The sequence below is a fragment of the Loxodonta africana genome, chromosome 6 (genome assembly GCF_030014295.1).
Source record: "Loxodonta africana isolate mLoxAfr1 chromosome 6, mLoxAfr1.hap2, whole genome shotgun sequence".
In the NCBI taxonomy this organism is placed as follows: Eukaryota; Metazoa; Chordata; class Mammalia; order Proboscidea; family Elephantidae; genus Loxodonta; species Loxodonta africana.
The window spans coordinates 12430088-12662136 of record NC_087347.1 but is presented as its reverse complement, the minus strand read 5'-3'; the positions used below and the strand labels follow the sequence as shown (position 1 = coordinate 12662136).

The window sequence follows — 232049 nt, the reverse complement described above, 5'->3', positions numbered from 1 at the left end:
GATTTAACTAGCTCTTCTCTCCTTCTGATCAAAGCAGTAACTGTCTAAACGACACCACCACAAACTCAGTGTAGCCGTGTCTATGATGCGATCTGACTCCATCTCAGCAAAAACAGAGGCCAACAAAGTCTCAGTCACTACCTAGCTGTCTAAGATTTTTAAGCACATGTAGAAATTAGTGCTTGTGGACAGGATTACTAAGCAAATAAACTTAAGGCATAACTGGAGTGAGAGCAAGTGAAGTGTATGCTTTTTTCTCTATGATGCATTAGTAAGGCCTCTGCCACGAGAGATTGCTTTAAAACAGCAAGAATGTGTGTGTCTTCCTGCCCCAAATTAAACAAAGGTCCCACTTTCTAAGGAAGGGGTAAGCCAATTACTAAAGACAAAGCTTTTAAACAGGTAACTACTGACTATGAAACACTCAAGTTGCAGAGTTTGATTCCGAACCATCCTACGTACCCGTCTGATGTTGAAACTGATGAGCCCAAACTGGCCAGGGCCACAACACAGATAAAATATCAAGTACAGATATTTTAATACGAAACCTTACTTTGTTTACAGACCTGTGAAAATTTTAAAAATAGAACCCTTTAAAAAAATAAGGAACAAAATGCTACGTTCACACAAAAATCTTTGTGCTTAAGTTTGTGAAAAGGTATCAGAACAGCCTAAAACAAATCGGTTCATGTTTTAACACTAATTTTGCTGGATTACACTGCTCAGATCCTATGCTGCCGACGTGAAAACTGCACAGATGCAACGCCCTTTTCTTCGGTTTCGGGGTAAAGCTGCGCAATGGTCAGCACCTCTCCACGGGTGAGGAGCCCACTCCTCACGCGTTGCCGTCTCCACTCCATCACACTTAGTGGGGTTGACTGCCCAAGTTAACTGTAAAGAGGGGGTGTTTCCATGTAAGGCCACTGAAGTGTAAAACAACAAAGAAAGGAAAATAAAACAAGCCACCAAGTTTCTTTTGGGTGGTGGGATAGGGAACACACGGCCTTTCACGTCAATTAAGTAAGACTCTGAACAGTCAGTAAAAAGAAAATTGATTTCTCAAAGTTCAATAAAGGAAACAATTAGCTCATCTCTGATTTTCAAAGCGATGAATTAGGGAACATTCTCTCAAATTGATGCAACTGACTTAATTTTGAACCGAAGGAAGGAAGGAAGGAAGGAATCTCCTCCCGTTCTCTCTCCACATTTCCTTTTCTTCAGGTTATTGTTACGAATTCTTGTTTGAACAGCGCAATCTGCCATGACCAGGGTCATGGAGATTCTGACCATTTCCTTGCATTGGTACAGCTACACAATTGCAAAGTATGCATACGGCAGAGAACTATCAACAAAAATGTGAAGCAAACTTTATTTATTGTCAGGTAAAAACATGAACCTGAAGGATTATTGCAGATTTGAGAAATCAGCACAGAAAATGTGTGGACAGAATGCTGCTTACAGATGCTATTACCTGTGTTGAGACAGAGGCTGAGCGGTTTGTCCCAGGCGAGCAGTGGGAGGAGGGGACAGGAGAGTAGGGTAAAGAAAGGAAACCAGGAACAGGAAACTTAACAAGAACAAAGGAGAAAAAATTTCTTTTTACTCCAACAGAGAATGAAAATGGCTAATTTTGCTTAAAACTTTACATCAATTCAAAACGCTCTGGCTGCAGAATAATAAATAGCGGCCAGTCCGAGCTGTAGATTTTTTTAACCTACACCAAAGAAACGAACTTTCCTTTCTCCCTTCCAGAGGCTGTTGCTGCCGGAATCGCGTGTAAATAGACCTAGAGGGACACCCGGTAAAAGGCCAGGGACGCCCTACAGCTACATTAAAACCAAGCTAGAAGAAAAATCTACCTAGTTACAAAGGCTGAACTATACTGACAATATATTTCAATTCCAACGGATTTTAAATTATATCTTAACTTGAAAGAGTACAGGGCAACAAAAGCCCTGGCTAGTGTAAGATGTAACAACTGGGAGTGTTGTACATAAAAAGAACCGTGTGAACAGACAATACACCCATCAGGGAGAGAATCAGAGGGACGTGAGAAGTACACAGAGCTAGTCTAGTCAACTCTACCGGTCAAATACACGGGAGCTTTAATTTCTGTCCTTATGTACAAGGGTTGTCTTTGGAGGCAACAAAACTGCGGACTTAGCTAGATGGATACACACAGCCCAGGGTTAAACTGCACAGCGACATTTATTGTTCCAGCCTGAAAAACATCCCTTTTTTAAATTTCACACAGCAAAGCAAGTTAAAAACTTCACTCATCAAATAAATGATAATTTAAACAAGAACTTGCTAAAGAAACCTCATTACAACAACTTTTTAGGGCCTGATCACTTTAAGTCCATGGGGCCATTAATGAACAGCAACCAAGTGTCTCTTTTATCATCTGCAAGCCGTTTTTTCCTACGACAAGAAGGCGTAACATGTTTCCTTGACTCAGGTGATACATTTAGAAAAGAAATCATGATTCTTTCTTTTGCTGTAACAGGCAGACACTGAGTTGGTGTTGTGATCAGGAAAGATGGAACGACTGCTGCCCTTCTCTCGCTGCTATCAACAGTTTCTCTCGCATTATCTCAATGCTTGAATAGTCCGGCAACTTAAGATAGTTCACGCAAGTCATTACAGAGGGCAGGAAGTCATCTGGGTTTTCTGTTGACTCAAATGTCTTCCGGACAATTGTCAAAGGTGGATTCAAACTCCGGAAGCCTGAGTAAGAGGGAAGGAAGAAAGACCAAGGAGCTTAGTTTACGGGACGTACGCCGGCTAGTTCATAGAAAAACGTGCCTTTTATCCATGAGAACGATCAGTCTGGCACCCCAAGTACACCCCTTATTATGTTACTACTATGGGAAAACATCAAACTGCTCTGCTGTTCACGCGCACACACAAACACACACAAACTCACACATAGTATTCCTTCTTGCGTGGCAATTAAGTCTATACATTCTATATACCTTTAGTGTACACAGCCTGGTATCTGTTTTATCACAAAAAGCCTTTGTATAACATGAAGGTAAAACGTTCTTTGTGCCTTACCAACTCAATTCACATTAGGAATCATTTCTGAAAAATCAGATGTTAGCATCCACTCTAGCTAAGGCGACTAAGAGTTTATAATGTTCCAATGCCTTAGAATTTTACAGAAAAGCAGCATTACGTGTGGACTAGTAATCGTATTTCAACGTATTTAAGACGACCCCCGTGAATTTTCCTGCCAGTGGAGTCTCTCACTATACTCTTAATACCCTACAAAACAAACTGAAAACTTAGGAGCATTATCAAACTGAAATAACTAAGAGCACTGTGAGTCAACCGCAGAGCGGAGTTTCACACACAGACACCCAAAGAGGCAACACACAGAGAGCATTCACACCGTACCCACCTCCAACAGGCAGTCTGGGGCTACCAGTCACAAACTGGAGAAATAACTAAGAGCACTGTGAGTCAACCGCAGAGCGGAGTTTCACACACAGACACCCAAAGAGGCAACACACAGAGAGCATTCACACCGTACCCACCTCCAACAGGCAGTCTGGGGCTACCAGTCACAAACTGGAGAAATAACTAAGAGCACTGTGAGTCAACCGCAGAGCGGAGTTTCACACAGAGGCAACACAAACCGAGCGTTCACATCGTACCCACCTCCAACAGGCAGTCTGGGGCTACCTGTCACAAACTGGAGAAATAACCTCTGCTGCTCGTTATCAAAGCTGCTGAGAATCTCAAACAAGAACTTCACAGCCCGACTACAACAGAAGTAAATGCAGCAGAATTAGTTCATCAGATTAAAATGCAGGTTTTTGTCATGCCACATCACTGACTTGATTAGATATAGAGCTTACCAATTCTTAAATGTGACTATAATATGCAAATTCTCATTACAGTGCGGTCTGAAAATCAAATTTGTTTTTGTTGTAGCTGGAATTCAAACTGAATGAGTAGTGAGGTGATAAATGAGACTTGATCTGAGACTGCGCAGATATTTCTGTTTCCCTATATCTAACGATGGGATTAAACCTGCACTTAGAAATACTTGGAAGAAACCCCTTGGGTCCTAAATTGCAGTCTTGACAGAAATAAGGCCAAGGTATCAGTAAGCCTCCTTTAGGAAGTGGGCAGATTTTAAAATGACCCCCCCATCCCACTTTTGTTGCTGCTGTTGTTTCAACACATCCATGCACAGACCTCCCGTTTCCGGACTATAAACTGAAAGCCTGGCAGAGGCCGGTACTTACCTGTCATGAGTGTAACCGTGATCCGGCCGGCAGCATTCCATCAATGTCTTTGCATCCCAAGTGTCTGCTTTACTGCCACACAGGAGCTGATCCAGCTGTGAGGTTAAATAATGGTGAAGAATTAGTAACAAAGTACCTGCGTAGGTGGTGAAAACACATGCTGGTTTCTATTAAGCCAATACCATGGTCTACATGTACCAAGTAACAGCATCATCTTCAGGACCAAAAACTTCTGCTGAAGGCCTCTTCCTTCAGTGTGCTTTTCTGACATAGTTCTACATTCAACTTCCTTTGCCGATGCACAGTTAGGTTCCCTGCCTGTTTGCAGGGACTAAGTTCCACAGAAGCCTTTAGATCTCAAACGACACACAACTGAGACAGAGCCTTGCTCTAACTCTTCCTGGCTCTTCTCATTACTTTGGGGTTTTAATTTGATAATCTGCTGCTAACCAGGAAAGACTTCTGAACCCTGGGCCTTCGGAAACACAGTAACAAAAGCCAGCAGGAGAGAGTGGAACGTCTATGCTATGCTACACGGGTGGGTGTACGGGCACACCCTACAACCATATCATTCTAGAAAGAATATTAGAAAGCAAGAAATGCTTTTGTGTCCTTGGAAAATCTAACATCAGCTTGAAACTCAACCACTTTCTTTCTGGTTACTGCCCCCTTTGTGGAATGACTGCATACTTTGAGAAAACCCAGTTCAGGGCAAACGAAAGGTAGTATCACTGTCTGTCAGGTACTTATATATGCTGCTTAATTCTCATAGCCCTGTGAAATAGGATTATCCCAATTTTATAGATGAGGACTTGAGATCGGAGTGGTACAGTAAGACCACATAGCTAAAAGGTGGGGAGATTCAATTCCAGGTGCAACACCTGGCAGCAGGTCTCAATTCAATTCAATAAACAATCAGCAAATGCCCTAATGTGCCAGGTACACCTCAGGCTTGAGTAAGCAGCAAAGCAAAGTGGACACGAAAACAATAATTGAGACCGAAACGCTAAGTCACTCAAAATTTCCAGATTCACTCAGTAGTAAGTGAATACTCTAAAGCTCGTATTCAAAAAATAAAGAGGGTTCCAAACTGGAGAAACCTAACAACTTCTAGCCCCCTCTCTCTATGATACCTCACTACCAGGGATTACTTTTCTGAGGTTCCTGTTGCACTTCAAATAAAGATGGCGGGAGGAAAATGTGCACATAAACCCCCCTTCTTTGTCCTCACAAGTGTCTTTCCTCTGTGTATTCAGCAATCAGATAATCAGCAATTCTTTAAAATTTGAAGGACTAACTTTGATCTAAAACATCTCATCTAATCCAGCAGGAGCCCTGGTGGTGGGCTGCTAACCGAAAGGTCAGTGGTTCAAACCCAACGGCCGCTGCACAGGAGAAAGATGTGACAGTCTGCTTCCGTAAAGATGACAGCTCAGGAAACCGTATGAGACAGCTCTATTCTGTCCTGTAGGGTCGCTATGAGTCGGAATCAGCTTGATGGCAACGGGTTTCATTTTTTTTCCCCCCATCTAATCTAGGAAAAATCTAGGAAGCATAGCTTAAAAAATAAAAATAATAATAATAAAAAAAAAGAACCACTTCCTCAGTTCCCCTTATTACTACACTGGGCAAAAGGGGCCAACAAAGGACCTGAGGTTCCCCTGCCAGGCACAGAAGTAGAGACATGCAGCTGACAAAGCGGCTATGCTTGCTGTTACACACGGACCCCGCTTCCCTAGGAGGGAATGCCGAATGCATACTGTTTGTAGATCAGCACATGACCCCGACCTCCCCCGAATCTGTTCTACTCCCAAACCCTCCCCTCTTTTTGCAGTATGACGATCACTGACATGATAGCACAGAGATACTCCACAAAGATTACCATAGTCACAGAACCAGACACAGCCATTTCTTTTAGACATAAGCTACTCACTTCCTCTGGGTAGAAGTACTGAAGATGACTGAGTGGGAAGACAGATTCAAATCCATCTCTGAATGAATCAAATTGCCTGGAGACGCCTTCATTTAGGGCCCAAAATATAACCAGCTGCAAAAAGACAAGTCTTTTAAAAACCGTGACAAGATTTCAAATCTCTTTACTAAAAAAAAAAAAAAAAAAAAATACTAAATAGTATGTGGTAAAGTATAGTAAAACACCCTTATGGATGACCCTTTTTATTTTTTTAAACAAGCTACTAAATTTTTGAAATACCTTTTAGAAATTGCATGTAAGTCAAATTCTAATTTGGATCTAGGCTAATAAAAAAAACGTGAAAAATGCCATGTGCATTTATACGCAGTGTTTTTTAAACATTTATTTACGTAAAACCACTGTGGTACAGATTTACATTACTTTAGCCAGATGAGAAGCAACGGAGAATTCCCCTAGAGAACAAAATGTTGAGAAATAAAGATAATGTTTCAAGATCAACAATTACCAACTGTTAAGGGTTTTTGACTTTTAATATGGAATATTTAACTCTAAATCATGTTAAGTTCTTAGAACCACCCACTTCTGCAGTGTTTCCATCTACTTAAGAAAGTCTAAAAATGCAGTCATACGAAACTGAAGGATAAACGCAAGTAACTCTCATCGGTCCAGTATCATCTAGTCGTCAAAGGCTTTGGCTAACCCATTGGGTACAAGGAAACAAAAGAACTGGATAAAAATGAAAAGATTAATGTTTTGTTGATAGGAAAATGTTTTATTATAGATGGCTTTTGGAGAACCTTAACCTGGTGATTAACACATTATTCACTAGTAAGCTGGAAGAGTAAGTATCGCAAAGTTACTGAACAAAGCTGGGAATGTGAGAAGACAGAACTGTTAGGTAATAGGGAATCTCAGATATTATTCAGTCTATTCTCTCTCTCTCTTAAACCAAAGCCTGGGTATTCCACAGGCTCTAATGTTCCATGGGAGGTAAATGGAGAAATCAAGTCCAGGAGGACATTCTGACTTGAATCCAATACTCTTCTCCATCAATGCCAGGAATAAACCAAAACAAACTTTTCAAACACTGGTCTTTTATATTTATTGTAATTTAAATTGTGACTTACAGTTAATATAAAACTTTTTTCTTCAATTTAATAAATATAGCCAAAGACCATGAATTTAATCTGCTGAAAGACCTCACTCAATGCGTGTGTGTGTGTGGCTTAAAAAAGGCAGAAATGTAGTTTAGAGAGCACGTAAGTGATGGCTCCCTTTTCTGCATCTTTTTTTTTTTTTTTTTAAAGAAAACATAGTCTTATTAGATAGCATTCAAGCTTGAGGGAAGGTAACTGAAGATTATACAAGGTATCATGGAAGTATGTGGTATATTTTCTCAAGCCCCAGCCCAGAATCTACGACTTTAGTGGCCTTCCTGCGGTGGTCCCGGAGATGTCAAAGGTCTAACATCACAGTTTCTGTGCACAGAAGCTGACGGACACAGACTCTGCTTCACCGGACTTGGGCCCTTCCTCTCCCTGGACAGAGTGCCAACAGACAAAGCCTTACACGGCCACACTGGCCCTCTCCCCAAAGGACACCACAGTTACATACTCTTAGATACTCCTCTAAATTGTGGATAGTCACTGGTATGTCCTTTCCTCCTTTCTTCAGCTCAATGTTGGGAAACCCTGGCAGCGTGAAATCCAATCCTAGGTCTTCAACTGAGCAGCCATTCATAGTCAGGGTTTCTAATGCATATTGTAGACTCTCTTTGGTCTGGGGGAAAAAAAGAGGCGTGAGGTCAAGCGCATTAATTCATTCAGTTTTGTTTTTATTGTGTTCATAAACATAAGATTTCCTAATAAGTTTTACGGGTTCCTCTAGTTCTTCGCCCATTTCTTTTTATCATCATACTCCACATACACGTAAGTCGCTGCAATCACAAAAGAAGTTATCTGGTACACCTCAGAACCCAGACATTTTTATATCGCCAAGTGACGAGAGTGCTTGCGTGTTTCTCCATAATTAGATGCTGCTGCCCCACTGATCACGTTCAAATCAGATTTCACAAGAGCGCATAATAGCCTGCATCTTAATTCTAAGAATGTGGGCTCTAAAGTCAGACAAATTTTTCATAAATTCCAGGCTCAGCTTGAGGAACCTGATACATATACACACACAAATACATACAGTTAGGGAACTGTACATACAAATACCACTGCCATTATTATCTCGGAATGGTAACTAACTCCTTTTCCCCTGTAACACTCAAGTCTAAACAACACCCTGGAGGTGCCTCATTCAATCACTTCGGGCCTCTGAACGTAACAAATCTCCACTCACACAGTAACAGTGTGATGAAAAAAAGTTTCCAACAAAGTCCTAAGAAAAGTCAAGTCGTACTTTAATGATGAATGTTAAAAGCAGTCTCTATTATTCACCTTTTAAAATGCAAGCCTGTGTATAATATTATATTTTAGATTAAGGATCAAAGACCCACACGCAAAAATACAAATTCGTTCTGAAAATGAAGGCATCCAGTACAGGAGAAAGAAGGCAAATGACTTTTTAAACTGGAGATGGCTCTGTGTTTAAAATTTAAAAACTAAGTTCCTACAGGCGGAGCATTCAAGGTGCAGAACAAACTACGAAAGCTTAGGAAGTTCTGATAGTTCTTTTTTTTTTCAAAGAAAACTGAAAAGCTGTTTAGAATTCCAGATAATTCTGAATATAAAGGAGGTAGAAGCATTATCTGAGGTTGAGATCATCACAGCTGTTGAAAATTACGTCCACATTCACTTCTAAGTAACGTCTAAGTCTCTCTGTTTCCGGTGCGTCATTTGATGATACCCTAAGGGAGGCTCTTCATTTCACATTAGAAATATTCTTCAGCAGAAAGATTAATAAAGGGTTCTCCCATTGTGATGATGTCCCAATGGAAAACTCTCCAAATGACCCCCTACCTCCTGTCACAGATCAAGGCGATCACTACTATTTAATGGAAAGTCTCCTCTCCCGGGGGTACGGGGGTACGCAAGAAAGGTCTCATTTGTGAAGGTTTGCATTACAAAATGCTATTAGTAGACAGGGATCCTTTAGATGGTTAGAGAGATCTGCTGTTAATTCTCTAGACTTACACACCAAATCAGAAGCTTTAGCACATTTCCTGCGTCTCCTTCAAGAATGTAAACTACCAAGCAGACTCTGATCCAGGACAGCTGTATAAAACAACGGGGCGGTGGGTTTCAGAATGCCATCATTCCTCATGTTCTGGCTGAAGGTTGCAGCTTTAGCAATTTGGTTAAACAGTAAATCAATTTCTGGAGTGCAGACTCTGCGTTATGCAATGAATACTGTTAAGCGGACAACACCAAGAATAACGAAGGACGGAACAAATCTCAAAGGAAACCACTGAGGAAGAGAGCAGTGGCGCGTAGCTCGTATGAGACGGCGGTGTATCACGAAGCTCACATAATGTAAGAGTGTGGGCTCAAGTCCAGCCCCCCTACGTTCTAGACGTGTGACCTTGGGCAGATTACTCAACTTGCCTGCCTCAATTTCTTCATTTGTAAAATAGGGGTTTAAAAAACTGAAAAATAACCATTGCCATCGAGTCAATTCTGGGTCATAGTAACCCTACGGGACAGAGTAGAACTGCCCCCACAGGGTTGTTGTGAGGATTAAATGAATTAGTATATGTAAGGCACTGAGAACAGTGCTGTGACTCTTTTTTTTCCTTCTTCTTGCCCCCCACCCCCACCCCGCCGCCTTTTTTTGTTCATTATTTACCTAAGAGATGACCCTAAACAAGATTGTAGTAGTTTAAAATTTACAAAGTTGGTAAGCCTAAACCTGACTGGTTCCAAAAATCCTAAGGAAAACAGATCTTGTTTGGGAAAAAATAGTTAATTTACTTGGCTTTATTAAACACTCATTTCTCTTTTTCATTTTTTTAAAAAAGTACCAATTAATATGAGAGATAAAATTGATTCCCTTACAAATCCTCTTACTCCCTGCTGAGAACACATTCTAAACCAGTCCCCCTCTGTTAGCTCATCAAGAGATGTGACACTTGCCCAAGACAGGATCTCGCTTCACCACTCTGCTTTATATAATTTATGAAAAGGGAATGAACTTTAGCATTGCTCTATTTGATCTGTGCCATTTTTTTTTCCCTTTAAAAATTCATTATTTTCTCCTAACATCAGATATGGAACCACTACTAATCTCATACTGAGTCAAATGATTCTTTTTAATCTACTGTTAGTATGTACATAAAGGATATTAATAATATAAAGCTCACAAATTACCCATGAGATCTAAGTGAGGCACCTCAACGCGTTTACCGAGAACAGTGGACACCCACCATGGCCTTTAAAAGCATCTCTCTAGAAATGAATGGACCTCTCCTGAAAATAAATCTCTTCCGGGGGTAGTTTTATTGGTTCAAGTGCCAACCACAGTAATCCACTACGATACGCTATCCGCACAGATACATAACGCTCATCTCCAATGTAAAAGCAGAGCTCTGTGGTTCCCTTCAGATCAGAAGTGCGCGTTAGTTACTAGTCAGGTTGTTTATCCATCACCTGCTGACCAGAGCTCTTCTGACCCACTGTGGAATCATATGCTTCAGTTGTTAAATAAAAAAAATCCTACTCTTCTAAAAAGGAAACGCTCATATAAGCTAACTGGGTCAAATACAAACTATGTACCAAAGACTGAATCTTTCCAAAATAAAGGACTGATCTACTTGATGGTTTCCTGGTCTTCTGAGCCTACCTGGGATTTATCTTGTTCAAGTCTTTTCTTCTGTCTGACAATGTCTTCGAGGTGGTATACTGATCTGGCTACAACTGGGTCTACATCAAACAAATCATGCGATGTGAGTGAAGTTTCCTGCCGTAGCATCCACTTATAAAAGGGTAAGCCAAGGGGAAGGTCCACCTGAAAGGGAAACAAGCAAAACACGTTAACAGTTATTACACCACGCTTCAACAACTGCCTCAGTTCTATGTAAGACCCTTCAAGAGTCCATTTAGAAAGACCAAGAAATTCCTGGGGAAAGAAGATAAACCACATATTAGGAACCGTTTTTCTCATTACATGAAATCCATTATCCCCACTGAACTCAATTTTAGGCTCTGATATTGTAAAAAAAAAAAAAAAAAAAAAAAACCTATAATGCCAAAGAATCCTATTCAAGCACTGCCACTAAAAAGGAATTTTTCCGTGACGGACACTTACTCTCCACAATCCATTTTACAGGGGAACCTCTGAAACACCAAGAAGGGTTTGTAACAGTTTTACTCTACTATTCTGGGTTAAAATAGACTCATTTTCTCTCAGTCTGTATTACTGCATCTTCTGAAGCAAAAGAGCTTGAAAGGAAAAACCAACTATCTTTAAAACAGTCAATAAACAGAACTCCTAAAATCACTGATAAACAGCCCATTCCTCAGTTAAGGTGAAACTGTAACCTTGTGAAGCTGACATCAGATGAAAATGTCTTACACATACCCACAAAGTACACCTGAGAAGATGAGAACAGGAAACGAAGAACAATCCAGAAGTATTCAAGCCTCTGTATACTGATTCCTCGGGTGATTTTATGGCTCTGGCACTCTAATGGAAATCTACAGTGGTTGAGCTATGCGCTCGTGCTCTCCTACTACTGAATTAAAAAATTTAATGGCAAACGCTTTTTAAATACTATAAATAAAACCGCCCTCAGGGTTGCATGATTCTCTGAAATTTTGCTACTTCAAGGTGTGGCCCACAGGAGAGCAGATGGCCATCACCTGGGAGCTGGCGTGAAAATGTGGAACTCGGGGACCGCACCGTAGGCCTACTTGATCAGAATCAGAATTTTTAACAAAATCCCCAAGTAATTCATATGCACGTTAAAGTTTGAGAAGCACTGTTCTAAAACACAGCACTGAATGGACGGTGTTCAGGTGCTTTCACAAAACATTTTTTAAAAGGTGTAGAAAAGCAAATGATTAATTCCAAACTTACCAATCTGAAATCCATGATAGCCTTGGCCATTAATTTTCCTAAGAAGCGAAATTTCATCTTAACCTTTGCGATATGAGCTGGCTTAGCTGTCCTACCAAAGGGAAGTGCAAACAGGCCCTGGAGGTTTTGAATATACTTGGTCCCTTCTTGGCTTCCTGGAAAAAGGAACAATTCACCAAACTTTAGATACTTCCAAAAATAAAACAAAACCAGGTAACTAAGAACATTTCAGAAACTCAGCCTTCTCAAAATGAGAAAGGAGGTCTGAACGAAATTCTGTAGAGCTGGAAGGACATCCTTGTTTGACAAATGTTAACAGAGGCTAAAAGAAATCAAGTGCATGACTGCAGACCACACAGCATGGTTTTCCCCCAGGAAACTGCTGTTGTTAGCTGCAGTCATGTCAGCCCCCAACTCACGGTGACCTCACACACAGTGAAATAAGATGCTGCCTGATTCCTCACCATCCCTGTGATTGGCTACAGATCAGACTGCTGGGATCCACAGGGTTTTTCACTGACTGATTCTCAGAAGTAGATTGCTACACAATCTTCCTAAGGCTTCTTAGTCTGGAAGCTCTGCTGACACCTATTCAGCATCATGGCAACATGAGAGCCACCACTGACAGACTGGGTGGTGGCTGCATATGAGGTGTACTGGCCAGGAATTAAACCCATGTCTCCCACATAGAAGGTGAGAGAGTCCTACCACTGAACCACCAACGTCCCCGTACTAGGTAGTTAGGTATAGTTAACGAATTTGAAGGGTGCAAGTGCATTACTTGATCTGAGTAACACAAATCAACTGACTACCTCACAAATTAGTGTTACCTTTTGGATTGCTAAGAGTTACTTCTTCACCTCTCCAGAGACCCAGGTCAGCTCTCTGTAGTTCCTGAGATACAAGTGCATAAAATTCCAGTGTAGGCCCAAGGCCTGTGCCAACCTAGAAAAGAACAGAAGTAAAATGATTTCAAATTCAGAATTTGTGGGTTTGTTTTTTTTTTTTTAATATTCCAACGTTTGGAGGTACGGATACTAACAGCAACTGTCTACCAAGATGCATTACAAATTCAGTCCCAAACTTTCCCCTGACTGAATTTATCCCTTCAGTCTTGTCACCTGGAAAAAGAACCAGCAGTCCTCTATTCTTGCTCCCAATGGCCCCAACATTTTAATTGAGCTTGTCCACTGCAGATGCAAGCACCGCTGTCACTGTATTCCCTTGCCTCAGAGAACAATACGGCATTGTCTTGTGTAGCTCTCTTTCCACCTTTTCTCTTTGGGGAACTGTTACCTTAAAACCAGCTCGAATGTCACAGTCTTGAAGAAACCTATCTGCCCCAAACAGTCTTTTTTAAGGCCTCACATTTCTTTTACTTAGGTACTTATCACATTACTTTGCCACAATTCCTAGTATCTGCTTGAATATCTCACTTGAGGAGGAGAACTGCTTTATTCACCTGTGTATCCCCTGCAGTGACTGGCACATTTAATAAAGGTTTGTGCATAAAATATGAATAAGGGAAGTCTGAACCCAGCCGGCACTCCCAGGCGTGTCAGTGGTTCTCAACCCTGGATGGTGCACCCAAATCCCCAGGGAGCTTTATAACCATGCCCACGCAGGGTACAATGTTCTAGGATTCTGATTTAGTAGGATTCTGGTTTAGAGTCTGGACACCAGTAGTAAACAGCTCCAAAGGTAAAAATCACTAGACACGTGGGCCTGGAGATGTTCACAGCAGACGTATTCTTCCTTCATGCTCTAGAGCAAGGGATATGACAAGCTCACATCACAGATGATAGGCTGACTCTCACCACAGTCCTTTCAAGAAGGTTACATTTCACTTTAGATTATCTGTAAACAAAGGGTAATATCTCACCATTATCCTAGTTATATCATGCTTGGTAAAGTAGAGGGTCAGCAAGGAAGACCCTCAGTGAGACTGACACAGTGGCTCCAACAATGGGCTCAAACACAGCAACAGCTGTGAGGCTGGCACAGGATTGAACAGTGTTTCGTTCTGTCATATACAGGATCGCTGTGAGTCGCAACCGACTCAACGGCACCTACAACAAGTAGTCACTTTTATAAATTATCCATATTAACTTAAAAGATTAGATGCAGTCACCAAGTGTTTAACCCTGACTTTCAAAATCCTGATCACACTGGACCTGGGGACATTTTCTTGACGACCCCCAACCCTTTTTCAGTATTGTGTGTCCCAAGAAACGGCACCCTCATCCACCACAGGGTGAATGCTCCAACCACAACCCTGGAGCCATCCTCGACTGCTCTTACCATCTCCACCGCCCAGACCATCAGGAAACCCTGGAGGCTCTACCTTCAATATAGATTCTAAACTGACTATCACCTCACCTGTACCGCCATCGTCCCTCAGCTGGTCTATTCTTAGAGCCACCTAAGTGGTCTCTCCACTAGCACCTGACAGCCTGAGTTCTATTCTCACAGAGGCAAGACTGAGATTTACAAAACCTAAGTTGGTATCACTGCTCCACACCCTCCAACCGTTTCCCATCTCACTCAAAACAAAATTTCCAAGTTCTTGCCATTGCTGACATGTCCTATGTAGTACCTTCCTGTACCCTCTGACCTTGTCTCTTACTACTCAATCCTTGCTCACTGTGCTCTAGCCACACTCACCCTCCACCAGGCCAGGAATGCTGCCCCAGGGCCTCTGGCTCACTATTCTTTTGTTAGAGATACTCTTGCCCAGATAGCAATGGCCTGCCTCTGCTCAGATGTCACCTTACATCACCCTGCCTTGTCTGTCATGTTCTATCCTCTAATTTTTCTTCACTGTTTCCCACATGACCTAACACACAAATGTGCACAAGTGTGTGTGTGTATCAGTCTCCCAACCTAAAAAATAAGCTCCATAATGGCAGAGATTTTGTGTACTTTGTTCTCTACTGAATTCCAGATACTAGAGTATGGGGAGGGAAGAGAAGCAGAGAAAAGAGAAGCCTGCAGTAACACCTGATATCCACCAGATGGTGCTATAAAAAGCCAGTTAATTTTTTCTCCTTTAACACAATTTTTATCTCAGGTTAAGTTGAAATCACTAAGATTAGATCAGTCTGTTTTCTTCATCCAAAGGCTGTTATTTCTAAAAGCCAAAATACAGAGACAGAAAACACATCAATGACTGCCAGGGCGTGGGGTTGGCGGAAGGAGGCTGCAAAGGGGTTTGAGGGAGTTTTTTGTGGTGATGGGCCTGTTCTTTACCTTGACTGTGGCTGTGATTACAGCCTAGACCCATCTGTCGAGTTGACAGGTGCAATCCAGTTGGCTCTGACTCATGGCAGCCCAATGCACAACAGAAGGAAACACTGCCTGGTCCTGCACCACCCTCACAATGGTTGTTACCCTTGAGCCCAATGCTGCAGCCACTGTGTCAATCCAGCTCATTGAGGGTCTTCCTCTTTTTCGCTGACCTTCTATTTTAGCAAGCATGATGTCCTTCTCCAGGGACTGGTCCCTCCTGATCACATGTCCAAAGTACGTAAGACAAAGTCTCGCCATCCTTGCTTCCAAGAGCATTCTGGCTATATATATTGTCCAAGTATATACAGCCAGATTTGCTCGTTCTTCTGAGAGTCCATGGTATATTCAATATTCTTCTCCAACACCATCATTCAAAGGGATCAATTCTTCTTCGGTCTTCCTTAGTCGTCGTTCAGCTTGCACGTGCATATGAGGCGACTGAAAATACCATGGCTTGGGTCAGGCGCACCTTAGTTCTCAAAGCAACATCTTTGCTTTTTAACAGGTATTTGGCAGCATATTTGCCCAGTGCACTGCAATGTCTGATTTCGTGACTGCTGCTTGCATGGGTGCTGACTGTGGATCCAAGTAAAATGAAATCTTTTGACGACTTCAATCTTTTTTCCATTTATCATGATGCTGTTTATTGGTCCAGTTGTGAGGGTTTTTGTTTTCTTTATGTTGAGGTGTAATCCATACTGATGGCTATAGCCAACTCTTGCAATTGTACAATTAAAAAGTTTACATTTTGTTATATGTAAGCAATAACCTCAAGAACCCTGATTTTAAAAAAAGTCAGTTCAAACATTTTTATAAGTCATTAGATGTTTAAAACAACCTTCCTGTTACCTCACCAACTTAAAGATTATATAAACATTTACTCTTTGAGGAAAAAACTGTCTTTTATTACACACTTGAACTTTTGGAAAATGGAAACCTTAGAAAAAATCATTCAAGAAAAAGTACAAATGTCAGTTTCAATTAAATTTTCCAGTTGTCTTTTAGAATTTCATAAGAGCCAGAAAGTTAAAGGACATTTCATCAAGAGCACAGTCAGGCTAAAAGCCACCCCCAGACCCATAAGCTCACCTCATTTTCATACTGGATCTCTAGCATGGCCCGTGAGCTGCCGAGATCCTGCATCACAGACTCGGCTTGCTTCAGTAGCTCCTCTCTGTTCACAGTACGCTACGGAGAAAGTGAAAACGTGAGGCACTCTGCTCTCCTGGTGTTAGGTGTTAACAAATGGGTGGCATCTCTTGAAGCGCAACAAATCAGTTGTTAAAAATGTATTAAGTATGTACTTCAGAAAAGGCTAAGAGGCAGCTACACTGTGACAAACACCTGCAGCAGCCCGGCAAAACATGAAGGAAAGCTAGAGGTAAGTGTAATTAATTGTTAACTTATCTCAAACCCATGGCAAGTTCGGAAAATTCAAGTTGGAGAAGAACCTCTGTGACACTGCCAAATGTCAATGCAATTCAGGGCTGCGGCCTCATGGAATCTCTCCAGGTCCAATCACAGTGAATGATAGGAAATAGACATGGAGGGGGCAGGTGAGACAGGTGAGCTAGCAACCTATTAGCTCTTCCTTACTTGCCAAGATCCTACAAATACCACTACAGGCACCTACTGACAAGACTGATGAGGACTATAAAGGTTCCGCCAGGTGTCCAAAATATGCCGGAGGCATTGTTTATGGAACCCTAACGACACAAACGAGAACAAGGCTTTATTTTTTCAAAGTACAATGCTTTTTATTTACCAAACTTATCACTTCTGGCAATAAAGGTTTTGGGAGGAGAGACTTGATTAAGAATCCTCAGCCAAGAAGTGAGCAGATGACCAGAAAAGACAGAAGTAAACGGCACTCCTGTGTCAGAAGGGGAGGCCTAAGTCTTGGATGGAAGTGGCTTAGAGCCACAGATGTGGAGCTACAACTGAAAGTACACAATGTCAATAATCCCAGGGCTGACTGGTGCAGAGACCTGAAATACACCCAGAGGTTACTTCAGTCTCTTCTAAGTGGAGTGATTTGCTCAGGGAATTAAGGAGATCTGAGTAATTCTACCTGTTGGGTAAGGGATCGATTACAAAAGGGAGGCAATGGTTTAAGTTCCTAACTAAGAAAAGGAATGAGTAAGAGAAGACTTTTTCTTCAAACAAGAGTACCGACAACTAAAAGAGAAACTAGAGAACTGCAGAAATCGTTGCAGAAACTAGGGCGGGGCGGGGGGGAGGCAGGATTCACAGATAGTCCAGTTATAAGAGAGTGAGAGGAAAATGTGGCTACAACAAACAACAGAAACGATTAGCAAAGAGATGCCTGTGACTAAGATAGGTCTCTGAAACCAACAGGCAGACAGACCAACAGGTACATCCCATTTCTACTTTTCTTGGTATTTTGAAAAGCTAACATTAAGATTTATCTTTAAATATTTTGAGGGAGAAACTTACTTTTTTTCTATCCAATCTAGGTGCAACTCTGCTATCTTGAGAATCGGACTGGTTGATTTCTGGGTTAGTATCAAGTAATCTTTGCATTGCTCGGTCCCGATCAAATGCAGTGACATAAAAAAGCATTTGCCGGGTGTCGAAAGGAAAGAAAAACGGGCTGCAAAAAGATGCAATATCCATTTATTACCTGGATTAGGATCAGAAACCATTTAAAAACACACACACACCAAAACCTGTATTAGAAGCAACTTCTAATATGACACACAATGCTAGTTAACTATATAACCAAGAGAAACGGTCTAGGCAAATTTAAGGAGTTTTTATCACTCTTACATGAAGTTTCTAAGTGATCAAGTAACTGCATTAGGTAGACTTTCACTGTAAAATCTGAAATTCAACCACTAAAACCCTATACTTAAATCAAGTCTACCCAAGACAATCTTTAATTTGCCTCAGGCCCTTTAGGAAGTAGCCTGTTATTCTCATTAGCAGCAGTCACGCTGGCTCCTAACTCATGGAGACCTTAATACACAACAGAATGAAACACTGCCTGGTCCTCTGCCATCCTCACGAGCAACTGGAGATCAGTCTGTTGTGATCTACAGGGTCTTCAGAATAGGTCACCAGGCTTTTCTTCCACGTCTGTCTTAGTCTGGAAACTCCGCTGACACCTGCTCAACATCATAGCAACACGCCAAGTCTCCACTAACAAGAGAGGTGTTGGCTGTGCATGGGGTGCACTGGCTGGGAACAGAACCCAGGTCTCCGCGTGGAAGGCTGAGAAGTCTACCACTGAACCACCAATGCCTCATATAACATGACTACTGTTGTGTGGTGTCAAGTCGATTTCCAACTCACAGTCACCCTACAGGTCAGAGTAGGCTGGCCCCACAGGGCTTCCTAGACTATAATCTCCTTGGGAGAAGACTGCCAGGTCTTTTCTCCTGTGAAGCAGCTGGTAGGTTTGAATCGCTCACCTTTAGGTTAGCAGCCAAGTACTTAACCCCTGTGCCACTAGGGCTCCTTACGACATGACTAGTAGGGCTAAGTTAAAAAAAAAATAAGACCGCCGCTTCACTAAGATGCCAATGCCCCGTGTCGTACACACGAGTAATGGCTTTATTAGTCACAATTTCCCTTCCATCTGTGTCATCTCCAAGTCAATCAAAACAGCCAAAAGGCTGCTACTAATTTCCAAAGAACTGCTGTACCAATATAGTCCTACGCCTCTTGACGCATGACTCTGACAGTTCTTGGCAGTGCCCTGTCAAGGGATGACCTGAATGTTCTGTGTCTACTCTATCCCATGCGTAGTCATGTGAGGATGTGGCTAATGTGAGAGTAAAATGGGATTTTTAAGTTTATTTAACTTTAATTAATTTACATAGCCTCACATGGTTAATAGCCACTGTATTAATTAGCACAACTCTAAAGTTCCTGAGAATGTAGGCCTGGACCCAGACAGGCGCAGGGAACGGGCCATCTACGCCTTTAGAATCCAATTTTAGAGTGGCAGAAAGCTAGACCCTTCCCAGTCCAATACTCTTGTGTATTTATATATTTCACAGGTGTACACGCACATCATCAGGTAGACCTAGCTCAGCCCCACGGGCCTAGGCTGTTAGGATGCTGAAGTTAAGCAAGAGCTGATCAAACAGAATGATGTTGCTGAACACTGGAACAGGTTAACTAAAGACTATGCTTTTATAACAAAATATGTAAAGACCAACACAATGACAGTACTCTTAAAGTCAACCACTACAAAAGGGAGTATCTTACCAGGTTTTCCCTAGCTCAGTAAGCCATGTAGGGATGTTTCCGGTCATGATTACTAAAGGATCTTGAAGCTGCCTGTTTGCCTTTGCTGTCAATTTACTGTTAATAAATTCACTAGTTGGAATAATCTCCTTGCACACTGCATTCTGTAAAATGTTTAAAAAAATAAACGTTACCCACATGCAACACAACAGTAGGAGTCTACTCACTCTCTGCCTTTATCACCAGCTTTGTAAGCAGGCTACCTGGATTTCATCCACTGGTTTCTAGCCAATACATAACCTTCTTATTGGTGCAATCCAACCCAAATTTATAGAATTTCTACAACTCGTATCTAAATGCTACCCATTCCTCCACCACAAGCCACTGGCACCGACTCATTCGCTGATGTGGCAGCTGACATCTTACGCGAGGCCAACTCCTGCACTGGTTCTTACGTTACAAATATATCAAAGGCAGTGTTCGACTTTCAACCTGATACACACCTTAACTTAGACAAATCAACTTTTTTTAAATGTACCCAAAGAATTTGAACTGTAATAAATCCACATTCAATTTTCACGTCGTAGCTTAATTTAATAAATGTATCGCTAGAGTTTATTTTTACAAGTCTGCCAAGAGAACTGATCCAAGAATGTAGGCCAAGAAAAGAAGTGGGAGAGATGTCCCCACTGATGAGCCCACTGTATTTCACTGGGCTCAGATCCCTGCATTCAGCTGAATCACTGTTTCTGTCTCTAGTGCCACAGGAAATCCATCAATCACTGAACAGAGAAACTACAAGATAACATGTCTTGAACAACAGACCACAGAACACTTCATAAATAGGCACTGTTACTCACGTCATACAAGTAATACCAGTATCGACTGACAGCGTGTAAAACTCGTAAAAGGAGGATCACATCTAAAGATGGGTCTTCAAAGGTTATATTTTCAGGTGCTGTGGGTATGAGGTACACTTCTAAAGGATTTGATACTGATGGGCACACGCCATCTAGAGGGCAAAGGTGAGAGTAAGTTTTGATCAAAGTTAGAAAGGCCAAGCCAGTGGAACCACCGCCCTTTATCATCTCTAAAGTAGCGACCAGAAGTTGTTAGATTTCATGCCTGATATTTTATTAGTAGGATACAGATAGCGTGGACACAGTTTTTTCCTTTGTATCTTATCTGCTTATAAAACATCCAGGCTTATAAAACTTTCACTTTCCCCTCCCACTGAATAACTTCCGTTTCTCCTTTAGATCAGAAACAGCAGATAACAACAAAATGGCCTGAGGCAAGAGTAAGATAAAATGTTGAAATTTAATTCATTGTTAAGATCCAGCTTAAAATGCCATGCCAAGACGGACAAATACTCTCAGAGCTAGAAATCTGATCTAAGAGATTTTTTTTTTAACCCAAGGCTTAGGACTGGATAGGCTGTGATCGTTTTCAAGTAGGATCTGTGATTCCTTTGTTCTTAGATTTCACTAAGTAATAGCTTTTTTAAAAGTGTCTGAGGGACTGCAACAATTGCCATTTACTTTCACCAAACAAAGGAATTAAAAATCACAGCAGCATCACTTCATAAAAGAAAGGGCGTTTTTTAACACCACCATGTAACAATGACAAATCACAAAATAGAGCCATTTAAATAGAATGAACTTAGCTTTATGGGGGGAAAAATGCTCTAATGCCCTTATTCTGTGGATGAGGAGAAAATTTCATCATCTGACACCAATCTCTGTGATGGGCAGTGGACTCCACAGAATGACAATGTGGCCTAACTCTAAGGCAGTAGTAGGGGCAGAAGGGACAGGAAAGGAGCACAATTATTGCAAAGGGAAGTAAGTCCACTGGGAGGTGACAACTATATTCTGACACCACTTTTTATTCCTTCTGTAATTGTTATATTATGGAAACCCTGGTGGTGTAGTGGTCAAGCGCTACTAACCAAAAGGTCAGCAGTTCGAATTCACCAGGTGCTCCTTGGAAACTCTACGGGGCAGTTCTACACTGTTCTATAGGATTGCTCTGAGTTGTAACCGACTTGGCGGCAATAGGTTTCATTTTTTGGAATTGTTGTATTACACGATTATAATGAATGATACTAAAATTAAGCCCAACCTTCCACCTACTGTTGGCCACTATCTGAAGTCTCTTCTACAGTGAACGCCTTCTACTAATGAAATTTGTTTCACTCTTCAAGAAAACATGAAAGAACTAGAAATAAGAAAATGGTTTTCCCCAATTTTCTTTGCAAACTTAGTTTTGTAGATACTTTTTGTTTTCTAGACAGTAAAGTCAAAGGTTCAGTTTGTAGTAATTTCATTTTTATACACTACATTCCAAGGCTTTACTGCTAGATATGAATCATTCCTTTAAAAACATAAAGTCAGGAAGCCTGCTGCCCAGGACGGTAATCTGTTTTCCCGTTCACATAGCAACTTACCGTGCCATAACTCATCATGCTTTTTTGCATTTCTAGGGGAAGTTTTTGTTGGAGCTGTTTGGGCCCTTCCTCTTTTACCACCAACACAATCTTTATTACTTTCTTCATCCTCTCTTACGGGTTTATACCTGAAATGAGAGGCAAGTATATAAACCATAAGTAGATTTGAAAACTGCAGATTATTCTATAAAGCCAGAGCACAAGCCACAGACACCAGAGTTATTAAAAGAGCTCTGGGGTCTACCCTCTCTCGTCTTTGTCGCCGATCTGGAGAATTACCAGTGGCACTGCTTCCTAGAACGGACCACCAAAAGACCACTTTCCTAAAGGGGCCACCTGAGCGACTCACTCCAGGGGTGGTTCTGGGAAGAAAGGTTCTCTTCAAATATAAAGCAGTGGATATTCACAAACAATGCTGGGAACTGTATCTAAATACCCTGAACGGCTCAGAAACACGAAGCTTATCACCTGTGGATCATCTTGTAGATGCTGTTTTTGTCTTACTTAAAGATCTGAAAACAGGTCTGTAAAAGTAGATGTAAACTACAACTATGGCCATGAATATAAGTTTTCTAGTAGACTGAAGGAGAAGCTACAGGTACATGTGCCTATCCATACTAGTAAACATTTGAAGTGGCTTTTGGTATTAAAAAATAGTAGTATTTAGGGGCCCCTCTCCTTATGCAAATCAGCCCTTAATATAAATTCCAGAACATATGAACAGTATCCAAGTTCATCAAAAACCAAAAGAAATCATTTTCAGACTTGCCATATTGTATGAGTCTTTGTCCAAATACCAGCTCTTCCCAGGGGATTGCTTTCATCATCCGTGGACTCTCTTTCATCTTCAGCCTGTATGCTGAACTGCCGGACTGCCTGATACACAGTCATGTTATATGGTAGCAAATGTTCTCCGATGTAGAACTGAAGCCTGTGTCTTACGTTTCCTGAATTCAAGAACTGAGCAGCCTGAATAAAGAGAAAAGTCATTTAAGCTACAGGTCCTGAACTTTATAGATGACGACATGGTGGGAATAGCACCTTACCAGAGACTCGTCTATTTCCTCATCTGATCCATCATCATCACTGTCTTCATCATCTTCTCTTACTCTTCCATACCCTAAAGATCCAAGAAGGCTGTTAAACTCCTAGCAATTTTACGTAAAAGAAAAGACTGAGGGCAAACTGGTTAAACTAGCATATTCTTACAAAAATATGTACACATTACAATCTGATCCATGAAGCAGAAAGGCTTAAGAATACCGTCAAACACAAAATGTCATTTCTACTATATTCCAACAAGATAAATGAGTTCATCACTAAAGCAAGCAGTCAAATTCTAGTAAGTCTCATACACGTCTCTGTGCTAGACAGGAAATAAGTGAAAGACACGCCAAGTGCTTGCATCTGGGTTTAGCAGGAACAACATTAATTAAACAGGGAAATACTGGAGTTGTGTGCGCGCGCGTGTGTGTGTATGTATGTGTGTGTATACGTATCTTAATTTCAACCCAGCTAGTCAAATAAGAACACAAAGAATAATACATGGGAAATACCTCTAACTACAAGATATCTCTCGATAGCCTGTACCAAAGCCAGAGGGTCAATCTTGACAGGGCCACCCTTCCACTGCTTCACATTCGCACAGTCTGGGTGTCTCTGCAGTTGGCATTTTAACTGATGTGTGTTGAAAAATTTTAAAGCTTGTGATCCTCTGTTGAGAGAAAAGCTCAAGATAATTTGTGAAAAAAAAAGTTATTCTATTATTGTCACAATCAATATACATTAACTCAAATAAAAGCAAGCTAATACAGACAAAACAAACTTAGCATTTTCTGAAGACACAAAAGTAAGCACTTACCAGTTATGTAAATGGAAAGCCAACAAGTCAAGTTTTTTAGTAGAAGTTAACAATAAATAAGTAATAACCAAAGGACAGGTGTGTACACATGCGCATGAAAGCACGAAGTCAAAATCCGAGCCCTGTCCCCCCACGATGTCATGGGGCAGAAACACCTCGCCACGGAGCCTGATCTGTTTCTCTGGGATAAAGGTTCCTCAGCCACCTGAGCAAACTCGCTTCTCCAGTACTTTGCCCTTTCCTACTAAATGCTACCTACTTAAAAACAGACACAAATCTCTTTTTTGCTTTCAATGATTTCAGCTACAAAATTACTTTGAAAACTAAAATTTACTTTAAGCAGTTTAATACCTACAGCAGTCTACACCTGGTAATGATATTTAACTGCTCATTTCTGAGAAGGTCTGTTAAGGGTCATATATAACCCACTGCCATCTAGTTGATTCTGATTCAGCGATTCTACAGGACAGAGTAGAACTGCCCACCAGGGTTTCCAAGAAGCAGCTGGTAGATTCGAACTGCTGACCTTTTTGCTTAGTAGCTGTAGCTCTTAACCACTGCACTACTACTAGGGCTCCACAACAGTCATATATAAGTTAAGCTTAAAACATGGTTATCTAGAAGGATCCTTAAATAACACAAATGGGGGTATGGGAAAGAATATTCCACTATGTTGATATACACATATATAAACATACATATTTTACATAAATTTAGACGAAAATGAAACCTATCATGGTTTTCTCGAGCATAGTGTAGGAGAAATGAAAATTTCCCCCTAATTCATAAGATTTTCCAGAAAATAGGAATTCCAATAGGATAGTATAACAAACAAAACTGAATACCACACTATACATTCAATTTCAAAGCTGGGGGTAGAAAAAAAAAAAACCTAGTCAACACTGATTCCTTTATCCATTCAATAATGCATATAATTTAACTCAATCAAAAACTTTAAATCTTTTTAAAATACTTGAGATTTTGGTTCTTATTTTCTTGGCGTCCAGCCAAAATACTCCATGAAGCTTGTAACATTCCATAAAACACACCAATAAACTTTTGCAAGTAACTCTTTCAGTAGCACTTCGCGTGAGCCCTGTAACAGTACTATATTACTGAAAAGAGTAGAAGTTTTTATTAAAACAATATAACTTCAAAATAAACACTTATTTGTTAAAAACCATCAAAGTACGAAGTTATCATCACTTACATCAAATGTGTAATCCCATTATTGCACGCGACTTTAAATAATCATTTTATTGTCCATATCCACAAAATTCTTAAAGAAGCTTTATATAACAAAGAATAAAAACTAAGCCTGTTACAAGTTGCTAATGCAGTCGCTAGGTTATTTTTAAAGTAGCATGTTTAAGGCTGTGTTCGTTCACTCTTTACTCAATTTCTTCAGTCCCAACACCTGACTGTTCTTCAGGCTGAGGAAGACTTTACTAGATGTCTTGCTACTTTATTGAAAAAAAATCAAGCACCAGATTCCAGTGGCAAGGGAATACCCGGGCCACGGTCCTTACCTGCCTCCTGTCCCATTTCCACTGGGGAAATCATGAACTTTGACTGGGAACTGTTCCATCTGGCTGAGGCAGTTGTTCATCTTGTGAACTAACGCCAACAAAGGCGCGTTCCCCACCGGCTCTACTCTTCCAATGGGCTCTTCTCCAGGAAGCTGAAGTTATAAATAAACCAAGAAGCTAAACAAGGCCTTTCAAAAACGAAACACTTCTAAACAAGAAAATTTAATAGGTGTGGTTTTACAAAAGGGAATCATTCATCTATTTCCTTTATTCTCATATAACGGTTCTGGTTGCAAGTAAATTACTTTAATAAAGACACTCTTTTTGTACAGGTCTACAACCCCTATTCACAATTCCAAAGTTCTGAAAACACAGTTTATTTGATGGCAAAGCTTGACTCAGACAGACAGGAAGCCTTTACAGTCTTCCTTTACCAGAATTTGGTAGAATGTTCACGTTTTGCTGTAAAAGCATTTAATATGTATGATGTGGAGTGCTGCTCAGAATATACTGAGGTTACTGGGTAATATAGAGTATATATAGTATATTTCAGAAGGCTTGAAACACATCCAGCCCCGAAGGTTTCAGATAAGAGATTACAGACCTGCACATAACCTTAAATGTGGTCTAAAACGATACCCAAGGCTGCCACTAATCCAACGAATCTCCAATACGTAGCTCTCCTTTGTGTAGCTCCAGAAGTTGAAACAGTACAAGCAGTTCTCAGGTGCCTACAACACTGAAGGTCTTAGAGAAGTAGTTCTGCCACTACACGGGAGAGCTGTCCTCAGCCCTAGTACCGGTAAGCCACAGGGAAACCTTCGGGATGTCTTAAGCACTTGTAAACAAGCAGAAACCTGCTAAGTCACTGGTGTCCAAGAGTAGCTACCCTCTCGTTCTCACCCACTGTGGGTGAAGGACAGGGAGCCATTCTGTGGTTTCTGGCCTTGTGTTTTATGAACAAAACAGAAATACGTATGTCTACTCTGCCTTATATCTATAGCTACACTATGTCTACTTTACTTCCCCTAAAAATAGACTGCAAAATGTTTAAAAACAAACACTGAGAATAAAATACTTTCAAGAGGTGAGGGACTACTACTAATGGCATGTCTTATGGGAGAAACAAAAAGAGACTCAGATAATTCAACCACAGAAACCATGGGATGGGCTTCAGTAAATCACCATTTTGCAGTGTTACTAATTACTTGATGATTATGCGAGGAATTCAACTGTGTATAAGTAAGCTGGAAACACTCCCTCAAGATCCTGACCAACAGCTACTGGAAATTATCAATGGGATGAGAATATACACAACAGTGAATAGTGATTCCTACAGTTAAGATAATACAAGCATGATTAGACAACTTACTGGAGAAGCAAAAAATACATGAAGGAATCTCTTTAATCTGATCTCTCTGCTCACAGCATCCTTTTCACTTTTAGACGTCAAATAAAGCAGCAGCTGCTTCACAAACCCACTGTGTTGGATTTCAAACGATGAGACATCTGACTCTGAGACTATGCTACGGATTTCTACAAGGCACTCAGCTCCACCATCCACCTGCAAGAGTTGGGAACAGTATTTGTATGCTAACTGAAACAGTACTTACAAAATGCACAGTTCACACTTCCCCACAAGGAATTGAAAGCCCTCTTGAGGCTTTTTTAAAGGGTGGGGGGAGTGGTGTATTTCTAGTAGATCCTTAGAAAATATGGTCTTACATAAAAATAGCATTAGATACTTCAAGAGGGAAAACAGGACCCATACTAACATAGTTAAGAAAAATATTCACATTCAACCAACCAAGTTTTCTTAAATGAAAAAAAAAAAAAAAAAAAAAAAGACACAGGGTGAGAACATAAAGTGAAGGTAAAACATGAATACAAGGTATGGCTTTAAATTAATAAACTGGAAATCTAGATGAAATAGATAATTTTGACAACATATACTCCAAAAATTATTTAAAACATATCGAAAGTGCAAACAAACTATCAGATGAAATTTAAAAGGTTATCACTAAGCCTCTAACCTTGCTGACTACCATCAGTCCCCAAGCAGAGAAGGGTTAAAGAGAGTGCTGTCAACTGTAACAACTATAGCTGAAAAGGACTTAGAAAGAGTAGATAGGCTAGAGGGCCATTTCTGCAATCTCTTCATTTGTCAGAAACTGGGGTGTGAAGGAAAAAGTCGAAGATGAGATTTCTAGCATATTTACTGACAACATTATGAACCATGAAAATCAAGGGATGAATTAAAAAAATGCCCATGCTAACAGTATATGTTTGGTAACAACAGTCGGTCTATGAGAGCTAAATCTATGGACAGCTTTAGCATCCTCAGGGAAAGGAGTCTGGAGACTGAAGAAATGACAGGAGAGGAAATTGTGACACCTCTCTTGTAAAGGGAAGAGGGAAACTGAAAAGGAAAAGCAGGCTGCACCAGACACAGTACCTGGAGGTTGAGTTGTTCAGTTGCAGCACAAAGTCTCTGCAGGACGTTCAATGCAGGATTGCTCCCATCCATATTCTCGGAACTGAAGTAACGCTCTACAAACTTATGTGCCTGCTCCTTAATCCAACCTTTAATTTTTTCTCTGCAAGAAGGAAAAAGGAGATAATTAAGCCTCAGTGTACAGAGAAAGGATCTCCACGATAACTTCTGATCCAAGGCAAATAGGTGCTGTATCTACCACGCTTTGGGGCCTACACTTACAGACGTTTACAGGCTATACAGATTACATACATTCAGAATCCATATTAACAAAATTAAGTTTCATTTTGAAAATGAGCTAACATGTGGCCTGAGAAATACTCAGGTATTTAAGATACATGGCGGTTCATTACATGAATAGAAAACTAAAACAGTCTAACTTCTTGGGACCCCATGGAGTAAGTTTCCTAAGCATTCACCTGGAAGTCGTTTCACATGGTTGTTTTCTAAAGTACAGACATACCTGCATAACCCCTTACTGTTCTCAAGAGAGCAGAAATAAAGCTCTACTGACCAGAAACAGGCACTTAACATTAACAAGCTATGATAAATGAGGCCCAGCTGTTTAATTTACAAATTCCAGTGGCTGCAGAAATACATTTGCCTAATTGTTTTTATTAAGTGTAATTCAGAAAACCTCCAACCAACCCCAAAATTCTGTTTTCCCAAAGACATTTGTTGACTGTTTTCAATCACTTATTTGCACAGAGAATAATTCTTGTTGGTACACTACATCTACAGCAAAAAGCAAAAACTAAACAATTCGCAAGGATTTTAAAGGAAATACTTTTTAAAAATTATATATGGCTGTGAAACAGTTAAGTCACAGAGTTCCAGGTTTTAAAAGACGATCTACTCTAAAACCCTAAGTTCCACTGTAATGGGTAGAGGAAGCTTATCATAAACATCTGGGTGAACAGAAAATATGGCAGCTTTCCCTCGTCCAGAACAGAACTCAGAACAGGTACCATGGAAATCATGATTTGTTTGGTTCTGAACAGTACAGCCCATAGGTAGAGATGGTCCAAGGAATTTTAATATCTAAGACAGGAATTTAAAAGGAAAAAAACCGGAAGCAAAGGAGGCCTGGTGGCACAATGGTTAAGCGCTTAGATGCTAATGAAATGGCTGGCGGTTTGAACCCACCCAGTGGCTCCATGGGACAAGGACCTGGCAATCTGCTTCCTTGAAGATTACAGCCTTGAAAACCTTATGGGGCAGTTCTACTCTGCCAGAGTCACCGTGAGTCGGAATCAACTCAATGGCACCCAACAACAGAAGGGTTCAAGAACTGAGAATCCACCTTATTTTTGAGCTCTTCCACTTTTGAGCATAAATTACAGTTCTATATCCATGTTTCATCTCCATACAATAAAGGTACTGACTGAAATACTGTTACATTTTCTGATCTGGCAATAACAGAAGACTGAATTCCCCCACTTCACCTATTATTGGAAATGGTGTCCTTTGAGGCGGCCCTGGCAAGACCACTGACGCCTGCGGTGCGTGCTGGTTCAATGTTGTTGCTGTTGGACTGTGCGCTTAACCTTCCCCACGTTTTTGGATTCAAGCTTGCCAGGAAAGAAGATTTAGGGGACTGAGTAGTGGTGGGGCTTTTAGCTACGAAAAGAAAAGAAAATGGCAGTGAAATTGTTCTAGCATACACGATGAAAACCAACTGAATTTTTTAGATTCACATTCTTAATAGATTAATTACTTGAAAAAAGCTAAGAATACTGGCTATTCCGGAAACACACACATATTTCAATAGCTATTAGCAGTTTTACCGAAGTCCGTATCTGTGCCTGCTCTTATCTTCCCCTCTCCCAACTTCATGGCTTCATCAAAGGCATTACCTTGATTGTCTACTTTGTCATCATCTCTGGGAGGTGAGTACTTTGGCCTTCTTGGCCCTCGTTTTGGCAGTCGTTTTCTCTTTAGGACATCACTTAATCGACTATCACATAGAAAAAAATGTAACAAGTTTATCAATTATCACTGCACAATTATCATTACTCACTGAAAATCAAGTTAAAACAGCAGGAATAATGACTTATAAAATATTGCTGTAACAGGGTAGTTTTTTATTAGTGACTATTTGGTGCCAATTCTGTGCCAGTCATGTTCGAGAGGTATAGAGACCCAGAAAATGATAGTTCAGAAAATAACAAGCTATTTTACCATACTGACCTATGGAGAATAAAACCAAAAACAGAATATCTCTGATTAATCCTGATTAATATAATAAAATACAGAAAAGTACATATACAAATCTATGCCATAAAAAATTAATATGAAAAAAACTGAGTAATCAACAGCCCCCCCCAAAAATAATACACTAAGTCTAAGTACCGTATTTCTTCCCTAAAGGGCAACAAGTAAAATACACATGCATTAGTGCTAATATTGTTAAAATGTGTTTCTAACTGCTTATATTACACCCAGGACTGTGAACAAGTTCGTTCCAGTTCGAACCCCTGTTCAGAATTTGCATTTCCACCCCAGGTATACGGAATCAAAATCTACAGTTTACCAAGATCCGCAGGTGATCCCTCCGTACAGTGAGTTCTGAGACCCCCTGCTCTTCCAGTGGGTCTTAGAACTGGTCCCCACCCAGCAGCACTGGTATCACCTGGGAACTTGTCAGAAATGCGAATTCTCAGCAGGAGTCTGAACCAGAACAAGCTGGCTGGAAGTAATTATTACCAAAGTAGTTTCACGATGTGGTGATGACAATCTCACCCTGAATGAATGTATTTATGAGCATTATAGTGGCTTTGTTTTTAAACCAAAAATTACCTATAAATAAATCTTAGTGAGTGATAGAGGAAATAACATATTTTGAATAATAACCATATACGAAATAACATACTTCGCCTTTGTGTGACATTTTCACTATTCTTAAAAAACATCAGAAATAGTTTGAAATATCAATAGATTCTTAGAAACAAAGCTACATAAGATACAAAAGAAGAAAAGTTTTTTTGGTTCAGTTGGTCTACAGCCCAAATAAAATTTGAAAAATTTTGAAAAACATCATCCCATCTCCAACACCTGACATTTGTATGGGAAGCCATGTATACAGATATGCTTGACAATCACGGCAAATGCAATTTCCAAGGATGAACTTAAATATGAGTAAACAATTTCCCCTTTACAAATAACATTAACGTGAAGTTCTCGTTTGCAACTGTTATAAGGTATATAAAAATCAAACCAGTTGCCGTCGAGTCGATTCCAACTCATAGAGATCCTATTGAACAGAGGAGAACTGCCTTAGTTTTCAAGGGGCGCGCCTGGTGGATCTGAACTGTTGACCTTTTGGTTAACATAGTTGTAGCTCTTAACCACTATGGCACCAGGGTTTCCATAAAGTATGTGGAACTACTTAAAACCAGAAATATTATAAAGAGAAAATGTTCTTTCCTCTTCCTTTGGAGTTACCAAGTATTAGAATCTACCATCAACTCTTAATTCGTTAATTTCAAGTGGCTCAACAATACTGCATTCGTCCGAGGTGCCCCACACGTGAGAATTCTGGGAGCACTATGACGTCTCAGACTTTCACTGTGTGCCAGGCACAGAGAGAGATTAACCATCAAATCCAGTCCCTGCTCTCATGAGGGGTTAGTATAACTCTGCATTATACAGCAAAACCCTGCAGTAACTTAAGGGTATTGCAGTGGCTGGGGATGGGGGTGGGGCTGGAGAGAAAGCTGAAGGGCATGCAACACTGTGAGGAAAAGGGCAGACAAGTCCAACTTCAGCACTGGGAAAGGGGAGAGTGGGTCCCAGGGTCCCTGCTATTCTCCAGGCCCAATCTCCTTGCTCTGGGCTAATGACAGACACAAACTCAGCAGCTTCCTGAAACAACAGCCACTGTGCCAGAAGTCTCAGCCAGTCAGTCATAAGTGGTACAACTGCCAGAACTCCTATTCAAGCCAGAGTCAACAACTGCCACCAGGTGGCACCAAAAGCAGCTGGGCCCTGGGAAGGTTTGGCTGATGCATCAGGATCCCCACAGGGCTGCTGTACAGGACAATGCTACCCTGCAGTTTGTGAGATGAAAATGTTGGAGTCCATTTATTGAATATTATGTTTTGCCAAGATCTACTTTTCAGCTTAGAAGGAGGAAAAAAGGAGTATCCCATTGAGTACATTCTGAGTTTCAGACATGAGCTTGGTTCGCCATGTGTCGTACATATAGCAATATCAAGTTTCTAACGCCAAAGAAATAAAAACACTGAGTGAGGTCCACTTGTAACACAATACACTGAAAATCAATACGAAGGTCTAGTAACATTCAAGTAGCACGGTGCCAAGAGATTAAAAGCTGAGGGTGAGGTGAAAGGAGAGAACAGACATCTCCCATTTTCCTTTATTAAGAGCAATGCATTTGTGTTCCATTTGCCAATTATGGGGAAATAGGAAATTGTTATATTTTTATTTTTCTTCACATTCTAAAAGTTCTAGTTTTATTGTTTTTCACAATGTCAAAATCTGGGTATCGTGAAGCTGATCTGTTTGCACCAATACAGGTAAAGAACTGCAGGATTCTGAAATCAGAAACCAAGGCTCAAACCCTACACTTGAAAGGTTAAGTGTGTGACACTGTACAAGTCATTTATTGTCTCGGAGCCTTAGTTCCCTTGTTTGTCAGATGGGAATACCATGCATGTCTTGTGGTTGCTGCAAGTGGATTAATACAGTAGGTTTCCAATGAAAGCTAGGTTTTCTTCCCATTCTCATTAAACACCTAATAAAATATAGGTTGAAAAAATATGAAACGTACCCTTCAAAATTTTATCACCATCTCAAGTATCAAGGCAGAGATAAAGGCAAAAAGGACAACATGAAAGCAAAACTCTGACTTACCCTTGAGGGCTCAGATCTAAAGAATCGTCTCGGCTGTGCTGCAAGCTGGGGGACCCCAAGTCAGCCGCCGCATTAGTGGCAGCCGTGGCTGTTCCGCTGCCGACTGATGTTGTGGACCCCAAGGTCCCGGAGCCATTTGTACAAGCCTTTGGGGGGCTCGTCAACAGAGACTCGGACTCAGCTAGGTGTTTCACTTGATGCATCACACCTTCATAGTAACAGATGAAAAGAGCCAGTTTTCACCAAGCCGGCCCACCACACAGCAGATCCCTAAATGCTAACACTGACACATAAGGAATGACTGAAAAACAGCAGGCAAATGGAGAAGAACACTTAGAAGCCAGAGTTCTCGACTTGACTCCAATCAGAAAACCAATGCGAAAATTCAAAATTAAGGTACTTATATAGAATGTCTTCTAATCTTCAAAACCAGAAATGTTTAATAAGATTACAAGTCAAGTCCTACCTGAAGTTCAAAACACCCATAATAAGAAAATAATCCATTACAGAAATATAGCGAAGCTCTAGCCTGATAACATTTGGCTGGGGCGGCGAGGGCGGGGGGCGAAGAACTAGGATTACTGGTTAACTTCGGGTGCCACAAAGAGGTAAGATCACAATAAAGCTGCCACCAAAAAAAAGGGAATGCAAGCTTTCGCTGAGAGGTGGCAATTTCCCCGTTGTTGGAGGTGTATAAGGAGAGTGAAATATAAACCTGTAAGGCAGGGGTTCTTCTCTAGACTGGGATCCAGGGATGGGTGGGGGGAGGGTTTGTAAAGGAGGGAGTATGTCTAAGAACTATCAAACTGCCTGCAAAGAGGTCTGTCTGTCTATGTCAACTACATGCAAATCTGAGTGGATGAATGTATGTGAGTATATGTTCAAGCACGTACATTTTTTTCCTGGGAAAGGGTCCAGGGCTTTTTATCAGATTCTTTAAAAAAAAGAACAAACTGCTGAAAAGAGATGTCAGAATGAATTCAAACTTTTATACAATTACATGCCAGCCTGTGTGCTTGGGACTAAGGACACAGCCACAAACAAGGCAAATGTACTCAGGACCCTTACTGACTAGTAAAAAAGATACATTTTACAAGAAATTACAAATGTGATTTGCTTATGAGACAGAAAATGCAGTGCAGATACAACATATGGTGGGAGGACCTAACCTGCTCCAGAAGGAAGAAATATCTGCAGGAAGAGGCATTTAAGTTGAACCTCAAAGAAGAGCAGGACCTAGACAGATGCAAAGCAGCAGAACCAAGCAAGACTGCTCCGTAAGCTTCACAATTTACGTGCTATAGAAATAGGTGGTCACAGGAAATCCAATTTGATGGCACAGTTAATTATATGAAAGTGAAAAAAAGTGTACCTTGAGAAAAAAGATGGATTCTGATATACTTCCAAACCAGAAAGGCCATTTAAAAGCAAACAAAACAATAGTACACCAAAAACAAGAGTGCAAAATATGAGAATACCTGAGAATAAAGAGAAGAACATATACCAAATGTTTCTACAAGCATGGAAAACGTTTATTTGTATGTGCACTTGATTTGTTCTCTCTGGAAAATGGAAAAATTTTGCTTTTTATCTCATATAAAAATGTACTGTTGGGTTTTTTAAAAACTCCATTGTTACTTAAAAAAAAACTAATTTTAAATGGTGAAAAACCTATTTTGTTCAATACAATTGCACTAGTATGTCCACTGTATTTTTAAGATGTGAAGATAGGAATCCATCACAAGAAAAGGTTATCAAAAGAATGGAAAGTACCCCTGAGGCCACGCGCCACCCCTCGAAATCCTGCTAACTCAGAATTGAAGCCACTTTTCGGCCAAAGATTAGACAGGTCTGAAAAACAAACAATAACGCAGGTGAGGAACATGCTTTTTAGTGCAATCAAGTATATGACTGCCCCAAAGCAACGATGAGAAAGCAGGAAGGGACAGGAAAACTGGACAAATAGACACAGGGCCCAGGGTGGAAAGGGGGAGAGTGCCAACACGTTGCAGGGACTACAACCAGTGTTACAAAACAATTTGCGTATAAATTTTGAATGAGAAACTAATATGCAATGTAAACTTTCACCTACAGGTCAATAAAATTTAAAAATCAAAAACTGAATGGAAAGCAGATCATATGCAGAAGTGTACCAGGGTTGTTTCTAAGATGGAAGATAAAGCTAAAGATTAGTTGAGGGGGGAAACATTATTTCCTTTGTCCTCAGAAAGCCAGAGCAGCCCCAAAGACCAAAGAGCTGTGAGACTTCTGTTGATAAGAACGTCTTCATCAGTCAGGTATTATCTTTACAGGCTTAAAGAGACACAGCCCCTGAAAGAGCTGTACAGTTTCATCTCTGAGTTCTTCGGGAAGGGAATGGAAATGTACCAGCTCTCTTAGCTTGATTTCCAATTCAAATGCCTCAAATTAGATATTCCATTATCCATACAATGATGTACACAACAATCACTTTATCATTAGAAATGGTCTCTCTACTGATACGATTCATTTGGAGAGAAAGCTACATCTAACTTTTTCAGGGCATCTTCATGGCACCACATACTACCTTTATAAAAAGTTAATGACTGCTCTCTGGCCCATAAAAACTCCAATCACTGAAACTTACTAAGTATCAGCTGACAGTGAATTTTACAACCTGTATTAACAGATTTATTAAAGGACACTCTATAAGCATGAGAACTATAAGCATGTAAATGTCTTCTCTTACATAAAAGTAACAGTTTACTTTTTGTTCTATAGATAAAACTACTCAGACATCTACTGAAGGACTGTTTAGACTAAAACAATGACCATTAATGTATGATCTGAATGACATTACCTTCTCTTCTGAAGTAAACACTAAAGATATCAGGTAACTTCTGCATTAAGATTTCTGCCATCTGAAGCGCTCCAACTACTATCTTCAGGTCTTGGCTTGATAGCATGGAAGCAATGTGACTAAAAAAAGAAAGCATTTGTATATAAAACTTTGTCTGAATTTATTAATTGTTTTTGGCCATACTACTTTAACTTTGAGAGCAAAAGATTTTGTGAAACCACTCCAACAAAACAAATATTTTTCCTAAATACTCTTTTATATTCACTTGATTGTTTATCAAAGCTGTGTAACTGAATATAAATAGATAAGCCTTAAGATATTCCAATTTTCTATATTCAGAGGTTTCTGAAAGCACTTGCAGGGGCTTCAATTTCTAAAACGTTACGATGATTTTCATGAACACACCTTGAAACAGCATGATTTTTCAGGACATCCTTCAGAAGTTCAGCATCCGCAAAATAAATTATCCTAAGAATTGCTCTAAGGCACTTATGTCTGACCGCAGGTCCTGCTGAGGAACTATACACTTCATAAAGAACACCAAATAAGGTCTTAATAAAAGACTTAGCCAGTTCCGGGTCCTCTTTCATAAGCTGTGCTCGAGCATCATCCTTCTTTAGCTCTGAATACCCACCTGTAATAGAAAACAGAGAACGATGGAGTAGCGACAGACCGCAGAGACGCAAGAAAATAAACAGCACAGAGCGTTCAAGCCAATGCACCTTTCTCAAATGCTCTAATTTTTCATTGGTTATAATACAAATGAACTTATTGAATGTAATCGACTAGGGTTTACAAAAATGCTAAAGGCAGTAAAACAAAAATCTGGCCAGCCATAAAACCACTGGCCGCTCTGTCCTGCTGAGGACAACAAAGCATCACGACACTGCACCTACTTTACATATATAGATTCAACAGAGTACGGGGGAAATGGGTTTCGGTACTGATCAACTGAACCACTGGTGAGGAATAGGTGAGTTCAAGAAATGCACAGTGATTATTTCGCTAGAAGCTATGTGAAGTACAAGCTAATCTGCCACTTTGCTTATAAGGAATAAGGTACAGAGAAAAGGTAACTGATAAAAGTAAGCTCTAAACCAAAACCAAACCAAACCCACGGTGACCCTAAAGGACAGAGTAGAACTGCCCCATAGGGTTTCCAGGGAGCTGCTTGCTGGCCTTCTGGTTAGCAGCCAAGCTCTTTAACCACTTTGCCACTAGAGCACTAAACCAAGTGACAGTAAATTAAGGTTTGAGGGCCACATCCAGCTCATCAGCTGTTTTAGAAATGAGATTTTAGTGGACACCACCACGTACACTTGTTTACCTATTGTCTGTGGTTGTTTTCAGGCTGCAATAGCAATGTTGAATACAGTGACTGCACAGCCCACAAAGTCTAAAATATTTACTATTTTGATGATGCCTGTTCTAGAATGGAGTTGCAAAAGCAATGGCCTAAATCCCCGAGGGAAGGGATAGATGTCAGGAATCTGAAGGAAAAAAATAAAATCAATGTACTCTATTTTTCACTAGTTAAGAGAATTTGGGCAGGAAAGTATAAAATAAAAGGTTGGGAAGAATCAATCTAATAGGTAGGTTAGAAATAACAGTATCAGATTTAAAAAAAAAACTACAAGGAGCAATTCTGATTGGAGTCACAGGACAGAACATGTAGGTAAAAAAAAAAAAAAATCATGGGGAGGATACCAGCTAAGTAATATTGGCTTATTCATTAATTAAAACACATGGTCCAAAAACTACTAACCAACATGCCACTAGCTTAAGTATAAGGATACTCAGTGAACCAATTACTCTTCACTACTGCAAATAACATTCATGTGACAATACAGAGCTCTTTCGGACTCAAAAGGTACTTACTAGTGTTAGTATTGGCTAAGGGGTTAGGTTTTCTCTGAATGGCACGTGCTGTTCCCGTGTCCTCATTGATTTGCTGCATAGAATTAAAATCAATAGTATAAACTCGTCCCAGAGTGGACAAGCTTATCTCATCCTCACCGACCTGATGGGCTGCCTGAGAGCAAAGAGAGAGAAACCTTGAATATAAACATGGAGAAACTAATTAACTTAAGATACAGTGGGGATCCTCCATAAATGCTAACCTACACATTTATTTTATAAGGTTTCGGATGGTGACATAACAGAATATGGAATATTTAGTAGTGCGGATATGACAAAACCCATCTATTCAACAAATCGTTTTTAATTAGATATACAGTTATATATACATAAGCCCTATTAGGGCCTGTGAGACAAAAATACAGGTAAAATCCTGATGGAAGATCCAGTCAAGTAGCATCACTGACACCAAGAAGACGCCATTTGTACCCAAAGTTTTTAAGACATTGCTGATAGAAAGAAAAAACTGTTATCAATAAATCTTAGTATTCTTATTCTTAGACTGAAAAAGTTATTATAGGTTTTTAGCAACCCACCAAAGCCCTCCTTTAAGTGAGTGACCCTATAAAAGTTTTTTGTCCTTAGGTAAACAAAGGATTTTGCACTGAAATGATGCTCTGAGATTGAAAAGGGTATAAGTGGGAACTCAAGGAGTAATCCAGAGGGTGCATGCCCTACATAGTACGTATCTAACAGAAGGCAATCTGATGCACCCTGCTTGATTTTAGGGAACCTATAAAGGTGACAGAATATTCATTTCTATTCCAAGTCCAAACTATGGAATTCCTAGGCTATATAGAAGACAGGACTCTCAGGAAATCGAAAATAAACTAATGGGGAAAATGCACGTATTGAGAAAACACTAAAAAGAATGCTTAGAATTAGAGACCATGGCCCTTAGTACAGGTCTGCTTACATACTGCTACTTCTACATGAACAATTAAACAAAATCCAAACCACTGCCACTGAGCCCATCCCAGCTCACAGTGACCCTGAGTGGCACTGTCCCATAAGATTTCAAGGGCAGATGGGAGGGTTCAAACCACTGACCTTTTAGTCAGAAGCTCAGTCCTTAACCACTTCTATATTGCTGTTGTCGCTCTTAGGTGCCATCGAGTCAGTTACGACTCATAGTGACCTATAGGACAGAGCAGAACTGCCCCATAGGGTTTACAAGTTATGCCTGGTGGATTTGAATTGCCAACCTTTTGGTTAGCAGCAAAACTCTTAACCACTTCACCACCAGAGACTCTATATTAGGTCTGCTTATACGCCAGCTAACAATGCACAAAAGACCAAAGTTAATTTCCTCATAAAAGGTAACTCTGAATTTAGATTTTTTTCACAGGAATTTTGGTTTTGTAATATGAATCAATGGTTTAAGAGTTTCTCAAAAACTCATTTTTAGAAACTGGTGAAAAACATCTTTGAAGAAGAATGTCTACACAAGAAATGTGATCTTCTAATTATACTCAAATACCAAATGTTGAGATGAGAGAGTACGATAAGATTCACAGGTATGTGATGTACTGCAAATATACGTAAATGATGCGTGGTGTCTCAAATAATACAAGGACCAACATTTCCTAAACTAGGGCAAATATTCTACTAATGAGAGAATTTTTAAAAAACACTTCAGTGCAAACTTAAAAGTATGGGAGTAAGAATAAAAATCACACCTCTAAGACTGTCATGGAAAAATCACTATTAATATTTTGGTATATTTTTCTCCTTTGTATTATCGTCCCTTTCTCTTAAGCTGGCTGAGTTCCCAAAAGGTTCACATAGTTTTGTATTTCTCACATCCCTCATTAAAATTCATTCCATTATTGTCTGCGTTACATACAAGCCTATGTATACACCATAATTTACTTAGTTATTTATATTTAAGTTATTTCCATGTTTTGTTTTTACCCTTAAATATTGAGATGAAGCTATTTGTATGTGAATTTTTGCACATGGCAGATTTCTTTTGGATGGGGAGATAGAGTAATTTTTAGCAACACAGTGTCTAACTCCGCCCATGTTTCCTTTCAGAAATGAGGAAACTGTGGAACAGAGAACTTAAATTACTTGCTCCAAGTCAACCTGGTAGTTAGCAGCAGAAGCAGGACTACAACATCGTGTTTTCTGACCTGAACAGAAATGAGGACCTTGTTCTCAGGAGACAAAACGAGAAAATCTTGAGTTAATTCAAACGGAGCCCATTTTGGTACACACATGCACCTCCCCACTCCACCCCTGCACCCCCTCTCCACCATAATACACTCATTTTAAACGGTACGATGAAACTACTACCTCAATTATCCGGCTATCAATCCTGTTATAGGGATGCCACAGGCCCCGATCATCACGCCACTGCCATATGGCACCATCTGTGTTCTGTGCATTTCCCTTCTTCAGCATGGTGTCAACTGCAAAAATGCCTTCCTTTGGCAAACATGGCATAAGTTCACTGGAAAAAAATGTGCCATTATTTTAGTAAGTAATAAGTCTCTGAAATATATCTCACATGAACCACAAACTTACTATTATTGTTATTATAAGCCCAATCTTTACCAAATCAGAGATGTCAGTTCATACAGTTCTTGAGGACTCCGGGGAACAAGATCAATCTGCTCCTGACAACTTCCATTGGCGGCGCCACACAGGAGGAAGTGAAGTGTCTCTGCAATGTCTGTAAAACCAACAACCACCACCACAGAAATCCATTAAACGAGGTACAGTTCATAATTTAAAAGGCAACCATTCCCTAGGTGGAAAACAATCAGGATTATTTTCTATTATTCAACGCAATAGTGAAGTTAAAATAAAAATCCAAATGAGTTTTAATAAAAACCATAAAACAAATTTTATGAAGATTTTAACAATTTCTCTCTAAGGACTTTAGTCTTAAGTTCAAACCTTCTAACTGGGCTCCTGATCAGAAATCCTTCAGTCTCCCCCTAGAGACTTCAGGTGTCTTTTATTACTTTCCTTGAGGAGCACAGCGCTTTGTACAAAATCACATTCAACATATACTTTAATCAATTCAAATACATCATATATTTATCCTAAATTTCAAATATACTGAGAACGTGTGACCAACAGGATAAAATGTAGCCATTAAAAGCATCTGAATCTTAACAATACTGTGATTAGGAAGCTCATTACCTTACATGACATTAAAGCACACGAACTAAACACAAAGATCGTTAAAATAGTCTCTAGTATAAGTTTTCATTCTCAGAGGGCACTGGTTTATGAAGGAATTTGCATGAAAACCACTCTGACACGCTGTCGCTGGGAGTGGAGGGTGCTCTGGGTCTCCGCAGGTTTGTTCCACATGGGAAACCTAGAGACAGAGCTGGGCCTCTGGTGGTGGTAGTGGCGGCACTCCTGCAGTATTACACGTGTGCACATAGACATGTATTTACACATCTCCTTGGAATGCCTCAGCAATAATAAGTTCCGCTATCAATACAATTATTCACCATGGATTTGGGCAGAGTTGTGGACACCGAGATCTCTGCTTCACAGAAATTTCACGAATAGCGATTTGAAAAAAATTTAACGTCTTCAAAATGTACAATGTTGACAAGTTCCCTATGAAGTGTGAATACATGGCAATAGTGCATTGCAAGGATTCTTTAACTTTGTTTTAGAGATCAGAGGACGGCAATGAAATGGAAAAAAAACAAAAGTTTCATGTTTCTTTTGAGATACTGCTGCAGAAAGAAAGTATCTAGCTGCTTTCACAAGATCAATCTGTGGCACACTTAGTATTCAAAAGATGTGAAAACACTCACCATGTTAAAAGGAAAATACCCAAAGATGTTGAAACAAAAGTAAGGCAGCAATTTCCCAAACTTGTATTTAAGGACATACTGTGACACAGGCTAAGGAGATATTCCGTATTTAAACTTCAGGAAATGTTGGCCTAAGAAAGTTCAAAGGGCTCCTCACACACATACCCCTTTGCTGTCAAGATTCCTACTCACAGCGACCCTACAGGACAGAGTAGAGCTGCCCTGCCCCATAGGGTTTCCAAGCCTATAAATCTTTACAGAAGTAGAATGTCTCATCTTCCTCCCAGAGAGGTTGATGGGTTCAAACCACCAAACTTTTGGTTAGCAGCCAAAGGGTTAACCACTATGCCACCAGGGCTCCTGGGGATTTTAGTAAACAAAGCCCATTGTGATGTGGCTAGGCAAGAAGGAGTTCAACCCCTCCCAAACTTATTTGGGCAAGGAATACATCACCCATGGCTCATATAGAACAGTGTTCTCTGGAATATCAAAGTCTGGCAAAGAATCAATGCTTTAAGGGGAATCTTTTCCAACAAGCCACCTCAGCAATGCAGTTCTTCTACAACATTCCATGCCAATATGCTAATTCACAAGAAATGCAAGAAAATAACATCTATTTGCCCCCAAACCAAAACATTATTATACTGCTTAATATTGTCTCTGAGGCTGTGGGAACAAAGGCTGTTTTCTAAGTGGTATCATCATTGACTCACAAGGTAATACCCTCAAAGATTCAGAATTGTGGGTATGAAATTACCCATAATTACAGGTGCTCAGTAAAAAAAAAAAAATATTTTTTTTTTTTTTTAGTATACAAGTAACCAGTACTCCACTAGAAATAATCGTAACATATAGACATTTTCTGAAGCTCCATTCTGTGACACTAACTTGTGAAGCCTAAGGTTTAAAGAAAAGGGAATGGTAAACTGGACTAGCAATGCAGTAAAGTTTTATTTCCTGCATGCTGGGTCAAGTTGGGAAAAGTTTAGAAATACGAAAGTAGCAAAGGTCAGCGACATCCATCTGTGGGAGTAAGTTCTCAATTTTTTTGAGGGATGAAAGGATTCTAAAATTAGATAAATGGCTAGAAGCACAACATGGGCAGAAAAAACTACCTATGAAGTGGTTACTGGTGACAGAGGAACTCAGAATTCTTCTAATGAAGCATTGTTATGTAATTAAAATTGCATAGAAAGTAATAATCTTGAATCTTTACTCTTAGAACCAGGAAGGGTAACATTTTAACGTATTTTATATGCTTTTAAAATTGTATGTTAGAAGCATTAATTTATTATCCCAACACAAATTTATTACAAATTAACACTCTTCTTCATTATCCAGCACCCCTGGTAGCGCAACAGTTAAATGCTTGGCTGCTACCCAAAAGGTTGGCCGTGTGAACCCAGTAGCAGCTCTGCGGGACAAAGACCTGTGATCTGCTTCCATAAGGATTACAGCCTAGGAAACCCTAAAGGGCACTTCTAATCTGTCACGTGGGGTCACTACGAGTAGGAATCAACTCAACAACACCCAACAGCAATGTTAGTAACTGCTTCTACTTGCATCACTTATGTTGACTTTATGAATTAATGGGAGATAAAGCAAGCTGCTTTTCCTGCTTGAGGTAAGATAATAAAATAGCACTTACTTTGCTTCATAAGTTGAACGGCTAGAGTTGGACAGTTGGAACACATCAGAGAAAACATGCGAACCACCATTATAAACATCCCAGAACTTAAAATTGGAGGAGTCACTACCAATAGTTGTTGGACATTTGTAAGCAGATCTTTGGAAGCAACCTGCTGGAGTAAATTCTTCAAGAAAACAAGAAAAACAGAAACTGTTACCCTGTATTCAGCAATTTAACAACTTCATGAAATATCAACAAAGATGAAATGCTTACCTCCTCATGTTGGAAGTTGTCCACTAGACGTGCAAAACAAAGGCAAGTGCTTTCAACTGACTTTTTGTCCTGTTTTTCAGAAAGGAAAAAGTTTATTAATACAAAACATGTTCGCTGTCCTACGTCACTACGAATCTTCCTAATCCCCAACTGTTCAAGGCTGGCTCGATTAGTAGATGTGAGCCTTAAAAATGCAAAGGTGCCTAAGCAATGTACAGTCAGTAATATCAAGATTTCAAAGTAAAGAGAATCACACTGAAAGACCTCTCTCCTCCACGAAGGCCTCAGTAGGTAAAAGCAAACAACAGAAAAGGAGAAACAGCTTTTGTGCTTATATAATCTTAGTACCTAGACAAAAATTATAAGAAAAAACAAACAAACATCCTACATGTGGCGTTGTTTTGAGTTGAAAATCAACTCGAAGGCACCTAACAACAACAACATCTCTTCAGTGCTAGGTACGGACTTGTGATACTCATTACGAAAACAATTTAGAGATACCATTAAGTAGCCTCATTGAGAAAATATTTCAAATAATCCTCATAAACAACAAAAAGAATATTTTAATGACTTGGTTAGTATTTTGATAAACCTTTATAAATGGACTTCAGGTATAAAAACTACATTTGTTTTTGTAAAAATGAGAAGAATTTGGGCATTATAAAAGTCCTATACCTTCGCCGCCACCAAAGTCTATTAAGAGTGCTAAAATAATAGTGGCCAGCCACTCCTCTGATTTTCAGTTATGGGTATCATGTAGTACTGATATCAGAGTAGACTAGAGAACATACTTCTAGGAAAGGTTATCTCAGCCAACTAGTTAAAAAATAGATAAGTAAAGAAAAAATTAACGGCACTACTGCACCTCGATCGTCTTAGAAGCAAAATACTTCAGGGTGATTCAATGATAATTCATTATTTATGGTATTAACCCCCTTATTTGCTAAAAATACTTTATGTACTTCATTTTCCCATGAAGGTTTAAACACAGCTTTATAAAGGCCATAGGGGTAATTTTAAAGCCAAATTTCTGAAAATCTCTTTAGTAATATTACTTCATTACATTCATTTCTGTTTTTAAAAAAGGTCAATTTCTCTACAACCTTGAAATTTAGTTCGCATTCTGTCCTCCACCCTAGACCCCCCCGACTCTGCTTCTAATGCTACAGCGCGCCAGGCCCGATGATTCTGCCTCCTGGATTCTTCACAACCCCAGGAAGCCACATCTACATTTTCTGCTTTTTTTTTTTTTTTTTTTTGTGGAACACAGTCTGGTCTCACTCCTGGTCCTAATTCATACCTTCCTATTCCTGTCTGCCTATCCCAATGTCTTTCAAAGGAGGATCTTTCCAAAATGAAATTCTGATCATATCACATAATAAACAATTTTTTAATGAAATAACAAATTCATCCCTTAAAGTCAAAATAGTTGAAAATATCAAACATATGAATTACTATTCATTTGGGTAAATCCACCAAAATCGTGTAAAATAACATAATATGGTACATGACAGATAACAAGGAAAGCCACAGGGATAAGAACAATTTATGTATAAAACTGGAAGATTTAGAACACTAATTGAAATTGTCATTTTGAGAAAACAGTAAAAATGTCTGATGACTGACACATCAAACAGGTTTGTGTTTTACCTGATGGGTTAGCCTTTGGGTAAGCAATGGGAGGGAATCTGCCACAAAGTGAAACTCGTCTGGCGTGATACTCTGGCAGCAATTGGCTGCAATCGCTAGTGCATTTCTTTGGGCATTTATGCTAAAGAACTCTAGATACAACAAGCAGTCTGCCAAACCACCCTAAAATAAAGAAAACAGTTAAAAAGTGAGGCAATACCCCTTATCAGCAATAAAAAACATTACCTATGAAAAAGTATGGCACTTGACTTTGGAAGCACCGTGCATACCTTACAAACATTGCAATCTAGGAGTTAGTCCAAAAGTGGACCTAAAAACCAACCTTCACAAAATAGGGCCCTTGGACAATAATACTTACCGCCTGCAGAATGGCTTTACTGTGTCTACGTGATAACATCTCCAAGGCAGTCAAGGCCTGCTCTGCCACATCAATACATTGAATAACTTGCAGCTGGGAACATAAGTAGTTACTATTATCATTCACGTTCTTTTCTGGTAGCTTATCTTATACATGAATGAATGGAGGTTTCTTTCTTTTCTTCTAATTTCCATCAATCTATACTGCCTCTAACATGAAACCCACCACAGGAAACCAGTGATTTATGAACTTAAGACATAATGTACAGCCAATATAGTTTCCTCTCAACTACTATGCTCTGTCTTAAGATACTGAAAAATATGCTTATATGGAGAATAAGCTAAATCCAATTACATAACTTAAAACCTTCATACTTAAAAGACAGGTTGTTTTATATAAAGAAATTTTTTTTAATCAGGTTTTAAAGTTTATACTGAATTCCAAGCTCATCAGATAATGCAAATCTTACTGGGCATTAAAAGAGAAAAAGACCCTTAAGTATGACAGACCAAAAATATACCACATCACAGACAATATGAAAAAATTTCCTTTCTTCACTGACTCAATTCATGACCTTGAGCAAGGCACCCTGTCTGTCTCAGCCTTCTCAGCTATAAATGAGGACATGAACACCTATCAACCACATTACGATGTCATCTAGAAATACGGAGATTAAATCAAGTGTTTTAAGTTCTTCTCTGAAAGATGTTATATTAATGTGGTAACTGCCATTATAAAGAATTATAAAATAGGTTGATTTTATAAATAATTTATTATTTGTATTTATAAAGATAATTATCTTTAATGTGAAGCTACTGGTCTGCTGAAGACGAAGTGTTTTTCTGGAATCATGGCTAAAAATACAGTTAGAGAATAGATGCTAAAAAATGCCTTTTAAGATGGCCTTGCAATTTGATGTTTGACTCTAGAACTTAGAATTCGAGAGTTCTAAACTTGATTTCTCTATGCCTGCTTCTGAACAACTGAGGCAAGAGTAGGAGTACCTTTTCTAGAAACACAGGAATCGCATCCACGACGACTGCAGACGACCTAGGAAGTGCTTCCATCATGTATGTTAAGGCTCGGCAAGCATGGTTCATCTAGAAAACAACAACATGTATTTCCGCTGAATAAAAAACTCAACTGAAATTTGGAGTGCTTTAAAAAGTACAGTATGTACTTACAATATCAAAATTATGCTCCATCTGCAGTAATGTTATCTGTTCAAAAAGAGTGTAACAGAGTATTAGAAGCTGTATTACTGGAGAAAACCCTAGAAGTATTATTTCCTCTTCCACTTCAATTGAAAAGGAAAGAATAATTCAAGTCTTTTACAATACAAAAATCAGATAAAAGTAGCACGGGTACACGAAACCAAAAAAACCAAACCCATTGCTGTCGAGTCAATTCCGACTCATAGAGACTCTATAGGACAGAGGAGAACTGCACTACAGAATTCCCAAGAAGCACCTGGTGGATTTGAACTGCCAACCTTTTGGTTAGTAGCCATAGCACTTAACCACTATGCCATCAGGGTTTCCATGGGTACACAAGAATTGATTATACTTAGGATACCATTACTCGCACACTGTAGCTCTGACTCAGGACCTTTACCAGATAACCATCACTTCATGATCCAGGTCAAAAAAAAAAAAAAAGTCTTCCTGTTACTTACGGCCAACTCATCTGGTAGCTTTAACCCAGGAGCCCTGGTGCAGTGGCTAAGTGCTCGGCTGCTATCTAATAGGTCAGAGGTTTGAGCCCACCAGCTAGTCCATGGGAAAAAAATGTGGCTGTCTGCTTCCGTAAAGATTACAGCCTTGGAAACCCTATGGGACAGTTCTGCCTTGTCTTGTAAAGTCACCATGAGTCAGAATCAACTCCACGGCAACAGGTTTTTAATCCCCACTCAGAAACCCATACATAACACATCACACCAAGGATTTACTAGGTATCAGTAAGCACTTGCTACATAAATTAAGAGGACCAGCAATGTCCGAATATTTGTTGCATTACCAACCATCAGCACAGATTCAGGACCAAAGCGGAAATGCTTGTGAAAAGCCTCTCTAAAATTTGAGAAAACCACCATTTAACCCAGCTGTAAAATACACTGTGTGCCAGCACGCAGTGGACGATTTAAACACAACAGTCGTCACATTATAGATTATGAGCTAATTAAAAGCCACAGTAATGTAATTATTCCACATATGCACTGGTCAATCTAAATATATTATTTTGTTTTGTTTTATTGTGTATATGGAAAAAAAGATTTCAGTCATGTTTTTTAAACAAAGGAATGCAAAACCCCTTAAGTTTTCTATTCTCCTGAAGCAGCCAAAGAAATTTCCTATTCAGAGAGTCATTCACTGTCTTCTAGTTCAATGGAAGAATTTAAATACGCTGAATTTAACTGTACAGTATCCTTCAATTAAATGCATAACTACAACAACAGACATCGGGTATTCTAATACAATATGCAGCTTCTCAGCTAAGTAACGCTACTCTACACTGGGTGAAGTCCTGAGAATATTGTTTTGTTTAAATACAACATACACACACAAACACATCCACACAACCTTTTTCAGGGTCCAACAACACTCTATGTCTCAAATAACCTACATTCAGCCACTTAAAACACCTATTCTAAATTGAAAAGTGTTGTTATTAATAGAAAAAGTATTAACACTGCCAATTTTTAGTGGAACGACCCTTCTAAGGTCATGTTGGGGAAGGGCTGCTGTAAACAGATCCCCTTTACCAAAAATAAATACTAATGGTCATTGAAGTTTGTGGCGATAGATATATACTGACAGTACTTAATCGTGATAAAGGGTAAATCTGGACAGCTCATTAACAAGAGCCATTATTAATAGCATGAGTTGACTTCTATAGGTCTATTAAGTACTTAAATCTAATCAACAACCAGCAAATTAAGTAAACTGAATTATATGTGAACATTTTTTGCCTAGATTTAATGACTTGCTTACTTAACTAATAAAAACTGCCTTTTAAAGAACAGACTATATAAGGTAGGTCTAGTTCTTTATTGCTATTTATCTTCAATGAACTAAATTTAATAACAAAGTTTAATTCCAATCAGCCAATTAATTCCAAGCCAGCTACTGATTAAATCAGCAGTTTCAGAATGAGAATTAATATTGGCACAATGCAAAAGCACAAAGACATTTAAACCACTTTCATGAAACATTCAGGAAGCAACACACATAACTTTACTACAGTGGAACTGATAAAATCTGAGACCTGGCTTTCATCATCTGCAGACCTGAGTGGCAGAAGGTGAAGAAACCGGTCTATCCTTTGCCACCACCTCCCAGAGCCAAGTCATCCAATAAATAAGAACAGCAAAACAAAGACTACAGACTATCTCACTTTGCACCTGACAGGTCTCTCTCACCCTAATTTGATAATGTGCTCAAATGAGACAATGTGATGTGCCACCATAAATTCTTTTTTGTCAACTGTATTGGGTATGTACAAAAGGACACGTTGTTATTAGGTGCCGTCAAGTCAGTTCCGACTACTACTGACCCTATGTACCAAACAACAAAACACTGCCCAGTCCTGCACCATGCTCACAATTGTTGCTATACTTGAGCCCACCGTTGCAGCCACTTTGTCAATCCATGTCACTGAGCTTCTCCCTCTTTTCCACTGACCCTCTACTTTACCAAGCATGATGTCCTTCTCCAGGGACAGATCCCTCCTGACAACACGTCCAAAGTACGTAAGATGCAGTCTCGCCATCCTTGCTTTTAAGGAGCATTCTGGTTGTGCTTCTTCCAAGACAAATTTGTTTGTTCTTCTGGCAGTCCATAGTACATTCAATACTCTTCACCAACAGGACAATTCAAAGGTGTCAATTCATCTTTAGTTTTCCTCATTCACTGTCCAGCTTTCACATGCATATTGGGCAACTGGAAACACCATGGTTTGAGTCAGGTGCACCTCAGTCCTCAGGATGACATCTTTGCTTTTCAACACTTTAAAGAGGTCCTTTGCGGCAGATCTGCCCAACGTAATAATGTGTCCTGATTTCTTGACTGCTGCTTCCATGGCTGTTGATTGTTGACAACTTCAATCTTTTCTCCGTTTATCACGATGTTGCTCACTGGTCCAGCTGTGAGGATTTTTGTTTTATGTTGAGGTGTACTCCGTACTGAATGCTGTGGTCTTTGATCTTCATCAGTAAGTGCTTCAAGTCCTCTTCACTTTCAGCAAGCAAGGCTGTGTCATCCGCATAACCCAGATTGTTGATGAGTCTTCCTCCAACCCCGATGCCCTGTTCTTCTTTATACAGTCCAGCTTCTCAGACTATTTGCTCAGCATACAGATTGAATAGGTATGGTAAAAGAATACAACCCCTGATGCACACCTTTCCTGACTTTAAACCATGCGGTACCCCTTGTTCTGTTCAAACAACTGCCTCTTGATCTATGTAGAGGTTCCTCATGAGCACAATTAAGTATTCTGCAATTCCCATTCTTCACAATGTTATCCATAATTTGTTAGGATCCACATAGTCAAATGCCTCTGCATAGTCACTAAAACACAAGTAAACATTGTTCTGGTTTTCTCTCCTTTCAGCCAGGATCCATCTGACATCAGCAATGATAACCCTGGTTCCATGTCCTCTTCTGAATCTGGCCTGAATTTCTGGCAGTTCCCTGTCGGTACGCTGCTGTAGCCGCTTTTGAATCATCTTCAGCAAAATTTTGCTTGTGTGTGCTGTTAATGATATTGGTTTGATAATCTCCTCATTCGGCTGGATCACCTCTCTGTAGAAAAGGCACAAATATGGATGTCTCTCAGTCAGGTGGCCAGGTAGCTAGCTGTCTTCCAAATTTCTTGGCATAGACGAGTGAGCACTTCCAGGGCTGCGTCCATTTGTTGAAACATCTCAATTGATATTCCGTCGTTTCCTGGAGCCTTGTTTTTCACCAATGCCTTCAGTGTAGCTTGGACTTCTTCCTTCAGTATCATCGGTTCCTGATCGTATGCTACCTCTTGAAACATAAGGATGGCATTTATTTTTAATTTCCAAAGATAAAATGTGCTATGAATGTAATCATGTTTGTTTTAGACTTTGGTTAATATTTGACTCAAAGTTAAAATTTAAATTATTGCTAATTTCTTTAATTTTGGACTAAGAAAATTACTAATCCACTAGTTAAATGTCAATATTAAGCTAAAGTATCTATATTTGGTAATGGCAATTTCTCTTCCCATTTTCTAAAATATATATTAAGCAATGGAGATTAATAATTAGGTCCAAATTATCAACTCACAACGTGTTGACAAGCCATTAAAAGGTTGTTTTTATTGTTTTGTTTTTAGGCGGTGGGCATAACATAAAACCTTTTAAGCTAGAAGGATCCATATGGTGTCTGGCTTGATTGCGCTGTGTTGTACACAAGTTCCAAACATGAAGACGTTCCAGCCCACAAAGACAAAAGCAAGTGTGCTTCTTACTATTGCCCCAGGTATCACCAGGTTAAGAAAGAAAGCATGTGAATTCTGGCATAGTAAGAGTCAAGGTATTGCTTACAGGGCTAAGAATTTAAAGAGCCAGTCATTTAAGCATCGAAGGTGGGGTGGCTATTCATCAAGAAACAGTTGAGAAAATTTACAAATTCATCACCAGCAATCACTCATAATATAAACGTGAAATAAAAACATCAAGCCATTCTCTCCTAACTCTTTAGTGTTTTAAAATTCACAATGACAGGAGTTGTACATTCATTGACAATGGCAGCCTGGGAGGACAATGGAGGTAAAGCGAGGGGGGAACTCCATGCTTACCAAAGCTGGAACAACACTCTTGACAGGAAACCCTCCCAGTGTCTCCTCATTACCCATGACCAATAACTGACACATTTCAATAACTGCCTGAAGTTGCTGACTTTCATCAGTGGCTTGTAGTCCTTGCAGAAGCTGCTGGGCCTTAGAACCTTCAGAGAAAAACAAATGATTATTTTTAAACATTTACGAAAATTATTACTCAGCAGAAGGTGTCACCCTAGGTGGGAAATGGCTACTTACCTTCATTGATCTTAATTAAAGACTAGGTCGATACTAAGGTCAAGACATACTGCTAACACTCAAGGCAGAATAAATTGGATATATGCTGTCTTAAGTGAATTCAGAGTTATTTATATATATTTTTGCCTTTTTAAGTGAGAGAAGTTGACCGGGTTTTAACAGCAGAAACAAAAACTAACAATCACAAAACCAACATGAACTGCTTTTACCTGCCATTAAGAAATACAGTGAGCAGAAGTTTTCTGCAATAAAAACCTATTAAACAGTAATCCAGACCTCTAAGGAAATTTCAGGTACTCTTTAAACAGTAATCCAGACCTCAAAGGAAATTTCAGGTACTTCTCTACATACCTGTATCAGAACAACGGCAGTGAAATGGCAAGGAAATAAAAACAAATAGAACAATGCATCTAACTTTTAAAAGAGTGGAAAAAATGAAGCGTTTTATAAAAGCAGCCAATGATCCAGCTTCACACCTCTCACTTCCTGTGCAGACGCTGCCTGCTGGAGCGCTCCTTCTACTTTGAAGGCTCAATTCCATCGCCCAAACCATTGAAAAGCATTTACGTCAACCACCACAGGAAAAAAGTCGTTATTCAGCTACAGATTACGGTCAAAAGCAAAGCCTACAAGTATGTCTCCGTTTCTCAGGCACACCTTTCTTGAAACTACACCTAATTCAATTACTGCTTTATACATCTATAGCTGATGTTACCTTGAAGCCCTTTCTCTTCGTACACACAAGTATTTTATAATAACTATGATTAATACACTAAAATACAGACAAAATAAGAATGTAAAGAATTTCAAAAGAGAACTGAAATCAATTAAAAAAGAAACTGTCTACAACTGAATAACACAATATCTGATTTTTCAGAACTCACCAATGGAATTAACAAAAGATAGAACACAGCAGAAAGAAGTAGGGGATCTGAAAAAAGGCCAAGAGAAAGTTTCCAAATGGAGCAAAGAGAAAAAATTCTGAAAACAAAACCAAAAATAGAACAGGGCCAGAGAGACACCCTGAACGTAGTCCAAAGTCTGAACACGCAGTCCAAAGTCTGAAAACTAAATGAAATTCATGCATGATCTTGATACAACCATAAGGAAAGGAAACAAAGAGAGGAACAGAAATAATATCTGAAGAGATAATGGCCAAGACTTTTCTAAAACTGATCAAAAAAATCAACTCACAGATTAAAAGGCTCAGTGGCCCCCATGAGAATTAAAAGTTAAAAAAAAAAAAAACCTCACTGAGGCCATTATAGTCCAACTATTAAGAAAAAGAAAAAAAAAGCAAATACTAAAAGAAGCCAGGGGAAAGAAAGAAGCCAGTGCCTTGAATGGGCAACAGTAAGACTTCAGAACATAAATCATAGAATCCAGATGACACTGTAAAGTACTAACTGAGGATACTACACGTAGGGAAAACATCCCTAACAATTTAAGAGAAAACAAGAATCTCTGAAACAAAAGCAGACAGAAATCATCACCAGCAGTACTGAAACATAAAAAAAAAAAAAACCTCTTCAGGCTGAAGGGAAACAATCCCTGAGAAGAAAGGGTCTGCAGAAGGGACTAAAGAGCGCTGACTAGGGCAAATGTGCACAAATATAAAAAAAAAAAAATCAATGTTCTGAATGCCTTTTGGGGGTGTATAACAGATGTGTAAGTAAAATAAAACAAGCACAAAGGATGGCAGGGGTTAAAAAGAGTTCAGCTGTCATAAAGTTCTCACGCTGGTGGGGATAGGATAAAGTACTAATCTATGGTAGACTATAATAAAACAGTGATATGTATTAATCTCTATGATAACCATGAAAAAAAAAAGTATAAGGATATAAAACTAAAATGCTAATAGAAGATAAAAAATGATTTATAAACAGTACCTAATTAATCTAAAACTGCAAGTTACCATTTATCATCTATCAGGTTGGTAAAAATTCAGAAGCTCAACACCGTATTCTGTTGTCACTCTTGACTAATGGGAATGTAAAATGGTACAACCTCCAAAAAGAGGGATATACAACATCTACCATAAACTGCTATGCATTTGCCCATTCACACAGCAATTCCACTTCCAGAAATCTATCTTGCAGATAACACCATGAAAAAAAATAAAAGCTGTATTTCACTGTAACAACACCAGCAGCAAAAAGACTGGAAATAACCCAAATGCCCAACGACAGGGGACTGACTGACTAAACTACGTACATCTACACAATGGAGTGCTATGGCAGCTTCACAAGGAAATGAGGAATCAGACTCTCTCTCAACCTCTCCCAGTACCTAGTAAATGACACTCAAAAAAATGACCATATTCAAGGGTTCACGAGACTTTTGTAGCAGGTATGTTATCTGAGAGCTGAGCAACAGGGCAACAAAAGCAAAGCAAAACAACAAAACACCAGCTGCTTCTTAAACTTCCTTGTCAGATGCTGAGGCAGGAAGCTGAAAAAGCCTCAAGAGCCCGTACACATGTATACACATTGCATTGCCTTAAAAAAAAAATTGAAATATTTGATGAAAAATTATATAAACACACATTAGTAAGGTCAAAGCTAACAAGCTTCCACAATACTTCAGAAAAAGTGAAAATCAAGGCTGAAGTGTACAAATAGCCTATTGATTATATGGAAACATTATCAATGGAATTAAATATAACAATGTTAAGATGTCAAATTTAAGGAAACTAAAGATAGGCTTCTACATTAGAATTTAACCGGATTTGTAATTACACAAAAGTTATTTTTAGTTACACTGAGACTTCAAGAGTCACTGTTATATCTACTGCAGATGAGGTCACTAGGTTTTAATACATTAATTTGATAAAATGAGTCTAGTGACTGATAATTCAGCAGAGAAATCCTTCCTCTCAGGCTCATACTAAGACTGACTGTCTTTCGGGTGAAACTTTATCATACCACTGAAAATTCAAGATTTAAATCTATGCCAAATAGGTAAGCAGGTACCATGATCCTCAACATAATCACCTGAGATGCTTTATTCCTATACAGTTCAAAACAGAACAGAGTCAGTCTTGATACAAATTCGGGACAGTTCTCTAATAAGATTTCACATTCAGTAAAAGAAAAAAAAAAAGAACAAAAGAAAGTCTCATAGTTATTATATTTAAGGTGAGAATGTACATGCATCCTACTTTTTAAAAATAGGTTACAAGTTCACGAAAACTTCCTAATGCCTATTTACAGCAATAGGTAGCCAGTAAAAAATCGCACTTAACTAATTATTGAGGGTTTTCAGGGGAGGACAGATTCAAAGTATTAACTTACTAGCTCCGCTTCCAATTGTTCTGTGGAAAAGTTGTGACATCCGAGGACCAAGAGGACCAAACAGGTGAGGGGGAAGACCCCTGGCCTCTAACAGAGCTAAGGAAATAAAAGGGGAGTGGCAAACTGAGTTGGTTTAATGCAGTGATCTTATTCACCTGACATAACTGATTTCGGTCAACGCTTTCCATTCTGAGCTTTAAGAAATGCTGTATTCAGCTTCCAAGACCACTCTAATACGTTACTGTCATTAATACATATTAAAACACCTATGCTGAAGCATAACAATAATTGTGCAGATGGTGCAGGACGGGGCAGTGTTTTGTTCTGTTGTACACAGTCCCTGGAAGTTGGAACCAACTCGACAGCACCTAACAACAACAAAACACCTATGTTCCAGCCCAAAGTATCTCAAAGTTGTATGAAGATACTAAATATCCATATTGGCAGGAACTCATGTTAATAAAAACCAAAAACAGTAAATTATACGTTAAGTGCCCTTGTCCTATTTTGCTCTATGGTAGTATTTCCCAATGAGATATGAGGGCCTTCTACACATGAGGACAGGAGGCCTCGTAAAAACACATGAAAAACAGTACATTATTTTCATCATTTCCAAATTTGAAAGTGAGAAAAACTATGTGTTCATGAGAGTTCTTTCTAGTCAAAAGGAGACAGCTGTAATTTCCTTCAGGAATTTAACAGCAATCTGAAACTGATGTGCAGATGTTTACTGTTAAGTCTTACACTGGAGACTTATAAACCAACCATCTCAGATTAAAAAACATATCTATCCATCTGTGAAGAGTATATGCATAATATAAGCCTGATCTTTGTAAAAGCAAATAAAACACTAAAAGAAAACTTGGGAGTTTAGGTATACACTTCACATTCATTTTGAAATAGGTAATCAAAAAGCAAACAAACATGGCCAAAAAGCACCCTATGAGATGCATTCATAATGTTATCGGGTACCTGAGAACAGTATATTAAGCTATCCCTTTTTCCAAGATGTTTCATACTTTGTTACTATAAAGTCAGCTACAAATGTACCAGAATAAAAAAATTTTTGAAGGCCGGAGTATATATAAGGCTTTGTCTTCAAGCTACACAGTAGAAATGAAGGCGCAGAGTGCCCTTCTTTCAATTCGAAATCATCCAACTCCGACCAAATGAGAAATTTCGGAGGTGCAGATGCGGCTAGAAAATGTTCAGGTAAACTCATCTGAGTTAATTTCAACAAAGACCTGTGGTAACAGGCAGCGCATGGTAACAGTGTCTGGCAAGCTTGCTAACTGTCTTTTTTACCTTGTAATCGTCCCATCTCAGAATCATCTGATTCACTCTCCCCAGAGGTGGTCATGCTGACGGCCCCTGCGACAGAACTAGAGGCTGAATTCAAGGGGGAGATAAAAAAAAAAAAAAAAGGTGAGGGTTAGGAAGAGGACTCAGACACATGACGTCTGGCTGATCTTACAAAAGGCAAGTTTTACAGGCTACAGCGAATAAAGGAATTGAACCTGTCTTCCTACCGCACACACGGCTGTTCTCCCAGACTTGACGCTGTAACTTCTGTGAATGTTTAAGTATGGCTCAACTATCTCCGTGTTAAATAAGCATAAAATACCACCTTTGAATTTCATCTCTACATGGCTTTTGACAGACCCCTGGGGTCTTTGAAACTGTTGCAAATTAAATCTTGTCCTGAACTCCTCTACCGAAAGGCAACGAAGATGCTAAAACCATTGTGATATTTAACAGATGACCAATTAAATAATCAAAACCATAACAGAAAGCAAAACTGACATTTGGGGAAAAGCTCTAGGTAGGTGGTGTGTGTGTCATCTTATGTCTGCTTTATTCCTGGACTGCAGACTTGACAGTAATTGTTCCGCCTTCTCTACTTTCAAGAGCATGCAAAAATCACACCCTTTTATTTCCAGGACTGCAAAACACTGCTATGAAGTATGAAGGAGAGGGCAACTAAGATGTCACATCTAATGAGAAGTGAAGAGTTCAGTCTCAGAAGGATTCCACTACCCAAAATACTAACCCATCCAATAATTCATTCTAAGCTAATAAAGGCTGATCCTATTATGAACCTGGCAAGGAGATGAAACGATTATTCCCACCCAACTAGCAGTTTACAGTCCCCTCAATGTATGTTGAGCCCAGAACATTTTTTTTCCACACAGGCAACTGATCTATGTAGGACACCATCATCCACAATACCTTGCCATGCATACACAACAGAAAATAACAGAATGGAAGCCAGAAAGAATATTTTTGCCATTACTGTTAAAGAGCGACATGAGTAACATATGAGTTTAAAGAGCTTTTCTGAAGAAAAGAGATGACTATACAACAACCAGCAACTCTGTATTTTCATAACACTTTTCTTCACACCATTATGTAGTTTCTATAATTTCACTGGGATTTTAAAAATATTCTTGGCAAAATTTATGGCTCAGAATAGAGGTCAGCAAACCATGACCCAGAGGTCAAATCCAGGCCTCCACATTTATGTGTAAATAACGTTTAATTAGAACATAGCCATATTTACTTGTGTACTACGTGAGGCTGCTTATGTACTACAACCAGAGAGTTGAGTAGCTGCAACACAGACAATAGAGCCCGAAATATTATCTGGTCCTTTACAGATAATGCTAGCAATCCCATGGTTAAGGGCTACAGGTTAACTAGAAATACTAATGTTAAAGGGTATCAGAGATGAGCAAAAATCCAGTTTTGGTGAAGAAAAAGGAGATATAGCCAGTAACTGCACTCTATAATGCTACTTATAGATGGCATTTACTAAATGATTGCTCTGTGTAGGCACTGTCTGTATGCTTCCTCATAGTCTTATGAAGAGGTATTATAAGCTTTGTCATGTAATGAGGCAGCTGAGGCTTTGTGACTGAGTGTACAGCTAATAAATAATGGGTCGGGAACTTGAATCCAGGCCGTCTAGCTTCATAGATTGTACCCTTACAAACTGTGCTCTATCAGCACCTTAGATATACTCTTCAGTAGCAATTTTAAATTCAAATACAGTTGCTGCTTCATATTATACAGAAAACCTGTTAACGAATACTATTAGTAGGCCGCAATTATGGCCGAATTTGTTAAACCGATTTGTACTCTTGTTTTAAAATTCTTCCAATTATGTGAACAGCAAATGCAAAGTTTTTTTAAAAAATGAAGTAGCTGGGTTCTTTTTTAAGCACACTCTGGGACCCACGTATTACAAAACAAACAAAACATGCCCTTGTTAAAGTAATGCTGGTTTTTTTTTTTTTTTAATCTCTCAAAGGGACTACAGGCTTCACTTTTAAAAGCTCTGCAGACCTACAATCTGATTTGAAAGGTTTCTACTTATTTCCTGAACATACAGTTCTATTCACCATAAAGAACAAGTATCACAAACCGTACTGTCACAGAAGATCTTAACCAAGACATTAAAACTGGTGAAGGCACGTAATTAAAAAAGCTGTTGTGGTTTTGTTATGGTGGTGTCCCAACCATGAGGGAGATGCAGAAACATTACAAGAAGGGGAAGAGACAGTCTCATTTTTAATGATGGTGGAGTCCCATCTGGACAGGGATCAGTTACTCGACCTAAACAAAAAGTGCAACATCCTTTTGCCATCCCTTTGAGGGCAACGTGTTAACTGTTCATTGTAATTTCCTGTATTTAAGTTTTCCAAAATTAGACAGAGACCACACTAGCCTAGCCTCTGAGCTAATTTAATTAAGAGCAGCTGTTTGTACAGTCACACAGGTGACAAAATATAATCAATCGATACCAGCCGGGCAACAAAGTTCTTTAGTGGCAGCTTCACACCTAGAGTTAAGTATACATGCAGCACAAGACTTGTCCCAGAGAGAAATATAAAGTTATCAGCAGTGAAAAGCCAATGCCAGGTTTTAAACACTAATTTTTTTTTTCCTGTCTTAGCAACTCTTCAAAGCACCATGTGAAATAGTTTACAATACTCACTTGAATAAAAACAATGAAGAAAATATTTCCTTAAATCAACACACAAGAATTTTATTTTGGAGCTCCAAGTTTTCATACTTTAACTGATGCAACCTCTTATGCGGGAAACAGAGAAAACGTTAGAAACCTTGTGGAATTCAATTTTACCTGACAGAGACTGCCTAGCATTTACCAGATGCACAAATAAGAGAGACAACAGAAGACTCTTCTGGAGTGTCATGAAAACTGTGGAGTAAAGCCAGAAGAATGGTTGTTGGGAATATAATTATACCTCAGTAAGGGTCCCAGCATCAAGTAATGTGGTAGCAATATAAGTTGTAGTACTATGCAAAAGTAATTAGGAAGAGAAACGTTTTCAAAACGGGGTTCCTTTCATTTGTTTATCCGGTCCTGTTCATTTCTTGTGAAATTAAGAAGATTCTCAGTGCAAACTCTAAGGGGCAGAACAGAGAATATTTTTCCTTGCCATTTTATTATTTTGCAGGTATAGAATATTCTCCACCTAAGTATCTCTGCTATCTGCCAAGACTGTGTCAACACTAAAGGTGGCTGCACAGTTCTGATTAGATCCAAAACCAAAGATGAATAGGTAGGAGTCTGGCTCTGACTCTTGGGACAATGAGAACTACAAAAGCTAGCCTTTCTTCTAAGAAGACCGCAGGCGGTCGGGCCTGAGGAGCACACAGGCTCCACATGGCGGTCGGGCCTGAGGAGCACACAGGCTCCACATGGCGGTCGGGCCTGAGGAGCACACAGGCTCCACATGGCGGTCGGGCCTGAGGAGCACACAGGCTCCACGTGGCATTACCCTTCAGGGTGAAGCAGCAGGAACATGTACAGAATAGTTTGTAAGCAGAGTCATCATCAACAAACTATTCTAAGTATCATATCAACAAGATGTCGTCAGGGTGATATGAGTAAGTCTGCCAAAGACCAAGTAAGGCTTTAATATCTGCCTGTGAAAAAAGGAATTTTAATATCAATGATTCCATGGAAATAGGTCTGAAAGATAAAAGTTTTAAAAATAAATGATTCTAAAGCAATCAAATCAATCTTTTTAAAAGAGTAAAAACATTTCAAAACAAATGTCTCAAATGAAGGGAGTGGAATGCATACTTGTCAAAAATTATTTTTGTAAGTGCTCTAGTTACCACCATCAACCTAAACTCCACACTAATTTAGGTTTTTATTTGTCTTTAAATTCCCACACAACACACTGAGAAAGGAAATCACATTATATTGAAGAACTTAACGGAAAGCTGAGAATTCACTTCTTTCTCCCATCAATACTTTAGTGAGCCATAAGGGATAAAAAAAAGAAAATCTTTTTTTTTTTTTACATCCTCCAAAATGTAGTGAAGCCAGTGCTGCCTCTAAAGCCAGTGAACATGGCCCAATGTCTCTTTTGTGTCACCAGCTATAGCACAGACATTTGGAGAACACCTGTATCACACCGCGACTGCAAACACCAAGCACAGGAAAACTCACGAGGGAGTCCCTGGGTGGTCAAACAGTTACGTGCTCAGCTGCTAACCTAAAGGTTGGAGGTTTGAATCCACCCAAAGATGCCACCAAAGAAGGCTCTGTTTATCTGGTCCTGTTCTGCTTCTGAAGGATCAGCCACTGAAAGCCCCCCGGAGCGGAGTTTACTCTGACACACACGGGGTCGGTGGAAGCTGGAACTGACGCCACGACGGCAACTGGTCAAACTCAGGGAAGCGTCTGGCAAGGTAGGCGTTGAGCTTTTATCCTCACAGGTAAATGTATCAGGAGACAAAATTTTACACCCAACCCCTTTGTCTTGGTCTCCGATTATATCCACGTGAATAAAACAAACTCCCTGCACACCGTTAGAAATGTGCACCTGGTTTCTAAGACCTGGACTTGAGAGTCACACATCCTAGCTGGTAACCCGGTTTTCCTCATTTCTGTGACAATCCCGCAGGTTGTTCTGAATGTTAAAGGAGAAGATCCGTGAAGGGCTTAATGTGGTGCCTGTGATGGTCTGAGTACACTGTGAATGTCAGCCACTATCATTACTGTAACGAGTCCACTTAACATAGCAGCTCCGTTTTTGTCATTCATTTGGGAGTTGCCCCCTTTCCACATTCATACTTGAAATAAACATTAAAAGACTGGAAAGAATGTATAACATTAGGAAGGACAGGCTGTGTCTTCTGTGACTTGCATGTATAATGGATGCATTTTACCAAAATCCTACTATTTAACCCTTCAGAAAAACTATTCTAGGAAACAATTTACCCAAAAATGGGCCCTCCTGCCAAAAGAAATTTTACAGGATCACCATGTATTTATCATATAAAACTGGAAAAGTAGGGTGGTAAAAATGTTAATAAGACACAACACTGAGAATATACGCAGAAAATCGAGGCAGCAGCGGGCAAAACTAGAAACTTCCTAACAACTTAGGACATCAATGGAATTAAAGAAAACTAGCACATATTCTGATATTAAGAAACAGTACATGAAATAGCTTTGTTCAAAAATAAGACTACACTGAGTATATGCCTACATCTAAACCTATGGGTATGATCCTGATTAAAGGGACGCATACCTATTTGTTCATAAGGATGAGCTGTTTGTATCTAGCTCATTTTAGCGAGATATGTCCCTGACAAGCTACATTTTACCACCTGTTAGCCACAATTAACTGCTGAAGGGTCAGCCTTGTCTTGGTATTGCTAACAGGCACATATATAAAGGAGGGTGGGGGCAGCCTTATTTGTTGATGTGCTAAAAGTATCAAGCGTAAAAATATAAGTACTATTCCTCAAGTTGCCCAGATTCAAACTAAATACTTACTACTTTTTAGGAACAACAAAATTCTAAATTAAAACATACAAATGAAGCAATTTAAACCATATCCTTACATTTTTATTATCAATTTAAATTCTTTCAAAGTATCAGTGAGCAACTATTATACGAAAGTACTAGTCAGTGTATGAGAAGCTTGAACAGGAAGACGCTTATTACTCCCTCCTAAAAGCCCTTTGAATGTAATCAGTACAAATTTGGATTTGGGCAAGAATTAAAAACAAATCCAATTAATCAAAATGCCAAACCTACAGAGTGAAACCAAAAACAAGCAAAACAGAACAAAAAGTGTATTTGATATTCCCATCCCCTCCCTTCCATTAAACTCAGTATATATAAAATTTCATTTATTGCTAATAAATCTATTAAGTGCAGAAACGCATTTTCAGGCTAACAAGCGCCTATCTACCTGCAGCTCCTTGGGGCGTTTCATCCGTCCGAGCAGCTGAAGAATTGACCGTTTCCTGGTTGCTTTCAGGGTCTGCCATTTTCTCCTGTCGACGAGCTTCAGCTGCTCCTCTTTTGCCCAGGCCAGAGCCTCGCCGACTACGGCAGAAACATGTCATCAGATGCAGTGTTACCAGTGAGCCAGGAGCAATGTATAGGCAGCACAAAGCTCAAATTCATGGAACACAAAGCCAGTTTCTTCTTCTTCTTCTTTTTTTAATAGTAAAAATTGTTGCAGAAAATCACTATGTGTAACAGCCAACACTTTGTGTATTTAAAATTCTTCCAAGTTATAGCACATTCACAATTCAAGCTTTTGTGCTACCAAGAGCTGCTGTCACTCTTATAGACCAAAATGATTTTAAACACTTCCAGCTAAATGGAAAAGTCACCCCTCCTGCAAATGGAATTCCATTCACTTAACAGAGCACCACTTCCAGGACAAACAGTGTCTCTATCGGTATACAGAGGTAACAGGTTGACACCTGACCAGCAGGGGAGGGGGGGCCGGGTAATAAACTTCCCTCACCTTAATTCCAGGGACTACCAAACCCATCGAAAAATAAACACCATCGCAATAACAGACAACAGCTTCATTGTTTAATGTTTATAAATAACTACAGATGGCATTTGGGAAGATACTTGTTTTGGATAAAGGCACAAATATGGAAAAAAATTCCTCATAAAACAAATTACATTTTACTGATGATGAAGTTTTTCTATCTTAATAGAAATTAGTAAACAAGTCAGAGGCAGAAACAAAAGACTCCCCAAATTATTCCAACTTGACAGCTTTTAAATAGTAGCTCCCCAAATTCACTTAGGAAATGCAGAAACCACAACCAAACTAATTTCAGTGAAGAAAGGTCCCATTTCAAGGGTTAAAAAGAGTAATGTTTTAGACTAAGGTCAAACTACAATTGAGTCAGATACTGCCGTGGTAAAGATTTTAAAGGACAGCAAAGCAGCAGACGTAACTGACATGTAATGAAGCCCTGAGTTACCTGACAGGAATAGAAGAATGTGTTAATTAGTGAAAAATCCTCCCTAAACAGAGATTTGCTAAGTCAATCTTTCCTTCATAGGAAAACAGCTCTTTCTAAACCCAATTTACCAAGCTACAAGCCAGTGAGATTCTTACCAATTCATTTGACACTGAATTTGCCATGCAACTAACACTGGGCTGAACACTTTGGATACATGGGGTTGCTGCTCTCAAGTGCTAGTCTGAAGACAGATAAAACCACATTCCCAGCCTACGAGAGGAATCTCAGGGCAGGTTTGACATGAAGAGCATTTCAGGCAGGTGGTTCAATGGCATGTGGACAGCACGACCATGCACACTGTGAGCAATTTCATACACTCTAGTAACGGGGGCGTGAGGAGAAGGCAAGAAGGCTGCAGAGAAAGGCAGGGCAAGACAATGACAACACCAGATTCCCTGACATCACATAAACTTTAAAATTAATTTTTAGCCATGCTGAATTCAGTTTATAACACAGGCTATAAACCTTGGGTAGATCAGATTTCAAATGCAGACAATAACTCTGAAGAACTAATTTTCTGTGAAGTCCTCAAAAAAGTATTGCTAAGAAGACTCAAACACCAACAGGTATACTAATTTCAAACATCTGACTAAAGAACTAGAAAAAAAGAGGCCAAGTAGAGATTAAAGTGGCAAGGGCACTTGTGATTTAGAGGAACAAGTCATACTGTTTTCTGACGCCAAAAGCAGTCGAAACAGAGAAGAACCAAAAGAAGTACTAAAAATCTTTCTACTCACTAAATACAGTAGGGAAAGGGCAAACTGAAATCATTCTCCCACCAATGGTTTTAGACATATAGGCAGTCCCCAGCTGGGCTCTTTCTGTTCTGATCATTCCGTCATAACTCGGCTCTGATGTAGGTCAAATACCTCATTTCTTTTTTTTTAATTTTTCATTATTATTCCTTTTATTATCAGTATCTATAAATCTGGTATTTTTCTTAAGAGATGGGAAACATCACATAGAAACTTACAATGATAACATCAGCAAATTACACTCCGCAACGGCGTGTACAGTACACATTGCTAACAATAAGATGTACCCAAAACAATTAAAAAATGGAAGGTCCTAAGTGCAGTTTGTCATAACTCAAGTATGTCACAAGTAGGGGACTACCTGTATTTAGTAAAGGGAACAAACTACGTAGACAAAGAGGGGAGAAGTAATATTTGGCTGTTGAATAATCAGCAATACAAGGGCACCTGACCAACAGCCTAGCATGAAAACAGGAGAAAATTGTGAGAAAAAGATATTTAAGCTAAGATTCTCAACCCAATGACAAAAAGTATGTGAAATAATACACCGTTATCAAATCAAAGGTATCGGACTTTCTGAAAATGAATTTCAAAACAGCAACTGGGAGAAACAGGAACCGGAGATGTGCAAGAACACACAATACCTGGGCTCTGCCTTGGGGAGAAGGTGTTGTAACAGAAAACGACAACTAAGTACTATTTTCCCCCTCACCTGTTAAACTCAATAGCTGCTACCAACACTTTTAGAAACCGAATAGGCAATACTATAGCCATTAAGGTAGGCACTCTTTTTAATCCATTAATCTCACTAATGGGAATTCAAAAAAATAACCTAAACTTGCATAAAAGATGCTCATTATAGATTTACTCGGCAGACTGAAACTCTGAAAACCTCAACGTCCAACTATTGGCAATATCTTTAAGGGACAATGTAGCAACCAAAGAAAAAGTAGAGGGTATTTTTTGTTTATATATATATATATATATATAGAAAGCGTGACTAAAACTTTGTAAAAACATGTAAATAAGTACTGGAGAAGAATTCATGAAATAATACTTGTTATGTTACAATAAATTTCTTTACTAATTAGTCAAGTAAAAACTTATTTTAATGTAAAAAACTGTTCTAAACTTGTAGGGCTAAGGATTTTGCAGGAAGTTCAAAACACCAGGGCAACAGAAGATAACGAACTCACCATAAACCAAAAAACCCTCAAATTTTTACCTGGTACTAGCACAGGAGCCCGTGGTCTTTTGGCGTGTGCTCCGCCTCAAACTGGGGAGCTCAGCAGGTGGGGACTCACTGCGCTTCTTAGAAGATTTTCTTAAACCTATATGTGAAAATACAAATGAAAATTAAAAAAAAAGAAGAAGTTATCGTGAATTAAAAAATTAGAAAGTCTTTAGGTCAACACCCTGTTCAAAAAGCCATCTTTCACAGCCTCTCCAGCAGAGTATCTGGTGTTCTGCCCATAGCTTGACTTGACCTAGCCCATTCATACCGGACATGCTAAAATGTGTACTTGGCACTCCAGTTAAGGATCCGTCTTTTTTCACTTTGGCCCAATATACACCTTGACTCAAGCTATCCATCCCACTCCCCTGCTCTCCCAAACCATCCCCTTTAAAAGTTCCTACCACATCTCATCTCCACTGCTACTCTCTTCCAGTTACTACAGCCAAGAGGGTCTTTGTGGTGTTTTTTGGTATAGCTCAAGACTTTATTAAATTTCACTCAGCACCTGATTACACAGTCCTTACACTGTCCCACTTCACCTAGTTTATGTACAGTTCACCTAGTTCAATAACGCTGCGAGGAAAAAAAAAGTTTTCTTTATCCACCCCACAAGCAAGGAACATACACCTGAGCTGAATGTAACTGAAATGTCCAATTTACAGAACAGTGCATAATTAAGGGGGGAAAGGCAATCAAGGACACTTTACATGTTATTCTGGAAGCTAACAAATATCTTTATGGGGTTAATAGATTCTAAAAAGATATAACAAGTCAAGTCTATGAGTGTTTTATGAACTATGGGCAAGCCTGGAATGCGGCCACCCCACTTCCCCAAGAGCAATGTTATCATATGTGAGGGTGTAATGGGTGTCGACCTAACCAAAGACCTCCAGTAGTGAAAGGTCTCCAAAAGTAAAACTGTTATTTCCTTGAGAACTAAAGTGTCATCTCAAATAGATGCTAACTTATTTGAAGACCAATTACACAATAACAATCCCCCAAGTGACTTTCTTTTTTCCCCAGCAATTTTAATTTGGGGACATTTCATTGCTTAAAAGTAGAAAGAAAGGGACATTCTTCATTCTTTGTAATTGGTTAAAAGCACCAGCACAGTGTCTGGGAAAGAGGTGGTAAAAAGAAAAAAGTAATATTCTAGACATCTTCTTGACCTTTTAAGGCTCAATTAAAAATTTCAGTTCATTCAACCTGGGATGGCCATTATACCATATATAATGGAAGTTGCCCAGCAAAAAGCAAGTTACTCAGGAGTTTTAAAACACAAAATAAAAGCTACAGAAGATAAAATCCATATTCGGGCAAACATTATTATTCAGAAATCTAAATCATACTTTTTCAGGACTTTTTCTTCAAATTAATTTTTATGAAAATACCTAGACACCTCAAAATCTGCCATAAAGGGTCAAAGAATGAAACTTCAAGTGGGCCAAAAAAACTGGTTTAAGGCTTTCTTCAACTTCAACTTATTTCTAGGTTGATTTTTCTACCTTGCAAAGAGCCAGAATTCCTTATTATGCCTGACATCCTAGACTATTCTATCTTGGTCTTGGCACTCACTCTGGTCACTTGAGGGACTGACAGGCCAAGTGGAAGGATCAATGGAGCTAGCCCAACATGTTTAGGTAATAAGCATTTTTTTTTAATATTAAAAAAAACTTTTCAGAAGATATTAAAAATACACTTATTTGAGTTGTGTGACTAAAAAAAAAGTACAGTTGGCAGAAAGAAAAAAAACACCACCATGATTCCACATTACATTAAAACACTCTAAAAATCATAAAATGCTTTTACTTAAAATAAAGCACTATAAAGACCCTTGTATTACTTCACTAATACTGTGAGTCCTGTCAGAGCCAGAATTCAAGGAGACTGCCTTGTTTTTCTGGGTCTCACGAGTTTCCCGCCTTTGACGAGGTACAGTCTTACCACTTTTTCTGTCGTTCTCTATTAGGGGAAAATATTTCAGTTTTCCTTCTCTGACAGGTTTCCACCTTAAACAGATTCCACCTCTCGCAGGTTTTACTATATTCGTTAGTTCATATAACACTGAAGTGTCCTTATACACGACCATGACACAGTAATGGAAAGAAGCTTAAAATGTTACATCTATTTACTCACATTCAAAATAAAATATTCAACTTAATGTACTGTGAGTTACTGCTGCAGTACTGAGATGCTGGTATACTTTTTAATAAAACTTTTTTATACTTTCACTGTTCACGCTATAAAAAAGACTTTGGTGTTCAACTTTTTCTCAAGACAACTTTATCCAACGATAAAATGTACACATCAAGTCTACAGTTCAACAAGCTTTGACAAATGTATACACCCACGTAACTAATGCCACGATTACAACATGAACATCTCCACTCTAAAAAGTCCTTCCTGCCTTTTCATCATTATTTTGCCTATTCTAGAATTTTATAGGAAGGGAATCATATAACACGTGGTCTTCGTGTAAGGCTTCTTTCGTTAAGTCTAACATCTTGGAGATGGAATTCATGCCGTTGCACGTATTGGCAGTCATTCCCTTTTATCGTTGAGTGGTATTCCTCTGTACCGATGTGCCACATCTGTTTACCCATTCTTGGTATCAAACTCTAAGAGGGCCACGCTAAGGTTCAGAAAACTAGGGCAGGGAAGAATCAAAACAGAGTGGAGAGAAAACTAGGATCATAAAATCACACCAAAATGACTGATTTAACATAACTCCACCTAGCCTGATAAGAGAGAACCTCAAGCATTTTGTTGTCTGCAGGATAATTCCATGGTAAAGGAGAGCTATGTATTATGCTCTTTAGTGGAAAAGAGATTTATCACTGTGTTTGTAACATTAGCCCAGATGCCACACAACTAGCTTTTATGTACCTCCCTGCTCCAAAACCTACAACAGAAAAGTTTGCATGCAGTGAGGACTGACAGTTGGCAACTTTTCAGCATTTCTAAACAAATCAAATCAAACCTTAGAAGAACTATATAAATTCCTCTGATGGATAGTTCTTCCAAAAGTCTGACATATTTTCACAAGATCAGAAATGTTACCCGTTCTTGAGAAAAAGCATGGTATGAGCTGAAGCAACTTAGTAGAACACTACCTAGAAGATGGGAATAATGTAACTTTCTTTTGGTCATTCAGCAAACTATGCTAGAACATACTATCTTCGTAATTTTAGGCTGGCTATTTGAATTTTTAAAAAGCACATTCAGAAACATCCTGCAACTTGGAGCTACAAAGTTATGCATTCCTATTTTTCAGACTTGAAATATTAACTGACTGGCTTTACCAGTACATAACCCGCTAACTAGACAATTCCTAAGTTTATTTTCAAGCAGAACAGAGACCGTCAATATACTTCTGGCAAGGTGTTAAAATCTCGCTTTACTGGTTCATTTAGAAACCTTTCAAACCCTCCCTCCAAAAATACAGCATTAGTGGAGAATTAAAATGTGTTTCTTTGCATTCTATGGGACGTGTAAGCCTACAATCTACCGAAACCTAATTAAGATAGACGTTTCCCACCCCCCGCTCTCTCACACACATCCCTTCCCCAGGATCTGCAATGCAGCAAAGCTGCATTCATCATCTCTTCTTATGGCACTCTGAGAAGTGAACCAGGCTATCACTGGTCAGACTAGTATCTCCAAAGCCTTTGTGTAATGAAGTCAGGTCAGGTGTACACTCGGATACGTTACTCTCATCACAGCTTTTGACATTATATTGGTATACTAATACATGAACTCGTTCCTACAAGTACATTCCCAGAAGATTTATTCCTCTGGGTAAACGTGAAACTAGCAGTGAGTGCCATCTCTTAAAATTCTGACTGATTCGTTCTTCTAGCGTATAAACATGTCTTACTATCTTCTTTTTTTTTTTTTTTTTTAAAAAAAAAAAAAAAAAACAACAAATATTCCTGACCCAAAACTGATTTGCTCAAAGGCCAGGGCTTCATCTTCTAAATGATCAGTCCTTTTGTAAAGTGTAACCTTTGAAATGTGAAATAATAACTTCTTATGTATCTAATTTTAAGTCTGGATTGTTTTATATAACAGTATTTTAAAATAATCAAGAGACTGAGGGCTGATAATGGCCTTATGTATTTTATGGACCTTTACTTAAGTATAAAACAGTTAAGATGCTTGCTCTTGGGTGCCTTCTAGCATTATGACAGACTTTCCTATTTGACATTTTAAAACATATTTCTCATTAGACTACTGTGAAATCACAATTTCTGTCATTTTGCAGGAGAAATGAGAACTAGGAACATGATCTGCCTACTAAAGGAGTTCCAAAAATGGAACTTTTTATTATTAATGGAACATGATTAATACTGGAAAGGTATGGTTTTTACTGTTATGTTAAATTACTTAAATTAGCAACAGACAACTCGACTACATTCACTTTAATGTTTTTAATTCTACTTTCAATTCTTAGATTATCTATTACAGGTACGCTAATCTTTTATATGGTATAGAAATGCATCAGACCTGGTACATATTCCTAAATGCAAATATACCGTTGTTGCCATGTGCCGTCCAGTTGATTCCAACTCACAGCGCCCCCAATGATAAATTACTCTACCAATGCAGTAATTAATTAAACCTTCTAATTCCTTAAAAATTTCTTCTGTCAGGAGGATAGCAGGATGCAGATCTCAAATTCTCGTAAAAAGACCAGACTTAACGGTCTGAATGAGACCGGAGGGACCCAGGAGGTCACGGACCCCGGACCCTCTGTTAGCCCAAGGCTGGGACCATTCCCGAAGCCAACATTTCAGACAGGGATTGGACTGGACAATAAGACAGAAAATGATACGGTGAGGAGTGAGCTTCTTGGCTCAAGTAGACACATCAGACTATGTGGGCAGCTCCTGTCTGGAGGCGAGATGAGCAGCCGGAGGGGGACAGAAGCTGGTTGAATGGACGCAGGGAATACAGGGTAGAGAGGAGGAGTGTACTGTCTTAATAGGGGGAGAACCGATAGGAGAACACAGCAGGTTTGTATAAGTTTTTGCATGAGAGGCTGACTTGATCTGTAAACTTTCACTTAAAGAACAATAAAAAAAAAACTTCTGCCTTGTGTTAAGGAGTGAAAGTAAACATGAATGTGAAAATATCTGGTAAGGCTGTTTGAAATACAATCAGGGATGCAGGGGGATGGATGGGACTCTGACCTAACGTCTTTATTCAGCAAATAATTACTCCATTCAATACATGAACAGTTTTTTTCTCCAATGTATATGTTCATTTTGTTGTTGTTCGGTGCCACAGAGTGGATTCTGGCTCGCAGCAAAAAGATGATTGAGCAAACACCAATTGTTTAACGCCCAGCAACCCTTTTTCTGAGCACCCTGCTCTGGTGGTATTGATGAAGCTGCCATATACAGTACACCTCTGAAATGCGAGTGGGACCCAGACTGGCCCAACCACGTCCATCGTCTCCCATCAGTACTCCACCACCGCCCTTCCCCCTCCCCTCGCCGCAGTAATTCGTTCAAGGACAGGTCTATGACCCAAGGAAACCAGGCACCTTCACACAGGTTGCTATATAAGTGATACGACAATATCCTTCTTTTTTGCCTCATAAATCACAAGACTTGGGACTGCTGGGAACCATCTTTATTTGAGCTCCTGGATCTAGCTCAACCTGAAGCCAGCCATGCTCTTGGCCTTACCAGTCATGTGAGCAGATTTCCTTTTCCATTTAATATAGGTTGGATACCCATCACATACAACCCAAATCATCCTGACTATAAGTAATTACTATATTAAATTTTTAGTCCATAGCAGGTGTCAGCAAACTGCAGTCTGTGGGACAAATCCAGCTGGTGGCCCATTTTTATACAGCACACAAGCTAAGAATAATGGTTTAAGAGTTGTAAAAAAAAAAAAAAAATACATGACAGAGACTGTGTGGCCAGCAAAGTCTAAAGTATTTTCGATACGGTCCTTTACAGAAACTGTTTACTGACCCGTGGTCTAAAGCTGACTGAATTTTGAGGAGAAAAGGGAAGAACCATGTAGGGCTCCCTTATACTTCAGAAAACAGTTAACAACAAAAATTAAAGAACTCTCCTGGAACAAAAATTGAAAAAAAAAAAAATCCCTTAACATTTTACAAAGAAAAACGAGACCTGAGCTAAACATTATCTTAACTATAAGAGCGGCAACACTAATTTTTCTAGGATATTAGGTACCTTGGTTTATTTTACTTTTATAACTTTTATCATATTCCTGTAAGAAAAGAAGAAAGAGTAGACAAACCAATACGAACAGGTACAAAAGTCAAGACCTTAAAGAAGGGTGAACACCCAGAAAATCGCTACAATTCACTTACATCTAGACGTATCTGCACATGGCTATAATGGATCTTTAAACAGTGAATATTCAATTTGTTTATAAATTTAAAAGAGCTGTGAAGTAATTAAGTATCTATTTACAAGTCAAATTTGTTTTAAGATATTTTCAGATCCATTACTACATTGTTCTTCATACTTTGCCACATAAAAAGGGCCAACCTGTTACCGCACATCAGGGGTTTTCTCATTTAGAATCATGTAATCGGGCCATTTTGCTATTGGAAAAATTGGGCCCAATAAAAAGAAGTAATGAAGGACGGGAATATTTTCAGTAACTAGCTCTTGATTTCCAGCCAGCACACACACACCTGACACCAGCACAAAGAATAAAGAGAACCTGGTGTAACGTGAATATTGTTGTGTGTTCACTTTCAAGTTTATGCATCTTTATTAATAAATGCATAAAATGAAAAGTAATCTATTGTATAAAAAGGGATCATAGATTTTTATTTTAAAACCACTCAGTAAAAATAAACAACAGAACGTGCTGATGACAGCGACCTAAATTCCGACTGGAATTTTCTAAACCAAATTTATCCTACCTATCCAGCTCACGGAAACCCCGGTGGTGCAGTGCTTAAGTGCTACCACTGCTAACCAAAAGGCCTACAGTTCAAATCCACCAGGTGCTCCTTGGAAACTATGGGGCAGTTCTATTCCATCATACAGGGTGGCTATGAGTTAGACCGGACTCGACGGCAATGGGTTTAGGGGTTTTTTTTTTTTTGGATCTGATGCACAGCTGTTTCATATATTGATTTGGCATAAGAATTAAGAACATTCGAAGTGCACAAAGACGTTCACCTTAGCATTATTTATAATAATGACAAATTAAAAACAAGCTAAACGTCCACTAATAAGGAATGGTTAAATGAACGGTATGGTAATAAAAAGTTCAGGAACACAGCAGTAGTTAATAAGGATGTGAAAAATTGGCACTGATGGGAATGTAAACGCCTACATTTTGAGGAGCAACGTATATAATACAGTCAGTAGACATATCATCGGCTGCTGTCAAGCTGACTTATTCATGGCGACTCCATGTGTGTCAGAGTAGAATTTGCTCCACAAGGTTTTAGATGACTGTGTTTTCTGAAGCAGATCACCAGGCCTTTCTTCTGAGGTGCCTCTGGGTGGACTCTAACCTTTGGGTTAGCAGCTGAGTGCATTAACTCTTTGTACCACCCAAGGACCCCCCCCCCGCCGTGTATATATTCAGTATTTAAAAGGGACATAACCAGTGACCTTATATATGAGGTAAAATTACAAGCACATACTTAATAAAAATATGTAGAAAAATAATGTAAATTCCCATTAATAGGGAATGAGCTAAATTAGGGGATCTTCCATATGTAGCCATTGAAAGTGGTATGATTTATAAATTTCTGAAGAAAAAAAATTGTTAATAAGTGTTGGGACAGATAAAGCACTGGTTTCTTCACATCTAAAATATGGATACTAAAATATCACTGTAAGGATGAAGTTTAATGTGGGGCAAGTGTCTCGTACAGAGCCTGACACACACAGCCAGCACTCAAAACTCAACACCCACTGTCACGAACGGAGAGATTCTACTTTTGAAAAGTACATGCGTATTCATAGCAAAGGGCCTGCTTTTGAATAAAGACAGAAGATGGAACACACGTGCAATTGCTTCACCTCCTGAAACTCCACTGAAGCGGCATTAAAAGAATTTGAGACATAAATTCACAAGGCAGAGACTATAACCACAACATAAGATTGGAAATTGAAAAGCAGAAATACCGGTGCTAAATGCATGGCAAACCTCAGAAAACTGAAAGTATAAAACTGAGATAAGTACCAATTAGATTTACAATAAAAAATTCCCACAAAGGCTTAGAAATTCACGGTACTGGTTACCTCTGGACAACTTCGGGGTTAAAACTGGGCTTGGCTGATAATCTGTTTATGAAGCAGTCAGATCCTCAGACCCTGTCCCCTATTTGCACAGCTGGGCAACTGTCCTCCCAACCAGAAAAACACTGGACCCTTTTATTCTTTTGGCAATATAAAATATAGAGATTTTGATTGAAGTATGCAGTTGCAAATAGGTGCACTGTACCAAAATCGGGGGTAGGGGCGCGAGTGTAAATAGACATACTGGATAAAACATCTACCCTCTTCTTCACAGGCCTCTTCTCCTAACTCTGCCCCAGAACTCTGGCAGTTAGGCCTTCACCTCCAGGCAGAAGTTTGAAAGAATCTTCCCTGTGGAATTTTGCTAGCCAAAGAAAAAAGATCTAAAAATAACAACAGAGGTTTCCAAAATAAATGGCCCAACCAGAGCACCGGACGGTGAATCCGACAAATCTCAACCAGTGCTCAGAGCTTACACATTAAAATTTTGGTCTCTCCTCCACCCCCCACCCCACCCCCACACTCATTACGAAACAACCAGGAATTACCAGAATCTGAGGAAAGCTCCTAATGTGAAATATAAAGACTAAAACCAAACCAACCAATAAAAAAAACAAAACAAACCCATATGGTAGAAAGAGACTGTACAAGGAAAAATCTAGCAATATCCTCAAAAAAGAAATGCATCCACAAACCAAATACAGAATTGTATAAAAAAGGAAATGACAACAAAATAACCTCTTGAAAATTAAAAGCAAGATAACAAACACGAAAAAAATCCAAACCAACAGAAAGGTGGGAAGAGGAAGTTAAAGAAATCTACCAGAAAGTTATTACAAAAAAGGGAAACAAAAGCAAGATGATCACCCAGAATAACATTATATCGATACAAGGAACAGGGGAACTGACCGTCCTGATTTTCCCAGGAGGGTCTGAGTCCACCCGGAGGTGCCTCAGGAGAAAGGCCTGGTGATCTGCTTCCAGAAAGTCAGCCACTGAAACCCTGTGGCACACAGGTCTGTTCCGACACACAGAAAATCAGGAGTCAGAACTGACTCGACAGCAACTAGTTTTTTATGATGATTTTCGTCTTGAGCCTCAGGACGCCTCTCAGGCCAAGGGAAACCAACAATGTTGGTCACCCTAACGAGGAATGAAAACAAACCCACAGCAACAGGCAATACTGTGACAGCTCTGAACAATGGCGGTAAAGAGAAGATCTCTAAGCTGTAGAAAACCGATCACGTGTAAAGCAGGTCAGAAATCAGAGTGGTCCCAGGATTAGAAGCCACAAGATTTGGAACAATGCCTTCACAATTCTGAAGGGAAACAAGTATCAGGAATTAAACAGCCGAAAAAAGGACTGAAATGTTTTGTTACATATATTTCACAATAAAAATTTTTTAAATAATAAAAAAATCGCTTTTTCAGACATCCAAAATCTCAGAATAAAGGAAAAAAACATTTTTAATCTCTTAAGACGTGGTCCACCGAAACAAGATAGTAAAAGACGGCATGGGCTCTGGAAACGGGAGACCGAACAGAAGATTCCCAAGCCTAAAAGCACGGTAATTTGGTATAAAGTACAATCAACATTTCTGGAACCATCATTCTGGAAGATGACACTGATGGACTACCTAATGCATGTGGTCATCTTGAGAAAAGATTTGGGCAATTAGTACAGGGTGTGGAGTTGAATAAGTCATGGGTCCATAGCAAGTGAGAGGGGAAAAAAAAAACCTCTTAAATTCAGGAAAAACAAAGACATGTAAGAAAGGACACAGCCCTATACGGCTCCGTGTAAATGCACTGATGTTAACAGTCATGACCTGGAACACGGAGTACCCATCACGACTGGGAAGCATTTGTATACACCTGGGGGGTCAAGGGGTTCAGGCAGGGTTAGAATGTGCAATCTTCATCTTTCATAGGAGGAATGTAAGAGGGCTTAAAGCATAATTTAAAGACACTGAAATATACAGCAGAATAATCAGCTATGGGGAAGGGCAATGGCAGGAATAGTGCTGTTTTTTTCATAAACCTTATATAACTCTTTGCCTTTAAACTATGTGCAGGTATATAAACGTTGATAAATATCAAAACAAGAAAAAGTGGGAAAAACGTGACAGGATATACCCCCCCCAAAAAAAGGAGGCAGTCTTTGGTGTGCAATTTAGATGATTTGTATTTTCTTCCTTGTACATCTTATTATTTTCTTGATTTTATAACAAATAAAATCTTTAGAATCGTAAGTGTCAAAACTATTACAGAGTAGAAACCACTAATATAAAAGAACAATATTCACTAATTTATATGTGCATTTAATGAAATGTAGGTTGGCTAATCTTTATTCTGAGCTGGCATACAAAAATACATAATACAATCATTTAAAATTCACAATGTAAAACACAGCTTCTTCATGAAGTGGCCAACCATATTTGTTACCAGTTACTTATTTTTTAATTTGGCGGTTTTATTTTTTACGAAATCCTCAGAAATATCAGGATTCTTTATTGGTAATGCTTCAAAGTGGCTATATATCAAAACTATTAAAGGTTTAAGTTGTTAAATTATCTGCCTTAAAATATTACAACAACAACAAAAAAAACCCTTTTAACACTGAAGCCTTTTTCTTTTAAGCTCCCCGCCCAATATTTACAAGGCTAATACACACCTTTTTTTATTATTATTATTTTATTGTTTTAGCTGAAAGTTTATAAGCAAATTAGGTTCTCCTTTAACAATTTTTATACAACTTGTTCTATGACATTGGTTACATTTTTCACAATATGTCAACATTCTCATTATTGTTCCCTCCTTAGCCTTTCATCTTTGTTTTTGGGTAAATGCTAACCATTTGGTCTCATACACCTGATTAGATTACTTAAGGGAGCACAGTATTCACAGGTGACGGTGTTCATTTTATAAGCCAATCTATTATTTGGATGAAAGGTGACTATCAGGAGTGGCTTCAGTTTCAAGTTCAAACCAGTACCTCAGGGTAATAGTCTCGGGAGTTCCTCTAATCTCTCTGGGTCTGGTAAATCTGGCCTTTTTTAGGAATTTGAGCTCTGTTCCATGTTTTTCTCCCTTTCTCTCCGGGACCTTCTATTGTGTCCCTGGTCAGAACGGTTGGTAGTGATAGCCAGGCACCACCTAGTTCTTCTGGTCTCAAGTAAGAAGAGACTATGGTTCACGTGAGCTATTAATCCTGTGGACTAGTTTCCTTAGCCTTTGGGTTCCCTCTTTCTCTTTTGTTCCAGACAAGCAGAGACCAACAGCTGTACCTTAGATGGCTGCTCCCAAGCCTTAAGACCCCAGGCACTATTAATCAAACCAGGAACATTATCTTTATGAGCTATGCTATACCAGCGGACTGAGTTGTCCTATGAGACTATGGTCCCAAGCCTTCAAACCCAGTAAACCAATCCTGTGGGGTGTTTCATTATATCTAGGAAGTCTCCATAACTGTGGCCCATGTGGTTTATTATATATATGAATATATATGTAGCAACATTAACACGCATATACATGGGCCTACAGATATACCTGCACATGCATACCTGTATACTCACATGTGCCTTCCTACACATACACACGCACACCTGTCTACCTATGTAACCACACACATTTTTTTGGTTGTTATTACTGCTGTTGCAGAGCTAGAGCATTTACCAAACTTGTCCCTTATTTCTGCGTACTTCTTAGTATCTTCATTTATCTTGGGACAAGTTGTACAGACTTTAATACTCAACTTTCCCAGCTCAACAGGGATGATCCTACAAGATCTAACTAGGGGAAAAATTCTCCTACAAGACTCATCCATAATTCCTCCCTCCATGTTAGAGATGCAAAGCACCGTGTCTCAGACTGATGGAAAGGGCCCTAATCGAAATAGAGTTACCTTCCCAGACTTCGGCAGCTGCTCCGGTTCTTGTCAAGTTCTAATCATGGCCACAGGCTGCATGCAAGTATCTAGAAGAGTATGCAACCCAGATGAAGTGAGCTGGGGGCCACTGCTGACTATGTTAATAATGTGCACAGGATGTCCACTTCAGATAATAGAGAGTAAACTCCATCTACAAACAGACACGTCAAACTGGAAATATACTACCTTTAAAATTTTCCTATAAATAAGCTCCACAATTAAAACAGTTGCACACTAACCTACTAATCACTGAGCTACACACCTGAAAAAGGTTCCATCAGTAAATGTTGTGACAGATATGTCTACCAAAAAAAAAAAAAAAAGCAGCTGCCAATACTGCCTCATGGGATCCGTTTTCTTGGTTTAGGGTCATGGTTTTGTGGGACATTCCAATCAATTGGCCTAGTATTGATTTTAGTGCTTCTGTTCTACCTCCCGGAAACCCTGGTGGCATAGTGGTTAAGTGCTACGGCTGCTAACCAAAGGGCTGACAGTTTGAATCCACCAGGTGCTCCTTGGAAACTCTATGGGGCAGTTCTACTCTGTCCTATAGGGTCGCTATGAGTCGGAATCGACTCGACGGCACTGGGTTTGGTTTTTTGTTTGTTTTGGTTCCACCTCCTAGTTCACTGTATATAGTACCTGGGGTCTTAAAAAATTGCTAGTGGCCATCCAAAGTACAATCATTGGTCTCTACTCTCCTGAAGCAGCAGAGGAAGAAGGGTTAGGAACTGGGGATGGAACTGGAATGCATGTCTAATTGCCTCCTTCAACAACTGCCTCATCTGCCATGACACCAGAAGAACTGGGTGCTACCTGGTTACCATTACTGTATGTTTAGATCAAAGATACTATAAAGAATTCTGATCAAAGGAGAAAAATACATGGAACAGAACTTAAAGTTCTCATGGAATCCAGACTTTCTGGAGCCACTAAAGATGAATGAATCCCCTCTTAAACTGCTGCCCCGAGGAAATCTTTAAACCTGAAGCCAAAACTGTATACCCTGAAGTCATCTTAAAACCAAATAATAGTCTAGCTTAATTAGAAAAGAATGTCTGCCTTGAGCACTGTGTTCTTTTAAAGAATTATCTATATGTAGTCAAACTGACAACAGCAACTTGAAAGGATAGATGAGAAGCTTATGGAAAAGTGAGTCTGTGTTAACAATAGTGAAATAATTTGGAAAAGGATATCCAGGAACATGGCACAACTTGAAGAATGTAACCAATGTCACTGAATTGAACATGTAGAAATTGCTGAATTGGTGTATGTTTTGTTGTTCATATCTCTAACGAAAAGTAAAATTCCATAATTACCCAGATTTTGGTCACAAACTGTTTCTCACATTTCTATGGCATCTCTTTCCACTATCCAGACAGTGCATACTTTTCAACAAATTATTTTAAAATTAGCTTACATTAAAAAGAACACAGACTAGCAAAATATATTTTGAAGCCAAACTAATTATAAAAATAAAAATATTTTGAAAATCACCTGTGTCATCATACTAATCTACTGGTATTATAGTTAATGCTACATAAATTTGCAAGAACATCTAAAACCAAACCCAGTGCTGTCGAGTCGATTCCGACTCATAGCGACCCTACAGGACAGAGTAGAACCGCCCCACAGAGTTTCCAAGGAGCACCTGGTGGATTCAAACTGCCGACCCTTTGTTTAGCAGCTGTAACACTTAACCACTATGCCACCAGGGTTTCTGCAAGAACATCTAGCTGTAATAATTTCCTAATGTACATTATAAATTAACACTATCCTTTCTGGGGTACTCTCAAGACCTCTACCAACTGATAGATGATGATCTCTATTCCAGAGCTATTTTGATCAGTTGCAGCTGGCAAGCAGCAATGTTTCATGAAGCCCATTGCTAAAGAAACTGTTTCACTAACTCTAATGCCAGCCCTAATTCCTAACCAGGAACTTGTTCATCAGCCTAGTAACAGCTGCCGAAGCAGCACACTGCGAAAGGTCTTTCTGCTTAAGTGCCCTGATTAAATGGGTTTTATCATTTTTCAATGTGTATTCTATGAACCGCTGCAGTCTCACGAAGTAACGATACCCGATCAATGCTGGGCTATGTAAAGGTTACTGCAAGACTTTCCACAGCTTTCAACATGTTAATGTACATCCTGAATCTCCCTGAGGAGTGTCTGGTCACGGGAAACAGTCTATCACAAAGCATCTTAGTAGACTGCTATTCATATAATTTCAAAAAAACTTCCTTTATCATGAAGTTCTATTGTCCAAACATATCCTAAAATGACCCTTTACCTGAGAAAATGTATCTCATTCTAATTAGCAGGGTCACTGATTCTTAAAAGTTGGAAGAAAATGGGACATGGGGAGGAGGGGAGAACTACCCTATTTGGACTGTTCCCTAACTCACCATAAAAAAATGGAGTAAGTTTTGAGACGATTTATAGATTTTCCCCCCTGGGATTTATGCTAACCAGAAATCTACTTCTCAATTTCTATTCACTAAAGCAAATTCTGTCCTCCGGATCAATGTAAAATAAACAAAAAAAAATCAAACAAATCCCTGACGAATATGAAAGTCATTCAAATACAAGACTACAACTCTCAAAATGCCATTATATACTTACATGACGCTTTAATTTTACAGTTATTTTCACATACTTTCTCTCGTTTATGCTTTTTACGTAAATATAATCATTTTCCAAATAAGAGAACTGGTATTAGGCAACTGATCGATAGCTAGGATCCATTCTGAAAAGGCTGCTCCGAATATCCTTCAGATTATTTTCTGCCTCAAAATGTTTAACTTCAGTTGTGCACCCTTAAGTCTTGTTACACATCCTGTGTATTAATCACTCCCCTAAGTCTCCTCACACAGTCATTTCTTCTGCAAATAGTTATTACACCCATTTCACAAGGAAAAGGTTAGACTCATCAGCTGATAAATGGCAGAACCAGGATTCAAATCCAAGATTTTTTGCTCTATTTTAAGAGATCTCTCCCCAAAATATTGTTACTTGAAACCCAGAGATTACCACAGGATTCCACACTTGCCTCTAACCTCTTAATTACCAAGTACTGCCATTGCTACTGCAGTCTTGTTCCTCACAGAAGCTCTTCCCTGAAGTGTCACACTGAATCATGACTACCACTCACCGTGCCCCTCTGAGCTCAAGGAGCCTCTGCAGATTTAGCTCACCCAGTCTGCTCGCTTACGCATCCTATTCTCGAGACTGATCTGGGCAATCAGATCCCCTGGGCTGGACTCTTGGCTCTACTCCTTCTTAGCTCCATGACCTTGGACAGGTAACTGGACTGCTAACCCTAACTCCTTACACATGATATGGAAATAATAATATCTGGATGTTGAGGAGTAAATGAGATGGTTCATGAATTTAGAACAGTTGCCAGGCACTTATAGGAATGTTAAATATTTGCTATTATTTTGTTCTGAAATGTTTTTCACTCACTTGAGAGGAAGTAAATGTATAACGAATGATATGATATGGATTCCTGGATTCAGGGTATTTATTCATCCCTAAAAATGAATCTATACCAGTAAAGGTAGATCAAATAAAATTTAATCTAGGGGCTTTGCACCTCTAAACGCTCGAGTATATTACAAGAGTAAAACAGAGAACTTATCACAAGGGTAAAAAATTAAGTGGCAAGAGTGGAAGAAAGGACAAGGCTCAATGTCACACATACCCATCTCCAAATCCTAACTCTGCCACTTACGACATATGTTACTCAGGCAACTTATTTCACCCCCTTGAAATAAATCTCCTTAGTAACTATCGTAATGCATCATTATTTTCAAAATTAAATGCAACTGCTCGTGTGAGACACCTGACACATGCTAGATGTTAGACAAACCTGGTTCCCGTTCCTTGTTTCAACAGCCCAGGCTATAATTAGAGCTTAGAACTAGAAGAGTGGCAGTGGAAACGGAAAAGTAACATTAGTGACAAAAGAACACACACAGATTTTGTGAAATTGAGGGAAATCAACAGGAAACTACTTGTGACACACGCGGTCAGTTTGTGACCGGGCGCAGAGCTCATTTACTAGCACATCTGGACTGGAGTCACTACGGCACAGCGGCTGCATCAGAACTCTCGGGGCTTCCTTGTTGACAGCTCCCCTTACAACCAAGGAAGCCCCACTCATGAGCCACTGGTGCAGCTGAGCTTTCTTTTAAAACCCACGTTAAGAGGCCCTAAAAGAAAAGAAAGCTGGTCTCTGAGAAGAGTCAAACACAGGACACTCAAGTATAATCTGTCACCTGGCCTGGGGCTCTCCCAGAAACAAGGGTTAAAAGCGAAGCGCTCTTCAAGTGTGGTAGACTGGAAGGCAGAAAGAGGAGGGTGAGCCCAATGGAACTCCCTGTAAAGCTGACCTGGTCCACAGGATATGGAGACCCCACGGCTATTACAATGGAGGCACATGCACTGGCAGGAAATCTCAAATCTACTTCATGAAACAGCAGGGAGAAGACGAGTTATAAAAGCTCACATTGACAACAGATTTAGGATAGATGTACTACAAATTTAAAATACCAATTAAAACCAATTTCTATATCCTAAGAGTAAAAAAGCGGAAATCCTGGTGGTGTACTGGTTAAGTGCTATGGCTGCTAACCAAAAGGTCGGCAGTTCGAATCCACCAGGCACTCCTTGGAAAACTCTACGGCGCAGTTCTACTATGTCCTATAGGGTCGCATGAGTCAGAAACGACTCGACGGCAGTGGGTTTGGTTTTTTGTTTTTGTTTTTTTTTTTTAAGAGTAAAAGGTGTCACCCTCACAATAACCCTATGGTACAGGTCAAACTTAAGATTTTTATTTAGGGTCTATTAATAGTCTCGAAGTTTAGCTAATATTGAATCAACATAAAATAACTACAGACTGTAAGTTGGGGTTTTTTTGTTTTTTTTTTTTTTGTTTTGTTTTGTAAGGGGTTATACCACACAGCGCTAACAAAACCAGAAGCTAGTATTATCCTAGGACGTTGGAAACCTCCTTTCTGTAAGACTTACCAAAATGTGGATGTGAAAGCTGAATCCTTGATGAGGATTCAAAAGGAGAAAAGACGGTCAAAAACAAGCTTTCCAATTAAATGCTACAAAAACTCAGTGCTTTTAAAAATTGTGGATAAGTGCTGTATTTTTGTCTGTGTCCATTTGAGATGAAAGGAAGGGAAGGAAGGAAGAAGGGAGGGAGATGCTTTAGCATTACAGAGATCAATTCTGATGAGATGGGCCTCTGGCTTCCTGAAGAAGTCTTTTAGAAAACGGGGAGGGAGAAAAATGCCTCAAGATCACCAAGGCTGGCTCATAAGGGAAGGCACTTAACACTCTGTTTCTCCCACTGAGCTCTTGTTTCTTCATTAACTGTTTAAATCATCTGTTCTTCCTACTTCACTGTAAGCTTCCACAGAGCAACGTTCTTTCCCATTCACCCAGGACCCAGAGCACAGTATGCGGAACGTAGGAGATATTCATCTTTAGACTAAGTTCTTTAAAGGCTATAAAATACTACACATGAAAAGGATTAATTTATATCTGGGTACAGGTATTCCACTAACTTTGCTCAGTGCTTACATAAATCCAGAACTTAAATATCTATCAGTATATTATACCAAAAAAAACTCATCTCTCACGGTGGTCAAGAGCAACTCTGTTTCATAGCTAGAATAATTGTGTATCTGATACTGACTATCCAAGTTTACTGTCCCATCCTGGTATCAGCAAAAAATTGAAAGTAGATGCTGCAAGGAAACCCTGGTGGCATAGTAGGTAAGTGCTATGGCTGCTAACCAAAGGTCAGCAGTTCGAATCCATCAAGTGCCCCTTGGAAATTCTATGGGACAGTTCTACTCTGTCCTATAGGGTTGCTGTGAGTCGGAATCAACTTGATGGCAATGGGTTTTTTTTTTTTTTTTTAAGATGCTACAAGAATAAAGAATGGTACGGATACTGAAATATAATGGTTTAGTAATAACAGTCAGCATCCCATATCTATCTCCCTAAAACTAGAGGTGATAACAATTATTATGTACTTTTACATACGGATACAAGTAAACTTAAGAGCCTTAGACAGAAAAAAAATCTACTTTCAAAGCATAATCACTATTTTTTTTTTTACAAACCAAGAATAATATACTAAAGAAAAAAAAAGATCTGTTTGCAAACTTACTTGCTAATTTGGCCTGTAATCCAGAAGGCCCAGGTTTTGATGTCTCTGACTTAGAAGACCCTGGAAGAGACAGTTTTGTTTTAGGAAGGCTAACTTTAGGGCTGAAACGAGCAGCCCAATCAAATTTTGAAGAGCCACCAGTTTTACTCTGTTCCTTTTCCCTGCTACTTCTTCTGGGACTGGGACTGGATGCTGAACGGGAACGCCTGGCTTTGTTCTGGTCTTTTCCTTGTTTCACCCTGGCACCTGGTGGTACAGTCGAGGAGGCTGAGGCTACAGCAGAAGACGATGAGGAAGTAGAGGCAGCAGAAGAAGAATCAGTGATGGTGCTGCACCCAGCTTTGGCTGAGGCGGCTGATTTTGAAGCCAGCTTGGTAGGTTTTGCAGATCTCTCTTCGGCACCAGTTGATTCAGACACAGAACCACTCTTTATACAAGAACTCTCTGTCCTCTTTCTTTTTTGACTCCGTGAACTACCAGTGGCCCCACTCTTCCGGGGATGAGCCTTGCTTGTGGATGGCGACTGTGCAGATTTCAGTTGTTGCTCCTGGTCTAAATGTCTCTTCTTTGACTTACTATGTGGCTTATTCGTTTCTGAGGGAGATTCAGTATGCTGAAGTGCTTTGGGTTTTTTGGCAGAACTAGGAGAATTGGTCCTGTTGTAGTCTGGACTAGCACTGCGTTTCACTCCTCGAGAACTGTCCTTCTTAGGCACCTGCCCCGTTTTCTGCCTTTCTGAAGTACTGGCTCTGTCTGGGTCCTCTGGCTGTGGAACTATGACAGCAGGTGATGAGCTGCAGCTTCTAAGAGGTTAGATAAAAGAAGAGTTAATATCAGCCTGTCATCATGAAACTCATCATGTAATATGATTTATTAACTTCTTAAGTCTCAGGAAATAAATGCTTTTTAAAGGAGAAAAAAAAGGGCAAGATTTTTTCTGAAAAGCCCAGTACTAAACAGACACAGGTTTTCAAATGGTTCAAAATTGCAGAAAAAATAGCAGGTGTGACTTTGGGTGGTAAAATATTTGACTAGAAAATAAAGGTATACTTTAGCCCAAAGACAGCTGACACGAACACTTCCACAATCACAAAGCAAGAGGTAAGACTGGAAGAAAAAGAACACTTAGTGGTTCAGAACCAGCTGAAACTGCAAAATTGATGCCTTAAAGCATATTAACATACACACTTTCAAAATGGAACTTTTACATTGTAGCACCACCAAATCTTCAGTTACATTTCCTTCCCCAAAGACCCCTGCCAATTAGATCTTCATATATGGTTGACCTGGACTATGTCTCTGACAATAAAAACTAAGGAAAACGGTAAAATGGCATTTTAGACGCCTCTAATGGTTTGCTAAGCAAAATGGGAACCTCGCAGCTCTGTAGGCAAAGAAAAAATTCACATCTAAGGCCTACTGCACCGCCATCACTGCAGAGGTGATGAACTATTAATTCTAAAAGTTACTCTCAGAGGATAATAAAAACACGTATCCTAACATTTTGGGATAATCCGATCAGTTTTAATATTATGCAATGATTCAAATGCAAGTAATTCTGCCTTGAAAATGTATAAGCAATGTGAAGATTTACCTTTTAGAAAGGTGTCCCCTTGACAGTTCAGAAGTAGTATTAGACTGCACTCTGGGTGCCTTAGAATTAGATTTTCTACTCTCAGGAGGGCTATATCCCTTATGCTTTGCCTGCCCTAAATGTGACCTGTCAGCAGAAAATCAAAACAGAAATCTATCAGGAAAATGAGATGCAAATACAACACTGAATGTGAAATAGTTTTACATCACAAAGAAGAAAGAAATGAAGCCTCGTGATTCTTCATCAATGACCCTACCTTTTCCCAAATATTTCTAAGTAAAATATTTTATCAAGTAATCTGGCAAAAAAAAAAGAAAAAAGCCTCTTACCACCAATCCCCCTCAATACCCAAGAGTTAAGCTTATTATTACCAGTTGCCACAATTGCATAGCAGTACTACGGTTGCTAAAACAATAACGAATTTTTCAGCAATTTTACTTCAGGCATTCAAACATGCTAAATTGTTACAAAAAGCAAACCCAGACTTTAGAATTAAATACCAACTTTAATAAACAATATAACTATCATAGCTTTAAAAATTTATTTAAAAGGCAATTTATGATCCCCCAGTGATCTGATTTCCACCTTGTACATCTTCAGGTTAGCACAGTAAATGGAGAGGCAGATAAACCAATCCTCAAAGTGATTTTGCACAGAAAATCATTACAAGTACTAAACAGTAAACAGACCTACATGAAATCAATAGTGACAGTTGCTAAGAATTTAAAGTACCAATCAATAACAAGTACAGCAAAAACCAAGTTCTAGAAAAAGAAATACTTAAAAAAAGAATTCACCACAAAATATTCTGAACACATCCAGAAAATTCCATTATTGAGATGGCAGAGTCATATTTATAATAAGTCAAATCCTTACGCCAGCATTGTTCTAACAGCAAGCTTGAGAAACACAAGGAAGCTGTGTATCCAGTTGTTAGCTTTTCTGAAACCCTGTAACGGTTACGTGAGATTTATAAATGCGATAAAAAGGAAGCATGCATAGTTATACATTCAGAAAAACTGCTGTTATAGAGGTGATATTAATTTAATAAGTGCAACTTTTGTAATTCATAACCAACATACATCCTCCAAGTAGATAACCTAAAAAAGAGTATTCTAATGAGAACTCAGAATAACCATGATGCCAATTTCATTAATGCCAAAGCTGTTAACTGCACTTAACAACCTTTTGTAAGGCTTTGATTACAAACACCATCTCAAAAGAACTGGAAATACATCATGGAAAACCTCACAAAAATAACGCTAACTGAATCTGATGGATGTCATCAAGTTCTTAAGATATGATACAGGTTCAACTATCTCAACAGAAAGATGACCTAGGTTTCTCTCTTCAGGATTTTTTACTTCTTCCATTTCTCCTGAATTCAATAATGGATTCTTGGAAAAAAAGATATAAAAATAAGCTTTTTCAAAAAAAATACTTCCTGGATCCCTAATATCATTTTTAAGGTTCTAATTTCTGACAGAAATATTAAAAATTAGTACGTTCTAAAGGCTTATGTTCTAAAGAGATTTATCAGACTAGATCAGCTGCTACTAAAAAACTTTAGGTTACTCTTTCATGTATCTTAGTCTTCACTTTAGTAATAAAAACGTTTAAGGATATACGTTTTCTCTGAGTGCAGCCGAGCTGAGCCTTGTACGACTTTTATACACTGTGGCTTGATTTTGTTTTTCCTAAATATCCTTCCATTGCATACTGGGATTTTGCTTTAACCCAGGAATTCCTTACTAATTAAATGTCTAGGCGATTGCTTTTGTTGTTGTTATATTTTCTAGTGACAGAACAGGTCGGAGAGTTCTACGCACTTTTCAGAAATACAGATGGGTTAAATTTTTCAAATCTTTCTGTAATAACGAAAGGAAAAAAAGTTTTTTTTAGTGTACAGAATTTTCAGTGTATAGAATTTAATATCTCTGGATCAATATCTGGAAACCCTGGTGGCATAGTAGTTAAGTGTTACGGCTGCTAAGCAAAAGGTCGGCAGTCCGAATCTGCCACGTGCTCTTTGGAAACTCCATGGGGCAGTTCTACACCATCGCTATGAGTCGGAATGGACTCGACGGCACTGGGTTTGGTTTGGATCAATATTTAAAAATTATGTCATTCAGATCTACATTCTTGTTTTCTTAAAGTTTGCTATAGGTTTTTTAATCGAATCATATTTTCTATTTCATTCGAAAATTAAAAATTATTCATTGCTGGAAAACGCATGTCATTTTTAAAATTCGTATTAGAAGAAACTTTATCCATTCAAAGCTTAAAAACTTTATGAAAACCAGTCTTTAAAACACTTTAATATTCAACTATTAATCCTAAAAAAACATACGCTTTACTATAACCCGAGTAAGTGTCCAAAAAAAAATTTCATTCTGTTTGTGATACGAAATTGACCAATATTGACCTAACACTGGACTCATTATAGAGGTAGCAGTCCTCTTCTTTAGTCCAAACAAAACTGTTTACTGGTCTTAAGACACATCCAACGGTATACACAGCTAAATCTGCTCCTGCATTTCTCATGTCCTTACCATCATGCTCAATGAACTAAAGAATTTAAGAAGTAAACTGTAAGAGAGTTAACAGCACACAATCATCTTAGAAAACTGAGGGTCGCAAAACTGGCTTAAATCCAATAATGTCCAAACCGATCTGATTCCTCCTTTCCTAAAATTATTTTAAGCGTCATATCCTCACTGAGGGCAAGTTAAAAAAGAATACTTAAAAATACTGTAGAATACTGATGATTACAGTCTGAGTGTCTACTTGTTTAGAGCAAGGGTTTGTCAAACATCTTCTGTAAAAGCCAAACAATAAACATTTTCAGCTTTCTGGCAATACTGTGTCACAACTACTCACCTCTGCAGCTGTAGTACAACAGCAGCCAGAGACATCACGTGAGCAAATGGACATGGGTGTGCTCCAATCAAATCACACTAAGAAAACAGGCGGGGCTGGATTTGGACCATCAGCCATAGTCCGTCCTCCAATCCCTGGTTTAGCATGAGAGGAACAAGGCAACCAGATGGTACCGTGAAGTGACAGTAAGGGGCCTCCCAAAGCAGAGCTCTAGTTCATTATGTCCATTTATAAATCTGCAATGTTCAGAACACTGCAAAGTAAATCACCATAAAACAATGATGCCCAGTCTAGAACAGCCGAATAGAACATCACAGTATTCACAGCTGAACGAGCCTGGGATGCCTCTTTTTAGCTCATTTGACTAGTGCCCTCACTTAACAGACCTTGATGCTCAATACTAACTTTTATTATAAAGCATAATCTCTTCGAGACTTAGTAAAATTTATGTCAGTATAAATCAATGTTTCAGAATAACAAAGTAAAATTCCTAACAAAGTATTTTAAGTAGTACTAGAGCATGAGCCCATTTAGTAAATTAAAGGCCAACGATTTGTGCGTGCATGTTTGAGGGCGAGTGTTAGGAGCTTCTACATCGTATGGGTGTTCCTGCAAAACCTCGCAATTCTGCGAAATCACCCACTAAGAACAGGGCTAATGGTGAAGTATGACCGGGCACAGAGCACTCAAACCCGTTACTTTGTAATGAACATCCTAACAGAAACATCACCAATTTTAATAAAACACTAAATTGGTACTGACGTTTGCACTATTAGTAAGTTAGTCCACCCTTTAGAGTCTTATTTTTGTACTTCTTTCGTTGAAGTTTAAATTTTTAAAGACATTTTCTTCTGAGGTTAGCTCAAACGAAATTAAAAATACAATTCCAGAGTAGGCTTTTCTATCATTTTCTTTCTTCAGAAACACAGGAGTAAATGTTTTTGCAGCTTCCTGAAAGCATTTAGCAAAGTGTAAAGTTGGTGGTTCTGGAAGCCACAAACTAGCTATTTCTTGCACTAAATGATTTCTATAAACTTCAGGTTTTCCTAAGGTCTTCATTCATTACCAAATTTTCCTCTTTAAAGGAAAGGTTCGCCCCCATTTCACTTCATATATTAACATTGTGGAGAAAAATGTCTATGAACAAACGCTATTATTTCCCTATTTACCAAATGCATATGGGTTAATTCACATTAAAGAAACCCACACTGTGGCACAACAGACTATAATCAACTCTGGGTTATCTGTTGTCAAGATTGTTAACTTGAACACAAGCCTCAAACTCCTCTTTGTTGACTTTTAGGCACACTATATGAACTGTACCCTTCTAGATATTTTAATTTACCTTAATAGAAACCCTGGTGGCGTAGTGGTTAAGAGCTACAGCTGCTAACCAAGAGCTGGGCAGTTCGAATCCACCAGGCAGGTGCTCCTTGGAAACCCTGTAGGGCAATTCTGCTCTGTCCTATACAGTCGCTGTGAGCCAGAATCGAATCAAGGCAACACATTTGGTTTTGGGTTTGGCTATTTAGTAAAACCCTTGGTAGCCTAAAGGATTAAAAATCATCTCCAGTCCAAATAATAAAAAACTGCATGGGAAGCAGCTAGTTACAAGTAGCTAATTAATTTCTATGCCAGACACAGAAATCCATCACCCAAATGTGTGAACATATTACCAAATGTAAATGGAATTAGGGTTCAAATACATCTCCAAATTTATTCACGTGTATATATACACAGACACATATATTTTATATAGGAGCCCTGGCGACACAGAGGTTAAGGTTTCGACTGTTAGCCAAAAGGTCAGCAGTTCGAATCCACCAGCCCCTCCTTGGAAACCCTATGGGGCAGTTCTACCCCGCCCTCTAGGGTGGCTATGAGTCGGAACTGACTCAATGGCAGTGGGTTTTTATATTTTATATATAAGTATTATAACTTTGGCTTCCAAAAATTAAATGTTTTGTTTTTAACACTGTAAGGTGCATGCTTTAAATAAGAGTGATTTTCAAAAAGATGGAAAGTCAATTTCAAACCATTTTAAACAAACAAAACTCACCAATGCTCCATATAAAATATACTGTTTTTCTATTTCAATCTCAGAACTGAAGCTAGTCCGGTCAATAGTCCTATGTTTAGTTACAGCTAAATATTAGCCTAAATCGTTCTCTAACTCAGAATAAAGAATTAAGTATCTTATAAAGCAGTGCTTCTTAACAGCAATGGTGCTGCCCCTAGGGAGCACCCTGTATGTTGCGTGAACACGGGTGCTACTGGCATTTATCAGGTGTGGACTACAGACGGAAGATGTCATACAATATAAAGGACAGTGAGACACAATAAACAACTGTCCCATATCCATACTTTTCAAATAGCCTTAGTAATACATGAAAACCTTTTGAAAAAACTTAAAACCTGGCAATGACACAGGCGCAAAAAAAAAAACAACAAAGTTTGGTTTTAACGTAGCTGGTTTTTCAGGAATGCAACTACCATGTTAGTCAACAAAAGATTACATTTGCTTTTTGCAGCTTTATGAACAATTGTGTATCATTCTGAAAAGTAAGTCTGTTGTTGTAGCAGTCACACTGTCACATTCACCGAATCCATACATAGATGCAAGCATCTGAACACTTCCTTACGTCATCCTGTGTCACTATATCCAAGCATTTACCTACTGAAATTATTTTATTTGTATATTTGTATCTTTATAAAATGGTAGCACATTATATCAATGTTTCTAAACTGTGTGTAGGCAGGCATTTTATATATTTCTTAATTCACTTGGAGATACTGAAGGGCATAATAACAAAGATTTTTACATTATAAGATATACATGATAGAGAGGAAGAACAGGAACTCGAAGAATTGGAGATATGTTGGGTGTGCCAATTATTAAATATATGCAAGTCACTACAGACCTTATAAATATGGCTAACAGAGTTCAGTCCCTGTCCTCAAAGAGGTCAGAATCTCATAAAACAAAGTGATCTACCAAGTGCTCTAATGACCACAGAAAGGAGCCCTGATGCTGCAGTGCTGAAGAGCTCATCTGCCAACCAAAAGGCTGGCAAGTTCCAATCTACCAGCCGCTCCTTGGAAACCCTATAGAGGCAGCTCTACTCTGTCCTGTAGGGCCGCTGTGAGTCAGAAACGACTCGAAGGCCAACGGGTTTGGTTTTTTTTTAATAGTGGTGGTGCTACTTACTGGGAAGCTAGTAACGACAGTGTTACTTAGTCATGTTTTCTTGATACTCTGCTGAAAGCAGGGAAGTGAGACAGTGACAGGGTTAGAAGCAGTTAGACAAAATCAACAAACTGATAAGCTCAATGATCTGGGCACAGGGAGCATGGGCAAGCAAATTACAAGGCTTATGTTATGACAGAAAGAAAGCAAAAAGTTCTATTCATCTTGAACAAAAGAGAACGAAGGAAACCAAAGACTCAAAGGAGAATCTAGTCAAGACTAACAGCACACATGAACCACAGCCTCTTCTAGCCTGAGACCAGAAGAGCTAGGTGGATATTACCACTATCAATCGTTCTGACCAGAGACACAACAGAAGATCCCAGACAGAAAGGGAGAAAAATGTAGAACAAAACTCAAATTCCTCAAAAAGGCCAGATTTACCGGATCGATAGAGATGAGAAAAACCCACAAGACTATCACCCTAAGATATATGATACACGTTGAACTTGGAACTCAAGCCACTCCTGATGGTTACCTTTCATTCAGACAATAGATTGGCTTATAAAATAAACATTATCGCCCATGAATACCGTGCTCCCTTCAATAATCAACTGCGACCAAACAGTCAACATTTACCCTAAAATAAAGATGGGAAGTAAGGACGGGCAGGGAAGCTAGATTAACGGAAACAGAAAAAGAATGAAAAAATGAGAATGTTGACATATTGTGAAAAACGGAGCCAACGTCATGGAACAAGCTGTAAAAAAAAAAAAAAATGTTAAATGGGAACCTAATTTGCTATGTAAACTGTCACCTAAAACATAATATTAAAATAAAATAAAAAAAAGGTAGAGGAATGAACAAAATCAAAAATCATGGGAAAAGTGGGCCCCAAAAGGGAAGCCTTACATCCCAATTTATATTCACACCCACACTTCACAAATAAAGTAGGGGTGGGGTGAGGAGCAAAGATACCAAGATAATAAAAAATAGAGGCGCAGTACGGAGTATCTTGTGAATTGCAGCAGCTTTTGTATTAAGTTCTTAAAAACTTATTAAGATGACCACCAGATAAATATTTTTTAAAGTGCCAGTTTATGTTATAAGGCTTATATTATGCTCCTTTAAATATATCATCCAGCTGAACCCAGCTTTAAATTCACATTTTCAAGATGTAGGGAGTGAGTCTTGCCCAAAGCACACAGCCCCCAGACAGGAGAGAGGCAAGACTGAGAGACCGAGCCCAGGCATTCTGACTCGCAAGTCAACAACTCCACAGCTACATTTAAGGGCTTGCTGGGCAAAGGAAAAGGCCTGAGTCTTCCATTGTTAAGGTTTTCCTTTCCATGCTGGTATTTCTGTCCCTAATTATGTACAGGTCAAAATCAATTCCTTAGGAGATGGTATATGAGAAACACGGAAAAAACCACCACTTCTTCTTTTAAACTTCTAACTTTTATTTTCTGTATCACAAAGAAAACGGCCTTCCAAATGTGAGTAAGGCTAAAGCTGACTGTTCATGCCTAACAGTTTTGTAAGCAGAGTCTATACATATTTATTTTTTACTCACACTAACACCCACCCAGGGAGGCAGTCTGAGACTGAGAGAGCACTCTGAGTGACAGAGCATGAGATTCCCTCAGTACTAAGGGACAGAGAGATCGGGGCAAATCCTCAGTGAAGAATAACGTTTCCTAGGCTTTCAATAGGTTTATGATGTGACTTTCGGACACAGTTTCATACTTGATTAAAGCAAGAAACATACACTGCAAATAAAAGCACGAAGCACGCAAATGGCACATTACTTTGTAGATACACAAAGTCAACTTAAGGTGGGTACTGTTAAGAATCAAATATTTCTAACTTCCAGCTAGAGAGAAGTTGCCTCTCTCTTCCCCATTCGGCCAAGGCAGCCATGCCACTGATTAACCCAACATTGTAGATCTCACCTCCCAGCCCCCACGCTTGATGCAACAGGCCAGTCTTGTCAGCATTACCAAAGCCCTGTAATGGAATATGTAATGGAGGTGTGTACACATGGGCTCTGTAGCTAAAACTCAAGGCTGGGTATTATAGCATGGAGATTTACCATTACCGAAAGGAGCAGGTTACAAACTACCCAGTCAATTCTAGTATAAATTGTTTTTAAAGTGGTTTGAATTTTAGTCGTAAGAGTCTATGAAGTCATTTTCACATCACACCCTTAACATTCTCCTCTCCAACAAGGTGAAACTTAAATCTGACTGAGCAAAGGACAGGATAAAAAAGAGAGAATAGGAAAATATAAAAGGCAGGCACTCATTCTGGTTAATTAAGCAGGAAAATGAAGAGAACACAACACACATGTGGCTATGTCACACTAGTAGGACTTTGGAGAAACAAATCATCTGTTTTACATATACTAAGAAGAATATTTAATCAGCTGGTAATAGGGAACCCAGGGTGAGATGGGAGAGTGTTGACACGTGGAGTTGGTAACCAACGTCAAAGAACAATGTGTGTACGAACTGTTTGATGACAAGCTACTTTATTCTGTAAACCCTCATCTAAAGTACAATAAAAAAAGAATATTTAACCAGCCTGCGATGGCTAAAGAGTGCTGTCCACAAATACTCTACTCCTCCTCTTACCAGGCACATGGTAGGATGGTACTTTTCCAAGGCTTTGGAAGTTAGGTGCAGCCATGTGACTTGCTTTGGTCAAGGTAATGTGAGGAGGAATAAATCGATTCTAGGGGGAGGCCTCGGGGGCCAGAGGGCAATTCCCTGTATTCTCTTGCCCCACAAGGCAACTGGCCACATGCCAGGGTACCAGAATGTACAGACTTGAAGCACAGCCCACAGCTGCCCCAGGAGGGACAAATGTTTCAGAAGACAGATTGCTATAAGCTACTAACATTTAGGAGCTGCCTGTTACTGCAGCATCACCTAAAAAAAAAAACTCATTGCCGTGGAGTCGATGTCAACCGATAGCAAACCTACAGGACAGAGCAGACCTGCTCCATAGGATTTCCAAGGCTGTAGATCTTCACAGGAGCAGATTGCTATATCTTCCTCCTGCAAAGTGGCTGCGAGGTTCGAACCACTGACCTTTAGGTTAATAACCGAGTGTTTTAACCACTGTGCCACCAGGGTTCCTGCAGTATAACTTAGCCCTCTTTATCTAAACCATGCCCTATTTCAACCCTTCCTTCCATCAATCATCTTTTCATCATTACTTCAGTAAAAAAAAGTCACATATCTGTGCCTAGAAACATTAAGCAAGCAAATCTCTTTATTCCTAACCCAAACTAGTATTTGTTGAACACCTATTACTTGCTGAGCAATGTAACACATGATACATATTCAAAATAAATCCAAACTCTTAAGGTGACTAATGAGTCCACATGGCATGTAAACACATAGCTAACAAGTACCATCTGCTTTGCAACTGCTGCTTCATGGCCACAATCAACGAGGCCATTGCCAGAAAGCTTTCTCACCTGACTCTAATAACAGCCTACATGCCCATTTTCCCTACTGGATTGGAAACGCTTTTTTAACAAAGGCCTAAAAAAAGGCACAGGGAAGACATGAGTACAGTGTATGAAGACTAGGCAGAGCTGCCTGAACAGTCACGTTAGGGAGCAGCAGGGACACAATGAGGCTAGGTGTACAGAGCAGATGCAGCCTGACAGATACTGAGCCTGTCTGCAGTTCCTGGGGCCTCCGACAAAGTACCACAATAAATGTCCTAAAAACGTTTCAAGGCATTATAGGATTTCAGAGACTGGAAAAGAGTGCAGGCTACAAAGTGAAAAGTTTTAACTGGATCTCGAAAAACTTAAAAGATTTCAAGAAGAAAAGGTCTGAAGATACAGGCCTTTTAAAACGTAAGCATTTTAAAAGGAAAACAGCATAATCAAGGATACTAAAGGAAACTGCAAGATATTTTAAGTAAGTGATGATTACTTCAATTTGATCAGAGTGGGGTAAAAAACGATCAAGTTTTAGTTTGGTTTCTGACCCCAAAAGATCTGAACTAAATCTAGTACTTCACATGTTTCTGCGGTGTCGCGCCTTCTTTGGAAATCGAGTTAAGGGAAGGGAAATTAAAATGATGGGTACATTCACAGCTTGTTCGGAGTCAGTCCTGGATGTGGCTTCATTATTTCACTGGAAAACATCTTAATTCAAATATAAGTACAGCTTTTTTCCGATTTTATAATATTAGGAAAATAATAGAAAAGTGGGAGTATCGGAAAAAAATCAACAATCCTAGCATAACGAACTTCCAATTACAAGTAAGTGTTAATGACTTGTCCTGTAAGGGTCAACTTCCTAGAAGAGAAAATAATATTTAAAAATATACTCCTTGACCCAAAAACTCCACTTCTGGTAACCTAGCTTAGAGAACTCATATTTGCAATCATATAACATCACTCACTATAGGAAAAACTTGAAACCAAATGTCATCAAAAGGGGACAGTTTATACCCATACCCCCATAAAATGGAAAATTAAGCAGACGTTAAGGGGAATGAGGTAGTTTTATGTATGTACTGACATGTAAAAATGCCTATGAGAGTGAAACCAGCAAGCCACAGTAAAGCATATGAAATACCTTATTCTTAAAAAGAAAGCAACCAAAAAGAAATAAAAAAAGCCATCACAAATGTTTTCTTATTCAATCTTCTTGTCTTATACAAGTGAGTTAAATTCTGCATGTTCTTGAATTATCCCCTTCATCTTACAAGGCTTCCAGAGTTCAAGTCTGCATTTCTCACTGGGTAATATGTCAGCTGGAGTCCTGGTGGCACGGTGGTTTTGAACTCGACTGCTACCCAAAAGGCTGGCAGTCTGAATCCACCAGCTGCTCCCTGGAAAGCCTACTGGGCAGTTCTACTCTGTCCTGTGGAAACCCTGGTGGCGTAGAGGTTGAGTGCTTCGGCTGCTAACCAAAGGGTCGGCAGTTCAAATCCGCCAGGTGCTCCTTGTGAAATTCTATGGGGCAGTTCTACCCTGTCCTATAGGGTTGCTATGAGTCAGAATCGACTCGACGGCACTGGGTTTGGTTTGTGGTTTTTACTCTGTCCTAGGGTCGCTATGAGTCAGAATCTACTCAACAGCATCAGGCTTGGTGTTTTGTTTTGAATATGTCAATTATCTTCAAATGCATAATTCCTATCTTGCCACTATTTAAAAGCTTCTTTAATACTATCTGTTACTGATTATACTGTGTCTCCAAAAAATGTGTGTTCTAATTCCTAACTTCTGTGCCTGTGGTTATAATCACATTTGGGAATGGCTTGTTTTTGTTATGTTAAGGAGGCAGGATTAGTGTAGGGTTTGTCTTGAGTCAATCTCTTTTGAGATTTTTATATTTTTATTAAGCAAGCAAGCAAGCTAGCAGAGACTGAGGAAGAGAGATGCCAAGCCACAAGATCACCACCCAGGAGCAGAGGCTCAAGGAGACAAGGACCTTCTCTCTCTCCAGAGCTGACAGAAAGAGAAACCTTTCGCCTAGAGCCAGCACCCTGAGTTCAAACTTCTAGCCTCCTAAACTGTGCGAAAATACATTTCTGTTTGTTAAAGCCACCCGTTTATGATGTTTATGTTATAGGAGCACTAGATAGCTAAGACACTACCTTACCCTTCAGGAAACAGGACTATAGTTTGTACACAATAAACGATTAACTATGAGCTGAGCACATCAGTAAAAGGTCAGTTCCGTGCAAATGAAGTGAACATATGCAAACTTATTAGTACATTTACAAGAAGCATTCTCAGCCAAATCTTACCCCTTAAAACTACTTTATCAACTTCAACCTCATTACTAAAAATACACCAATAAAACAGGAAAGCATTTTTTTCTTATCAAATTAGTAGAAAAAATGTCAAACAGATACCCCAAAGAGAGCAATGAGAAAAAGAACTCTTTTTTCTGATGTTGAGAATGTGAAGTCGGAGAAAAATAATTTACATGAAACAAGTGGGTAACGCTAAAGACAACCCTTGACCATGGAATTTCACTTCTAGAAATCTACCCTGAACAGGTACCTGAAATGTAAACATTTAAGTACAAGCAAAAAGTTTTTCCAATGCAGCTCTCCAAAAACTAAAAAATAACCATGGAAAATATTGCATATTCATTCAGTGAATTCTGTGGCCATTAGTATATAATTACCCCCCAAAATCATAATGAGCTGGGAAGATACTGTTGGGTAAAAAAAAAAGGATTTTACAGTATAATCAGTTACATTCTAAATTGCATTTCAAAGACGGTAAACAACGAAATGTTATACAAGATCTACCTCTGAAAGATATTTTATTTTCTTCATATATTTTTCTGACTTTTCTGTACCACATCCCTTTGAACTAATTTTTCAGGGAATATTCAAGTCTACTTCTTTCTACATACTTAATGTTGGTTAAATTTCAGCTCTGAAAATGTTAAAAGCTGTAACCTGCAGTGCTCACAATTGAGTTTTTATTCAATAACCAATAATTATTAAAAGTTTGTACACAAATTTTTTTAACACGGGCAGGAGTGGGTGGATTGGACTCATGCATTTCCTCGCACCAGTAAAAAATTTGATAGACTACAGTCAAATGTACAGCAAAACTGAGGCAAAAAAAAAAAAAAAAAGAATTACTTGGGAGATGGAGAAAGCAAAGGAAGAAAATAAACAAAGACTTGATAACCTGGTTTTAAAAATTCCTATAAATTAAAACAAATCACAACAAATGATAAAGCTAGGAATAAAGTATCTGTCCATGCTGATGCACTGATACCTCTGACCTAAAGGGTCTAACTAAAGAACACACAGCCCCAACATTAACACTAAGGACATCAACAGACAACTCATAAAACAACTAAAAATGTTATATATACTTTATCATAATAAACACCTATTAAATAATCAAAGTGGCTAACATGTGGGAAGGTCTTCAACTCTACAGAAGCCAAAGAAATGCTTACTTTAACCAAAGGAATCCTTTTTTCTGAAAACTTTTACTTAAAAGATGGTACGCTGTATTGAGCAGGATTTGCAGAAATGGGTGCTCTCACAGAGCACTGGTAGGAGTACACATCGACCCAATCTTTGAGATGGACAATTTGACGATCTGTTAAAAACCTTTAAAATACTCCATACCCTTAGATCCTACATACCCACTTCCAGGACAAAAGCAGAATCATACTTAAATGTGATAGGCACGGCAATAATTTTTACAGCGAAAAAAAATTGAGAAAAAACCTAGAGGCCTACATGTTTAAATCATGGCCTTTGATATCAAAGAAAATCATGCAATCATTTAAAATTTTCTCATGGAAGAATGTTTCAGAAGTGCAGAAAACGCTCACACTCTGTGGTAACTGCTGGCTACTATATTATCTGTTATTTTTATGTTGCAAGTATACAGAAAAGACTAGATGATACAAAGTAGAAATATCAACCATGGTTATCTCTGGGTGACAGGCTTAAAATTATCTTATTTTCCTTTAATTTTCCTGAAGCTTTCCAATTTTCTGTTCTGAACATGCACTGTTCTTGTAACAAAAGCAATGTTAAAGCAATCTTAAGCAAAATTACTAATCACGTCTGAGTACAATCCCACCACTGCCATTGGTGAAAAACAGGAAAAAGCCAACGGTGTAATGAAAATGCCACCGCATGGTCGAGAGGTAGCCTACAAATACCTGTGCTAGAAGTAGAAATGGCTAGGAAGTATCCCTGAGAGCAAGCCAACAGAGAAGCAGTGGAAGGGAGTGATTTCCTAAAGAAGAGAACAGAAAGAGGAAGAGATCAGCTATAGTCCAAAAAATTACAGAAGGAAGGGAAAGAGAAAAATAACAGAAGAGGAGCAAGATGCCTAGTTTATTTATGGACAGAGCGGAAGGACAGGTGGAAAAGAGGAGAGGGGGTAATCAGTGGAGACTGCTACATATATCCAAAAGGTTACATTTTCTTTTATCTTAAGGATGAACACTAACAACTCTTCTAGACAAGGTAAGTGACCTTGATTTGGGAGAAGGGTAGGGATAGTCACCTAAAGGAGGATATTTAAAGACAGTTTAAATCAAGTTTGGAAGAAAACCAAGTAGATCCAAAAGAAATGAATCCAGGAAACTCTAGGAAGAAAAACCTGCTACTTAAATTCTAAATTCAATTCTAAGCTTCAATTTTAAGTATTATAAGTATTTCATGCCCTCCTCAAAGTCCTCCATCATAGGCATCATATGGATCAAGTGGTTTGTGCATTAAAGGCAGTTTGGTGTAATGAAAAGAACCACTGGCTTTAGTCAGGAGGTCTAGAATCAAGTCCTGACTCAGTGGCATAAAGTTGATATACGTCTCAACATTTATGAAGTAGGGATCACATACCTACCATGACAGTTCATGTGAGTTGCAATTGTAAAGAGTATTTATAATTTTGCAAACTTAAAACGTTCCACTAATGCTGTTACCCACTGTTATTTATCATTATTGGCATCACTGTATCACTGTGAATGCCTTATCAGGTCACGCTGACTGTATTTAGAAAACAAAAGCCATAATAACAGCATTTCACTCGGGAAAGCTGAGCAACAGGAGTCAGATGAAGAGAATTTAAAAAAAAGTTGTAATCACTCTCTCCCAATTAACACCAATCCTCTTCCAGAAAAATCACTGGAAAAGTTTTGTAGAGACTGGATAATTGCTGGTATGGCACGCTCTACAGTGGTTTGAAAAGACAGTCTGGGGTTTGATAAGAAGGCCTTCAAAGTCCCTTCCAGTCCTGAGAGTCTATCTTGAGCAAAAGAATCAAGCTATCTTTCTAAGAAAAAAACCACAGAAACCCAGTGCCACTGAGTCGACTCCAACTCATAGCGACCCTATAGGACAGAGTAGAACTGCCCCACAGAGTTTCCAAGGAGCGCCTGGCGGATTCGAACTGCCGACCCTTTGGTTAGCAGCTGTAGCACTTAATCACTACGCCACCAGGGTTAGAATAAAAAACAGTATGAAACTCAAGACCAGCAAAAATCCTTTCATTTGCATTCTGAGACAAACTAAGAATTTTTGGCTTAAGTTCTAAATTTCTATGTGCTGATCATAACTGTACTTACCCACATAAATATAAATAGGAAAAAATCTATATATTTAAAGTTATCACTAAACTCTGTGATAGCTATATAACAGATGATGAAGACTTTAACATCATGTTTTTAAGTGATTTTTAATGACATGGAAAATGACACATATGATGCCAGGTTTTTTTAAAAAGTGAACAGACTGAAATGGGTTGTATTATCAAAACATGAGGGAAAGTTAGGTAAAAGCTATGAGTATACTTTGCCTTTATGTTCTCTGGTGTGTTTTCTGCCACTCCAAACACATTTAAAATTTTTAATCTTTTTTTTCACAACTGAGCAGAGTTGACTGGCTTACAGTGCATGAACTTTCCATCCACCAATCTTACCAACTTCCAGCTTTACCACCCATTAAGTTATTCCAACCAATGCATTTTAAACACTAGTATTCATCATTTCCATTTGTTTCCATTCATTTTTAAACAATGTATCATGTGATAAAATATTTAAATAATTGTACATAACACTGATACAGAGAAAAGATACTGGTGCTGATGAGACATCATAATTATTTAGAAGCAACGTGCCTTGCAAGAGCCAAAAGTGTTGGTCGGTTCACGTGCAAGGGTCCAAATTTAATTTGAAGATTAACATAAAATTGCAGTTGTTCAAAAGGTACGGGCCACTTATATGCACATATACAAATACATATGCAGTTGGAAAAAGACTAGGAAGAAATATGCTGACATTAATAGGGATGTGGAATTGGGACTTTTTCTTTATATTTTCCTGTATTTTTAAAATTCTTTCATAAAATGAGTATGTACCACTTTTATAACGGAGGGATTTTTTTTTTTTTTTAATCAGCAGCATGAACAAAGTTAAGTGTGGCTGTTCCAGAGAACAATCTGAATGTAAAAAGGCAAATAATAATCCCAGAACAGGGCTGTACGGAGCACACCACTAAGAGCTCAGCTTAAAATACTATAACATCGGAAGTGACACTGCGTGGACTCGGAAACCGAGGTTTTCTGGAAGACTTAACAAAGGATACAGAGCTATGCAATGGCAGATGCAGAACCTGCCTATAAAGCTGTCCCAGTCCAAAGTTTTTGTGCTTAACCACAAAAACAGCCTGGCCTCAACATAACCTAACTCTTTCAATGTATTTTTTATATTTGATATTTTCAAAATGTTTATAATTTACAAGGCAATACATTCACGTAGAGTACATAGTTATGCCTCATATCACTGCACCAGGTAATCATATTTGAATTACCACAAATCAAGCATGATCAACGTTAGTCCCTGGACTGGAGAACCATACCTTGCAAGTAGAAGTTAGAGAATGTTACACATAGATTGACAGTCCCTGGCTACCTCCCATCAGACCCTGGACTTTTTACATTTAAGAGGAGAAGGCATCTGATTCTTTACACTAGATCACGGACAACTATCCAAATTAAAACACTAGCTGAACACCAGCTCACTGAAAAAGTGATGGGATAACTTATGTGCTAAGGAAGTCAGACTGCTTCACCATACTGTCAGCATCTGTATGTTGCCACAAAATATGATGAGAAAAAACTCAAAAGGTGGGTGTCAAAAATCAAGTTCTTAAGACAAAGGAAGGTTCCATTCGCTGAAATAAAATTAAGACAAAACACGCCTAAGGAAAGGCACAAATGTACTGCAGCAATGTTTAGGGAGGCGAAGAAGAGGAAGGTCAAACAAAACAGGACACACCATAGGCAAACAACCTTGAAATTACGTTTTGATAGTGTCAATGGTTGAGGACTGGCTGATTATTTTTTGAGCCTGGCATTTTTGGGGAATGATTTTAGGGAGTCCTCTGAGTTCCAGTTCTGCATTGGCTCAAAAATTGGGGGGGGGGGGGGGGGGCGGAATTAACCCTCTCCAGTGAACCATTCAAGTTTTGGTCCTCCTAACGAGGTTTTAAAAAATATTTTCTTTTAGTCCCAATTCCTTTCCAAATCACTGTTAAATGCATACCTTCCTCCTATCGAGTCGTCTTGTGGTTGGGCCCCGGCAGTGTTCCTCTGTGAACGTCGCAGTGACCCCCCTGGATTGTTATTAGGCCGGTTGGACATTGGCACCTCTCTCTTGAAGGGACATACCCTTTCTAGACACTACCATTCACTGAAAGAAAAACAAACAATAAAACTTATTAGATGTACACAGTATGGCACAGAAAAGAAAACGGACATCAAAGACGATGGGGAAGTTGTATGCAAACAATTTGATTGACCTTAGCCAATGCGGTGCTTTCTTAATACACTGTGAAGACTACTTGATTAATGTGTTAAAATATTAGGAATATGCCAAATTCAAGGCATATGATCCACAACTCAGAACATAAAATTAACTTACATTTTCCACAGAGTAACCAGGAAATTCTCAACTCAAAAAAAAATACAGCACAGGGAAAAATATGTCTTTGTTTCCACACGTCTAGTATTATACAGAAAAGGCCACTGCACCTGAAGTCAAAAAACCTTGGCTTAAGTCCTGTGATAGGAACAGTATTAAAGAAGTTTGCCTTTGTACAAATCACCGCCCCAAAGCCATAGAATATAAAATTCATGTCATGCCTATTTCACAGTACTGCTGTGAATAACAAATGAAACAATACAAAGAAAACTGTAGTATCTTAATGGACAGATGAGGAAAAAGCAGCAAGTACGCAACTAAGCAAGGATCCCAGATATACTCGATTTCAACACCTGCTCTGCTGGCCACGTGACCCTGGATAAGAAACAATCTGTAGATTTCATTTACCTCTTTTGTAAAACCAATAAAACCTACCTGAGTTGTAAGCAACAAGAAAATGTGATAGTACCTTGATCAATGTGAACTCTATATTTCTATATGTTTCATTATTGTACAGATAACATGCTGATACTCAAAACAAAGTACAGTAGTTTAACTGATAAAATAAGCCAATATTACAATCAGAGTAATACGTACAGCTAGTACAAATCAAATCTTTCACAAGTTTTTTTACACCTCCGAACTCCATGGAGAGTTCTTTACTTCTATTTACTACGGAGGAAAAAGAAGGAATGATCATATGATATTACGGAAACTGGTGCCCAAGAGAATGGAATTTGACATTACTGAATTTTGTTTTAAGGGATTCCTGAATTACATGTTGATCCAATTCTGCAGACAAGGATTATTTCTTTCTGTCACAATTGCTCATATCGTCAATAAACTAAATACACAATGGTCAGAAAATTCAAATTACTCATGTAATTACCGTCAATTTTAGAAAAATGGGGGGATACTACGTAACCATTAAAAGACAAATCCACAGGTATTTGATATGGAAAGATCACCCCAAGATACGTTAGGGGAAAACAGTACAAAACTGATTCATGTATGCATATAAAAAAGACTTCTAGTTATGTATATTGTTAACACATTGAAACCCAATGGAAGAATTACTAAAACAGACTACGCTAACACTGACAGTCTTTGAGAAAGAAGACTTGAATTTGGAAATAAAGGAGTGATTTTTGTTGTCGCTGAAATTATTTTTGATTATTTACTTTTTAGTCAACAATTAGCAGGCTACTCTAGCACAGCAACTCTTAAGTATAGATCTCTGGCTCTGCCACGTTGGAAATCACAGACTCCAACATCAGCATGTTGTACTTCTCCGTGCTTCAGTCTATTCAAATGGGGTTAACAGAACTTGCCTCAGAGTTGTTTCGAAGATTAAATAAGAAAATCCACTTAAAGCACTTACAACGGTGCCAATCATATAACAAGGGCTCGGTGCATATTAACTGTTATTATTCTTCAATAAACATTGAGAAGAAGAAAAAGAATAATTGTGGTAAAAGAACATGTAACATGTTGGGGGAAAGTTCACCATAAAAACCACTGTCCATATACTGGTCTTAATTTCTAGCAATACAGTTTCAAAAGTGAATTTCTGGTTTAAAGAAAACACATACAATCGTGTTTTTAGTTAAAGGAGTATCACATCACTTAGGAAGCTATGTCAAATATAAATGCCTGGTCCCTTCCTGCACAGGCTGTAATTCTGAGGCGCAGAAATGGGAGTCACGTTTGAAAAGCACTCCCTGGGTTGTACTGCTCAACAGAACAATTACACTACATTAAAGAATTAAATAGTAGGCCAGTCTATTTTAGAATTCATCCACAAAGCTTTACTACTTCAAACACCACCTCAAAGCCATTTCTCTCAGAGCTTGAACAGTGTGGATACAAGAGAAAGGTATGCTACTGCTGCTCTCACTTTGAAAACCAAAGGATACTATTATTATACAGGGCTGGCACTTCTCACCTGCCCATTTCCTGTTATTAAATGCCTGCCCTACGTCATGGAGTGCTAAGTTATTCAAATGAATGTAAAGCACACTGGTTATTTTGACCTATATTCCCCCTAAAACAAAACAAACAAACCTGCTGCCCTCAAATCCATTCCGACTGATAGTGACCCTACAGACAGAGCAGAACTGCCCCACAGGGTTTCCAAGGAGCGGCTGGTAGAGCTGACCTTTTAGTTAGCAGCTGTAGCTCTTCACCACTGTGCCACCAGGGCTCTAAAGTAACCTTAATAATGCTCCCAACCAGCACCATTATCAGCCAGCAGCCCATTTGTGGGTAATTCTCGTGATTCAAGAGAGGAAGAGGAGCAAGTAAAAAGACCCTTGTATATAAAAGTAGCTGCCTGCTTTTAAAGCACAAACTGATCTTTAAGGAAGGAGATCCGAATCTGCTGACCTTTGGAATTTCAATTTGCAGAAAGTAAATAACAGGTTAACTTGTGATGAATACAGGACCTCCCCCTGGGCCAGATATCAACAAACCCAAAGAGCAGGAAGGGGCAATCGAAGGAAGGGGCAATCAAGATGATGGAGTTCATTTCTTACATTATACTACTCTTCGAACCACGGTCAAACTTTCATTTCTGTGAAAGCGATCACCAAGATTTTTCATCGAAAACCTCTGACAATAAATCCTAAAGCACATAAATAAAAGAGATGACATGTATGTCTTCAAATTCAACAGAACGAAGATTAAAAGGCTGAGGGATTATCCTCAAGGCTGAAAACAAACCATGTTGACTGTTCACAGCTCAAAGTGTCTAATAAACTATTCATTACTAGGATTTAACTGCATTTGAATTTTATGTGAAAAAAATTAGCTCTACAGGCAAATTCTAAACAGGAAAAAGAGAACTATATATTAAGCTATACTTACTTCTTTCTTAAAACTTTATAACAAGGACATTCCTTTAAGTAACTATAGGATGAGGCAGTTTTTCCCAGCCAAATGGCCAAAAGTATGGGAGATACCACAAAGGTTAGTATTTACACAGAATTCTCATCAATGCACGTCATTTGATGGACTGGAGAACAAGCTTCCAATTTAGTAACCAGGACCACAGTCCTGAGCAGCCCCAGAGCCAACTAATACGTTCACTCGTGTAATCGCTACTATTACCTATTTGACAGACAACTCTAAGAAGTGAATCAAAGCCGCACTATTTTCACAGTAGGTGACAGTTATCAGATTGGAAAAAAGCTAATAATAGTTATACCCCACACAGCACCGACAGAAAGTTTTCAGCTGTCAGAATTGGCATCTAAAGTGAATCCTCTTTGCCCAGTGTGGCCCCTCTAATTTTTTATGCACTCTGTTCACGTGTGGTCCTCCTGAGATTGGCTTAGCTTCAAATTATGAAGTTGGAGTTGGATAACAACAGTAATAAATACAATTTGCACAGCACTTTACCCATTTGTTTATCGTAGCAGCAAAACTTAAAATGTGCCAGTAGCCTTATACACCACTGTATTATTCCTATTTACAAATAAGGAAACTGAAGTGTTAATTACAAAACTAAGTAGCCTGCACGCAGCTTGTCAATAATGACAGCCGGATCTACAGACTGCAAGTAATGACATCCAGAGCTGCAAATCTGAACTACCACACACACTAGACCCAAGAAGGATACAAGTAGGTGTTAAAAGAAAACTGTGGCAAATTATAAACATACCAAGGACAGTATGAATTAAACAAATGCACAATAAGATGGAACAGAGGTCAGTTACCCCGGCTTATAAAAGCAGTCATTCTTGCTTAAGGACGGCAAGGGCTTCAAGTAAGTGTATCTTTAGAACAGGAATAAATAAACCTTGAAGCTTCTGATAAGTGCAAGGGATTGAGAGCTCCTGAGATACAAAAGCAAATAAAACAATCCCTGCTCACAAGGAGTTCATTAATCTGTACGTACCACCCTACTAGACTACAAAAGAAAAATACATAAGACTCAAATCCCACCTTTGCTACTTAATGACAGTAAGACGTCCAAGTCCCTTACCTTCACCTCAGTTCCCTTCTCCATAAAACTAAATACTATTACTTTAGGGTTTAAGTATTAGAGGCAATAAAAAGGCTCTCAGAACTGACACATGATAGCTGCCACTTAACAAGTGTCTATAAAGTACAATTAAATGGTGAATCTGAAAGAAAAGGTGGGGAGTTAATCCGTCCACCACCCTGAATAAGAAATGAGTTAGAGCGGAAAAACAAGGCAAGGTTTCTACATAACCACTGGGGACAGTTTATTATGACTAAAGAAGGTATGGTATATTCACGAGTCCACTTTTTCTAAACACTTAGTAGCTGAGTCTATTTTAGAATAGTACAGCATTAAAGCGAACAGAAATGTACTGCCTCTTTTCCAGTTAATCAGAAAAGTTTCTGTAGAGAAATTAGGAGAGTAAGAGTCACTGGAACGAAAAGGGCTAAGTTATCTGAGAGTAAGGGGATCTGTCAGGTATTTAATTCAATTTGTTGCTGTGCGCTGTCGAATTGATTGTGGCTTATAGTGACCCTATATGACAGAGTATAACTGCTCCACAGGGTTTCCAAGGCTGTAATCTCTACAGGAGCCAACTGCCAGGTAGTCTTTTCTCCCACAGAGCAGCAGGTAGGTTTGAACCGCCAGCTTTTGGGTTAGCAGGTGAGTGCTTAGCCATTGCACCATGAGGGTTCCTTTTAATTCAATTTAGGGACATCAAAACCATTCAAGTATGATAATGGATTATTGTACAAAACATAAAAATGGTATTTTCAAATTAGATTTTTGTTAACACTCGAAAAAAATCCTTATGTGGGGAAAAAACAAGATTTAAAGTGAACAGAAAAATAAGAACCATTATGCGTAATGTTTATTCTGTTTACTATGTGCCCCCTGCCCCCCACAGGCAATGCATCTTTCCATTTACTCTGCATCTCAACCTTTTTACAGACACAGAACTGTGGCAGAGGAAGGCAAAGCAACCCAACAGGTGGCAGGATCAGCACTCAGACACAGGTCTGACCTAAAGTTTGTGCTCTTTATGACTATGCTCCTCAGCTGAACCTACAAAAAGTTACATTTACCTTTTTCAAAAGTCAAAACATTAGAGATCCATGACATTCCAAGCTGGGGAGGAGGGTAATGCAGAAGATTATGCTCTTTCTTCATTCCCTTAATTTTTTTTTTTTTTTTAAGGGATTTAGCAGGTTAGAGGGCCAGTCACTGCTACTGTGGTTGTTAAAGACTGAAGTCACAAGATGGGCGTCAAAGAGTGCCAACAAGTTACACAGCTGGGACACTGTTCAGCAGGGCTGAAACATGGGCTCTGGGGAGGACTGGGACTGCAAACAAGTCTGACCTGCATCATGAAGGGTCTAAAACTAAAACATTTGGATGAAGATGTACAGATAAGGAGACAGACCAATTAGAAAGCTAACAACTAGACCTAAGGAAAGGTGAAGTCTGGTAACCATGGAAGGTAAAATGAAGAGATGCAGGTCAAAAACACTGAGAGTATAGGGTCGATACAATGAGAAAGAAAAGTCTAGGACTACGGCTCTCAAACCTCAAAATGCATACGAATAGAAATACCAGTCTAAAATGCCTCTGACTTCATTTGGTCTGGTGACTACAGTTTCCTAAAACACATAAAGATGACGACTGTATGTTCTTTCAATGCCATATAAAACATTAACACGCTCACCTAAGAATTTAATTTTCTAGGAGAGAACATTATTGTTTAACTTTGCTTTTTACTATTAATTGGAGGTTACGACACTCAGGTTACATGCTAACTTACAGATTAGTATCTGGTAGAAATGCAAATACTTTTTATACAGTAGAATGCCCTGTAGGACATTAGCCATCACGCAATCTTACTCCAAAATTCCTTTTTAAATTGTGAATAAATATCCAGTTCTCCAAAAGCTCTATGAACCGGCTTTACCCTAACAGGTTTCCCCTCATTAATTAGTGAGCTGAATTAAATCTTCACCATGTATTTATTCTATACAGCCATCCCTCACTTACTGACATGGTGAAGTTCCAAAGACCAGATCATTATGCAAAAATGGAGGATGGTGACATTAGATCACAAAATGGAAAATGACTACATCATCACATAACTGCCAAATTACACCATTACATAACTGGCAAACTACTGAGAATCATAACCCAGCCAAACTGACACATAACCTTAAAAACCACAGCCAGCATTACTCTCACCTTGTACTTCAGTGTTCCTTACTGTCAAACACACACCATTAATGCAAAAAATAGATAGATTTTTTCACTATTGTCATAAATGTGAAATGTCAGATAATGAGACAGTTGGTAAGTGAAAAGTAGGTGTAGTTGTATGAGTTGTATTTTTAACTTTAGGAAAACATAAAAATAGATGGTGGTAGCATTACTGAATGTAGATATGGGCTAGAAAAAGAAAGTATAGTATTAATCATGTCAAAGTCTGAGTTTTACATAGGCTATTGAGGTAGAGCTACGGATGGAAATAAATATCTGGAATTAGGCAGGTAACGGGGTGTGTGGATAGGGGAAATTAAGGCGTGCAGGAGGTGGGCGAAGCCAAAAAAGGAATTACAGCACAAGCCTTGGATGAGAAGAAAGGCAGATCAGTCCCTGAGGCAAAAGATGACAACTGGTAGCAAGGAAGTGCATGCCTCAAATAACAGGTGTGAGAAGAAAAAGGGAGAATGGAGATTTTCAAGAGTTAGTTAATGGAGAACAAGAAAAGCCACCACCAGTCTGTCAGTGGAGGCTCGTGTGTCACTACGATGTTGAACAGGTTTCAGCAGAGATTCCACACTAACAGAGTCTAGAAAGAAAAGTCTGGACATCTACTTCTGAAAATCAGCCAATGAAAGTCTTCTGGATCACAATGGTATAATCCACAACCAATTACGGGAATGGGCAACATTTTGTTCCGTTGTACACGGGGTCACCACGAGTTGGGATCTGCTAACCCTCAACGAGATGGACTGACACAGTGGCTGCAACTATGAGCTCAAACATAGCAACGATTGTGAAGATGGCGTAGTCACTGTGAGTTAGAACCAATTTGATGGTACCTAACAACAGCAAAAAACAACAAGGAGGAAGCCCAGCAGCACCGGGAACCTAGATGAGAGAAGAAACCAAAATTTAATCATGCCAAACCACACCAGATGTGACCATTTCATTTCACATAAGATGAAATTCTCATGCTTAAGAGCATACACCTATTTAGGAACATAGCTTACGACTGAATCCAGGTCTCCTGAATGCCAGTGGCAAGTATATTTTCCACTATGCCTTTCTATTCTGCACTGCAATGAACTGCTTAATATGGCCCTTCTAGCCAGTCTTTGTGACTCACACACAATGACTGAGTGGGACTATACAAATACGGTATACGGAACCCTAAAGAAGGGACTGGTCAATTTTGCCATCCTGCTAGGCTTAAAATGAGCCATCCCGGAGGAGGAAGGAAGAGAACCTCACCATTACCAAGGAAGAAGAGCCAGGAGCAGAGCGTGTCCTTTGGACCCGAGACCCCTGTACTGAGAAGCTCCTGGAACCAGACCAAAACAGGCAGAGCTGTAACACATGAGACCCACATGTGAGAAAGCTGAGCACCTTCAGGTGGGAGGCTTGCTGGTGGAACAGGGTGCCTCTGGGCACTCATCGGCAGAGCTAAAAGAGCTCTGTGATACTTGCAGAAGTCGAGGGGCCAGAAAGAGGCATGCCTGTCGCAGGGCTGTGAAGAGGCTGTCCTGATCATAGAACTGAATCCTGAGCATTCCTGAACCTGAATTGTAACCTTTCACTTCCCTAATAAACCCCATAATCATGAGTATTGTCTGTGAGTTCTGTGTGGCCACTGCAGTATATTATCGAACTCAGCAAAGTGGTAGAGAATGCCATGAAAGGGGCAGTTGGTACGAGAATTGGTTAAAAGGTTGGAGGGTGGAGGAATGTCTGACCTCTGCCTCACAGAAATCAGCCCTGGGCTGTTGATCTTTATTCTCCTTCCCTCCTTGAAGTTACAGCAGGTCAGATGGCCCGCCATGCCATATTTACAATTTCAAAACGTTAATCCAACCACTTTCTGGTTACTCATCTGGTGATATCTAGTCCATTTACAGAGTTGGAAATAGAATATAATCAACACACAATAGTCTGAACTCTGAATAATCTCTACGGGACACCTTCATTTACGTACCAAAAAACCAAACCCATTGGTGTCAAGTTGATTCCAACTCACAGAGACTGAAAAAAAAAAAAAATCGTTCAAGCATTGCCAACCAAGGCTGAACAACTAAATTCAGCACTGGGCACATTACTGACGCCAGCATCCATAATTTTACTACCGTAATATGCTTTGAAAGGTCACCTTATATGCCTCTGGCAACAGTCAATGAGACTAATTTTGGCATTATTTTCACGAAGTATATTATTCTTTTGAGTATTAAGTGGGCATTTACATCTATACAATTCATGCTGCCACCTTCTTGGAAATTTCCTTTTTCTTGCTCAAGAGACCTTGAAATCAGTTGTCTCTGTTAACACATCAGCACAAAACAGAGACTCCAACGTTTCCCTGCATGAATCCAGCAAAATGAACAAAGGCTTAAATATTCAGAAGAAAACTCCACTTATAAAGAAAGCAGAGAAAAGCCAGCTACACCTTAAATCCTACATTCTGCAGAGTATTCACCAGGAACCACAGAATTTGTACCAAACGGAAGGAAAGAGTAAAGACCTCAGAGTTTTTAAAATAAATAAGTAAAAACGGTCTTGAAGATTCCTATCCAACGACCTTTTCCTTGAAAAATAGAACTGTGGAGTAAGGGAACTTGAGACGAAAGGACATCCTCCTAGGTGCCTTCTAGCAAGGCAGATGCAGCTACTGGAGAAGGAGGCACCATGCCATCTGTATTGAATCAAGTCAAAATAAATACCCTAGTAGAAAAGGGGAGTAATTCCAAAAATGACATCAGTTGGGCAAATACCATCACTAAACCACCACACAAAAAGGTGCGTCTACCAACATGATCTTCTGTTCAGTTCAAGGGAGGGACCTGCCAAAAATAAAATTGAGAATTAACTACTAGGCAGAGGAAGTCAGAAGAATTGGTGAAAAGATGTTCTGACACAAGTGAAGGAGACTAAACAAAGGGTTATGGTTATGAAAAGACACAAAAGAAAAATAAAAGTATTGCAGAATTTAAAAAACAGGTTATAAAAATGGAAGAAATAGGACAATCTTAAGAGTTTTAACTCTGAAATGAGAAGAAAAATGCTCTGTGTGCTAAAAAGGGAGCTACCGTAAAGATTTTGTTAAGCAAAAAAAGGAGACACAGAATGCTGGACACTGTGATGTATCTGCATACATGTGCAATGAAATGTAAACCACCCTTAGATAATCAACAGGAGAGAAACAAAAAAGAAATGAAACAAACTATTTACATTAGTTACCATGGAAGAACAGGGCACCTCTGAGATCTTTCACATTTTCAACCATGTACCTACTTCCCTATTCAAAAAAAACTTTATACTATCATGCATGTAGTGATTTTAACTATACATGATGACTCTTAACCTACTGCCATCGAGTCAGGTCGATTCCAATTCATAGTGACCCTGTAGGACAGAGCAGAACTGCCCAGTGGGGTTTCCAAAGCAGATTGCCGCATTTTTCTCTAGCAGAGTGGCTGGTGGGTTCGAACCACCAACCTTTTGGTTAGCAGCTGAGTGCTTAAGCACTGTGCCACCAGGGCTCCTTATGATGACACTTAGTGGGTAAAAGTAATCAGAAAAATACACCAAAATATTAGCCATTTCTACAGGTTTTTTTTTTATTTCCATATTCTTCATCATGCGGTCTCATTACTAAAAAATGGAGAAAAACTCAAAAATTGTTTTAAGTATCTTAATGTTCATTTTTTAAAAGTTACTTTGTAATGCAATCTGTTTCCCAAAAAACTGAGTTCTTCACGCTTAAATACAAACATAGAGAATGACATCCTCAATCAGCCGAGGACCTTGTATTCATCATTTGCACAAAAAGTCTATTCTGTTAAAACACTGTCAGTTGACTAGCAATCAGTTAAGCAAAAACCAATACAGCCCAGCTATTTCTAAAATATGAAGCAACTCACTCCCTAATATAAATCCAGTTTTAGCTCACAGAGTTTGTGTAACCCTTGAGAATTCTAGCTGCATTTAATTAATAAAGTATGCTTTTCTTCTTCGGGTCTCAAGGACTACAGACTAAGGCCAGCGCCTTTCAGCCAGTGTGCCAAAGATGGCTCACAGACCCAGTTTTAACAGGTCTGCAGTCCTGCTGGCTACATGACTGGCTAGCCAGTGGGGTAGTAGGTCAGCTTATCCCTAGCATTTTTAGTACATCCTCTTAAACATGTACTTTTATACCCATCCTGGAATGAAGAGACCCAAGAGAAAAGGGAATTGGACTACAGTCCCTAAAATCTGATTCAGCTCCAACTTTTATAACCCAACATCCATTATAGCTTTTCTTAAATGGAGATTTTTTTTTTTTTTTTAATTCGCTCTTATAAAGGCCTAGTGCTACCTTAGTAATTCTTAAAAGGAAGATCTGTGGAGGGAAGTGGGGAAAGTGATTTGTAAATGTCTCTCTCTCCCTGAGCCCCCAAGGACAGACAGATGCCTCCTGAGTAAACCATTGTTACTGAAAGTAAAGTACAAAGTAGCCTGTAGATTACAGCAATGTGCCCTCCATGGACAAATACAATTTTATGTTTGGTAAATGGTCTTTAGAGCGTGTGAACATATATAGTAAGACAATACTGTCAGAACATTTTCAATTCACATCCTTCCGACTGCTATGAACTCCACCGTAATAATGAGATCACAGAGGCTGATTAACTCAGCTTGTCTTAGAAAGCGCAGGGCTGTCTTTCAACAATAAAAATATTTCAACATTGTGATGATCATGAATTGGTAACAATCTTTTCCAAAACATGGATCTGTAGCCCATCATCAAGGGTTAGAACCTGGGGAATTTTCAGGAAAGTCAGTCTGTGGTTAAACTCAGGGAGAACAAAGCTAAAGAATGTTTAAGTCAAAGTTGGGGAGAAAAGATACAGACTGTTACTTTAGCACAAAGTAAATAAATAAATGTGCAGCGCCAGATTTCTGTTAAGATCACGTATGTCAGAGAAATTAAGTCTAAATTCAGAAACAGTCTCAGAATTCTTTTCAAAGATTGAAAAGAAGAAAAACTCACCTTGACAATGCCATACTCTATGGAATCAATGCTCCACCATTTCTGTAAAAAATAGCATTTCTACCAAAAACAAGCTCCGTAGGTGCTAACGACTGTCTCTACGCTGAGTCAGAACATTTATAAATTAAGAAAAATATTAAAGCTGTTGTTCCCAAATCTGAAAGTTTTTCCTGCCACAAATACAGATACATGGTCTCTCCCAGAACTCAACAGTCTATCTTTCAAAAGCCCCTACATCCTTCTAATATCAGCTAGGCTTGGGAACTGACACAAGTCTGTACCAATTTTTTGCTATCACGGCAAATCACCTTCTATTCCTTTGCAATCTTTACATGGTTCTCCCACATCCCATTATTCAAAGCTGCCATCATGCATAGTCTTAGAATCTAGAAATTCCACTTCTAAAAACTTCTAGGAATCTAGCCTTAAGAAATACTCTCCCAAGTCTGCCAGGATATATGTACTTGAAATGCTCACTGAAAGTGATACTGCCTCTGACACAGAGAAAGACCACTGGCTTGTTATATCCTTCAGGAAAAAAAAAAAGCTCACTTCAGTACGTCATGGTGGAAAAACTGGTGGTAACTCAAACGTTCTCAGTAGGAGAATGGTTAAATAAGTAGTTTATCAATTCTACGACATAATTAAAAAAAGAAAAGTTGCCATCAACATGATGGCCCCACGTGTTAGAGAACTGTGCTCTATAGGGTTTTCAATGGCTGATTTTTCAGAAGTAGGTAGCCAGGCCTTTCTTCCAAGGTACCTCCAGTGGGAACTGGAACCATCAACCTCTCAGTTAGTAGAAGAGCGTTAATCATTAGTAGAAGAGTGTTAATCATTTGCACCACCCAGGGACTCCATGACATACATGTTAGCTGCCATCGACACGTTAGCTGCCATCGAGTCAGCTGACTCATGGTGACCTGAAAACCAAAAAACCCAAACCCGTTGCTGTTGAGTCAATTCCAACCCATGCAACTCTACAGAGGAGCAGAGAACTGTCCCACACGGTTTTCAAGGAGCACCTGGTAGATTCGAACTGCTAACTGAAAGGTTAGCAAGTGTAGCTCTTAACCACTATGCTACCAGGGTTTCCCATGGCAACCTTATGACATACTTAAACCAAAACCCAAGCCTGTTGCTGTCAAGTTGATTCTGACTCGTGGCAATCCCATGTGTGACAGAGCAGGATTTTCCTGGCAGTAATCTTTATGGCGGCAAATCATAAGAGATCATTAAAAACGAAGAGGTAGATCTGTACATGGGCTAATATCAGAGAGTAAGAAACACAAGTTGTAGAACATCAATGATTTGTTCAACAAATATTTGAGTTTCCTTGTGACAGGCATTGAGAGGCATAATCTTTGCCACCATGGAGTGCGCTCAATTGGAAAGACAGAAACTAAACAAGGAACCAAACTATTTGCACACTGTGGTTAAATGCCATAAAGGATGCCGTAGGGAACCACAGCAAAGAAAAATAGAAAGAGAGAGAAAAATAGCAAGTGGAAGGGAAAAGGCTGTTTTAGATTAAATCATTAGGTAATAACTCTCTGAGGGAACATTTTAAGCTGAGATCCAAAGAATGAGAGAAGCAGAAAAAAAAAATTTGTGTTTATTTGTAGAAAAATGTCTGGCAATATACGCCAAGTGTCAATACTAGAGAAGAAAGTTAAGTGGTAAAGAACACTTATTTCTCGAGCCAGTTCCAATCCTAGCTGCACCATTTTAAACCATGTTAACTTCGAGAAATGTCTTGGCTAAGCGTTAGCTTCCTCATCTGTAAAATGGAGCAATAACAGCTATATCTCATTAAGTGATAGTTCCATTACCGAAGTATAAAACATTTAGAAAATCATAAGCTAAGTGCAAGGGGAAAAAAGAAGAGGAAAAGAGGAATTCTCTTTGAAGACACATAGTATCAACAAAATGCAAATTTGGACAACTGAGGGAATTCGAACAGTGACTAGTTATTTACAGATTTTAAAGAACTGATGAACCAGAAGTAAGCCTGGAGACTGCTACCCGCAAAGAGATCATCACCCACCAGAAAAGTTCAGGCTGATTTTCCCCACATTCCTTACCTTACACTTGACTCCACTAAAGTTCACCTGAAATCCTGTTTGTCTATTCAAGTTTTACAAAATCTTCTTGCCTTATATTCTGAATGTTTCGCATATTACGATTCTGAAAAGCTTTGTGGCATTTTGCGAACTTAGACATTTTACTACATGCTACAAGTGGGTACTTGTAACAGAAAACCACATTTCAACTGCCTTCCTCTACCCACTCCATTCCCATGGGTTCCTATGGAAGGTACCACATTCTACACCACAAACCACTCCCCATCGCCACATTGCTCACAAGTTAACTAAGGTTCAAAACTCTGCAAAAGGCCTATGATGGGCCAATCAGAGTCCTTCTCCCAAAGACTCCTTGGGTACCTAGACTGCAAAGTGTAAAGTCTGGCATCATAATAGCTGTGTTTACCAGAGCCACACCAGGAAGCAGGTTTTAGAGCAACAAAGAAGACAAACACGGAGTACCGGTAACAGGTAAGAGTATGTGAATTGGTAGTCTCCACTGTTCCTGAGGCCCGGCTGTCTCCATTCCATCTCTAAGGATACCATGAAATATACATCGGTTGGGAATCACAATTGCTCTAGCTAACCCAGTGTCCCATTCATGTTTGAAATTTTTTAAAAGTCCCAATTTATATTTTGTGCCTCCAAATTGAGATGGATGTCGTTTTAGACCTGACTCATTCGTGGAGGTTCAGTATTTTCCCAGTAACAAAGACAAACAAAAACTATTAAGCCATACTCTAATACTTCTACATAACACCAACATACAAGAACTTCTGGCATGTACCTCTCTCTTTAATCCTAACAACCTCAGGATTATAGCAAGAACAAGTATTACTCATATCAGAAGGAGAGACTCAAAGGAAACCCATCTATGTTCAAGTATCTAAGCTAAAAATCAGATTACAATTGACTCTCAGGCTGCTTTTCTCATACACTGACCTTTAAAAAAAAAAGATAAATTCATACCAATCAAACCTGGTTTACACTGTCCCATTTGTACTATGTCACAGCACATACAGAGACCCTGGGGGTGAAGTGGGTAAGTGCTACGGCTGCTAACCAATGGGTCGCCAGTTCTAATCCACCAGGCACTCCCCGGAAACTCTATGCGGCAGCTCTACTCTATCCTATAGGGTCGCTAAGAGTCGGTATCCACTCAACGGCAATGGGTTTGGGTTTTTTTTTTTTTTAAATAGTACCTATGACACAACGAGTAAGATTTTAACTCACAGTAAGGGAGCACATCACAAATGAACTGTCAATTCTAAAACTTAACCTAAAATCAAATAGGATCCCATGGGTATAAGGTTTCTTTTTGGAGTGATAAAAATTTTCTGAAATTAAATATTCGGAGTTACCCAACTCTGTAAATATATTGAAAACCACCGTACAAATGACTGTACTTTGTGGCATGTGAATCATATGAAAGAGCTGTTAAAAAAAATTCTCTTTCTCTAATGATGTTTCCTACCTTCAAAAAGTATTACATAAGAAGGAAAGCCTTAAATCCGCTGCTTGTAAGTCTTCAAATACGCCACAGATAAAGGGTGGTCTGTTGTTAGCTGCTGCTCAGCTGGCTCCAGTTAGTGGAACCCCACACGCACAGAGTAAACCTGTTCCGTGGGCTTTTCAAGGCTGTGATATTTAGGGAGAGGACCGCCAGACCTGCCTCCTGAAAAGCCACTGGGTGGGTTCAAACCACCAACTTTTTGGGTAGTAATGGTGTGCTTAACCACTGTGAAGTGTGATATACCAGACCCATAATCCAAAAGTTACTGGGAGGTACTAGAAATCAACTGTCATTTTAAAAACAATCAATCGTTTTTTAAGAATGAAAAGACTCCTCATTATAGTGGAGTGCCTTTATAATGCAGTCGCTAAACCTGCCTGTAACGTGCTTTCCTTACTTTCACACCCCATCTTCCTATCCTCTATTTCAATAAGGTAACGACTTCTTCTTCTACCCCTGGTTAAAACCCATTACTGTCAAGTTGATTCCAACTCATAGTGACCCTACAGGGTACAGCAGAACTGCCCCATAGGGTTTCCAAGGAGCAGCTGCTGAATTTCAACTGCAGGCCTTTTGGATACCAGCCTGAACTCTTAATCACTGCGCCACCAGGGCTCCATAGAGTTGGCAGCTGTTAGGAAGTCGGCAACTTTTTTTTTTGTCCCCAACACTGACATTAAATACAAAAAATATAAAATAAGAAATCAAATCAAAAGCAAAAGCTGATGGTCAGTATTTATACAGAAACTAACAGAAAATGATTCGCTTATACACCACAATTAACATTGGCTGTATTTAAGCATTATAACTTGTGACCCAAAAGGAAGCACTAGTTTACCTTGTAACACAAGCTTTTAACAGAAGTGAAGCTAGGTTAAAGAATCGAGTACCTGAGGCTCGATATTTAAGATAAACATGTGGCCCTGAAAAAACCCATTCATTAAGGGATGCTTGAGTTCTAACTTTGCAAAAAGACATTGATAGGCCTTTTAAGCCAGAAATACTGCCGTGAGGAAACTTTAAAATCAAACTTGGTTAACTACCAAGTTAAAAACAAAAATCCAATTAATGACAGCAGCCAAACCAACTCTTTCAGCATTTTCATTAATCAGATCTACTAGAATTTTAAGTCAATGTATTTTACAAAAGAATGCTTTTTGAAGGGAAAAAGGATTGCCTTGAACTAAAATGAAGGGGAGGGGGTGTTGACTCCTGGGAGATTTAGATTAATATCATTAGATTACAGTTCTTCACAGGGAATTTTTTTTTTTTTTTCTATGCAGATAAAGAAAAAAATATCTCTGCTCCTGGCTTAAGGAGCTCTGGTGGTGCAGTGGTTACGAGCACGGCTGCTAACTGAGAGGTCAGCAGCTCAAACCCAGTCTGTAGGAGAAAGATGTGGCAGTATGCTTCCTTAACGATTTCCGCCCTTGAAAACCCTGTGGGACAGTTGTATTCTGCCTTACAGGGTAACTATGAGTCAGAATGGCCTCACTGACAATGGGTTTGGTTTGGGGTTTTGGCTCCTGGTTTACAAACTATCTGACAGATGCAGATGCCCACACTACAAGCACATGAAGGCTTACTCCTTTAACACAAACCATTTTACACCCACCCACTGAGGGGAAAAACCACCTCACTTGTGCAGCACTTCAGTGCAGAGATTTAAAAAGTTACCGACTGCCTAATCAGGGTAAGGCCGAAGAGGAAGTAGCTACTTTACTAGAGACTAGAAAGATGTGGTATGCATAGTAAGGAAAGCACTTATATCAGTTACACCTAGTGTTTTTCGGGGGGGGTGGTGAGGGGAAACCAAGGTCCAGTCTTATTAGTTGGTACAGGGCATGCCAGATCTTATTCAACTACTCATTACCAATCAGCCTACTTCACAGGTTTGTCACTGGCAGATAGGGATAAACAAAAAATTCCTGTATTCTAGGGAAAAGGCAGACAAGGAACAAACAGTATTAGATACTGTTAAGTGCTCTGATGAAAATTAAGCAGTCAGGGGAGAAAGAATAAAAGAGGGGGGACAGCATTAGGGGAAGGTGAAACGTTCTCTATTCCACCTTTCTTCCCCACTCAAAGAATCCTGTGTCAGAAGGGGTACAACTCAGAGGAAAAGGGCTACTCCCCTAGCCCTAGGGGATGAGTCATGATTGGGCGAAAGCCAGTATTTTTTCAAACTGCAGGATTAGAGCCTTGAAATCAATTTAGAGCAGGGGTTCACAAGCAGGAGTTCATGAACTTGAATGGAAAATAATAATTTCACTAGCCTCTAACTGATATGTAACAATGCCTTCTACTGGAATACTCAACAAACCACAGCAACATTGGCAGTACCTCTGTCTTTGCACCAACAGAAATCACAGATATTATATCACATTACAACTGCTGCAGACATCTCAAAATATCATTTACACACATCACTACTTTGAACTGCCGCTAGATCATGTTACTGAAAGTGCTAATAAAAAAACGTATTACAAGAAGTCGGCTGCTACTTGACTTGTAAACTTTCACTTAAAGCACAACTAAAAAAAAAAAAAAAAGAAAGAAAAGGACTAGGCTGCTAATCAAAAGGCCGGCATTTCGAATCCACCAGCTGCTCCTTGGTAACCCCATGCGGCAGTTCTACTCTGCCCTATAGGGTTGCTATGAGTCAGAATTGACTAGACAGCAACAGGCTTAGTTTATCTGACTCGACAGCAATGGGTTTAAAGTTCATGAGCCAGATTTCAATATTTTGCTATATCTGGTTTTTTGAATCCTATGTATTTATTTTATGCATTTAAAAATACTGTGCGCAGTAGTCCACAACTTAAACAGTACCAACTAGGACTTTTAAATGAAATGGAAAATGGCAGCACACATGATTATTAACTATGGTTAGTGAAATCTGTCGTGGACTGAGGCAGATTTCTTACCATGAAATGCAAGTCAAAAGCCAGTATGAAAGCCAATGATCTAATCCTGACTTTGAACAAAATGCCATTACCAAACTCACTGCTGTTGAGTAGAACTGCCCCACAGGGTTTCCAAGGAGGGGCTGGTGGATTCAGACTGCCGATTTTTTGGTTAACAGGGATCCCCCTTCTTTTTTTTTCAGGGAGGGGTGGAGAGGCAGAGGAATGACACAGTCCTCACCAGGATGATGTATGGGGAGATATGCTAGGCTTCCTGTAGGAATACTTTTACCTTCTGGATTAAAAAAAAAAAAAAGACCCCATCTTTTCCTCCTTCCTGCCTTGAATGTGAACAGGATGACTTCTAAGCCGTGACAGCCATCTTGTGACCATGTGAATCAGAGGCTAAGAATGGCAGAATAAAGACAGAGAGCCTGGGTCCCTGCTGGAACCACATTTTAGCTGAACCCCGTTACGGGAGGAAAAATAAACCAAGTGAAAACGTTCCTATCAGATACAAGAATTTTTATGGACAGGGTAACCAACTGTTACACATTGAATTATGTCCCCCCCAAAAAATGTGTAGTAAATCCTAACTTTTATGCCTGTGGTTATAATCCCATTTGGGAATGGTTTGCCTTCGTTACATTAATGAGCTGGGATTAGTGTAGAGTATATCTTCAATCTGTTTTGAGATACAAAAGGGATTAAACAAGCAAGCAGAGGAGAGATACAGTAAGAGATGCCAAGACATACAGAGGTCTCCAAAGAACCAGGAAGCAGACGCTGAAGAGACAAGGGCCTTTCCTCCAAAGACAACAGAGACTTCCCCTAGAGCCAAACCAAAACCAAACCAAACCCAGTGCTGTGGAGTTGATTCCGGCTCACAGCAACCCTACAGGACAGAGTAGAACTGCCCCACAGGGTTTCCAAGGAGTGCCTGGCTGATTCGACCTGCCAACCCTTTGGTTAGCAGCTGTAGCACTTAACCACTACACTACCAGGGTTTCCCCTCTAAAGCCAGCTCTCTGAATTTGGATTTCCAGCCTCCTAAGTGTTTTTAAACTGTGAGAAGACAAATTTGTTTGTTAAAGCCATCTGCATGTGGTTATTTCTGTTATAGCAGCACTAGATAACTAAGATATCAAGTAAGACCTCTTTGAGGCTTAACGTCTATGACCTTGAACATGGGCAGATAACCACGTAAGATCTACATAAGCATTCCAGGCATCAGGGTCAGCAAGGAGAAACCAAGTAGGAGATGCTGTCAGAGGTGGGCAAGGTCCACACCATGTGAGACACGGTGTAAGCCACCAGGAGCCTTCCAACACCTCCCAGTGGACTGCCACAAGCACATGTACAAACCCTCACATGCGTAAGAACATTTCCCACGTCAATACAAAGGGTAACAGAGGAAGAGCCCTCCTTTAAAAAGTGAGCTTCCAAGATTTAGGTACAAATTGTTGCTTGAAACATTACTAATCGTTGTTAATTTAAAAAAATGATAAACACCTGGAAGTAACCTAAATCCAACAAGAGAAAGAGGATGGGATAATGACTAAATCAATTAGATAAAAAGCCAACATTAATTTAAAAAACAAAGAGGAAAACACTCATGGCATACTATTATGAGAAACAACATAATATGAAACCATTTTTATTAAAAATGACTAGAAGAAAATTTTTACCAAAATGTTCATTAGGTTGTGACATCACGGATGATTCTTAATTTTTTTTTGTATTTTTCTGTATTCAAATTTTAGCTATTATTTTCAAAAACAACAAGTTTACAGCATCTAAAAAAAAAGTGGCCTTACTGACACCATCAACTAATACGAAAGGCGCTGAGAACTAATGTAGCTTTAATAATATATTTTGAGCTACCAGTTACAAGGAATACAAAGGGTCACTATATCAAAAAGGATCAGCTGACGTTCAACCATTTCAGGAGGCAGCATATGATCAGGAACCAATGGTACTAAAGGAAGAAGTTCAAGTTGCACTGGAGGTGCTGATGAAAAACAAAGCTCCATGAACTGACAAAGTGCCAATTGAGAAGTTTCAACAAATGGATGCAGTGCCGGAAATGTTCAGTCATCTATGCCAAGAAATTTGGAAGACAGCAACCTGGCAAACCTACTGGAAGGGATCCATATTTGTGCCTATTCCGAAGAAAGGTGACTACCAAATGCAGGAATTATCAAATAATATTATTAATATCACACACAAGTAAAATTTTGCTAAAGATAATCCAAAAGCAGCTGCAGCAGTGTATCAACAGAAAACTGCCAGAAGTTCAATCTGGATTCAGAAGAGGACATGGAACCAGGGATATCACTGCTGATGTCCTACGGATCCCGGCTAAAAGCAGAGAATATCAGAAAGATGTTTACCTGTGTTTTATTGACTATGCAAAGGCATACAACTGCGTGGATCATAACAAATTATGGGTAACATTGCGAAGAATGGGATTTCCAGGATACTTCATTGTGCTCATGAGGATCCTATACATGGATCAACAGTCAGCAGAGAATATCAGAAAGATGTTTACCTGTGTTTTATTGACTATGCAAAGGCATACAACTGCGTGGATCATAACAAATTATGGGTAACATTGCGAAGAATGGGATTTCCAGGATACTTCATTGTGCTCATGAGGATCCTATACATGGATCAACAGTCAGTCGTTCCAACAGAACAAGGGGATGCTGCGTGGTTTAAAGTCAGGAAAGGTGAGTGTCAGGGTTGTATCCGTTCACCAAACCCAAAAACCCACTGCCATTGAGCCAATTCCGACTCATAGCGACCCTACAGGACAGCGTGGAACTGCCCCACAGAGTTTCCAAGGAGCGCCTGGTGGACTCGAACTGCCGGCCTTTCGGTTAGCAGCAGTAGCACTTAACCAGTACACCACCAGGGTTTCCATCCTTTCACCATACCTGCCTACTCAATCTGTATGCCGAGAAAATAGCCCCAGAAGCTGGACTATATAAATAATGGGGCATCAGGATTGGAGGAAGGCTCATTAACAACCTGTGTTACACAGATGACACAATCTTACTTGCTGAAAGTTAAGAGGACTTGAAGCACTTACTAAAGATCAAAGACCACAGCCTTCAGTATGGATTACACCTCAACATAAAGAAAACAAAAATCCTAACAACTGGACCCATAAGCAAAATAATAAACACAGAAAAGATTAAGCTGTCAAACATTTCATTTCACTGTGATCCACAATCAACACCAATGGAAGCAGCAGTCAAGAAGTCAAAAGATGCGAAAGACCTCTTTAAAGTGTTACAAATCAAAGATGTCACCCTGAGGACTACAGTGCACCTGACCAAAGCCATGGTGTTTTCGATCGCTTCATATGAATGGGAAAGCTGGATAATGAATAAGAATGACTGAAGAAGAACAGACACCTTTGAATTCTGGTGCTGTCGAAGAATACTGAATGTATCATGGACTGCCAAAAGAATGAACTAATCTGTTTTGGAAGAAGTACAACCAGAATGCTCCTTAAAAGCAAGGATGTCAAGACTTGGTCTCACAGACTTTGGACATGTTATCAGGAGGGATCAGTCCCTGGAGAAGGACGTCATGCCTGGTAAAGTAGAGGGTCAGTGAAAAAGAGGAAGCCCCTTAATGAGATAGATGGACACACTGGCTGGAACAATGCGCCGAAGCACAGGGTTCCTATGAGGAGGAACTGACTCCACAGCACTTAACAAGAGTTATAAGCCAAACGACTCAAGCCTTTATCTATGAACTTATCTATTTATTTAATTCGCAATTCTAACCAAGTTCACTTTTGCATCTTAACTAATATTCAAGCCCATCAACTCAACAGGAGAGGGGGAACACACCCACTGTACAAAGTAAATCACGTAAGAACCAAACCATTAAGGAGTGTCCAACTGCCAGTGAGTACATTATGGCTCAGTATAATAAACAAAAGGAGCCCTGGTGGTACAGTGGTTAAAGCGGTTGGTTGCTAATGTAAGCACTCAAAACCAACAGTGGATCCACGGGAGAAAGGCGTGGCCGTCTGCTTCTATTAAGAGTACAGCCTTGGAAACCCTACAGGGCAATTCTACTTGGTCCTATAGGGTTGCTATGAGTTGGAAATCTACTCAATGGCAGTGGATTTTTGGTTCTGGTGTAATAAACTATTGCTCATTAACGGTGACCAAGAAGCAGGAATAAAACATTTAAGCACACCACCACGAAAAAGTGTGTCCATTGTACTGATATTTCAACAGGTTTCACTACATCTACTTCTTTAAAAAAAAAAAAAAAAATCCATTGATTAATTTATCCTCTTTCAATGAAAAAACCTGACCCTGAATCTGGGTAAAGGGAATATGAGGTGTTCCTTATACTATTTGAAACTGTTAAACTAAAAGCAGCCAAAGAGATTGTAATTAGCAGTAATAAAACATTTTAACCTAGATCAAATTTAGACAACACACCCCCCAAAAAACTTTTCAAAGCCATGAGTGTTAGTCCAGGTTAGGAGTATTTTTCCTTTGTGCCTTTAAGTTTTGTATTAATTGTCCAGTAAATTTACTGAACACAAATTATAACATCTTAAGAATAATAAATTCATTCTGCTAAAAGAACCTTTAGAATAAAAGCCACTATTAAAACTCCTTCTAGGATCCAAAATCCAAATGAGAGGAAATTATAATACAGTAACCACTACTCTTTGATCACTGGATTTTACTCTTTGATCACTTAACTATGTCCCAGGCAGGGTGCTAATCCCATCACTTCCTCATTGAACTCAAGAGAGTCCTGTGAAGTATGTATTTTCTACAATTAACACATTAAGTTAATTGTACATAAACTTGCTCAAAGTCAAAACAACTAGAAAACCAGAACTCAAGTATGTCTTCACACTGAATCCATGAACACTCCAGGAAGGTACTAGATTACATGAGCAGTAAGTCTCCTTTCAACCCTAAAACTGTACCATTCAAAGGCATTCTAAGATGATACAAGGGAAATCCATCTTCTTATGCCTGATTTTGTAGACAGTCAATAAAGAAAAGGTAAATGAAAACGCTCCCTCTCAGAAATAATGGTTAACATTTGCTAACACATTTAACCCCCACGTGTCTGTCAGTTTGTTGTATTGTGGGGGCTTGTGTGTTGCTGTGATGCTGGAAGCTATGCCACCGGTATTCAGATACCGGGAGGGTCACCCATGGAGGACAGGTTTCAGCTGAGCTTCGAGGCTAAGACAGACTAGGAAGAAGGACCCAGCAGTCTACTTCTGAAAAGCATTAGCCAGTGAAAACCTTATGAATAGCAGTGGAACACTGTCTGATATAGACCTGGAAGATGAGCCCCCCCAGGTTGGAAGGCACTCAAAAGATGACTGGGGAAGAGCTGCCTCCTCAAAGTAGAGTCAACCTTAATGACGTGGATGGAGTAGAGCTTTCAGGACCTTCATTTGCTGATGTGGCACAACTCAAAATGAGAACAAACAGCTGCAAAAATCCATTAATAATCGGAACCTGGAATGTACAAAATATTGACACAGTAGCTGCAACAACGAGCTCAAGCATAACGACTGTGAGGGTGGCGCAGGACCAGGCCATGTTTCATTCTGTTGTGCATAGGGTCACTATGAGTCGGAATCGACTCGACGGCACCTAACAACAACAAAAAAAAAAACACATTTAGTACTTACCTGGTACCAGGCATTGTTCTAAGAGTTTCACATACATTAACTAATTTAATCTTTACAACAATCCTAGAATATAATACTATTATTATTATTCCCATTTTACAGATAAGGAAATTGAAGCAAAAAAAGGAGAGGGGAGGGACTTACCCAAAGTCATACAGCTAGTAGTATTACAGCCAGGACTTGAATCTCAGTCTTTGCTCTTAACCACATTAAACACCTTTACCACTTAAAGAAATTATCTTTAGATCACAGAGATGGCATTTCAAATTCCTCTGCTTAATATGTCATATTCTAGAGCACAGGTTGGCCAACTTTGTCCCACAGGCCAAATCTGATCCACCATCTTGCTTTATAAATAGTTACTGGAACACAGTCAATGGCTGCTTTTGCCCTGTAATAGCAGATTTGAGTAGTTGTGGCCTATACTGCAAAAACATTTACTATTTGACCCTTTACAAAAAGTCTGCCAACCTCTGTTCTGGAGGATGATACTGTATATAACCTCCTCTAAACTACCTAAAATTACTATACTTTTTTCTTTTTTACTCGCTATGAGTCGGAATTGACTCAACAGCAGTGGGTTGGTTTTTTTTTTTTTTAAATAAAAAAACAGCAGCAGCTGCCACTTATCAAGTAACTATTATTCACGCAAGGTCCTAAAAGCAACCCATCTTATCCACAAGTAAATTAAGGCTGGGTAAGCTTAAGTCAAGAGGTCAAAAGATGCATTGCATTGGGCAAATCTGCTGCAAAAGACCTCTTGAGAGTGTTAAAAAACAAAGATATTACCTTGAAGACTAAGGTGCACCTGACCCAAGCCAAGGTGTTTTTAATCACTTCATACGCATGTGAAAGCTGAACGATGAATAAGGATGATGAAGAAGAACAGACACCTTTGAATTGTGGTACGGGCAAAGAATATTGAATATACCACGGTGCCAAAAGAATGAACAAATCTTTCTTGGAAGGCATACAACCAAAATGCTCCTTAGAAGCAAGGATGGCAAGACTGTATCTCTTATACTTTGGCCATGTTATCAGGAGGAAACAGTGCCTGGAGAAGGACATCATGCTTGGTAGAGGGACAATGAAAAAGAGGAAGACGCTCAGTGAGATGGACTGACACAGTGACTGCAACAGCAGGCTCAAGCATAACAATCTCGAGGATGGAGCAGGACTGGGCAGCGATTCCTTCGGTTGTACACAGGGTCACTATGAGTTGAATCTGACTCGACGACACCTAACAAGAAGTTTAAGTGACTTGCCTAAGATCACATCGCTAGAAAACAGAGCATCTTGTTTAAATACAGATAGATACGTCTGACTTCAAAGCCCATATTCTTTCTATACGACACTGACTTAAACATGTATATAACCATGAAAAAGCAAGATTATGAAAACCCACTAAAGTTACATAGTAAAAATGTCAAATAAAACGCTCATGGAAATACACACACATATTAATCAGGTCTTACTCTCCTCTTATTTGCCACTAACTCATACCCCAGCGATACTCAAAGTATAGGAAAAAATATGGTACATCCTCCTTAGGCAAAGATATGGGACAGAAAACTCACTAAAATAAACACAGAACATATTTACCCAGTGTACAATTAACTCTCCTCTGCCACTAAGAAATTATATCCTCACCCCTTCCCAAACAGGCCCTCATCCACCCCCCTCATTACACTTCTCGTTTAGAATGTTCAACGCTATCCCTCGTTTACCTAACCAACTACCACTCCTCCCCCCACTAACCCATGTAAAATACCACCAGCGAAGTACTGAACCAGCGGGAAGATTCAATAGAGGTTAGCTGTCGCTATTATTATTCATGAGGTCTTTCCTTATTATTCTTATCCCATTATTTTCCCACACCGCTGTTTTGACGTAGATCACTGTTAGACCATATTACACACATTTATAGTGAAAGCCACATCACAACAGATAAATATGGAATTCAATGTGGGCAAGTATACACGGATGCAGATAATACAACCATTCTAAGAAACGGCTTAATATTTTTATCAAGTGTTGTATTTTCAACAGCTGGTCACCTGATGAACCATCTGAGTAATATCTCAGAATTCAGTTAAGTGTTTTTACTCCAAGTTTACCAACCTCCCCATGAGACTACAGGTTCAAGGCCAAGGGCTTTTGCATCTTATATATTTTTATAACCCCAAATCTTAGCCCAGGGCTTGAAATAATAAGTGAACAAAAAATATTTGTAATAATACCTGCCAATTGCTTATTATTCATAAGCATTAATTCTGTCTATGTTGCTAAACTAACCTCTCTGCAAGCACAGATGCCATTGCTAAATTTGAAAGTATTGTTAAATGCAATTCAAGTAACACCTTTAAAAGATACGAGGATAAATCAACAAGTATTGCTACAAAATCATAGAAGCCTTTACTAAACAAAAATGTCAAAATGTGAAGCTATGTGAACCCAAGATATTGTTTCTCGCCATATCCTCCATCTAGGTCTATACATTTCTGAAGGCGGTGTTTCCATCTCTAACCCCTCCCAGAAGAATTGTGCACTCTTCGATTTACACCGCATCAAAACGGCAGTTTTGGCATCCTCGAGGGACAGAAATCGTGTTCCTTTTAAATGTTCTTTGAGCTTAGGGAACAAAAAGGAGTCTGAAGGGGCAAGATCAGGGCTGTAGGGTAGATGGGGTAAGGTTTCCCCAAAAAATTCTCATAGGACAGCCCTTGCTACCCTTGGAGAATGAGCAGGTACCCTGTCATGATGGAAAAAAAAATTCCTCGGCACAAATTTTCCTGGCCTTTTCCTCACTGACGCAGCTTTCAATTTTCTTAAAACTTTTTCATATAAGCCCCTGTGACCGTTCTGTGTCCTTTTAAGAGAATCTATCAAGATTATCCCTTTGGAATCCCAAAAAAAAGAGCCACCATAACCTTCTAAGTGGTCTTTCCTCTCTGGACTTATATTTGATGTCTTCCCAATCTCCCTTTAAAGGCTTGATCCACCTGAAAACTGTTATTTTATGTGGTGCAGCATTCATGTAAACTTGTTGCAAAGCTTCAATGATTTCAGAAGATGTCCACTTGAGTTTTTTTTTTAATTCTGGTATTAGCCCTGACCTCAAAGTTGTTTTTTCCATGGCACAAAGCTTTCTCTTTTTTTTTGAAGGCACCCTAATGAGACTAAGACAAGTGTATTACTGAGAGAACTTGTCCGCAGCCATCTGCTGATCGCAGAGACACATTTGAACACGTTTTGTTTGTAATAAACCCATGCATGTATGAACTGGAACCTAGTAGCAATACTTTTTGACTTACCCTCATATGTAGCAATGGCCAAACCCAAGATAATACCTTCCTTTATTCCATGATTCTAATACCAGTTACCAGCTTGTCAATTCCGACTCATGGCAACTCCATGTATGGCAGAGAAGAACTGTGTTCCACAGGGATTTCAATGACTGATTTTTCAGAAGGAGACTACTGGGCCTTTCTTCCAAGGCACCTCTGGGTGGACTCAACCTGGAGCATTAAGCATTTCTGCCACCCCCAGTGACTTCATGATTCTCATTGTTGTTAGCTGCTGCTGAGTCAATTTTCAACTTATAGTAACCCAATGTGACAGAGCAGAACTGCCCATAGGGTTTTCTCAACTGTAGATTGTCAGGTCTTTTCTCCTGCAGAGTCACTGGGTGCACTTGAGCCTCCAACCTTTGGGGTGCAGCCAGACACATTAATCATTAACACCACGCAGACAGAGTCCATGATTCTAATACCACCCCGAAAACAAAGTTTAAGAATTCTAAAATTTTGTTAGAAGTGTTATTACATTCCTTAAAAATATTATAGGTGAAGCCATTCCTAACTTTAAAACTCTCCTAGGAAAGCTGGCAACTTCCCAAATCCTTTACTATCCCATTAAAAATTTAATCTCAGCAGGCATCCTAAGCTTCTCTAAATATAGTCAACTCTCAGAAGTTAACTGTGCCCCATAAAACACATTGCTATGAAGTTATAAATCAGCTTAGCTTTCTTAATAATAAGAAACAAGGCATTTTCACATATGATTGAATATGTAAGTAAACAAAAGCTACACAGTAGACCCATCCCACAGAAAAGAAATTCTATTCTACTAAACCTAAGTTTACCAATTTCTTAGCTTATTTCAAGACACAAATTGAGTATCAATTAAAGCAGGTACTGCAACAAAGACATCAACTGATGTTCCGTCATCTTTTCAGTAATTCCTTTCAGTAGTACTTAGTCTGCATGAGAAGATATCTGGGGAAAAAATGGCATGGCCTAATACACAGGCAGGTGGAAAGTAATACTAGATGGTTAGAAGAGGCAGGAGCGGATTACCTTACAGAGCCACACCAAGTCTTGCCTCACTGCAGCAACTGGAGGGGCAAAACTTCACAAAAGGCAAGGTGAAGAGCAGAAAAGGAGAGAGAATTTCGGCAGTTGACCATCTAGTTTCCTGAGAAAAGCATTTTGGGGCCAAAACACCAAAACCAATACTAAGGTTCCCAGTAACAGTTGAGAAATAGTTAGCAAACAAGCCTGATGACAAAGTTGAGAACAACTCAAACTTCTCGAAAATCAGCCTAATTATTGCCATCTTCTGGGGGAAGGACACAAATGCATTTGGACCTGGGATGGAGGGGTAGGGATTAGCTCCAATTTTCTCTTCAGACTGAGATGCTTTCCTTGGAGGGCAGAAGAAATGGAAACATGTGCTTCATAATGGAAAAGAGTATAAAGCTGCGTGGCTGTATAGGCCCCCTCCTCCCCCCCCGCCTGTTACAGCAGTAAAATACATGGACTTCACAAATGTTTCCATTCCTAAGTCCACAAAATCCCACCAATTTTGACTATACATCCTTTTCGTACTCCACAAACAGATAATATAGATACCGCAAGGTATAACTTTGTACTAACAGCTAGCATCTCTATCTCCACATAAGGAAGAGTCAAATTATCTACAACCAGAAAAGTCTAAATATGCTGAAAATAAAAACTGCTACAGAAAGCTAAATAGCATGGCTATCAGACCCCTGACTAAAATATTTTCCCTTTTATCTACTTTCCCTACCCAAGCTCATTGTCCTCGAGTTGATTTCGACTCATACAGCCACCATCTGACCTCATTTCCCATTTTTTAACCCTGCTGTGCAATTTTTATAAAAGAAAAAAAGGAATAATTGTCTATTTAAATGATGGTATCAACAAGAGTGCTAGGCAAATATTTTATTATAATATTTAATTTGATGAAATGGGGTTAATATTTACATTTTTTAAAAAATACATAAATGGTTATACCAGAATCCGCTTCTGTTCAAAACATTGCTTCACAGCAGCAGATGCTAAGCAAGTTTCTCCTATAAATAATTCTAACAAATTACCGAGTAACTCCTAATAACCATGTATTAAAATCTCAAAAAGTATTTTGAACTAAAAGAAAATTTATGAATAAACAATAACTGAATATGCTGAGACAAAACGAATGCCAGTTTCTACTAAAGGAAGAATTCTGTGACTGAACAGAAGACCAGTGGGAGTCATTTAGACAATTAACCAGCTCCTGCTTATTTAACAAAAACATCTTAAGCTAATAAGTAGAAAAACCGAACAAGGGGTAACTTTTAACTCTACTGCTTTACCCTCCCCAAAACTTACCACAAAAACCTTTATGTGCAGTCCAGAAACGGGAAGCAATTTCATAAAAAGATCTAAAAACACTTTTATTTTCCTTTTCGGTTAATTTACAAGTCAAATACTTTCATATATTTCTTTCATGTTGTCACTGCCTATTTAGGGATCAACACTAACTCAACATAGCCCGCTAAATCTATTCTCGATATACCATTTAAGAACCTCAACAATCTCATCCCAAATATCCTATCCAACCTTACTGCTGTTATTTTTTAAATATGGACCCTCTACTTTACCATTAGATTCACGCCACTATCACACCATTAAGCTCCCCAGTCCTTCTGTACCTACCCCAAACAACAGAGGCCAGTTCAGTTCCCTTCTCTCCATGAAGTCTTCCTCAGTAACTTCAATCCAGGACTGACTCTCTCTGAACTTGAGTATTCACTGCATAAAACTCATTTTGTACTTAATAAATAACAAATACGCAAATGTTAAACTCCTTGTTCTATTGTCATAAATCTGAACTTAGATGTAATAAAATACATTTCCAGATAAGGGATCTCATTTTAGAAATCTTTTATTTCTCCTCAACAGTCTCCAAGAGGATAGAGCTTGTATGGAACCAAAAATGCACACACATTAACTGCAGGTGAAATATTTGTATAATAAAGGTATTTCCAACAACTTATTTAGTAAAGCCAAAAATCATACCCTACTTCATTTGTTTCTTAATTTATATTCTCATATCAGGTTTTCAAACTGTAGAAAACACGTATTTATTTACAAAATACTTCCCTATACTAAATACTATTAAATACAGCTATTGAGTTAGACATGAGTTATCCATCACTTATGCAAATGGAAACGTAACTGAAGACGAGGTCTACCTCTCAAATCCCTTTTGTATTCCTCCCAGCACAGTGATGTGGCGCACAGTAAGCAGTTGATAAATACGTATGGATGAATAAATCTTCACCTCCTAATGAACAATACGCTAAGCTTGGGGTAACCAAGTGACTAAAATATTCCTATAATGCCTTAATAATTCCTTAAATAGCTGATTTTAATAAGCCCAATTCTGAAAAACTTTCTATGATCCTACACTCGGCTAACGAATCCTGAAAAATTAAAAAAGGCAAGTCAAGAGTAAATTATGGCAAATGATGCTAATACTACTTCATAAATAGTTTCTCAGAAAATGGCATGAGGCTCTTTTAAGGTGCACATATCACCAAAACATCCTCTACCACTGACACCTACCATGTACAACATATTTTGCTAGGAGGCATGTGCCAGGCATGGGCAGATAGAAGAGTAAGACCTCTGCTCTCAAGAAGCCAAAGATCTAGTTAAGACATAAACTAATTATATAACAGAATGTAAATCCTATAACTGAAACAAAATGTTACAGAAAGAGAACAGTAAAGAGAGAGGAGAGTAAAAACCTTAGAGGAGCTACTGGAAGACAGTTAAGGGTGCACACGTAGAGACATAAGACAGGGGAGGGATATCAATCCAGGTAGACAAAACAGTAAAAGCCAGGGCAAGAATGCTGAAAAGATGTGTTCAGAGAGGAACAAACAGTTCAACCGGACTGCAACCAAGGGTGCAAAACGGACAAGAGGACAGCATTACCACATACTGGGGTCACTGCAGGAGTTAAAGCATTTTCACATATTTTCTATTTACAAGGCAACTATAGGGACTGGATTTCTGAGAATTTAAAAAGGGGGAGGCCCTCCATATGATCTCCATGAACCCACTCTCTAAGGACACAGAGCAGCTTAAATTACAATTCGACAGTGAATTTCACATGGGCTACGTGTAAAAACTCACTCCGAGTTTTCAGCGCATCGCACATGTTTACCACTATAAGGTCTTCGAATTGAGTTAATGAGACCTTAAGAAGATAGCACAAGGTACAGCTACTTATTCAGAATGCTGCCTATGGGTGGAATGAATGGAGTTTTGAAGTTCATGTCGAACTTACAGGTTATGACTGCCAACAAGCTGATTAAAATATCCACTGAAATGCTGTAATTTCAGTCTTGAAGGCTTCTTGATAGAACTTCAGATTATAAGTAGCCTTCAAAATCCATATATGGGTAATAATTCCATATTTGTAGAGATGAGAATATCCTTTCTAAAAAGAAACGATAAACTAAAATGATGCACACTATTACAAACTGGTTGGAAATGCTAATCCTTTAGCATTTTATCAAAACATATTTAGAACCTCAGTGTGGCATTTAAATGATCAACTATTACATGCAAGTAAGAGTTTAAGAATAATATAAAATAGCTTGCCCTAGCTTTTTTTTTTTTTTAAGTTTGATTTAAAGTAATTCGCAGTCTCTAAATATTATCAACTGATTAGGAAGAAAACTTCCCAAACCATTTTAGCATTCTTGTTGTTGTTACATGCTGTCAAGTCAATTTTGATTCATAGCAACCCCATGTGACAGAGCGGAACTGCCCTATAAGCTTTTCTAAGCTGTAATCTTTAGAGCAGCACACGGCCAGGCCTTTCTCCTGCGGAGCTGCTGGGTAGGTTCAAACCAACAACTCTTCCATTAGCAGCCAAGTGCTTAACCATTGTGCCACCAGGGCATTGACAATGATCAAAAAACATCGACTAAAAGAAGTAAAATACAACACTAAACCATTACAAAATACTTTCATTTACAGTATATTTAGTTTATTCTCACAAGACTTATACCTTCAACACACAATTAAAGAATTCCTATTATGGGCCAGGCATTGTGCTAGATGCTAGGGATAAAAAAAAAAAGAAGAACCCTGAATTCAAGGAATTCGTAAATCTACTAGGTAATACTAATCTACATGTGAATATTTTCAAGTAGGATACCCGCGTATACAACAGAGGTACGTCCTAGGTAGAACGGTGTTAACAAATGAGGCAATGGTCAACACTTCCATGAACCAGTGGAGGAAGGCCCCTGTGCTCCAAGTTCTCTCTGCAGCCTAATCTCCTAAATGCAATACCCAGCATATAAACAAAAACTCACTCTACAGTCTGAAGGTTAGGTGGTAATATCCACATCTTTCAGATTAGGCATTTGAAACTCACTAAGGTTAAATTATCTGCCCAAGGTCACAAAGAAAGAAAGGATACAACCAGGACTGGGACCCAAGTCTTTTACCTTCTAATCAGACACTCAAACAGTGTCATGCTGCTTTATAACTCACTACAGAAAGAAGAGCAGGCACTAGTCACTCTAGGCCACTAGAATGACTTTTTAAAATCAAGCATAACCACAATAACTATTATCAACAGCTTCTGTACACTCAAGACAAAGCAGGTAAGCCTAAATAAAACCCAAAACCAAACCCTTTGCCGTCGAGTCGATTCCAACTCATAGCTACCCTACAGGACAGAGTAGAACTGCCCCATAGGGTTTCCAAGGAGCACCTGGTGGATTCAAACTGCCATCCTTTTGGTTAGCAGCCACAGCTCTTAACCACTGCACCACCAGGGCTCCAAATAGTAGACCAGTTCCTTTTTAATTCTGGCCCCCCAGTTTAAAGAAACTACAAGAATCACCAAAACAAAAAAAAAATACTAGAAAGTCTCAGAGAGAACAGTCTTATTTCACTCTAGAAAACCACCTCTTTTTGGCAATTACCTGAACCTATCAATAAGTTATATTAGATTTAATTAAAGAACTGCATTGAAAAAAATCCAGAACATTAGCCAAATTAAATTTTACTTTAATAAAAATCAGAAGACTGGCCAGGTATCAGCTTACTGGTCCATATACAGCAAATGAAACAAGCCCCCACTATATATAGAGTAAAATAGCTGACTATGTGGAAAAAAAAAGACAATTGCTAGGGGTTTATGCCTTCAAGAAGTCCGTTACATAGCTGTTGAAACGAGGCAGAGGCACTAAAATAAAATACAGAAATGTAAAGCTAACATTACAGGTTAAGAACTACAAGTACCATGATTACACAAAAATCTACAAATTATATTTGGGTAACACCCACCACATTCTCATGTACTCACTCTGCCACCCTATCTGGCTCGAGCTCTCTTCAGGCTTGGCCCTATTAACTGCAGCTTGGCCTATGGAAAAAGAGGCATAGAATAATCCACTGGCTTAATACTAAAACTTGCAGTTGACAATTTATATCCATCCAGGCATTGTGCTGGCACATTAGTCAGGGGAGATGTGAGGAGGCCACAGTCACTGAACCAAACCACAGGAACCATCCTGGACAATCTGATGAGACCTTCAAAGCAGGAAGACTGGTTGCATATTCAGCAAGGCCAGGCTAACATTTAAAGGTCTGCAGTGGGAAGGAAAACAGGGATTACTTCTCAATCAGGTCTGAGAGCTCCTTCATACATATCACAGTGATATGAGATCATCTTTGCCCTCAGGAAGCCTAAAATCTAGTAACATGTCAACAAACTCAGCAGAAATAATTCAAAAACACAGGACAGATGACCAAGAAATAAAAGGAAAAGATCCTGGAGTAGAAGTTTTACTTTTGGAGGTAATTGAGGAGAGGAATTCAAGTGAACCTAAGGTAACTTAAAAGAGGGAAAACTGCATGTCAGACTGGCAGAAGCAAGGAACAACTTGAGTGAAGATGGAAAGCAAATGAGAAGGTTGCTGTTTCATTTTGGCTCCAACAAATTACCTCAGCGACCAGGGAAAAATAAATGGGGCAATTTGCATCACATTTACTTAAAAAAATCCCTTCCTACAACTCGCTTACCGGAAATGGTTTGTGGGAAAGGGTTTGTGCGCAAGTGTGGCTCTTTAAGAAAAGCTCCCTAGATCCTGTAAAGAAAGAGATAGTCAAAGAACGGTTGTTCCTTAATTGTAATCTCTACAGACATTAGTAAATCAATTTCATAAGACCCACAAACCAGAATAGGTACAGTTTTTTTTTTTTTTTCAAAAAAAAAAAATTAAAGAAACCTTTAGTTTCTCTAGACGAGATTAACATGTTTATTCAGTAGGATGTGTGGTAAAGAAATATCTAGCTTGCTCATGCAAAAAAACTGTTATTTATCAGATAAAAATTGGGTCCAATTTCCTCTACCAATGCAGCAGCCGTTTCAAATTATAAAATGTTATAACCCTAAGCTCAACCTACCTTACGTACGTCGATAATGTCCTCCTAAACACACACCACTTCCAAGAAGCTTTTTTTTTTTTAATGTCCTTTCAAAATAACTAATTTTCTAAAACTAATGAAGTTTTTCACTGCCATTGTCTTTGCTGGATCTCATCATCACTCAGTGAGTGAGACAGGGATTAATGTATTCCCAATCTACAGGTAAAATAAATGGAGACCAAACAGTTAAGTGACTAGTTCAAGGTCACACAGCCACTGGCAGTGTTTGAATGTTCCAGCCAGGGATGTCTTCTTTGCTAGGATGATGTCCTAAAATAGGATCATAAGACCTTATTTAGATAAGATAAATACAATAAGCTTAAGGGTTAGAATGGAAAAATAAACATTACTCCAAATTTACCTTGCTAGATGAAAGCACTGATTTTTACTCTAGCTAGCAACCTAGTTCTTTTTTTAAACGTAAGTAGTTTAGTACCTTCTAGAACTCTAAATACCAACAAGTGTCCTAAGACTTTTAAAAAGTAAATGAAAAACTAAAACAAAATTAGAAAAAAAAAAAAACTTGTTCACCGACTCACACTAAATAGTAAATGTCAGCTGAACAAACTTAAAAACCAAACTCCAGAAATACTGGGGAGAGAATGGAAACAATGACATTTTTAATTACAGCTCTTCAATTCTTATGGATATTGACACATTCAGAAAAAGCCCACCAATATCAGCCAAGTTAATGTGCCCTCTTAAGCTTAAAAGAAATGAAATTTTGAAAAACCAAACAATCCCACAAAAATGATATATAAGTCACATTAGTTCAATATTTCTGGGGCTAAACATAGAATAGGGAGTGTCAAAAGAATTAGGAAATGTGTTTACTCTAAAACTCACACTTAATACTGACCTCTTTGCATGCTGTAAATATAAAAACAAGTCTCAATAAATCCCTCCACAATTTATTGTGCCCAACCACTGATAATAATTCCACTAGTCAACTCTGCTTCCCTCCCCCCTGGGTGTAAATGCGAAACACACACAGGCCTCACATATAGGCCTCTTGCCTTTTTCCCCAACACAACTAGGACCTTTGTTCCTAGCGTCGGTTTTTCACTCTGCTCAATAGCTCTTTCAACTTTCTAGCCTGTATTTTTGTCTTATTCTGTTTTCAGAGAGGAGATTCTGAGCCTCAACTTTCGAGGTCTTTAAAAAAATGAAATGCCAAAAATATCTAAAAAGACTCTCGGGAGGAATAGAAAGTTAAACACATCACTACAGGGCCTACAAAGCAGAGTTAAGCCCGGGGATCGGGTGATTTGGCAGCCCAGGCAAGACCGGGGAAGGCTGACTAAGAAGGGAGACGGCAGGGGAGCAGCTGATGTCCACGGAAGGCAGGTTCACGGCGCTATTAACTGTACGTGTACACACACACACACACTGTCCCTCCCCTGCAATTAACTAACGAAGCAATCAAACCATACCCACCTCCGGACACGATGCTGAACGTAAACCAACCCCAGGCACAGTCAAGGGGCATTATCCAAAACAAAAACAAAAAACCTGTCCTTAAGGTTTAGCTGTCCTCTCTGTTCTTTTCTCACCACACAAGAGTAACCAATTCCTCCCCGTTCCCCATCAGTAGTTCAAATATATGGGTTCTTTACCCCGATTTGCACCTGTGTTTTTAAACTTTTTAATTTCTTCCCTAGCAAATTAAGATTTTCTCTTAGTCCAAAAAACGAAGAGACATGGAGGACAGGATTTGGAATTTTACAACATTTCGTTATTTCAACTCCCCTCGAACTTGTTTCTGCACTAGAACGAAAGGGGGTGAGCTGGATAGACAAACGTTACAAGAGATTTTACGTAACCCACGTAGAAAGAAATGAAGCGCCTGACTCGCTTTGATTTGAATGCAAACACGATTGGGGTGACAATTGGTCCACCTACCTCCCCCAAGTTCTGGAGCCCCCCCCCCCATTTCCCTTCTGATTCATTGAGGAAGATGCTCTGTTCCACTCAGCCAAGTTTCTCGACCTCTCTCGTGCCCCTTCACGGCCTTCTTGTCATCTTCCCTCAGCCTCAACTTCCCACAGCTGAACAAACTGCCCCGCGCAGCCCCCGGCTCCGGGCTCACCCGCCCTCAACCGTCCCCCTCGGCGGGCGACCCCTTACTGCGGACTCAAGTCACTCCGGCCTCTCCCTCCTCTGACCCTCGCTTCCCACAACTGTTGTCACTCGAGCTGCTCCCTAGTTTCCATTTCCGGGCCGTCCCTGGCCCCGGAGCCTCCCCTTTCCCCGTTTCCGGGCCCCCCGTCCCATTTCCGGGGAACCCAGGCCGTCTTCACACCCCCCACCTGCACTTCCGGCCCCCCACTTTCTCTCTTCCTAGACGCCCTCCAAGCTCCCCAGCCCACTTCCGGCCCCCCCGACCCCCGCCGAGCTCCCCAAGAATCCGCACGCCTTACCCCGGTTCCGTGAAGAGCCCTCCTCATTGCGGGGGGCCGGTGGGGGCACCCAGCGACCCCCCGCTCCCGCCGGCCCGGGTCCCTCCGGCGGCGCTCTCCCTCGAGCGCCTCGCCGGTCAACCCCCGGCCCGGTCCTTCCGCGGCTCCGCCGCCGCCGGGAGCAGGCCGAATCGCAGCGATGACACAACCGGGCTTCCTGGGACTTTCTGTTCCAGCTCCCCCCCCCCGCCCGCCCCCCCAACCCCTCAGCCAGGCCCCCTCCCCCCAGCTTGGCCCCTGCCGCTCGGAACTGCGCCCCAATTACCTAGTTAGGCCCCAAAGTCTCCGCTGCGGACTCCGTGGCTCGACAGTAACTTCCACTCGCTCCCCCCACCCCCCCGGCGGCGGCGGCGGCGGCAGCTCCTCGGTCCCTTCAATTATCAGCTGAGCCGCAGCACCGGCCGGCGTGCGCCTCCGCCCGCGCCGCCTCCCTCCCCGCCAGCTCCGACACTCCCGGGAACTACTTTGCCCTTCGCCGACAGGCGCGTCTGCGGGACAGGCCCTGCTGCCTACTCGAGGCCCATCATATCGCCCCTCCCTCCCCCACCGCCCGGCGCGACTCCCCCAGCGGCCTCTGATCTCCTCCCGATCCCTTCAAGGGACCAGGAAGGGGGTTGTGAAGCTTCCTTTGGTATCCCTCCGCCGGGGTCACCCCCTCCCCTCCGTGGTAGCAGGAACTAATTCCCCTTCGGGTCACCCGGGGCCTCGAGATGGAAATTTCCTGGATCAAGGTTCCCTGAGACCCTTAGAAGAGGGGACCATTACCCCAAGTTAGGAACCTCGGCTCTCCCGAGAGCTCAAAAGCGGGGTTGGATATCAACTAGGGCTTTGGCCCCATGACCCCAAGCAAGTCCCGCCCCTTCCTGGTTGTCTTAGCGACGGCGGTAGCGTCCCAAGATGGCGTCGTGGCTGCCGGAGACTCTGTTCGAAACTGTAGGACAAGGCCCGGCTCCAAGCAAAGACTATTACCAGTTATTGGTTACCCGGTGCCAGGCAAGTGCGAACAGCGGTTCACCCTCTCTCCTTACCCCCTGCCCCCTTGGGTTGGGATCGGGAACGCAAGCCCCACAAGACCGAGAGCGAGCTTGGCCCGCCGGAAGCGCCCTGTCCCAGCTCCGAGCTAGGAGATTTTCCTCGTCACCTCGGCCTCCTTGGCTCGGCGGCCCGCGTGCTCCTTCCTTCCTCTAACCCGACCCGTCCTCAACGAGGCTTCTTGCCTCCCCTCCTCGCCGCCCGCTCCCTTTCCGCGATCCCAGGTTCCTACCCGCAGAGTTCCCTCCGCGCGAAGAGAAAAACCGGCGTCCCCGCTTGCGTGCAGCCTCCCTTCAGCGTGGGAAGAAGGGAAAGAAAGACTCAACCAAGTGTCCCGAGGAGGAGCCGCCAGGGGTGGGGAGAAAGCGACGACCTCTTTTCCAGGGTAGGACTGAAACGTGGGGAATTTTTAAGATCTTGTAGTATTTACGACTACCACGCCCACATCAAAACTTCCTTATTTCTAGTAGAAATGAACGGTTGCCAGCTTTCTTCTTACCTTTTCGGAGCCCCTTCTATCCCATTGAAAATGTGCGGGGGGAGGGGGGGTGGTACAAAAATGTTTCAGCTGCTCTGCGCGTCAGCCCCACCCATAATGACATCTGCTCCACCACAATAAAACCGAGGATTATGTTATCGATGGAGTAAAGTAACCATCGGCCTGTTTTTATGACTAGCTATTGAAATTTTTTTTTTTATTGAAGGTAGGCTTTTAGAATGATTTATTGTGGACATGAAATGATCGAGTTCTCGATCTATCTGGGCCTCCACTCAGAACACGTTTCTGATTCCTGACGGAGCTTACACCTGTCTCTGACATATTCATGCATTTTGCTATTTAATAGGCTGGTATTTTTTTTTAATTCTTATAGAATGAAATTACGAACTTCGTACATATTTGTTTTCGTGTGGATATTGAATATTACATCAATATTTCGTTGGGCCCTTAAAGTAGGCAGAAAATGCATTTTTTATAGCTTTAAAATCATCCTTTTAAATAGAAATGATACATATTTTATTTTGTAAATCTAAGAAATCACAATATTACCCGTGTTATATCCGCTTGTCAAAGCTAAATTTTTAATTTTTACACATTTCATTAAGAGATTTTGTGAATACTGAAATTCATATTGTTAGTACATTTTGTAGAAAATTTAGACTGTTTTCCATTTAAGACATACGATGTTAATTTTTCACTTTCTAACATGAGTGATGGAAAACGTAAATCTTCTAATCCTATTTCATTTTATATTTATTTGCATTCACCTCAAGGTAGAAAATTCTAATTTTTAATTTACCACCTTTTCCATAACTTGTCTTTAAATTTTTTCTTTGGAGCACTTTATTTTTCCTGAGAGTCTGAAATTGCAAGTGTGCTAACTCTAATGTTGTAAGCCTCAACAAGTTGAATACCTGTTTACGTTTTCATTTTAGTAAATTAAGTGATAGGATCACACTCGGCTTTTTGGTTTCTTCAAGAATGCTTCTGTTCTTGGTGTTTTCAGACTTTGCCCACAAGTCTAACTTGGGAACGTGCCTTCCTCTAACTATTCCATTTTATAGAACCTTTTTCCTCTCCAATATCCTTCCTCTCTCCCTCCCTCTCTACTTCCCTTCCCCCCTCCCACTCTCTCCCTCCCTCCCTTCCTTCCTTCTTCCTTCCTTTCTTTCCAGATCAAAAGCTCTCCTTTATTTCAGGCTCTGTTCTGTCAATTGCTTAGATATAAAATCATTTTTAAGATCTGGTCCAGTTTCTTTTTTTAAGTCACTGAACATACGCACTACAATTCTACAAGGAAGAGTTCATCTCAAATCCGATTAATGCACTCTCTTTTTAAAGTAAAATTTGGTGTAAAAGATAGCAAGGCAAAAATACTCTTTTCAGTCAACCGTCTTGAGAATACGCTATTTTCTATCCACCAGGTAATTTTTCTAAGTCTTAGAACAGGAAACCAAACATCCAGTAAGAGGTAGCCTGACACAAACAAGTACTAAAAGATTAGAGTTAAAATGTGTTTCACAAGATGGACTTTTTTATGGAGTGATGTTCTAAAATTGTTTCTTGCAGCTTTTTTTTTTTTTTCCCTGTCACTTTCCTTCTGCTTTTATTCCAAACAAGTTGTATATTATCCAAAACATGCCACAGATTTACACGGGTTCTTCTTTCCTCAAATCCCCCCCTTTTTTTCTTCTTTTTTCCCCTTTTCACTATATTTTTATTGGCTTTAAAACCAGATAACTGCACATTTGACATGAATTTGAGGGCAGACATCTTTCACATTAGTGTCCTGCCTCATTGGCATTGTCCAGAATATAAATGTTATATATAAATGTTTTCTTTGCTCTCTCGCTTATACATTAACTTTTAGAAAAAAATGTGTGTATATATGTAAAACCCAGTGCCATCAAGTCGATTCCCCATAGAGTTTCCAAGGAGCGATATATACATGTATACACATATGCTTCTAGAGGCACTCCAAGGCGCTCTGGTGGCACAGTTGTTGAGCGCTTGGCTGCTAACCAAAATGTCTGCAGGTCAGCAATTGGAACCCACCAGCCTCTCTGGAGGGGAAGGATGAAGGGGTTTGCTTTCTTAAAGATTACAGCTGAGAAGCCCTGTGGGGCAGTTGTACTCTGTCCTATAGGGTCGCTGTGAGTCAGAATTCACTCAAGGGCAGTGGTTAGAGGCATTCCAAATTAACTCCATGCCATGGATTTTTTTTTTTTTCTTTCCAAAAAAAGGATCTTTCAGAATATAGCTTGGGGTCATTACAGGTTAATTCTTGAATCTCATCAGTATAAGGATGATCCCTAGGCTTAGAAAAATCAGTGCAATGCTTTCTAGATGAAAGAGTCAGTTATTCTCACTCTATTTTTAGTTAGTATCTACTTTTCCTTACATTGAATTCTAGTTCTCTGAAAACTAGTAGATTCATATACAGTGTTAGGGCTGGAAAGAATCTTGAATATTATGTGTGAATATATTTCACTCAAAGTTATAAGGTCTCAAATCATGTTTCTGAATGAAAAGCTTTTCCTTAATTTTAATTAATAACTTGGCATTTACTATGGGATGCAAAATATAAGATGATTCCTCCAAATAATTTATAAAATCATTTCACAAATATTTATTAAACACCTTTATATGCCAGAGGAGCCCTGGTGGGTCAGTGGTTAAAGCGCTCAGCTGCCAACCAAAAGGTCAGCAGTTTGAACCCACCAGCCCTTCCTTGGTAGAAAGATGTGGCAGTCTGCTTCCGTAAAGATTACAGCCTTGGAAACCTATGGGGCTGTTCTTCTGTATCTTATAGGATCTCTATGAGTTGGAATCAACTGGACATAAGTGGGTTTGGGTTTTTTGGTTTTTATGTTTTTTAGGTGCTGTTGTAAATTCTAGGGAAAATTCAGTGAACCAAAGTCTCTTCTTTCATGGTGCATTATACGCTAGTGGCAGAATATAGTTAGTGATTTGATTTGTGTGAACACTTATATGGTCTAATTTTTATATGAACTTTATTTTTTAAGTCTAAAGGACATGAGCGAATACTTGTCAAGTTAACGAATGGTACAGACACCTTAAAATCTGTGAGTCCAGAGAAAGCAAACATCACTTTAGAATAGATGGTCCAGGAGGGTACACTATTTTACCCCTGAAATTCTGTCTTCTGTCCTCTCAGAATAGAAGCGTTGTGAAAGGTGGCCAGAACTGGTGATGTGCTTAAAATGAGACAAATACTGGAACAGTGCTAGAAACATCAAAGCCTTCAAAGCTACCATATGCTAAGTGGACTGGAGTCGACAGGTACAAAAGTGAAGAATTATGTTAGCATCATCTGTCTTAAATGGAAAACAGTCAATAATCCTTCTAAAATGTACTAAAAATATACATTTTCAGTGTTCACGAAATCTCAGAATTAAATATGCAAGAAATTCTTGAAAAAAAGATGTTTAATTAAAAATTTAAGTTTGACACTTAATGGAGCTCTGGTGGCTCAGTGGTTAAGAGCTACGGCTGCAAATCAAAAAAGGGTCATCAGTTCAAATCCACCAGCCACTCCTTGAAAACACTATGGGGCAGTTCAGTTCTGTCCTGTAGGGTCGCTCTGAGTTGGAATCGACTTGACGGCAATGGGTTTTGTTTTTTTTTTTAAGTTGATATGTTGCGTGAAGCTAATACCACAGGGGCATGTCCCAAGAGCACCCACATGTTATAGCCATTCCACAAGATGAAAGAAGAGCTGGATAATAGGTCAGTCGTACTTTATCTGTCTTACTAACTTCTACTCAAAACTCCAGAACGAAGATACCTGAAGCTAATGTCACCTGGAAAAACAAAATCAAAAGCTCACTTTCTCCCCCCGCCAAAATATGGTGGCAGATATTTTTGAAGTGCTTTGGAGTAACATTGCCCAAGGTCCTATACCAGCCTGTGACACGAAGCTGTCATCTCAGTGGCTTCTAAAGAACTAAAGAAAATGAGACTTTATCTGGTGGGCAGTTGTTTGAGAGACTTAACAACAAAGAAATGTACCGGTACTGATTCAAATTATAGGCCAAGTTTAAAGATTTAAAATTTATTACAGTCTAATAAAAATGTAAATACATGCACCCTTTGACCCTAAAGCAAGTCCATTTCCAGGATTTTATACTCCAAAAATACTTTCACCTGTGCATAAGGATGTATAAGCAAGAATATGCACCAAAGTAAAATATGTATAAAAACATCTTTCTGTGAGTGGAAATGTGGCTAAACTGTGATACACTCATAAAATAGTATGCAACCTTTTAAAAACAGTGTGGTGGATCTCTGTTTACTCAGTAGACCAAATAGAAATTCTAAATGAAGAAAAGCAAGTTGCAAGCTTATATATAGTATGACTCCATTTAAAAAAAAAAAAAAAAAAAAAACTTCTGTTTTAAATAAAAGTTAAGTTTAAAATAAATCTAAGAGGAAAAGCTGGAATGATTAGTTCTTAGGGATTGCTTTCACTTTCTGCGTTACATATTCCTAAAAGATCTGATTGTTTCTACAATTGAGTGGTTCCTTTTTATAATCAGAAAAAAGCAATGAAGATTTGAAATGAAGATGTAAGTGGATAACTCTTAGGAGACATTGCCCTGCTCCACGCATGGGCTTCCACCTATCTCATCAGGGCCTCCTTTGAGCCATCTCCTGCATTCAGTGATGGTGCGGTATTAACGGTTGTGTCACCAGAGAATTTGCTGTTTATATGGGAGGAAAAATACTACAAATTTGAGGGAATCCATATGGGTTAATAGTTGTGGAATTCTAAGAAGCCTTTAGTATCTAGAAAGGAGTCCCTGGGTGGTGCACACAGTTAACTTGCTCAGTTGCTAATCGAAAGGTCCGAAGTTTGAGTTCACCCAGAGGTGCCTTGGAAGAAAGGCCTGGCACTCCATTTCTGAAAAATCAGCCATGGAAAACCTTATGGAGCACAGTTCTACTCTGACACACATGGGGTCGCCACGCATCAGAGTTGACTCAGCAGCAATTGGTTGTTGTTTTTCTAGTGTCTAGAAACTCCTAACCTCACTTTAAAAAAAAAAAAAAATACAGGTGATAATTAACTTTTCAGAAACTAAAAGATTGCTCCGTGTTGCCCTGTTGGGAGTGAGGTGAAGCTAATGAATTAGAAGAAAGATGTGGAGAGTAAAATCAGGCAAAGACAGTCCACTGGGTAGATTTATTTGGCCCATAATAAAGAATAAAGGATATAATTTCACAAGTAAATTGAAATCACTTTACGGAAACACCAGATTGCACATTTTGAGAATTGAGTGGGGTGCTGTCAACTTGGTATTTTTTAGGAAATATCGCCATCACCACTGGTTGCCATCAAATTTATTCCAACTCATGGTGACCCCAAGTGGGTCAGAGTAGAACTATGCTCCGTAAGGTTTTCAATGGCTTATCTTTCGGAAATAGATGGTCAGGCTTTTCTTCCAAGGCGCCTGTGGAGGGATTCGAACCTCCAACGTTTCAGTTAGTAGCCGAGTATGTTAACCATTTGCACGGCCCAAGGATTTGGCCAGAAGACCCAGGAACCCCTAAATCATGCCCTTTTCCAGCCCTGCCTTCCACAGGAGCTCCCCAAAAGACATATGCGGAGAAGATAAAGCTGAGCAAGCATATTCGTCCTTTCCTTCTTTTAAATTTCCCTCGTCTCTAATAGAACATTGCCCAGCTCTGGACTTGAGTGCCTCTCTAGACTTCCCACAGTTCTGCCTGTTGGCAACCGGCCAGGGCCCAGATGTTTCTACACAGAAAGGAAGACTGTCCGCTTCTTTTTAAAGTCCCAAACTTAATATACTTACATTCAGTTATTTTCTTCTTCCTCATTGTTTATATCTTGATTCACCCTCTTTTCAGCTATCCTTTTGTCTGTCTCAAAGTCCCTCATTCTTCCCTCTGCCCTTCAAGGAAAGGCTTTGCCCTGCATCCTAGAGCCTTGAGCCCAGCTCTGCTGGAGGCACATGTATGTTTTGGTTTTCCCTCTTGCAGGCATTTACGTCTTCACCTGCTCTTCCTGACAGTAGTAACTGTGGTAAACATAGCCTTCCGTGCCCTACAGGTTAAGCCAGGTGTATATGCCTCTGCATTATTCCTCTCGTCTGACACTTCAGAAAAACGATTCCCAACTCTGTGACACTCCAGGATGTGCCCAGTTAAAGAGTCTGAAATTGTTTTTAGTCAGAAAGTTTAAATTCCCTTTGGTTTTTGGCACTTTGGGAGAATGTATCAATCAGGTTCTCCCGAGAAAGGGAACCAATAGGATATCTATATGTTTATACATGGATATGTATGTACAGGTGGTCCTGGACTTACAACATATTCAAGTTACGATGAAATGCACTTATGACCGTCCTTTTTTTTCACATCTAATTGTTGGTAAAATGTACTACATATAGTGTTCAGCGAGGCATTTGGGGATTTCTCATTCTCAGACGTTCACTCCCAGATGTTTATATGTAACGTTTCCAACCCCCAAAGCCAAAGATTGGATTTATGAAGATACAGGTGGTGCCGATTGACGACAAGTTTCTGTTCCAATGATTCCGTTGTAAGTTGGATTCTGATGTAAGTTGAATACCTCCTTTTTTTTTTTTTACTTTTCATTATTATTGTCTTTTGTTATCAGTATCTATAAATCATAACATTGATCATCTGCATCTGAGAATGATAACATCAGCAAATTACACACTGCAAAATCGTATGTAGTACCTGTTACTAACAATAAAAAAAAAAATTAGATGTACCAAAAAAAAACAGGGCCATAAGCGCAGTTTGTCGTAACTAGAATATGTCATAAGTCAGGGACTATCTGTAGTAATAATAAAAGGCAATAATAATGAAAACTAAAAAAAAAGATGTTCAATTTATATCACAGCCGACTTACGGTGGAGTTGTTGGAACGGAACCCCATAGTAAGTTAGGGACTACTTGTATACATAGAGAGAGACGGAGAGATTGATTTATTTTAAGGAATTGGCTCGCGGAATTGTGGGCCCTGGCATGTCTGAAATCCGTAGAGCAAGCCAGCAGTCTGGAAATTCAGGCAGGATTTCTATGTTACAGTCTTGAGGCAGAATTCCTTCTTTTAGAAACCTCACTTCTTTCAGAAAACCTTTCAGACCTTCAACTGACTGAATGAGACCCGCCCACATTATCAAAGGTAAACCAGAAAAAACCAAAGCCATCGCAGACGAGTCCATTCAGACCCATGGCAGCCCTATAGGATGTAGTAGAACTACCCCATAGTGTTTCCAAGGCTGTAAATCTTGACGGAGGCAGACTGCCACGTCCTTCACCCACAGAGCGACTGGTGGGTTCAAACCACCCAACTTTTGATTAGCAGCCGCTGTGCCACCAGGGCTCCTTTTATCAAGGGTAACCTAAAGTCAAATGAGTAAATGTGAATCACTTCTACAGAATGCTTCCACAATGACACCTGACTAGTGTTTGGCCATACAACTGGGTAGCATAGCCCAGCCAAGTTCACACATAAAATAAATTATTGCAGGGAGAGAAAGATAATACAAATGAGGTGGTCACACTCTTAAATATGACGATAGCCAATGCTTTACCACGTTAGAACCCAGTCATCAAGTGGCAACTAAATCCCCATTTCAGAATTATGCAACGACGCGGTAGCGCTGACCAGGTAGATTATCCATTCACTGACTATGAGCACTTCCTCCCCCTAGGGAGTTAATTTGGTCTCACCCTGCACTGACATAGATTTGCCTCGTACAGGGCAGTAGAGCACTTAACTGAGAGTCCCTGAGTCATGGATCCTTTTATCGCTCCTGCTAGTTTGCAAGCTTTAACCCGGGCCAGGCACTGAGTTTGCCTGGGTCCAGTTGCCTCATCATCATAGTAAAGGTACTAGTCTAAGAGATCACTAAGGTTTACTCCATCTCTAAAACACTATTTTACATGAAAGTAATTTTTTATACTGGAAAAAGCACTGGGTTTTTTGTTTGGTTTGGTGTTTTTAGAAAAACTGGGTTTGCATCAAAGATTGTATTATTATCTAAATGACTTGGGGCAAGTCTTTGCCTCCCTGAGGGTCCATCTGTAAAATGAATAATTCAATCCTTGACCGCTTTGCAGATGTGATGAGAACCAAGTGTATGTAAAATGCCCTCCACACGTGTGGATTATTTCGCTTGTAGTTTTTAGATTTACCAGGCCAGTGTTTCCCAAAGAGAGGTTTCGGGATCAAATGAGATTGGAAAATCCTGGGTTCAACAAAATCGCATGTGTTTCTTTTTCTCGGAAATTTCTCAGAGCCTTTAGAATCCTCCTGTGTACCAGGAACCTCCAAGGGGAGGCTGCAGCAAGGGGCTTTTCCGAAGGGCGTGTAACCACGGAACCGCTTTCTCTCCGGACCTCTTCAGGAACCAGGATTCTGTGGAACACTGGGAAACACACAGCTGTGGGCCTGATACTTAGCGGCTACACTGAAAAAATGTTCATGAGATACTTGCATTGCGTCATCATCTTCAAATACCAAATCCATCAAACATCTTTTCCATGAAAACGGTTGTAGTAACTCTTTAGTCGTCTCATGAGTATTTATTTTTTTTAATCAAAAAAAAAAAAAAAACAGGAATATACGAAAATTTAAGTTTGCTGTTTCTCTCCAAATCCTTCTGCAGATCATTGTAAACCAGGAATTCCCTGGCTTTGGAACTTCTAGCAGTGGACCAGGGGCTTCACTGCCATACTCGGCACTACTTAAACAACCAAAACTAAACCAGTTGCTGGCAAGTGGATTCCAACTCATGACAGCCCCATATGTGTCAGAATAAAACTGTGCTCCGTAGGGTTTTCAATAGCTGATTTTTTTGTAAGCAGGTTGCCAGGCGTTTCTTCTAAGGACTCTAGTGTCCAGCCTTTCGGTCAGCATGCTAACCATTTGCATCACCCAGGGTCTCCCTTCCTTAAATGATACCCATCACTTTCCCATTGTTGTCACTGTGTACTTGGCCCCAATCACCTGTATCACTTCCTGTCAGTCTTCCCACATCCAAACCCTCCCCTATCCTTTGAGCCCCATCTAAAAATGCCCACCTGCTCTTTCGAATCAGCAGGGAAATGAAGGAGCATTCAGTAGTCATTGTGATGATTGGTAATCTATTATGAACAAAAATAACTAAATCCCTCTTGTACCATCTCAGAATTTTTTGTGGATTGTAAAGCTATGTGTTGCATACATAAACTCACAGAGTAAAAGTATCTGAAGAAAATAATGTATTTTTAATCTGGAGATAGGGAAGGCTCACCTGAGCAAGACTCCAAATCTGAAAGCTATTAAGGAAAAGAATGGTAGGAGAAATACCTTTAAAAGAAACTTCGTTTAGTGAGTGATACCTAAAACAAAATAAAATGGCTGGAAAAAAATGTTGGGCCCATTTTTAGCTTACAAAGGGTCAATATACTCAGCATGCCAAGATTATTAACCCTACAGATTAATAAAATAGCCTCATAGAAAAATAGGCAAAGGATAAGAACAATTAACTGAAGAAATACACATGACTGATACGCATTTGAAAAGATGTTCAACCTTCCCAGCGACCAAGAAAATGCAGTTTAAAATGATGAGATACAAATTTTTCTGCTGCCAAAGTAAAGAACATCCAGAGTTGGCAGGGCTGGGAAGGCAAGGTCTAGCTTGCCACATACCAAGCCCCAACCCATGCTACGGAAAGAAAGACGAAGCTCCTTCCCTCACGGAGTTTGCAGGCTAGCGAGGAGACAAATAGACAAAATGCAGACTACAGCAACAGGATTCATCCCGTAGAGATATGAGCCAAGCATGATGAGAGCACTGCAGTGATCTGGAAAGATTTCACAAGAGTAGATGTGAGCTGAGATGGAAGACTGAGAAGCAGTGAGGGGGTGTTACTCCAGGCAGAGGAAAAAGCGAAGTGAGATGCCTGAGCAGAGCATGTCCTGGGAGGATAAAAAGGAATGCGCCTTGCAGGATATAAGCCTGAGAGCCAGGGGACCTCCAAGAAGAGCCAGGGAGCGGATGACGAAGCTCCTCTTAAACCAGGAATTAAGACTTGATTGGGCCAGTCAGTGGTTTTCAGCTTACTATTGGTTTTGCAGATAAATGTGCTTTTGAGATTCCACAAACATTCAACCCTCACATTAGAAATATTTTTAACCAATTAAAAAATTATAATACAAAAGAAATACCTACATCCTCAAAAGTGTCATATACCATGTTTTAATGCCTTAACTTGTGCTTCCAAAATCTAGATACCGTATTTAGGTGCAGGCCACAGAGAGAAGCATCCGTCATTGCTGTGGGTATAGAAGAACTTAAAAATATGTCATTGATTGGGAAAGCTAAGCTCTGACCAAATTCAAAAAGTAACTCTTTTTGAATTCACGCCTATACAACCGGAAACCCATTGCCGTCAAGTAGATTCTGACTCATAGCAAACCTATCTGACAGAGTAGAACTGCCCCATAGAGTTTCCAAGGCTGTAATCTTTACAGATGCCGACTGCTACGTCTTTCTCCCATGGAAGAGCTGGTGGGTTCCAACTGCCGACCTTTCAGTTAGCAGCCAAGCACTTAACTGCTGCGCCAACAGAGCTCCTCATGCCTATACAAGGCAAGCATAACTGGAGCAGAGAGTAAGACTAAAAATTAGGCGAGGCTTACACACACCAGCTCAGCATAAAATCTTGGCATGCTGACAGGTCAAAAAAAACGTTGACTAACTTGAGATGATTATATTAAGGTAGAAGGAGTTTTAGCACATGGTAGCTTTCAGTGCCTTTTGTCTGAATTTGGTATTTGTGCTAAGGAGGCAACAGTTGATGATATCCTATAAATGAGTCAACCCTGAAATGTCTTACTACTCTCACATGTGTGGATTTTCTTGCTCTTTTTTTTAATTGTGCTTTAGGTGAAAGTTTACAGCTCTAGTTAATTTCTTGTACAAAACTTTATACACATTGTTATGTGACCCTAGTTGCAATCCCTATAATGTGACCCCCATTCCACCTCAAGTTTCCCGTGTCCATTCAGCCAGTTCCTGTCCCCTCTGCCTTCTCATCTCGCCTCCGGACAGGTGCTGCCCATCTAGTCTCATGTGTCTACTTGAGCTAAGAAGCACACTCCTCACTGGTATTATTTTATGTCTTACAGTCCAGTCTAATCTTTGTCTGAAGAGTTGGCTTCGGGAATGGCTTTAGTTCTTGGCTAACAGTGAGTCCGGGGCCCATGTCTTTGGGGGTTCCTCCAGTCTCAAACCATTAAGTCTGGTCTTTTTATGTGAATTTGAGGTCAGTATCCCACTTTTCTTCTGCTCTGTCAGGGACTCTCTGTTGTGTTCCCTGTCAGGGTGGTCATTGGTGGTAGCCAGGTACCATCTAGTTCTTCTGGACTCAGGCTGATGTAGTCCCTGGTTTATGTGACCCTTTTGTCTCTTGGGCTAATATTTTCCTTGTGTCTATGGTGTTTTGTTTTTTTTTTTTTAATTTTTACTGTGCTTTAAGTGAAAGTTTACAAGTCAGTCTCTCACACAAAAACTTATATACACCTTGCTACATACTCCCAATTGCTCTCACCCTAATGGGACAGGCTGCTTCCTTCCTCCACCCTCCCTTTTCATGTCCATTTCGCCAGCTTCTAACCCCCTCTACCCTCTCATCTCCCCTCCAGGGAGGAGATGCCAACATACTCTCAAGTGTCCACCTGATCCAACTAGCTCACTCCTCACCAGCATCCCTCTCCAACCCATTTTCCAGTCCAATCCATGTCTGAAGAGTTGGATTCGGGAGTGGTTCCTGTCCTGGGCCAACAGAAAGTCTGGGGCCATGACCACCAGGGTCCTTCTACTCTCAGTTAGACCGTTAAGTCTGGTCTTTTACGGGAATTTGGGGTCTGCATCCCACTGCTCTCCTGTTCCCTCAGGGGTTCTCTGTTGTGTTCCCTGTCAGGGCAGTTACCGGTTGTAGCCGGGCACCATCCAGCTCTTCTGGTCTCAGGCTGATGTATGTAGTCTCTGGTTTATGTGGCCCTTTCTGTCTCTTGGGTTCATAATCGCCTTGTGTCCTTGGTGTTCTTCATTCTCTTTTGATCCAGGTGGGTTGAGACCAATTGATGCATCTTAGATGGCTGCTTGCTAGCGTTTAAGACCCCAGATGCTGCTCTCTAAAGCAAAAGTACATGGTTCCTGCCCTCATCGAGTGCCCTGGTGGTGCAGTGGTTAAGAACTATGGCTATGAACCAAAATGGTCGGCAGTTCAAATCCACCAGCCCCTCCTTGGAAACCCTATGGGACAGTTCTACTCTGTCCTACAGGGTCATTATGAGTCGAAATTGACTTGACAGCAACAGGTTTTTTTGGTGTTGCCCTCATGGAGCTTACAGTCTAATGGGGAAGATAGATATTAATCAAGTAAACATATATGCTAAAAATAAAATATCATCATGGTGCGTGCAATCAGGGATATTTTATGGCAAGACGTGGCCTGGTTGCCGGAGGAAGTGAAGCTTGACCTGAGATCTGGAAGACTGAACAGAAAGAAGGCCAGGGTGGCAGAAGCACAGAGCAGAGTGGTGAGGCAGAGGGCCAGGCCAAGCAGACTTCTTAGAACATGATCTGGAGCTTTGTCCTGATGCTAAGTGAAGGAGAAACCATCGATTTTTAAGGGTGTGAAGTGGCTGAAGTACTGTATCCTATTGATTTCAGGACACACTTGTTTTATGTTTTAATATCTCTGAAATCAAAGTTTAATTAGACTTTTTTCTTTCTTAACAACAACAACAAAAAAAAACCTGTTGCTGTTGGGTCAGTTCCTACTCGTAGCAACCCTGTAGGACAGAGTAGAACTGCCCAATTGGGTTTCCAGGGAGCAGCTGGAGGATTCGAACTGCTGACCTTTTGGTTAGCGGCGGAGCTTTTAACCACTGCACCACCAGGGCTCCTTTTCCTTCTTAGCTATACATAAAATAATGATGCAGCTTGTACTGGATGGCATTTTAGAGTTGATGGAAGGTCGTATCAGATTTGTATTTTAAAGGATCTCTCTGGATGTAACGTGAAGGACAGATTTCTGAATATCCATGTGAATCAGGGTTTTCTTTATATTATTTTGTAATGTAGAAATTAATTGACTACTGGTGCTGAGTAAAATTAATATTGATTTTTTATATATCACTGCCTAATTTCAAAGGTATGTTTTTATCAAAGTAGCTTCTTTGTTTTCATTGACTTTATAAGTAAATATTACAAATCTGAATTTATTAAAAAAAATCTACCTTAATAAAATACCCCTTTTATACAATAAAAAAATAGATATGCATAAATATAAAATCTATAATTTCCCTTCATATGGTGGTTCTGCTCCAAAAAAAGCCTAAAATTTGAAAACTACTGTTCTAACTAATAGGGATCCATCAAGGATTTTTGTGCAGGAGAAAGACACGATTGAGATTGGAGGATAGAAGTGTTACTGTGGAGGACAGAAGATGGAGAAAGAGGACGGGCGGGCACTGTGAGAAGGGAGGAAGGGAGATGTGCAGTCAGACCCTCAAAATGTCCTCATTTTCTTATCCAGCAAAATGGAGGTAATACTTGACTATCTCATAGTAATGTTTTCAGAATTATATGAAATAACATACGCAAATTATTAATGAGGTTTCCTTCCCTATCTTAAATTTTTATTTGGGTAAGCGTCTGTAGTTCCAAGGTGGGTCTTTCTCATATCTAAGACTGTATTGAAAGGACTATTCTGGCTTTTTTTTTTTTTTTTTTTTAAGAGAAAGAGATTGGTATTCACAGGGACATAATTATTTACTTACACATACCATTTTACACCAAACTCTTTCTCGGTGGCAGAGGCGCTTCCGTCTCCATTGCTCTCTTTTCCTCTTTCGTTACTTCCCTCAGTTACAACAGGTGCTCCCTTCTTTAAAGATGGCAGCCATCTTGGCCTTTATAAAAACTCCACATAACATTCTCTAAAGGAGCCAAGAGGCACCTGGCCACATTTTTTTTTTTTTAATAATTTTTATTGTGCTTTAAGTGAAAATTTACAAATCAAGTCAGTTTCTCACATAAAAAGCTATATACACACCTTACTACATACTCACAATTACTCTCCCCCCAATGAGACAGCCCACTGCCTCCTTCAACTCTCTTTTCATGTCCATTTTGAGCTGATCACATTTTTAATGCTTTTGCATTGTGTCTACTTTATTAAATTTACTTTCCCCAATTAGTAAATCTTATTTAGTCTGTGATTAAATAATCTTTAAAAATAAGTGAAATCAAAAATTACTCCTAAATATTATTTTTAAATACTGATTTTTTTTAAAAAACTTTTTCTTTTTTAGAAGGGGGTTGGTAACACCAACACTGCTACTTTATTAAAAGTGTAAGAACATTTGATGAATACATGAAAACACAGTAGACAAATCCTCATCATAGTACTTACCACTGCCTTTCCAAGTTATATAACTCAAGACGATTACTTTTACATACACTGCTGAGGGCTGAGTTTCTGCCTCTTGAGATCAGCAGTCCAGAATGATATACTCAGGCCTTTTCAATCTGTCTGTAATGCACTCTCTAACCAAAAAAAGAAAAACACCTGTTGCCGTTGAGTGGATTCCAGCTCATAATGACCCTATAGAACAGAGTAGAACTGCACCTTAGGGTTTCCGAGGATGTACATCTTTACAGAAGCAGACTGCCACATCTTTCTGCCATGGAGTGTCTGGTGGGTTTGAACCACCAACCTTTGGGTTAGCAGCTAAGCAGTTAACTGCTGTGCCACAAGGGGTCCTTCTCTGTCTAGCACTCTGCTCTAAATCGTAAGTTTCTCCCTAACTTGGATTTGTTTCTGTGCAAAATTCCAGTGTACACATGGATTTTCTTCTGCATATCTTCTCTATCCTTAAGGTTTTTCAGTTCAAAACTATTCCTTTTGGGAATAGGTAGTATCTTAGGCTGGGTATTCTAAAAAAAGAAGCAAAATCAGTAAAGCATATAAATAGATACATAGAGAATTATATCAAGGAAATAGCTCACACAGTTGTAGAGGCTGGAATGTCCCAAGTCCACGGGTCAGATTAGAGGCATCTCCTGATTCACGTAGCTGCAGGGGCTGGCAAACCCGTGATCAACAGGTCAGACAGCAGGGCTCTTGCTCACAGGCTGTGAAGATCAAAGAATCCCAAGATTGGCAGGCAAGACCCCAGGTAAGCTGCTAGCTTAAGTCCCAAGAACTAAAGGTCAGATGAACAGGAACCAGCTTCAGGATCCAGAGCAAGCAAAAGTCCTACTCTCCAACCTGCTGATCTTGGATTCACCAGCCCCTGCAGCTAGGCAAATCTGGAGAAGCCTCTATCCTGACCCAGGGACTTGGGACATTATAGCCTCTACAACTGCATGAGCCATTTCCTTGATACATATATATACACACACACACACACATGCACACACATTTTATTTCTCTGGAGAACCCAGCCTAAGACATTTGGTGCCAGAAGTGGGGTGACTCTGGGCACTTATCGGTGGAGCTAGGCTTGCCGACCTGTGGAACAAGAGAGCCGAGTGCCTTCTGGCCGGAGTTTACGGGCAGAGTGGCGTGCCTCCAGGCACTTACTGGTGGAGCGACAGAGCTTTGGAGCATTTGACTCAGCAGGGCAGACATGGGCTAAGAGCCCGAAGGGCCAAGAGGTCCAGGAACCAGGAAGCAGAAACTAAAGAGACAAGGAACACAGGAAGCAGAGCTGCCTCAGTCTCAAAGGATAGGGCCACAACCTCCGGGGACCTCATGCGGTCAGGAAACAAGAGCTAGGAGAATAGCACGTCCTTTGGACCTGGGGTCCCTGGACTGAGAAGCTCCTCGACTGGGAAAGATTGATGACAAGGACCATCCACCAGAGCCAACAGAGAGAGAAAGCCTTCTCCTGGAGCTGGGCACCATGAATTCAGACTTCTGTCCTCTTAGACTGTGAGAGAATAAGTTTCTCTCTGTTAAAGCCATCCATTTGTGTTATTTCTATTATAGCAGCATTAGGTAACTAAGACAGTAGAAAAGAAAACCGAGAATTGGGAAGATGATAGGGAAGTAAAACAGGACTGGGAGTTCTGCATTGCAGCCCTAGGCGGAAGAAAACTAGCAGCGGTCAGTGACCAAAGCCTTAGAACTGCGCTTCCATGAGACAACCTGGGCCTGGCAGACGAGGCCAGATCTCATTGCTCTGCTGCGTCTGAGGTGTGCTGTGAGCTGAGCCTGTGAATCCTTATTCATGGAAATCCCATCCCCACATAGACGTCTGTGGAACTCACCCAATATCACCTCTGTCCTTCAGCCTTTGCTTTTGCTACCCCTCTGCCTGGAACACCCTTTGCCCAATCTATGCTTAGTTATCCATCCTCTTCTCAGGTCTGCCTTCATCTCCACAAGCAAACCCCTTACCGGGGGCCTTTTTCAGGGGTGACTTTGAGAAGATTGTTTTGGAAATAATAGATCAAATAAAGGTTACCCCAGACTTTGTCCATCCTAAATATCCAAATGACCCTAGGTAGTGGCAGCCAATGACATGAAGTCATAAAAGCAAAAATAAGTCAAACATTTAATCGACAAGACATTGAAGAGAAGACCTCTGGACATGATCAGCAACAAAGCAACATCAGTTACTTAGCATCCTCATTTAAACTGATGGGGGAGAAAGAATTTCTTTTCCAGCAAGCAAGAGATGAATGGAAATTAGCCTTGACTAATGTAAGCTATAGATCTCCAGGCCTTTCTTCCTAATCTATCTTAGTCTGGAAGCTCTGCTGAAAGCTGTCCACTATGAAATACTGGTGATATAGGTTCTGCCATCACAGTAACACGCAAGACACCACAGTATGGCAAAGTATACCTGTGAAAATTAGCCAGTGAAAACCCTATGAATCAACAGAATATTGTGTGATGTAGTACTGAAAGATGAGCCCTGTAGGTTGGAAGGCCCTCAGATATACAGTAGCTGCAACAATGAACTTGAGCATACCAAACATGTGAAGATGGTGCAGGACTGGGCAATGTATTGTTCTGTTGTGCCTGGGATCCCTGTGAGTCAGAGCTGATTCAATGGCAACTAACAGCAATGTAAGCTGTATAGGCTTGAGGCTGCAGGAGCCCAAGATCTATGTTCAGCTTACACATGGCCGTGAACCCAGTTCCTAGTACAATGCCAAGCACAGAGTAGGAATTTAGTGTTTATTGAATTAATGAATATTACTCCTATTCACTGTAATATTTTTAAAAGCAAGCACAGAGTACAAAAATGGCCAGAGCAAGGAAGTGGCCCATATTTAAGGAGCCGGGCCAGGAAGGGTTTTATGCAAGATGTGGCTATAGGGTCTGAATCTTTAAAAAGGAATATTTATTTTCCGGGGAAAGAAGTAGAGAGCAGAAACAGTTCTAGGTAGGTGGGTGTCTTAGTTATCTAGTGCTGCTATAACAGAAATACCACAAGTGGATGGCTTCAACAAACAGAAGTTTATTCTCTCACAGTCTAGTAGGCTAGAAGTCCAAATTTAGGGTGTCAGCTCCAGGGGAAGGCTTTCTGTGTAGTCTCTGAAGGAAGGTCCTTGTCATAAATCTTCCACTGGAGTAGGAGCTTCTGCACACAGGAACCCCGGGTCCAAAGAATATGCTCTGCTCCCAGAGCTGCTTTCTTGGTGTTATTAGGTCCCCCTGTCTCTCTGCTCACTTCTCTTTTATATCTCAAAAGAGATTGGCTTAAGATACAACCTAATATTGTAGATTGAGCCCTGCCTTATTAACATATCTGCTTCTCATCCTGCCTTATTGACATCCTAGAGGTAGGATTAACAACACATAGGAAGATCACATCAGATGACAAAATGGTAGACAGCCACACAATACTGGGAATCATGGCCTAGCCAAGTGGACACATATTTTGGGGGAACACAATTCAGTCCATGACAGTGGGGATCGTTTTCTCACAGTTACTGAGCTGTGGTACTCTAGTTGTGGAGCTACAGGTGATACGTTGAAATGTGGGCACAGTCGGGCCTGGTGTGAGATGGTGCAGAAGAACAGGTGGAGAAGACTTTTCTGGGTGAGAGGCCTTTGGCTTGCAGAGCTGAGAGTAGCCTGGATCAGCTCAAGCGTGGAGGCAGGGAGCCCTCTGATAAGATTTTTGCCATGGTCTCAAGAGTAGTGTGGAAATGAGAAAGTGTCAAGAGATGTTAAGAAAGTGAACTTAATAGTATTTGGTCACAGAGTGGATGAGCTGTGATGATAGATAGGTAAGAGTCTAGAGTGACTCAACGAGTGCCACCAAAATAAGGAATGCAGGAAGCAAAGTACTTTTATAAGGGAAGATGGTGAGTTCAGTTTCTTGTTTTTAATATGTTGAGTTTAGGATGCTTCTGGAGTCCCTGGGTGGTGCAAGTGGGTTAACATGCTCAGCTGCTAACCAAAAGGTTGGAAGTTCGAGTTCATCCAGAGGCACCTCCAAAGAAAGGCCTAGCGATCTACTTCCGAAAACTCAGCCATTAAAAACCCAATGGAGCACAGTTCTACTCTGACACACGTGGGGTACCATGAGTTGGCATCAACTCAATAGCAACAGGTTGGTAAGGTGTTTGTGGGTCACCCAGGTGAGGGTATGCGCAGTAAGCAGCTGGAGATCCTAGAAGGGCTCTGGAGATCAGGACTGAAAATGCAGGTTTTGAATGAGCACCACTTAAAGCTCTATGGATGGGACCACCCAGAGGGAGGCGAGAAGTCAGCTAAGGACAGAGCTTCACCATTTCAGCAGAAGTAGGAGGCAGGGGAACTCTTGGCTTCTCACATTTGTATCTTTTTACTTTTGGGGGTGATATTATGATATTAGTGTCATCAGCTATACAAATTATTTGAGGATGGGTTAAATCGTTTTCCTTATAAGTATGGTTATGTGCCGTTGAGTCAGTTCCAACTCATGGTGACCCCATGTGACAGGGCAGAACTTCCCCGTAGTGTTTTCTATGTTGTAATCTTTACAGGAGCAGATCACCCGGTCTTTCTCCCGTGGTGCCACTGGGTGTGTTCAAACCACCAGCCTTTCAGTGAGCAGCCAAGCACTCAACTATCGTACCACCGGGGCTCCTTCTCCTTATAAGTAACAAAATACATTTGTAGTGGATAAAGCCTGATCAAACAGTGTTCATAAAGGTATGGGCTATGGCTCCTATCATGTAATGTTGACGGCGGTGCAACTTGGCACGTCCTTCCCGTGGCAGAAACCATTAGCTGTCTCCAGTATCCCTTTTTCCTTTTCTTTAGTAAAAGATTACCTGACGTTTAGCTGAACATATGGGCATCCCAGAAAAAAGGATACATTTCTCAGCCTTTCCTGCAGCTACTTGTAGCCACATGACCAAATTCTGGCCAACTGGACAAAAGCGGAAATGGTGAATATAATTTCACAGAAGAGGCCTTGGGAGTTGGACCCTTTTGTCCCCTCCTCCTTGCTGCTGGCTGGGGTGCAGCTTCGGTGACTCACACTTGAACAGCCATCTTGGACCGTGCAGAAGCTGCCTCGTTCTGAAGATGATGGAGTAACAAAATGGAAGATGCCAGCCCCCTGGGCCGTGGACTGTCTCCTCTTTTACACAGGGAGAAATTAACTTCTGTCCTGTGAAGCCGCCCTGTCAGGTAAGGTCTGTTACATTCAGCTGAACCTAATCTTGACTGATATGCTACCCAAAGGCAGTTTAGCAAAAGTTAGTCAAGTGTAAAGTGTACACATCTTTTACTCTGGCCTTAACACTTCAGGGAATTTACTTGAAGGAGAGAATTATACAAATCTGAAGTGATAATATACAGTAGATATTCATCACAGCATTGTTTATAATAGCCAAAAAAAAAAAAGGGGGAGTGAGAAGGCAAGGGAACAAACTATCCCTTCAGTAGAGAATTGGTTGAGCAAATTGTGTATATTTCTGTGTAAAGGAACACTGTAAGCCATGGAAAATGGTAATGCTGTATGTAGACATCACATGGATAGGTGTCTAGGATATGAATGAAAGAAGTTACAAATGAACATGTTCGGTATTATTCCGTTCATGTAAAACCATAACTGCATATATATATATACATGTTACACATGTATATACATACACACATACACACACACATCCCATTGCCTTCGAGTCCTGATTCCAACTCCTAGGTTAGCCTATAGGACGGAGTAGAACTGCCCCAAACGTTTCCTAGGCTGTAATCTTTATGGAAGCAGACTGCCACATCTTTCTCTGAAGGAGCAGATGGTGGGTTCGAACCACCAACCTTTCGATTAGCAGCTAAGCACTTAACCACTGTGCCACCAGGACATTTTATACGTATACATATGTATATTATACATATATAAACACATAAGCACTCAGCTGTTTAGGTTGACAGTTCGAACCCATCCAATGCTTTGCCAGAGAAAGACCTAGTAATCTGCTTCTGTTAAGATTACAGCCAAGAATCTATGTGGGGCTGTTCTACTCTGTCACATGGGGTCACTATGAGTCATAATGGACTGGGTGGCACCTAAAAATATATATATGTATACATGTATGCATAGACACATACCAATCTATAAATCTATGGAAATTCTGAAAAATGTTTAGAAGATGTGTCTAAGAAGTCTCTTTAGTACCTGGAAATATGATTTTAAACGATCTGGGTTTTTCCTTTTTTTGTTTGTTCCCATGCTTTTTATGATTTGAACTATTTACTATCAGCTTTATCACTGCTATAAAAATTTCCTTTTTAATTGTTTTCAATGTTTCTTTTAAAAAATAGCATCATTGACAACAGCAACTCGAAAGATTAGATAGGAAACTTAAGGGGCAGTGAGTTTATGTTAATGAGGGAGGAACAACTCAGAGAAGGAGGTTGAGAATGGTTGCACAACCCAAAGAATATAATCAGCATCGCTAAATTGTACATGTGGAAAATGCTGAGTTGGTTTCTGTTTTGCCGTGTATATTCTCAACAACAAGATAAATAAAATGTAAAGGAAAAAAATATGTTATTAAAAAAAGTAATGTGGAGTGTGTCACCAAACTCATTGTTCAGCAAGATGTGTGGCCATTGTTAATGGAAGTCAAATAAATGAAAACTGACTCACCTTTTTATGGGAGCCCATAGTAGGTGGGGAAACTCCGGTCCCGTAGCAGTTAAGAGCTGTGGCTGCTCACCAGAAGGTCAGCAGTTCAAATCCACTAGGCACTCCTTGGAAGCTCTGTGGGACACTTCTACTCTGTCCCATTGGGTCGCTATGAATCGGAATCAACTCAACAGCAGTGGGTGGGTTATAGCAGGTGGGGACATCCTAATTGACAGATTTTTTTAACTTTGCACTGATAATTGGAACTTAGATGGCAGCTCTAATGGCTGGCATATTTCAGTTTTTTCATTTTACTCTTTATAGACCTGGGGGTTTGGGGGTAGGGAGAGGAGACATGTTTATGGTTCACAGTAATCTTCCGTCATTTAAGACTCTTAACTTTTTTTTTTTTTCACTCCTTTAGAAATATGTCTGTATGTCCATTGTACTTATTAGTAAATCTGGCAAGGTATTTATGAAGACAGTATACCATGATGAATTCTTTTTTGTTAAATGAACATAGTACTGTCATAGAAATTTTGAGTTTTTAAAATTGAGCTCCTGCCCCAAGGCAACTCTACACAATTTATCTCCCCATCCCAGTCTCAGTCATTTATTACTTTCATGCTGTATTTTACTTTTTGTTACAAAAGGCTAAATTTATTTACAGAGAAGTAAGGTGAATTTATACAGCTCATAGTAGTTAAATAGAAATAAAATTGTACAGCACCTTAAAGAGGTAAAAAAAAAAAAAAAAAAATAGCCTGTTACAGTCCCATTACCCCAATATTGCCCAGTTTTAAAATTCTATGATAATAAGTCACCTCTCCCCCCCGCCCCTGACTTTTTTTTGGAGGGGTGAGGGGAAAGGATTGTCTCCCAGTTTGACTGGAAATGAGCTGAATCCCAACCTGCAAAGTTTTTAGCCCTTTTGAGGAGTTCTAATCTCTTTCTCTGTTTTGTCCATTTAAATAACACTGCATCAGAATCCTTCTTCACTTCTACCATGTCAATATTCCCAGCACCTGCTAGCAACAAAAGCCTCTCACTCAGCATTTCAGAAAAGAAGAAAGGCAGCAGATGGCTTGTTTTTGGTTTTTTTTTTTTTTAGCCTCTTGTCTGCTGTAAAATGCGTAAGTGTAGATTACAAATATAAATATTATGTACATGCATAAGATTACAAATGTAAACGTGTAATATAAGTATTAAGTCCATATATAGTCTGCATCTTCCAAAATATCCCAGATGTTATGGTATTATTATATGTGGGATACATTCTTCTTTTTTGTCATTTTCCACAGTACAGTGTTGTGAAAAAATTTCTGATTTCATTTCTGCCATGTGTTGGTTGTGTGCTGCTGGATAAGTCAGTGAATTGATTTATTCAATAATTCATCCAACAAAAGCTTACTGATTTAACGTCTGTGCGCTGTGCCATGCTAGACTGCAGGGGAAAAAAATGACCAAGACTTGGAGATTGCCTTGGAGTGCTACTCAGACTAATGGTGGTCGCAAAAAGAGAAATAAAAAACGATGGTTCAGTGAGCTACATGCAAAAATAAAACTCCCCTGTAGATGCCACGGAGCGTGGGTGGAACCTGGGCCATAGACGGCCCTGCGAGGATACGGTGATGTGAAGAAGGGATTCCAGGCCAAGGGAGACAGTAAAGACAAGGAATTCTTTGAGAACAATGTTATGGAACTCTAGAAAGAGACAGAACCCAGGAAAGGTGGCAAATGCAGAAAAGTCTAGTAAAAGAAGGGCGGGCCTGGAAGTTGGAAGGATCCTGGTAACATTTGCATTTAGTGATTCACTGATGAGTGTAAATGAACAAAAAAAAAGACAAGCAAAATGGCAATTTTTCCAAGCAGCTTGTTTGTAAAGGGAAAGGTAAGAGAAGGTGCAAACTGTAGCAAAAGCGTGGTTAAAGGATGTTGTTGTTGTTGGGACGGGAGGGATGTGAGCGTGTTTAAGGCTGAGGCGAAGGAGCCCTGGTGGCACTGTGGTTAAGCACTTGGCTGCTAACCGTAACATCGGCAGTTCAAACCCACCAGTTGTCCCGAGGGAGAAAGATGTGGCAGTCTGTTTCTGTAAAGATTACAGCCTCGGAAACCCTATGGGGCAGTTCTACTCTGTCCTATAGGATTGCTTTGAGTCAGAATTGCCTCCATGGCAACAGTTTTTTTTTTTTAAGCCTGAGAAGAAGAAGCCGATGGATAGGACAACAACAAAACCAGAGGAAGGAGATATGGTCTAATTGAAGTAACACGAGCTTTGGTGTCAGACAGACCTAAATTAGACTCGTGTTAGCTGCGTGACCTTAGCCAGTGAAACTTGCCCTTTGAATCTCACTTTCCTCAATTGTAAGATGAAGACCTAATCCATGAATGAAGCTTTCTTCATTCATTCATACAGCTTACTTTTATGGCAGATATTGGAAATGCAGAGATAGCATCTTCAGTCCAGTGGATATTGTGGGACTCGGCTCAGTAGAAGTGTTAGCCATTCAGTTCATCTCCTGTGTCCCTAGTGACTTAATTGAGCCATGATCATGTGGTGCCTGGGCCTTTTCTATATCTAGGCTCTAGTTAGGGTTTTCTGAAGTGTAGTCAGAAACATCCTTATAGGTTGATATATGTGATGAAGTTAAGGTCATATGTAGAACCCCCAGTGTATGAACAGAGTAAACTCAACATTTGCTGTTACTATTAATTAATAACTCATTGCCATCTTGTCAATTCCAGGTCATAGTGACCCTATAGGACAGAGCAGAACTGCCCTGTAGGGTTTCCAAGCAGTGGCTGGTAGATTCGAACTGCCAACCTTTTGGTTAGCAGCCAATTAATTAATAAGCTAATTAATTAATGTTATTACTGATTTCCAGGTTCTTTGGCAAATGGTAATGCACAGAGGTTGACAAGCTCTTTCTGTAAAGGCCAGATAAAAAATACTTTAGGTTTTACAAGACTGCATATGGTCTCCTATTGTATATTCTTCTTGTTTTTGTTTTGTTATTTTTACAACTTTTTGAAAACATAGAAACCATTCTTAGCTTAGGCCGTGGGTTTATTTGACCCACCGGCTAGAGTTTGTCAATACCTGATAATGTCATGCACTAACATAGGAGCCCAGGAAGAGGAGGGTAGGAGGAGGAGATTGAATTCTGTTTCAAACATATTAAGGTAGCATTTCAGGGGGAGATGTTCATTAAGCTAAGAGATCTGGACTGGAGATATGAATGGTGAATCATCAGCACGTAGATGGTAGGAAGCCAAGGAAGATGGCTTTATAATAGATGAGATCATCCAGGAGGATTGTTGACTCTACACGGTGGGATGAAGAGAGGGCTGTCTTGGCTATCTAGTGCTACAATAAGAGAAATAACCACAAGTGGATGGCTTTAACAAAATAAAATTTATTCTCTCACAGTTTAGGAGGCTAGAAGTCTGAATTCAGGGTTCCAGATCCAGGGGAAGGCTTTCTTTCTTTATCAGTCCTGGGGGAAAGTCCTTCTCATCACTCTTCCCCTGGTCTAGGAGCTTCTCAGCACAGGGACCCTGGGTCCAAAGGACATGCTCTGCTCCTGGCACTTCTTGCTTGGTGGTATGAGGTCCCCCTATCTCTCTGCTTGCTTTTCTCTTTTATATCTCAAAAGAGGTTGACTCAAGATTGAACCTAACCTTGTAGATTGAGTCCTGCCTCATTAACATAACTGCCTCTAATCCTGCCTCATTAACAACATAGAGGTAGGATTTACAACATATAGGAAAATCACAAAATGGTGGACAATCACATCATACTGGGAATCATGAACTAGCCAAATTGACACACATTTTGGGGGGACCACAATTCATAACATTCTACCCTTTGGCTCTCCAAAATTCATGTCCTTGCAGCATGTAAAACATATTCACCCCGTCATATCATAGCAAAAGTCTTAAGTCAACTCCAAGTCCAAAATCTAAAAATTCCTCCTCATCCGTGAAATCTAGAATACCAGTTACCTGCTTCCAAAGTACAATTGCAGAACAGACACAAGGTAAAAATTTCCATTACAAGTGGGAGAAATTGTAAGGGAAGAAGAGACAACAGGCACCAAGCATGTCAACAGAACACATTACATTAGCTCTCAAGACTTGAAAATAATCCTCTGTTCTCTGAGACCATTTAGACAATGGCTCTACTCTCCAGACTCTAGTTATTGGCCACACTATCCAGATTCTGGATGGAGATCCCTTGACCCTGGGCTTCAGCTCCACCTTCCAGGCACACTGAAATGGCAGCTCTGCTCCCTCAGCCTTGGACAACCCCATTTTCCTAGTCCATCTGAGTGACAACCCTACCCCCTCAGCCCTGGCAGACCCTGTTCTTCTGCCCTTTGGGCATGGCAGCCCCGCCCCCTTAGCCTTGGGCAGCAGATCTGGCACCATCCCGCTAGCACTAGTGAACCGAAGCCCCACACTCCAGAACTGAGCTGGTGAAGATCTGACTCTGAAACTGAGGAGGCTGTGGCCTTACCCTTTGAAGCCACAGAGGCCATGGCTCCACCCTTTGAGACCCCAGAGGTTGCGGTCCTACCCTTTGAGACTGAAGCAGTTTGGTCTCCTATGCTCCTTGTCTCTTTAGTTTCTGCTTCCTTGTTCCTTGACCTCTCAGCCCCTCAGGCCTCACTACCCTTGTCTGCCCTGCCAGGGCAAGTGTTCCAAAGCTCTTTAGCTCCACTGATAAGTGCCCAGAGGCACCCCACTCCACCAGGAAGCCTCTTGTGCAAAGGCGCTCAGGTCTCTCCCTCCATGGTTTGGCTCCAGCGCCATGCCACACTTGTCTCCTGGTTCTGCTGCTGCTGTTTCTTTGCTGTTGTTTTTGCCATCTGTGCCGTCTCCAGTGTAACAGCTCTCCTCACTTCCTTCTGAGCTCTCACCAGAATTATCTTTAATGTCCATAATTCCACCAACAATCTCTTCAGGGCAATCTGGGTTTTTACTATTAGGTGCTTAAAACTCTTCCAGCCTCTATCCATTGAGTTTCAGAACTACCACATTTTAAGTATCTGTTAGAGCAGCACCCCACTCTTCAGTACCAAGGGTAGAACTACAGAGAACCGTTCTTCTCCAGGACTGGAGTTAAGGTCAGTCCAGGGCAGGTTTGCTGGGAACTCGACAGCCAGTATGGTGGTATACGTGCTGTAACAGCTTTACGCAGAGGACCCCATGAGAACACACAGGAGAAACATCTAACCAGCTGGCCTAAACAAAACCAAACCGAACCCAAAGTCGATTCAGACTCAGAGCAACCCTATAGGACAGAGTAGAGTTGCCCCGTCAGGTTTCCAAGGCTGTAATCTTTATGGGGGCCGACCATTACGTCTTTTTCCCACGGAGCGGCTAGTGGGCTTGAACTGTCGACCTTTCAATTAGCAGCCAAGCGCTTTAACCACTGCACCACCAGGGCTCCTACTTTGTCTTAGGTAAAACAAATCTCAACAGAAGCTTCAGCGCCTCCAGGAGCTACCCTGCGCTCTAGGACAGGGGAACTTGACTCAAGTGAGCCACCAGGAGCTTTGGGACCAGGAGCTTGCATTAAAATCACAGCCCAAAGGAAAAAGCAAGAGCCCAGTGAGGATGAATGAAAGAGGGGTCTAAGGTGGTGGAGACAAAGAGGAGTTCTGTCGAAGGCTGGAAGCGAGGACTGGAAACCAGAAAAGGTCTAGGGGATTGTGTAGTTTATCAGATGCTTACAAATGATTTTGCTCAATTCCATTTAGCTTAAACAGAAGGGACCGTGGAATGCTTGGTCAGCAGTTATAAATCCTGAGCTTGAGAATGGAACCTCATCAATATTGATAACGTGAAAGCTCCTGCCCAAGTTTGCATTGTGGTCATGGATATAACATGGGAAAAAATTTTCATAAGATGTATCTCATTTATAATTTTTTTCCCCCAAGAAAATGCTTTTTTCTCCCCAAGAAAATGTTTCATAAACCATTTTAATTACTGTACCTAATATTTTTAAATGTTTTATTATGAGTGGTATATTTGGAAGTACATACTATCATAACTGGATAATACTTTAGGTTTGAATGAGGACATTTCCTTGAATTCTCTTGTCTTCTTTCCTCTCCATCTTTCTCTCTCTCAAATCAGTTTCCTTCATTGCCATAACCAAAAAACAAAAACAAAAAACCCCTTGCCCTCAAGTCAGTTCCAACTCATAGCTTTCATTGCCTTAAACCAAAAATCAAACCCATTGCCCTCCAGTCAATTCCGACTCATAGAGACCCTATAGGACAGAGTAAAACTGCCCTGTAGGGCTTCCAAGGAGCTCCCGGTGGATTCCAACTGCTGACCTTTTAGTTAGCAGCAATTTCACTGCCTTAAAAAAATAAATGAGTAAAAACTACCACCGTTGCCTTTGGGTCAATTCCGATTTATAGCAACCCTACAGGACAGAGTAGAACTGCCCCATAGAGAGTTCATTGCCTTAGAGGAGGGATAATAGAAAAGCCGAGAAAAGGATTTTGAGTTTCCCAGATAAGACTTTTGAGAGGCAAGGGTCTGGGATTTTAAATTTCAGAAGCCTAAGCAAGGGGCTGGAGGGAGGAGGGATTAAAGTATATGGCCCAGACAATAGAATGGTAAGAACTGCAGAGCCTGACTCCCTGGTCCCAGACCTAGCAAAGCTGCCCGGTTGTATGCAGGAGGGAGAGAGATTTAGAGAGGAGAAGAGTAAAGAATTTAGTTGCCACTTGTTCTGGCCAAGAGTTCTCTGTTTTTTTTCTTCCCAGCTAGTTTGGAGGTGAAGGTCAGTAATTCAGTGGACTCCCCAAGTAAGTTGAAGCTCTAAGAGCTGACTGGGCCTCTTGTAGATAATGGCCCAGAGGACTTGCTGCTCCTCCTCAGAAACTGGCCCAGGCCTAGAAGAGAGATGTCAGAGGGACTGAGACTCAGCTTAAGAAACATATTCCCTTGGGGTTGGAACAAAGAAACGCTTTCCCCTGGTTACCCCGTGCATCTTTTCTGCATTTATATGTGCATTTATTGGTATGTGTTTTGCTCTGTATATTCTCAGCAACAACAAAATAAGTAAAAGATAGATAATTTAAATAAAGTTCACTTATAGAAGAAACTTTATATCTTGTATACCTGTGTTGGAGCCATGGTGATGCAGTGGTTAAGAGCTCTAGCCAAAAGGTCGTCAGTTCAAATCCACCAGCTAGTCCTTGCCTGGAAACCCTATGGGGCAGTTCTGCTCTGTCCTGTAGGGTCACTATGAGTCGGAATCTGAGTTTGGTTTTTGGTTTTGCATTAGTGAAGTGGGAGTCCAACTTATTACCTTAGTATAACAGTATAAAGTCAAGGTATTTAAAGCCATTTATCCATCTTTTTCAAGTCAACATAAATCATTCTTTGTTTTTGATGACTTTGTATTCCTATCCTGATGATCTTCTTGAACAATAAGAATGTATTATTCATTTCCCCCCATCCCAGCTCCCCCCACCTCCATGCACAAACAGTTGCCTCGCCGACTGCTTTGCAAGTAGTAAGAACACAACAAATATGTATTTGAGTGATAAATGCATGGAATCAATGAGTAAATGGATCATGTGACTGTCAGTGCAAACCCTTGGAACATTTGATTCAAATCACTTTGAAAGTTTGATCCCATATTGAGGGCGAAGTGTTTTGCAGAGAGAATAAGAGACATTTGTTAATATAGCAAGCAATCTGAGTGGGAGATAGGTAAGAGCTTTTACTGACTGTCATGACCCAATGAAAGTCACTCCCTCTATGTCTTGAAGAATGAGTTTTTCAGGAGGACAAGGCAGGGAAGGGCGTTCTGGCAGTGGGAATGCGTGTGCCAATGCTTGGTGGTATAACACACACGTGGTGCTTTCAGGGAGCTCACCAGGTGTTAATGACCAGAACCGATACTGGACAATCGGCTCAAAGGCAGCTGGTTACTGGTTAATGCAGTACGAAATATATTGACTTGTTTTGTTTCTTGTCCATCTCCCTCCCTCAACCCTCCTCCTCATGGTATGTGATCCCCATAGAGCCAGGGACTTTGTCTGTTTTACCAGAACGAAACCTATGTGTTTGTGGACTATGGAATGAATGAAATGTTACAATTTAGTGCATCAGTCCCACCCCATCAAATATGGATACAAAAGCCATCTAATGCCAAGTGTAAATGACTTGGGGATGAGCATCGTTCCAGATTATAAACACCACCACGTTAAGGCTTTTTTCCCTTCCAGTAACATGTACACGTTAACTTCAAGTTTAGAGGCTTGGGGTCAAATAGACCTAGATTCAGATCCCACAGACCAGTAAATGATTTATACCAGGTTTTTCTAAATTTCCTTGAGTCTCAATTTATTAAACTATAAAATGTACAATGATACTAAGTTTGTAGGGTTGTTGCAAAGATTAAATGGGATAAAAATGTAGTATATGCAGTACAGAGCAAATGATGAGAATTAGTTATTATTTTATATTCTATTCTGGGAGCTAAGGAAGGTATTATGGATTGAATTGTGTCCCTAAAATATGTGTGTCAACTTGGCTAGGCTATGATTTCCAGTACTGTGTGGTGGTTCACCTTTTTGTGATCTGATTATCCTGTGTACTGTAAATCCTAACCTCAATAATATTAATGAGGCAGGATTAGAGGCAGTTATGTTAATGAGGCAAGACTCAATCTACAAGATTAGGTTTTGTCTTATGTCAATCTCTTTTGAGATATAAAGACAGAGAAGCAAGAAGAGAGACGGGGACTTCACACCACCAAGAAATAAGCGCCAGGAGCAGAGCGTGTCCTTTGGACCTGGGGTCCCTGTGCTGAGAAGCTCCTAGACGAGGGGAAGATTGATGACAAGGACCTTCCCCCAGAGCCAACAGAGAGAGAAAGCCTTCCCCGAGAGCTGGCGCCCTGAATTCAGACTTCTAGCCTCCTAGACTCTGAGAATAAATTTCTGTCTGTTAAAGCCTTCCACCTGTGATATTTCTGATATAGCAGTACTAGGAGAGAAAGTTAACACCAAATACACCCAATTTTAATACATTTAGTAATTAAGAAATATTTAATTCCCAGAAATACAAGTGCTTTAAGTGGTTATTCTTTTGATCACTAGGCCCTGAAAGAGGGCAAAATGCGAGTATTCAATAGCAAACCAAAACCAAACCCGTTGCCATCAAGTCAAGCCCAACTTATAGCAACCCTACAGGACAGAATAGGACTGCCCCGTAAGGTTTCCAAGGGGCAGCTGGTAGGTTCGAACTGCTGACCTTTTGGTTAGCAGCCGAATTGTTAACCACTGTGCCACCAGGGCTCCATTTAATAGCAGGTGTTCATTTTATAAAGAAGAAAGGACGTTACCCAGGGATGGATTTGAAGAGAGCAACGGTAGGGAATAGGTAAGGAACAAAGGGAAGCAACTAGCTCCCACTATTGAGAAATGAAAAGAGGGAGAGAGGGAAGGAGAGAAACAGAGAAATCGTTTATCTGATAGCAAATATTGTCTAAATCCGAGATAAACTGTCAGTTTCTCAACCAGTTGCTTCTGGTGCCCCCTTGTCTCCTGCCAGGTCCCAGGCATCCATTGTCCTGTGCTCCCCTCCGAGAAGATTAGGTACATGCAGAGCTGGACCCCAGAGAAACTTGGGGGACATTTTAAAAATAAGTTTCTCATGATGAAATTACTGTTTTATATCAGAACCAAAGGTATACACACCTTCAAGTGTAAGCAGTAATTTTATGAAGAAGCAGCTAAGAGGCTGTCAGGGATTGAATTGTGTCCCTAAAAAATACGTGTCAACTTGGTTAAGCCATGATTCCCAGTATTGTGTGCTTGTCCTCCATTTTGTGATTGTAATTTTATGTTAAAGAGGATTAGGGTGGGATTGTAACACCCTTACTAAGGTCACATCCCTGATGCAATGTAAAGGGAGTTTCCCTGGGGGTGTGGCCTACACCACCTTTTGTCTTACAAGAGGTAAAAGGAAAAGGAAGCAAGCAGAGAGTGGGGGACCTCATTCCATCCAGAAAGCAGTGCTGGGAGCAGAGTGTGTCCTTTGGGCCCAGGATCCCTGCACAGAGAAGCTCCTAGTCCAGGGGAAGATTGCTGAGAAGGCTGAGCAAGAGAGAATGCCTTCCCCTGGGGCTGACACCCTGAATTTGAACTTTCAGCCTACTTCACTGTGAAGAAAAAAATTTCTCTTTGTTAAAGCTGGCCACTTGTGGTGTTTCTGTTATAGCAACACTAGATGACTAAGACAGAGGCTGAGAGTCAGGTGCGTCCAAGATGCACTCGGTGAGGTGGAGACACAGATGCGTAAGCCTTCATACCTGCTAAGTCACTTTTCCTGCCTATACCTGGGAAGGTTTCGGAGAGAGGGTTCCAGGTTGTATTATTTTAGCTGAGCTTTGTTCCAGAAGATACTACGAGACTAAAGCAGAAATAAAAAAATAAAAAAAAACCTCCCCCCTCACTGCCATCTGCGTTCAGAGCTTTGTTTGTTTGATTTTACTGTTTATAATTGTTGTTAGATGCTGTGGAGTTGATTTCAACTCACAGCAACCCCATGCGACAGAGTAGAACTGCCTCATAGGGTTTTCTAGGCTGTGATCTTTATAACAGCAGATTGCCAGGTCTTTCTCCCTAGGAGCCGCTGGTAGGTTCAAATCTAAGACCTTTAGGTTAGCAGCCAAGCACTTAACCATTGCACCACCAGAACTCCTCATTATTTATAGAGTACTACTTTGAATTTCTTGAAGACTTTTAGCTTGCCCTTCTGGCATGCACACTTAGCATTTTGTAGTCAGGCCTCTGCCCGGTGTGTGTGTTCGAATTGGCTGGCGTGGCCCTGACTCACGCTGGCTTTCTGCAAGTTGGTAACGGCCCAGAATCTCCGGACTTAGAAAACTGTGGGGTTCATCAAGTTCTTCAACTGGAGCTGCAAGAATAGACCTGTGTTCCTTACTGTCTTCACCCATTATGTAAACAAGTTCCAGTAATGAATTTGACAGAAAAGGAAAAAATATATATATTTAGCACTCCGCTAAGCAGTTACATGTATCACCTCGTTTTAATTCTCCCAGAACTTGAGAGAGGTGTTATTATCTTTTCACAGTTGAGGAAGAAGAATGTGAGGCCCACCCAAGGTCACCCAGCTAGTAAGGCCTTCAGCCAGAATGACCTCCTGAGTCCAAACTTGCCGCTTGGACGCTCTTAAAGCCGGCTTTATACTTTCACCCTGTAGGGACACATTCAGACAGCGACATACTCATCCACCTTGACGTGATATTCGTAATCTATCCTCATATTGCTTATATGGCTTTTTTTTTTTTTTCCTAAATCAAAAGTGCTCTTGTTGGATTCTGTCCTCATTTTCTTTTGGGAAGATATTTTACCATCAGCCTTTACAGTTTTCTTACTTGCCCTCCCTACCCTGTGGAAAATCTCGTGCAGATTTTTGCTTTCAGAAAATCTGCCTATGTGAGATTGTATCTGAGGTGTAAACATCCGAGTCTTTTTCTGCATGGTGAGTAAGAGGCACCGACAGTCACGAATTCTCTACTACCTCAGGTTTGATTTGTTGTAGTCAAACTTTTTCCTAGAAAGAATGTTTCTTAAGTTACTTACATTCCTGGATCTCCAGACCTAGGAGAGGAAGCAAAATGAAGAGCTACCTACCACCTCTGTAGTACATTATCAAGTTAAAATAAAAACCAAACCCAAGCCCGTCCAGTCAGTTCTGACTCACAGCGGCCCTGTAGGACAGAGTAGAACTGTCCCACGGGGTTTCCAAGGCTGTAATCTTTACAGGGAAACCCTGGTGGCGTAATGGTTAAGTGCTACAGCTGCCGACCAAAAGGTCAACAGTTCGAATCTGCCAGGTGCTCCTCAGAAACTTTATGGGGCGGTTCTACTCTGCCCTATAGGGCTACTATGAGTCGGAATCGACTTGACGGCAGCGGATATGGTTTGTTTTTTTAATCTTTACAGAAGAGGACTGCCACATCTTTCTCCCATGGAGCAGCTGGGTGCTTAACCACTGTACCACCAGGGCTCCTAAAGATAAAATAACATCTTACATTGATCAACTTTAAAATTCTGATTCTGCAATTCCAGCCAGGGAATAAAAATGGTATTAAAAGCGTGCGTGATCATTCTGAGTGTGGTCCTAGACCTGGTTCCTGTACCATTTTCTAAAATGGAAATGGTATTTTTATTATGATACAAGTAATACATTTCTTATAACATGGTGGCGTTTTCTTGGGGGGGGTGGGCTTGCATTTCTCATATTATTCCATCTAGAATTTATTTTTGAATGTGATAGCGTGTAGGGGTTTAAATTTATTTCCTAGATGGATGGCTTGTCATGCCAATGCCATTTTTTTTGGTCATCCTTTTCCTTCTAACTTGAAATAAAACTTTTACCATGTATCTCATTTCCCATATATATATCTGGAGCTAATTCTGAACTCTGTTCTATTCCACTGATATATTTATTCAGTTATATACAAATACCATGTTATTTATTTATAGTAGCCTGATTTTTTTTTTTTTTTATCTTGGAGCCCTAGTGGTACAGTGATTAAGAACTTGGCTGCTAACCCAAAAGTCAGCAGTTCAAATCCACCAAGTGCTCCTTGGAAACCCTATGGGGCAGTTCTACTTTGTCCTATAGGGTTGCTATGAGTCCAAATCAACTTGATGGCAGTGGGTTTGGTTTTTTTGTTTTGGTAGTCTTATCTTGAAAATATTTCAAGCACTACTCCTTATTTCCAAGATTTTTTGCAATTTTCACATTTATTATGCTATATGAATTTAAAATAATTTTGTCCCCTTTCAAAAAGAGGGAATTCTGATTAGTGTTACATTAGGTTTATATATTAATTTTGGGAAGGGTGGTTTTTTTCTTTTTAACAAAATAGAAGTTTCCAGGCTAGGAACATGAAATGTGTCTTGATTTGTTAAAGTGTTAGTTTTTAAGTCTGTCAATAAAATTGAACAGTGCTTGCTTTTTTTTTTTGAACTAGGTTTTATACTCTTTTTGTTATTTTTATGTATTATATAGGTTTGGACTATTTTGTATGGGGTGTATTTCTTCCTTTATACACTATCTGCTTAGCTTATAAATTTAAATTATTATATTATAAAGAAAGGCTACTCTTATATCTATACTTCTTATATCCAGTCTCGTTACTAAATTTTCATTAATTCTAATAGATTCTTAACTGTCTTAGTCATCTAGTGCTGCTATAACAGAAATACCACAAGTGGGTGGCTTTAACAAAGAGAAATTTATTTCCTCACAGTAAAGTGGGCTTAAAGTCCAAATTCAGGGCGTCAGCTCCAGGGGAAGACATTCTCTGTCAGCCTTCTCATCGTTCTTCCCCTAGACTTGGAGCTTCTCCATGCAGGAACCCCAGGTCCAAAGGACACACTCTGCTCTGGGCACTGCTTTCTTGGTGATATGAGGTCTCCAATTCTCTGCTTGCTTCCCTTTTATCTCTTGTGAGATAAAAGGTGGTACAGGCCATACCCCAGGGAAACTCCCTTTACGTTGGATCAGGGATGTGACCTTAGTAAGGGTGTTACAATCCCACCCTAATCGTCTTTAACATAAAATTACAATCACAAAATGGAGGAAAACCACACAATACTGGGAATGATGGCCTAGCCAAATGGATACACACATTTTTGAGGGGGCATCATTCAATCCATGACTTTAACTATCACCTCGATAAATAAAAAATCGTATCTTTTTTACACTTCTTATTGCACTATCTAGAAAGCCCAAAGTAGTATTGAATGGTAGTGATTTTGTCCCTGATTTAAATGTCAAAGCTTCAGAAATTCACCATTCCATATGATGCTTACTGGGTATATGGATTTTTATAGATGTGAGTGTGGCATGCAACAACATGTGTGTAAATTTTTATCATATTTATGTGATTCATTACTTTTTTTTTTTAGAATTTATGTTAGGAATGGCTGCTAAATTTTATCAGATTTGGGAATCTATTGATATAATTTTAAGATATTTTCCCTTTAATTTACTGATGTAATAAATCATGGAGGTATTCATTATTGTTGTTGTTGTTTGGTGCTGTCAAGTCGGTTCTGACTCATATTAGGAATATAATTTGGGGTAGCATTTGAGTAACCTTCTAGTATGCGCAGCCTTTCTAATACAGGAAAACTCAGAGGCGAGAAAGGAAAAGATGTTGAGATTTAAGTGTGGGAAAAAAGTATTAAATATCTGAAAGAGTGTACAAAGAATATACAATGTCAGTAGACAGATGATAGGCACTTTCATCAAAGGATTGCAAAATCAGAAAAACCAAACCTACTGCCATCGAGTCAATTCCGACTCATAGCGACCCTATAGAACAGAGTAGAACTGCCCCGTAGAGCTTCCGAGGAGCTCCTGGCAGATTCGAACTGCTGACCTCTTGGTTAACAGCCATTGCACTTAGCCACTACGCCACCAGGGTTTCCAAAGGATTACAAATACTAATATAAAAAAAAGCTTTTCTGAATTGATAAGAAAAAGATAACCAAAGACTCAAAGAAGAAACCAGTGTATAGAACCAATTGCCTGTATGAACCATGGCCTCACCTATCCAGAGACCAGAAGAACTAGATGGTGCTTGACTACCACTACCGACCATTCTGACCAGGGCCACAACAGATGGAATGGGAGAAAATTGTAGAACAAAACTCAAAATTAAAAAAAAAAAAGGCCAGATTTACTGGACCAGAAGAGACCTGGGGAACCCCCAAGACTATCTCCCTGAGCTGAAACCACTCCCAGAGGTCACCTTTCAACTAAGTAACAGACTAGCTCATAAAATAAACAGCATCACCTATAAGTACTGTGCTGGTTTAATGAAACAAACAAACCAAAAAAAGCAGTCATCTGTTGGAGGCCAAATGGTCAACACTTATGCTAAAGTAAGGGTAAGTACCAGAATGCTCCTTAGAAGCAAGGATGGCGAGACTGCGTCTTACATACTTTGGACATGTTGTCAGGAGGGATCAGTCCCTGGAGGAAGACATCATGCTTGGCAGAGTACAGGGTCAGCGGAAAAGAGGAAGACCCTCAACGAGGTGGATTGACATGGTGGCTGCAACAATGAGCTCAGCATAACGACGATTGTAAGGATGGTGCAGGACCGGGCAGTGTTTCGTTCTGTTGTGCAGAGGGTCACTATGAGTTGGAACCAATTCGACGGCACCTAACAACAACAACAACAAAAGATAAGTAGATTTGAGTGCAGGGGGTGTCAGGGAAGCAAGAATAATGGAAATGGAACAACCAAAATGGAAATAATGAGAATGTTGACATGATCTGGAAAATGTGACTAATGTCACTGAACAATATATGTAGAAATTGTTAAATGGGAACCTAATTTGCTGTGTAAGCTTTCACCAGAAATTCAGTAAAATAAAAAAAAAAAAAAAGGAAAGCCAATAAGAGAAAAAACTAATAACACAACATGAGCAGGCAATTCATTAATTCAACAGATAATGTTTTGAATTCTGTCTTAGTTATCTAGTGCTGCTATAGCAGAAATATCACAAGTGGCTGGCCTTAACAAACAGAAATTTATTCTCTCACAGTCTGGGAGGCTGAAAGTCCAAATTCAGGGTGTCAGTTCCAGGGGAAAGCTTTCTCTCTCTGTCAGGTCTAGTGGAATGTCCTTATTGTCAGTCTTCACCTAGTCTAGGGGCTTCTCAGTGCTGGGATCCCGGGTCCAAAGGATGCGTTCTTCTCCTGGCACTACTTTCTTGGTGGTCTGAGGTCTCCCTGTCTCTGCTTGCTTCTCTCTTTTATATCTCAAAAGAGATTGATTTAAAACAAAACCTTATCTTGTAGATTGAGTCGTGCCTCGTTAATATAACTGCCTCTGATCCTGCCTCATTCATATCATAGAAGTTAGGATTTACAACACATAGGAAAATCACGTCAGATGACAAAATGGTGGACAGTCTCACAATACTGGGAACCATGGCCTAGCAAAGTTGACCCATATTTTTTTGTAACACAATTCAATCCATGACAAGCTCCTACTATCTCACGGACACTAGATTCTGGGGTTAATAGCAGTGAGCAAAACAGACCAATACTTCCACCCTAGCGGAGCTTATATTCTGGTGGGGAGATTCACTTCACAGTATACCCTGCAGATCACTCTGCATCACTACCTAGAGATCATCCTCTTTCTGTTTTAGGACATTGTATGAGTGTATAGTTCTCCTCTGTGTGGGTGAACCAAAGTTTATTCAACCAGTCCCATATCGCTAGACTCGGCTGTTCTCAATCTTTAACTTTCACCTGTAATACTTCAGCGAAAAGCCTTATGCATATGTCAGTTCATATGTTTGTAGGCATATCTGTAGGATCGATACCTATGAGTGGAATTGCTCCGTCATGGATAAATGCACCATACTAAATTTTCCTCTGTATGTTTTCTGGCACAGTGATGAGGGTGCTTGTTTCCCCACGTCCTTGCCAACAGAGTGTGTTTTCAGTCTTGGATTTTTGCCAGTCTGGACAGATGAGCCGTGATACCTCGGTATGATTTTAGTGTTTTTCTATCATTGTGAGTTAAAGTGTGTGTTTTTTCTTATGTTTATGGACTGTATGAATTTCTTTTCCTGTGAACTCTGTTTTCATGTCACTTATTCATTGTTTTATTAAGTTAAGATATATTGTGAGTTTTGACGAATGGTGCTTGGCTGCTAACTGAAAGGTTGGCAGTTTGAACCCACCCAGTGGTTCCGTGGGAGAAAGACCTGGCTATCTGCTTCCGTAAAGATTACAGACAAGAAAACCCTATGGGGCAGTTCTACTCTGTCACATGGGGTCACTAGGAATCAAAATCAACTCAACGGCACGCAACAACCACCACCACCATCATAATCAAAATATTGAATATTTCCATTCATGCAGATAATTCCCGCATGTCCTTTTGTGGGCAGTCCCCTCTCCCACCCCAATCCCCTGGCTACCATGGATCTGGTTTCTAGTTTGCCTTTTCCAGCATGCCCTAAATGGAATCCTACAGCCTATAGCCTTTTGTGTCTGGCTTCTTTCACTTTGCATAATGCTTTTGAGACTCAACCAAGTTATTGCATGTGCCAGTAGTTGGTTGTATTTCGGAATGGTATTTCGTCATATGGATGTACTACGTATCCACTTACCTGTTGATGGATATTTTGATTGTTTCCAGTTGGAGGCCGTTGTGAATAAAACTGCTCTAAACCTTTGCATACAGGTCTTTGAGGACTTTGCCATGAAGATACCTTTTTATATTTATATAATCGAATTTTTCAACCCTCTGTTTTGTAGTTTCTGGATATTGATACAAAAGTTACAAAGGTAGTAAAGGAATTCAACCTTTTTTTTTTTCTTTTTCTAGTACTTCGATGGTGTCTTTTTTTTACATGTAGATCTTTGATCCATTTAGAGTTTATCCTGGTGTTAGGCTTGAATCAGTTTTCTTTTTCCAAATGGCCACCCAGTTGTCCCCAAATCATTTATTCCTTAGTCAATATTTAAAATCTGTTTTGTGGAGCTCTATTTTGCAATTTATTTGCGTTTAAAACCAATATTCAGTTAAAGTTATAAATTAAAAACCTGTTTTTCTTCAAACTTCAGTTTACAAACCTAGTGAATTCAGTTATATATCAAGTAATTGTGTGTTAAAATTCAAACATTCATTTTAATTGTTCTTTTGTTATTGTTTAATTAGTTTATACATTTGACAGATTACAATCCCTTAAACAGTTAAGCACTCTTTGCAAATATAATTAAATTATCTTAAACATTACAAATGAAAGCCTCACAAAAGCCTAACAAATTAAATTCTCTTAAATTTAAACACCATTTACAGACTTGATTAAATTCTCTTAAGCATTTCAGTCTATAATCTCAAGCATTTGCAAAATCTAAAAAGGTATAATGACAAATCTAACAAACAGAACAGGCCCAAGTATTTTACAACAAAACTTGAAAATGTAGAACATTAAACTCTTTTAAACTTTTAAACATTTTAAAATCAATATAAATTTAATAAGTCAGATTTTCCTAAATGACTGCCAACTCAATTATTTGTGTTATCCTGTGTATTTAAATTTAAATGACAAATACAGCTTGACAGATTCTCTGTAGCATTTTAGGAAAACACAGAGGCAGCTTGTAGATAAAGATGTATAGTTTCCCTTCTTCCCCTCTGGCAGCACCCCTAAAATGACAGTAATAGGATTTTCCTAAGGCATGAACCCACAAAGACAAAGGGAATGGGAAAGACAACAGCAACAAAATTCTGCAAGCCAGAAAGCAGACAGCCTAGTGGTAGCTGATTTCGGAGCCCTGAGAAAACTGAAATCTAAGCTAGTGGTGAGGAGTCGAGAAGCAACCAAGTGTATGTATATCCCAGAACCTCAGAGCCGCTCAGGAGTGAGTGGAAACAGGTTCCTCTGAAAAATGAGGGTAAAGAAGAGGCTGAAACCAGCAGAATGTTTGCAATGCTGTTTATTGTTAACCATTGGCCTAACGGGTATGCCAGGCATTTTTTCTGCCTCTGGACCTCAGAGGTAAGGTGTTACTCTGGTTCTAATGCATTTAGCCTCCAGGTGGATGCCTTTTGAAATGCGTGAAGCTCAGCAGACCACAGCTTCCTTGTTGTGTAAGCTGGGTATTGTTAGGTGATACTTCCTGGATGTGTTAATTTTGCAAACTTTTGCCTTTTTTTTTCCTTTCTTCCTGTGAGAGAATCCTTGAAACCATAATTGTGGCTTTCCTGTGTGTTAGGGAGCCTTGATGGGTTTGCTTTTGTTTTCCTGTGTCATATTTGGAAAACCAGGGGTTCCGCATGTAACCTAAGGGAAAGGCACCCATAATAAATTATCTACCTAGTTCTCATTGGCATGGAGCCCTGATGGCACAGTTGTTAAGAGCTCCTCTGCTGAACAAAAGGCCAGCAGTTGGAATCCACCAGGCACTCCTTGGAAACCCAATAGGGCAATTCTACTCTGTCCTGTAGGGTCGCTATGAGTTGGAATCCACTAGATGATAACGGGTTTAGTTTTTTGTTTTTTTTTTCCATTGGCATACAATCATGCTACAGATTGGTGGTGCCAAAGTGCCACTAGCTTCATTGGCGGGTTGAATTACCAGATCATATTTCTCAAAATCCGTATTACCAACCAAAAATTCAACACAGCACGCATTCCAATACTGAAAACATATGCCATCAAAACAAAAAAAAATTTAAGGAGAACAAATGTACTAAAGAAAGGGTTAAGAAGTAGTTAGGACCACCTTCTTCTTTATCCGCTCCCCTCCCTGCACAACCAGCAACGACTTTGTCCACCCACCCTCCCTTCCAGCCAGCAGAAAACCAGAGGTTTGTTCCTGGAGAGGTAAGCTAGAGAGACTGGACTGGGAGCCCCAGGCCAGGCTGAGAACAGGCGGAGTCAGTGCTGACAATGGAGGTAATTAAGTAAAAGACTGCATACTGAACTATGAGATGCACTCCCAGTTCCCAGAATGCTGCAGGCAGCCAGGCTTGTAGCCTCTCGGCAGGAGGTAGGAGTCAGGAACCTCACCTGCCCTGGAGAGGAGATCTCTAGAGAGGAATAGGCAGGCCTCCAACCACAGAAGACCCCTTCCGCCACCCCGTAGATCACCCCATAGTAAGGCCCTCCTCTGGACCAGCCCCCTGCAAATGTCAGAGCTGCTAGTCAGCTTTTCATTGCCTCACAGGTAAATATAAATGGACAACTAAGAATTGATAGGAAAAGCCAAAACAAAGCAAAGCAGGAAATATAAGCTGGGAGAAAGCAAAGACAAAAAATCCATCAGTAATATCCTCAAAAGGGTAAGAAGGGACACTGCATCCATGAAGCAAGAGCCACAGGCGGAAAAAAAAAAAAAAATTCCCAAACCCATTACCATCAAGTCCATACCACCTCATGGTGACCCCATAGGGTTTTCTTGGCTGTAATCTTTATGGAAGCAAATCGCCAGGCCTTTCTCCCAGAGCACCACTGAATGGATTCGAACCACCAACCTTTAGGTTAGTAATGGAGTACAAACTGCGCCCCTGAGGACCTGAAACAAAAAATAGCACACAATAGGAAAAAAGGAAGTTCAAAAAGACAACTTAAAAATGAAAATATAATAGAAGAAATAGGAAGATTGGAAGATAAAATTGAGAAAAATCTCCTCAAAGAAAAAAACTTTTAAAAGAATTAAACAATGGGCATAATGCCTAAAACAAAGTAGGTGCTTCATAAACATCTGTTGAATGAATGAATACATGATACCATAGTTTACGGAACAAATTTGGTAAAATTAATACACTTTAATGTCTTTTCTAAATTTATGAGAAAAGGGGATTATATGTGTAAAGTTCAGATTAGAAGGGTGCTGCCTTTTTTTTTTTTGCCTTTTGAATTAAATGTCTTGGGTGTTTGCACTGAAACAGAGGAACAAGCCCCACCTGATGTGACCTCTGGGGACCCATCGCAGGCCACAGACCAGACTCCAATCCTCAGTGGTATCAGAACTGCAGAATTCTGAGTCTGTGTTCATAGATGGTGGACAGCCATTCACTGAAGCCTTACGGGGAAAAAAGGAGCTCCTCTCCTGTGGCCTGTTCTTTTATTATTTTTTTAGAATATTTTCTTGGTTGCAATCTCCGAACCGTCAGCACTCTCCCAGTTCCCACCCTGGGTTCCCTGTTTCCTTTCTGCTGGTTTTCCTACCCCTCCCTGCCTTCTCATCTTTGTTTTTAGCCAAATATTGCCCTTTTGGTTTCTTGTAATTGTTTGTTCTATGGAGCACTTTCTTTTCAGGTGTTATTGTTTATTTTATTGGAGCCCTGTGCTTGGCTGGAAAGTAGTTTCCGGGAATGGCTGCAGTTCCAAGTCAGAGGAGGTGTCTTAGGGCCATAGTCTGAGGTTCCTCCAGTCTCTATTAGATCAGTAAGGCTGGTCTTTTTTATGAAATTTTTTTTCTACATTTTTCTTCTGCTGTGTCCGGGACCCTCTATCGCAATCCCGGTCAGAGTGGCCGGTACTGGTCGCCAGGCAACCATCTACTTCTTCTGGTCTCAGGGTCATGTAGGCCGTGGTGCACGTGGTCCATGAGTCCTTTGGACTAATTGCTCCCTTGAGTCTTTGGTTTTGTTCATTCTCCTTTACTCCGGATAGGAAGAGACCACTAGTTGTATCTTAGATGGCTGCTCACAAGCTTTGAAGACTCTGGACACTACTCACCAAAGTAGGATGTAGAACATTTTTATGCACTATGTTATGCCAGTTGACGGAGATGTCCCCAAGTCTGTAGTCCTTAGCCTTCAAGACTAGTATCTTTGTCCCAGCTGTGGTTTGTTCTTGCAGTACATGTACACATACGTATGTGAAAACCCCTAAGCCAAAATACTTATTGACAATGAGCGATAAAGAGAATCCAATCACTTGTGCCAGCCTTGCCAATATAGCCTCTCCTTGCAGGGGCAAGCTCCCTGGGAGGCCAGATTATCAGAAGATGGTTTGGAAGGCATTGAAAAAAACAGGCAACGTTAGTTCTTGTAATGAAGTCTCTCTCCAAAGGCACTGTTGTTGTCGTTAGGTGCTGTTGAGTTGGTTCTGACTCGTAGTGACCCTGTGTATAACAGAATAAAATACTGCCCGATCTAGTGCCATCCTCACAGTCATTGCCATGTTTGAGGCCATTGTTGCAGCCACTGTGGCAATCCATCACGTTGAGGGTCTTCCTCTTTTTTGCTGACCCTCTGCTTTACCAAGCATGATGTCCTTCTCCAAGAACTAGTCCCTCCCGAAAACATGTCCAAAGTACATGAGATGAAGCCTCGCCATCCTCACTTCTAAGGAACATTCTGGCTCTACTTCTTCAAAGATAGATTTGTTTGTTCTTTTAGCAGTCCGTGGTATATTCAGTATTCTTTGCCGACACCATAATTCAAATGCATCGGTTCTTCTTTGGCCTTCCTTATTCATTGTCTAGCTTTCACGTGGATGTGAGCTGATTGAAAACACTGTGGAAGGAATCACACAAGCCAATTTCAAGACTTACTGTACAACTACAGTCAAGTCCCCAGGTGGCACAAGCCACTTGTGATGGGCTATAAGCCTAACATTTGGCAACTGAAGCCCACCCAGCCGCACCACAGAGAAAAAGCTTGGCAGTCTGCTTCCCGAACGATTACAGCCAAGAAGACTCTGCGGAGCTCAGCTCTACTCTAACACGCTGAGTCGCCATGAGTCAGAGTGTACTCAACAGTAACTGGTTTGATTTTTGGTTTTTAAACATAGCTATAGTACTCATGATTGTGTGGTATTGGTGGAGAGATAGATAGAGATCAATAAAACCAAACAGAGAAACCTGAGATAGATCCACACAAATATGCCCAACTGATTTTGACAAAGGTACAGGAGCAATTCAGTGGAGGAAAGGTAGCCTTTTCAACAAACAGTGTGGGAGCAATTGGATATCTGTAGACTAATAATAATAATAAGCCTCACACCTTATTCAAAAATTAACTCAAAATGGATCGTATAGTCTTAAATTGTGAAATGTCACACTAATGAAACTTTTAGAAAAAGGCACAGGAGAAACCCTTTGAGATTTTGGGCTAGGAAAAGTTCTTAGACTTGACACCAAAAGCATGATCCAGAAAAGAAGAAAAAAAATGACCAATTGGACTTAATCAAAATTTCAAACTTCTGCTCTGGGAAGACCCTGTTGATAGATGCTACAGAGTGGGAGAAAATATTTGCAAACCACATATTCGACAATGGACCAGTATTTAGACTGCATAAACAAACAAGCCAATCAGAAAATGGGCAAAGGACTGGAAGAGACATTTCACTGAAGCGGTTTACTCAGATGGCAGATCAACGCTTGAAAAGATGCTCAACAATTAAAACCACAATGAGATGTCACTGTACACCTACCAGCTTGGCTAAAACAAAAAAGAGCGATAATAAGATGTTGACAAGAATGTAGAGAAATTGGAGCACTCAGACATTGCTTTTTAAGTGCCAATAGCTTGGCAGTTTGTTAACAAAAAACAAACAAAAACTAAACATGCAGCTACCATACAACGCAGCAGTTGTGCTCCTGGGCATTCATCTTAGAGAAACGAAGACTTGGGTTCACACAAAAATGTTTACATGAGTCTTTATGGAAGCTTTGTTGGTAACAGCCAAAAACTGGAAACAGCCCCCAAAATGTCCTTCAATGAGTGAACAATTTAACAAACTGTGGTACACACCAATAAAAAGATAGGAATCATTGATACATGCAACAGCCGGAATGAATCTTCAGAGAATTAGGCTGAGTGAAAAAAAGCCAACCCCAAAAGGCTACATACTCTATGTTTCCGTTGATACATATAACAGCCTTGAAATGACAAAATTGTAGAAATGGAGAACAGATTAGTGGTTGCCAGGGATTGAGGAGGAGGTGGGGGGACCAAGAGGGAAGTGGTTGTGGCAAAAACAGAGCATGCGGAATCCTTGTCTGATGGAACGTTCTGTGTCCTGATGGTATCGATACCACTCTCCTGGTTGTGGTATTATCCTGTACAGGTAGTCCCCTGTTTATGACTGGATTCCCTTTCAAAGACTCTGTCGTAACTCGGTTCTGACATAAGTTGAATACCTCTTTTTTGTTTTTTTATATTATTGCCTTTTATTATCAGTATCTTTATAAACCCAATTTTTATTTATCTTTGGTGGCTGGACACATTACATGTAAACTTACAGATGTATTTTACCATTGTACGTAGCGGTTAAGAGTTAGTCTGCTAACCAAAAGGTCGGCAGTTCAAATCCACCCACTGCTCCTTGGAAATCTTATGGGGGCGGTTCTACTCCGTCCTGTAGAGTTGCTATGAGTCAGAATGGGCTCGATGGCAATGGGTTTGGTTTTGGTTTGTGTAGACCATATTACTAGCAATAAGATGTACGCGCACACACAAAACCCAGTTACAAGAGCGGTTAGTCGTACATAACTCCAATACATCGTAAATCAGGGATTACCTATAGTTTTGTAAGAGATTACTACTGGAGAAAACTGGGCAAAGTGTATAAGGGATCCCTCTGTATTATTTCTTACAACTACATGTGAATCTTCAATTATCTCAAAATAAAAAATTAAATTTGGAAGAAAGAAGTCTCTCAGCTAAGGCAGCTGAGACTTTGAAGCAAAGCACATTTTTTAATCACAGAACCGTGTTTTGAGCCCATCTACAGTAAGTAGATTGTGAAAAAAGCAGGTTCCTGAACCCTGTTCCAGACTACTCAATCCAAGTCTCTGGGGGTGGCACCCCCCTAGTCTGCATTCTAAAACTAGCTCCCTGGGTGGTCTTGGTGCACTCCAAAGTTCGAGAACCTCATTGAGTGACTATAGGGATAGTTTTACCAAAGGACCACAGTGTCTCAGTTTTGCGCTTGAGATACTCTCTTCAAGTGAATGGGGTCTGGGTGGTCTATCAGTTATTGCTGTTAATACGTCAAATGATAGAAAACCCGGCTTAAAACAATGATAAATCAATCTTCTGGAAGCAACTTGCCAGGCCTTTCTTCCAAGGCACCTCTGAGTGGATTCGGTGTGCCAACCTTTCGGTCAGTACCCGATCACTTAACCATTTGCCCCACCCAGGGACTCCAGGAGCTGATGGAATGGTAAGGCCAGCTTCAGGCAAGGCTTGATCCATCAGCCCAGTTTGTTTCCTCGTTTCAGCCTCATCTTGCCCATTCTGCATAATGTTGCTTTTACTCCTAACTGAGAAAAGTTATCGGCGTACCAGGGTGAATTTTTGGTAGCTGAAAACCTCACTTTTGCTGTGTTTAGGCAGATTGAACCGTGCATAGATACATGTCGTTGTTACTGTGGTTGTTGGGTGCCTTTGAGTCGACTCTGACTCATGGCAACCTTGTGTACAACTGAATGAAATGTTACCCGGTCGTGCATCATCCTCACAGTTGCCTGCATGTTCAAGTCCATCGTTGCATCTGTTGTGCCAGTCCATCTCACCAAGGGTTTCCCTCACCCTCGTTGACACTCTGCTTCACCAAGTACAACGTCCTTCTCTAGCGATCGATCCTTCCTAATAACAACAAGCTAAGCAAGCAAGTTGGATGGTGTTCTGCTGTAATTCACTGCCTAATTTTTGGAAGTAGATCACCAGACCTTCCTTCCTAGTCTGTAGTTAAACTATATATTAAAAGAAAAAAGTCGAGTTGCTTCTGTCTCATAGCAACCCTGTAGGACAGAGTAGAACTGCCCCATAGGGTTTCCAAGGAGTAGCTGATGGATTCAAACTGCCAACCTTTTGGTTAGCAGCTGTAGCTTGAAGTAACTCTTAACCCCGGCACCACGAGCTCTCCATTTAAACTATAAACATGTCATAATTGTTTATAGTTTAAATATACCATGAAATAAATCATCTTCATTTTTCATTTTAAGGAAAATACCATCTGTCTCAGTTATTTAGTGCTGCTGTAACAGAAATAGCACAAGTGGGTGGCTTTAACAAACAAAAATTTATTTTCTCACAGTTTAGGAAGCTAGAAGTCTGAATTCAGGGCACCAGCTCGAGGGGAAGGGAGACTTTCTCCCTCTGTCGGCTCTGGAGGAAGGTCCTTGTCTCTTCAGCTTGTTTCCTGGTCCTTTGGAGATCTCTGTGTGGCTTGGTATCAGTCTTCCCCATCTCTACTTCCCTCCCTTGCTTGTTTAATCTCTTTTGTATCTCAAGGAACAAGTCTGTCTTAGAAGTACAACCACAATGCTCCTTAGAAGCGAGGATGGCGAGACTTCTTCTCACGTACTCTGGACATGTTATAAGGAGGGACCAGTCCCTGGAGAAGGACATCATGCTTGGTAAAGTGGAGGGTCAATGGAAAAGATGAAGACCCTCAACGAGATGGATCGACAACAGTGGCTGCAACTGTGGGCTCAAGCATAACAGCGATCATGAGGATGGCGCAGGACCTGGCAGTGTTTCGTTCTGTCATACATGGGGTCGCTGTGAGTCAGAACCAACTGGGTGGCACCTAACAACAACAACATATTTCAAAAGAGGTTGACTCAAGATACACTCTACACTAATCCTGTCTCGTTAACGTAACAAAGACAGCCCATTCCCCAATGGGGTTATAACCACAGGAGTAGAGGCTAGGATTTACAATATGTATTTTGGGGAGACACAATTCCATCTGTAACACTATTCTTCTGCCTTTTGGACTGTCGGTGTTTTGTGACCTTTTGGCTAATATTGAAATGTAAAATTACATGCAGCTTAACCTTGAAGTCCTTGCTTCTCAGCTTCCTAGTAGGCTGTTCAGATAACAAAATCCTTCTTCAACTAATAAAAGGTGTAATTTCATAAACTGTTTATGACACAGTATCTCAGCCCCACTCTGTGAAATCCCCTAATTATGTGTCATTTCCAAAACAGGGAGAAATTTGATCTGGTAGAATAATAATAGTCTGAAGGAGAAAGCCAAGACCAAACAATGGATATTCATGTTCTAAATTGCAAACATATTTCCTAGACAGATGCTCAGAAGGGCTCGGCCTGCCCTGCGGAGTGTGTGGTATCTGGCAAGCCTCTCTGTTCCCTTATGAGCCACTTTGTTTATTAACTGGATATATAGATGACTCTTCTCAAATATGCTGTTGGGGAAATATTTACAGCAAAGAGTATGCAATTCTTAACAATGAGTGATGATTAGAAAAATCCAATACCAGGTCCGAGTGAGAAGCTGAAATAAATATCTGGGGAATACAATTACAAAAGCAGTCATCGATGAAGACTAATTCTGATCGAATATTGTTAGATAGTGGATGACAAAAAAAGTATGGTTCTGAACCCCTGCTCTTTGGGGCTGAGTTTGTTATTATGAATATCAAGGCCTGGCCAGAAGTGAACAAGCGGGAAAGGAGAGGCCCTGCCTCTGCTGAGCACGCTGTTTGTCTGGCATTGTGCAGGGCACTCTGGGTGTTCCCTCTTGGCATCCCTCCCAAATCCAGTAAGGAGGCATTATTATTATTACATTTTGGAGATGAGGAAGCTGAGACCAAAAGAGATTAAGTCATTTGCCCGAGGTAAGGAGTAGAGATCAGGGTTGAAAACCCGGTCCCTCTAACTTCAGAGTCTGTGTTCTGGAATCAGGATTTTTAGCTGGGGGTAGCATCAGGAATATCACAGGCTTGGGCATGAGGGTGGGTGTGTGTATTCTGGCAAAAAAAAAAAAAAAAAAACAGCTGAGGTGCCTTCATTGGGTGCCTCATCATCCTGCTTTAATAATTCGAACAGAAGAAATATCAGGGGGATTAATGAGAAATCTTAGCTCTCTTTTAAAACTAAGCTCAGTTTTCAAGCTTATTAAAAGGTTTGCTGAAAATGTATAAGCAGTCTCAAAATATGCTAAATATAAATTAAATTTTTTAAAAAGTCTAGTGTTGGTCACCTGATTCCTATTAAGTTACCAAATCATGGTGTGTCTGTCCCTGGGTGGTGCAAATGGTTAACACGCTCAGTTGCTAACTGACCGGGTGGAGGTTCAAGCCTGCCTAGAAAGGCCGGGTGATTTGCTTCTGAACACTCAGCCATTGAAAACCCCGTGGAGCACAGGTCTACTGTGATGCATATGCAGTCACCATGAATCACAGTCAACTCAATGGCAACTAGTTTATCTTCTAATGAGGCAGATCCGCCTTCCTGGAGAGGGTGTGGGGCAGAGAAAGGGCACAGGATGTAGCAAGGTCTGCCCCCACCTGGCCCAGAGGAGCTGGTGCAGGTTATTTGACTCCTCTGAGGTCATTTTCGCCCCATAGCAAGACAGTCATCCATTGGTCACAGGCGTTTGGGAGGATTAGTACAGTCCAGCGAGCTCCTGTTTCATCTCCATCTGAATACTCTTGCAAACGACTCTCCTGTGGCGTTTCCTGTAGGCATGGTCATTGACATTCGCAGTTGATAAGAACAAGATGCTTAAGACAATATTTGTAGATTTTAAGGCTTTCAAAATAGAGATGAAATAAGATGAAATACCTACTAATTTATATGTCTGTGTGAATTGACAGCAACAAGTTTGTTTTTTTTTAATGTGAATTGGAATAAGCTAATACCGTAGTAGTTAGCACCCAATTCACAAATATTTGGGTGATAAACTGTTAGCTAAACTCACTTCCAGCTCCATCCGCAGTGAGAAACCCTCCCACGGATGCTCCTTGTCATTGCTGTGCTTAAAAAAAAAAAAAAAAGAACAAGTTGTTGTCAGGTTGAAAAGAACTGCTCCGCAGGGCTCTCCTGGCTGTGACCTTTCGGAAGCTGATTACCAGCACTTTTGTTTGCGGTACCTCTGAGTGGACTCGAACAACCCACATTTTGGTTAGTAGTTGAGCGCCTAACTGTTGGCACCACCAGGGCTCCAGGAAACTCACAGGCTCAGAAAGAACCCTGTGTTTACGAACTATGAATGAGGAGGCTTGGATTCTGGTCCTAGTTAGTGATATGAAGATATAATTTATTCAAATAATGTGTTTTGAATAATCCAATTTTCTGGTTAAAGCAACTAAAAACTGTTCTGGGGTTTGTTTCAACCTGGTCAACACAATTACAAAAGCCTTTACGGTTTGTTTTAATCTTTATTTTTTTAATTTTTTCCTTTTAAAAACATGGTTGAGTGATTTTGTTCTGATTACAAAATTAATATTTATTCATCGTAGGAAACTTAGAAAATATTTTAAAAAAGAAGAAAATTAAAACGGTGATCTCCAATAGTTTATGTAATCTTTGTCTTTAGCCTTCAAGTCATTTTTCTAGGCACGTGTATTTTCCTTTCAGTATTTGGATTGGTGGCACATTCTTATTTGAGCCTTTTAACAAGTGATCACTAACATTTTTCTGTGCTATTATTTTTCCACAAATTATTTTCCTGGCTGTAGAGTATCCCATCATAGAAATGTGTCATGATTCTTTAACTGGTCCCCCACTATTGGACCCTTAGGTCAATTCTGATTTTTCATTATAATTAACCCATGACAAACATACTTACTTAAAAAAAAAAAAAAAAAACTTTGTACACATCTCTGGTAAATTCCTTAGGATAAATTCCTACAAGGAGAATGTCTGGGTCAAAGAGTATGACTGTCTTTAAGGTTTTTGGTAGATCTTGCCAACCACTGTAAATTCCTCTCAGTGATTTGTAAGGGCTCTCATTTTCCCTTGTTGTCACCAATATTAGTTTTTATTACTTAGAGAAGATCTTTGTCAATCCGAGAGGCAATAAGTGGTAGACAATATAATGGATTGTTCCATTTGAATAAGTGTATTAAACATAGGGTCACCATGAGTCAGAATTGACTCGACGGCACTGGGTTTGGTTTTTTGGTTTTGGTATTAAATATAACAGTCTTGACAAGGCTAAGTTGTGATTCCCATGATTAGTTTTCTCCATGCTGTTTGTTGAGTTGTGGTGTGAACACTTTGTATAAGGAAAGCTTGTTAATGGGGACGAGTTGATTCCAACTCTTAGTGAACCCACATGACAGAGTAGAACTGCCCCATAAGGTTTTCTAGGGGAGTAGATCACCAGGGCTTCGTCTTGTGGAGCCACTGGGTGGGTTTGAACTGCCAACCTTTCGGTTAGCAGCCGAGCCCTTAACTGTTGCACCACTGGGGCTCCAAAGAACTCACAGTGCCTCAGAAAGAACCCTGTGTTTATGAACTGCGAATGAAGAGGCTTGCATTCTGGTCCTAGCTAGCCAGTTTCCCGAGGCAAGTGTTATATTCTCTGGGATTTATTTTGAATACCTTAGAGGAGACAGGAGGCTTCTTACCTGTTTGTATAAGTGAATTTGCATCTGTACCCTGGGGATCCTCCCTCCAGAGGCCATATGACAGGCACTTCAATACTGCCTTCTAAATCAGTACCAGAGGGTTTATTAATTAGCATAACGAATGCTGGAAATAATTTTTTTGTTGATGAGATACATGGTGTGCAAGACAGGAGGCTGACACATAGACTGTATAAGTGCCGCTGCCTGTTTTTTGAACAGCACACTGAGTAGGCCCAGCAACAGAACATTGGAGCAGTACCTGGTCTAGAACTCCATTTGTTCCCAAGTCGTCCCCCATTTCACCAAAGATCTGGGCGCTTGATCTGGCAGGAAGGGCAGCTGATTATGCCATTGTCATGTAGGTACAGTTGCCTTGGAGAGAAACCATCTGCAAACATCCTTGTAGAGTGCCAAAGTGGGCGGGAGCAGGGCTCCTCTGAGCTCCAGGACTAAGTCAGTGGACTCTTTTGGTGCCTGCTTGTTAAGAAATATCTTTCTTGTGGCAGAATTCAATCTGAGACTTACTTTCATGGTAACATAATACCTGGTAGTGAGGTCCCTAGGTAGCACAAATGGTTTGCATTCAACTACTAACCTAAAGGATGGTGGTTCAAACAGATCAGAAGAAATTGCCTCGGAAGAAAGGCCTGGTGATCTGCTTCCATAAAGATTACAGCCAAGAAAACCCTGTGGAGCAGTTCTGCTCTGTGACACATGGAGTCACCATTAGTTGGGATCCACTCGAAGGCAACCGGTTTGTTTTTTTGTCTTTTTTTTCAGTAAGGTTGTAGGGAAGGAGATGTGTCACTTCTGACCTCACCTGTCTGAAACTTTTGCTCATCTGTACGAGTTGTGTGTGGTGGAGTAAATTACTTCCAACTTCCTGGTTCTTTTTAAAAGCTTAGAGGATATGGTGTAAAAAAATGGCCATTACATTCAGACTGCCCAGTTGGAATCCCAGCTCTGCTGAATATTAACTGCATAGCATGTTACCTTCTGTAAATTACAAGTTGTGGTCAGGTGCCAAGCCTAGCCCCTTACCGTTGTGCCACTGAAGGACTCTTGTGAGGATTCACAGGCATCATATGTGGGTCCTGCCTTTTCACGCCAGACTCGAGGTGCATAGCTCAACTGTGACAGTTGTCCAGAATGAAGATGATGGCAGCTTAGACTAGGTGGCAGCAGTAGAGATGGTGAGAAGTGGCTGCGCTCAGAAAGTAGAGTCACCCAGACTTCTACAGATTATATGTGGAGTAACAGGAAAAAGGAAACCCTGGTGGTGCAGTGGTTAAGTGCTACAGCTGCTCACCAAAAGGTTGGCAGTTCGAATCCACCAGGATCTCCTCGGAAGCTCTATGGAGCAGTTCTACACTGTCCTATAGGGTCGTTATGAGTAGGGATTGACTGTATGGCAGTGGGTTGGGTGTTTTTTTAAACAGGAAAAGAGGTGTCAAAGATGACTCCATCGTGTTTGGCTTGAGTAAGTGGGAGAGTGGTAGTGTTATTTAGCCGTACTAAGATGCACTTATTTTTTTTTTTTTTAAGATGCACTTATTAGCTCTTGCTGTCTCATAGCTGAATTAAAATTAATTCCTCTGCAGCTTTAAATGGAAAACTGAGAGCAATGGAGTGTGAATAATGCCAAATTCCTAGATGCCCTCCGTAGAGGAGTGTCATCGGAATGCTTTTTAAAATACAGCATTTCCTACCCAGTCTCTACCTGCTCACCTCCCTCCGCACCTCACCCCAGTGTCCCTGCCCCAGCCTGAAATAGCTCTGGTCAGGGTCACTGGGAGGTTGGGTTCAGACTTTGTGACCCTCACCCTCGACAGCCTGAGTAGCATGCACATACAGTGCTGGGAGGCCCCAGGGTTGCTGTCCTGGTTCTCAGCAATGCAGATTGCCGCCTAGGAGTGAGGGCCCTGCTGTTGGCTGTTACCGTTATGGGTGGGGGGTAGGTATGGGAGGGGTCCAAGCAGAGGCAGGACTGACCTTGGCAGAGCCACACCAGCAGTAGGCTAAATTGGTGGTTTTCCATACATGTCTCTCTTAGTCGTATGTGTCCCGGAGGAAGGGATTTTTAACATCTTCATTTAATAGAAAGGAAACTTGAAGTGCTCCAAGTACATGCTCTTTCTACTATGTAGCCCTCACCCCGTGGAGATCGGGCAGAGATTTGCTTGTTGCTGGGTGTCGTGGAGTGGATTCTGACTCATCACAACTCCATATAACAGAGTAGGACTACGCCGTAGGGTTTCTTAGGCTGTAATCTTTATAGGAAGGAGGCTTGGTGGAATAGTGGTTAAGCGCCCAGCTGCTAACTGAAAGGTTGGTGGTTCAAACCTACTAGCCGCTCTGTGGGAGAAAGATGTGGCAGGCAGTCTGCTTCCGTAAGGATTACAGCCTTGGGAAACCTATTGGGCAGTTCTACGAGCTGGGATCAACTCGCCGGCAGTGGGTTTGGTTTTGGTTTGGTTTAATCTCTACAGGGGCAGATCCTTAGGTCTTTTCTCCCTTGGAAATGAACAGCAACAGACATCCATTAATAATAGAAACGTGGCATGTACCAAGTATGAATCTAGAAAAATTGGAAATCATCAAAAATGAAATGGAATGTATAAACATCGATATCCTAGGCATTAGTGAGCTGAAATGGACTGGTATTGGCCATTTTGAACCAGACAATCATATGGTCTGCCATGCCAGGAATGACAAATTGAAGAGGACTAGCATTGCGTTCATAGTCAAAAAGAACATTTCAAGATCCTGAAGCAAAATGCTGCCAGTGATAGAGTAATATCCATATGCCTACAAGGAACACCAGTTAATACAACTATCATGGTCACGGATTGAATTGTGTCCCCCCAAAATATCTGTCAACTTAGCTGGGCCATGATTCTCTGTATTGTGTGATTGCCCACCATTTTATGTGATTGTCCACTGTTTTATGTGATTTTCCTATATATTGTAAATCCTATCACTGTGATGTAATAAGTTATATTGATGAAGTCTACAAGATTAGGTAGTGTCTTAAGCCAATCTCTTTTGAGATATAAAAGAGAGAAATGAGCAGAGAGACATGGGAACCTCATATTACCAAGAAAGCAGCACCAGGAGCAGAGTGTGTCCTTTGGACCTGAGGTTCCTGTGCTGAGATGCTCCCAGACCAAGGGAAGACTGATGACAAGGACCTTCCTCTAGAACCAACAGAGACTAGAAAGCCTTCCCCGGGAGCTGGTACCCGGAATTCAGACTTCTAGCCTACTGGACCATGAGGGAATAAATTCCTCTTTGTTAAAGCCATCTACTTGTGGTATTTCTGTTATAGCAGCACCAGATGACTAAGACAATGACTATTATTCAAATTTACACACCAGTTACTAACGCCAAAGATGACAAAATTGATTTTTACCAACTTTTGCGGTCTGAAATTGATCAAACATGCAGTCAGAATGCATTGATACTTATTGATGAATGGAATGTGAAAGTTGGAACAAAGAAGGATCGGTAGTTGGAAAATACGGCCTTGGTGGTAAAAATGATGCCAGAGATCGCATCTAGGATTTTGCAAGACTGGTGACTTCTTCATTGCAAATACCTTTCTTTTTTTTTTTTTAATAATATTGTATTTAAGGTAAAAGTTTACACAGCAAATTAGGTTCCCATTTAACAATTTCTGCACAAATTATTCAGTCACATTGGTTACATTTTTCACAATGTGTCATCGCTCTCATTCACTCCATTCTGATTGTACCATTTCTAGTACTCTAGTTTCCCTGCACCCTTAGTGTCTCATCTTTGCATTAGAGTAATTTTTGACCGTTTGGTCTCATACAGATGATTTTTTAAGCACAAAATATCTTTAATAAACTGCAGTGCCTAACAAAGATTGCCATGGGCCCCTGTAAAGGACTTCTCTGAGAAACCGATTTTAGAGATCTGTATATCTGCTCAGTGGTAATTGACAAACATTTGTTGAACGTCTGCTGCTGTATCAAGTACCTGTGAATTTACCCTGCGTGGAACTTTAGACTGATTTGTTTCCATATCTGGATTTCTTCTTTTATTTATTTATTTTGCATTTATTTTGTTGTTATTGTTGAGAATATGCACAGCAAAACATACATCAATTCAACTATTTCTTAATGTACAATTCAGTGACATTGATTACATTCTTCTAGTTGTGCAGCCATTCTCACCCTCCATTCTGAGTTGTTCCTCCCCTGCTAGCACAGACTCACTGCCCCCTGAGGCTCCTATCTAATCTTTTGAGTTGCTGTTGTCAATTTGATTCTGGCTTCCTTCTGCTTAGGACAGTAAATGACTACAGTGACACCTACAACTTGGTCCTCTTTAGAGTGCTGACACTGAAGGCGAAATTCAGCGACATTTGTTTATGTATTTTCTTATCAATTGTACATCTCTACTGCATTTGGGAAAATGCTTAGAATTTGAATTCTTACAACCAAGCATTTTTCAAAATTGTTATGACTTTTTAAGGTAAGACATGCATGTGGTATAAAAATTCAAAGGAATTTTGTTTTTCCTAATTCTCTCTCTCTCTCTTTTTTTTTTTTGGTGAAAACATACACAGCAAAAACTCGCTCCTATTCCACAGCCTACAGACGTAATGACCAATGACACTGGTTACATTCTTCACATTGTGTCAACATTCTCCTAGTTTCTCTTCTAGTTGTTTCATTCCCATTTACTTAATCTCCTTGCCCCCTGCCCAACTTTCTCATCTATGCTTTAAAATAGCTGCTGATCCTTTGGTCTTACATAATTTTTTTTTTTTTTTTTTAATGCAATACTCAGCTGTGACCATCTTTATTCTTTGGGTTATTACTTAGTTTAAAGTTGATTTCAGAGAATAGTTTCAATTCCAGATTTGAAGAACAACTCGGGCCCATAGGCTTGGGGACTCCTCCAGCCTCCATAGGTCCAGTAAGTCTGGATTCTTTAAGAAATTTAAGTTCTGTTGCACATTTTTCCCCCTTTTTATCGGTATTCATAAAAACATGAAATAAGCTTTGAGGAGCTTCTCTTCTGGCCCAGTAGTCGACATGGCCATGAAGCCAACAGAGAACCTCATTACAGCCCACACCACGGAAGTCAGGTGTGCTTCAGATGCATCAAAATGCTCACAGAAGCCAAGTGCACTGTTAGCAGGTTCATTACCAAGAAGTGTTCAGTGGAATGACACTTTTCACGCATCAAACAAAGAATAAGGATGTTTTCTCTGGTCCTGTCCTTGTGTCACTCTCTGTGAGAAAATTATCCACTTATATTGTCTGTCCTGCAGACAGAGAAGGGAGGAAAGCCCAGCAGTTACTTTGGAATTGCTCCCCATATTAGGAAATCTCACTTCTCAAAGATGGTCAAGACACAGACCAATAGGAGGGGAAAAGGGGGAATTTTTGTTTAGAGGGCAGAGAGTTTAGGTTAATGGTGGTAGAATAATTTGTAAAAGGATAGGGGGAACAGTTCCATAACTTGAAGAATGTAATCAAAGTCACTGAAGTATACGTGTAGAAATTGTTGAATTATTTTAGGCTTTGCTGTGTATATTTTTACCATGGTAAAACAACACCAAACAACCGTTTGCTCTGGGTGATATTAACATCAGTTAATCTGACAGGGTTTTTTGTTTTTGTTTTTGTTTTGGCTTTTTTTCCCCTCTCTTGTAATTGTCATGAAAACATACACACCAAAACTTCTGCCAACACAACACCTTCCACGTTTACAACTCAATGACATTGATTACATTTTTTCATGTTGTACCTCCAAAACATATACTCAGTGCCCCCTGTGGTGAGATGGATCACTTTTGCCATGGTCTTGTAACTCCCACCCAAGTGATTGAGTGGGACTGTGCAAATAGTAGTGACGTACCAAGGATTGGTCAGTTCTGCCACCCTGCTGGGCTTAAAAGAGAGCCAGTACCAGAGAAGGAGAGGATCCCACCACCACCAAAGAAGAAGAGCCAAGAGCAGAACGCGTCCTTTGGACCCAGGAGCCGTGTGCTGAGAAACTCCTGGAACCAGGAGACAGAGAGAGAGAAAGAGCTATGACACAGAAGATGGCAAGAAGCAGCAGCAAAGAAGCAGTGGCAGGAGGCTGCACAGGGAACAAGAAAGCTGAGTGCCTTCAGGCAGGATTCTGAACTGGCAAAGTAGGGTGCCTCCAGGCACTTGGTGGAGCTAGGCTTACCCATGCAGAGAGCTAGAGCTGACAGAGTGGGGTGCCTCTGAGCACTTATTGGCAGAGCTAAAAGAGCTTTGTAACACTTGCCCAAGGAAGGCAAAGGCCGAGGGGCCAGAGAGAGGCCTGCCTATGAGCATAGCTGGCCTATGAGCATAGCCAAAGAGAAGCTGTTGTGATGGAAGAACTGTATCTGAGCGTTGCTAAACCTGAACTGTAACCTGTTACTTCCCTAATAAACCTCATAATCGTGAGTGTTGTCTGTGAGTTCTGTGTGGCCATTGCAATGACTTATCTAACCTAGCAGAGAAGTAGAGATTGCCGTGGGAGGGATGGTTGGTGTCAGAATTGGTAAAGATGGTGGAGAGAGGAGGCGTGTCTGACCTCTTCTTCATAGGAGTCAGCCTTCAGTTGTTGATCGTGATTCTCCTTACCTCCTTGTGAAGTTAGAGGAGGCCAGATGCCACCCTACGCCATTTTTACACCCTCCAAACAAAAATTCCCCATTTCCCCCTTCTGCCCCCAAATCGTGTATTAACATGGACAATAGAGCACAGTATTAAGGTGCTTCATAATCTTTGGTTTCTTTCTACAGATTTGTTTATTTCATATATGTGAGATCATACAGTATTTGTCCTTTTGAGATCTGACAGATTCTTTTGCGTGCATGATTTAGATGAAAGTTTACACCGCATATTAGTTTCTCATTCAAAAATTTATACACAAATTTTTTCATGGCATTGGCTGCAATCCCACATTGTGTCAGCACCCTCCCCCTTTCCCTTTACACCCTGGGTTCACCATGTCCATTTGTCCAGTTTTCCTGTACCCTCCTGCCTCCTTATTTTTGTTCCTGGGAAGGCATTGTCCATTTGCTCTCATATACTTGATTGATATAAGAAGCACATTCCTCACATGTATTATTGTTTGTCTTATAGGCCAGCTTAATCTTTGGCTGGAAACCCTGGTGGTGCAGTGGTTAACTGCTATGGCTGCTAATAAAAGGTCGGCAGTTTGAATCCGCCAGGCACTCCTTGGAGACTCTATGGGGCAGTTCTACTCTGTCTTATAGGGTCACTGTGAGTCGCAATCGACTCGACGGCAGTGGGTTTGGTTTGGTTTAATTGCTAATGATCGTGAGCATTTTTTCCCATGCTTGTTAGCAGCCTGAATGTCTTCTTTGGTGAGGTGTCTTTTCATTTCCTTTGCCCACTTTTTAATTGGATTATTTGTCTTTTTGTTGTTGTCGAGGTGTTGAAATTTTCTATAAATTTTAGAGATTAGACCCTTGTCAGATATGTCATAGCCAAAATTTTTTTCCCAATCTGTAGGTTCTCTTTTTACTTTTTTTGAAAAGTCTTTTGTTAAGCGAAAGTGTTTAATTTTTAGGAAGTTCCATTTATCTGGTTCATTTTCTTCAGTGTGTGCATTTTTAGTTATGCTTAGTAATATATTTATGCCATATATTAGGGCCCTTAGTGTTATCTCTGGAAACCCTGGTGGCGTAATCGTTAAGAGCTACAGCTGCTAACCAAAAGGTCAGCAGTTCGAATTCACCAGGCGCTCCTTGGAAACCGTATGGGGCAGTCCTACTCTGTCCTGTAGGGTTGCCATGAGTCGGAATCAACTGGACGGCAACGGGTAGTGTTGTCTCTAATTTTTCCTCCATGATCTTTATAGGTTTAGATTTTATATCTAGGTCTTTGATACATTTTGAACTAGTTTTTGTATGTGGTGTAAGGTATGGATGCTGTTTTATTTTTCTACAAATAGATATCCAGTTTTGCCGGCACCATTTGTTGAAGAGACTGTCTCTTCCCCATTCAGTAACCTTCGGTCCTTTGTCGAAGCTCAGCAGTCCATAAGTGGATAGATTTATGTCTGAGTTCTCAGTTCTGTTCCATTGGTCTGTGTGTCTGTTGTTGGACTGGTACCAGGCTGTTTTGACTGCCATGCCTGTGTAGTAGATTCTGAGATCAGGTAGTGTGAGGCCTCCTACTTTTTTCTTCTTTTTTAATAAGGCTTTACTTATTTGAAGCCTCTTTCCCTTCCATATTAATTTTTATATACTGATTAGTTTTTCCATCTCAGTGAGGAATGCTGTTGGGATTTGGATCAGGATTGCATTATATCTATATATTGCTCTGCATAGTATTGACATTTTCGCAATATTAAGTTTTCCCATCTGTGTAGGTCTTTTTTGATTTCTTGCAGTAGTGTTTTATAGTTTTCTTTGTATAAGCCTTTTACATCCCTGGCTAGATTTATCCCTAAGTATTTATCTTTTGGGGAGTCTAATAGATTTTTAAGGTTCCTTCCAGTACTATGATTTCATGGCCCTGGTGTTGCAAATGGTTAACTGCTCAGCTGCTAACCAAAAGTTTGGCAGTTCAGACTCACCCAGTGCATCTGAGGGAGAAAGACATGCCGATTGCTTTTGTAAAGATTACAGCCAAGAAAACCCAATGAGGCAGTACTACTCTGTGACATGGCTTCGCTGTGAGTCGAAAATGACTTGGCGGTACCCAACAGCAACAATCTCTGAGGCAGTTGTTCACTGGTGCACAGCCCTTGCTTCTAAGTCGATGTGATGCAGATTGCAAAGGTAGAGCTGATGTTGGATGCAGAGCCCTGTGTGCCTAGCACAGTTATTTTTCAAAACCACAAACCTAATGGTAGCTGTTGGCACCGCAGTGAGTCTTAATTCGTATCACCTTCTATTCAATTACAGATAATCTTTAGATGGTGGAAGATCTCTCTAAGGAGTGAATATCGAGCAGCAAAACCTGGAGAAGCCAAAGAAAGTCACGAAGACTTCCTAGAGAATTCACATCTTCAAGGCAAGGAAGGGGACGGGACATTTTATGTACTTACTGCTTCAATTCTTTAACCAGTGATAGATTCCGCCAGAGAAGTATCAAATATATCATCAGTTCGAATCCATACACCCATTGTCACCGAGTCGATTCCAACCCAGAGGACAGAGGAGACCTGCCCCATAGAGTTTCCAAGGAGCGCCTGGTGGATTCAAGCTGCTGACCTTTTGGTTAGCAGCCGTAGCACTTAACCACCACACCACCAGGGTTTCCTTTCCTTTCAAATACTGATATGGTGTTATATACTAGAAGTAAGAGAATATTGGGCTCTTAGAAAAACAGAAAGTGTTAACATTCTGAGATTTCTTTTGGGAAGTGTCTCAATGTGATTCCAGGTCTATATATGGATTCCATTAATAAGGTTAAATTGTGTAAGTATAATTTCATTAAAATTAATTTCTTTTAGTTTAGAAATAAAAAGCCACTTGAAAACGCAATCAAATGATCAAATACTTGAACTCTTATGCATCTTGGCATTGATTTAAGAGCACTATCTCTACTATTTCTTTTAGATCAAGGTTTGCTTGGGAAGTAGTCTTAATCTCTTAGCACTGTGAACTTAATGGAAACCTTGCTGGCATAGTGGTTAAGAGCTCAGCTGCTGAACAAAAGGTCACCGGTTCGAATCCACCAGGCGCTTCTTGGAAACTGTATGGGGCAGTTCTACTCTGTCCTATAGGGTCGCTATGAGTCAGAACCGAGTCAGCGGCAACAGGTTTTTTGTTTCAGTGGACTTAATCATAGAAATTTCCCTCCAGTTTCTCCTTTTTTTTTTTCCCCTTGCTAACATGAAAATCTATACCATAAAGAGAAAACAGAATGGTTTAACAAGCTCCCGTGTACCTGTAACCCAGCTCCAACAATACTCAAAATGTGGCCAAAACCTGTACCCTAACCCACAGTTCCCACTAGATTATTTTGAGGCAAATTCCGATTATTACCTCATTCCATCTTAAACAACTTCAGTGAATCTGTAAACAATAAGGATTCCTTTTTAACGTAATCACAAAACCATTACAAAACCTGAACTCTTTAATAATAAAATTTTACAACTAGAAGTCACCTTAGAGATTCTTATTGTATTAGTAGTAATTGGCAATGTTACTAATATTAATAATAACAAGTACTTTCAAATTCTCATTTGATTGTCACAGTAGCCTTGTCAAACCAATATTATTGTCTACATTGCACAAATAAGATTCAGAAAGAATGTGACTTTCCAGGGTCTCCCAGCTAAATACTGACCTTACCAGGTAAACTAAGCATTAAAATCAAGTATATTTAATGTTATTTTTAAAAGGCAAACTCTGGATGGATCTTTGATAATCAGTGTCCTTAAAAACATCCTATTATTGAACCTTAGAGCATGTAATAGTTGGTCTTTGCAGGAGGAGAAGGTTTTGTTTTTGTTTTTCCTTAAATAGCTAATAATCTGGATTGATTATGGTGGTGGAATAATTTGGGAAAGGGTAGTGACAAAGATTACAAAACATGAAGAAGGAAATCAGTGTCACTGAATTGTACGTGTGGAAATTGTCAAATTGGTGAAGGTTTTCTTGGGGATATTTTCACCATAATAATAATAATTATAAAAAAAGCCTGGATCAATTGCCTAAAATCCCTGACAATGCACATGTCTTGTTTCATTCACTCCTTTATAGCAAGTATTTATGAAACTGATTTTCGGCCTTAAAAAGAACCATTTTGGGAGAGACTGCCCACTTCTCGTTGAATAAAACTCACTCCAGGCACGCCCTACTTATTTAATTGTAGAACAGGCCTGTTGCCACACAGATAACTGTAAACTTGTATAAAACACGTTTGATTCTCAAGTTAGGATCCATTTTATTTTCAAACCATGGTAACAACTACCCCAGAGCCATATATCTGGTGAATGCTAAATATTAACTGACAGACCATATGATTTTCTGGTTGACTTCCACATAAACCTGGAAATGGCTCTTTGGACCAGAGAGATTGGAGGTGAAGGCCAGCAGTTGTCTTCTGGGGACAGGCTTAAGACGCCGGAGGGGCGGGGGCCTTCATTAGTTTCAGGATTACCGCTTGTGGGTTTCCTTATAAAATGAGGCAAGAAGGCACAAATTGTATGAGGTTTTAGTGCTCAGGCCTGCCTCTCTGCTAGCCCCCTCGTATCTGGAGAAAAAGGACATCGGGGGGTCCAGTTGGGCAGGTAAGTTCAATGCGTCTGCTCAAGGAGACTCAAGTTGCAGTCAGAGAACCCCAGTCTCAGGACTGCCTGGTAGCCTCCCGCCAGGAGCAGCACTGTGATCCTAAAATAAATCAGCCTGGTGAGTTCAAAGGCTCCTGTGGCCTAGTTCTAGACCTCCCGCAGCCTCAGAGTTGCCCCTAGCAGAGGGAAGACTCCAAACAGCACGGTTGTTAGTCACCCTCCTCCTCCTCTTCCTTCAGTTCTCAGGGAGCGTCCCTCAGAAAGCCTACTCCCCCAGCTGAAGACCCGCTCATTGTGGCCCAGTGCCTGGGCTGGGGTCATCAAGTAGGGTTCAAATGTCTGTGCCGCCATTGGCCAGCTGCATGACCACAGGCTTATGACTCCTCTGTGAGTCAGTTTCTTCTTCCTTAACTGGGAATAATCATATTTACTCCACGTGGCTGTTGTGATACGTCCTGATACATCCAGTATTTAGAGCTGTTCATGGTACACAGTCAGCTCTTAATCCCTGTTTTGTTGTTGTTGTTAAGTAAATGATGTTTGACTGGATTTATTCTTTCCCATCTCCTCTTTGCCATATTCCTAAAAATCCCCCAAAAGGTTTTCTCACCCCAAGCTCCTCTCCTTCTGATATCCTTACTCCATGGCAACATGTCTCTAGAAATCTGGGTCACCCTTGGTGGCAGCCCTGGCAGAGGATAAGAACCATATCACCCTGCTTCCTCAGCCTCTCAGTAGTACTTATCTCTGTTGTGACATTTTCTTCTCCCGGCTTCTTGTCTCTTGGTTCTCCTCCTATCTCACTCGTCCCTTCTCAGTTGCCTTTGCTGTCTTCCTCCCCATCTCTCCAGTTCTAAAGTTTAGGCGCCAGGGCTTAGTGCTCAGGCCCCTTCTCTGTCTATACTTACTACTCCCTGAGGGATTGGATCCAGTCTATGGTTTTTAATACCGCCCATAAATGGGCAAGTCTCAATGTCTCTCCAGCTAGGACCTCTCCCTAACTTCAACCCAAAACTCACATATTTATCTAGCTGCCTCCTTGACATGTCCACTCAAGGATCTAATAGAATCTCAAAGTTAAGGTGTCCAAAAATAGCGCCTGATCTGCCACTCCCCCGCACTGCCCAAGAAAAAGTCAGGCCAAAAATCCTGAAGCTATCCTTGATTCCTTCTCTTACACATGAGATCCAGTCCAATAGCAATACCAGAATCTCTGTTGCATCTCAGTTTCTATATCTCCCAAAGCACTGGAGGCGCCCTTGGCAGACTCTAAGATGGCCCTATGAGCCCCACCTCCCCGTATTCATATTCTGTGCAGTACCCTTCTACATGGTACCAGGGTTGATCTGTGTGAGCAGTAGAATTCAGCAGAATTGATCCTATGTCACTTCCAAGGTTAAGTTGTAAAAAATACTAAGGCCTCTATAATTCCCCCCCACTCTTTGATTACTTGCTCTGGAGGAAGCCAACTGCCAGAACTTGAAGATACTTTGGAAAGCCTCATGTAGTGAGGAAGTGACGCCTCCAGCCCACAGCCATGTGAGCAAGCTTTCTTGGAGGTGGATCCTCCAGTCTCAAATAACACAGCCCCCAAAGTCTTGACTGCAACCTCACCAGACTCTGAGGCAAAGCCACCAGCTGAGCAACTCTTGGATTCTCGACCCTCAGAAACTGTGAGACAATAAATGTTTGTTGTTGTAAGCCAGTGGATTTTAGGGCAAATTGTTATGTAGCAGTAGATAACTAATACATGAACACTTCTCACCAACTTCACTTCTGGTCCAAGCAACCACCAACTATCTCCCAGATTATTGAAATAATCTAACTGGTCTCCCTCTTCCCATGCTTGTACCCCAATAGTTTGCTCTTAGCACAGCAGCCACAATCATCAGGCAGTGGGTTTGCTTTGCGGGACTGGGGGTTAGAATTCATAAAAAAGTACCCAATTCTTATCAAAGACCATATGGTATTCCATTGTACAAATATACAATCCTCAATTGATAGGTATTTCCAGATTGTCTCAAGTGCTTTGCTGTTCTTACCAAATGTTTAGGTATATTCTGGGACTGATTTACCTTTGCCAACTTCATAAGACTATCAATAGGATAGATTCCTAGGCGTGGCATTGCAGGGTCCAAAGATACGTGCATTATGCGTGTTGATATATGCTCCAGATTTTATTTGCGGGGGTCAATTCTTAAAAACCTGGAGCATATATCAACATGTATAATGCACGTATCTGACAAATGATGCCAAGTATCTGTGTTAACCAGCTTGAGCAGCGCTGCCATGGGAGGTAGCGTGAATGCTGTTTACAATTTGCTTGACCTTTATCATCGTGACAGCTTTATAGTTGGGCTATTCTCAACACAATTTGAAAGTCTGTGGGCCCCTCATGCCTGTGCCTAGGCAAAGGAGCTATGCCTGCCCTGAGTTCCCAACGTAGGGGACCCCACAGATTATTTTTTCCTGTTTGTTAATTTGTTCCCTCTCCCAGGCCGGGAGAATGGCTCAGGGCACATGATGGGTCCTACTTCCAGTCCAGGGGACACAGCAATCCCTGAAGCTGGCTGGGACTGTACAGAGCCGGGAGGGAACAGGTAAATGTCAGAGAGTTTCTTCCCAAGTGGGGTGTTTTTAAATCCACACTGGGTTAGACACACGTACTTATATTTTGCCCATTGAGCTCCACTTTTCACTGGTTCTGGAGGCTTGAGTAGACTCCCCACTCAGTCTCTCCCAATGTGGAAAACGCTGAGTGCCACTGCTTGCCTTACCTCACATGCCAGCAGATCCCACCTGCAGGGTGCTGGTTCCCTCCACGTCAGGTCTGGCAATTCCTAGTTGTTTCTGAACCCTCTTTCCCTCTTCCTGCCATTCAGTCCAATTCCTCAACTTTGCCTTTGATGTTCAGGGGTCCTAGATTGCCATATGTTGACATAATTTTAAATTGGGCGATTTCAACTTTGGTGATTAAAATGAGACTTCATTAATATCTTGATGTCACAGTATTTCAATTTTGACTAACTCAGAACTTACATCAAATGCCCTTCACCTTGTTATCCTCACAAATTGCTCCCCAGAAAACTACTGTATTAATTATACCGCATCCAGCAGGATGTAGGAGTTTTCTTACACCTTTGCCATCACTAATTAGATATTGCTATTCTCTTTAATCTTTTCTGGTCAAACGGTGAAAACAGTGTCATGTTTAATTAGCAATTTCCTGGCAACTGGTAAGTTGAATGTCTTTCATATGTTTAATTGCCATTTTTTTGTTGTTGTTAGGAGCTGTCAATTCAGTTCCCGCTCATAGTGACCCTGCGCACAACAGAATGAAGCATTACCCGGTCCTGTGCCATTCTCCCAGTTGTTGCTATGTTTGAGCCCATTGTTGCAACCACTGTGTCAGCCCATCTCATTGAGGGTCTTCCTCTTTTTCACTGGCCCTCTACTTACCAAACATGATGTCCCTCTCCATGTACAATAACATGTATGGTGAAAGGATGCAGCCCTGATGCACACCTTTTCTGATTTTAAACCACGCAGTATCACCTCGTTCTGTTCAAACAACTGCCTCTTTATCTATCTACAGGTTCCGGACGAGCACAAATAAGTGTTCTGGAATTCCTTTTCTTCGCAGTGTTATCCATGATTTGTAATGATCCACACAGTTGAATGCCTTTGCATAGTCAATAAAACACGGGTAAACATCTTTCTGATGTTCTCTGCTTTCAGCCAAGATCTGTCTGACATCAGCAGGGATATCCCTCACTCCACATCCTCTTCTGAATCCAGCCTGAATTTCTGGCAGTTCCCTGTCAATGTACAGCTGCAACAATTTTTGAATGATCTTCAGCAAACTTTTACTTGTGTGTGGAATATTAGTACTCGATAGTTGTTTAGAACTTGGAATGAGTTATAATTGGTGGTTAAGTTTTTAGGCCAACCTATAATAGAGGGTCCTGATAAAACCAAATGATTTCTGCAACTCTATTTTCAGAACCAAATGACAAGGGCTTTTTTCCTACTCTTTCTGCAGGTAAAAGACAGTGTGGTAGATATAGTTTAGATGTCAAGGTATTGAAATTTCTCGAACATTTAGGTGATTTATGGAGAAAATAGGACTGAATGTTTGAAATGGGGATTAAAATTTACCATACTGGTCAATACTAATAATATTGTTTTATCCCTAATAGCAAGTTTTACTTTAGAGTATATTTTGTCTGATATTAATATAATTATGCCAGCTTTCTCTTGGTTTGTATTTTACTAGCCTATTAAAAAAAAAATTTCTTTTATTGTTTTACATTCTCTTACTTTCACTTTTCCATATACTATATAGCCAGAATTGTGAGTGTGTGTGTGTGTGTGTTATTTATCTGAGAGTCTCTTAACTAGCATGATTAGTTCATTTACATTTATTGTGGTTACAAATGTGTTTGTCATTTCTGTTATCCTATTTTGTGCTCTCATCTCAGGCTGTTTTGTTTCCATTTCCTGCTTTCTGTCTTTATTCTGCTTTACATTTCCCTGCCTCCCTTCTAGATGTGGCCATGTGACCCTGTTTTGCTCTGTATGCTGTGAGCTGAAGATGTTAAAGTAGATCTTCCCAGAAAGCACCTTGTGGGAAAGTGACTCAGCTGCCATGAATGGATTTGTTCCTTGCCCTTCCGCCTTCACTAGTGAAACATGACCATGAAGCCCAGGGGATAGGAGCCATCTTGGGTGACCCTAAGGATGAGGGTCCTCAGAATCCAAAGAATGTGAAACAGACAGAATGGCCTTGCGGTGCTCCTGCCTCAGCCTTGGGCTGCCTACCTGCAGACTTTGTAATTGTGTGAGCCACCTTGAATTGGCTTTTCTGTTTTGTTCAGCTATGAACCAATATCCAGCTGATTCACAGATCAACTACTTTGGAAGTTACCAGTATACAGTAAAACCTGTGAAAGCGGGAACTAGACCGGACTGCCTTGTTTTTCTGGTCTCTCAAGTTTTCCACCCTTCACAGGATGCAGTCTTAACACTTTTTTATTGCTCTCTATTGTCAGGTGCCATCCAGTCGGTTCTGACTCATAGCGACCCTGCATACAACAGAATGAAACACTGCCCCACTGCCCAGTCCTGTGCCATTGTCACAAGTGTTGTTATGCTTGAGCCCATTGCTGCAGCCATTGTGTCAGTCTTTCTCACTGAGGGTCTTCCTCTTTTTCATTGATCCTCTGCTATTACCAAGCATGATGTCCTTCTCCAGGGACTGATCCCTCCTGATAACATGTCCAAAGTATGTGCTATCTACTAGTGGAAAATATTTGGATTTTCCTTCTCTGGCAGTTTCTGTCTTACACAAGTTCTACTGTGTTCTTCCTTCCCCCTTTTTTGTGGTGTTCCTTAAAATTTCAACAAATTTAGCTTAACTTGACATAAAAATCTAACATCATTTCTGTCATCTTATCAAGGACCTTAGAATGTCTACATCCTAAATACCTGTCTTCTACCTTATATGTAATTGTTGAAGAGTGTTTTGATTTGCCTTGTTGTGACACTTCTCCAAAATGTATAATTTAAAACATATTTTATACATACATACACACAAAAAAAAACATGTTTAATGCGGTAGTGGAAACCCTGGTGGCATAGTGGTTAAGTGCTATGGCTGCTAACCAAAAGGTTGGCAGTTTGAATCCACCAGGTGCTCCTTGGAAACTCTATGGAGCAGTTCTGCTCTGTCCTATAGGGTCGCTATGAGTCAGAATTGACTCTACGGCAATCTTTTTTTTTTTTTTTTTAATGCAGTCATAGTTGTTTAGATTTGCCTGTTTGCCATTTCTTTATTCATCATTGCTTCTGGAATTCTATCCCTTTCTTCTGTGTAAATTTCTTTCTCCTTGAAATATATCTTTAGTACCATATTTTCCTCAAATAACGTGCACCTTCTATGTTCGTTTGCCAATTGCGCCTTCCCCTCTCGAGAGTTTTTTATAAACTCCGTATCAAAAATTCCAATTATTTTTACACGTTGCTATACAAAAAAAAATAGTGTAGTGGGCTTAGGAAAATACCTCACAGGGGGAGGACAGGGTTGGCAAACAAATGCAGAAATCACACATTATTTGTATAAAATAGTTCAGAATCTTGTTATCTAAATCAGGTCCATGTGTGGATGTGTGATTCCTCAAGGACAGTTCCTCTCGATCTGAGAAGGCCCATTAACCAGAGAGACAAGCTATTTGTCCCTCCTTTACCAACTGGTAATGGTAGGGCAGACATGGGATAACCAGTTCCACCCCAGACATACTGAATCAGAATCACATTTTAACAAGATCCCCAGGTGTTTTGTTTTTTTTTTCTTATGTCTGATACATTTTGAGAACCACTGCTGTACTAGTGATTCTTAGAATTGGTCCCTACCCAGCAGCATTAGCATCGCCTGGGAACTTGTTAGAAATGCAAATACTCAACAGGGGGTTTTGAACTGGAAAAAACCAGTTTGAAGCCCTGAGGATAACAACTGCTTTTTTAAAATGGGGGAAATAGAAGCCCCACAGGAATCATTGCTTCATAGAAATACTGAAATCCAGAAGGGCACAGGTTAGCAGCTGTTGATTAGGGCTTAAGACCTGGAGCTAATTCTTCATGGCTCTTGGTTCCATGAAGGGTAGCCCATGTTTACAGCTACATAGTTTTGTTAATTTGCTTCCTGCTTCTAGAATTTTGGAGATCCAAAGCCTTCTTTTTTTTTGTACTGCCTCTGACCCTTTCAGTTCAAGCTAGCTAGCAGTGTTTCTGCCAGTATAGTTTTCCTAAAACCTTTATAGATTGTATATTATTCTTACTGGGGTTCACTCCTTTAGACAAAACCATACCTACAAATCTCTTTGAGATGAGTCCTTCTCTACCTTGGACTTCTGTTCTTCATTGCTGAGTAACAATACCCTTAAGCTTCTTAGAAGTCCTAATATTTGATGCCTAGATAGTTCTTAACAAAGTATTGACAGTCACACCCTCAGCTTTGTCTTTAACCATGCTTTCCTGACAGTGCCTGGATTTGACCTTTGTCTGGAAGCTATTTCTTCAGTTTAGCATTGCGTGCCATCTGAAGAGTCAGAGAATGTTGAAAATCAGCAAATCCTGGCTCCTTTTTTTTTTTTTTCAAGAGACCTTGCTTTAGCTTATCTCTCTCCTCTCACATTTTATTTTAAGCGGCAAGAAGAAATGAGACAGCATGTCCAACACTCTGCTTGAAAATCCCTTTCCCTAGATCACTCAACTTATTAGGTGCATTTTCTGCTTTCTATATTATAGCAGCCAGTAATGTTGCTAAGCTTTCTGTCACTACATAACAAAGATCTCCTTTCCTCCCATCTTCAATAACATTTTCCTCACTCTCCTTTAAAACCTCATCTATAAGGCCTCCTCAGAGCCCATCCAACGTCTTTGTTTCTCCAAGGTTCTTCAGGCTTTCGGTAACACTCTCCTCCAATTCCTTCTAATTTCGGCTTACTTTCCAATTCCAAAGCCACTCCCACATTTTAGGTCTCTATTATGACAGCACAACACTTGCGGGTACCCAAGTGCTGTATTATCTATTGCTGCGTAACAAATTACCCCAAAACCTAAGGGCTTAAAACAATAATAAAAAAATAACCCACTGTTGTCCAGTTGATTCCAACTCATAGCGACCCTATAGGATAGAGTAGAACTGCCCCATAGGGCTTCCAAGGAGCGTCTCATGGTTTCGAATTGCCAGTCTTTTGGTTAGCAGATGTAGCACTTAACCACTATGCCACCAGGGTTTCCAAAACAATAATAGACGTTTGCTATCTCACAATTTCTATGGGTCATGAATTTGGGAGCGGCTTAGCAGAATGGCTCTGATTTGAGGTCTCTCACGGCGTTGCCATTAATGTGTCACCTGGGGCCCCAGTCATCTGAAGGCTTGATTGGGGCTGGAGGGTCCAAGTCCATGATGGCTCTACACATGACAACACTCTGGTGGTGGTTGTTGGCAGGATGCTTCAATTTCTTGCCATACGGACCTTTCTATAGTGCTGCTAAGTGTCATCAGGACATAGCGGGTGGCTTCCCCCAGAGTGAGTCATCCAAGAGAGCAAGGCAGGAGCCCCAGTGTCTTTTACAACCTAAACCCATTGCCATAGAGTAGGTTCCATCTCATAGCAACCCTATAGGACAGAGTAGAACTGCCCCATAAGGTTTCTAAGGAGCTGCTGGTAGATTCTAACTTTTGGACTTTTGGTTAGCAGCCGACCTCTTAAACTACTGCACCACCAGGGCTCCTTTTACAATCCAGCATTGGAATATTATTTCTGCAATATTGGTTACACAGGTCAGCCCTACTCAGTGTGGGATGGGATCACACAGGGATGTGAGTCAAGGAGGTGAGAATCACCGGAACCATCTGGGAACCCGGCTACCACATAATCCAGCACAAAAGTGGTGAATTATTTTTCAAAATGGAGTTTAATATTTTTTTCTTATTTCAAAAGAAATAAATATTGGTTATTGTCAGGGATTGCATTGTGTCCCCCAAAAATATGTGTGTCAATTTGTCTATGCCATGATCCCCAGTATTATGTGATTGCCCACCGTTTTGTCATTTGTTATGATTTTCCTATGTGTTGTAAATCCTATCTCTATGATGTCAATGAGATGGATTAGTTATGTTAATGAGATCTACAAGATTATATTGTGTCTTAAATCAATCTTTTTTGAGATATAAAAGAGAGAAGCCAGCAGAGAGACATGGAGACCTCATACCACCAAGAAAGCAGTACCAGGAGCAGAGCACATCCTTTGGACGTGGGGTTCCTGTGCAGAGAAGCTCCTAGTCCAGGGGAAGACTGATGACAAGGACCTTCCTCCAGAGCCAACAGAGAGCGAAACCCTTCCCCTGGAGCTGATGCCATGAATTTGGACTTCTAGCCTACTAGACAGTGAGAGAATAAATTTCTGTTTGTTGAAGCCATCCACTTCTGGTATTTCTGTTATAGCAGCACTAGATAACCAAGACAGTTATATAAAAAATGCAAACAAGCAAAAAAATTTCTGTACTTCAACTCCCATACACTTTGAAGCTATCACATTTTATGTGTAGGTGTGTATGTTCTATGACTTATCTATTTTAAAGACTTTAATGGTAGAGGCTTTCTAAAGAACATCTGAGCCTGCTTTGAGTGTGTTGTCTTGCTATTTTAAAGGGTTCAAACATGGATGTCCAATTATATTAAAGGGCTCTCCCCTCTCCCTCTCCCACCTCCTCCCCCACGAATGAATAAGCACTGTTTTCCTTCTTACTTTGCTGGTGGGCCAGGAAGTTCTCCATAACACCTATTGTTGAAGGCTGTGTTTTTGGCAGGGCCCCCCGCCTCCACCCCAGGAAAGCCCTTGGAATTTGAATTCAGGAGCCACCCAAACTCTTAATGCCTCTAGAAAGCTGGCTCACCCATTCGGGAGAGAGTGCGTACATGACTGGCTCTTCCAAGCTAGCACAATTGGGGCTTTTACATAAAGGTGCCCACACCTGGACTCCCTTCTGCATCAGAGCCTCTAGGATCACAGTCCAGCCGGCTTCTGCAGGGAGCCCAGTGCTCCTGACTGCCCCATCCCACTTGCTGCAGAAGGGGTGTTCAGGCTGGGGAGGAAGGGTGGCCCCAAATCCTGGACCTTTAGTCTCCTGTGAAGCAGAGAGTACATTCTCTCTCTTCTAAGAGTAATTCTTTCCAAATTCACCTAGTGCCACAAGTGGGATGGCTTTAACAAAAAGCAATCTATTTTCTTACAGGTTCGGGGGCTAGAAGTCTGAATTCAGGGGGCCAGCTCTAGGGGAAGGCTTTCCCTCTCTGTCAGTTCTGAGGGGAGGTCCTTCCTTGTTCCTTGGCTCCTTGGTGATCTTCATGTGGTGTGGCGTGAATCCCCTCCCCATCTCTGCTTCCCTCGTTCTTTACTTAATCTGCTGTTTTTATATCTCAAAGGAGAATGATTTAAGACACAGCCTACACTAATACTGTCTCATTGACATAAAAAGAAACCCTATTCCCAAATGGGATTATAAATGACAGGTTAGGATTTATAGGGGTTAGGATTTACAACGCTTATTTTTGGGGACACAATTCAATCCACAACAGCTGGCTACAAAGGGGTTTTCCGAGTAAGAAGAGAAAAAATGAGCATCAAATTTAGAAATCCAGGCTTTGGGACCACTAGAATGCTCACGTGTACCCACTCAGCAGCCCTTCCTTTCTTCCACCTTCCCTCCCTCCCTTCTTTTTCTCTCCCCTCTCCCTTCCTTCCTTCCTTTCTCTTTCTAAGATTTAAAAAATGTATACTGATGACACAGCCTTATGGTAGAAATATGAGCAAATACAGAGAAGGAAGAAGGCAGCTCTGCAGGAGGGACAGTTATCTGATGAGAAGAAGTTTTGTTTTTTTCTTGGATTGGTCAGTACTCAAATTCTGTGTGTTCCGTTAAAATATAAAATTTCCTATTAAAAAAAAAAAAGATTAGCAAATACAGACAGCAAAAGGAAGAAAATAAACGTCGCTGCCTGGCTTTAACCACTGTTGAAATTTGAACGTGTACCTTTCCAAACATGTTTTCCTATTTATTAACCATTTCTTGGCCCTTTAGGGAGTCTCCTTCCTGCATTGACCATGTTTAGCTGGGGCATGATCTTGGTTGATTCTTTGTGAGCTCTTTCCTAATTTGGAAATGACTGAAGAGGTATGAAAAATACTAGGCAAAAGTTAAAACAACTTTCGTAAAAATTTTCATGTACTTTTTCTTTGCCACTTTCTATTTCTTCCTATCATGTAAACATAGAGATGAAAGAAGGTAAAGAGGAAGGAAGAAAGTCTGGTGGGAAAACAACATTTGAAAAATATGAGAAAAAAAATCAACTTAAATTAAAAGGCATTAATGTGTCCCAAATCAATTTTTTAATGTGTCCCAAATCAATTTGGGGAGTAAGGGTGGCGGGCAGGGCACAGAAAAACCACATGGACCGTCATCCGTTTCCCTGTTGTAGTGTGTGCTGCTCAGCTGGACAAAGATAAATGTGAGACTAGTTGAGTCAGTTGTGTAGACTGGAACCTGGTGCTCATATGCGCCAGGGGATGCAGTCAGTCACCGGGTTGATCGGTAAAGGTCCCTGCAGGTTTCCAATGGCAGGGCAAAGAGGATAATTGGAACAAGTGCCTTGTCAATGCATGACACTGGTCACTGAGGCAGCTTGGTGAAAGTTGGGATGACTCAGCGTAATTGAACACCACTCCCAGGGGAAAATGTCCCAAGGCTTGTGCCCTGCTGATTGTCATCATAGCTTTTATGTGACCACACGTGATAACCATGTTGGTTTGTTGCTTTCTTTGAATTACAGTTCAAGTTGCCTTAATATTTGGTGCGAGAATATTAGACTATGTTCTCAATTTGTGCCAAGGTAAATTTGACTTCCTTGAGCGGCTCTCAGACACTTTGCTCCTGAGTATCATTTCTTATCTGGACCTTGAAGATATTGCCAGGCTTTCCCAAACATCGCACAGATTCGCGAAGGTAACAGCCAATCTTTTGTGTCTATATAGAAATTTTCCATGGACTTTTTCAAAAATGTTTTTACAAAATATGATCATGGTTTTATTATTTCCATTTATTTCAGCAATCATTTGTTTAGTACTTACTTTGCCAGGGGCACTGTCTTAGGCATTGAACCAGCAGAGGTGAAAGACATTATTCCTGCCCTCAAGGAAATTACAGTGTTGAGTGATTTCCTCTGCCTAGCTTCACAGATGTAGGTTATTTTGTCCGGGTTTTGAGGGGAAAATAGGAGTTTACTTAGCGGTCTGGAGGAATAGGGGCATTCCAGGTCAACAGAGCAGCTCAGGCAAAGGTTGGCAGCGTAAGAGAATAAGGCAATTAGCGACTACCAAACATCCATTTTCATTTCTTCCAATAACAGCCCTTTGCTGAATTACCTGTCTCCCAATACATGTGGTTTTGGTGGGACTCCCATCACAGTGCTCTGTCCTCTCCTGTGCCCCGGAGACAGAAAACACAGTTGGTGCCGATTTCACCCAGTGTCAGGTTGTTAGTTCCTCTCCCTGAATCCCAAGGTGAGGTGCCTTGGTTCCCGACCCTTAGCTGTTCCTACATTTCTAGACCCCTACCCCAACCCCAATCCAAAAAGGAGCCCTGGTAATGCAGTGGTTAAGGGTTTGGCCGCTAACTGAAAGGTTGGAGGTTCAAACCCACTAGCTGCTCTGAGGGAGAAAGATGTGGCAGTCTGCTTCCATAAAGATTACAGCCTTGGAAACCCTATGGGACAGCTCTCTATCCTGTAGGGTCTCTGTGAGTTGGAATCAACTCAACAGAAATGTGTTTGGGTTTGGTTTTTATTCCCACTCCCCAAGCACACACATTCATTCCATCCCTCCATTAAATCCCTTTTTATTTTAAATGAATCAAAGTTGGAGTCTGTTGCTTACAACCATAGAACCCTGACTAGCTCAGTGTTTCATTATAATGTCCATTTACAAAAGAACGCACAGCATTTTCTAGGATGATTCAAATCTTGATCTCATCTAAAAAAATCAACATGTTTCACAATAATGCAATCAAATTTCTTGATTTTTATATATGACTTGTTAAGTAATATAGTCTATATAACTTGCTATATTCCTTTAGAGGGTAGTTACATATATAATTTTAGTTGTTTTCCCCTTTAAAATGGATGGTTAGAAACAAATATTATGAGTAATCATTGTATTTTTTGCCATTTAAAAAATATATGAAAGTTGAGATTTTACACTTGCTGCCAGTAAAAAGCTGATTAGATGAAGGAAGAGAGTTTTAAGTAAATAAAATATACTTCTTGTTGTTGTTAGTGCCATCGAGTCGATTCCGACTCATAGCAAACCCATGTACAACAGAGCGAAACACTGTCAGGTCCTGTGCCATCCTCACAGTCGTTGCTGTTTTTGAGCCCATTTTTGCAGCCACTGTGTCAGTTCATCTAATTGAGGACCTTTTTTTTTTTGCTGACCCTCTACTTTACCAAGCATGACGTCCTTCTCCAGGGACTGGTCCCTCCTGATAACATGTCCAAAGTATGTGAGACAAAGTCTCACCATCCTTGCTTCTAAGGAGCAATCTGGCTGTACTTCTTCCAAGACAGATTTGTTCATTCTCCTGGCAGTCCGTGATATATTCAGTATTCGGAGGTGTCGGTTCTTCTCCGGTCTTCCTTATTCCAGCTTTCACATGCATATGAGGCAATTGAAAACACCATGGCTTGTGCACCTTAGTTTTCAAGGTGATTTCTTTGCTTTTTAACACTTTGGAGAGGTCTTTTGCAGCCAATTTGCTGAGTGCAGTGCGTCTTTTATTTCTTGACTGCTGCTTCCATGGCCATTGATTATGGATCCAAGTAAAATGAAATCCTTGAAAACTTCAGTCTTTTCCCTGTTTATTGTAATGTTGCTTATTGGTCCAGTTGTGAGGATTTTTGTTTTCTTTATGTTGAGATGTAATCCATACCGAAGGCTGCGGTCCTTTCCTGATTTTAAACCAGGTGTGTGTGCTTTAAAATACAATATACTAGGGGAAATGTAAAGGAGCCCTGGTAGCACAATGGTTAAAGCTTGTCTGCTAACCAAAAGGTTGGCTGTTCAAACCCACCCAGCTGCTCCACACAAGAAAGACCTGGCAATCTGCTCCTGTAATGTTACAGCCTAGAAAACCCTATTGGGCAGTTCTACTCTGTCATAGGGGGTGCTATAAGTCGAAAATCAACTTGACAGCACCTAACAACAAGTGGGAATCTCTTAAACGCGTCTGTCAGGGCCTGGATTCACTCCTTAATGTAAATGGAAGGACTAGGTAGGAAACAGGAGCTGCTGCCCTTATGTTGTGGAATTTATTCCTTACCTTGAGCAACTGGCTTCTCTCCAACTTGTACGCAGTTCCACTCTCTGTTGTGCTCCTTTCAATGCCCTGCCATTGTTTTAATACAGGACAGTGTCCTCCATAATTTACCCAGTGTTCTAAAGCCAGGCTTTTCTAGGTTGTGGATTCCATCATTCAGCATGCTTACAGAGCAGAGTTAGCCGAAGGTGGAGCAGGGCCCCAGGCTGCTGCTTCTTTCCATGTAATATTAACTATTCATTTCTGTTTCCAATCTAAGTTTGATCTGTGTTCCATTTCCCTGTTTTGTCCCTTTATTTACAGATTGTTCTTATCTACTTTATTAATGGGGAAAAAAAAAAAGCTTCCATTTCAGACTCCTGGGAGGAATTTATTATTAAATGGTTTGTGTCCGTGTCCAACGCTTCCCTCTGAGCTTAGGGAGAGAGGCCTCTCCCTCTCCCAAGGCCTCTCCTTTCCTACCCAAGGCCAATGCCACCTGCCACCTGGCTCCAGGGCCTCATCCTGGGGGCCTCAGTCTGTTACTTGTCTCCTTTTCCTTATGTTGTTATTATTTTTTCAACTTTTTATTTTTTAATAATTTTAAATTTACAGAATAGTTGCAAAGATACTATCGAGAGTTCTCATACCCCTTCACCCACGTTCCCCTACCTTACATAACCGTGTGCATTTACCGCAATATGCATTGTATTAGTAAAATACTGTTAACTAAACCACAGACTTTATTCCGATTTCACCAGCTTGTTTTCACTAATGCCCTTTTGCTGTTCCAGGATCCAGCCCAGGATGTTGTTGTCTTCTGTCAGTCAATTCCGACTCCCAGCGATCCCATGTGACAGAGAACTGCCCCCATAGGGTTTCCTAGGCTGTAATCTTTATGGAAGCAGGTGACCAGGTCTTTTCTCCCACAGAGCAGCAGGTGGGTTCAAACCACCAACCTTTCAGTTAGCAGCTGAGCACTCCACCAGGGCTCCTTTAATCCAGTTCAATAGTACATTGTATTTAGTTCTGATTTATAAATCTTTCTCTCTATTGGTTCTTTCTTCTCAGTACATTAAAATTTTTTTTCCAAATCACTCTCATCTTTCAAAAAACAAAAAGTCTTAACTGTATTCTTATCCAATCCCTCTCCTTCCCTTCTTTGGAGAAAAAAAGGTTTACACCAGTAATTGAAGTAGTTCAGCAAAATGAGCACCGTTATTCTGTGACCGAGATTTCATAACCCTGTGATGAAATGAGAAAGGTGAGGGTGATATAAAGAGTTTTTCATAAAGCTGAATTTCTTCTATTTCAATGATCGTCCTGTATTGGAGGTTATACCAAAAAAGCCAAACCCTTTGCCATCAAGTCGATTCCGACTCAGTGACCCTATAGGACAGAGTAGAACTGCACCACAGGGTTTCCAAGGAGTGGCTGGTGGATTCGAATTGCCGTCCTTTTGGTTAGCAGCCGAGCCTTTAACCACTGCGCCACTAGAGCTCCATGTTGGACGCTGCGTCTCTCCTGTTTTGTACAGGGGGAGACAGGTGTTCTATCTTCACTGTGCACGTAGGGCCTGGTGTATTTAAGCCAGCGCCAGGCCAGATAGCGGGATCTGTCCCCAGCTCAGCCACTACCCACCACAAGCCTTGGGCAGCACCCCATCCTCCTGGACCCTGAACTTCCCCATTTGTAAACAGACAGGTTTTAACTAGATAAGCCCTGGAATCCCTTTCAGCTATTTATGGGCACTTAAAAAAAAAAAAAAAAAATTTTTATGTTTGCTCGCCCACTGCTGTTTTTTTTAATGTATGCTCGATGCATGCACTACCACCAGAGGGCGCAAAATCCACGGTTAGCTGTGCTTTGATCAGAGTTAACCCGCACCCACTGCGGTCGAGTGGATTCAGGATGCTACCTTGCGTTTTGCAACCTGGCATTTACCAAACTAAAGAGTCCTCAGGTTTGGAGGGGTGTGTGTGTGTGTGTGTGGGTGTGTGTGTGTGTGTGTGTGTGTGTGTGTGTGTACAGATTATATATATATAGTAGACCAACTTAGAGTGTTTTCTGTAAGTATTTTCAGTATAAAGTACGATGAGTCAGAATTGCAGTTACCAAAAACCAAACCCGTTGTTGTGGAGTCGATTCCGACTTCTAGCGACCCTATAGAACAGAGTACAACTGCCCCATAGGGTTTCCTTATTTTTTAATCTTTACAGGAGCAGATTGCCACGTCTTTCTTCTGTGGAGCAGCTGGTGGATTCAAACTGTCAACCTTGCAGTTAGCATCTGAGTGCTTAACCACTATGCCACCAGGGCTCCTTGAAATGCAGTTATTTACACTGGTGGAACTGTCAGCTCTCTTCTGACAATTCTTTACTCCTCCTCAACCCTCAGCCTTGTGGTTTCGTCCTGTAACCTGTTACATAAGACACACTGATATCCTGAAGTGCACTGTACTTTTTTACTGTACTAGTAGAGGGGTAATATCCGTGTTGGTGTTTTTTCATCTCTTTTAAAGGAGGTTCAGAAGGTCTGTTTTCATGTTTATTATTAAGAAATTTCTAAGAGTTTTCCCTTGTTGTTTATGTTTGTTGTTGTTGTTAGGTGCCGTCGAGTCAGTTCTGACTCATAGCAACCCTGTGTACAACAGAATGAAACACTGCCCGGTCCTGCACCATCTTTATAATCATTATTATGCTTGAGCTCATTGTTGCAGCCACTGTGTCAATCCATCTTGTTGAGGGTCTTCCTTTCCTTCACTGACCCTCTACTTTACCAAGCGTAATGTCCTTTTCCAGGGACTGATTCTTCCTGATAACATGTCCAATGTATGTGAGTCTCGCCATCCTTGCTTCTAAGGAGCATTTTGGTTTTCCTTCTTCCAAGACAGATTATATGTTCTTCTGGCAGTCCATGGTATATTCAGTATTCTTCAACAGCACCCTAACTCAAAGGCATCAATTCTTCTTCAGACTTCTTATTCATTGTCCAGCTTTCGCATGCATATGAGGTGATTGAAAACACCATGGCTTGGGTCAGGCACACCTTAGTCCTCAAAGTGACGTCTTTGCTGTTAAACACTTTAAAGAGGTCTTTTATATCAGATTTGCCCAATGCAATACGTCGTTTGAATTCTTGACTACTGCTACTATGGGCGTTGATTGTGGATCCAAGTAAAATGAAATCCTTGACAACTTCAATGTTTTTTCCATTTATCGTGATGTTGCTTATTGGTCCAGTTGTGAGGGTTTTTGTTTTCTTTATGTTGAGGCGTAAATCCATACTGAAGGCTGTAGTCTTTGATCTTCATCAGTATGTGCTTCAAGTCCTCTTTGCTTTCAGCAAGCAAGGTTGTGTCATCTGCATACCACTGGTTATTAATGAGTCTTCCTCCAATCCTGGTGTCCCGTTCTTCTTCATATAGTCCAGCATCTCAGATTATTTGCTCAGCATACAGATTGAATAAGTATGGTGAAAGGATACAATCCCGTTGCATACCTTTCCTGACTTGAAGCCACACAGCATTCCCTTGTTCTGTTTGAACAGCTGTCTCTTGGTCAATGTACAGATTCCTCATGAGCACAATTAAGTGTTCTGTAATTACCATTCTTCACAGTGTTATCCATAATTTGCTATGATCCACACAGTCAAATGCCTTTATGTACTTTATATTTAGAATATGTTATAATCTGAATAGAGAAACAAAACCTTGAAGGGATGGTTGAAGGTAGCATGCGATGATGACCAGCGTTTAACATCAAGGTATTTAGGGAGCAGCGAATACCATACAATTTAGTGTTGCTGTTTAACAGCAACCTTCATTATGTGAGTATCATAGCCGTTGCTTTGATATTTATGCAGAAAGGATCATAACCAATGGCACTTTATTATACTATTCATTTCTCTTTGTAAGCCATTCTTTTCCCTTAGTATAGTACTTTTGTGTATAAAAGTAAAGAGTTCAGGCTGCATTTTGTTCAGAAGTGGGTGTGATGGTGTAACGAGAGAGAGGTACGCTTCCATGGTTTTTTTTTTTTTTTTCCCTCCTCAGGAAGAAGTTAGGATACATAGGAGCAGAGCACGACAGAGTCAAGGGGAGGCCAGCGGTAGTGTTAGTAGGAATGCTAGAAAAATTCAAAAACTTGCCACAGTAACTATGTCAGGGTAGACTAGGTTATAGGCTGTGACTTGGGATCATAAATAACCCCCCACAACACTACTTATTTTTTTTAGTCACAATTCTTATCCAGTGTGATCCTTGGAAGGCTCTGCCCCACACTGGGAACCCAGGCTGTTAGAGACTCCGCCATCTTGTAGCCCCACCATCTGAAACATGTGGCCTCCTTAGTCACTGTGGCAGGGAAAAGAGACCTTGAGGGTCGTGTCTCAGTTGTTCTATACTTTGATATGCCATTTCTACACTCAGTCCTTTGGCCAGAACTAAAGTCCCACCTAACTACAAGGAACAGGGAATTGTGGGAGAACAAATAGAACGTTTGCCGGGCACCACTGTGTCTGTCACAGACTGTGTATCCAGGATAGGGCAGCACGTGTGTCAGAGTTCATAAATCTGAAGGTGGCCTCATAGCAATATAGTCCCTTCTCTCAAATACAATTACCTGCTTTAACAACATCTTTTAATGTCTAAAAAAAAAAAAAAAAGGGCTTTCATCCTTTCATTTCTCCTCTTTTCCTATGTTCCTGGACACCATATTTTTTTAATATGTACCTGACATGAAAAAAATAAAAAACACCTCAGAATTGAAGGCAGTGTTTTATAAGACTAAGACTACACTTTTTTTGTTGTTGTTTTATTGTGCTTTAAGTGAAAGTTTACAAACCAAGTCAGTCTCTCATACAAAACCTTATATACACCTTGCTATATACTCCTAGTTGCTCACCCCTTAATGAGACAGCACACTCTTTCTCTCCACCCTGTTTCCACGTCTGTTCAGCCAGCTTCTGTCCCCCTCAGCCTTCACATCTCCCCTCCAGACAGGAGCTGCACACACTTAGTCTTGTGTGTCTACTTGAGCCAAGAAGCCCACTCCTCACCAGTATCATTTTCTGTCTTATAGTCCAGTCCAATCCCTGTCTGAAGAGTTGGCTTTGGGAATGTTTCCTGTGTCGGGCTAACAGAAGGTCTGGGGACCATGACCTCTGGGATACACTTTGTTTAGAAAATACCTTTTTTCCCCACTAGGAACTGGTTTCTTAATCTCTCTCAGCCTCCAAAGAATCTATTTTAAAAGGTATTCTCTTTCCTAGTTGGGGCCCCAGTGGCCTAGTGTTTAAGCATTTTGCTGCTAACCAAAAGGTCAGCAGTTCGAATCCACCAGCAGCTTCTTGGAAACCCTATGGGACAGCTCTACTGTGTCCTATAGGGTCACTACAAGTCAGAATCAACTTGATGGCAATGGGTCTCTCTCCTAAGGAGTTCCTAGGTGGTGCAAACAGTTAACGTACTTGGTTGCTAACCAAAAGGCCAGAGGTTTGAGTCCACCAAGAGGTACCTTGGAAGAAAGACCTGGCAATCTACTTCTGGAATGTCAGCCATGGAAAACCCTATGGAGCATAGTTCCACTCTGACATACATGGGGTCACCACGAGTTGGAATCGTCTCTACAGCAACTGGTTTTTTCCTCTCCCCTCAAGTTTCTAACATCCCTCCTCTCTTCTCACTCTTGGTTGTTGTGGTGGCTTCTTCTTTCACTGAGAGTTAGAAGCAGTCATAAGGGAAGTCCCTCGTTGCCCCTTCACCAGTTCTGTCACTGCCTGGTACCTCGACCCATTTTCCGCATCTCACTTCCTGTTACCCTCGGTAAATGTCCGTGTTTGTAAGTGAATGACTTTTACTCAGCCCATCCATCTGTAATGTAACCCACTCCTGATTCTTTCCACCCACAGCTGTGCGTGTGTGACACACTCTGGGAGCAGATCGTCCAGTCTGCATGTGACACCATCACCCCCGACATGAGGGCCCTGGCCGAGGACATCGGCTGGAAGGAGATGTTCTTCACCAACAAGCTCCAGCTCCAACGGCAGCTCCGCAAGAGGAAGCAGAAACACGGGAGCCTGAGAGAGCAGGATCAACCTTAGAGACACGTCTTCCTGCCGGCAGGGGAGTTGAGGCACGGCTGTGTTTTTCTTCAGTGTCCAAAGCTCTTCCGTTTCCTTGTCTTAAGAACTAAGAGGCTCTGCTGATTCAAGGAGCCACTTGAAAAGCGTAGACTATGTGTATGCAAACGCAGCAAAATCTAGCCACCCAGTGCGTTGCTTACTGCGCCCTCCGCATCACACTGAGGGTCACATCGTGGCCCTGAATACAAGGGCTGCAATACAGGGAACCCCGCCAGGTCACCGTCTGCCCTACCCTCTGACATCTGTAAGAAAAGAGCCTTCTGCTGTATGTAAACAATAAATGATTATTAGCAGGCTTGTATCATATATCTGTTTTATCTAGCTATTGAAAAGGGTCGCTGGGCTTTGAGTTTTTTGCTGGTGGTGGTGTGTCATCTGAGTCCATCCATGGAGGGGTCACTGAGTGTCCCCACGGGATATTGTGAGGGGCAGGGGCCCAGGAGGTACTCAGGCTGAGCGTGGTGGCCTTCCCATCTCTGTTCTGCTCTGTTTGTGTTCATGGTCCCCTCCACGTGGTCCCAGGATGCTGGGCTCCCTCACTCTGCATAGACAACTTTTGACCTGGCTCAGGGTCACAGCTGGAGAAGCCCAGGCCTTCTGCTTACAGATCTGGCCCAAAGGATAAATCCCAAGACTTCGACTTGTTCAGCAAACCTAGAAACCTTTCTCAGAGGGGTGCTACTTTCCCAGACAGCTACTGCTTTTCATAACATGGATTTTTAAAAACCCAAGCTATGGGTAACTAGGTGAAAGAATAATTACAGTCTGTATTCTGTTAACTTGGCAGAGAAGTAAAATCAGTACAAACTTCAGGAGAAAATTCTACCACACTGAGAAGGGTTATTTAATTCTTGTTTGTTTTTTTTAGTTCCTGCTTTCTCATGGGGATTAAGTACTCCCAGAGAACTCAAAGCAGCGAAATAATCCATCAGACTCCTTCCGGGTTACAGAGCAGAGTGGCTGTCTACCTCCCCATAATGTCAGTAGCCTGATAATTTTTCTTCCCTGCAATCTCCACTTCCCTGCCTAGAAAAAAAAATAATTTACCTACTTCGCCAAAGAAACCCCGGGACAACTCAGGACCCCCCAAGTGGTGCAGAGCGGTGGATTCTGAGCGTTCTCCCCACCTAGGCCCTCTGGGAGAGCTCCATAGCCATGGCTCAGTGATTGCTCTTTTTTTCTCCTAAACCTGTACTGACGGCAAACCAGATTTTAACCCCACCCACAGACCCTGAAAACCTGGTCATAATTTCCAGTGACACCTGAGACAGCAAACATAGTGTGCTTCCTAACAGATAAGGAGCCTGTCAAAGTCATGTCTGGGTTTAGTCCAAGCACATGGCAAAGACTGAATTGGTGAGAGCCAGACCTCATGCTTCCTTGGGAGATGTTCCCCCAGGGCAGGGTGCAGGGGCTGGCAGGCAGCCTGGGGAGCTCTGCCACTGCTGCCAGCTTTCTCCCTGAGGCTTCCAGCAGCAGTTTCTAACCTCCCTCAGGGCTGGGTTTTTAGTGACAGAGCTTAGGTTAACACCATGGCTGTGCAAACACCCCAAGGATGTGGTATGCCAACAGAAGTGGGTAAATATATCTTTACAACTCATTTGTAACATCTGTGCAAAGTGTCAACAGCTTAAAAGTTTCATGTGTCGTGTTTTATCAACTCACGGAGATTCTGAAACGCTATGGGCACGCAGAATAATCTAGATTCAGCATGAATTGAAAACACAAATTTGGCCATTTACAAATGCTTGAAATATGTATATTGTGCCTATGCATATATATACATATAAAATACATACATTTTATTATAAAAATAGGTACTAAAAAAATAATTATAATAAAAAATAGGAATTATTAATATGTTGACTACTGTTAAGTCATGGTTAAAATAATGTAGTTTATTGTATTGTAAATGCTTACCCTAATAATTTGAGTGTCTTATGACTTGATCATAATTATTTTTGCCAAAATATAAAACAATATCATCAACCTTGAATCCTGTGTGGCACCAGCATCCTTATGTGATCGAACATCTTGTAGGCGAGACCCTACCGCGCCTCCCAGGTTTGATCCCACACAAGGATCCATCGGATGCTAACATGCAGCGAAGGTCTTGCCCCTCTCCTATTTACAGCTTTCCTGTGGATGGATACATGGCCTTTGTTTGTGACATAACATTTCAAAGTCAAATACACTGCATTTTATAATCTTGCCCCTCCTCATCTTTTCAGTCAAATGTGTTTCTACTCTGTTATCACTTATAATTGTAACAAAGTAAAATACTGACATTTTCTGATGACTTACAGATTCAGTGTTGTAAGACAATTTATTAACAAGAGCAAAGTGAACATTTAATTTATAAACTAAAGAAATAAATACATTTTACTTAGTGTCAGCTTCTGTTATTACTCTTCTCCTGAATAGGTTAACATAGTAAGTGTTTTAAAGCTCAGTAATACAGAATCCAGAGCCCTGGTGGCGTAGCTGTTAAAAACTTGGCTGCTAACCGAAAGGTCTGCAGTTCAAATCCAAGGAGCCGTTTGCTCCTCGGAAACCCTATGGGGTAGTTCTACTCTGTCCTGTAGGGTTGCTATGAGTCAGAATTGACTTGACAGCAATGGGTTTGATTTTCTTTTTTTGGTTTACTGCAGAATCCAGGAAGTTTTATTTTACAGAATATATTGTTGGGTGCCATCTAACTGACCTCATGTGATACAGTAGAACCGCCCCACAGGGTTTTCTAGGCTGTAATCTTTATGGGAGCCAATTACCAGGTCATTTTCCCATGGCACCATTGAGTGGGTTCGAACCGCCAACCTTTTGGTTAGCAGCTGCCTCCTTAACCGTTGTGCCACCATGGCTTCTATTCAGAGTAGGCCCAAGAATTTAGGCTGAGATGATCATTTGGGAGAGAGGAGGGAAGGGAAGGAAAGGACAACACACTAGACACCACTTGTCATTGTTTTGTGAGCTGCCTGTGGATACGGTGGTCATCAGTCCTCATTTATTACCCCATACTGTCTTCCAGAATGCTGAAGAATGATCTAAAGTGACCTTACTAAAACCAAAACATTTGTGAAGCATAGTTTTTTGCTCAAAGGCTTATCTTCAGTTTGTGTTAATATACCGTGAGAGAGTATCCCAACTTTTCAACTCTGAACAGTTGGCTTCAACATGAAATGGATGTCTTTGGTTGGTTGGTGAACAAGCTGCCAAAACCAAAAAAACCAAACCGACTGCCGTTGAGTGGATTCCAACTCATAGCGACCCTATAGGACAGAGTAGAACTGCCCCATAGGGATTCCAAGGAGCAGCTGGTGAATTTGAACTGCTGACCTTTCGGTTAGCAGCCGACTTCTTAACTACTGCATCACCAGGGCTTCTTTTACAAAGGTCATTTTACAGAGTAAGATTAGCATCTTAGCTCTACCTATATTGTCGTTTTGCAATGAGACCATCTACACTCTGGGGTAGCATTAGGTGACCCTTGCAACATGAAACACTCGCTGTTACCAGCTACCACTTTCCCTCAAAGGCACGGTTCTCCATTCGGAAAAGTTATTTTCAATTTGGAAGTTTGTTCTGCCCATTTAGAAGGTCTCAGAGCCATAGATCTATGGCCACAGACCACCCGAGTTGGAACAACCTTAGAAATAATAACGATGATAATGGCAGTTTCCATGTAGTGTCTACTACGTGCCAAGAAATAATCAAGTAGTAACCAATTTAATTCTTATAGCAACCCTTGAAGGTAAGTCTATTATTTCTGTCGTATAGATCAAGGGTCTATAAACTGTGACGTGGGCTCGAGCCAACCCACCACCTGTCTTTATTTACAAAGACAGGTGTTTTATTGGAACACAGTTTGCGTATTAGCTCATTACAATGGCAGAATTAGGTACTCACAATAAAGACCATACAGCCTGCAAACTCTAAAGTATTCTCAGAGGGCGCAACTTAATTTTCCCAAGGCTTCATAACTAGTACGTGGTAAAGCTAAGGGTCTCATCTGTATTTCTAACTCCAGAATCTGTATTTTTAACCACAAATGCCATACCACCTCTCCATTTTGAGCCAATGCCACGTTTTACCAATGGAACTTCCAAAGGCAATGGGATTTGCCCAAGGTCTCATCTGAAATTATGAGGGGGGCTTGAAGCATTATATAAATACCCTGTTTTTATTGTGTTGCCTAGACACATTTTAATTTGGTTGCCTTGATTTTATTCCCATCTTTTGACTTATTTCATGTGATAAGCATGATGAACTAAATTAGTGCCCTTTTTTCTATAGGAGTAAATTCTTCCCCAAGACCCTCACACTCTTATGGAAAACTACTAGACTGAGTAAAGGGTTGCGTGTGGGCTCACTGGTGCCATTCTGGGTGCAGTCCTCTCTTTTTCCTGCCACTTTGCTCCCCTTGACCACTTGGAAACCATCCTCTCCCAAGGAACTCTTCCTCTTTCTACTTCAGCTGCCAGTGGGAGATGAAGTGGGATTGGTCTCCCCTTACTCTACAGTGCTAGTCTGAGACCTTTAACCCAACCCTTGGCTGGAGGTCACCCAATCCATTGTAACACCTTTGATACACTGCCAAAGTCCATCATGACTCGGTTCCCCTTTCCTAGACTACAAATCCTCTTCTTCTCAGTCTTTGCAGTTCAACATCAGCACCCCCGCCCCATCTCACAGCTCTTGGAACATTTTGACTTTGGAGACCTCCAGTTCACGTAAGCCACACTCCAGCATAGCCAACACGCCCTGGCATCCCATGGAATTTACATCTGAGATTCCTAGTGTGGAGACATTCCTTTGGAGGGAAGCCTCCTTGCCTGCCATTTCCTCCAAGCACTCATACTTGCTGAATCTTCCTGCCCTAACCTGGCCTCCTACCGCTCTGCCTCTTCCCATCCCCCCGTTAGCACTGGCTGCACTTGCGCTCTGTGACCTCCATGAACAGCGAAGCCCTCAGTAACACCTGAAACTCTCTTGCCACTTCAAGCTTCAGCACTTCCACTGGACCAGGAATCTACTTCCTCTTCCCTGCGGTCAGACTGCAGAGCATCGCTGGGGAACATCATACAATGTACTACCTTGGCATGCTACAGAGTCACTCTGGCTTCTTTTGGCTTCTCACCGTTGCCTCAACAGCCTTTTATTATTGCCTCTATTTCCTGGACTTCTCACAGTGGCTCTCCCAAGTCTTATCTCCCACTTTGCAGGGATTAACCTTATCAATGTGAACTTCACAGCTTCTTTTCTCTCCTGCTTTAAATATCTGTGTCCTTGAAGCCCTGGTGGGGCAGTGGTTAAGAGCTACAGCTGCTAACCAAAAGGTTGTCAATTCATACCCACCAGTCGCTCCTCGGAAACCATATGAGGCAGTTCTACTCTTTCCTGTAGGGTCACTATGAGTCAAAATCAACCTGATGACAACGGGTTTCGTTTTTTTTTTTTTTTTCTTTCGGTTCTTGGCTTTAGGAGTCCTTGGATGGTGCAAACCATTAAGTACTTGGTTAATAACCAAAAGGTTGGTAGTTCAAATACACGTAGAGGTGCCTAGAAGAAAGCCTTGGCAAACTACTTCCAAAAGGTCACAGCTATTGAAAACCCTATGGAGTGCAGTTCTATTCTGAAACACATGGGGTTGCTATGAGTTGGAATGGACTCAACGGCAACTGGTTTAGTTTTTTATTTGTCATTGGCCCAGCCTTTTTTCCCTTCTACCTTTACAGGAAGGAGTCACCTTCTCCCCACTGTCAGGGATCATAGTCCTTCCCATCTCCTTGTTCTCCTACATCTTCAGTCTCTTCACAGATTCCAGAACCTTCACTTCATCCTACTGCCTCTTCTTAGTGCCATCTGAATTCTTTCTTTCCATTAATCATCAAACTTCTTTAACGATAACACTACATTCACTGCTTCCACTCTGTCTTCTAGTCTTTCTGCGATTCCTTATCCTCCATTGGCGTTCTTCTCAAACTACTCCCATTGGTGTTATCATGAGTTTCAAATCTAGTAACCTCTTCTCAGCTCTTGTTGTTAATTAATGTTCAAATACTGTCTATATATTGGTTATGCTATGCCAGGCACTGGGCTAAGCACTGGGGATACTTGTGTAAACAGGACATAGCCATGGCCACAAGCCAGTCACAATCAGTAAATGCCCAACTATTTTCTCCTTTAACATCCAAGGTTCTGCTCATTGGGCTTTCCTTCCTACCTCTCTCACTGCTTCTTCCTCCCACCGTTGAGAGTTCTTCTCCTGTCCCACCTCTAAATGTACTCCAGATGCGCCTCTACTTACCACCGGGTTGGGGTCTAGAGGGCTGTCCATGAGTCCAAGACTTATGGTGCTGCTGTACAAGACAGAGCTTGATGGACAGGCATAGCTGGTGCTCTTTCCCACTGAACACACCAGAGGGAAACAAAACCTGCTGTTGGTGAACATGGCTCATTTCCTGAAGACTTTCCCTGGGTGCTAGTATTAGGGCCTATTTTGTGCTTGGAAGGGGTGGTGGTACAGCGGCTAAGCACTCAGCTGCTAACTGCAAGGTCACAGGTTTGAACCCACCAGCCACTCCTTGGGAGAGAGATGTGGCAGTCTGCTCCCGTTAAGGATTAAAGCCTTGGAAACCCTGTGCGGCAGTTGTATGTACTCTGTCCTATAGGGTCGGTGGGAGTCAGAATCAATTCGATGGCAATGGGTTTTGGTTTGTGCTTGGAGGCACTCTGCTAAGTGCTTGGGATGCCACAGATCAAGACAAGCCAGGCCTCTGTTCTCATGGAGCTCACTTGGCTGGGGGAGGGGAGGACTAAGTTTTGACTAAGACACATAAAGGGAGCCCTGGTGGCACAGTGGTTAAGCACTCAGCTGCTAATTGAAAGGTAGATGGTTTGAACCCACCAGCGGCTCCAAGAGAGACGAGACCTGGCGATCTGCTCCTGTAAAAATTACAGCCTAGGAAACCCCATAGGGGAGTTCTACTCTGTCCTATAGAGTCGCTGTAAGTCGAAATTGATCCAATGGTACACAACAAGAAGAAGACACAGAAGATATTTGACGATCAACCTTCTTAGCTTGTCTCTCAAGCTTTTTACAAACAATCCTGCCTACCTTTTCAGCCTGGTCACATTCCTAATCTTTCTTCCTTCAGACTGTTCATTGAACCTGAACTCCTCCCGTGCTTTTTTTGCGAGTCTGCACTTACACTTCAGTTCTCTCCTCACCCCTGCCGTAATGCCAGCCCCCTAACCGAATGACACTCAGCCTGATGACCATGTAAATTTCCAGTGATCTTTCCTTCAGACTCCTTTAGCACCATGGTTCTCAAAGTGTGGTGCAGGGACCCTCGGGGGTCCCTTTCAGGAATTTGTGAGGTTGAAACTTATTTCTATAGTAATACTAAGGCTTGATTTGCCTTTTCCACTCATTCTCCCACAAATGAATGGTGGAAATTTCCAGAAGCTGTGTGATCTTGTGAAGATCAGAGTGATGATGTCATCGCTCTGATGGTTAGTGGAATCTGTGGTTGTCTATTCTTGTGTTTTCTAGAATATGCTGAGCTTTCAGAGGTTAATTCCATGTATTCTTGATATTTTTACCATGCGTGCTCTTGCCAGCTATCTCGGTTATACCGGTTGAAATTGATATCCTAAAGTTTTCCTTGCTCCTATGTGGTGGCACAGTGGTTAAGAGCTCAGCTGTTATCCAAAAGGTCAGCAGTTTGAATCCACCAGCTGCTCTTTGGAAACCCTATGGGGTGGTTCTCCTCTGTCCTGTAGGATTGCTATGAGTCGAAATTGACTCGACAGCAATGGGTTTGGTTTTTTTGGTTCATGTGGAGAAACAAGAGGTAGGTATACTTTGTCTTACTTTGCAACGGTATTTTAAAATATTTTTCAAAGTGGTTTCTAAAATTTTAAGCTTATCGGCAACTCTTATTATTTTAGAATTTCGTAGCATTTTATTCTAAAATAAAATTTATTTATATGTTTTTATTATATTTAAGGATGGATCATTGGCTTTAAAGAGGGAGATTAGATAGAAATTTCACTTTCTTAGTCCACAACTGCACCATCTAAAGCCTAAAGATGCAGAAAAAGATGAAACGGACGTATCAGTTCCCCAGCTCATGGAAGAAACAAATCTACATCTACTAAAAAACTAAATATGAGACAAAAGGCATCTTTTCCTTGGCATCATACATGTTAACAATTTATCGTTTTAGCAACTCTTGAGTTAAAGCATGATTTTGAGAGTAATCATTCTGAGTTCGAAGAAAAAGAAATGGAATATTTTAAACGTAGATGTGATGAGCTCCTTAAAAGCCAAAAATTGATCATTACAGCTTTTCAAGCCGGAAATGAAAAAGCTACTGACATACCATAAAAAAAAAGAGGGTAGGTTGTTGCACTGAGCTGCCTGGGGAGAGGCTCACGAGCCTTGTACCGCTGACACTGCTGAGTGCCTGCCATATGGGAAGTCAACAAAAGAAGTCCCAGCAGCACCGCGCGGATGAGACAGTAGCTCGTTAAATGCAGGACTGAGCCGCAGACATGAAGGCTGACTTTACATCTTGTCTGCAGACTTGTACTCTTGCCTTACCAGTGCCAGCTGAAGCCCAGTCAGCTCTGATTCATGGCGACCCCGTGCGTGTCGGAGTAGAACTGTGCTCCGTAGGGTTTTTGATGGTTGATTTTTTGGGAAATAGATTGCCAGGCCTATCTTCTGAGGAGCCTCCAGGCTGATTGGATCCTCCAAACCTTCACTTAGCAGCTGAGCACATTAACTGTTTGCATCACCCAGGGACTTCTCTCTTGCCTTAGAAATGGACATATCAATAGATATGTGGATGGACTTGGGCTGGCTTGCTTCTATTCATCCAGTA

At 40.4% G+C, this 232049-nt stretch overlaps 2 protein-coding genes across 24 annotated transcripts; one reads left to right on the top strand and one right to left on the bottom strand.

The window, feature by feature from the left end:
- Positions 1–2189: 2189 nt before the first annotated feature.
- Positions 2190–140613, bottom strand: TRIP12 (thyroid hormone receptor interactor 12). Of its 23 annotated transcripts, XM_064286592.1 has the most exons (44): positions 139500–139632; positions 102155–102301; positions 85816–85968; positions 85019–85144; positions 83572–84227; positions 83425–83484; positions 65038–65143; positions 61974–62110; positions 56038–56121; positions 54733–54828; positions 51200–51348; positions 46561–46596; positions 46381–46476; positions 45377–45469; positions 45019–45180; positions 43369–43437; positions 43114–43279; positions 40237–40354; positions 39973–40132; positions 37639–37792; positions 36166–36394; positions 35761–35879; positions 32922–33129; positions 29903–30003; positions 29492–29666; positions 28008–28149; positions 26925–27116; positions 25553–25704; positions 23719–23891; positions 23209–23282; positions 22932–23131; positions 22163–22290; positions 20574–20725; positions 19735–19877; positions 17956–18112; positions 16588–16686; positions 13041–13155; positions 12211–12365; positions 10975–11139; positions 7804–7968; positions 6190–6303; positions 4257–4351; positions 3664–3767; positions 2190–2727 (listed from the first exon to the last, which is right to left on the bottom strand). In XM_064286592.1, exons 2-44 carry the CDS (start codon positions 102250–102252, stop codon positions 2531–2533), a joined length of 6273 nt encoding a protein of 2090 aa, XP_064142662.1. In that variant the 5' UTR covers positions 102253–102301; positions 139500–139632; the 3' UTR covers positions 2190–2530. The 23 variants fall into 23 exon arrangements, with proteins under 23 accessions (XP_064142662.1, XP_064142656.1, XP_064142657.1 ...); XM_064286586.1 differs by lacking the exon at positions 139500–139632 and adding an exon at positions 140499–140613 and having other exon boundaries at positions 83425–84227; XM_064286587.1 differs by lacking the exon at positions 139500–139632 and adding an exon at positions 140000–140044 and having other exon boundaries at positions 83425–84227.
- Positions 136376–224908, top strand: FBXO36 (F-box protein 36). The gene is made up of 7 exons (XM_064287387.1): positions 136376–136404; positions 138808–139386; positions 139546–139804; positions 140172–140651; positions 200764–200872; positions 214496–214668; positions 222925–224908. Exons 1-7 carry the CDS (start codon positions 136376–136378, stop codon positions 223114–223116), a joined length of 1821 nt encoding a protein of 606 aa, XP_064143457.1. The 3' UTR covers positions 223117–224908.
- Positions 224909–232049: the final 7141 nt, after the last annotated feature.

Bases quoted from the DNA above. Each gene is read 5' to 3' on its own strand.
- FBXO36 (XM_064287387.1), top strand. From the start codon at position 136,376: ATGGTTTGTGGGAAAGGGTTTGTGCGCAA. The intron at 136,405-138,807 runs GTGTGGCTCTTT...ATCTTCCCTCAG, and splicing joins GGGAAAGGGTTTGTGCGCAA to CCTCAACTTCCCACAGCTGA. The intron at 214,669-222,924 runs GTAACAGCCAAT...TTCCACCCACAG, and splicing joins CATCGCACAGATTCGCGAAG to CTGTGCGTGTGTGACACACT.
- TRIP12 (XM_064286586.1), bottom strand. From the start codon at position 102,252: ATGTCCAACCGGCCTAATAACAATCCAGGGGGGTCACTGCGACGTTCA. The intron at 65,144-83,424 runs GTAAGTTTGCAA...TTTCACATATAG, and splicing joins ATTACAGGCCAAATTAGCAA to GTTTAAGAAAATCTTCTAAG. The intron at 6,304-7,803 runs GTATGTAACTGT...GTCTTTTTGCAG, and splicing joins ATTTAGAGGAGTATCTAAGA to CTGGTTATATTTTGGGCCCT.